Source organism: Ammospiza caudacuta, chromosome Z (assembly GCF_027887145.1).
Source record: "Ammospiza caudacuta isolate bAmmCau1 chromosome Z, bAmmCau1.pri, whole genome shotgun sequence".
Taxonomy (NCBI): Eukaryota; Metazoa; Chordata; class Aves; order Passeriformes; family Passerellidae; genus Ammospiza; species Ammospiza caudacuta.
Window position 1 is genome coordinate 36,705,362 of NC_080632.1, and position 223,130 is coordinate 36,928,491.

General features: G+C 37.7%; 3 protein-coding genes across 5 annotated transcripts; 1 reads left to right on the forward strand and 2 right to left on the reverse strand.

Moving 5' to 3' along the window:
• Positions 1-4,814: 4,814 nt before the first annotated feature.
• On the reverse strand, positions 4,815-155,260 carry CCDC171 (coiled-coil domain containing 171). The gene is made up of 24 exons (XM_058823984.1): positions 155,085-155,260; positions 149,199-149,331; positions 147,517-147,691; positions 144,813-144,994; positions 139,789-139,935; positions 129,265-129,357; positions 127,781-127,941; positions 120,975-121,113; positions 112,126-112,228; positions 106,238-106,341; positions 103,387-103,476; positions 101,358-101,558; positions 99,284-99,451; positions 97,221-97,409; positions 86,913-87,417; positions 86,052-86,168; positions 80,867-81,093; positions 80,012-80,191; positions 78,153-78,338; positions 62,425-62,570; positions 59,739-59,793; positions 47,481-47,612; positions 27,090-27,240; positions 4,815-4,995 (listed from the first exon to the last, which is right to left on the reverse strand). Exons 1-24 carry the CDS (start codon positions 155,129-155,131, stop codon positions 4,982-4,984), a joined length of 3,645 nt encoding a protein of 1,214 aa, XP_058679967.1. The 5' UTR covers positions 155,132-155,260; the 3' UTR covers positions 4,815-4,981.
• Positions 155,261-161,338: 6,078 nt separating this feature from the next.
• On the forward strand, positions 161,339-194,167 carry PSIP1 (PC4 and SRSF1 interacting protein 1). 2 transcript variants are annotated; one of them, XM_058823565.1, is made up of 17 exons: positions 161,339-161,387; positions 161,859-162,045; positions 162,996-163,072; positions 166,627-166,765; positions 171,470-171,586; positions 174,666-174,773; positions 175,621-175,683; positions 176,585-176,684; positions 178,347-178,422; positions 179,282-179,507; positions 180,111-180,229; positions 182,505-182,560; positions 183,739-183,809; positions 187,492-187,593; positions 188,248-188,467; positions 191,268-191,379; positions 193,407-194,167. In XM_058823565.1, the coding sequence occupies exons 2-17, from the start codon at positions 161,974-161,976 to the stop codon at positions 193,468-193,470; spliced, it is 1,722 nt and encodes a 573-aa protein (XP_058679548.1). In that variant the 5' UTR covers positions 161,339-161,387; positions 161,859-161,973; the 3' UTR covers positions 193,471-194,167. The 2 variants fall into 2 exon arrangements, with proteins under 2 accessions (XP_058679548.1, XP_058679549.1); XM_058823566.1 differs by having other exon boundaries at positions 161,340-161,387; positions 161,856-162,045.
• Positions 194,168-199,184: 5,017 nt separating this feature from the next.
• Positions 199,185-217,973, reverse strand: SNAPC3 (small nuclear RNA activating complex polypeptide 3). 2 transcript variants are annotated; one of them, XM_058823724.1, is made up of 10 exons: positions 217,750-217,973; positions 211,609-211,686; positions 210,334-210,418; positions 208,308-208,412; positions 207,640-207,789; positions 204,114-204,196; positions 202,713-202,877; positions 201,593-201,700; positions 200,851-200,948; positions 199,185-200,051 (listed from the first exon to the last, which is right to left on the reverse strand). In XM_058823724.1, exons 1-9 carry the CDS (start codon positions 217,962-217,964, stop codon positions 200,873-200,875), a joined length of 1,065 nt encoding a protein of 354 aa, XP_058679707.1. In that variant the 5' UTR covers positions 217,965-217,973; the 3' UTR covers positions 199,185-200,051; positions 200,851-200,872. The 2 variants fall into 2 exon arrangements, with proteins under 2 accessions (XP_058679707.1, XP_058679706.1); XM_058823723.1 differs by lacking the exon at positions 200,851-200,948.
• Between the last annotated feature and the right edge of the window lie 5,157 nt (positions 217,974-223,130).

Consider the following 223,130-nt stretch of genomic DNA (forward strand, 5'->3'; position numbering starts at 1 on the left):
CATGGACAGTAAGTTAGCCGAAAAACTGCCTGAACTAGTGAGCTCAAAGGATGGTGATCAGTGCCAAAAAGTCACCTGGAGACCTCTCACTAGTGGTGTACCCCAGGGGTCAATATGGGGACCAATACAGACTCATAACATTGTTAATGGCCTGGATAATGGAAGCCACTGCAAAATCCTCAAGTTTGCAGACGACACTAAATTAGGAGAAATGGTTGACAGATCAGAAGGATTTGCTGCCATCCAGAGGGACTTCTGACAGACCAGAGGACTGATAGGAACTTGATGAAATTAAAGTAAAGAGAAGAAAGGCTGCTCTGCCTGGGGAGTACTACCTTAAGCACCAGAACAGGATGGGGAACCAAGAGTGACTGGGGCCCAAATCTCTGGGGAGCAGAAAAGTACCTGGAGGTACTTTTTGGCAGAAAAGTACCTGGAGGTTCTTGGTCTTCCTTTCTTACCATGAGGCAGAAATGTGCCCTGGCAGCAAAGTAGGCTAACAGCCCTTTTGGGCTGCATCAGGAAGAGAGCTGCCAGCAAGTCAAGTGAGGCAATCATTTCCCCCTAATCCAGCATTGATGACTCTGTATCTGTAGTAATGGCTCCAGTCCAAACCTCCCTAGAACATGAGAGAGATGGAAATAGAGAAGTGAGTCCAGTGAAGGACCAAAAAGATGACTAATAAAATGACTGAAGCATAATCTTTTCAAAGATGACTAATAAAATGACTGAAGCATAATCTTTTCTCATAAGAGAAGAGGCTGAGAGAGCTGTGATTTTTTTAGCTTGTAGAAAAGAAGGCTCAGGGAAATCTTACCAACTTGTGTAAATACCTGTAAAGAATATGGAGCCACACTGTCCTCTGTGGTGCCTAGTGACAGGACAAAAGGCAATGTTCAGCAACCTGTTGTAGCTGACTAAGGGGGCATGCTGGAACAGATGATCTTCAGAGCCATGAAACCTCAGCTCCCTTGGTTTAACTTGGTAAAAGCATGCAAGATCTTTTACAATGGACGATACTCCCATAAATGCCTATTTAACTTGACAGTCATTGAATTCTGCTGAATTAAAAAAATAGCTGTGGGAGACAGGAGCCAAAAACCCCGTCTGTACTACTAGTGTAGTACAGACAGTACTCTAAGGAATTGCTTAGAGTATGTGGAGTGATAATATCGTCGGTCCAATAACCAAAATCTTTGCTGAGAAAGATATACATAGTGTGCACAAAAGCACAAACACAACTTGTATTAAGAGCTATAAAACTTACGGCAGGGAAAAATAATGTATTATACAATCTCTTTTCAGACATGTGTTACTTGGTTGGTAAATAAATTAATATTAATTTTGAGACTGACCAGAAAGCCAATAATTTGTTGTACCACATTCAAAACCCATGGAGATTACTTTAACCCCACCAAATACAGTCTTTCTTCTAAGGAAACTAGTTGCTCTTGCGAAGGAGTGCTGAGATGAAACAAGTGGAACTAGTCCTCTTTAAATTCCAGGCTAAAAATGAAAAGCTTTGAAAGTAAGGATCAAGACCTAAAGCTCTGTAATTTTCAAAGCAAGGCAGAGCAGATGGTAGAAAACGGGATGGTCTGTTGAAAGCTACTGTTACGGTACTGTCTTGCCACATTCTATACAAGCATGACTTTTATTGTGTCCCCAAATGATAGGGAAAGATATGCTTTGGTAAGCTACAAACTACATTTGTAAACTACTAACAGGGAATCTTCTACTTATTTGGAATTTATATCAAATTTCACTTTACCAAATGGAAGAAAAAGCAACTCAGGGGTATCACACTAAAGATAATGCAGTTTACTATTCTCAGCTTCTTCACAATGTAAGGAAGAGGAGATTTTGATTACAAATGGGACCTCTGACAGCCAAATAAAATATATTTCAAAGTCTCTTCTAAGTGGATGGCTTTAAGAGAAATGGTACATAACTCAGATAGTCAATATTTAAATAGAGTGAATGATGTAGATGATCTCCTTCAATGAAAACTTACAAACTAGTTCTTGTGAGAAATGATAGCTTGTTAGATCATCCTATTAACTACACTCAGTTTGCTATTGTTATGATCCCTGTGAAATGACATAAAACCATGCCTGGAGCTGTAACTAGAGGAGATACTCCTAATCTCAGTAAGATAGGGATTTCAGAAAGAAATCCTTTTTCTGTCTCTACATGCACAATACCACATAGACTCACAATGATGGGAAAGGTACAAGTAGACTGCAAATCTTCAGCAGTTTGAGACCACACAGCAAAAAGTAGGCACTTTCTTTCTCAAACTGTAGAGTGCCATGACAATATACCTTTAAAAGTGCTTAAATGCATTTATACACAGTAGAGAGGAAAATGATCAGTGAAATATATTCTTTTATTCTTCATATTAATAGATCTTTGAAATTAAATTTGGAAAAGCGGAATACAGTACTTGTGGTGCCTTCAAGAACAGTCACTGTCATGAAAGACTGGAGCCAACCCACTTGGAGGAAAATGAAAACTTCCTTCTTCCCTATTCAAGACTAAATACGCAAAGAAAATGAATGTTCTTCTTCTGTCAGCTGACTCTTACATGTAAGAGTTCTTCAAGATTTATTATTTGGCATTTCATGGCTCTGCATTGTTATACAAACATACATGTACAAAAAGGCTATGAGCAATGGGCTGCACAATAAGAGAATATCTGAACATTTGAACCTCCCTTAGATTAAAGGTCTTCCGTTGAAAATTAAAAGGCCTATTAGGAGTGCTTTGCTTTGCTCAGCCTGGAAAAGAGAAGACTGAGAAGACCTCATTGCAGTTATAACTTCCTCAAGAGGAAAAGAGGAGGGGCAGGCACCGATGTCTTCTCTGTAGTGACCAGTGACAGGACCCAAGAGAATTGCAGGCTTGAAGTTGTGTCAGGAGAGTTTTGGGTTGGATATCAAGGAAAGGATTTTCATCCAGAGGGTGGTTGGGTACTGGAACAGGCTCTGCTGGGAGGTAGTCACAGCACCGGCCTAAGAGACTTCAAGAAGCATTTGAACAGTGCTCTCAGGCATATGCTGTTACTCATGGGATTGTCCTGTGCATGGCTAGGATTTGGACTTGATGATAACTGTGGGTCTCTTCCAACTCAGGATATTCTACGATTCTAGAGTACTTTAAAACAAGGGTAGTTGGAAGATTTGTTCATTTTAAATGATAAAACATTTATGCATATATTCTTTTCCATCCAAAATGGAATTTCAGTAGTAGTCATGAAGCCTTAAAATCAAACCCTACATTTGACATATTAGACGAAATTACAAATTCCATAATGCATAATATTATTTTTCTAATGTATCACTGGCCCATACTGAGAAACAATCTATTATATAGATTTTGCATTCAATTTTTTTGTCAAAAACTACACAGCACATCAAAAGTTAATATCACTAGGGAGTTCTGTGATTAATATGAAAACAAATGGTATATTAAAAATTTCTTTTGTTCTTCATTCACAAGGATGAAAATGCTAGGATTTAACCTTTAAGGGTTAAAGAGTTTAATCAATGTCAATGTCTGATCTTCTGAAGGCGATAAAGAACAGTCTGTCTAGCGATACCCAACAGAACATCACTTTGTCAAGCCACAAAGCACCCAAAAGCTTGTCAAGTAAGTTACCAGAAACCTCTTTGTGGTTAGAACTCAGCTCCTTCCTGCTTGACCTATTATTTGATATTTGACCACTTGGTTGCAAGACACTTGCTCTTTCCAGCTGAAATGTCACTGGGGCATCTTGTCAGCTCCCCGACATCTCGGCCTGACATACAATTTTACTTTTGTGTGCTACAAGGCAGAAAATGCAGGGCAATGGCCTTGCTTTAAATTCTGTCAGCATCAAAGATGGGCGTCACTCTTGGGTCCTACCAACAACAACAAAAAAGGAGTCTATTTGAAGGTCAAAACAGCCATTACTTTTTAGTCTTTCAGCTTAAACTAAATATATTACCTGCAACACTGGTTTGGGAACTGTCCTTATAAAGTATATAAACATATCATCAGAAATCCTCTCTCCACAATTGTTCTTTCTTATGAAATGCAGACTTGATAAAAGGGTGAGTTTTCAGTGCCTGCAGGGACCAGATTCAGTGGTTAACTTAACTTGTTCAAATAGGCAAGTGGTATCATGTAGCTTTACAAGGAGCAACCTGACCTTCTCACATTGACCAGCAGTGACATTATTGTGCAGGAAGAGAAGCAGTCACATCATTTCTGTTTTGCACAACCTGCTTAAAGTTTGCAACTAAATGCTTGTCTTCAGTTGAGCTGACAAGAGAAAAGAGGGGGCTCAGTGAACCATGGCAGGGCTGCCATGAAATGACAGGAATCATTGGCATACATTTCAAATAGCTCTCTCAATCCTATTAAAGTATTGCAGTCCTGCTTTAAAATAGACAAGTATGAAACAACTTTGATAGATAGAGACTAAAATGGCTTATTGATTTTTTTTTAAGACTGAGGAAAATTACCCAAAATGTGTCATTCTTTAACATTTAAAAATATACTACATGAAAAATGAACAACTGCAATAAATAAAAGTTTAAAGAAATAACTGCTTCAGTATGCAAAACTGACAGGTGCAGAAATGTGAACATACAAATGCACATTTTCACAAAACCATAAAATTAATGTCAAAAAATACAAACGCTGAGCTACAATTCAAAGATAGCAAAAAATTACACTTTAATTGCATCATTTTACATTAATATAATTTTTCCCTTCTAGAAGATTATTGATACTAAGAATCTGAAAATTCATTTTCCATTGTTCTTCTGGGATTGGATGTGACATTCAGGGTGAAGAAAGAGATTGAAGACAGAGAACTGTCTCTGTTTTGCATAACACTGTAGGATGTGTCAAGTTCAGCTTGCAATGCCAAAAAGTCTAGGACAGAACTCTGGTCAGGCTGAATTTCTAGCTTGGAGCCACGCTGATGTTTGAACTACCTCTTGTTTCCTGGAATGATAAAAAAAAAATAAAAAAAATAATAAAAAAAAAAAACCAAAGCACAAAGAGAATTTACACTTAGTGTTAAATTCCTTTCACAAAGGTATGTATATGAAGTATTTGCAAGTGTTTTCTTCTTATTTTAAACACTAACTTTGGTACCTGAGAGCCAATAGCCATATTTAATAGAAAGAAACAAGGCATATTTTCTCAGGTATTCTGCCCAAGTAAGTGTTAGAAAAAAATAACCTCCTGTATTTGAAGTGCTACAAATACTTATAGAGAACTTTTACCCCCTCTTCATTACAATTAGCAGATTTCTTTTTCATCAAATAAACAAATGTTATCCAGTCTCCCTGTCACTGTTACTAGGAAACACATGACATGCAAATTATGGAATGTATTTGGGTTTATTAAAATATATATCATCATCAATTGAAATCAAACACTTAATACTCTTCAAATGTTAGCCTGTAAGAAAATGGCCAGAAAACACACGCTGAATGTACGTTGATGGGAACATGATTCATATTTCAGTAAGTCTCAACATTCAATCAAACAGATAATTCAACATTAAAGAACTTCCAGCACTAAAACATCAGGCATTGTACTTTGACAGATTATGGATAATATCAGTATATCAATACTAGCAATTCTTTTGAAAATGGTAAAAGAACGACATTCTGTATTCCCCTAAACAAAGAAAAGAAAAATCAATGACACATAGCTCTTCTGCCCTTTACCAATGCACTACATTGTGTGAAAATAACAAAAATTTAATCAGGTCTTATAATATATGAAAGCATCATATGCAAAGCATAAATATAGAATAATAAATTAACACATTGAATGGCCATTTCAGTATTTCTGAGGTTTAGAACACTTTCTTCTCATCATTTAAGGAAGAGTATAAATGCATATATAAACACACACACATTGAGGCAGAAACGCATATCTACAGACACACTAACTCATATATATTTGGAGAGAGGCTGAAGGGTGTCTGTATATTCATATTTCAACAAATCCAGTCTCAATTATATGTATAAAGACACATTCGTGAAAGATTCCCCTTCCCTCAGTTACCACTGCTGAAGAAAAACCAATTGTTGCCTCTAACACCTACTTCAACAGGTCCCTTTGATATGAACACTTTTGATTTCCTGATTTCACCACAAGCTATATTACAGCCACTCTAAACTCCTAGGCTATGCTAGACCTTCATTAAGAACTCATACGGAAGCAAATTTAGATGACTGTTTCAAGTACATAGTTAAAATGAGGTAGTGCCCTCAGTTTTTCTAAATTTTAGGTCTGACGAGGATGAAATAACCAGCAGGACTAGGAAGTAAGATATGTAATACTCTAGTTTTTCAGTCCTTCTGAGCTCTACCCTACCAAATAAGAACCCCTAAAAAGCCAATGTACAAATGAGATCTCAGTGTACCAGCCAACCTGAAATGAGAACTCAGTGAAGGCTAATACACCAATTGACAGCCTCTTCTTTGTACACTATAATCAACTGACCACACACAAAATTCTCTCTAAAATAAGAATCATTCATTAAAACCATTACAGCAGTATTGAAATACACAACTTGTGATGTTCTAAAAAAACTACTATGTGTAAAAAAAATAAATCAATAAGCTTCAAGCTACAAATGGGTTTTACTCTGGGTAACAAATATTGAGGACAAATTTAAACATACTGCTTTCAACACCTCAAGTAATCAGCATACCACAATGAATGAAAAATCTCATGCTATGATTACACTCACGTATTACTCTTTTCCAAGCTGTAGTGAGGGTTTTTTAAAAAAATATGGCATAAAAAATCCAGTAAAGAGGTAAGAAATCAGATTTCCTTTGAGAGTTGCAAAAATAAAAATTATGAAACTTAATGACTGGCAGCAAGTCAATAGACTATGTTACAGTAAAAGCTTCATTGCTGGGGAAAAAAAAACCTCTGGTTTAGTTATCTAGAGCCTGTGCTGTACTTCTTACAAAGAACAGAATTCTAGTCATTGAACAGAAGGGAAATCAGATTTAATAGCAATGTGATTGGTGTAAAAAACAATTTTAGTCCTAAGAACGGTTTTGATCCAATATCTTTATATACCTTTATGATGAATAAAAAAATAGTACTCTGTATGTTAGAAGAAAAAATACTCTGTTATAGATCTGTTATAATATTCATTTTCTGAACACATACTTTTAGAGAGGAATTTTAAAGGCAGTTATAATTTCCCCAACAGACCACTTTCATCATTATTATATTTAAACACCTTTCTAAAAAGGGTTTTAAATTTACAAACTCAAATGACTATGCCAGAGCTGTAGTTATAATCCATCATATAAATATGTATTTAGGTAATTTTTCAAAGACAAATGATTTATCTGAAATCAGGTGTCTGTTTGGCACTTTTATTTACCCTGTAGGCCATACATTACTCCATCTGAACTGTTACACTTCACCAGGTAAATAAATATCTAGGACACATATGTCTAGCAAAAACATGCTTTCAAAATATTTATGTAATATAGTAATTGGTCATGTCCTGTGAACATTTTTCAAATTCTGATCACCTAATTTTACAAAACGTGATTTTCGTAGACAAAATCTGAAAAGTTACTCTATATTATGGAATAATTGCTTTCTAAACTTTAGTTAACCCAAACAATTTTTTAATGGACGTGGAAAAGATTTCCAAAACATTTTTTCTCTATTGTCGCTCTGCGACTAACCTACAGTCAAATTTAAGATCTAGTTTAAAGGTTGTCTCATGACATATGAGCTGTTTTACCACAGTTAATACTCATTTATAGTGGGTTGCTTTACTATGATGATATTGTGATGGAATATTTTGATACCATCATTTATTATATCATCGTATTATGTTTTTATTGCAATGTCAGCCTACCCAAAAGTATCATGTTGTGATCAAAGATGCCCATTTTGCTTTTGTATATCCATATTTGTGGAATAACATGCACAGTTGGACACTTGAAATTAGAAGACCATGCACGTGTTATGACAGTGGTGCAGATAATTACAAAAGGAAATAAACTGTTACAAGTATAATGTTTATCTTCAATTGCAGGAAAAAAATCTACAGCTGAAGCTGCAGAATTAGTCAGAACAGTTTCAGCCTTCAAAATCTACACAAAGGTAATTTTATTGGACAATTTTCACAGCTTTTCAATTTCCCTCAGCTACGTATGTTATTACAAAAACTTCTTCCACTTCTCAGGTTTCCTGCCACTAATTTTTGTCACTTCAAACTACTTTCAAATACTCAGTTTCAAAACACAGTAGCCCAAACTACTCTAGTGCTTTCTTCTGACATGTAGCATGCTACCTTATTAAAAAATACATTGTTAGAAAATCAGAATAATAGTGATAGGATTTTTGTGCATTAAGGCTTCTGGGTTATGCATGCAATAACAACTGGCTTTCCAAATGAGGAAAAAAAGCCATGAAACTGCTCAGAATCAGAAGAGACCAAATAAGAGACAAAAGGGCATGAAGATTAATACTGAATACAAGTTATGAGAGTTCCCCACCTATGTGATGGTGTAGGTATGATAACAAGTTCAGTGTTATATCTCAATGTAAATGAAACAAAATTGAATTACAAGGCCAGAAAGTGATCTGTAATTTGCCAGAATACAGGACACATAGTAAGTAAACAGAAATGCAGAGGGAGGACCCACTTTACTTTCTTCAGAATTCTAGCAACTCCTAAAATCTCTGTAATGGCAGTAGCACAGTTTCTCAAGAGTAGGAAGAACTTTAAGTTAAACACAGATGCAGAGAATGGTGGAGGGAAAGTGAGAAATGGTCAATATATTTCTCCACAACTGATTTGTGATACTCACTCCTCCCAGCCCAACTCCACAACACACAAATACAAAGTAATATCAGTAGACAGCAAATCAAATGACCGATAATATTCTTTTCAGCTTTTGCCACCTATGTTTCCTTACAGCTTGCATAACTTCACTGGTGCAATGTCAATTCCAGTAAGTGTTAAAAAAGAACCACTGTCTTCAATAACCATTTTGCAGCACTTATGTGAAAACCCTATTTCCACATAAAAGATGTTCATTTTTTAGATCATTCACAACCTCCTACTCAGACTGCTATTTCCAAAACTGACTTGCCTTTTGCCAGATAAGGCCAAGGGACTTCCAGTATGCTGCACCTTTTTTTTTTTCTATCTGTTAAAAGCAGCTCCAAGAGCCATTTCTTACTTTCTGACTTATTTGAAATAATAAAATACTACAAATGGGTATTTAAAACTAAAGTATTACTTGTGGATGGATGTCAGTGTAATGCAATGTTAGTTACAAACTTCTGCAAAGCAGGAATTGTATGACCGAAACTGGAAAGTTTGCTTCCCGTGTCAGTGATCTTGCAATTCTGTATGCTGAGGCTGTAGGACAAAACTGGTGATCTGACACAGTGTAAGAAAATGGTAACATTTGGTATAAATTTTAATTGTCAGCACTCCTGCCTGGATTGTGCAGACAATTTGCTATCAGAGAATAATTCAGTGGGCTGCCATACTAAGTCGAAAGGTAGACACACAACATACTTTGGATGCTGCTAGCCAAAAATACTAATGGCTCTTTTCATCATCAAGAATTCCCTCTTCCACTTTCAGTTTTTAAACAAGTATGAGTCTGTAATACAGGGAAATTAAAATTTTTCTTTCTTAATGCTCTTGCATTTAATTCATTCAGTGAAATCACACGCTGGAGGCTTAATTAAAAGCAATTAAGACAAAGATTTCATTATATATTGTATTTTTTTAAAAGAAAATCCTGATTCATTCAAACATATTTAAACCTGGTATGTTTGAAGAACACACAAGATTGGATGCATTATCATGCCAGCTAAACACTTTATCTTCAATGTTTGGTTGGCTTAAAGACAAATAACTTGGTTCTGCATTGTTAATTTTGATGGTTTCTAAAAGTTTTGGCTAAATTCCACACACAGCCAATACTGTAAGCCTTTGTTTCAGATGCTTCACTGGAAACAGGGAAGTTTCCCAATTTTAGGTCAAATTCTCTGCACGACGCTATTAATACCAAGGTATTAGACAAACAAAGCCATGCTCTTTTTTTCATGGCGAAATTATTGGTCTGTTTTAATTTCAATCCAAGTTTCCAAATTCTTGAGTACTTAGTACTTTTAGAGCTTTTACTACTTTAGAACTTAAGTTCTTAGTACGTTTTGCCCATGACACCTGCCACTGTCTTTCCACCTTCTCATGAGTGGAAGCAACTTCTGCTTATTTATTTATTTGTTTTGAATCTGGGTGGCCAGCTCAAATGACTACTGCTTTACTTTCTGCTGCATGCTGCAAACAACACTGAAAGGTACTCTATGTTTCATAGCAGTGTGTAAGATCATCCCTGCTTTTAAATGATGCCTCTCTTGCTTCCAAGGAAGGCTTTTCTACTACGTGACTTTTCCCCCAGCTTCTCATTGCCTTACATCGGTATGTCATTCATGGTTCCCTTTCAGCACTCCACTTCTTTCTAGCAAGAAGGGGAGGAGGGGACTACAATCAGAGACTAAAAGACTCACAATGCCATGGTAAGGCACCAGCAGCTCACAAAGTAGTCCACCCCCTACTTAGCCTTTTCTTTTGGGAAAACAGTCCCTATTGCACTAGTTGAAGTGCCAAACTTCATATTCTCACAAGATATGTATTCAGCCATCATCCCAGTTCCTATCCAGTGAGACTGTCTGACGTAAGCCTTCAAAGTTTTATCTGTGTTGGATGTATACTGCTGCTCTAGCAGAAAAAGGAAAGAAGTATATTTACATTCATTTTGCCAAACATTAGCATCTTCTGTCCAATCATTTGAATGCAGAAGTGTTAGGAGAAAACAGCTTAGAGAACAAGGGTTGACACATACAGTGTGAAATCTTAAGGTGCTTGAATGCAATGAGGGAGAAAGTGAGACAGAACCACGTTTCATCTCCCTAACAGTGCTACAGTCCACATGAACTTTGTGACAGGTCTCTGTCTCTCAGCCACACTTCACTAGCTTCTGCTGACATTCAGCTGTCAGACAGCAACCCTTTACCATGCCCCTAACATGCTCTACAGCTTCACCCAATTAACTCGCTTTCACTTGACATTGCAGCAAAAAGCTTCATAATAGGTGGTCAAGGTGCACGGTGTCTGCTTGCCCTCTAACTGCTCACGCACAGCAAAATGCTACCTTCCTTTTTGTCTGTTTGCGACAAACCGGCTCAACTGCAATTTAGGCATTCTGCTACTAAATGGAACAAGGATAGTGGACCTTTGCCAGCAGTGCATTTATTAATCTCTCACCAAAAACCACCCTAGAGCTGATAATCACAGCAATTTTGGCAAAAAAGGAAATTACACTGATCCAGTAAAATACTTCAATCACTTTATACTTAGCAAAAATATACTGTAACAGCAATTTTGTTTCGAGGGGAAAGAGGGAAAAAAGTAATTTATTTACAATAGTAGCACTTAACAACATAGAGGAGGAAGGCTGCAAACAATGAAAGAGTCTTTATGACTCAGCTTTCTTGCATTAAAAAATCTTTAGGTATGCAGAAGATTAATTTTTCCTATGCATTTCTGCCAAATACACAATATTTTTAGGAGTATTTTTAGAAATATGGATCTGTATAACTAATAAAACAAATTATCTATTAAGAATATGGAAATTAACATTTTAGGATTCATTTGATACCTTGTAGAAAAATAACACCAAACACACAACTCACCGTTACTTTGCTGACAGATGCTTTGAGAATACTTTGATTTGCTCACTAGTTCTCTCAAGTATATTTCTGTATAAATACATGGCGTAGGTCAGAAAAGTCCCTTAAAAAGTCATTATGTATGTAATAAGTATTGATGACACTCAAGTGCTCTGTGCTGAAGAGGGTAAGTGGATTGAGCACTGGTGTCTGGACAGTGAAATTATGAAAACCACTATAGCAAATAGCTTCTACTGCCCTTATGGGTTTCAACTACCAAAATTCCAGCAAGACAGGGCTCAAAAACTATCAACATAACCCTTTAAGCTTCCGGTTTGCTAAACTACAGCAAGCTCATGTAGGTTATGTATTCTATTTTCTTTCCTATCTACAGCGAAAGTACCCTTGCAGTTCTCTTTAAAAATCTTTGAAAGCGCATTTTTTCCACTCAAGAATTTTTATTTTCACAAAGAGAAGCAGACATCAAGACTGTAGAAAGCAGAAGCTCAAGATATGTCCTAAGCATGATGCAAGGAAAAAAAGAAAGGAAATATATTGATTAAGATGTAAAGCAGACTCCTCTCATGACAGGAATTTATGGGAAGAACATAACCAACCTGTCTTTATGAAAGGTGGTGAAAAGCAGCAAATCATAAAGAATTGGAACTCACATACCTCTGGAAGAGGCTGCTAGTGCAGAAGTGGATAGCTTTGTAGCAATGAAGAAAATACAGTAAACACCTCAATCAGATTCCATGTAGGAAATTACTCAGAATTAAAATGAAGTGTCAGGGACATGCATGCCCTCATAGTGAATAATATAACTGTAGATCTTGTAAATGAACAAATATTATTTTGGTTCACTAGGTATTGAGATTTTAATCTGGTGGTTGTAATCCTGAAATGACAAGAGAAATGCTGATGTCAAGATTTGCCAGCCTTTACTATCTGCTACTGAGGAGTAGATCAAAGTTCACTCTTTGGAGACAATGGAACTAGGACCATAAACGGGATACAGAAATGGTTTGTGCAACCTATCTGCACCTATTTGAAAAGCAGACTGATTGGAATCTCATATATAAAATACAAACACCTGCATTTTGAGTCAGAACACCTGCACAGTTGCAGTACATGCGAATCTGAATCTCAGTTAATCTAAATAACTGTATTAAACTGAGTAGTCTCTTTAAAAAGATCCTCTAGTGATGGAGCAAAGAATGACTGACTTATACCATGTTTCAAAGTGAACTAGTGTTACTGCCAATTTCATTTTCTCAAAATGGTGGTTTATTATTAAAATCATCAAGGTATTAGGAGAACAAAGGATTCCATCTTTTTAGTGCTGGCCAATACATGTAGATTTTCTGGATAGCCCACTGCAGATCTGCAGGCTTCTACCTCCTAGCCAAAATCCTGATGAGGGCTCCATCCCACTACACCATAAATTAGATCACAGACAGATTGACCACAAAGAGGTACATTTGGCTCCCTGTAGGTTTAGTATAGTTTTCTAAGTTTTGTTTGCTTATTCAAGGCAAGTAGTTTAATGTTCATTGATCCCCAGTAAAATTTAGCTGAGGTAACTTCAGGAGGGAATTATTCCTTCTTCCACAGATTACATGCAATATCTGAAGCAGTGTATCTTCAAAAGAGTTCTAAAGGGCAGTTTGATAACAGTAATGATTAGGGAAAACAGTAGGCTTTCCAACAATATTGCTTATGAAGTATCAGTTGATATCTGAATAGCCGAGAAAAATATTTTAGGCTCTGTTTCAGTTGATGGCTAATACGTAGGTCTTCTGTAAATTCAAGATCCAAATTACAGTAACTGGGCAAGAAATCAAACTTATCAGTTATAAACAACTTGAGTGTGGGTGAGCTAGGTTTACTGTCTTCGTTGGTTTTGACCAAATCTATATATACAATTATATATCAGACTGAAATTAAATTAAAAAAATTAATAATTACTTCAATAGTACTTTTTCTACTTACTAGCCTCCTGAGCAAAGCCTCCAAGAATTGTTCTTAGCTCAGGTACTAGATTGTCTCTTTTTGTGAGACTCAATATGCAGTTCAAGTGAGCCCATTAGGCAAACAGAACTAATATTTCCTGCATACCAATCATATTTTAGATGAATAAACATTAAAAAAATGCTAATGGAATTCCATCCTTTCATATATATTTAAGCCAAATGTGTGCTCTGATAGCAAAGTTAAAAGCAACAAAAACCCCCAAAAAACAGACACATCCACCACATGCTACAAACAAAGAAATAAACACAGCCCAAAACCCAGAAACTACCAACACATACAACACTCCAAACTTTCATCAGTCATGAAGAACATAGAGGAAGATTTGGGAAAATGTTTTTCAGCCTTTTGGTTTGTAAAACCAGAAAGGTGTAATACAAGTTTAAAAAATTAGGTTTTCTAAAACAACCCAACAAAACCCCCAGAACAGGAATGTTTCAGTAATTTGGTGTGCCTTGTACATTCCAGAATTATACCTACAATTTCTTTACTCAGAGGTCCCATTAAGATTACAGTCTTCTAAAACATCTCATATTTAAAGCACAGAAAACTCCAGTAAGTTATTAAATTAAACTGAAAATACTTAAAGCAACAGAATGTTTTGACATATGCAAATTAAAACTAAGCTGTATGACTTGATGTGTCAGGAAACTTTGCAAAGCCCTGGTTAAGTTACAATGTTTAATGTTCAGACTCCCAAAAGAATGCAACAGATTTAATAGACCTTGTGAAAGGAAATCTGATGTCACACAGGCTATGAAAGACTAACAGGAGCATATAGCATATGCCTGAACATAAGCATATAAGCACCATACAAGATGATCCTTCTGCGATCAAAGGAGACCCTCAGTGCTAACAAAAGCTGAAAAATTAGTGAATTATTTCATTATTGTGGTTCTGGCCTTCAGAAACTGTATGTGTCAAATCATCTTCATCACCTAGATAGGATAAAAGTCTTACAAGGTACTGCTGAACATACAAATTTAAGAGAGGCAAGTATTGCAATGTTAGCTTTGTGGCAACATTAACTGAGTCAACTATGAGTTTATGGGCAAACTTCAGTTGAGACCCACATCCAAAGGTGTGGTTTTAAGATTTCTATAGGCTTCTCTGAAAACAGGAGTTCTTTTAGGAATTCAAGGAGTTACACCATCTGAAAAATATGAAATGGAATCATTGCACCATCATAATGTCACTGCTTTCCTAGTATCATCACATCTATCAGGGAAACTCTGCTGGTGATTAACCACACTATTTGTGACCATATTTTTAGCAAATTTTATTATTCACTGTTCATTTTAAAGGTACCCTCTATTCCACCACAAGGAAGAAAAAAAAAGGGGTGGGGTGAATTGATTGCTTGAGCAAAAGAGGCTCCTGTCTTTCCAAATGGTTGCATTTCTCAAAGCCAAAAAACCCCTCAAATTCTTGTAAAAGAGGGAAGTGAAATTACACTTTAAGAAGCACATTTCTTTCTAAATCAATTTCTTTAACTCAACTGTTAAACAAACTGAAGAAAACAAATGTTATTTGAATAATCACGATCACTATCATAATAAATCATAATAACAACTTTTTAGCTGACAGTAAAGCACTTTATCCTGTGGAGTGCCCATTTCCCATTTTAAAAGGTTGTTCAATGATTAGTTTATTCAACAGGTCGAACTGCTTCCCAGACTTCAGTCTCTGGAGAAAACAGGTCCTCACTATGATCAACTATAAAAACTGTGCCTTCTCTACATGATGTGGGTTTCACAGAATTCCACTAAAAATGTTTACACATAACTCAGAAACAACAGCAACTAAATAAATAAATAAATAAATAAACCAGATGGGTAAATATTAAACAGTGTATCTTAAATATGTAAGACTCACCAAACAGAAAGATGAAGATGTAACTTGCTGTCTTTATTGCCTTAAATCACACCAACATTACAGGAATAAAATTAGGTGCTAAGAACAATATTATGCTTTGTGCACTAACTGAATTTCCTGTCTATCTCCACAAGTTGTATTCTCTAATATATTTCAAAGGTTTGGTTTTTCTTCATTTGTCACATTAACTTTTATGCTTAAAATACAAAATGCAAGCAAATGGAAGTAGGCAAACAAATTTATTTTTTGAAGAAATATGTTACTCTTCTGCAATCATGTCACAGAATGGAATGCAAAAGTTTTTTCACAGTTGAAAAGGATGGAAACATGCACAATTATAGGAGAAGGCAGGGGAAAAGAGCATTAACAATTCAACAGGAAAACAATTTCATAAATTCTAGAAAGGCGCAAAATCAAGTTGACTGCTGTGGTATGCATCTACCCTTCTTTACTCCACTCACTATCAATCACCCTTTGGCCTAAAGAGGATCCACCCTCCCCTGTGTGGACTAGTGAGGTTAGTTCTGACAGTAAAATCTGCTGGGGGACAATAGAGACAATACTTGCGCTCCTTGTGCTCCCATGATCTTACCCCCAGTACAGACTGCACCAGAAGCAGAAACTAAGAGGAGACAGAGCATCAGAGACAGTTGTGTCCTGTCGAGGGAAGGCTGACTGCGAGGTACCTCTCTGCCACCCAGAGGGAAACACAAACCTCTTAACACGAGCTTTACCTTTACAAAACACAAAAGAGTGTGTGTGTGTACACATATATGGTTTTTAATTTAATTATTATTTTTCTTAATGGCTGAATGTAATATTAGCCACTCTATGTTACAAGCGCATGCTGCACATACATGCATTACTAGCTGAGAAAGAGACAGGCTCCTCGCAACACTGCCCTAGGTCATACTCTAATCTTTTTTTCCCCCTGTGATCTAGGCAGTGAGCTAGTAGTATAAAGTAAACGAGAACAGCAAAAAGACAACAAAAACTGTCTTTCTATTATCTATCATCCTGATCAAGTGAACTGCAATCCACAGGGTGCATCTACACATCTTGCACTCTTTATCAAAGTTAATATCTGAAGATCAGCACTGAATTTTCTCCTCATAAACAGTGCTTTAAATACTTAGCTTGAAACAAAAAACCAAACAGGTGTGAAAACAAGAAAATAATTATTCACAACAGTATAACTTGTAGGATTTAAATTTAAAATGTCAAGAAAATATCAGAAAGATGACAGACTGGATTGCATGGATTCACTCACCATTTAAGCATCTATGCTAGACTCATTCAGGCACAGCTATGCTTTAATCCCCTCCAAAAATTTCTCAGCAAATTCAGAGTCTCAGAACAAACAGACATTCCCTTTATGTTTAACCCACAGTTTAGCAGGGAATAATAGAAGCTTCCCGGCTCTCTTTCTTGAAATAACTTCTTCAAAAAGGAGGAGGAAGCACCTTCTGGCCTGAGTAAAAGTCCTTGAGTCTGGAAAGAAGTGAATTTGTCTGCCTTTGTAGAGAATATTCCTTTTCTTCTCTAAATGGTGTCCTTAGCTCTGTTCTTTTGTAAAAACTTTTTCCCAGGGTTAAATGTCCTGGTCTATAATACCCAGTTCTCAGAATAACACCCTAGCACTCCCGATACTTTCATTTCTACTACAGCATTAACAATATATGTAATAATATATGAATGTTTCTTTTAATTTGATGTCCTGAAAATGCTCCTTTGATAGGTGTGGGAAGAAGGCAAAAGAAACAGCAGTGTGTAGCCAACAGGAAGAAAACGTATGTGGCTGATGAATTAAACTCATTGTGTATTACCAATGAAACACATTTCAAAAGACTAGTGCAAAGGTGTCTAATAAGGCAAAAGCCATCACATGGTTGTCTCCTGACTTACAGCTGCCCTCCACAGCAACTCGGGCATTTCTGAAACATTCTTTTTCAGGAAACCCCACCTAGTATTTGCAAAGAAAATAGAAGACTAGTTCATTCCAGTATTTCTCCTTTGAAAACTGAATGAAATAAAGTGTAGGCATACACTGCCTTGCTCTCCACTAATCTGCTGCAGGCAGAGAATGCATGCACGATGATTTTTTACAGGACAAACGTGAACCTACACTTTAGACTTGCTTCCTTATCCAAATCATTATTTTCTCGAAATTAATTTCCAATTAGTTGCTCCTGAAGGTACTATTGCTGCACTGGCCCATATTTAGGGTAAGAGATGAATACCGCTTTAGCTTCCAAGTGTCTTGTTTTCAGTCCTGGGAACTGAGGATTTTTGTTTGTGAGCTGGTAGTTCCAGTACCTCACTAGGAACACATTTCTAATGCCATAGAAATGCAAACCATGAAGGGAAAAAAAAGGAAAGGAGATTACCTTCCTGAAAACATGACCCTCCTTTTTTGAGACTTAGCCAATGACTTGAAAGGTTTGTTTTGTGCTTAACAGCGGAACAAACCTGTGGTCATTTAGGAACTTCATGGTTTCCATTAAACCACACAGCATGGACATTTGGAATTTCATAGCAACAGTGAAGTGAGAATGTAGATTTTACTTTTCCAAAGTACCGACCTCTGCTGAGAGTTAACACCCACACACATTCTCTCACATTCCTTAGCCAATTCATGTCATTAAGGAGAGCTGAAGAGCAGACCAAACAAAGGAAAAAAACCAAACTAAAACAAACCAAAGCAAAACAAAAAAATCCCACAAAAACCAAACCAACCCTACTTAAGCCTCTTTCTTAAGCACTTGAAAGTAAAATGCTAAAAGTGGAAATGTAATGTTTAAATGCAGCACTCTTTCTGTCCATCTACAGTGTTTACAGTACTAACCCTCAACTGAAAAACTGATTATTGGAAACCACCTAATTACCCAAACATTTACCTCTCTGCAGGTGTAAATACATGGGCCTAATAAGCCTTCCCACTGTGAAAGCAGTTATTTATATTATATTAAAATATTAAAAACTATTTAATGAGCTTTTTTCCCCTAAAGTAAATTGAGTGTGTGCCTTAACCTGCTTCAGGCAAAGGAAGTTTCAAACATATTGGTTTTGAAACTAGCCATTATTTCCCATGTTGCAAAAATGGCAATTTTATTTCCCAACAGCAAATGAAACTGTCAGGAAAATTTAGATGCAATAAAATTGGGTGGTTAAACCAACATGCTGGATTTGGAATAAAACTGAATTAAAGGAATTAAAATTAAGCATTATGTCAGTCAAACTTTAGAAAAAACTATTTGAAATGGGGGAGGGGGATGTATTGGGGTAGGGTTTTTTTGCAAAAGTTAGGTTTTGGACTTGGTGAGGTCCACCCATAACTACCTATTTTATGTCCATCAACTGTGTCACATTTGAAATTTGTGCAATGAAAAATATTTTGCATAAAATGTGTTGCTTCTGGCAACATTTCTGCCTAAATACAAAGTTGTCAGGCAGTGTGTGACTTTAGTGGTACAGAGTTTTAAAATGGTGGCTTCAGTCCAAGGCTAGCTAATAACGGCTGACATGCACTGGAATCTTGAGGCCTAAATCAACATTGTTTTCACAGCTGTAATTAAGCCACCTAATCAGAAGCACATTTTGACGGGACAGTTTCTGGAAGCCAGACATTACAATTTCTTATGCCTGGAGCGCAGTGGCTCATGAGAGGTCCTCATTTAATTTCAGGTTTTAAAAAAAAAGGCTGTAAAATGAAAAGAGTATAAAAAAAAGCAGTATATGGCTGTTGAAATGAAGCAGGCCTATGTGTTCATGCCTCGACCAACCCTGCATCCCACCCTGCTTCGGCTCTCTGCCGAGTCCCCAGCTCTCAAGTGGCAGCTACACACAGTGAGATTAAGGGCTTCTGCCAAAGTCAACAGATGAGCTGGTCTGAACTGGCTCTCTGTGTGTTCTGATTGTAAATTGTGCTGGTGATGATTAGAGAACTCTAACACAGGATGTCAACTCTTAAAACTGTCCAGAGAAAATATTTTACTTTTTTTTTAAGTTCAGGAAATTTTTTTAAACTTCTTTTGTGGCTTGGTACATAGTGTTGTGTCTATAACTTTCAGATGATTAAAACATGAATTCACACAAATCAAGCAACTATATTATTAAAAAAATACACTGTTACTTGCTCTCATTGGACATACTTCCCTCATTTAGGAATGTTTACATAGCAGTGGTGCTGCAGAATGCAACACTTTGACTAGTATAATACTTGTGCTTCTTCCACCTGCCAAGTGGAAGACAGCTGCAAAATTCAGACTATCAGCTACTTTTCTTGTATGATTATCAGTTTGAGACCTTGTCATACCTGCTTCAACAGCTACACTGCCTTGTTTTTTTCTGGAGCACAGCTACATTGGTAACTGTAACATAAACTTTCAACCCCAGAGGCCACTGTAAAACTATCAGTATGAAGGCACCAGTCACTGGGGTCTGATTACATTTGGTTATGCACTTTAATTACATATGGATTCTATTAACTGAACCTTTTGCCTTATAGGCAACATTTTAATCAAATTACTATAATTTTCAAATATAACAGTCTGACAAGTTTAAAGTTCACGTACCTAGAATATTGAGTATCAAAAATTTTTTGCATAGAAAAGGAAGCATTCTTCACAAAATAGCAAACATGTTGTTTGCTATTTATTTAGGGTAATGTTGCTTTTCACAACATTACCCTAAATTGCAGAATGTGAGTTATAATACAGGTTGTTGTTGTTGTTATTAGTAGTAATTACGAGTAGTAATCTCGTAATTAAGAGATGAATATTGTGTGTATGTTAAGAGAAGATTTATTGATGTATAGTTATGTTATTGTGGTTTGTTGTTTAGATGTCCTCTGTTCTTGCTATAGTGCCCGTTCACCCCCTCTGTACTGCTGCCACTGGACAGCCTGGATTGTGCACAACATGTGGAGAGAAGGCTTCTACTTGAGCCCCTTGCATCGGGAAGTTGAGAATGGGGAAAGGGGGGCAAGACATCACAACACCTGACTTCCAATCAAGTACAAGAAAGTCTCCACCAATGGATGGCGAAGAAGAGCTGACTGGCAGACTTTAGGAGGAGTCAGCACTGCCTGATGCAACTCCCATTTTTATGGACGAGTTCAGCAGCTGATGACGAAATCCCAGTGTGCTGTCCTTTTTCCTTATTCAGTCCTTTGCTGTATTTTTTTAAGGTTTAATAACCCTTTGAAAGTGAGAGTAATTTCTCACAAAGTGATGCCAAATTACTTAAAGTCAGGAAATAAATGCAAATATTTCAATAAAAACAATTTCAGGAAGATATTACTGGTGGATTCAGTCTTACAGAGACATTAAACTTAGTAAATCTTATGAACTTCTATTTTCACTTTTCTGATATTTCCACACTTTGATGTTTATGACCATCTCAATAGTCAGGAAATTTTCCTTGTGGGCCTGTCATATTTTTCTTTACTTACTATCACTTCAGGAACATTCACATGTTCCACAGCAACTAAACACTGGTAAGTAACAATACTGAGCAAAGTTATGATTATTAAGGTCCATATTTATTGAATTCTGCCCAAAACTATTTCCAGGAAAACACATCAACTCAGTAAGAAAAATAGTAAGTCTAATTACTATCTGCAAGGCAATTTAAAAACCAGTATCTCCAACTCTTTCATGAAACAAATTCAAATGCGCATAAGACTATGTGAGGTAGTGAAAAAGCCAAGGAGACTGTTGGTTTTCCACAGCCTGGTTTCTGGTAGAAGAGAGAGGCCACAAAGCCGGCTCCTGTGAGAAGCTGCTGAAGCTTCCACCATGTCTGGCAGAGCCAATCCCTGATGGCTCTGAAGATGGACATGCTGCTGGCCAAAGCTGGGCTAATGAGAGGGGTTGGTAACACCTCTGTGATAACATATTTAAGAAGAAAATCAAAACAAAGTGAGGTGCAGTTTTTTTCGTAGCCAGAGAAGAGGAGAAGATGAGAACATGTGAGGAAAAAAACATGGTGACACCAAGGTTCCAGGCACCAGAGCTGAGGTTCTTCTGCAGGCCGTAGTGAGACCGTGGTGAAGCAGCTGTGCCCCTGCAGCCCTTGGGGATCCATGGGAGATGCAGAGATCCACCCACAGCCCTTGGGGACCCACAGGGGATGCAGAGATCCACCACAGCCCTTGGGGGAAGTGCCCATGCTGGAGCACGCGGATGTCTGGAGGGGGCTGTGATCCACTGGGAGACCTGGTGGAGAGAGTGGGCCCCTGCCTCCAGGGTGGAGCAGCCTGTCCTTGGAGGACTGCATCCAGGAAGAGTGACCCACGCCACAGCAGTTTTGGGAGGATTGTGTGCCTGTGGGAGGGACTCACATTTGGGAGGAGTGTGTCCCTGTGGGAGGGACTCACATTGCAGCAGCTTTGATAGGGCTGCTGCTCGTGAGATTGGAGCCACATTGGGGAAGTGCATGGAGAACTTTCCCCTGTGGGAGGGACCCCATGGTGCAGCAGAGTAAGGACTCCTCTCCCTCAGCAGTGGAAGATCCGGGGTGACAAACTGACCAAACCCCATGCCCGGTCTCCCTGCACTCTTGGTGGGAAGGAGGGAGGGGTGGGGGAAGAAAATGTGTTTTTAAGTGCCTATTTTACTTCTTATTATCCTCTTCTGACTCTGTTAGTAATAGATTCATGTTTTACCTTTAAGTTGAACCTGTTTTGTCCCTGGAGTATTTTCTCCCAGTCCTTATCTCAACCAATGAATCCTTCATTAAATTTTTCTCTCTTCTGCCCTCTCTCCTCTCCTCTGTGGTAGGGAAGAGTGAGTGAGAGACTTTTGTGGGTGCCTGGCATCTTTGTCATGTCAAACCACAACAGAGAGTGTTCATTCAGGACCTAGGTAGGTCCTTCTTGCAACATCTGGGAAGAATTCCTCCGGCTACATCAGAAATAAGGCTCTGACATTTAACATGACACTGATAAATACCTTTCCTTTATGCAGCAAGAGAACAGGTAAATAGTTAGGATTTTTTTTCTCTCTAGTTCCATCCTCATAATTCTATATTTAGGACAATGCATCCTTGTTAGATGCAGGTCTTAGCCATAACAGATTGAACTGGTGACAAGGAAACAAAGTATATGGGGGAAAGATATGTAAAACCATTGCCCAGATCAGCCTGGTTAAGTAGGGAGAAAATGTCAGGAAATAGTTAGCTGATAAGTTTGAGTTTTAAATATTTCTTTTCTCTCTATCATCTATAAATAGGGTTTCATGTAGATCATGAGAACTGAGTGCTGATTGCTTTGAGTAGGGAGGAAAGTGTACATCTTGCTTAATGCATTTTTCAACACAGAAGTATGAAACGATATGTCAATCACTAGGATCTTAAAAACAAATACATCCTATTCATGCAAAAGATCATTCTGCCTGCTTCTCTCACCTCAACAAAAGGCACCATTTCTGTGTTTTCAATACTTTAAGTGATATCACTAGACATTTCTAGACAAAGGATAGACACAAACACAACTGTGGTGAAAAAGATATGACACAAAAATATAGCCACATTAAACCAATGAGTGACTTTACTTTCATGTCAGCTAGGAGCATCAAAAGACAACAGTTGTTTTCAGAGTTAGGGAATTCTAGTACATTTACAGACGTCTTTACTTCACCCTTCTCATCCATCTGAAACTCACTTTCTCCCCCTTTCAAATAAAGTTGTCTTTTTGGGTCCCCCAATTTCCATTTCTCCAGTACACACAAAGCTTTTCTCTCTTCATAATCTTTAGAAATTACTGTATTTTGCTCTTCATTTTTTATTCTCCTTTGATTCTGAGATGAAAACAGAAAAAGGAGAGTATCACCAGATCAGTGCCCATGCAGGTTCAGAGAAGCACCTGACAAGAAGCACAAAAGTAACTTCTTTTGTTTACCAGAACTGAAACCAGATTATTGTACATTCTTCAACTTCTGACACAAGTACTGACATCAGGTATAAAATCTTAGGGCTGGAAGCTACAAGAAGACTTTCTGAAAACATTTTATAATGAACTGAATTCTGTTCACTGTTCCTTCAATGTGTCCAGTCACCCTGGAAAAGAGAGTGTCACTGCATCCACACCCTGCAACCCTGCACTTGCAGCAAAAGCCCCTTGGATACCATGGATTAAAATACCTGCCATGTGACTAAATATGATGACACATTGCCATGCAGCACCCACAAAGAAACTGCCTATGACTGCACTACTGCACAATAAAGCACTTCTAAGCTCTTAGTTCAAGGTCTACTTATTACTGCAACTCTGAAAGAATGTGCAAGTATAATAATAAAGCAATGTATCTGAAGAAGAATAAAAATTAATAAAGACAGTAGAATTCAGCACAGTCCAGTTCATGATATTTATATTACTGGATGTTTCTAAACAAGAAATAGGCAGGAAGGACTATTACAAAATGTTGATAGTTTCCTAATAGAAGAAAAAAAAGGAACATTTTAGAAATGAAAGGGAAATTTCAGAAGCAGTTGGTAACAAACAAAAAATCAGAAGAAGTTAAAAAAACTGAAACCAGCCAACCAAGAACCCTCAGGAATAGAGAACAATAGAAAAAGGTGGGGGGGGAGGGCAGGGAGAGGGGAGGAGGAAGGGAGGGGGAGCAGAAGGAAGGAAAGAAGAAGAAAGGAAGACAGGTAGAAAACCTAAGCTGTTTTTCAGCCATACTGAATTTTAAAGAGTTGCAAGATTTAAAAATGCACAGGGCCTTTTCTCCACAGAGTCAGAATCATCAAAGACAAGTACGACTGATAGATAACTGGGCACTAATGAAGACTACAGAGACATTCTGCCACTGACTTCACTTCTCCCTACATAATTCTCTTCCCTATAAGCAATGTTTCCAGTGTTCATCTCACCTCTGTCCATCATAATCACATCCCTTCTCATTCCCCTCTGTTGGCATTAGCATGACCACATATAGCAATCTCAGAATCTAAACTCTATTGACTAGAAGGAAAGTGCTTGGACTAGAAATGGACTGGAGGATGGAGATGTCAATTCGGAGTCTGAGATAAAAGATGAAGAGTTAGAATCACCAATTTTGCCTCATGCCATCAATTTTGTTTTTAAAATTATTAGCAAAACCCAAAGCAGCAGAAGAGAGAAGTGGTGTGAATAGAAAGAAAGGTGACATAGTTACGAAATTTCAGTAGAAACCAGTCAATTAGGAAAGCAATAAGCATGGAAAATATCAATGTTCATGGATGGGCCAAACTTGCATGCAATGTAAGACAGGGCAAGATCCTTAAGCGACTAGCATAAAAGACTTCAAGAAACAGCCACGACATGTGAGATAAATCCCAATTTGATAAAGTAAGAGTCCACACATGATACACAACTGTAAGATTTAAAAAATGTATTTCAGCACTGAGCAGTAGTTACTCTTCAGGAAACACAAACATATGTCATACAAAGGCCTGCAACCAATACAGTCCAACTGCTATGTTTGCCACCTCCATGTAAAATTTTGTCTGCAATGGAAATATGATTGAAGACAGTGAATTAAAACTAACACAGCTAGTCTAATTTTGAAACCACATATGTACTCAAGAAGTCATTGCTCCCTTTCATTTAAAATAAGGAAAAAAATCTGTTCTACTTTTTTCACTAGAGAAAGCAATTCAGTGAACTTCCTCAAAATCAAACCAAAACAGTATCAACTACAACGTTTAAAATCTAAGTCACACTGCAAAGCTGTGATGCCTTAAGTTATTAAAATTCATGCTTAATGCAACTTTTACAAATATTAGGGACAAATTTACAGAAAACCCAGATACTACAAAATATACCATAATCACTTTTTCATGGCAACTTGAGACTCTCATTCTGAATGTTTTCACTTTTACATTAAAATTTTAAAACATTTCATATTAATGCTTAGGCCTAGATTCAAATTAAACTTCATCTAAAGGAAGAACTACTGTTCTCCCCAGAGGGCTAAGAGATCCCTCCACAATGCAATCTTTACATTGGCACTGCATGCAGATACAAACTACTTAAAAAACACTGCATTTACACAAACATCCAAGAGCTGGTTTTCACTGTAATGTATCAGGCCACTGCAAAGCCGTTCATAGACAGGACTAGCATAATCTTTGTTAAAAGCCCTCTCAATGCAAATGAAAGCAAACCTTGCTGCAAGTTTGGCAGACTTCCCAATCTGTAGTAAACAAGTGGTCATCAACAAAAACAACCATAACAGGCAAAGGAAAAGTCCAATTACATTGGGCACAGGCTCAGCAGGACACACATAAACATAGCAGAAGACATCAAAAGAGTCTGGTTGGAAGAGGAAAAAACCAATTTCAGTGAAGTCATTTCATTTCTTAGAAAGGCTGTGTAATCAGAAATAAACAAAGTTTTCATTCAACAATTGTCACCTCAAGATGTTAAAACTCAAATTCAGCATCGATTAACAGAGTTTATATTTGCAGTAATTTCCCATAGTGTTGTTAGAAGTAGGATGAGAAATTAATATAATTCTGTTGGAAAGAACCAAAGCCACAGTCACAGCCTTTCCCTATATGTTTGCTACAGTATTTGTGTCATTTGCATTGCGACAGCTCTCTTCTTACAGGTCTCCTGTTTCAAAAAGAAAGACAAACAATACTCATTTTCTTTATGGCCATTTACTACACAAGACTAAAAGAAAAGACAGTAGGAAGGGAAGAAGAAGAACAACAACCACCACCAATAAAATGAACTCTAAAGCCTTCTCCTTTATCCTCTGTGGAAAACTAAGAAGAGATGGGGAGAAATACACTGAGTGTTGCACATCCTACACAGTCTCACTCCAGAGATACTTGGCTACATATTTATGACAGTTTATGTGCCTGGCCTCTGGACTGTGTGACACAAATAAATCTGCATTTAGTAATTCCCCTAGAGACAGATATCAAATCTGAAGGCTGACCTTATTACCCTTACACATATCCAAGCAGTTTGTGGGCAACAATATTTTTAGACCAGAAATTATTTTTTGAAATTAACTTTGTAAATTTACTGAGAAGTATCATTCATAACCACAATTGTCTAAAAATAATTCAGATCTCCTAAGAAACACTTTGATTACATGAAGCTAATAACATTCTGGTTTAACATCCAACATCTCTAGATGTAAAATTCTTCAGGTCTAAAGTTCAACTATTACTGTACGGGTAAAATTCACAATGTGTACTTTTCTAGCATGTGAACAGGTCCTTGTAGAAGATACGGTAGCAAAAATTAAACCCTATGTTAACTTTTACCATTCAATTTCTCTTCAGAAAAAGTTTCTATTCACACTGGTTTTATTGCTCTATTACATTTATACATAAATATTACTGTATTTCCCCTACAGAAAATATACAGCATGAAGAGAGATGCTGCGTAAGAAGCCACACTGGTAAGCCAAAAATTGCTTGAAAAGAACACTTACCACTTGTAAGGTCCCTTTTATGAAGACTAGCAGTTTGGAGCCTGGACTTTAGGGCTGCAGTGTCAAGCTGAAAAGATTCTGCTTCTCTCACTAATATTTCAACTCTGGAAACTGCAAGTTGGTAGACTTCCATGAAACTTTGAATTACAGCCTTTAAAAAGTAAAGCAAATCTTTAGTGCCAGACAAGCTATACTTAAATGCCAAGTAGCATATATCATTAGAGAAGATCTAATTTTTATTAATTGGAAAAATCAAACAAAAGTTGTAAACCAGGCACTTAGGTTGTAAGTAAGGACTTAACCAGAGGTCGAACATGAGATTTTCTACTTCTTCAAAAATCTGAAATATTGATAGCTTTGAGGAAAAGCAAATGACTGTGTACTCCAATTACAAAGTGAGCTATTTTCAAACATGCAGTACTGCACTGAACAGTTGATACTATTTTTTATTTTATTTAACTACAAAGCTCGGTGAACATGCAATTTGTTTATAAAGATTCACTACACAATTTTAGGTGATTTTTCATACTTTCAAAATTAGTCCTCCCAATTCATGTTAAGAAAATTAATTTGTCAGAAACAAAAGAAATACTGTAAAGCTACAGATCTCTGGAAGCAAATAATCTAATTACAGTATAGCAGGGAAAATATAATTGTTTTCACATATATAGTGTAAGACTGTCCCAATTGTGTAATATTGATCAGACTGATAATAAAGTTATCAGCACAAGAGAGAACAAATGATTTGACAATAGTGGTAACTTTATATATTCTAAAGAGTCTAACACTTTTGAGATTATTGGTCTTTACAACTGGTTAATCACATTTTGTAAGTTACAGTTTTCCCCTTTGAAATGAGCCATAGCAAGCTGCAACTGTAAGAACATATAACAGATAAAATAAAATTGGCTTTCTGAATATGTCTGTAGTACAGACTTATAAACTATGGTACCACAACCAGACATTCACTAAGTTAACTGTTTTTAACTGTTTTCCTTTCCTTGTTCTCAAACACACTGCTGCTTTTCAGAATAAAGGTAACCACTGAAATCTATCAGGTTATTTTATTGTTAAGTGTAGAAAACTGCTATGGCAAGTCAACACCACCCTATCTTTTCTTATCAGAAAAAAAATATCCAAAATGTTTTAAATGCTATGGTTCTAACCCTGATAGTGTGTTCACATAGCTCTGTAAGCCTGCCACTGTCAACTCTAGTCCTGCTTTTAATTTTTTTTTATTTCACATTCAACACAACTAAAATGCTGCATCTATTCAGAAACAATACCAAGAAGGAGTGGGGATATATCTCACGCCACATAATACTGCCTGAGAGTCTTCAAATGGCAACAGCCCACACATTAAAAATCAGACGTGTTGAAATAGGACTATTACTTGGGCCTGTGACCCACTGCATAACAAGCTGTGTCTCATATCTCATAGAAAGAATCTCATGTGTTCCTTTCACACATGATATTTAAAGGTTCCACTGAACTAGAATGTAGAGACATTTCCTTAACTTCATCCTTTTACCTCTGCTACTACAAAGGTAGTGAAGCCGCTAAGTCATACAGCTTCATCCTACATCTCCACAGGTACTCTAAGGCCATGCAGTTATCTGAAACAGCATTATTTAATTCATTGCTGACTTACACAGATATTTAATTTGTTCTCTCATTTAATGAATTTTAAAATTTTAAATCTAGGAAAGAATGTATTCGCAAACTTTTATTTTCACACATAGCAATTTTTTTAATATCTTAGATTTCTTTTTAGTCCAGAAGAAAGTAGTTTTGCAGTTACTAATGGTTCCTTATGAATGTGGAAGACGGCATTTATGCACCCATTTGTACACAGTCCTTCCAGTATATCCCAACTCCCTAGCAAAGAGTCAGAGTTAGTTTAGGCCTTTCTTGCCTAAATTATTTTTAGCACTTCCAGGGGTGGCATGAGCATGAAGAATACTTATTCTAAATGCCATATGGGGAAGGGCAAGTATATTGGGTTTTCAGATGTGCCCCTGGAACGCACAAATGATTTTAAGAAACTTATGTCAGTCACAGATTGAGAGATCTGTCTTCAACAATTCAAAAGTTACTGTTAAGCCCGATACACAAGGAATGGGCATAGAACCCAGCCACATGCAAGTTATAATATCCGTCACCTACACCTTAAAGGTATCTGTGTAATAGTTCAGAATTTCAAATGAGATCCCTATTTGAACTTTACAGATACAAATATATCTGCAGCTCTGGAAACTGTTTCTGTTCAAGAAAGTCAGATGACAGAATTTCCCAGAATGCAAACCTGGCTCTGCAGAAATTTCTTCCACTCCTCCTAATGAGTGCTTTCTTTTGTTTTTAAGTACACATAGCAGTAAGAGATATATATATAGTTTTTAAGTATACATAACAATAAGATGTTTCAGCAACACTCCTGATTAATTTTTAAAACATAAAATTTGGCATTTGTACACTTTTGCATGGTCTGCATCTAAGCAAGCACTTCTCATTTTGAATATGCTGGTAATAGTGTGACATTAAAACTGAGAACAGACCATAAAACAATAAAAATTTGTCTTCAGTTACACACAAAATGTTTCAAGAACACATACCAGAAAATTACTTCTGTTCAGAAAGGCAAGACATAGTGATCCCCAGACTTACAGGAACCAATATTACTGCAACTCATTCTGAAATCTAAAACATTTTTAGATGAGAATTGTAGGAAAGTTAGGGGGGAGAAGACTTAATTAAGGAGGTCACAGAAACAGTGGAGTTGAAGAATACTGATTTTAAACATTACTGGGTCTAGGTGTTCCTCCTTGCTTTTGCAAGGGGCTTGGACCAAAGGACCATCAGAGGTCCCTTCCAACCTCAAGCAAATGCAGCGATTAGTACAAAGTCATCCTAGAGACTGAACACAAATCCAGTGACTGAAATTCACCTAGGATTGTCAAATTTTAAGAGCAAAAATTGTACATAATTGCTTCACAATAATCAAAAACAAAAAGAAGAAATAATCAGATGCTGAATGGGTTTTTTACAGCAATCTCTTTCCTTTCTTTTCACTCCATTCAATGCTTTAATGTATAGAGGATGTCAATATCAATTATGACATCAACATCCTATGTCACATAGTACTGATATGGCAGAAGCAAAAGGTAGGAGTGCTTTTAATCCAAAAGTTTCTGTGAGAGGAGACCTGTGCTCCAGCACTAAGACAAGACACAGGCAGCTTCATGAAAACTTCAGAGGCATTAATTCCCAGGCAACTGGCTACAACTCACAAGATAAAACTATATTCTTAGAGTTGGCATGGAAAAAGGATGCTTTTAGGCTGAAGATGTTGGACCAGGGAGAAAATGTGCAAAAGTGCCCAAATTCTCTTTTCAAGTATAACTTTCAATGGACAGATTATTTTAAGTCTAAATACTTCTGACAATCTCTTTTTTTACAGCTACTGAACAGTAGCTGTAAAACAGTATCCCTATCCAGAAAACCCCTAAGAGGGAGAATCTTAGGAGTCCCTAAGACTTTAACTGTCTTTGAGAGCAAAATCAGGGTTTTTTTTTTTTAAAAATCAGGTCACATCATAAGGGAACTAAGTATTTTAAACTTTAGATCTTTACTCAATTAGAAAAAAGGCCTCTGAAGATTTTGAGTGGAAGAAGGCCTTTATGACCTTTCAGAGGTCTCATCTGTAATATGAGGGTATGCATAAAAAGTTTTGGCTTTGGCTACAAGTCGGTGAGGAAGAGAAACCAAAGTTGAGAGAAAAATAAAATTAACTAAGTTGATGCTGTTTATAAGCTACAAACCAGTGAACATCAGAGCAAAAGAGCAACATTTAAGTCACGCTTTCTTTCCCTATATTAATCTTTAAAAGGACTGAAAACACTTAAGCTTAGGACAGTTCTCCAGGGGACATGTAAAGCCATGTTTTGTAACAGCCCATGCATGCACTTTTGAATAACCAGTCACTGTCTAATTCTGTACACCATTTCTATAGCCAGTAATTTTCAGGTGGATGGTGTTATAGATGCCATAAAACTGCATTTCCATGTATTGCTGCCTGTAAATCTACAAGACTGAAAGACTTCAATCTCCAGTACTTTATTTCAAGCATTATTTCATCTGAAATACTTTATTTAAAGTGAAAAATGGCTAATACTGACAAATTACATAACAATTTTCAAGAAATTGGAAACACAAAAAGAAAACCAATCTTTTTAAAAAATTAATTTCTGAAATTCAAAGGTTATTCAAACTTTAGCTGTTCTCATTGAAGTTATAGTAGAAACATACAACAAGAAATAGAGATCAGCATACGCAAATTAGCAGAAGACTTCTCATCAAAGTGTTAATGTATTTATCATACATTATAAAAACGGCCTTTTAAATTCCCACCTAAAACACTAAACATGTTGTCTCCCTTGTGCTTGGTGTTTGGATATTGAGAACAGAGTTTAAAAAAATTATATTGATTATGAGTTACAAATTGTAGTTAATGAAAATTTCCATTTAAAGTTTTCCACTACTCTAAAGTTACAAATAAAATACTAACTTATTAAAAATCAGTTTCTTTATTTTCATATCAGTGCTATTACATTATCTCAGGACTTATTTGGCATGCTGTTATCCTAGAACTGCATCTTATGTTCGAAAGAAATAAACCTAAAGGAAGGTTTACTGTGCTGAAATGATGCTTATTAAAAGGTGTCAAAAAGAATAACAGCCTGACAATATAAGCATTGACTTTGTAACATCAGATGGAGCAGTCAGAATAACAAGGCCATCTACTTTATATAACATACTTTAAAAACCAGAGACATACAGAAAAGTTGTAATTCATGTTTGACTGCTTGGCCCTTCTTTCAGGAATTATTCAACTAAACAGTGTTAGCACATAGCAAATTACCACAGGACTATGCATACAAAAAGATAAAAAAGAACAAGAGAGGGAATAATGAATGAACTTCATAAGAATGAAAGATTAACACTGGCTAACTAAATTAACAAACTACTTACACAAGAATCTGAAAAGACTGAGAATTTCATTCCTGGTACAGAGTTTGGCTGAAGTGGAATTCAGGCAAAAACAACTGGCAGAAAACAAAACTCCATAGAGTGGGGTTCTGTATGTGTATCATTACTGCCTTGCTTTGAACTAACATACATAAGATTCATTAAAGTGAGTCCAGAAAACAAAACATACATCAATTAGTTTTTGTTTTCAGAAACAAGATTTCAGGATAATTATTATATCTTTAAGAGAGCTATATTTTGAGATTAAATTATTGCAATAAATTTTCCCCATACATTTGAGCATTTGAAAATCCATCGTGGCTGCCTTGACCCATAGTACAAAACATCTAGTGGCATCAGTGAAGGATATAAATACAGCAGCTTCTCTGGAATGGGGGGAAAAAACCTCAAGGGAAACTGCATTCAGCAAAATTGCACTTTTGCAGCTGTTTGGCACTTCTTTAATGATCTATTCTCCTTGTATCTCATTTCAACACTAAACTTTTTGTTCAGTTCCATTCAAGCGTGGCATGCACAATTTAAATGTGCCAAAAAGCAGGTCAGTTTTGTTACAACTTTTTTTTCCCCCAACAAAAGCTGACTCAGTGCCACACACGGGGCCTAACTCTATCCCCTTCGCTTCAATAACAATTACTTTACCTTGTAGGTCTCAGCAGATACCCCAAGGGAATGAAGCTCTAAATAAAAGGCTAGATTCTCTGCAAGAGGTAATGACATGACTTCCTACAAGAAAATTGAAAGAGAGCATTGAAATTGACAGCGACGCTAGAGAAAGTGCTTCTACTGGAAACCACAGTGGATGAGCATAACAACAATTGCCATGAAAATTATTCCAAAGTGTAAGACTTTCAGAAATTACCTCAATCTTTTAGAAACTGATAAATTAAGACAAATGTGTTTAGTTGGTATGACCAGGCAGAAAGCATCCTGAGAATTTTATAGCAAAGGAACTGGCTACCTGCAGCCTTGACTATTTAGAAATAACTCTGGAATAAGCAAGAAAATTGTCACTTCACAAAATTAAGGAAATACCAGTTTTTAAAGGCCAATAAGACCTGGTCTTTATATGCAAAGACCATTCTCACTGTCTATTGCACAAAGTCAAGCATAGTTGCATGCAAAATGTAAAGGAGAAACAATTCTGCCCCCAAAGAATTTGTAATTTAAACTACAAATGGGGAAAATGCTACCACTCTTCCCATCCTCTTAGAGTCTTGATTCAAAATGAATATGTAAGTTTGTGAAGAAAGGTTAGAATTTTTCAAGGAAGTGACTTTAGTAAGAAAGAAATGGAAACTGAAAGAAGTTTCAGGCTGGTATCCTGTCTTCTTCTCAGTGTATATCAGCTTCTTTTGCAGTGTATATTCTAGACAGGGATGAAAGAGAGAAGGGTAGTCACTGACACTACTATAAAGCCTACATTTTAAGTGAGCATGAAAATCTACCTAATGCAAGTATAATGCATTATCACTGATGAGAAGAGCCAAACAGCAACAGTTACTACAGAAAAGTCCGGATGCAGTCTTACTACAAAACACAATGGTATCCAATCACACAATCAGTGTTGAGGGAAAGAAGAGAGCAAAACTTCCCATCAAAATTCACGTGAAATGTCAAGTAAAGTACAAGTTGTCTGAAACTTGATGGTATTGCCTTTGGCCTATTGAAGTGACATCTTGGAACCAGAAAAAACCATACAAATATTGAAGTATAGATTTCTGCTTCCCAAAACTGAATATATGTTACTAAAATAAATTTTAAAAAGCATAGTCTCATTTTCTCATTCCTTAAAATGACATATTGTTCCTCATATCTTACATATGGATATCTTATATAAACAAACCCATTTTTATAAATAAATGTTACCTTAACACTAAGCCTCAATTGCTTAAAATCTATGGATTTACTATGGGTGAATGTGTAGAACATTTCAAGGAGGGGACAGAAGCAGGTGTTAAGCTATCAGATCGTGAAGTAGAAAAATCTAAAACAACTTCACATGGAATGTAAATGTGAGGTAAATATGAGATCTGAAAAACTCTTCTGCTGTTTGAAATGCTGTCTACAAACTGTCCATCATAAGTAACTAATTCAACTATTTGCTAAGATAGTAGTTTACTGAAAATTAGAATATTATTTTTCATTGCTTTTAAATAGTACTCTCTTAACTAAGACTGATTTCAATTACTTTTAGAAAAGAAATATGTTTGCGAAAAAAATACCGACTCAGTTTTAACTGCTGTAGAAAAAGCCTGTTGCTGACTCCAAGAGAAAAAAATCTGAGCTCATACAGACATTTCCTTAAATATTTTGGCTAGAGCTATGAAGTACTATAGATTATTCCCTTCTAGCCACAAGAAGGAGCTTTAAAATTGTATATTAAAACATTTTCAAAGTTAATTAATTATTTTACATATGGATAGAAAGGGGAAATGCATCCACTTTTTATTTTCCACACAAAAAGCTGAGCATAGTATATGATCTAGTTGCCATTTACTAAGAGAGACCAATGTCTCTTCCAGCAGGTTTAGTCAATATGACAACTGTGATTGTATGGCTCACACATTAATACTCACTATTGAGTCCTAATCCCTGTACCAGATTTTAGGTGAATGCCCAAGTCTAAAGAGCCTAGGGGCTAGAAAACTCTGCAAAGTTATATGAAACACTTGCTTCATTTCTTCTGTTTTTCTTAAGAATGCTCATGGTAGCACTGCATTTTAATTCAACAAAAGTATTTAATCCTACATAAAGCAATATTTTGTAGTTTTGCAAGAAAATTCTGAAGTATACCTGTTTGGTTGGATCACAAATTAAGTTTTTCACTTTGGCTTCCAATTAATTACACAAATTCATGATGGCAGTCCAGGAAAAAGCAGTAATCCATTTGCTTTCAAGAGTTATTTCTGCTATGAAAATGTTTTATTAGAAATTTCAGTGACAACAGCTTTTGTTCCAAATGATGAGGAGGAAATTTAAACACAGTATACCTAATACCAAATCTCACAATGAGCACAGACATTAGCAACCCTCTTTCCAAAGTAAATGTCTGACAGAAGGGGCATCATCACTGAGCTTGAAAATTTGCTATCCTTAAAGGTTAGTATTATATAAATAAAATATTTTTTCACAAAGTTTGCTTTTAACCACTATAATCTGAGGAAGATCAAATAAAATTATCCCTATCATCTCTGAATATTTACTCCTAAAACAATGGGTTTACAGCTGAAGAAAACTCTTGTTGGGAAAAAGTGATTGTGTTTGTCTGTCTTTTTGCCATTTGTCATATGAGAGATTAGCTCAGCTCAGAAAGGTATATATCCCAACCAACACAAGCTAAAAATCGGTGGATGGATGAATGAGACTCCCCTATACTGAAGTCTGGCCTCTGAGGTCAAGAATCTAAGTAGGAATGCTTTTCACTTAGAACAGCAGCAACTTTGGTTGAAAGAGCTGGGTGATACATCTGGCCCAGCTAGCTGGACAAGCAAGCCACAGATTGAGATGTAATCTGAGCTCTGGGTGGGAGCCTGTGAATTGCCAAATTTCAGGATAACAGGGAGTATGAATATGGATGAAGCAGCCAGGTGAATGGATGGTGACAGACACATCAGGAGCTGGGAATTGCCTACCTTTGGCATAACAAAGGAGATTGGTGACACCATCTAGGCGGATGGAAACAGAGAGTGGGGACAGAAGTTAATGACTCAGGAGGAAGAGCAAGACTTGCATGCGGGGAGACTGAGGCTGTACAAGATCTGGGGTTCCTTTGCTGGGGGTCTTGCCCAGAGGGACCAGCTCGAGCTGTTTCTGTGTTACTGCACTGTGAATAAATGGCTTTATGGACTGAGACACGTGAGACACTGCTATGGGACACCTGGGACCTGTGAGGAAACTGGTCTGAGTGCATGTGAGGGTGGGCTGTGTGAGCAGTCAAGCAGGGCACCCATCAGCTCACTGGAGCCACCCACTGTGAAGGGCTTCACTCCCAACAGTGAAAGCCTCTGACGTTGGGAATTGTCTCTGCCAGAGTCTCATGAATGGCCAGACTGGGAAGTTTCCTTAACAAAAGAGAAGAAGACACGAACTTTTCTGATGGTAGAGCTCTTATTTTGGAAGACATGACTTTCTGCTTTGTCTTTAGCAAATGCACCAAGTGCCTTTTCAGTAAGTGGGAACTTATGATAAGACTGCAGAATGTGATTTGGATTATTAGGTTGGGAGCCTGGCAAGTAAGGCCATTTCCCTGGTCTGGCCAAGAGTCAACAACTAGATCCAATTCCTTAGAAGCATAAGATATAAAGTGACTTTCTGAATTCTATTTATAAAACTGGATGCTTATAGCAACTATGTAAGGAGAAAAGGCAATGTTGAGGTAAGTCTGCCTAGAAAGCATAAAGTATCCTTCAGTAATAGAATCAGAAGTAAAACATCCCATATCATGGAGTGTTGTAATGAGATTGAGAAGGCCCTTTCTAATCTGTCTACTGAATTTGGTAATGGCTGGCATCACAGTATCATGTACTTGAGTGGTGACCTTAATGGTGGATAAACAAAAGCAGATGGCTCTTATCCATGGATCCTAACTGAAAGGCCTAAATTAACTTAGGCCATCCTAACTTAAAAAGAGCCGAGAGAGTAGCATTTTTCGAACTATTTCTGATGTTAATTCACCACTATTTCTTTTATCCATTTTTCAGAGTAGGGCCACTACTTGCAGTAAGGTGTTTTATGAGTAATTATGAGAAAATTGAGCCTATGAATATTGGTAACAGAGAAATCACTTCCATAGCTTACAAACTCCAGAAACTATAGATGATTTCTACCATTTTCAGAACATCTGTCAATTACAATGGTGAAGCCTGGGAAAACTTCTGGAGACATTTTAGCACTGCTTCTTATACTCTTTTTTTTTTTTTTTGTCCTTTTCCCTGCCAAATCTGAGCAGGGACAACCAGCTTACTGCTATTCTATGTGCCCTCTAGGCATAAAAGATTTATTAAATCCCACAGTCCATATCTCAAAGGAGTAAAATTTGTGGCAAGTCTCATGTGGAATAAGACAGAAAAAATTGAGCATCTAGGACAGTGACCTTTTCCAAGGTCCAGTCAAACATCACATTTTGTCATGTAGGGGAATCTCTGCTCAAAACCCAATCCTGTGGTCTTTGGAAGCATGTGTAAAAACTTGAGAATATAAACTTCAACTTGTAACTTTTTGCTTGCACACTATTAACCAAAAACCAAAAATATCTGAGACTGGAAAACTGGATGGAGGGAAAGTCTAGCACTATACACTGTGTCAATGGCAGGTCTCTCCCTTTAGTATTTTTCAATTAAGGTGAAGAGAAAGAGGGGGATCCACCAATGGGTGCTGGTAGTGGAAAAGAACAAACAATCTGCCACTTAACAGAGAGAAATTAGAACTAAAATAGTCCTCAGGCATTAAATGTACATCATAAATTTGTCCACACAGGTGGTAGGGATTATTCTTCTCTCCCAATCTTTAGTTTAGAACTGCTCTTTTACCAAAAAAATCCTGATGTTGAAGCAATCCAGAGGAATCTCAAGTTCTATCAAAGTTCCAGGAGGATAAACAAAATTTTGTCATTCCATGGATATTATCTTCTTAAAAGACATAGAAGATCCAATCCTTTACATATAAACTTGCCAACATGCAGTCTGTGTATCCTTATTATTCAGATTTACACAACAGTTACACATTCAGCTTATTTCCATTAATTAGAGCACTCTCCAGCTGTCTCCATTCCCTCCTCACCCACTAATTTCTTACCACCTTTTGCATTTAACAGGGAGAGTTCAAAGATGAGAGACAAGACCATAATGAAGGGAGAGTTCTAAAATCATATAATGAAATTGGGTACTGCAATGGACAAGTACTGAGTGCCTTATTTAAAACACATTAGTCCTGGCCACCTATAGCACAGATGTTACAAATCCAAGCATTTGTGTTTTTCACAGTCCAATATAATGTTGGAGTTTGTGATCCTAGGATACTACCAACACATGTCACTAGACAAGCAATCAATTCAGTAAATGAAAAATCAAGACAGCAGCTTCAAAATAACTCGTTATGATTACTGCAAAATAATAATGTAAAAAATAAAATTTGCAGGTAATAACATATGTGGATATATAAGCCAAAATTTATACAACCCTTTCTACCAAAAAAAAAACCCAAAAAACCACTAACAACAAAACACCACCAAAATTCTCAGCAAAACCCCCCACCAAAATTAATTCGTGACCAATTGTTAGGATCTGGTAAAACAAAACAGTTTAACTTTCAATCCTTTCAAAACTTACTGTCTTCAAATTTTACCTCAGTTGTATTGCTACCCCACTCTACTTCTCCAATACATGATAAATGTGGTAATAAGAGAACAACCTTTTTTTTTATGCCAAGTTTTATATTCTGAAAGATTTACTGTATAATCCTTAAGTTGCATATTCACTACTATATTTTTGTGTAACTGCTGTCACTTATATTGTCATGCAGAAGGGCAAATCACGGTCAGTTTATATAAGCAGCATCAATCTGAAAAATCTTCATCAGTCTTTATTTCAAGGCATTATGCAAAGAAAGCTTGACATTAAGAGAGCCTTAACTGACAGCAAATGAAATCAATCAGCAAATCACTAAGCCATAATAAACTCACTCAAGTTGTGGATAACCCTTCCTCTCCCAGGTCTTTAACTACAAGGTCCAACAAAATACAGTATCTGGGCAGCAATGTCTCCTGTGATTCCATTACGAAATTCTTGTACTAATACAGTGTAATATTTAATAATTTCTTCTTCCTCTGCAAACAATTGATAAGAATAACAAGAAGACATGTTTCATAATAATGGACTACTAAGCAGTTAAGCAAAAAAAAAGACTAAACAAGTCTCAGCATTTCAGCAAGAAGGTTTTTTTTAATGTAAGAATAGAAAATAGTCTGATTCTGTTTCTGTTACTTAAACATTTGTGTAATATAGTCTATTGTCTTATTAAGTTGTATTGTTTAGGCTCACTTGCTCAGCATTTTTTTAGTTTTTGAAATTAAAAGACCCTGTACAAAAAATGTAAGACTCCAGACAATTCCAATCATTCATGGTCTTCACTTCATGAATTTAATTTGTAACCCACATGATTACCAACAATTAAATATCTATGCTTCTTAATGGACTTGTCTGCATCGCAATAGTACACAGTACACACTCTCTAAAAATGAGTCAAATTTACACTGTTGCTATCTGTGAAAACTACTCCTTTTCTGAAGATGCTGTGCACAGACAAACACATGCAGTTCTGAAAGACAGGATTTCTGAAGTAAAAATATCTGCCTAACAAGGTGTTATGAGAACTATATTTGATATCATCTGTGATAAAATGATGCTTTATTTTTCAATTACAGCTATTAGGAGTCTGCTCTTATTGACTGAGGCAGCTTTGGATACATATTGGGATCACCATGACTCTAGAGTAATTTTTCTCATGAAAGGACATTGACTAGTAAACAGGAAAGATGCCTCCTGCTAAAACATGCAGCAACCTGGTAGCCAGGTGAAAAAAAAAATTCAGGATTACAAGCAGAAGCAAAACTAAATAAATAAACTTAGTTAATTAAGATTGTATTTTACACAGTTCTTAAAGAGCTTTTTTGCATATTAGCACAGGTAATTCCTAAGACATCACCCACATGCAACAGATATAAATACATGAAAGAGTCTAAGTTGACAAAGACAGATAGTGACATGATTGCTTGATAAGGCCAAAAAAGTAAAACTTCCATTGAGAGGTTACTGAAAGGCTAAATGATTATATACTAACTTTGGCATTCAAGATAATAATGAAAATCATCATCTTAGCTGCAAAGTTTTTACAAAACTGATAGTGCTTACAAAAGGGGCTGGACAAGAGTTAGTACTGTCACAGGCACAAAGAGAGTTTTCAGTAATTGATTAATTGGTGATTACAGACACTGACTTTGATATTTATGGTCCCTAAGGCCAAAACTTAGCAGGGCTGGAGTGCAAGAGTGTTCCAGCTAACTACAACACCCTCTGAGAAGGTTCTTCATATAATCTGTCCTAATTTAGTAGGATGAAGAAAGGCAACTGAAGAAATAAAGAAGTGCTAGGGTGACTGAAAAAGTGAGGGAAAGAGGCTAATGGTAAGGAGCAGAGAAAAAAGGGAAGGAGAGAGGGCCTGTATGGGAGAGGAAAAAAAGACTGCTAACAGAAATGCTGTGAAGAGGAAAGGAAGCTGAGCAGTTAAGTGGTGGAATGGAGAAACAGTGTGAAATTCAAATTATAGAAGGCAAATTTCCAACATCACTGGCAGTTAGAAGAGATCTCATTTTTTAGCATATTAAACAATATTTTCCTAATATACATTATTCTTATGTTTTAAACTAATTATACAGAATTATGGTAAAATGGCTTCCAAATATTTAGCAGCATGATACAACATATCTGGAGACATGACCCCAAATACCAGCTGAACTCTTTCATGAAGATTAAATTAGAGTTCTCCACTTTACATCTCTTCAGCCTGGTTATTCAGACTTTACTTGGATGTCAATCATTGCTAAAGTCCTACACCAACTTTATTTTCCTAGATTGATGATAGCAATAGGTTAGGTTTGCAAAAAGTGTGGCCCCACTCTAATGCTTTTGAAACATTTACTTATTTATGAGTACTTCAACTCAAAATGAAAGTGTAAAGGAGCATAATAAAGAATCACTTTTCTCTTTCAACAGTGTATTTTAGACAGCCTTGTGGTCAGTCCAGAAGCACCACATTTTGACACTAGGTATGAGAGTAGTCCTTTTGGCAAGCAAAAGAAAAAATTAGTCCTTTTGGAGATGGGAGGGCAGCCCAGCTGATAGCAGCTGCTAAACTCCTGGACAATGAAGACCCAGTTTTACTTGACAAGAAACAGCAATGTGATACCAGAGGAGGCAGCATTTTGGCCTCTGTAATTCAATTGATAGTTCCTTCTCTGGTGAAACAGTGTAAAATTAAAAGTAATAAATGTAAGTAAAAATAAAACACTACAAGAGTGTGCATGATGCATCTTTAAGACTCTAGAAACCATTTCTTCTTTCTGAAGTATTAAGATAATTTTCTTTTTAACAGCCATGTTAATAAAAGAAAAAAAATTTAAAACAAAAGTACAAGATTTAAAATACTAGTAATATTGTTTTTAAGCAGCTGCTCTACGATTAATTCAGCTCATTAAATCCTCTTACCAGAATTGATTTATGTTTGAAAGACAAGCCCTATGCACAGGATAAGATCTGATGACAGAATTATAATGTTACCTTTGAAATCACTTGCTTCCTCAATTTGGTAAGAACTTTTTTATTGACAAGTGAACACACAAATGAGAAAGTGTTTATTATTTGGAGGAAAATTATCAGCAGAATTATGCATATCTTTCACCATCTAATCTATCAAGCATAAATCTAAAATTAATAAACAAGTGAAAATAAATACAAATTAGGAAGCTCCTAAAACTACATTTATGTTTGTCCAATTAATTAGAAAAAGTGGACCTACAGCACAATTATATAATGCATGACTAAATCATGCATGAATGCATAAATGGAAAAAACCTACTTCTTCGTAAATTTATAGTGATTAATGCTAACACTGAATATATGTCAGTACTTGACTGTATTACTTCTAAAACTATAAGCCTTCATTTTATTACTGCACTTTTTATTTTAAATGACCTCAAAACACCTAAGAATGGCAAAGAAGTACATGTAAATCCCAAGTTGACTTCCTAAACCTGCACGAACGGATGGATACATGCTGAAAATAGAGGGAGCAAGACAGGGCAGGTGGAAGGGAGAGGCAGAGGGACAGGAGGGACAGAAAGACTGATTCAGAGCAAGGAAGACAGAGTGGGAAAGAGGCACAGGAAGCAGAAGAGAGAGGCAGGCCCAGGCAGTGTAGCACATAGAGACTGACTGAAGGAAAGCTCCAGAATCCGCAGTGCAGAGAGAGCAGGCATGCAGGGAGAGGGAAAGCAAGAGTGGGTGCATGTGGTCAGTGCGCACACAGCAGCAAGTGCATAGCCAGGAGCGCATGCGTGCAGTGGGGAGCGTGCAGAGAGGACACACAGACAGGCAGCAGAGAGCGGGTGGCAGAGACAGACAAAAACAGAGGCAAGACAAAGTGAAAACTTAACCATCTCAAACCCAACCTGGAGAAGAGAATCACAGAATTGTTATTGCTGGAAAAGGCCTCCAAGATCATCAACCCTTGACTGAACACCACCACACCAACAAACCAAGACCCACATCCAGCTGTTCCTTGAACGCCTCCAAAGATGATAATTCTACCATATTCCTGGTAAGTCCATTCCAATGCCTTACCACCTTTCTGATGTCCAACATGAAACTCCACAGGCACAGCTGGAGCCTATATCCTCTTGTCCTGTTGCTAGTTGCCTGGGAGAAGAGACTGACTACAACCTGACTATAACTTCCTTTCAGGTAGCTGTGGAGAGCAATGAGTTGCTGGAGGTTAGGACTTTTTGGTTTTTTTTATTTCTCTCATGAAATTGTCTCCCATTTGTTGCCTATGAGATGTTAATGAGAATAGTTAAGAGACAAAGGATGTGGCTGGGAGGAAGAGGAGAGGGAAGGGTGCAGTTTGCTGCTGTCTCTTGGCTGAGGGGGTCTCTCTTGGGAAGTGCAGAGAGACCACGAGATTTTGGCTGGGGGTGAGGGGCTGGGCCCCTGCCTCGCTCCCACTCTCTCCCTCCTGAGCGTACAATTTCTGTGCCGGGCTGTTAGGCCAGAGGATTCGCTGCCTCTGCAGACCTTTTGTCTTTCACTACATCTCCTTTTCATGGGTGAGGGTCCACTTACAAGAGCAACTGTTGAACTGGGAGCTTTCTAACATCCGACCTCACTGGGAAGGGGACCCAGTCATTTCCTGGAGGGAGACTTTCCTGGAGGCTTGTAGCAGCTGCCTGCAGCAACCTGCCTGCCCCTCCCCATCCCTGCTGTTTTCTGATGCTGCCCAGCTCTGCTGTTTTCTGCCACTGCTTTGGGTTTTTTGCTGCACCTTAACCTGATACTCCATGTTCACCAGGGCTTCTGCAGCTCCTGCCACGGCTCTGGAGTCTTTGTTTTGGAGTCTTTGGTGGCCACTCTAGGTGTGGCCACTGGCTGCCTCTGCTGTACCAGCTGGCTGCTCTGAGGGTCTGCTGCAGTTCATTTTGCCATCCAGAGGGGCACTGGGCTCGGCTGCCACTGGGGTTTGTAAAGGAAGCCCCGTTCTGCCGGCCTGTCCGCCATTGCCCACATGAGGGGAGCGGCCGGGCTCGCGCACAGCGCCCCCTGCAGCCGCGGGGAGTCCCCGCACCCGCCCTGCCCGCCGGGAGCCAGCAGCGCCCCTGCCGGCTGCGGGCGGAACTGCACCGGCGGGGAAGGCGCCTGCGGCCCAGAGAGGGCCGGGAGCGGCTTTGGGCTCTGCTTCTGTCAGCGCCGAGCTGCTGGTTTGTCTTGTTATACACACACACATACCGTAATAAAGAACTGTTATTCCTTTCCCTATATCTTCGCCTGAAAGCCCCGTAATTTCAAAGTTGTAATAATTTGGAGGGAACGGGGTTAGATTTTCCATTCAAAGGGAGTTTCCCACCTTCCTTGACAGACAGCTGTCCTTTAAATCAGGACAGGAATCCTCTGAGCCTCCCTTCTCCCAAGCTACACAACACCAGCTCCTTCAGCTACTCCTCACAGGAGTTGTGCTCCAGACCCTTCTCCAGCTCTGTTGCCCTTCTCTGGACATACTCCAGCCTCTCAATGTCTGTCCGGTAGTGAGTGAGGGAGGGGCCCAGATCTGGACACAGCACTTGAGATGTGGCCTCCACCAGTGCTGAGTACAGGGGGACAATCCCTGCCCTGGCCCTGCTGGCCACACTGTTGCTGATCCAGGCCAGGATGCCATTGGCCTTCTTGGCCACCTGGGCACTGCTGGCTTGTATGAAGCCACTGTCAACCAGCACTCCCAGATCCTTTTCCCAGTTTTTTTCTGTGTTCAACTAGTATCTGAAGTCATGTCTTCAGATAGGTTGGATCATGCTGATAAATATTTAGAAGTCATTTTAGCAGAAATCAACTATAATTCCTTTTAAACGCAACATTAACATATGTGTCTGAAGTACCTAAATTTGCTTCAAGAAGTTTCTTTCGTACCAGTTTCTACCCTTGTGTGTCTACCTCTCCAAACAGAAGAAACGTAAACTTAATTACTTATACATAGACATTTAAATCCCATTGGATTTATTTGGGGGATTTATGAATTGTCTTTAGGTAATAATGCTTGGCATTAGTATCAATTACATTTTCGATGTAAAAGTAGTTGAGACAATTCAGAATTATTTTTCTGAATGCCCACTTCTTCTGTGAGCCAAAAAAGAAGAGAGTTAAGATTATTAATTAACTTTATTCCCATTTTAAAGATGTAACCCAATTGAATTGTGTATTTCCTAAAGAGCTGATAACCTCTACTGATTAATTTAAATAGTCATCTGCCAAGCATGACTACCAGAATTAGCAATACCATTTTAGTTGCCTGCTGAACCCTATATCCTGTATTCATAGGAGGCATCACATATGGCTCCACTTTTTCTCTCCAGTAGGAACATCAGGGCATGGCCAGAACAGCACACTTTACATGCTGCGTTCACTGTGTTACAGGTGCTTGAAAACAATAGATAATTTTCAACTTTCAAACTTAAATAACAAAATAGCACAATTTTGTGACATAAATTTCTTCCCAGCAATTAAATATCAGGTGAGACTTTTTCAAAGCTATAGCAATCATATTTTAATCTTAGAGATATTACACCTTTTTCATTTTTTATCCAACTGAAGTGACATTTTCAAACTACTATAGTAATTCTTCTGCAGTCCTCAAGAATTTAACAAATGCCTACAAATTAAGTCATACTTTCACTACGTGCATGGGGCTTTAGAAGATGCTTAGTGCAAGGATATGCTTGTTGAATAACTTAACATTTCAACTACGTAACTTTGCAATTTAAGAGCCATTCCATGAAGTGCAGGCTTTGGAGAAGATATACAGAATGGTGTCTCCAAATATTTTATTTCATTACCTTAAGGCTGAAACTAGAGGGTACTATTTTTTAAAAGATACATGCCACTTCCATACAATGAAGAAGTGATACATTCAGACCAATGGATATATAATTAATTATTGATCTCAATCACCTACTACAAACTGGATGCATGAATAATAAAAATAGGACAATGTCATGTTCTGTCAGTATGCAACAGTTCCAATAGCCAGTGCTTCATTCCTATCACACTGTCAAATTTAAGATCTTAATTTTTCATGCAATTAAAAAAATATACTATCAAATACCAATAAACTTAAACTTGGGAAAAAACTCCTGATGTCTAACACTTGTAGATAATAAGGCCTTTAACTGAGTCCTACTTACCACAGACTAACTATGGCAGTTCTAGAGAACATGCAGGCAAACAATTCCACTGGTTCTAAAGAGAAGTGTCCATAAAGCAATTTCTCACAGTTTACTTCATTCAAAATTACAGGATTGCTCTTAATGTAGTTTTGCATGGAATTAACATCAATTAGCCGACGCCCAGCTACAAAAGGAAAATTTCATAAGAAAATCTTTACAGTGTGCTTAGAAAGTTATAAAAAGGCACTATGTAACTAGAGATAGGGAGAGAAGAGGAAGAGAAGCAAAAGGGAAAAGGAGAAAGGGAAGGAGGAAAGGAACCTCACAGTAATACAAACTGAACAATTGGAGCCGTTTGTGTATGCACAAAGTAACCAAGTGTAACTGAAGCTGTCAGGTAAACAAAAAGTAGGTTTACATCACTGCACTACTCGTGCAGCACATGCATTACTATGGGTGAGCTATAGCACAAGTACTCTGTTCAAATGAGAAATGCAGTTTTTATACTTCTGTCTCTATTCTTAGAAATAATGACAGAATAGGCTATCTTGGAAATGCTTCTGCAATCACTGGAAGGTCAAAAAAGTATGGAAGTTGGGATGAGACAAAAAAAAAAAGAAGCAGGTATCACCAAACAGGCATCTAAATTAGAAGAGTGGTATTTAAAAGCTGGTGATTTCTGTGACAGCTTCTTAAAGATGCACCTGTGGAGCTTTTTGTGCAGCTTTAAAAGTGATCATCACTGTATGGGGAAGCATTTGCAACCTACCCTCCGCCAGAGATGTACAGCTATGCTTCCTAAGGTGCACAGGAATCTCATGCAGTTGCATATTATTACTTTATTATGGAAACATGATAATACACACATAACTTAAATATTTTTTGTATTGAAAGAAATGCATGCAAAAAGGCAACAGTGAAAAATTCCCAGTTTAGCCCTTCTTGAATGTTTGGTTTTGTGATGCTGTTCCTGAAATTATATACTGCATCTAGAACTGAAAATCTACAAAAAATTTTAAAGGTTACTACAGAAAAGTATACACATTATGCAACATTTTCATTTCCTAATATCTGTGCACTTTACTTGACTACCTTTACTCTCTCTGATTTAGATAGAAGAACACAACAAAAGAAATATGTAGTCACTCTGCCTTTTGTTCTCTCACTGGGAAAACGAAATATTCTGTTTTTAACAATAACGTATTCTGCACAGCTATAAAGACTAAGGCATAGTTTGTAGAGAAGACATAACAAACTTAGAAACAATAAGGAGGCATTGCCCAGAATCCATTTTTACATCTGAAGATGTGTAAATTTTTAGTTAATTTCTCTTCTTTTCCCCAGTTTCCTCCTAATAAAATTAGTATTTTGAAACACATAAATATTTAAACCTACATAAACAAAACATCTCCTGTACTAAAGTATTCCAAATAGAAGTTTCTTCTAAATGATGAGTGCTAAAGATCACTGTTAATTCTAACACTGAAATATGAAAAAATCTGATAATGACCAAGTAGCAGCATAAAACCTTGCCTCCCCTCCCTGGTTTTTAATTTCTACTTGTCTTGCTTAAATTAAGCAGAGAAAGGGGGGTGGGATAGAGTGATATTAATTTTCAAATACAGAATTTGTGGTTTTCCATGGTCATATCCCTGTCAGTTATTTAACATTATATCAGCCAAATAAAAAGTTCACATCATCTCTGAAATACCATATCCAACAGTATATATGAAAATTACTTCTCTTTCAACTGTTGACTACATTAGTTTTGAAGCATTTTCTTCTCCACACATTCAGAGCAGTCTAGCTTCTTGTTCTCAGTTGCAAAAATGAAAACAAGAAACAGGATTATTTTAGACTCTAACCTGAAATGCTGCAGCCTCTGGCCTGCCCTTCAGCCCTTCCTCTGAAAAGGTCTCCAGGTGCAGTTTGGGTAGCTCCAGGGTGAAGTCATTCGTAGCTGCTGCAGTACACAGCAGCAAGGCCTGATCTCTGACCTGAAGGGAAAAAAACAGCATCAATGGTAATTCCCCTTCAGACACATTAACTGGGATGAACTGGGTCCCCTTGAGCCCACTGAGTGGACTTGCATTGATCGCTGGACCTGAAATCCATGAATAAATTTAGGACTAATTGATTTTTCGTTGCAAATAAATCTCTAATTCAGAGTGCTGGGAGAGAATGTTAAGAAGAAAAAGCATCTTCCCCTGGTCTGAAATGAGAAGAAAAGACACCAAGGGTTCTGTAGCCCAGCTGGCGTATATATTTCACAGATCTGTCGCCTGCAAAAACCTTGTAAGAAAAGAAACAGTAATTGTACTGTTGTACTGCAATTGTACTTCTAACTTAAGCAAATATGAGCTGTGAAATTAAAAAGTTCATGTGATCACATCAATGAGAAGCTGGCATGTGAGTTCTGTCTACTCTGGTATTAATCCTCCAGAATAAGGTTCATTTGGAAACAACTCAGTCAAAAGTCAAAATTAAATGAATAATCCACAAATAAAGCAAAACGAACTAACCTGCAGCTTTCCAATTAATAAGGGGGGGAGGGGGTGGGGAGCGGGAGGAAGAAAGAGCCGCTGCTTTTTGCGGGCTGGGTGCGGGAGGCACTCGGGCCCTGCGCGGGCTCCATGCCTTTGGCGCGGTTCCCCGGCTCGGCACAAAGCGCAGGCCGCCCCTGGCGGCGCGCGCCGTTGGTGTCGCAGTGCCACCTGCCGGCCGCGCGCGGCAGCGCCGCCCGCGCTTTTGTCCTCGGGCCCGGCGCGGCGGGAACGCCGGAGCGCTCCGGGCAGGGAGCGCCGCGCTGCCGGGCCCATCGCGACATGTCCGTGCGTCCGTCTGCCAGCGCGGACCCGCCGCCGCGCGGATTGAACGCGCGCCTTCCGCAGCCACACCACTTATGCTCACACGCCAAATGATGCCACACACCCAATTTTCATTCTATTTAGTACAAAATTTACAACGTCCGCCTCCTGGAGATGCCAGTAGTCAGATTATAGTCTAATACAGACGGATAGGCACACATACAAATATATGTTAGTACAAACGAATAGATTAAATCCATTCATTTGGCATACACTGCATCTGTTGAGTAGCAATAGTGAGTACTGCAAAAAAAAAAATTTACTGTTCTAATGACCTAATACACAGTCTAATACTAAAACATACACTAAATATATTCTAAAACATATACTGGATATATTCTAAATACATATAAATCAACAGATATACCATTTACTAAGTACTATTTTAATAAATGTCAGGGTTTTTTAGAGGCTGCCTTGCCCACAAGAATGCACTGAACATGAATTAAAACATAAATCTATTCATTTAAATCCCAGATTACTTTTCTGTAACCACTTACAAAATTAGATTCTTGTAAAATCTTGATTATGAGTGAACAGATTTCAAATAATAGCAGAGCCTTTGAAATCTGCTCTGATTGAAAGAAGCATGTGCAAATCTACTGATACAAAGAAGAAGAGATTTTATTTTATTCGTTCCTCTGTTCTGTGGGAATAGGGAGCCCTACATTTCCCAAGTTGACCTAAAGAATTCCTGTCAATACCTGTGGCTGCCAAACATATGCACTATGATGCAATTTTTATAACAGGAAAGGTCCTCTACACATTTTTTGCACACATAGTGCACTAGGTTCAGGATACACAGTCCTGTGGAACAAACACACTCTCTAGAGTGTTCTGTCAGCATGTGTAATTCTGGTCAGATGTTAACCTTGCTGAAGATAACAAAATACATTGCTTTAAATACACACACATGCACACACACACACACACCACACACACACACCTGATTTACATTTTTATAGCTTATATACACAGCAACTTTTCAGTGTCTTTGCTGCCAGTATGCACACAGATAAAAGAAAACATTAATGTGGATTAAGGTACTAAGAATTTATCAACATCAAACCACCAGTGTTTTGCCTTCTACCCTTCTGAACCGTAGTCAATAGATCTAAATATTTTACTGCACCCTGGCCAATTCATTGTTTGATGTTTAAAAACTCAAACAGAATCAAAGAAAATTTATTAAATTTCAGCCCCCAAATGAGATACTATTAGCTTTGAAAGTCAAGTTTAACTGCGATATTGATGATTCTCTTTTTTCTGTGACAAAATTCACAAGGGAAATCCCTATGTCAAAGTACAAAAGCAGATTGCTAATACTAGGGGGAAAAAAACAATGTATAAGCAATGTAGGTATAATATATACACAATACAGACAGTAGAAGTCCTTTTAACCCTATTAGTTTCAAACTCTCTATTTCAGTATTGGGGTCTGACACTCACTGAACAATAAAATACAAACCCCATTTTTAAAATGGCTGCATTGTGGTGTACAAATGCCATTAATACCACTGCATCAGAAAAGTATGCTTCTTAAAGAGAAGAAAATATTAAAAAATTTTGATATGAGGATTCACAATTAAAAAACAAACCAAATACTTTTTTGTGTTTGTAAGTACTTAGATTGCAGAGAGTACATCTCATTATCAGTATGCATACCGAGAAACTGAAAATGAATACAAACTTTTCCTTTTGCAAAATCCTCATGAGGGTCAGGAAAATTGTAAGAACAAAAGACTGGGTGTATGCTGTACAAATATACTATACTGTTTCACTAGAAGTGAAAACATTCCAAGCTGCCTACCTATTCAAGGACTGGAAAGCAATAATGGTCATGCCTGCATGGACTCATGTTGGAGAGACCAGATCTGTATGAAATCTTAGTAAAAAACTAATTTAATAACTTCTGTCTATTGGCTTTTTGAGATCCAGAAAGAAACAACAGGAATTGGGAAATTGTATTTATTTCCTCATTTTCTAATGCAGTAAAAACAGTACTCACATATAAACTTACATTACAGAACCATGAGGCAAAGATAAAATGGGTAATTTAATTTCTTTTTTAAAAGAGGGTATTTTTGGAAGCTCAACAGGCAAAAGAACAATCCTATGCAGCTAATTTAAAATGAAATTTTTAGAGCTTTTTTGTATTTAATGACTTTTTTTTTTCTTACATATGAACTCTAAAGCAAGACCATTTTGTCCGAAAGGTCCCCTGAGGCTAGAGAGCTTTATGTTAAAATCTAAAACATCTAATCAGCTAATCAGGCTTATTGCAATGATGAAAAATGTCTAAAACCAGTTTCACTTCCCTATATTCTAAAATTATATAAATTTATATTTATCCATTGTTAGTGATTATCCATTGTTCATTTCTGATTTTCGTAAACATAATTTTATCTGAGATTGGGAAAAGTTTCAAGAGTGATTTTATACAGAGTATAGTTAAGTATCGTGACAGCATGCTTCTAAATATGATCATTACATTTTTCAGTTTAGACATATATAAATACTATATGAAAACAGGCAAAATCACAAATCCAACCTCTACTACAATACTCATAGCATTTTAAAATAAAGAAGAAGAGTGACTTATGACAGTGTTTAACTTTTTAATTAATTAGGAGAGCAACAAAGAAGACAACACTATAGCCACTCAATTTAAAATCAATAAAGTACTCATTAATTCAGATCAAAGCTGAAACTGAATAATAAACTGAAGTTACGTTATTGACTGAGCCAAGGTGTAGAATTTGATGGGCTAATTCTACATGTCCAAAAATGAACTTTAAAATTTTCTGCTGCTCTAGATAATAGTAGTTTTGTCTGCAGTCCACTCTGGTGCTTACATTGGTTTTTCTGTGCACATTTTGATGTGGTATATCCAGTTATGCCAATAGAGACATGATACTAAATGCTGGGAAGTTGTAAATGGTATTAGAATGTGCTCAGCCTTCCTAATGTTTTTTCCCAGTTGCTATCTGACTGGTACAACAAACCCAAGATTTTAGTTTTTATTTTGTTCCTAATTCAATGCTTTCTTATGGTGAAAATAAAATAAAATAATTTATGGATATAAACTTCACAATGTAAGCTATATATGAGAATATTTTATAATTTCAAAGTTCACTAACTCTACATTATAAATACTTATTTTTACACTTATTTTTCTTTTCTACTACTTTTTAAATAGCATATTATCTGCAATTTAAAGAGCAGAACAAGATCTACTGTGATTTGCTGATAAGCAAATGGAAAATAGTGATTTAATCTGTTTGTCTAAGATCACCATATTGCTGATACAACTGCAAAAACAGAAATCATTCTAAGATTACAAGCAAAATGGTTTCTACCACACTGCTATGTGCTCTGCATGTGACATACAACAGATAAAAATGAGTTTGGAACTTTTTAAGTAAAACAAAGCAGTTTGAATGCAAATCTTAGTCTTAACCACAGTCTTGCAAGTCTGTGTCTGATTTAGCTGCATAGTGTCCGTACCTCCAGGGCAGCATGTTGAGGGGGGCCATATTACACAGGTTTAAAACATGCACACGTACTCACAGTCCTTTGCCAAGGGAAGCATTTTAACAGAAATAAGTTACATAGTAACTGCTTTGAATGGGCAAGTATTTGTTATAGTGTTATACAAATGATTATAGAACTAAGAAGAATAATATTTTATACATTGTTGGATAGAATTAAACCTTCATGAACACTTCTTTTTTTTTTCACATTTAATATGAGTAGCTAAAGTTTTCTTACCCCATATTAAAAATATAAATTAATATACAGGAGGAAGTTCCCCCAACAATAATACTGAATAGTCTTGATAACAGTAGTTCTTCAAGTAAGTTGCTGATACAGATTATTTTCCTCAGGATACATTCTAATATTTGGGGCTCTCTAGAAAACCTAAAAAAGTGATCAATCTAAGTGTGATCCATTTAATGGAATACAGACCCCAAATTATTTGCTGCAGGATTTGGCACAAGTAATATCCAAAGAAGTACCTCCCACAGCACCCTGTCAGATCATAGAGTAAATCTGTTAATATTGGTTGCTGTTAATACCAGTCTGAGCCTGCTCTGAAAGTAAGGAAATTACTACAAAAAGTGTATATTCATCTTATCGAATGAGGGCCTATATAATTTCAGATACAATATTTTCCATCAGGATGTTTCAGCAACCAAGGATCACTCCAGAAGTCAAAAGATTGCCTGTGACAAGTCTGTGACAAGACTGCGTATCTTAAACTGAAGGCACTTTAAATCAAGCACCTAAAAACTGGGAAATTATAGACACAATTAGAGAGACAATGAGGTGCGGGATGGTATTTGGAACCAAATTTGTCAATTGAACTGCAAAAACACCGCATCAAACCTTTATTTTTTTTTTCCCCGAGAGGGATAAAAACCAAACTACACCAAATCACAATATATTTTGCTCAGACAAGAGTGTCTTATAGGACAGAAGGGGAAACAGTTTAATGGATACTTGTTACATGGCCATCACAGTTAGGTTTGAGTCATCATTAAAAGCCATCAGATCATTGCACATTCATTCATCAAAAGAAATATGTCCTCAAGTCCAGGGGTCTGACTTCTGTTGATAGTGGAGGTTTAAATAGCATTTTGATATACCTTACTGTAGGTGGCCATACATTATCGCAATTAGTTATACCGAATATTTACCTCAATAGAATAACTACTGAAAATCTCCGTATTAGCATACTGATTCAGTGACTGTGCTTTCTGATTACTGCCATACAAATTTGTATTTAATTACAAAACAAGCCATTTCACAGGTGCTTTCTAAGAGAGCATTAATTACTGAATAACAGTGTTTGTGTAAAGGAGATATATCTCATAAAACTGATGTTTTGGGTGTGCTTGACATTTTTTTTTTCTTTTTTTTCTTCCCTTCAGGACTAGTCAAGATTATGGAAATTAATTTGCAGAGCAGACTACCATCCGAGACTTACCTATCAGATTAATTCAAGCTTTCTGATATTACTACATACACACACTGCATGGTCAGTTGAATAAGATATTAATTTGATCCACAGTTGGTTTTTTGCAAATGTTGACCACGGCACCTAAGCTTCTCTATAGCTGCAAGATGTGCACTACAATACATCCCCTATGAAAAGGTTTCAGTGACCTTGGGCTGAAAATGAACCTATGTCGGGAGAAAATAACCATTAATGTAGTCAATAATTCCACAATTCTCAAAACAAGGATTTCTCTTTACTGAAGGCAAATTATATATAAGTATTCAGCCTTTTAAAAAACCCAAAACAAACAAACAAACAAAAATCCAAAAAACCCACCTCCACCTACAAAAAAAAAAACCCAAACAAACAATCTACCCAAAATAAAATCAAAAAAATCACCTTAAAACCAACAAAGAAAACCAAAATATAGAAACAAATATATCCTGAAATTAGTTACTTAGATACATCCAAACTGAAAACAGTTAAGCACATGGATATGACATTCGATAATGTCTTATCTTTACTTTGTGAAGGTTTTTAAATCCCTCTTGAGCTGGAGTACCATTTTTAGCTTGGCTAGGTCAGAATGACACTGAACAATATGAGTGATGACACACTAGACAGCTATATGGACAGGGTTGTCATCAGCAAGCCAGCTGTGCTAACACCTGTATGTCCTGCACAACTGATCTTTAGGAACACGGATCAAGAAAGTCAGATTGCTAGGAGGGGAAACAAAAGTCATTCATCAAACACTGAAATTAAGAAGCGCTCATTTGAGATGCAGGAGGAGAAAAAGTAATATTTTTATTGCACTTTTTTCTTATTACAGAGAAATAATAGCTGGTTTTCTACTGCAAACTTCTTACAGAAATTGTTTAGAATTTTAACAACCTAATTGGGTTTTCTTGGTAATTTTTTTGCCTGTACACATACTCACTGTTTCAATAGGCTTGTGATAGGGCCAGTTGAGAACAACCCAGGACCACAGTGATGGACAGACTTTGAGCACACATATAAAGCAGGTTTCACAGTTAATATTCATGTGTCTAACACACAGATAAACCATCTTGGGAGTGTTGTTAGGTTAGGCAAAAAAGAATTGAGATCTCTAAAATGAGGGCTTTTAAATCATTATTGAGATAACTAAATAATATGATGGACTATAAATCCCAGTTTACTGAGAGAAATGTGGCTGATCAGTATACCTGAATGTGTCAGGTCATATCTACTGCAGTCTGACAGGGACAGCTAACTTAAGTCTCATAAGTGTTTTCTTCTTCCAGGACCTGATCAATTTGTGGTCTCATTGCTGCAACTAACAATTATTGCCACTTACACTTGAGTGTTTTTTCCGATGTAGTCACTTGTATATGGACTTAAACCTATTGCAAATTAATTCCTTGCAGTCCATAAAACTGTCATCATAAGGAAATGCATTTGATTACTATGGACCACATCAGAAATAACAACCTACTGCTACAACCTTACTAATTCTCAAGTATTCAATGGCCTCACCCCATCTCCAACTGCATTATATAACTATATTATATGTGCTGTATTATAAAAACCCAAACCATTAAATTAAATAAAGAAATATAGTTCTGTCTTTGTATTTTAAAAAAATATATTATGGGATGGATGATACAGTGTTCATATTTTTTTCAATGACAGAGTCATGGGACCCAGATCTCATAAGCAGTTTAGGGGCATTTCAGAGGAGACAACAGGGGTCGCAGTGAGGCAATGAAACACAACAGTGGATGGATTTCAAGGCATGACTGCTGACACGTCTGCATGGAAGTTGTTCTGCTAGCTAGCATATGAACCTTTCAATCAGCAGAAATGAAGTGCACTACAGAAGTGGACAAAGAATAATTCTTCTCTCCAAGTGCCAGAAGGAAAGGAGCACACTGGATAGGTGCTTTGATCACTTTGGGATCTCACTGGTGTGCTGGTGTGTCCCAAAGTGTCAGAATGCGTAGGTTGCTAACTCTGGTATTGGGAAAAACAGTGAGCAGGTTGTATTTGATTAACCTGCTAAAACAGCCAAATCCTAAGCAGCCAGGACAGACTATGATAGACTAAACTTGTCAAGATTTTGATAGTTAAGAGTACAAGGAAAAACAAAAAATTTTCTGTCACTTTGAAGAGTGGCTCACTAGAATGACTTCTCATGGTGGTGTATAGCACAGGCTATATGTAGAGAATAGAGATTTAGGCAGGCTGAAAAGGAGGCAGCTATAGCAGTGTACCAGGTGCAGTCTCTGTGAGGACGGATGTGTGCAGGACAAAGTGGGTTCTAGACACCTCTGGTTCCCGACCCACCACAGGTCACAGCTAAGCCCCACAGCTCTGCTGGCAGCCCCTCTGTGAAAATGAATTTAAGAATGAGAAAAACCCATCACACAGGGAGAGAAGGAGGGAACAAAAATACTGAATATCTAAGTCAGAAAAGAAGTGAAGCAGAAACACTTAAGGCACTGGATTAGGTATTTCCTCATAGCACAGAGAGAGGGCTGTGTTGGGGCATATCCACACCATATTCCATGACAGATCCCCTTCCAGAGGAGGTCGAGAAAATCCTTCAGGATAGTTCCTGAAGGAATTAATATCCATGGAGAGTCCATGCCGAAACAGATATTCTTGAAAGATGGCAGCCCACATGGAGAGCCCACAGTGATGCAGGGAAACAGCATGAGGAGGTAGGAGCTGCAGAGAGGAGTGGGTGTGGACTGCCTGCAAACCCCTGTGCCTCACAGGATGAGCAGAGCAGTCACAAGTGAAGCTGAGATTAAAAGGCAGGGTAATGCTAATTTTGAAATTGTTTCTACCTCTCCAAATCTACTTCAAAAAACAAATTAAAATCGTTTTCCCAGGTCAGCTGTTTTACCTGTGATGATAACTACTATGCAATGTCTCTGTCTAGATCTCAACACATGAGCTTTCTCATCCTGTTTTGCCCCCCCGTCCTCTAGAGGAGGACTGAGAGACCATCTGGGTGGGCATCTGGCTTGCTGGCCAAGGCTAATCCAAAAAAGCACTCAAACTGAGAAGCAATACAAGGGGAAGCTGAAGATTTCAGCAGAGATAGTGTAAAATTATTTCTTCCTCTGATGGGATTACAGGATCACAGAATATTCTGAGCTGGAAGGGACCCACAAAGATCATGAAGTCCACTTTTAAATCACTGGCCCATACAAGGATTGCACCCACAACAGTGGCATTATTACCATAACTAATAGATGATTAACTACACATTAAAGAATCTAGTAATGGAAATGAAGAGATTTAATATCTCTTACCTGTTTATACAAACAGAATATTAAGAAATCAAGAGGAAATTAATAATGGAACACAGTTTATCAGCAAGCATAACAAGGATTTATTTTATAACAAAAAATAACAACGTTTTGAGAGGAAAGTGTTTCGAGAAATAACTTATTTTTCATACTTAAAAACGGACTGCCCATGGGTTTTAAAATAAGACATGTTCTTAAATTATTTTTCTTTTTATTAGAAGACATTTTAAGAAAACTTTCTATGTTTGAACTTCAAGTAGATGGAATTTCCTTTCATCACTCTTTCAGTAAAATTTTATTTATTTCTGTTATCATTTTGCTACTACCTTCTGGTCATCTTCAGTATTTGAGAATAAAACTGAACCAAACCATAATCCTCTTGAGGTCTCTGTTTGTCCTTGGCAATATTCTGTTTTGATTTTTTTAGTTTGTTAAAACATTCACTTTGCATTTAGGTATTTGTCCATAATATTTAGATGGTATAAGATGAAGAAAGATCTCTTATATTATCAGGAAGTTTTGTGGAAATAATTCAGCTCCAGGCATAGGATAAAGATAGCTAATGTGACAAGACCCAGTGTAAGACAAAAAATAACTTTCTAAAGAACATCTTGTAATTTATGAAGGACAGGAAACTAGTTGCTAAAAATATTTTCTCTCTTAGCATATTCAGTGCTCAAGTTCTTCAATGGTTATGCTTCATAAATATTCACGAAGATTAAAAAGGTAGCTCCACAATGGTCTTGAAAGAATCATTCTGGGCACAAGCATGCCCAGGCACTTTTTGGCAAAGTCAAATGTATGATACTAGATGTTTCATCCACTCATAGTGCAGGGCAGAAAGTGGTGTAAATTATCTTTGGTCCAGGGGCATATTAGAAGCACACACAGAGATTGTTTCCCTTGGCTCCGATTTCTCCTGCTTTTGTTTGCAGAATGTTACACACCTATATACCCAAAGGCAGATGATCTAGTACCCACATTGTTGACTTCTGGAATACTTGAAGGGATAGAATATGGAGAGGAATGAGGCTAGTTTAATGGATCAGAATACACTGTCTTATCCTGAGTCTAACTAAGATTACTAAGGATGTCTGAAAAATCCCTCTGAGATCTATAGGTAAAAATTTAGCATTATGAATTAATAATACAGATCTTGAAGTGATACAGTGGAATTTTGTGGATATTTGCTGATGAATACATCAACACAGAAATATCAAAACCTTCAATTTCAAACTCCTGTAAGTAAAGCTGCAGTTACTCGTAGTACTTCAGTTGATTCTGAACTTTACCCATTTTCTTTTGATGTCTTTCTTAAAACAAAAGTAAATCCCAGAATTTCTAGTGGAGAAAGAAAGGCTTATGCTTCTTTTACTAGTACATAATCCATTTCTTATGTTCTGATTTTTTACTGGGTGAGAAACCCTTTAAGAACAACAGTGTAAACTTTATCATTTACACCTCAGCCATGTTCACTAATGCTAGGTAATTAGTTACCATTATGATGTAGGGTTTACATTTCAGATACTTCCCAAACAAAATCAATAATTTCCCTTTGTTCTTCTAGGAGAAATAGTATGTCAAATTTTGAATTATTCACAATCAATTTTTTTAGTTCCTGCTGAAAGGAACATCCTGACATTTCTAATTCTTATGTTTTCTTATTCTTTAGGTTGACAAACCAGAAAGGATAAATTAGTTTGCTACTCACTAACATGCTACAAGGGCTTAACAACTATGTACATCAAGAATTAAGAAACAATATGGTAACTAAATTTTTCAGAAGAAAGATGGCTGTTTCTCAAGCAAATCACTGCATCAGGTTAATCAGTACTAAGCATGTGGCCTTCTCTATAGCCTTTCCCCAAACACTTCAATCCTTGTGCACATAATGGCATTGCTTTCAAAACCAAAATGTAACCTTGCAATCCAGGACAATAAATTCTGAATGCCAAGGACATGTATCTCTTACTGCAAAACACAACACCTTCTGCATGACATGAGTTTTTATGCTTAAAGAAAGCCAGTATGAAAAAGGTGGGGGCAAAAAGCAAGATAGTTTCTACCAGCACAGTTTGCTGCAGCTAAACCACACAGTTTTAGGTTCTGTCACTTTCTTGAACATTAAAGGAAAGAAAGACTTGAAAAAAGTATCTGAAAATTAAATTAGTTTTGGTGAACACAGAAACTAAAATGAAGAATAGATTCCCATGTTGCTGTGAATTCAAGATGTGATAAGGGAAATTAACACTCCAAGGTAATAAAAACACTTATTTTGCTTTGTTTTTCTCTAGACTAAAAACAGTTCTAAAACAATCAACAACTAGAGCTACAGTTAAAACAGTCCTTTTGCCTAAATAATTAATATACAAGCTTTGTTGGACTTTCAAATAATGCTATACCACAGCAAAACTGTGCAAGTCAAAGAGAATACCTAAGATTACTACTGAATTTAAAAAATGCCATGAAAATATCATGAAAGTTTCTGACTACAGGTTACATCTTACTGTCTTTCCTTATGTTTTATCATGTATCAAAGACTAAAGTAGCATTCAGAAAGCCATATGGTTTTATGGCCAACATGCATGTGACATCACCAAATGACCTCTGGCTTACACGGCATGGACTTAGCTCCATAAAAATTGTTAGCTATTTGGATAGTCAACTGTCTTCACTTGGTAACTAGAAATAGTGGTCTCAGCTATTAAGGGAAGAAAAGTGGATTTTTGTAGTTAAGTTTTGTAGTAAGAAATAAGAAGTTTGTGTATTATAAAATTGTATTTTACTTCACTAAAAATGAACAGTTTTTTCAGATAAAGAAGTTGAAGGTGGAAATAAACTCTAAGAAAAGGAAGCCACCTTACAACTTCTACTCCTCTCCTGAGCAAAAGCAGTGGTAAAGCTTTGATAGATTTAGAAATACAAATCAGAGGAATAATTTTAAATTCTTACCTTATGAAGGGTGTCTTCTACAGCTTTCATATGACTAATGATCAATTCTCTATCTCTATTACAAGACAAAAAACAAGAGGTAGATCATAGAACTGAAACTCATCTGATTTAGAAATTAATTTTCTGCTACTTTTTAACTATCACATCTTTTCAAATAATTGTTGATAACTCAAAGTATTATGTTTTTGTCTCTCCTTTTTATATCCCCAATGCAAACCTTAAACAATAGTTCATGTACTATTTGGAATATTTCCATATGAAATTTGTTTCTGTTGTGGACCCTCAAACTAGCTGCTGCTATGGACATATTCATTAACAAATATCATTTTCTTGAAGAGTTTTAGATGTAAAAGGCATGTTGAGTGGAGTTATCTAGCAGGAAGAGAATACATTCTCTTACATTTCTAAAAGTCCAGCCAAATATCCTATCTTTACAATAGGGAGGTTTGGAGAATGAAACAATTCTCTAATGCCCTTTTGTAGATTAGGACTTCAGTAAGAAAGACAGCTCTCATCAGCTATGCTGTCATGAAAAACCTTGGCCTCAACTCATGATTGACAGAAATAGAACTGAAGTTGCATAATACCATATGACTTAGGAGAAAAGAGAGCATGACCATAGGAAGTCAAATAGAATCCATGCCAGAAAAGCTAATACACTTTAATATTCCACAACTGTCTCTCATTTTGCCACCTATGTGTATATTTTGTTTGAGCTTTTACAATACCAGAATCCATAGAATCAGTATGATGTAGGTTGGAAAACACCCTTAAGGTCACTGAGTCCAACCCTTTCCTCAGCACTGCCCAGCCCACCACTAAACGATGTCTCCAAGGGCCACATCTTTTAAATACCTCCAGACTCTACAACTTCCTTGGGCAGCCTGTTCCAATGCTTGACAACCTTTCAGGAGAGGATCTTTTCTGAATATCCAACATAAACCTCTCTTGGCACAACCTGAGGCCATTTCCTCTTTGTCCTATCGCTTGTTACTTGGGAGAACAGCCCAAGCCCCACATCACTACAACCTCCTTTCAGGTACTTCCCTCAGCCTCTTTTTCTCCAGTCAAAATCGTGGCATTGTTCCCCATGGAATGATGGCTGCTTTCTCATTTCTTGATTCATACTGTCTTAATAGAAAATACAGGAAAGTGGCCAGAAGAGTAAAAGTGGCTTTTACATTCCTAATAAAGTCACATAGACTTTTCTATTTTCAGGATCCTACCTTTATTTGGACTAGATTGACAGGGTACTTGGTTGCTGGCTGGGGTTAAACCACAACAGAGAGAAATTACCAAAAGACTACTGTATTTTTGTCTGTTTTTTTACTGTTTCAGACACTTTTATTGATATTGCTTCTTACTCAGGAGGAAAGTGGAAAGAACTGCTAGCCACTACTTAAAGAAAATCAAGTCAGCCATTCTCAGAACAAGCTAGACATCTTGCTGTCTTTTACAGCACTACAAAAATTTAGGAAAGAAACTGAAAGACACCCATGCATTGCCTACAATCACTTTGGTCATGGAATTGATATTAAAATAAGAGTTTCCAGATAAGACCAAAGTCAGTTTAGCTACTTTGCTTACTTGTTCCAAAGGAAGAAAAAGACACTTGCACTTTTTATGAAGAACAAGTAGAACAGTTTATGTTAGAATATAACATAGAGTTCTTATGGTAGAACAATGATGGTTGGAAGTTTTCACATCAAAAAAACCTTTTCTGAATATAAGAATGGCTATAGGGACTCCTTAGTGGAGTGCATATGCACTCCTTAGTGGAGTGCATAAAATAGATTGGGGCAGGGTGAAAAGGAGAAGGCTTTTAAGAACAAATCCTTCTTTGGGCCATAATCTGCTTTGATACACTTACACTAAATAATATTTGTCATTTTAATTAGCTTGCTAAACATATCACTGATAACTATATTAATTACATTATTTTTCTGGTGCATAAGCCCCTTAAAGCTTCTAAGCTATTCTTCTTCAGAGGTCAAATCTACCCCATGTATAATGAGAAATTTTAATTTTAAATTGAACTTTTTTAAAATCTTGGCCATGGACCAATAATATTCCAAGTGCATACTACTGTAACAGGAATAGATAACAAAGTCTGAAAGGATTTATAATTTTACCTGACTACATAACTCTAAGAGGTTATTAATAATCTCATTCAAGTCAATGGAACAGCTTTTGACTACCAATACTTTCAGAAATGGTCCCTGAACATTTCCTTCCACTCTTCAAGTTATAGTATAAAAAGGCATGGGGCTTACATCTAAATCCAAAGCTCTCTGAAATCAGAAGAAATATCTATACTATTCCACAGATAAGCCTCGGTCCAAAATGGGTTTCAGCCCCTTTAGAACAAACAATCGTTCCTTAAACAAACAGAATGTGAAGGATCTATTGAAGAGATGTTGTCAAATCAGTAAGGCAATTGGCAGACAAAATGCTTATGCATTTTGGACCAATAATTTGTATCACTATTATGAGATAACTACAGAAAAAATAACGTGCAGTGTCTTGAACAGTTTTCTTTTTCGAAGTCTATCACTGAATTTCAAAGAGAGACAGATGTACTTTTGTTTTCTAGCATTACATTAGCTAAGGCTAAAACCCTGTGCATGAAAGTGAGAATTGATCTTTTGTCTGTTTTAAGTGATCTCCCCAAGGTCCCAGGGCTCACTTGGCTGCCGTGCAGAGGGCACTCTCTGCATCACGGATGCTCTCGCTCAGTCGACGCTTGTCCTGCTCCAGCTGGGTAAGAAGTCTATTTTGCTGACGCAGAAATCGATCTCTTCTTCTCAGCTCCATCGTTGCCTCGGAGAGACTCTGCAAGCAGACAGAAAACAGAGTTACTTGTCAGCCCAAATAATTAACTTCAGTTTATGCCATAGGCTATTAAACAAAGTGGAAAACAGACTACACTGTGTAGTAGATTTGGACCATTGCATACTAAGGTTTTATGAATTCTCTACCAAAATATTACCAACTTAGAACCCTCCAGTTTTTAGTATATTGACTGTGTACAAATATATTTATAAAATAATTTTTTTTTTTATCAAGCAGGGACATACACTATGCTACAAGTACTAAATTTACAAATATTAGATCTAAACGCAAAGGAAGTATCAAGAGTACAGTTTTAAAGAACACAGAATATTCACAAAACTTAATTTAAAATAAATATTAAAGAAAGGAATTCACAAGGAAAGGGAATAAACACAGAAACATTTATTTAAAAATTTTACACAGTTCAGAAATTTCAGTAGAATAGATAATCTCATACTCTCTGTTAGCGCATCAAGTACAATCTATTTTATGGTGCTTTCACTATTATAAAATTAGTTTCCCAATATGCAAAATAGTATATATATTTTCTAAACATTTCTCTCTGGCATAGAATTAACACAACATGCTTTAATCAATTCAGATTAATCCAATAGGTGAAAAATAGCACACAGGACTAATTAATATAGAATCTGGCTGGTTTCTAGTCCTTTCTGCTGGGATAAATCAATACATTTATAGACTGGAGTATTAATAATTTGATTTCATAATTTGTTACATGTTACATTTCACTTATAGCTGTTAATTGCCTTTTTAGAAAGAAATTATAATCAGTGGTTATAAGCATACTTTTACACATAGCATATTTCCTGATAGATCCTAAAATACAGAAGAGAAGGCTGCACAGTTGCAAGACTGAGGTCTTACACACCTTTTTTTCAAAATTTATGGGTATATTTTCTGCTTGAATTCCAAAAATGCTGTGCATAATTTGTACTCAGTACATGTCCTGAGTACCGTGGAACATGGAGATGTACTATGCTGTGGATGAGTGTGAAGAACAGTATATATAAAATGCTGATAAAAATTTGGAGGGTGCTGGAAACTCAACTAACCTGAAGAAGTTTCAGACCTCTTTAAGGGTTAGAGGCATTTCAAAAAGCATTATGATAGAGAAATTTTCTATAAAATAACAATCTACAGCAAAGGACTGCATAGTCCTGTAAAATAAACTGTCATCTCTGGACTGGCATAAGTCTTCTTCTTACATTCCTAAAGAGAAAAGGCAACCAGTACTTCAACAGTGATGTATTTTGAAGGTACAGCACCATCACTTGTAGACTTGTGAAGGAATTTACAAAATCTAAGCTGAAATTAATCACAACTGTAAGAAAAAAACCTGAAGTTTATTTAAGAAACTCTAAACCTAGAAATGTTAATAATTCTTGTTCAAATGACTGCAGGTTGAATAATTCTATTTTGACTCTTATGTCTTTATTTTCAATAAACAACTGATATATTTCCCCTAAGGAAAGATAAACACACAGATAGCATTCATCCACTGCACAAGGATATTCAAAACCAGAAGCCTTGTTTTCAGAAATTCTACCCTTAAGCCACTGGCAGCTAATCAAATCTCTGTCTAAACAGATGACTTTGTGAATTATCAGATTTTCAGAAATTTTATTTCCAAGAACTGAAATGTGGATTAGCATGGATAAAAGGATCCATCTCTGGTTCAAAAACAAAGAGCATTATCTTCTTCCAATTATTTTGTTTACTATTTGCTTTCAACATTGAGGAAAGAGTTCTGAAAACCAAGTCAAGTAACCCCCTGCCCATATTCCCACCTTTGAAAAATGGACTATATTTGAACATAGAACAAGGTCTCTATACACAGAACAAGGTCTCTATTAGCAATGTTTGGTCCAACCCAGCTTCCCACATGACTGAAAAATCTGGTTTTAATTAGTTTCTGCTAGTATTTTGATGCAAGAAAATTTTGATGCAGATGCTGTTGAATGGATTTTGGTCCCAGCATCCTAGCAGTCATGGTAGAGAAAGACAGGATAATAGGAACATTATGCATATTTATTTTATTTTTATTATAGCTATCCATCTGCAGGGATAAGAAGAGTTGTTGGCTCCAACATAAACCTTTCATTACTGACCATGAACAGTGAAAAGACCCACTAGTCAAAATCTTCTGTGAGCTGCTAACTAACCTAGGTTACTCATTGCAAGCACATGCCTATTAATGAGGCAATAGCAGGGTCTAACTTTTTTAAGGGGCATGACCAGCAATCCATGCTAGCTGGTGATGAAGCAATATAGAAATGGTTAAATCAAGTATCTCACTGAAGAGCTGCTCAAAGAGCTATTCAAAGAGAACCCCATTATTTACAGAAATCTCTAAAGAATTAATACTTTATCTAGTAACACTGCAATATCTAAACAAAATGGAAACTGATTTTAGCACTCCAAAAGCAGTTTCAGCAATTACTTGAAGCTTCTTGCTACTGTGGGTTAAAGTCAAGCCTTGGAAATGTTCAAATACAGTGTGGTGTATTATAAAATAATGGCTCGTAAGCCTCTTTTTTTGCTTCTTCAGATTGATCTAATTAAAACCCTTGATAAACTTTATGGACTCTAATATTTCCAGCTGAGTGACTGAAACCAAGAGGGTGTGCCTCAAGGCAGCAAGGCAACAATGATAAGCAGCAGGTTAGCCACTAATTTCTCAGCTAGGGTAGATTGTGAAAGTGTGATGTTCTGATATCCAAGAAAGTGTTCAGGAGAGAATAGGATAAATCAAGTTTAATAACTCTGCTCCTAATTGTTCCCTCAATGCTCCACTCTAATTACTTGGAGAACTCTCCTGACTGTCACCTGATATTAAGTTGTTGGAGGCTGAGTGTGGAGCAGTGAGATAATCAATAAACATTTAGTGGGGAGAAGAATGAAGATCCCGTTAAGCAGTGGGAACCTGCAGCACCCAAAGCCCTTCTGCTCATGAGAAAACCTATGGGAGAGCCATAGTGATTGCAAAGCAATAATCCAAAGCACTGGTTTTAGGCTTTGAGGCCTTTAGGCAACAGTACATTTGAGAAAAAAAAGGTTAACACGGTCATCCTAATTACAGCCCATTTTCACATTCTTCATATATAAGCAAAGACAAGCCAATTAGGTAGAAAGGAAGATAAGGGAAGTTTTATTTGTATACTAATTAAACCCCTGATGAAATTAAAGGAAAAACATACAGCTCTGTAATTGTGTCTGAGAAAGGTCACTTCAGGTTCAGTTATCAGAAAAGCACAGCCTTGAGATATTTCACTTAATCCACAATATAGCCCTTATTTTGCCCCCCAGGTCTTAGTATTTACAAAAATAAGAAAATTTCAAAACCTGATAATGCATTTATCTTGAAATGTTTTCTGTGGACAATTACAACTGTTAGAAAGTTGAGGCTAACTGTGATAAGAAGAATGAAGGTTTTAAAAACCTAGTGTGTTTGCACACAGTTCTGTGAAGATGCTGAGCTTTCACTTTCAAGTACAAGCGATTCTGAACCAACTTAGAAGCTAAACTCCAATTTATTAACATTCTGTAAAATGCCATTTATCTGTCTTTCTCGGGTTTTTAGGCATTCGGGTGCTAATTCAGACATCACTGCACTCCTTCCTCTCCAGTCTGCCAAATTCTCACAGATCAGTTGAGTTTTCATCAGAATCTTTAGAAGGGGTTTCCTTTAGAGAAATTTAGATTTTTGACCTATTTTCTCTCACAAATTAAGCATGAAAAAACATTTGTTGGAGAGAACAGCAAGCAACTGATAGCACTGAAGAAAAATCTCATTGGCTGTCTGTTGGCTTGGTCCCTCCACAAGCTTCCTTTAACAAGTTTAGGTTTTGCAGTCAGGAAACTTTTTATTCAAAGCCCATTACAAAAAGAAATCAAAGTTTAATATTGTAACTCTTTACACATAAAAAGGACTCTATTCAAAAGATAACAGATGGACAATCACTTCAGATGAACAATGACAGTCATACAGTTTAAATTCATGCAAAGCATGTGTGACACATTTATACTGAGACTGTATTTTCCAAGATCAACTAAAGCTAGATCAAACTGCTTAGGAAATTAGATTCAAATTACACAGACACAACACAGCAGTACAAAATATGCAAATACACTGCAGTATGTGTATAATGAACTAATTTGTGAAATTGAAGATTTTCTCTTTCAGATGAAATTTTATATGCATATTCTCTATTTAGATGCAAAATATTACTTTTTAAAAATACATTCTGAAAGCTGTCCTACACCCACAACTAATGAAATTTTGCAATGAAAAGAAGTATAGAAAGTTTAGCCAGCATCCATTCCTTCAGCAGTTTAAATACAGTTCCCGTTATTATTGCTGGAAAATATAATGATCTCTGAGTGCCCCCCAGAAGTCTACACATAACCTAGAGCAGTTTCAAATGGTTCAAATCCAACAGGTACAACAAGCTACATTAATATTTAATGTTTACCATATTTTTAGTGTTCACCACTGCAATGCAAATCAAATACATCAGCTCAAAATATACAGCTGAAATTCCATGGGATGTTTTTTGAAAAGAATCTTTATTTATCAAGAAGAAATAGAAATTATGCTTCTTCTAAGAAACATTTAAATAAAATTTTATTTGAGAGTCATTCAACAGATGGGGAAGAGAAAATCCACACATTTACATTTTGTAAGAGATTTTTCTTACAAAATTTACTTGAAATTTGAGGCACTCATGTCATGAAAGCAAATGACATTCATCACCTATGTACGTGTAGACAACAGTCCATTTATTGGCAGAAACATAGCCCTTAGACATCCAAGCAAGTTTAGGCACCTCAAACACCTCACCTGCAGTGATTCAGGCTAGATTACAGTGCCTCAAAGACTTTCAGCTACGTTTAACATCTCTTTGCTATAGTGCAAACATTTCTCAATGGAAAATCTATTCTGATCAACAAGAAAACAATCTATTTTTCAACTGCATTAGCTCAAGATATTTAGCAAAATATGACTGAAAATGCTTTGTGAAGTCATTGAGTTGTGTATGTTTTAAAGTTATTGTGAATTAAAAGAGTTTAGTAATTTAAACAGAGTAGCTTTTTCTGAATAATTTCAAACAATAAAATCTCTTTCAGAGGACACATCATATGCTCATTCAGCTCCAAAGTAAAACTAAACAAAACTTTTAAAGTGAAGTAATTACAAAACATAAACTTCCCACACAAAACCTATATCCTCATGGACTGTTGATAGAGACCCTTTTGAATAAGAAGATGCTCTGGGCCTTTCAGACATACACTAATCCCAACAGAGAACAACTGAGACCTACTTTTAAACTGTGGTTTGGGAAATGATAAAATACATTATAAAACCCATCCACATTATAATTTAGAAATTTTAATCATCTGCTAAGCTAAGTGAATTAGTATTACTGGAAAGCTGCAGAGGATTATATCACTTAATAGGACAAATACAATTTTGTAAAAACTCAGGCTTTATCACTATGAGTTTTAAGAATAATCCTTGAAGTTAAGTGAGAATAAATTTTTGGAATCATGTGCATGGTGGTATGAGTACATGATCATTCACTCCTTATTCGATTTCTGACACACTACCTCAGGACTGATGTTTCTTTTTTCTCCTTAGAAATGCAAATTTCTCTCCCACCACAATATTTAGCCCTTTGCAGTAACAGACTAGAAAAGACTCAGCCCTGCATATGTAGCAGATTTTCTGTTCATTGGCAGTGCCATGCCTCTAAATCAGATACTTAAGTGCCACCAAAAAGGAATAATGGGGTTTTTCACTGTTACACTTTTTACCCTGGTAGTCTCTCAGCCTTATAGTTGGTACAGTTCCAAGGTTTCAAAAAGATGGTCTACACCTGGATTACACTAGAAAAGATGAATTTTCAAAACTGCCATGTACCTGTAAATGAGGCATTAATATTACAAGCAAACTCTGATGCTGCTCTGTAGCACTGCTCTCTGCAATACTGGTAATTTTGCTACACATTATCTACATGTGCACATAAGCACACAGTATGCAAGGCAGAAACACAAGAAACATTTAGATTTCATCTTCACTTTAAAAGTAATAATCTATCACATGTACATACATAAAAATATTTAGTTGCATTTCTATGAGGACACAACATATTGCACCAATTTCTTGCATTTCATTTGTAGCCTCTCTCATCAGTCACAGCTTCAAATCGTCTGTCTCTGATCATGTCCTACTGGTCTCAATGATCTTGCATTACCAGTGACATTTCTAAGCCCTGTAAGAGACTATTTTAAGTTCTCAAGAAATACTCTTCCATTTGCTTTGTATCAAAAATTTGCTTAGAATATTTCTGAATGGTAACAGTCAGTTAAAACAATTCAGAAAGAAGGAGAAATAACAGCAATAAAACATTAACAATGACAACAATTTATTTACAAAGTAAATAACCACAATTTAATTCCCACTGTTTATTTAAGAAGGAATACAATCTGAATACATGACACAGACAAAAAGTCATCTGAGTCAGACTAAATGACACAGCATTCTGCTTCAGAACTAAATTTGAGAACAAATATTATGGTACTCTGTCTTCTCTTCAGACACTGGTTAAAAAATGGGAATACTAGGAGTCTTCAGAACAGTTTCAAGGAAATTTCTAAATAGAATTTAAGGTTCAGTTCTGAGTGCAAAAATATACTGTCCATAACCTCAATGTACTGGTGACCCCAGCTAAGTTTTTTTATGCTGAAGCCCTTTCTTGGAAGAGGCTGCTGCACAATTCCACCAGACACGCGTACATTAATTTGAGCCATCACATTGAAGAATTAGGGGCAATGACAAGAATGTCAATTAGTGCCACACAAAGGTTTGATCTTGCTTCATAAAGAGTTATTTTCTTTAATTAATTAATTAATTAGACAAATCTCTTTTTTTAGTATGGCACTAACATTGACATGGGCTTCACAAAAGAGTTATCATTTTATGTGATTTACATTCAAATATTGCATTCCCCTTCAGATGAGATCTGACCAAATCATACATGCAAGGTATGTGTGTTTCCACAGAGCCCCAAATTTATTAAGTGCATTAATGTTTTATTTGACCATCAGGACAGCTACATCTTGCATGATGTACCGGCAGGGAGAAAACACACACCCCTTTTACTTTTTAAACCTCAAAAAATTAAGAAAGAATTTATAAAGATGCAATTTTATATTAAAAGGTCTATTTTTCAATATAGGTCACCCCTATCCTTTCACTTATTAAAAACTGGAGAGTAGTCACCTTAGCAGAAAAAACCAGATACAGTAAAACAAAATTTAACTTACATAAAAGGCAACTCTTAAATCATTCTATTGAAAAAGCATCAAAGATATATTACATCCCAATATTCAGCAAGGAGATCAAAGTGCTATAAAGACATATTGATTAGATGTCTCACTTCCTTCTGGATATGCTTTGAGTCATACCAAGTGCCAAACGAGAACACAAAGCTTAATAAACAAGGTATAAGTTTCCCTGAGCCTAGCAAATACATATCCTTAAATAGGGAAGTTAAACAGTGACAGTGAATTCAGTGAAAACTGAATTATTATTTATATTTTTCTCTTTTGGTATATTTCTTAACTATAAGACAAAATGGCGCCATGATGGTACAAAACTTGGAAAGTTACCTACTTCACTATAAATGACAAATATGCCTATCACTAGGTGATACCATGCAAGCAATTATTTTAGTAAACTAAGTATATTATTATTAACTTTTTCTAAGAACACTTATTTCTTCCTTCTCACACTTGAGAAATTTTCCGATAAACAATGAAGTAGTATTTATAAAGAAATGTTGGAACTGCTACTTAGAATTGAGAATCTTAATGTCATAATTCTAAAATCACTCAATTTCTTATCGAAAAGTCTACAGACAAACAAAACAAAACAAAATACTAACAAACATAATCCCCAAAATACAACACTTAAGGTGGTTTTACTTTAACTAGAAAGAATTGGGAACATTTTAAAATCTTTTTAACTGAGAAGTAAAATGATCTAGCAAGAAGAATCTCACTGAATTTTTCACAAATACATATTGTGAAAGACAACACAAAAAATTAGGCAGCATAAAATATAACATCTGTTTTGAGTTTGTTGCCCTGCTATAATTTTGAAGAGCTTCCATGCTCTACTAGAGGACAGCATAGGTACAGATTTTGGAAGGTGAAATTGGTATAAATTTTGAAAAACTTTCCCCTTGAAAACCACTGAATACCTAATGGAGTATCAAATTAAATTAAAAGATCAAATTATATGAAGGATGGGCCCAGCTGCTGTCATAGCATGCAGCCAAGGGAATACAGGTGCAAAGGAATGCATCTCTTGTTTTAGTCTTATGCCAGTTAGATACATACTTAATTATATTCCAAGAGTTTAATTATATTTCAATAGCTATTTGAAAGATTTTACCTATGGTTTGACAAGAAGATACAAAGATATTTGCAGAATTAGTTGCACACAAAGAGAAAGGGAGAACATAGGAAAACATGACTCAGGTGAAAAATGATGAGGCCCTGGAGATATCCTAAATAAACAGCAGCAAAAAGGAAATCTACCTACAAAAGACTTGTATAACAAGAAGATACAGAATGTGTATAGTAGAAAGTACTACACATTGATATCTGTACAACCAGGAAAAATAGGGTATAGAACACCTTCTTTAAAAAAATCTCATGCTGTTTTAAAGATCTATTGATCCCCTCTGCACATCTCAAGGTAACACAGTTACTTTGTAGTTGATCCAATAATGTAACAAAGATCTCCCAGGCACTGGATTTACCAAGAAGCTTTTCGGTATTTTTGAGTGGAAACTGAAAGATAGTTGAAGGTCTTGAAATAAGAGGAAAAAGTGGTATGAAAGTACATATGCTTAATAACCACATGCTGTAATTACACAATAATCCCATTTTTCTTCCAAATTACTTGTCAATAAATCTTTCTCACTGCACTATAAATTCCAGGGTCATGGACAGAGGTATTTATTAGTATAATTACAATGCAGAAATAAAACCATTAAGCTTTTAGATCCTGATATTGTTCCATTTATTCTCTCCTTTCCCCAAGGGGGAGGCGAATAGTTCCTACAAATGAAATACCCAGAAATTATTGGAAGCTTCTTTCAAAAGACTAAAATGTGCTGGTTCGTGCAATTACTTTGTTTAAGTTATCTTTTCTCTTTATCTAAACTTTGACAGAATGTCAGATTTATCTTTTTTATTTTAATACTATAGTGCAGCAAACAGACTCAGGATCAAAAGAGTTCTCTGAAATAGGCAACATTACTACACTATTAACACCAAAGCACTCTGGATTTCACTCTGTGCCAGTCAGTCATACATTAGACCTAAAATCCCAAGGTGTCATGTAAATGCATGACTCATAAAGTGACTGTTGAATAGGGCTATTGAATCAGACTAGCATGAACAAATCTATTCCATAATTTTCAGGAGAAGGGTAACCTATTCTTACCTGGAATTCAACTTCTGGTCGTAGCTTTCAAAGATTAGCTTTCGAAGATTAACTACAGTGATGCTACATAATCATGACTTATTCCAGTGTTCTCAGTGTCTAAATTACATACAAATTGATTTAAGAGTGAGAGCATTTTCTCAGAGTCATCTTAAACTCTTCAGCAAGTTAAAAATAAAATAGAGTTTTTCTTACTTAGGGATGTTTTTATTTATCAAATAAATAATGTTTACATCTGATTAGATTGAACATAAATGTAATAAATTGCCAATTACTTTCATTCTTCTTCCAATGTAAAGTAGCATTGGATACAATTTTATCATTTTTTTTATATAATGGTAGTAAATAATATACATGAATAACATTCTTAGTACCAACCAATAAAATATTGTATAGTGGCATAATTTAGGAAAAAAGAAGTGTTCACCTGGTATAAATACATGTTCAAATTCCAATCTATTGTTCAAATTCCAAAACCTTAACATTGCTCAAAAATTAACTGACACATTCAACTTGTAAAATTGGACAGAGGAGGAAATGCAGAGAAATGAAACAGAAATACAACAGTAATGATAATATCCTTTCAAAATAAGAGCTTCCAATTAAATTACGGTTGTGTGATTTATACTACAATATTTTGCATTGTTGCATTGACCTTCATGTTAATGCAAGCATACAATGAATTCAAAATCACATTGACTTTAACTTTAACTTTGACAGACTTTAACTTTATTCCTCCTCCCATTCTGGTCATTACTTACATATTTTCCAGAAAGTTTGACTCAGAACTAAGTTAATGCAGACCTTCAACAACTTGGTTGATAGTTGCTTGGCTGCTCATTGATGACTACAGCACAAAAACAAATATAAAAACCATGTACTGACTTCAGTCCCTTGAGACTAATGTAATACTGATGAATGTTCTAGATACAGAGCAAAGGAAATAGACAGATTTAAAAACCTATCTAAGAGCAAGTTCTTCACTCATTTGTTGTTGGGCACTGAACAGCTCCCAGGGAAGTGGCCACAGCAGCAGCCTGACAGAGCTCAAGAAGCATTTGGACAGTTCTCTCAGGCACATTGTGTGACAGGGATAGCCCTGTGCAGGGCCAGGAGCTGGGTGTTGATGATCATTGTAAATCCTTTCCAAGCAAGTATTTCCTGTGATTCAATGAATTTAACTCCCTGAACACACCACAGAAGCATGAAATTTAAAGTGAAGTTCAGAGATCTGAAACACAGACTCACTAATAATAGTAGAGTGCAGACTTTATCTAGGCTGTGTTCTGTTTCCTTTTGCAAAAAAGAGCTCTCAGATCTAACCCACAATTTTGTGCTATCTATGTGTCTTCCTATTATGTAAAGACAGCAGCTGCTAGAAGGAAGACTATCCCTTCCCATAAACCTAAATTCCACATGCAATGCATTGCAAACTATAAAAAAAATAGCACAAAGGACTAGCTGTATGACAAGTTTCTAGGTAACATAAATCTTTGAAGACTAAGAAGTTAGCCATAGTGGAAGTTATGTAACAGAGCAGAATGAACAGTTCTATTTATTTTACAAATAGTGTTAACACAAATTGAAGTACCTGACAAATCTCCTTAACCTCCTATTTATTGTACTAAGAAGACACATTACCACTTTCGACTAAGAACACAGCAGTTGACAATACTAATCCATTCTTACCTACTTTATAAGTTATTTAGGTGTTCAGAACATAGACAGTATGGAATTTAAAAAAAAAACCCAACAACCCCCCACATTTAATTAATGAATTATGAATTTTAGTTTCTAACCTATTCAGGAGGGAGCTTGCTTTTCTTTAAATGCCAAATTTTACTAATATAAATCTTCTGTTAAGTTAGATGTTAGCAGTAATCAGCTATATTGCTTTCTTTAAGGAACAGCCTTACATTTAATCCGGCAATACACAGAAATGCAGTTTCTTGACAAAGAGACAAACAAGTTTTTAGAACCAACTGTATCTCTCAGTGCATCCAAATTCTAGCAATCTTTTCAACTTAAGATGTCAAAGGAAAAAAAAATCTCAGATCCTAGTTCTGTTTCTTACTGTTAATGCAATCTTTCTGAGGAGCATGAAAATCACTTCATCTTCCTCAGGCAAGTGAAGTCTTTTAGCCTTTCTCCAAGTTAGAATACTGCAGCATTTTCGTAAATAACTGCAAAACTCACTCACAAAGTATGTGTAGTGGTATTAGTAAAAGAAATTGTGTAAATATTTGAAATGGTCTTTCAGAGAAAATATATGTCTATAAATATATGAAGAAGAAAAGCAATTATAAGCAGAAAATTGTGTATCATTTTCACCTCAAATTCACCCAAGAACAGACAGCCTGCTGAGAGAAACATTCACTTCTAACAAACAGAGAAATCCCAATCTTCATCTGAATCTAGTAAATTCAGATATATCTATTTAGTGAAGGATGCACTGAACAAAGAATATGTATGTATGATTTGAATGACATAGGTATTGAAAAGAACACTTCAAATCTTCCCACCAGAAAACACCTTTTTGTGAGTGTTATCAAAGCATCTGTATGAAATTTTTTTTCCTCATAATTTTATTCTGTCATAAACTAATCACAGCTTCACTAAACTCACCAGATTAAACAACCCAAAATTTAGGGTACCTTCTTTTAAAACAAGTATTGAAGTTTATATTGAGGCATATCAGTATCAAGCTATATGATTTAACATCTATTGCACTGGAGCTATTAATTAACAATTTATAGAAATAAATAGAACCTTAAAAATATACAGGTACTACCATACCTAAAAAGAAATAAATATATAGGTTGTGCATATCAATAAGAAACATAAATACTTTACTTGATTAAGACAAGCTGGTATCAGGAATTAAAAATATGTCTGTTATTGATACCTGTTTACGTTATTTGTGTAAGAGCTTCTCTTCAAAGAATAAGGAACCAGAGCAAATGGTTCACCTCATCTAATAAAAAAAAGTGCTGTTAAAGAGTTGCTTAGTTCCAGCTGACCTTGAATGTAATTGGCTACTTTGGATGTCTCTATGGTATATGCCACTAAGAAGATAAAAATATACAGGATTAAAATCTGAACTGATAAAGCTAAGAAATTAAGTATTACTCCTTTAATAAGCCTACTTTATGAAAGTACGTGAATACTAAAATATCTTCTTACTGATTGCTGTCGAACTGTGAATAAGTTTAAAAATAAGCTATCAAAAGCAGAAGTATCTAATATTTTAATTTTCTTCTTCTTACCTGTTTAAAACTTATGATTAAAGAATGCAAAGCATGTCTATTTTTTTTTTCACACCATGTCTATCTACCTGACCTTACTTGTATGCCACCACACTCACCAAATTTTATATACACTGAAGTCTATACAAGTAATATTATTTTATATCTTAAAATAAAGATGGAGGCATTTATTTTATATTTTGGTTTTTTACAGTGCAACAGTAAAAATGCTCTTCTTTTTCTGTATTATTTAAGCATTCAGTTGAAACCCTATACAATTTTAAGAACACTGTTTTACAAGGGCAAGGTTGATTATTGCAAAGATGAGATTGTTTCACTGTGCTGAAAAATGAAAGCTACAAAAAGCCCCACAAAACCCCCAAACATTTTAAGTCACAAAACCCAACAAAGCTAAATAAAAGAGTCTATCAATTAAGATGCCAGGGCAGAGACCATTTCTTCCTGTTGTGAATAAAGGCATGAACAAGCTTGGGTGGTGGTGAACTGTGGGAAAGAAAAGAGACTTTTTCTTTAATTTTAAAAACCAAAATATATAGGGCTCAAAATTTAAGAACCACTTTTACTCCTTGGTATCAATGTATTATATTAGACTGCCACTTGAATTTTGAAAGTACTTATACAACACAGGTTTGGAATTGTAGAAACAACGATAGAAAGTGAAGGTGAAATGATGATTTAGGATGCATACATTATAAAATTGTATCTGCATGACTAAAAAGAAATCAAGGACCACAAGATATTTATCATGTTTTGACATGTTACCACAACTTTCCTGTCTCCTTTTTTGATTCAGTCACAGATACATGCCGTTACAACAAAAATGCAATTTTGTGCTACATTTTGTCGTAAATATTATGAAGAAATTAAGATATATCAATTAATTTTCTAAGTTGAGGAACAGTACAGAGTAAGAAGCCTACAATTTAAATTTGGTTTAAAACTCCTCAATGGGAAGGATTGATACTTAAAAAGTAATAAACCAAACCTGTCTACCTGTCAGTAGCAAACTGTAGCCCTAAGGTTTATTTTGTCAATGTTCTTTGCCTCTATTCTATCACCTATATTATTACATTGCATTGTATCTTGAAAGATTTGAGCAATAACCAAGCATTTTACACTAAATTAAGTTGTTCCAGTAGCAAACAACTGTTAAAGAACTGCAGAATTAGGATGCATTTCAGGATCATGACTGTCTCAAAAAAAAATTGTATGTAGCCTTCAATTAATAAAAACCAGAAGCTGTGAAATGTAATTCAGTATCCAATAATCTATGTAACCTATTTGTTTAAAAGTTCTTCCTATATTTTGTTTGCCTACAATTGACCTTTCTCTTCACAGTCTCTGAACAAATGAAAACGTGTGTTTTAGACAAGTAAAACATGGTGAAAAAACATGTATTAATGTACAAAAAGTAGACAGAAATTAAGATTTCAAATACGATTTGTCTTCTAGACCTTGCCTTCTTTATATTCCTAATAGCCATTTAAAAATCTCGAATCAAGCATTTCTCAAAGAAATCAAACACAAGACTAACATCTTAAATATACACTGCAGTTATATCAGAAAGAAAATAGCAATAGTATTAACAAGTAACCTGACTGAAAACACTAGCTATTTATCAAGTGAAACACCTAAGACTAGGGAATTGTGAGGGAGGAAAAAAAAACCTACAGAAACCAACAGGTAAATTGGAAATGTCACGGTCTTTTAGCCTTAGTGAGGTAAGGCATTTTTAGTAAGTAATAACACCAGTGAAAACACTCCTTAATAAATTTAACAACTTCCTTCAGCATCCTCCACTATACATCATTTGAAATCGCTACTTTGCTGCAACTCATCCTCTTTGACATGTACTTTCATTGTAATATTTTCAATATTTATGACATTCGTACTGCTTTTGCAGCTGGAATAATTTTGGTTCTCCTCTTGCTTGACACTTCCTCTCTCAGAATTACAAGTGCTTGTATTTCTCAAAATCCTGGTGAAGCAGTCCCTTTGCTCAGTTATCAATTCACAGAGGAAAACTGGGAGATGAAAAGACAGTAGTAGGGCTGAAGAGCAGACACAAGCAGCAAAGCTTGCTTTAAATAGAAAATAACTAAAAGCTGTTGAGCTCAGGTCACCACCCATTACTGACTTGCCATCACAAAGTTTTCTCTCTTCCCATGTTAGATATCCACCTGGTTTCAAATACTCAAATACTCTCAAATACCTAAAATAGTCTCTTTGTTCAAATACCTCAAATACTCTCTCTGTTCCTTTGTTTGTCATCAGAGATTCTGATAACATCATCTTTTCCCTCATTACTCATTACATCTACAGAAAGTTCTAAATTCTGATGAAAAAATGATATCTCTCTATTGTCACCTCACATATTCCAAACTGACAAATGTATGCTCCATCCTAAGATTATATTCAGGAAACAGACAATGCAGGTTTTAAAATATTATTGTGACCTCTATCAAAAATCAAAGTATTCCTGTACTTTTTAATTTATTTTCTCTATAAATTGCAAACACCTTGTGATAGCTAGATCTGTCACTTATGTCCCCTATAAATTTCACACACTTCACATATATTAGTGCACACCACCCAGTTTTAAGAGCAGAAAAGTGATGTTATATATTGAAGAATCTTGAAAGTGTTTCTAAGTACCCTAAAATTTCAATGGGCTATGTAGTATGTTGCATTTACATTTTTTTTACACAAGAACTACGACATTTGGCTTATTCACCAAAAAAAAATTTCAGGTGCCTAATTAATGCCTAATCATCTTACCTTTACAGATTCACTTAAGACTTGGGTTCTATCTGCTTCTTCACTGGATTGCAATTCTAGTTTATTATTTAACTCCTGTAGCTGTTGTGCTTGTTCATTCAAAAGCAATTGTGCCTGATGCTCCCGATGTAATGCATTATTTAATTCTTCACATACACTTTCAAACCTCTCATGGGTGATTAATTTCTGATAAGAAAAATAAATTGTGTTTGATTATGTAACTATACTTACCTGTTTACATACTTGACTTCCCAAGTTCCACTTGGGAGCATATTAAATTCTAAAATAAAAGTATGCTAAAGGTTATTATTTATTTAGGTTTTTTAACTCAAAGACAGACCACCAAGCAATGAAATGACCAGACAACTTTATTCACTGTATTTTTTCAAAACAGCATTCAGACTACTGTAAACAGTATGCATTTGCTATTCTATTCAGATTAACACCCTAGATTGCTAAAAACCAATATTTAGAAGGAAATATGCAGATAAATGTCCCACATTTTAGTGCATATCTTGTCAATCCTTGTAAACATCTTCCTGAACTCATTCTCACTTTCCAAAAGTGTTCCAGAAAGACAAAATAGTTCTTCAAGGAAAATAATTGTCAACACTTGAATGGCAATCTAAACTATGATAATTTCTTCCAATTTTCCCAGAACTGTCAGCATTAAAACTCAGTATGAGCAAAACTGAAGATAAGCAGATATAATTTTGTCTGTTTGAGTAAGAAAAACCAATATTTTACCAGCTAGGAATAGGAAGAAGAATTGATTTGACATTATCTGTTAAATACTCTCTGCTTGGAAGTATCTTGATTGGGACACACTGATGAGTCTACCAACTATGCTTCAGTATCAGGTCACAGCTACAGAAAACACAGCTTTTTCTGGGCCACAGCTGTTTTAGCTGTACAGCATACCTGTTGAACATGTATTCATTAACCATTCTTAATTCTCAACCATTAACAATCTCAAATAGTTCAAACATATGTTCAATTCTGAATGCAACCTACAAGAAATAAGCATAGTAGGCAAGGTTCATAGTGAACCTCCAGCATGCTAAAGCAAAACAAGTTTCTTCCCCTCCAAGGGCTGAAGACACAGTTCTGTACATATGACAGGAGTCTGAGAACCCACCAAATACCATTACCCCTCAATTACCATGTCTATTAGTCACAATACTGTGGTTTCAAGCAGTTAAGGAACCTTTTTGTTGTGTCTTCTTGCTCCTGTAGGACAACCTATTTACAGGCTAGCGAATGCACTGTGTTTAAGTAAATAAATCAGTGACAGCTAGGAGTCAGAGGAATTTGGTGCATACATGCTAGCAGGAATGTAGAAGAGAGCCTTTTTTTCCCCTTCCATAAACTTAGTCCTTCAGAGGAACAGCCACACAAAAATTTGCATTGATTAGCTCAGGTCATAACCCAGCATCAAAGATACAAAAAAATGTCTATCATAATATTCAGCAATATCCACACAGAGTTTATACTTCTTGAAGTTCTCATGAACACACGTATTCAATACCCTCATGGCAGCTGACTTTAATCTGCTGAAATGAGATCTATAAATGTTTTTGGGGTATATAAATCACATCAACATTTTCAACACACAGAAGAAAACCTGGTTGCTGAAGACCAAACATATAATTTACAAGAGCATCTCATTCTACAAATCAAAAAGAAACTCTTGGGGAAGGGAAGCCTTTCTAAACACATCTGACTTCTAGTTTAGTCACCCTTACAATGCAAATCTTCTGGAAAATTCTTTTAATATTAGAATGATTTTATACTTATTTTCAAAAGAATACACACAAACATGTCTTATAAGCAGTCACGTCTAAATCAAATATACTTACTTGCTTAAGCGTATTTAATTGCTCTTGCAGCCTCTGTGCTTTGTCTGCTTCTTTTTTTATCTCACTGAAATTTGATTTGAATTCTGCAAGTTGTAGGCGCAGTGAGAGGCGTTCCACTTCTGCTGTATGTAGTCTTTGTGTAAATTCAAATATTTGCTTCTGCAAGGATTCTATGTTTTTCTGTTAATAATCAGAAAGAAATTTATATGCTTTAACATGAACTATTTTATCAATAAAAGAGTCACATGTAATACCCGAGCAAATTGGACAAAACTCTCATTTTGTCCATCATCTCTAAGCTTCATGAGTGCAAAATGTGAACTTGTTTCTCCTTCGTACTCTTGAGGGTAACTGAAAATTCTGTTTTCAAGAAAGTACTATTTTAATGTAAGGCCCACAATAAAAGAGCAATTATTGCAGGTCTCTCCTTTCCCTCTGATTATAGGGAAAAGGCTATCTTTATTGAAAGACGGAATGCAAAGCACGAAAAAACGGAACCACCACCCCCCACCCCCCAAAAAAGAAACCACAACAAAGAAACAACTCCGTAAAATTTAATTGAAGCCAAAAGCAAGTTAGTTCTTACAAAGCAAATACAACTTTGAAAGAACTTTAAAAACCCCTTTTCTTAGATACATCAAATATCTTCTTAAAATTCTTTGACATATAAGAAAAAGTACATTGGTGCTCTAATGCTTCTGGGTGTTGGGATTCTGATGTCTACATAGTTGTAATGGTTCAATGTAACAGTCTCACAAACTGAAACAAAATTATGGTGCTCTCCAGAGAGCTTCATCCCAACACTTAGACCATGAACCTACTGCTTACATAAAGTAGGACTATAATTATACATACCATACTGGATACTCTGTCACACAATCCAGCTTCCAGGGCCTGGGTATTTATTTTATTCAGTCCATGAGCCAGGCTCTGCACCAAGGAGTCTTTCTCCAGATAAGTAATGCACTTGCAGTGGTCTAATGGAACCGTCTCCATTATAACACTCAGCTTGTCCATAAGTTTTGAAAATGAATTCCTGGCTGCATTTAACAGTAACTTTCCAGAAAGCCAGGACTTTGTACCTTTAAAAAAAAAAAAAAACAAAAAAACCCCAGACAAACAAAACCCCCAAACAAACAAACAAAAAACCCCCTACAAAAAAACAAAACCCAAATCAAAACACAGAAAAGAAACATCAAGTAGGTTATTAGTTTCAGTTTCTTTCAGCGAAAGAAACCACAATAAAAAAGATCTTAAAGCTACTCAATAGAAATTTTCCACTGGAAGATTGAGTTCAAAGGAATATTTCAGAGAGAGACTTGAAGACAAATTGTGTATTTAGAAATGAAAATCCTAATCCTATCCATTTGCAAATGGGAGGGTAGAATAAGATTCTAAAGAATAGGATTTCTTTGTCACAGACTACTTGTCCAGTTGTTATCATGTTCTCCAGTACCATCCTTTCTAAAGACTTTAGTGTTCTAATTTTATAATTCAGAAAACATGCAAGACAAATGCAAGCAAATGGAAGTCAGGTCAAATAAGTCAGAAGTAATAGCACATGGTGAAACACTTTATTATAATATTTACAATGCAAACTTCTGAGGGTTTCCTGATTTTTCCTCCCTCCCCTCTACAGATGTCTAAATCATTTGCTGTTCAAAATTAGTGAGGCTTGGTACCTTAATGCCATACTATTTATATTCTGAGACAGGAGAATATAATTTACCTTATTCCAAGGCAATTAAAATTTTACAGCTACAATTACGTATTTCCCCACAGGATTTTGGTAATCATCCTTCTCATATAATGGACTTAAGGCCCCAGCACACCCAACATGTCCTGCTTACTGCTAGATTCGTCAGGTCTGTAATTAATAATTGTGTTTAATGTTGATAAATAAAATTGTCAGTGCTCCTTCCCCTAATTGGTATTCCAGATAACAGTTAATAGGTTTATTTATGCCTTAATAAAAGTCTTGTAATTTAGTTTTCCCTCTGCTAGGCAGGTCTTAATCTGTCATTACTTGTCTTATGATACTATCAGTGTAAGATGACAAGCATGGAAGAGCTTATTTACATTCAGTAGTACAGGAGATCTCCTGTTGCTGCAGTGAACTAAAATATTTGCTTAAGAGTATAAACAGAAAAAAATAACCCTGGCTTAAGTTAAAGAATTTCTGTTTATAGACTGTGAGGGAAAAAGCCAGAGGTACAAAGCAAACAGAATATGATTATTGATGTGTTTTTATTACAAATCTCATTGTAAAGAAGATCATTTACATGTGAGGCTGAGATTTATCTGTAAGCAATAACAAAAAAAGCACATGATAAAATCAAATCTTTTATTTTCAAACCCATTTTCCTGTTCAGGTTTGACATAGCACCACTCCAATGAAGCCAGTGCTTAACTGGAGTATCATTTTTGAGTACATGCTCTCCATAACTACAGTGACTAGCAGATCTGTCTTTTCTTCATGACTAAAATAGCACCTTTGAGGTTAAAAATCTGACGAGGCATTTTTATCTTGCACTTCAACTAACTAAACATCCTTTGCAATAAAAAAAAATTATTCTTTTCATACCCAGAAAATACTGCTATTGCAATTCTCCAGTCAGAATGCATTCACTAGTTGAATGTTTAGTTAAATTAACCTAAAATTAAAACTAGAACATTTTTATGGCCTTCTATGTAAGCTGATGCCAAAACCTTCTCAAAAACTGTCCTTTGCCATGATTTTTGGAATATATAGAATAAAGGAGCTCAATGAGCTACTGTTCCTTCGCTTTTCCCAGTATTTCCACTTGCTGTCTCAGGTTATGAGATATTGTTTGCCTGTCATAAGCACATATTTTTTCTCCATATGTGCAGTACCTAGCATGGCAGCACTTCCCCTATGCCTAGAATCTCATGTTTAAAGGTATCAAAAGTAAATTTAAAATAATAATGCAGACAAATCTATTGTAGCATTTTCAAATGACCATTCCACTTCTCAACAAGCACTCCCCTCAACCAGCACAGTTCAAGATATCACAGAATCACAGAATCACCAGGTTGAAAGAGACCTTAAAGATCATTAAGTCCAACCCGTGCCCTAACACCTTAACTAAACCATGGTACTGAGTGCCACATCCAGTCTTTTTTTGAACACATCCAGAGATGGGGACTCCATCACCTCCCCAGGCAGGCCATTCCAATATTTTATCACTCTTTCTGTGAAAAACTTCTTCCTAATATACAACCTATATTTCCCCTGACACAGCTTGATCACAGCTTAAGGCATTTTCTTGGGATAGCAATAAATAGTCATGTCCTCCATTATTTTTATGAAGAGTAGCTTTGACTAAATAGACAGAAATATTTTGAAGGAAGTTACTGATTGCTTTGAAAGATAAAATGAAAACATAAATCAGTTCCACAAGGAACTGTATCTATAATAACTGAGAGGATAATAGACTGTTTAAGTATATATATCTTAAGTACCTGCCATGAAGGATGAAAGAATTACAATAAAAATTAAATTATGTGTTAAATTATATACTTTATGATGTCTCTAAGAAATTATTAACACAAATACAGGTATACGACAAAGCAATTAAGTTTTACATTAAGTAAATGGAAAAAAAGTGTCAAATATTACTTCACTGAAAGATGAAAAAACAATTCTTGTTTATTCTGTTTTGGTGCAATTGAACACCAGTCAGCAGGATTAACTTTGTACTATGCAAGACTTAAATGTTCATGTCAAACTTCTAAAGCTTTATATATTTAACAGTTGATGATATTTGTAGTGAAAACTTTGGCTGTTACCGTCTCTGGTTTATGACAGTACAGATTTTGTTCAAACAAACCTAAAATCTAACTTTACAAAAAACCCAAAACAAACAAAAAAACTCCAACACTGCAATGAATTTGCATTGAAACTGAAGCAAAGAGATCATTCCAAGGCATGCTGGAATGAGTCCCAAACTAACTAACACTATAAAGTGAAACGATCATCAATGTCAAAACAGAACCACTTATTTAAAAGACTAAGAAAGGTGCCTCAAAATGGTTCCCCAGAACCTAGCCATTTTTAAACATAATTTCTAAGACACTGAATCATTCCATCTTGATGATCCAGACAGCACCTTCTTGTAGCACTCTCTCCTGTGACATATAGTCTAATCCGGAACTGCCATTATTTAAAGACATGAAAGGATTGCCTATTTATAATTTTTTAAGAAATTCAACATAATTAAAGTCAGTTTGAAGATTTAAGTTCTACTTAAACTACTACTTATAGAACATAATGTAATTTTCTAAGTGTGGAAGCTTTCAAATATATTCCTTCAGAGCCTAATTACTTCAACACTTCTGGAAATTTCATATCAAACTTTAAATTATTTATTACTATTTTTTGACCCAAAAATTCTTAGGAGACTTGATCTCATGAGCAACAGAATTCCAAGTAAAACATGAGCAGATAGACCTTGAGATTCTGTGGAAATTACTTAAATAGACGTAAGATATTAAAGAATCACCAAACTGACTGTGGTCATAACATTCCCAGCATGGTTCTTCTTAATTCTCAAAATCAAGCCTGTGTTGAGTGCAGAGATATCTAGTAAATGGAGACCAGTAGAATTCCCATATTGTTCAAATTGCCAAAATATCATGATGTTTAAGGTATTGTAATCAGTCGCTTCAGCAGATCCATGCTGCTGCTCCATTTCTCTCAATTCTTCTTCAATTTGCTGTTCCTACACAATACTCTGTACACAGGAACATTTGCAGTATAAACCCTGTAAATACTCTGAAATACAGTTCAAACTTCGCTTTGTAAGGATATAAATTTAAGTTACTGAAAACAGGATGACCAAAGAAGAAAGCTATGAAACTGAATCAAAACAATTTTGTTTCAGCGTCTTCTGGGATCGGTTTGTTATTTAGGCTTCTGGGAAATGAATCATCTTATTACTGTCCTGCTACTTCCATTTATTCATATAAATTATCTCTCCTTAAACATCCTTTATTCTGTAACAGAAGTGCCAGTACTTTAAAACTACAGTTTACTGAAGAACTAAGGATGGCAGCAATGCAGAGAACCATGCAAACTCTTAGGTCAGTTCTTGCTGCAAATAAATAAAGGAAAATAGTTAACAGCTAGGAATCATGAGGTGATATTTCCAAAGACTGACACTACAATTTTTCATAGGCATTGTAGAATTCTATACAAGCAGAGACTGGGAAAATTAGGAAATCTAGACACATACCTAATTAAACATAAACTTAGAGAAGAAACATTGCAGAGACATAAAATAAGGACTGCTATGCATTGTATAAACTGAGAGCATTTTATTTCTCTCTCCAAAACTGTAAGATAGCAAATAAAGCACATGAAAATGTTATCCATGAAATTCACTGTTTTCCAGATTTGGAACTACTAAATTCATATAACATAAAACACGGTATGAAATTATTTCCTTTCAGTCAGCAGCTGTAATGTCCCAAGTTGAAGACGTGCCAGTTTCAGAGCCCGTACTTAAGAAATACACAAATCAAATAAAAACAAAACTACATAGATTTTCTTCATAGAAAAAAATATTAGGTTGAGCTCCAGGAAAACACTTCCTGAATATTAGACCAGATGAAGAAGATAACTGGGAACCTTGTAAGAGTTACTTCAAGGTTCTTACAAGAACCTTGTAAGAGTTACTTAATTTAAAAGGTTAGCCTACTTTTTAGGCTAAGCTTTTAAAAACAGGTTAGCCAAATATCTATTTGTGTGGTTTAGATTATTTTTAATATCTCACAGTCAAACAGGCAGAATGATATAAATGCTTTCTAAAAGCACTCTCCAGCCTTCTGTTCCCATGACTATATACCAGAAGGATAAAGTATCACATCACCAATTAAAGAAAATTCAATCTGTTCCATCAATACAGCTCTCAGGAGATTTGATCTAGAATAGTTTAAATAAATCCTAAAAATTGAGATGATGCAACCACCCTGATCATGTTTTTAATTTTCAACTACAAGAATATAGTTTTAAAATTACCTGGTCTGTTGACAACATCCTGCAATTCAGTGACAGAACTGATTATTGCAGCAAGGAGGTTGGAACTAGCAAACCAGCTGAGTGCTTCCACACAGTTAAGCTCTTCATCTTCACAACCTATGGAATAGAATTGTAGCTACCAATATAACTCAATAACTTAAATGAGGCACACTACTTTCTCTTTCAGAAACTGACTAAAGCTAAAAGTTCATAAGCCATAGACTATTTTCAGGACAATTTAGACTGTATTAAATATCCTTCCACTAGCACTAAACCAGAAAAATAGATGAATCTCCTAGTTTCAAAAGCATTTTTTATACCATTTTTCCTTGTAGAGGGATACATAAGCTGGTTTGGTAACAGAAAGGGACTAAGAGGATATGTATTTCCTCTAAAGGAAATCCAGAAATCTTACATTAATATTTTACCTGAATCAGTAAGAAACGTTTTCGCATTTTTCAATAGGAAATAAGTACTACAAGTTATTACTAAAAGAATACACATTCTCAAAAATAATGTCAGTGGCAAATAATGTAGGAACATTTCAAGAAATTTATCACATAGGGTAGATGCAGTAGGACCTAGTTCTGAAATCTACGGTACAAATATTGAGGGTATTAAACCATGGGAGCTCACGTGTGTAGTTGCAACTTTACTTGCATTGTCAAACAGACAAAGCATTTCATTTTAGGGGAAATTACATGCATCAAGTTATCTAGAAGTTCCAAATTCAGAAATTACATTTGTTAAAATGTCATTAAATTTGTATTTACACTCTATTATAAATAATATTACTATATGTTATTCAGTAGCCATGTCTTTTGACACAACATTTATAAAAGAAGAAAAAAATCAGCTTACTTAACAGATTACGCTTGCCTTTGGATTCTCCTACACAAACAGGAATTCCAATGCCTTCTTTTAAGCCATTTGTCCAGGTGAAGAGGGAACTAGAAGACTGTGCTAAAACCTTAAGTCTGTTGGCTGCCAAAACTGCAATCACAGCTCTTCGGAATACATAAATCAGGCCCTGAGATTTTCTTCTCTTTAGTTTTGCTTCATCCTGATTGTTTTCCTTATCATGAGAGAGAGCAAGAACTAAGGTCCTAATCTTCTGGTTCACTAATTCATAAATGTTCGCCTGATCTTGGAGAAGGTCTCTTTGGGAAGACATAGCACACAGTCTGCCATACAGAGGATACAGGGCCCCTGCCAGTAGTGCACAGGCTGCCAGGAGGGAGGAATGCTCCTTTTGAAACTGTGTTAACATCTTTTTCACAGAAATGTTTTCAAGAGCCAATTTCTCTTGACTTTTTTCAAGGACATAAATTTTTTCCTTATTTTTCTCTGCTGCTTCTTGGTACTCCTGGGGTAAGAGAAAAAAACACCAAAGAAAAAAACCCAGAAGAAATATTAGCGAAAAGTTTTTAACTTAACAAAATCATTTTTACCTAGACAAAAGATAAAAGAAAATACTTTCTTTTTTCTTCACATTCAAGTAACACACTAAAGGAACAAATATTATTAGTAATGATGATAAAACTATCTCTCCTAAAAAACTGTTAAACAATTAAATACATGAAAACAAAATAACAAAGTAAAGTTTGCACAGTCTTCAGTTACAAATGGATTCCTAGTTCCTGATGATAACCCTTAGTACTCCAATAGCCTGCACCTGGTTGTCCACAATGCAGTTTTATCAGTTGACTTAACAACAATTGCTTAGAAAGGAATTACATGCTCCAATTTAAGAAAGATCATTGCTTTACAAAGAAGAAATAAAGTTAGTATAAGGGAGAAGAAAAAAATAAGGAAGGCTCTGGAACATAAACGTAGACAGATTGGCAGCAGCTGGAAAAGGGGAAGTAAAGGTGATCTCTTAATTACTTTGTAATCAACCCCCTACTTATATATTCACAGATTGATTAGGTCTCATACAGAAGTGAGTTTTCAAAAGAACAGTGTAATACAGATGTTTTTATTTTGCCTAGTACCATAATAGATTTTTTTAAGTTGCAGAACATTTTTTTTTCCTCTAAATGCCCTGAAATAGGGAAAGAGGGAGATTTAAAATAGCAAGCTGGTATAGAGAAATTAAGATGGTAACAAGTCAGGAAATGCCAGGACTACAGTTAGAGGATGCAGACTGCAGTACTGGAATCAAGACGCTACACTGAGAGTTCTAAGTGACCTCTGAGACTTAAACTGGGTTTTTGATGCATAAAAGCCTGCTGTGATTGAAACAGTGACTACATTTAAACAGGCTCCACTGGTATAGGGAGATAATAAATTTTAGGCACGGCTCACAAAGACTGCATAAGCTCAAGTTAAATGCTAATACTTCAGCTACAACACATGGTCACAAAAAGGCAAACATGGATGCAACTACAAGTCCATATGATGATGAAAACTGAGGATTTTATTTAAGTTTCAGATCCCTCTCTTAGAGCTATGGACAATTTTGTTGAACACAGAGTGATATTATTCCTGTAGCAGTGGTCCAAAAAGAAGCAAAATGGTATTATCCAGCCATATTCTCCTGCATTCTATTTGGTACAGGTCCCAATTAGTGGTGAGCAAGGCACCCTAGTTTCTTTTACCTCCTCCATCAAGCAAAAAGGGAAAAAATATACACAGCTATCCCTAGAATGAAAATAGAAGATTCCACGCTTCTACAGAGATGTACCCTAGTCAGTTCAAAATGTCTTTGACCAAATAAATATTTTATAATTTTTTTGGAAGGGAAAGAATTTGTAATGCTATTAAAATACTTCAAGCCATACAAAAATAGAGTAGGCCACTAAAATATTTAATTTCAAGATGCAATTAACAGGCCACATATGTCACTTTACTATGCTGAAATAAAGTATGAACATGGACAATACTTTCAGTGCTACTGCATTATTTACAGTGTTTGATTTTTATAGATGAAAACCCTGATAGCATGACTGGAAGGAACTGAAAAGGTGAGCCAAATTTAGAAAAGCCTATGGTTTCTGGCCATCACAGGTGAAAGGCCAATATCTAAGTAAACAAACTGTGATCCCTACAGGGTTGTTGGGCAGCAATACCAATATTCAGTGCTCTTACTAATTAAGGAGCTTTTTTAATGCTTTTTGTGATATGGTAATATGCAAAAGTAAATGAGACAACCTTTGACTTCACAAATGTAAGTTTTGCAAGAAAACAGACCTTCTCTCTTTTATTGGCTAATAATTTCTTTTGCTACGCCAGACACTGTTTCTAGAGTTTTCTTTAAAGCTTAAAAGCACAGTTCTTGAAAGAGACATGGACTTTTCTTCCTAAACATTGGCAAGCTGGTTTCCTTTGGTGTTTGAGCTTTGAGGGGCACCTCACTGAGTTGCAGAGCTCTATCCATTCCAAGAAACCTTAACAAAAAATCAGGTGCTACTAGCAAAACTATTTTATCCTACTTCTTACTACACCCTTAGCCTTTATTCTGGCATGGAAACAGAACTGAAAACTAGAAATATAATGACACAGAGACTTCAAAAGGTTTTTCTTTTGGAGACCTGAGCATAGATGGCAGTAGAGGAGAGAGGGCCTACCCCCACATGCACTAAAGCTGCCCCCAGGGAGGGCAAGCAAGCAGCAACACGATGAACAGAGAGTGCAAACAGCACGAAACTTGAGCCAGAGCACCATGACACTGTTTGCACATGCAGGGCAAACAGGAAGGGCACTGAAGCACTGCCACCTCAAGCACTTAGCTCAGTTGGTGATCTTCACTCTCAGTTATTGAGCTGAGGTGTGGTGTTTGTTTGGACAAAAGTTACTTCCTCTGTGCACATCAAAAAGGGGCAACCCAGATGGAGTGCCCATGAAACCATGCAGGAGTCTGGGTCTCAGACTGCAGGGAATTGTGGAGCCCGGCACTGCTCTCAGGGCAGAAGAGACAGCAGCTGTGTGAATTGTGATCAGGTGGATGACTGACAAAGCCTAACACTGGAGCTGAGAGAAAAAGTAGAAAAACTAAGAAGAAATAGGGAGCCTGAGGAAGAGACTGAGTGGTGGAGCTGCATTCTGCCACACCTCAAATGCACGTACTGTCCACTTCACCTGAAGCAATGGATCCCCCACCCTCTCACCACCAGGCAACATGGGACCTTAGAGACAGAGGTGAGTGGAAACAGATTTTTGCTTGGGGTGAGCAGGTGAATCTTCTCCCAAACTACTTACCTTCTCTAGGTGCCCTTATACAGCAGGTATGGGGCCCTGGAATCTCAGAATCAGGGAAATAAGAATGTGGATGAAAGTCCATCTAGGCTGGACTGATTGTCTAAGACAGGGCAGCCTAGCCCCTACATTTTGACCTCCTCAATTAAGAAAAAAAGGAACGGCAGTAGTGACTCCCTTTTTAGAGAAATGAAGAACCCAGTATGCCAACCAGAATTAACCTATACAGAAGTATGTTGCCTCCATGCAGCCCAGATAAGAGACAGCACCAACAAACTGCCCACTGGTACAGCCAACTGATCACTACCCATTACCTGTTTACCAGGTGGGTAGCAACAAAGTCCCAATGAAAAGGCTGTGAATGATCAAGAGGACCTCAGGGCCTTGGGATAACTGGTCAAGGGATCTGGAGCACAAGCTGTGTTCTCTTCTCTCCTTCCAGTTGTGGGGAATGATAGGGCAAAACCCAGGAAAATCCCAGAGGAACATATGGCTTCAAGGGTGGTGGTGTTACCATCAGAATTTGTGGGGTTTTGATCATGGGTCAGTTTATATGATACTGAGTCTGCTGACAACAAATGAGATCCTCCTACCTCAAAGAAGGAAAAGGATCTTAGCAGAGTTCACTGAAAGAGCTTTAAACTGGATTTAAAGGGGAACAGGAACAAGGCCAAGCTCGACAGAGAAAAGGTGTGGGAAGGGGAGAACTACAGTGATCACCCAAGCAGCAAAAGGATGCTTAGGAGGGGATGCCTGCCGAGGGTACATGAATCCAAAGACGTAATCAGAGGACAGACTGTGCACTCCCACTGGGTATATTGACACAATCAAATACTTCCATGGAGTGCTGTACACCAATGCACACAAAATGGGGAACAAAGAGGAGGAACTGGAGATCTGTGTGATGTCAAAGGACTCTGACCTTTGCAATTAGAGATGTGGTATGAGAGCTCACGTGACTGGAATGCTGTAATAAAGTACATGCTATTTAGGAGAAGGAAACAAAGAAGGCGAGATGGTGGAGTTACCCTCTCTTGAGGCAACACCTGGAATGTATAGATCTCTATCTTGGGGTGGATGGTAAGTGAGTCAAGAGCTTATGGGTCAGGATAAAAAGGCAGATCAGCAGGGGTAACACTTGTGGGTGTTTGCTACAGGCCACCTGAGGAGCAGGAGAAGGTGGATGACATCTTCTACAGGCAGCAAAAAGCAGCCTTAGAGTCACAGATACTGGTTTTTGTAGGGGACTTTAACTATCCTGACATCTGCTGCAGAACCAGCACCATGAAACAGAAACAGCCCAGGAGGTTCTTGAGAAGCAGTGATGACAACTTCCTGTCACAGGTAGTGGCGGATCCCACAAGGAATATTGCTTGACCTCACACTAACAGGGAAGGCCTTGCTGGGGCATGAGAGTTGGTTGATGTTCAAGGATAAGTTCCTCCAGATTCAAGAACAACACATCACGATGTGCAAGAAGTCAGGCAAAGAGGGTAACAGACTTGCATGACCAAATGAAGAACTGTCATTACCCAGGCAGGAAATACACAGGAGATGGAAAGAGGTCACTTAGAATGAAGATAGAGAGGTTGTCAGAGTAAGTAGAAATGAGACAAGGAAGGTCAAGGTGCATCTGGAATTAAATGTGGCCAAGCATGTCAAGGACAAGGGAGGTGATCCTGCCCCTCTACTCAGCCTTAGGGAAGCTACATCTGGAGTGCTTTCTCCAGTTCTGGGCTCCTTGTTACAAGAGAGACAAGGAGCTACTAGCTCCAACAGAGGGTGACAAAGGGACTGCAGCATCTTTCTTAAAATAGAATGAGGGACCTGGGTCTGTTCAGCCTCAAGAAGAAATGATTGAGAGGCAAACTCAGATATATATTGCCTCTCCCAACATCCATGCAGCTAATCTCAGGAAATGTGGATTATATGAATGGACCTTGGGGTGAATCAAGAACTGACAATTGCACAGCTTAGTAGCTTTGTAAAGACACTGTCCTAATAGGGGAGCACAAAATCCGCATGGAAAAATGATTTTCAAAGCTCAGGTTGATGTGACAGCTGGAACTAGCCAAACACTAAAACATAAAGCAATGTCTGCTGCAATAGGCTGCAAGTGCAACAAAGTTTTTTTTTAAAGACACTTCACATCAGTGGTGGAAACCAGTCTGTGACACAGCCCCCAAAATCTCCTCCAAGAAGAGGCTCCAGCAAAAAGGCGATATGCCCTTTTGCCCATCCAACAAAAGGGGATATGCAGAATGTAGTTGTCACAGTTCCCTTCCACACTCCCAGTCCCCTCAAAAAACCTGATCAGTGGATCAGAATCTAGGTAGAAGCCTGCAGTCAGTGATGCTCCCAAGGGTCCAATCTCATTGAATTTGTTATCACTGACCTGGAGGAAGGGATCAAAGGCACCCTCAGCAGGTTTGCTGGTGACTCCAAACAGGGGCAGTGGCTGATGCACCTGAAAGCTCTGCTGCCATTCAATGGGACCTTGATCAGCTGGAGGGTTGGGCAGAGAGAAACCTGGTGAGGCTCAACAAGGGCAAGTGCCAGGTCCTGCACCTGGGCAGGAACAGCCCCAAGTGCCAGCACAGCCTGGGGCTGACCTCCTACAGAGCAGCTCTGTGGAAAAGGACCTGGGACTCCTGGTGCATCACAAGCTGCCCATGAGCCACCAGTGCCCCTGTGGCCAGGAGGGCCAATGTCATCCTGGGCTGCATTGGCAAGAGTGTGGCCAGCAGGTCAGGGAGGTGATCCTCCCCCTCCACTCAGCCCTGGTGAGGCCATTCCTGGAGTGCTGTGTCCAGTTCTGGGCTCCTCAGCACAAGGGAGACAAGGAGCTACTGGAGAGGGTCCAGTGGAGAGCCACAAGGATGATCAGTGGTCTGGAGCTTCTCTCTCATGAGGAGACACTCTGGGAGCTGAGATTGTTTGGTCTGGAGAAGACTGAGAGGAGATCTCATCAATACACAGAAATATCTCAAAGGTGGGTGTCAGGAGGATGGTGCCAGACTCTTTCCAGTGGAGTGATTCAGCACTGATGTTGGATGACGAGCAATGGCCAAAAACTAAGGCATGAGAAGTTCTACCTCAACATGAGGAAAAACTTCCTTAGACTAAGGGTGTCAGAGCACTAGAGCGGGATACTCAAGGAGATTGTGGAGTCTCCCTCTCTGGAGACACTCAAAAGAAAAAAAAACCCAAAAAAACTTGACGCATTCTGATGTAACCTGCCCTAGATGACTTTGCCTTGTCAGGTGGGTTGGACTAGATGGTCTCCAGTGGTCTCTTCCAAACCTAACAATTCTGTGACTCTCATCAGTGTCTACAAGTATCTAAAGAAAGGGTGTCAGTGGATGGATCCAGGCTCTGCTCAGTGATGCCAAGAAACAGGACAAGAGGCAATGGGCACAAACTGACACACAGGAAGTTCCACCTGAACAAGAGGACGAACTTCTTTTCTGTGCAGTGACCGATTGCCCAAAGAGGTTGTAGAATCTCCCTTTCTGGGGATATTAAGGAACAATCTGGACACAATTCTGTGCAATGTGTTGTAGGACAACCCCCTTGAGCAGGGGGGTTGCACCAGATGACCCACTGTGGTCCCTTCCACCCTGACCCATTCTGTGATTCTGTTAGTCAGTGATTCCTGTCATTCAGCTGTTTTATTTTTCCAAATGCATATAAACATACAGGTATATCTAAAAACAACATCAACTACCCTCTCTTTGCTGTGTTTTAAGTACATGAGCCAGACATGCCTGCCAAAGAAAGACCAGGACCAGTACAGTTACATACATTTATTTTCCTCCCTTTGCAACAACTATAGTGATTTTTCATATAATTGCAATATATCCCATCCTTTATCTAATTCACCTGTCTTGCTGTAAAAGGCCTCCAACCAAGGAAAAAGCAGACACTTTTTTTTTCCTTTCCAGGGGACTTTTTCCTTTGCCTGTTTAGTAAACCTTCGATTTTTCTGTTAAAATTGACATTTTAAAGTAATTAAAGTACTTTTCTCTTATAATATATTTTTGCATACAAGAACAAAACCTTTCTATTTTAAGCAGTTGCCACAAAAACTGGGGACAGATTAATAAATGTCTATATAATTAACAAACAACAACTGGTAGTTAAAATTCAGAGGACATTTCCTAGGGGACTATAAATAATAAATAATTTGTGTGAGGCTAAGGAGCAGGCATAGTAACATTTTCAAAATGGCACACTATCAAATCAAGAGGACTAGGCTCCTGCAACAAAAGGCAAAGAAAAAGGATGTGCATTTTAAGCTCCATTGACTCTCCAAAAATGGAGACCACTGACAAAGAGTGGTATCTACAGAACTTTGTTTATCGCTGATCTCTGATAAGGCTACTCTGGGAACTTCTTTCCCATAGAAAAACAGTAAAACTGCTCTCTGATTACACCATCCATCTGACCTACCTACTACCAGCTATGAGGTAGTACCTATTAACATTCACACATCCTATTGTGGAACCAGGGACCCTGAACAATACTAGCTGGGGACAGAAGCAGTAGCAGGTGTCAATGCCACTAAAACCTCCAGATTTTGCAGTGTTTTAATTATAAGGAGACCATTATAAAAAGCCCTGACTCTCCACTGCCGTTCTAATAAACCAAAACAATAAGTTTCAAGATACATTGCTGATACTGCTGTGCAATTAGAGCTCTCTGTTAACTCCTGCGAGTGTGAATTGACAGTCTATGGTTTTCTTTCACAGACATGTCAACAATTTGAAAAACTAAAGAAGTCTCAATACAGGACCTCTGAGGGGAAAATATCCAGAAGACGTCATGGAACACTGGTTGAAGACAAAGCTACAAATAAAAGGAAGCATCCTATGATGTACCATTAGGTTGGTGCAGGACAGCAGAAATCACTCATCTTCCCTTTTCAGAATGGAACTAAACCCTACAAGGGGTTATTTCACCAAAGTGCTTGCAATTAACACTCAGATCTTGGGATGAAAAATGTAGCAAATTGCTGCAGTTTCCTAGTAGCGCTAGAGTAAGTGTCCTAGAGTGAGAAGACCCCCAGCTGTACAATGAAATACTGGCAAGTTATATTCCACTTGTACTGATTATATGTTTCCTATAAAATTTAATGAATAAAGCTTGCTAAAATAATTAAATTTAAATATTGCGTTCTGCATCTTTATGTAATCACTGGTAGTCGGCAAATCTTAAAGATCCTTTGAAGACATTCTGTAACTTGTGGCACATTTTCCCTTGTTTTCTTTGGAAATAAGGCTATGATATTAGTCTGTCTGTACACCTCTGATCAAACAAAGCACTGATCTTGCAGACAAATATGGCTAACTGGCTCAAAATACAAAAGATAAAATACAGTTAAGCCAGGAAAAATGGGCAATCAGGACTAGAAAAGCCTTAGCAGTAGACATTTATGGACCCTATGGGTGCCAAGAAATAAAAGGCTTAATTTGGTATTTGCAAATTGAAAGTCAGTCACAAATTAGAAATCGAGAAGAAATTAGACTGTCTTCTTGAGAGTTAGACACTGAATGGTAAGGAAGACAAACTGGAACACAAGATGGAAAAGAGATCGTTGAATCATCTAAGTGTATACAGACATTGTACTACCTAGATTACAAAACCACCAGCTTGCACTCCAACATTACAATAACCTGTGTTAGAAAACAAGCCCAGATGTTTTCTAAGGAAAAATATTCCCGTTTTAGTGATTCATTAGTCCTGTACAGGAAGCTGACAGATGAAGTTTTTTCCAAAACACGTGCCTAAGTGCATGCCACAAAAAGGAGACACTTTTTTACGTACATGCTTTACATGCTATCTATACAATCAAGCTGCAGAGACTGGGAGGTTTAGCACCATCCCAAAGAATGATGCAGTACTGTGGAACATCTATTTTTCACAAAACACAAGAGTTTTTAAAGACATGACCCATCATGCATAGGAGGAAGAAATCTAAATTGTGTAACTCCACTTTTTATTTAAGAAGGAAATGTAATTTTTAAAATTAAAATGAAGCTTCCTTGTTCTACCATTCTTTCTGTTGGCAAATGAAAGCCATAAACTGAAACTACATGATGATGGGGAAATTAAATATAAATCTGGATGCCACTTATTCCACTCACACTGATGTTTGTAGCCTTGTCAATACCCAATGTGAAATGTAAATATCAAGCAAAAAAATCTAAAAAAATATAACTCAGTCCTAAGAACTCACCATAAATTGCTCTTTAAATAGAATGCTTCATAAATGTATTTTTCAGCACACAAGGACTTCCAAGACTAAAATCTGCATCAAATATAGCATTCTTCAGATAAAGTAAGTCACAGGTGGCAGTCACAAGTAACAAGGCATACCTTATCTCCTCAATTTCACAACACTTTTATTGAAACACATGTAAATGAATGTGATTGAAAAGATGGTGAATGGTAGTTGTAGAATAATAGTGAGCATTTTAAATTGCAAATAACTTGTCTAACAATCAGTACCAATAGCATTACACTTTTGACCCACTGCTCACTGATTCATCTGTGCAACAGCATCCTCTAATACTGTTGAAATCTACCACTGCTAATTGGTTTTTAGGGTCAGAACGTATATATCTAAATTTATCCCCAGATGAGACCATTTTACTGTATCGCTACACAGTCTTTGCAAAGCAGGACACTGAAAAAAATCACTGCTGCCCTATATAATTCTTAAATCAAGCAAATTCAATCTTACAGCCTTAACATTCTCAAAAAAAACCCAAAAAGCCAAATTAGGCAATTCACTCCTAGAATGTTTTAACAAAGACATTTATTTCTTATTATAAATGAAGTCAATACTGGCATGGAGTTTGCAGATTTTTTTTAATTTTAAACAACCTTAAACTGGTTAGGGGTTCAAACTATGGAAATAATCCATTAAATATTTACAAGAAAAAAAATCAGAAGTTCATAGCACCATACCTGTGCCCTTGCATGAACTTCCCCAAGGAGACCTGAGTACTGCTGTTCCAGATACTTTTTTTCGTTCTGCCAACAGCTTGCCTGCGCTTTCATTTGTTCAGCCATTTTGTTAAAAGCATCTTCCTGGCTCTGCTGAAGCTCCTTCATAGTATTGGACTTGTTTTTACAAACATATTCCAGGTGAGATATCTGTGTAACAAGCATTTAAAAAGAAATTATTTCTCTAAGCATCTTTTTACTTTATTGTGTATATCAGTTTAACCACAGATGTCATAAAATCTAAACTGTAATTTCTTCAATATTTTCATTAAAACTAAGTAAAAGCCTTTCATGACAGATTATTTACTTGAGTTGTGCAACAATATGAACAAAAAATTGGATTCAGTTTTGCCATTGCCATACCATACTGCAGATGCTTATTGCTTTCTTTGTTGAAAACCTGAACTGGACATGTCTCCTATGTTTTGGCTTTTTGTAAACAAGAGCATTAAATCATGTGATGGTAAAGTATACCAATCTGAGTATACCAGTCCCTTAGAAGTTTGCAAGAATTGTAGATAATATATAAAAAAAACAGTCCTTAATATAATTTTTGTTTTAGTGGAAAACCAAAACATTCCAAATACTATTAAGCATTAAAAGAATTTCAGAACATTTTAGCACACAGAAGTTGTTTTTGACAAGTACAAATGGATTCACTCTGTGGATAACTTAGTAGCTCCCACGCAAACTAAATGGAGGAAAGAATCAAGGTAAGAAAAATTGTGAAATACACACACCTACAATTAACTACTAGAGAGTATCAGTAAGCTACTTTTCAAATGCATCACACAGAAATGCAAGAGGAAAATTTTGCTCCCAAGAAAGCAGTTACAACATGAGTGACATACTGTTCAAAATCCCTGAAAAGCTGGTGAGTATATGAAAAAAGTCCTAGAGACCTCACAGTCAATATCAATAACCACACTAAATTAAAAAGCAAGAAAAAATATGACACAGTATCCTCAAACACTGCCAATAATGTTCACTCCCTTCTCTTCCACTCCCCTTTCCTCATTTACTTCAAAAGCAAAATGCAAAAGTATATCAAATGTTCATAATCCAGATTTTATCCTACCCCATCGGTGAGGAGGTAGGTCCAACTGACTGCTGAGGTATTTATTAATTGATGGGCAGAGTTAAAACAATTCACTGTAACCAGCCCTGCATCTTACCCAGACCAGAAGAGTGGTCACTCCTGAAGATGAAAAATGTCAAAATAAGATTTTCCCCTACTATGTCTTAAAAAATGTCAGCAGAGACAAGTTCTGGAGTTGCTGTACTAGTCTTAGGACTGACCTGATCAATGGAGCCAGAAAACGAACTGAAATTCTAAAGACTGTCATATGTTAGTCTGTGGAGTCAGTTTAATTTATTTAAAAGGAGATTTTTCTTTCCTAAAAATGCAGGGATTTATGGAGAGAAAGGCCACATAAGCTTACTTGCACCCTGAAAATTACAGCTCCTCTCTACAGCAAATACTGAAATGTTTTATAAAAACTGGTATTTTCTGTTTGTGTTACTGAATATAATTCTATAATCCATGAGTTACAATTAAATGAAAAAATACACTGTCATTCTTTCAAATGAAATAATAAACTCTGAATAATAAACATATAATTTAAAGACGACACTCCTTGAGTAAGGGCATTTTGTTTCAGTTTTATGGTAAAATAAAGACTTGCTTTATTAGTGTAAATGACTAAGTTCTTTGAATTGCTTCATCAGTAAGATTAATTTATTTTCTTTTAATTAGGTCCCTGTGGCTAATATTGGCTAGTACTATTAGCATGTCCTGCACTGAAAGTGGAGCTTAGAGACTTCATACAGACTTCAGTCACATTTACATGCCCACAGCAATGGCATCAAACTGAGTTGTAGACAAGCCATAATTAATGGTATTGAATTATTAACGTCCAAATTCTTTTTGAAATAAGATGAATGTCAGTCCTTTTTAATGATACTGCAACGTGGACAAATGTCACTGAATTTAATAGAGGTAGCTGGTGCCTAAGGACACTTACCTTCTCATTAGCCCTGTTGAGGTCTGAGATCAGGGCATCAACATTCTCCTGCAAGATTACACAAAGCTCAGGCCAAGAGAATCTATCTAGGATGCCTTCTGGTTGTTTTATAAGCACACAGCCTGCTATCAAATGCTGGTATAAGCTGTGAAGGAAGGTTAGTTTCTCCTGAAACAAAAGGAGAATTACATGATGTATCTGAACAGTGTTAGAACTGAAATGTGCATTACATGGGCAGTAATACGAACTACATGCAAGTGAAAAAAAGCCCACATGGCTCATTCACAAACCTTTTTCAAAATACCATAATTGCTAATATTTGCAGTCATACATATTGAAGCGAATGTAAGAAAACAGTTTTCACAAAATGTGTCTATTCAGACATAATATATAAATAGTTCATATAAATACAGAACAGTCCTGCTGTTATCACAATGGACTATCTGATACAGATAAAAAATTCCATGCTATTAGTATATGCAATTTATTTATTTATGGTAAAACTTTCAGTTATACTCTAACTGTATCCATTTACAACAACTGCAGAGCATGCAGAAAATCTTCTGATTGGCTTGGCAGCACAAGACACTATTTATACAACTATCACTCTGAAGTCTTTTTTAAATTGTTTTTGTATGGATTATATATGAGACCAAATGGCCAGACAAAACAGGCTTATAGCTTCATGAGTTAAATTCCACAAGCCATGCCTCATTCATTTACACTGATTTTAGTCAGTAATATAATAAATTGATGCAAGTTATAAATAAACTTTAGCAACAATAGAATGCTATAGAAATTCCATCCTTAGTGCTTTCAGTACATATATGCAACTTAGCAACTTTGATTAAGACAACAATAGCAAGTTGTACCTCAAAAGTCACAAGGACAAAGTCTGTAAACTATTGCAAAGGTTCCCATTATTTTCCAGGGGTCTTGGTTGAAATTTTCCATTAAGAAAATACGGATGGCCAAGATTGGAAAGTAGGATTGTTCTGAGCTCTTGCCATTACACTTACATGTATTTTCTCACAATTATCTCATGGTGCTTTAGGCAATTAAAAATAAATTGTAATTCAGTTTAGTTTAACTTTGTTTCTAACAGATCTACAAATTCCCCAAGGAAAATCCAGTGCGCCACCATCATTACATTTGATGTTTGAGCTGTGATAAAACTAGGATGACAATTATCCATTTGGCATGAGAAACAGGATTCCAAGACCCCAAATCAATTCACACATGTTGAATGCAACCACAGGCTTGTAGACATGCTGACTTTACAATACAGCCAGACTTCTAGTTTCCTCCACTTTAATCATTATCTGATGTGTGTAACAATTCCAGCTGCTTCATGTGGACCCTATTTAAATACCAGACTGTAAAAGAGGTGGAAAGAATGTTTCCTTTTTACTCAGTTGGCATCCATGTCCAAATTTGTGGAAGTAATGAGCTCAATATGCACAACAACTACAAGTATATCATTGCCCTTGCTAGTACAGAACCACTTTATTGGGCGGAAAAAGCAACAAAATTAACATCTGTTAATACATATAAGGAGAAAGATAATAGTTCTGAAATAAGACATTGTAGACCCATTCCCACATATAGCACACTACAATTAGGTAATAGATAAAGGTAAGAATTTCTAGGTTTTGTGGCATGCATGCAAAATTACCTCAATTCCATATTTGCTATGTATCAATTTACACATGGATCAGTAATTAACACATGATAATGACAATATTACATGTTTCAATTGTGAAACATTTCTGCTAACTTTTAATTTGAAAGAAAGAAAGAATTGTTCATCAGGCATAGCTTTTTAAATAAAGCCTGTTTTTCAAAAATTTAAAATACAGGAATGATTAAGCTATTAGTTCTGATACAGAAGAAAGGAGACCCAATATGTCCTGAAATCCTGTAGATATTAAACACATATTTCAAAATACGTATCTTAAAATCATATTTTAGGGATAAATCTGTTAAAACTAAGAGTAACCATTTGATGTATGTAAATGTATAAAGCTGAGATTAAATAAAGACTCTTTGACAGTCATCTTGTCTCTAGTAATACCTCCATATCCTTCTGGTAAGCCCTGGTAAGCTTCTGGATTTCATTTTCAGATTCTGTGGCACGTACTTGCTCTTTCTCCCAGCATTGCTGTACATCCTGCAGTTCCATTTTTAAAGTTTCTATTAAGGTCTCTCTGTCTGCACACTTAGTGTGCAGATAGTTTAACTCTTTCTTGGTATCAGCCATGGTATCCTGAACTTCCTGTAAAACAGAGGAATTTAACAGAAAAGCTGGTATAAATTTTACTCTATAAAATGATACCCTATCCAAGTGTTCATCACCTGAGGAAAGAAACAGTCATATAACCACATGTATTCACAAGAATCCAGGCTGGGTGGACTTTATCTTTCAAGAATAGAATTTCAAAATTGACAATAGGCCTCTTGAACAGCTTGCAACTAGACAGCATTGGAAATCCATCTCTGACAGGTAAAGGCTCCATGATACAGTAAACTTCACAGTCCCCTCTACCCCCACAAATGACATGCAGAACACAGGAATGCAACTTATCCTCTGCAGAGCGCAAAGCTCTCAGACCCATTGAAAAGATACATTATTTTCTTAAGTGAATCCCTGATCTGTTAGGGCTGAGTCTGCAAGCAACAAAGATGCTGCTGTGCATTGTATTCTTTAGATACAAGATAAAAAAAAGTGAGGACTCTCTTTGGAGGTTGACCATGGGAAATAAGTAATTAGAAGTAGTCATAAATACTGTTATGTAACAAACACCAAAATCTCATCAGGTAAACAAAGAACTTAATATAATACCCCCTCTGAGCCAAAATATGGTGCAGTTACACTGGATTTCCAGCACTGCTAAAGTTTGCAAAAGGTCAAACTGAAAGCATTGTTTATTTTTCATAAAATCACAGCTTCATAGACCATAAAATCATACAAAACATAACACTAAATTATTCAGAAAATGACAAGCTTTATTCTTCTAAATAGAAACATTAAAATATTAAAGTAATTTTAAATTTCTAATAGAAATGCTTTCAGACTAGATCTAGATTTTGATCATCTATACAATATTATTACCAAAAATTTAGAGAGATTGAAAACTGGTATATTGCATAAAAACCAGTACCCTGTGTGTGTAGCAAGCTCAGTTTGTGCATGAAGAATACAAGTATCTCTTGCAAAGGTTGCAAAATTTTTAGGTGACTTTAAAAAGTGCTGTAACAGAAGTAGAAGTCCTAAATCTTCTGAACATAAATTAGTAAAGAAACTTCATAACAGGTGGCAACACATCATATCCATTAATGTGAAGATTCAATGAATGTTACAGAAAAGCACTGCATAAAACATAAAACAGCATATCCTCAGAAAAAGAACCTGAAAAACGCTGTGTTTACAGACATTCTATTTTGGCAGTAATACAACACACTGCTAGTTGGGAGATTAAGTTAAAACACAACCTCAGGATTTGCTCACTCCCTTGGCTATTGATTTAACCAGACAGGACATTACAAAAGTGGTGTCAGCCAAAAACAGAAAGAAAAAAAATATTTCCAAAACTAAAGGAAAGAGCTCTCAAGTGTTTTTATCTCAGCTAACTTTTACTCCAAGAAATTTTAGGCTGCATACTTTACAGATGTTAAAGAGAACTTGATGCATCACATGCATTGACCCTTCTGACAAACATAAACAAAACAATTAACTAAAGAATTGACATCATTAAAAAAATATACCTTCATATGCATAGAGGTAACTAAATTCTCTTTCCCTTTTCTTGAGAAAAACAGTTAAACAAAAAAGATTACTGATAATGATTTCAATATAAAACAATACTTGCAAATTTATCAAGGTATTTTAATTATTTCAGAAGGGCAATCATTGAAATTATGTGCTTTATAGTGATAACTAGGATAAAGCAGCATAGTTTCACACAAACTTGTGAGGTGAACTAGTTTGCTCAATAGACTACAATGATAGAAGGACTTACTCTGATAAGAAAAAAAATACTTTTAATCCAGAAAGATAGGTTTTGCAAAATGTTCACATTTTATGCTAAGTTCATTAAACCTACCTTCAGGTCTTGTCTTAAAGCACACATTTTCTCCTCAGATACCTGAAGTTCTTTTGTCGTCTTTTTACACAAAGCCTTCATTTTCTCAAGCTTCAAAAAATATGAAAATCAAAGAGGCTTTTACAGAAAGGGTGCAATGATCTATTCGATATAATATAAAGGAAGAATTTCATACATGAAAGTAAAAAACAAAATTTATTTAAATTCCTTGAAGAGCTTTTGTACTACATACCATCTAAATAATATGCCATTACAAAACACTAAATAATCTTTTACAATTATTTAAAATGAAGAGTAGTGGTAGAATAACAAACTGAGTCCATTCTTACCTATCCTATTAACTCTCAAAATATCTGACAAAAACACAGATTCTGAAATGCACTTGAAAGTGTAGTAAATTCAGATAATGATCTCGGGAGTGGTTTGAGAAAACAAGTTTTCAAGTCAGTGGCCATTTGCAGAAATTGTCTAGCTACAAGCTTGATTCTTTACAGAGCACTGGATAGTACTCACATACTGTAAAAAGCATCAATGTACCACAGAGGCACAATGACTTTTAGGGTTAAAAGCAAAAGCAGTCTCAGAGGTTGCTTAATATGTACTGAGGTACTACTACTTCACTTTCTACTTTCAAAAACAGTAACTACATAACAAAATAATGTGTATCTCTGTTTTTATGATGATGCTGCTAACGCCTGACATTTAAGGAGCAACTCAGAAATAGAACACCTAATATGCAAAATTTATGAATTACATTTAAAATGTTTATTTTAATATTTTGATGTAAGAAAATTTAGCAGAACCCTTAGAAATAATTACAGTAAATTAAAGAATGCTACTGGAATATTTCCAGTCTTTTTATTAGTTTACTAATCGTTTCCCTCTATCCAAACATGTTCTGGTATCTGCACTATACAGAAAGTCAGAAGTTAGTTATCTTCAAAACCCAAAACACTTCTACACCTTTCTAGTTTGTTAGTTTGTGTGACTACACAAACTAACCAGATCTTTTAATCAAATGTTTAACACAGTAAGTTAAAGATGACACATGACAAGTTTACCAGCGTATTTCACATATACATACAGGTGTACACATACATTAATAAATTCATCAATATGTGGGATCTTGTTCAAAATCTTTTTATAAAGGAAACCACTAAAATTTGCTTACTGTTGCGTTGCTACTAAAACCCTTCCTTATTGTGTATTAAAACAACCTAGTTTTAATGCACAGTGCCCTTCATAGTCCCCTTGTGCATTATTGTATTATTAAAGTTTTATTATTAAATATATCTCACACATAAAAAGCCAAAAGCAGCATTCTCTATGGGGGCAGGGGTAATCAAGAAGGACAGAGCACTGCCCTTTCTGTGCACCACAAAGGTGCTCAGTGATCTCTGGCTCCATATGACAACTTCAGGGTCAGTCCCACACAGTCCTACTGGGAAGTCTTGTGGCAGGTCATCTGTTGGTCCTGCTCTGCTTGCGATTTATTTTCCTTGACAGTTCATTCTTCTTTCTGTCAGAACACTCTCTCTGCTTTCTTAGAAGCCACCCCCTTGGTCTCCCCACTGCTGTCTCTGGCACAGTTTCACAACAAAGCACATCACTAAGCCAAAGCCTGCTGAGTCGACTTTTCAACTGTGCTGCCTATCACGTGATGCTCCTCCTCCCAAATAACAATTCGCTGAGGATAATATGTTCCTAGTTACTCTGCAGCTTCCAGACTTGGCTGTCAGAAGAGTTTCATAATGACTATACACATCAGTTCTCTTATCTCGCTGGGAGAGACTTAACAGTGCTTGCTGTTTAAAAAGTGTAATTGTTACCATGGTCACTTATTTTTGTGCCCCTTGAACAAACTCAAAGGTCTTGTGGGAGACCTATTTTTTCCACTAAAAAGGGCAAAGCTAATATAGTTTTCTTTTTTTATTTTTAATTTTTAATTGTTTTAAACCTGTTGAATGACTAGCTAGACTATGCATTTGTCAAAATAATAGACAAAACCTAGAAATTAAATAAGAGTGCTGGCACTTTACAATCTCATCACACCTTGCCTTTCTGTATTTGCCAGTTTTATTCAAAGTCTAATCACAAGTTTGTACAAAAAGTTTTAATCGTGCAGTTAAATTCTCTGTACAGCCTTTAAAGCCACAAATTAATAACACATTTACACCCAAGAGGAGTAATTTAGTCAGACTAGCAAAACACACAAGAAAATAAATGCAAAACTGTAACTTCTCAGTCAGTGATATAAAAGGACTGCATGGAAAACATCTGATTTTTTATAAGGGTAAGTTTCCCAAAATTTAAATACTTCCATTATTTTATTAGATAACATAAAGACAGTATTCTAAGATTTTTATTGAAATTATAGAAAAAAAGCTCCCAAAGAGAATCCATTGAAAACACTCTCCTCAGAAAATTATACCAGTTTTAGAAGTACAGGGGAGCATGCCTGATAGCAGTGACTAATGAGGCTCAACCATTGTGTTTTTAGGAACACTGCAGTATATGCAGCTGCCCTCTTAGATCATTATCTTCTAACTAACATTCTATATATGAGCGGCTTGTTATTCTAAATGTTTTTTGAAAATAATCCCAAAAGACTGAACTAGAAAAGCAAATTAAACTAGAAAGACAAAAAACTGTTCTCCCTGTCCCCACAAATGTGAAACTTTACTGTAGGGCAAAGCTTAGAGAAATAGTAGCGACAGAGATTTTTTCTTCAGGCATACTTGAAGCTGTCTACTCAACATTCCCACTCTTCTGCAGTTTTTTTACAAGCAAAGTGTATGTTCTGCTGCAGGCCAAATGCAATACATATAGAGCCAAACATTGCAAGTGCTACCTCATTAGACGTATCTTCCAGCTTGTTCTGGTAAGCTGTCAAGGTACACCTCAAAGTGTCAATGACAGAGCAGCTCAGAGGTTTATCTTTGTCCTCACAAGTGCCTGAAGGAAAACACAGAACAAAAATTAAGCCTTAAAGCCACAGAGAGAAAATTACCCACCCTGGATGTGAGGTATTAGAATTATTTAGGGCTTCAGTGACAATACAGAACACTGAAGAGCAGCCTTGTTTGCCATGAGAGATACAGCTGTATAGCCATGCTTTCATAGCAAATAGAGCTAAAAGACATCTGTTTAAAAGCTTTAATAGAAGATACAGAACTGTAAATTCTGGATTACATTTATGTCTAATGCATTTGGTATGCAGTCTCACATATTGTTCCTACTGTAGTTAAACCTGTGTCATTCAGTCAGACAAGCCAACTTTGAAACCACACAATTATATACTTTGAAAAACATGTTGTCTGAAAGTTAAGAATGTTACACTTTTCCTGACCTTATTTTGGTGTTGTGACAGAGCATGCATATAGTAATGCAGTACTTCATTTACTCAAAGCCTTACTGAGCCAAAGATCATATGATTATGTTATGCTTGGTATGCTTGGAGAGGACTTGATAACATTTTAAATTATATTAAATTTTATTCTGAAGGATATGACAAAAAAAATATTATCTGTCTGTAGGGTCCTATATAAGTTCAGTTATAAATCTGATATAACAATTATATACACACACTAAACTTATTTATTAAACCTTTAGATTGGGACTTCTGATCTTGTTGCCCTTATTGGGGACATATGAACAAGTCTGACCATTCCAAAGTGCATAGAACCATGTGCCAAAAAAGCAAAACAACACTGTATTGATCGAGAGGTCACAAGATGTCAGCTGATATTCGGTTTCCAAGAACAAACTTTTCTTTTTTCCTGGTGCTACACCACAATACTAGGTTATTGACAGACCATTCCTCTCAGCATTATTTATATTCTTAGAAAAAAACTTTTATCACTTACTGTGTGGCAAATTATAGTATCAACGTTTCAACAATTTTTAACATGTTCTATAAAGAAAACTATCTTTACCAACTATAATAGCAGCCTTATTTTGCAAAAGTGAAAATATCTGGGGAATTTTAAATCCAGGAAAGCTAAATCATCAAAACTCCCAGCACAACTAAACAATGATAGAGGTGTTTATCACCAGTGTCACTAAGCAATTTACACAGGGTGGCTGATGAAGTCAAATCAGGTACTAAAGTCTGAGACTTTTCTTTGGCTGTCCATAAAACTTTATCAGAGGAGGTCCACTTACATACTTGCAGGGCACTTAAAAGATATTCTATAATTAGTGTCATCTAATAAGCATGACATTCTACTACGGCATTGTATAAAAATAATTAAATTGCTCTTGTAGGCTACATGTAATACACCAATAGAACTCAGTGGAAAACTTACTTAAGTGCACAAGTCAGAACGTATTGCCAAAATTCTTTCAATTAGTTAGCCTCTTCTCTCCTGACTTTTGATAATACCAGAAAGTATAAAGTGCTGTTCAGGCTGGACTAGGTGTTACAAAGTCCCACCTATTCAAAGCAACACATATTTGCAAGATTGCTTTCAGCAGCAGGAGCAAGATCAGCTCTACAGCACGCACATCCCAGTGACTGACCTCTGTCCTCTGTCCTATCAGCCACTCCCCCTACTTACCACAGTTTCTAAAAGTCTGCAGAGTCAGGGAAAAAACAAGAGTTTCTTAATGACACTTCAGAGCCCTGTGAATCCTAGATATATCCCAAACAACTGTGTTACACTTAAAACCAACCTAAGAAGAATTCATAAAATCTGACCTCTTTTGAGAAGATTTCACATTGAAGAAAGTGCTGACTGTGACCTTAGGATAATTTTTATCACATAACCACAGCTATAGCTATGCAGAGAGCTCCAGTCCAATCTTCTTATTTACAAGACCAACCTCTCACTCCTACCCATTGTAGGAACATTATGCGTTGATCTTGTTGCATAAAAAAATAAACACTATTTTTTCATACTTGTAGCTCTAGCAAAGTGGTAACAAACAATTCTCATTCAGTTTAAAACAATGTGTATTAAGTCTATCCAAGAGTTATCTTCCATACCATAGTTTTTGTCAAACTGTCTAAAAATGTATTTTCATATTTTAAGTCCCAACCTGCAATGATGTTATTAATATCATGTTTGCCAAAATTAGAATTTTGCCAGTAAACTTTTCATGCTGTCATTCCTTCCCTTTGCTCTAACCCTACTTCTAGGCAGCTCAATCTGTCAATAGAAATACAGATTCAATGTACCAGTTGAAAACAGACCTATGGCTTTAATGCTGCCCAAATGTTGTCTGACTTCATACAACTGTGCAGGACACATGCAGCATAATCCAAACACACTCTGTTGTGGCAGAAGCATGATGTCAGCAATGAAATAAAAAACGCAACCCAGTACTTGAAGTGTGCACCCAGTACTGCCCAAGAGTTTGAGGGAAGAATTTGGGAAAAATGCCAAGTTCCATACGAGTCTTACAGAAGTATACAAGTGAATAAACTCTTAAATCTGCTGTTTCAGACTTTCTGCTAGCTGTACTGGGCCAAGGGTAGGAAAAGAGATCATTTTCTTCAGAACAGCTCATATGGTGCTGTGTTTTAGATTTTTGACCAAAAAAAGGTGATGCTAACTCAAAGCAGCTAACACTCTTAGGACTTTGCACCCATTTCACCCTTTTTTCAGATTACTATGACCATAACTACTTTTTCCAGAGGACAAAAACTCTTAAGAACATACCCTATTGCTGAATAACTGCACAATGCGATAAACTAAAAAGATACAAAGTGAATTCATGCAAATGAACCAATGAGAATAACAATGCTCTGGAAAATATATAAAGGTAACTGGAAAAGGAGAAAATGTGGATTTTTGCTTGTTATTTTGACGTGCATAAAGGAAAAAAAAGCTTTCTAAAACTATTTAGGTTTTAATCTGCACTGAGTTTGCATGGGCTGGTTTTTGATGATGGGGGGAGGCTTCAGGGGTGGCTTCTGTGAGAAGCTGCTAGAAGCTTCCACCATGTCCAGCAGAGCCAATCCCTCATGGCTCCAAAGATGGACATGCTGCTGGCTGCTGTAATTGTCAGTACAGAGAAGCAGGAGTGAGAACAAGTGAGAAGAACACTGCAGACACCAGGGTCAGTGCAGAAGAAGGGACAGGAGCTGCTCCAGGCACCAGAGCCCACATTCCTCTGCGGGCCGTGGTGCAGCCCATGGGGAAGCAGCTGTGCCCATGCAGGGCCACAGGGATGCAGAGATCCGCCCACAGCCCGTGGAGGAGCCCCACGCTGGAGCAGGCAGATACCCGGGAGGAGGCTGAGATCCTGTGGGAGGCCTGTGGAGAGAGGGCTCCTGCTGCCAGGCTGGAGCAGCCTGTCCTTGGAGCACTGCACCCCACGGAACAGTGACCCAGGCTGCAGCAGTTTTGGGAGAACTGTTGCCTGTGGCATGGACTCACATTGCAGCAGTTTGGAGGGAGCTGTTGCTGATGAGATGGAGCCACGTTGGAGAAGCTCTCAGTGAACTGTTTGCTGTGGGAGGGACCCTGCAGTGCAGCGGGAGAGGGACTCCCTCTCCCTGAGCAGCACGAGAAGCCACAGGTGATGAACCACAGGTGATGAACTAATGTAACACCCATTCCCTGTCTCCTTGTGCCAGCTGGGTAGGAGGTACAGCTGGCAAAGGAGGTAGAGGGAGGGATGGGGGGGAAGGTGCTTTTAAAGGGCTTGTTTTACCTCTCTTTATCCTGCTCTGATGTTCTTATCTGTAAGTAAGTTCATATCTGTAAGTTAAGCCTGTTTTGCCTGTGATGGTATTTGATGAGTGAACTCTCCTGGTCCTAACCACGAACCCTATATTAAAATTCCTCTCCTCTGTCAGCTGCACAGTTAGCAGCTTTCATAGGTGCCTGGCATCAGCCCACATCAACTGGGCCAATGATCAATACTATCAATAAAAAGATAGTATTATCTTCTCTTTACTGTATAGATTAATAATCATAGACTGGATCAGCACTTGAATTAAGGGGCTGAATCTTTAGTGTTGGATCTTTAATACTGACAGATTTTTAAGTAGATCTCTCAACCCCTTGAGTTCAATGTTGACCACAAGAACAAGAAAGACTTCCCTATCAGCTGTGGCTAATGTAGCCCCTCATCTAGTAATTAGACTAAAAAGATTTATTTAAGATTTTTACTTTCATTAGCACATAGGTATTCCCTTTCAAATATAATAACAATTTTTAAAATTTTTGAATAAATGCTATTAAATACAAAAACTTATAAGTACATGAGAGTGATAATATAATAATGCAAAGTATTAAATTTAAGTTTCAAACTTAAAAGCATAGCAAATATGTCGGACAAAAGTCTTAGTCAATGTCTATTCTAATAGTAAAAAACTGGAATTGACTGTAAGGACTCAGGCAATCCACTGCAAAGCTAAATTCTACTATCTGCCTCAAGAGCCTCTTCACAGATCCTAAAGCTTGAAAAAAAAGATCAATTTAAATTAGTTTAAAAGTTTATCTCAGACAAAGCAAATTAATACTAAAGGTTCTGTTATTAAATTTCTCATATTATAGAAACAAGTTAAAGCTGTTCTTAGCAAGGCTTACCATCCAAAAGACAATTGCTGCTTTGGAAATTGCACTTACTTGCTTAAGTAACTCCCTCCAGATTTACTCAAGTCCTTTTTAAGCATGTGGAACTTTGCAAAACTGTGGAAAACCTACAGTCTTTAAAGAGCTTTTCAACTGTAAACCTACAGGTATTATCACATTTATAATTACAGAATAAAACTGGTACCAGTCCCAAACAATGAAGCATATGGCCTATGCAAGGAAATCAATGCATGACAGAATCCAAGCTCACCTTTTAAGGACAAGAGAAATCCCAAGAAGTTGTTTCTTTATTGAAATTCAGTATCACTAGGCCCTAAAAAAAACTCTTTGTGAAGATACAAAAAAGTGTATCTTCATTTCAAAGTGTTTTTAGCAACCCATTTATGTCTATTGTTGCTAAAAAGTGCCAGAACACTCCATTTTACTTGTTTTCTTCCTGTTTACTTTCACTGTAAATTGGAAGCACTTTGTGTCTAGTATGCAATTTTTCTAACAGGAATTAAGTTTTAAATGAAATTTTTTTAAATTGTCAGTTTTCAGCTTTAAAAAAATCAATAGCTTGACATTAAAGTTCAACTTGTTTATATTAGCCACTATTTCAAATTTCTAACCAGGCAGCAGTTTGTTAAGTCTGATACAATACTTATATATAAAGCCAGGTAGCAGAGTGACAACCACTGAATTACAATTTCTTTTAATGAAGAAAGGGAAATATTTGTTCTGTATCAGATTAAATGAATGCAACATAGTACATGTCCACAATCAACTGTAAAAAGTATTGTGTTGCATCATGTGTCCTACACAACCTTTTTGAATATATGACCTTTAAGTTGCTGAAGGTTGCCTCAGAATTTGGCTCAGTTCAGGCAAAACATCTGTTCCCTTTGCAGGTATACTGTAAGGACTTTTTTCTCAGTTGGATTTAGAGCACAGCAAGTGAGCCCTTTTCTGACCGATCATATACACCCCAGCATTTGTAAATCAAGCTCTGGGCTGACAACAGCAGGTCCACAATCCGTCACCCTTTCTCAGCTAGCAAGGCCATTTGACTGCTGTGAGAACTGCTCTTATCATGTCATCAAATCAAAGCATGTTGAGAAGAGGGAATGCAAGAGGCATCTGCAGAATTCCCACAATGTAGTGACTTTGGAACATTGACAGATGCATCTGTCATTTTATACCTTCAACTAACCTGCTGTCCGCTGGCCTGACATAGCAAAGCTGTCCAAGAGTAACTCCAGCTCTCTCATGTTGTTTTCATACGTCTCTGTTAGAAAGACCTGGTGTTTCTTGGCCTTTATTTGACAGGAGGAACAGACAAGACAAGAGGGGGTGGGGAAAAACACATTAAATAAGTAAACAGAAATTTTAAATTTCCTTTTTAAATTTAAATTTCTACTGTATTTCTTTTTATGTCTTTTCTCAAGCCAAGAGACCCAGCCTGACATAACAAATAAGAACCTTGTAACACACAACATAAAACTAAAGGATTTCAAAAGCAAAACAAGAGATTGTTGTACAAAAACATTGTCTTCATAATCTTCTGCTTTAAAAGTATCTTAATGGACACTAAATTCTGCCCATCTATGCAAGCAGTGAAATCTATTGTTACATCCTACAAGGGCATCGAGAAAGACACTCAACTACTGGCAGACAGGCTAGAAATCCATGATTTGGCACTCAGTCAAATCCCACACCTATTCTCATTACAAACCCTGCCTAGTTCAATTGTTAATATGTTTCATGCTAGACAGGGATTTCTTCAATACCAAAACCTCATCCTTGTGCATGGAACATAAAACTACAGAGTTCTTAGCCCCTATCACTAAATTTTCTTAAAGAAAGCTGTTCACTAAGTGCAGTCTATTGTTCAAATCAAGACACCAAATTTTTTGAGGTCAGAAAAGTCCTACATCAGATTTTTTTAAATCACTACAATAGAAAGACTATACCAAATAAATCCTTCAATTTATATCTGATAACTTGCAGTTTTCAAAGACATGTATCCGTAACATGTATCCATAATTCCAGACAAGACCAAGGTCTTTTTGAGTATACAGAGTTTTGACTTTTCAAGGAAATGTCTGATTTTAGCTGCTGACTGACTGACAAAAATTCAGCAATTTATAAAAAAAAAAAAAAAGAAAACCAACCATCCCTCCATCCCTCCTCAAGAGGAAACTATTTAAATAATTTCACAATTTTCTTATGACAAAGGTTCTGGTCAAAGATGTCTCATGACTTCTAACTGCTCAATTTATTTCTAAATTCTAAATTGTAACACATATTTGTGTAATTTCATTTCTACTTGGTAATGGAAAGTTAACCTTTTTTACTGAGAAAAATTCTACTGTTTTCTATCATATCTAGAGACTGTTGCTTTAGTTATGCTTCATTGCATGTCAAAGAACCCAGGCAATTTCTTATGTATGGGAAACATCCTCCCCAGGAAAACTGCTACATACTGGTAGCATATAACTGTCAGGACTAAAAAAACAAGAAATGCATTTAATTCTCTGCAGTGTTCCTTACTATTCAGTTTAAATATTTTATAAATTTGCTTTACTCTTTCAATTTTAATTATATGTACTGTATATCAACTAATATATTATTCATATGTGTATTTCAGTGTTAGGTCCCCTGTAGCATTTACACGCTTTTCCTTGTGTGAGAGTTTGTGTTATACTTCATAAAGAATTTCCAAATCACTTCTATATATTGAAAAATAACCAAGGTTTAATTCCTACTCCATAAAATTATCTATATAAATAGAACTTGTAAATGCTGAGATCTGGTAAAAATATTTTATGGGATGCAAGCACAATAAAGTATTTTACTCTTGTGTACTGACATCATCTCAGACATCTCACAAATAAAAAATAAGGAAATATAATAATATGAAAACATCACAATAAAATAAATGTTGTTTTTACATAAAATACTCCAGCACCAAGAATGTGAGACTAAATCTTCCCAGAAAAACATTTTCTATGGAAAAGTAAAATGTGAGAATTTTTTTTCAATCTTCTCATCCAATTTTTCTATTTTGTTTAGTTAATTTACCATAATTTAGTCAGTGTGTTCCAGTCTATTCAGCCTTCACTGCTTCTCTATGCTTTATTTGCTAACTACATCTATACTTCTGAAGTCAATTTTAGTCCCTTTTTCAACAGCAATAAAGATCAAAAGGAAATTACTTACACTAGCCAGTCTCTCTACCTGAACTGCAAAATATTTAGTATCTTTCCTTTCTAACTTCTATTTTCAATCACTGTCCCCATTATCATAAATTTATGGAAAAAACTGCCATAAATTACACTGCTAAAAATCCAGGCACAGTTCAAAAGGATCTATTATTGATCTGATTTCTTATGTCTCACTGACAGGTATATAATAAAAACATATACAGTCATAAAATCTTGAATGTAAGCTGACAGGACCTGTGGAAGTCATCTGGTCCCACTCCCCACTCACAGCACAGTATGGTCGAAGTCAGGTTAGGCAGCTCTGAACCTTGCTCTGTCAAGTTTTGAGTATCCTCAAAGATGACATTTCAACAAACCCTCCAGGCAACCTGTTCCAATATCTCACAATCTGCATTGTGAAGTTTTTTGTTTTCCCCTTACAGATAATTATAACTTTCCTGTTTTCTCTTCTACTTCGAATGCACACATCTAAGGAGAGTGTACCTCCATCTTCTCCACAAGGACCCACTTGATAGTTTACAGCAGTAGCTATTATTTGCTTAGTTTTCTTCAGTCTGAACAAACACAGAAAGTATGCATAATACTTTACTTTGAAAAGGAAAATGGAGTGTACAAGTATAGAGTCAAACACAATCATTGCAGCTGACAGATTCAGCTGTTCCAGGATATGTGATTACAATCCCTCTCAACAATTCCATCCATCAACATGTTTTGCCATTCCTGTAGAACTACTGGAGAAGTACAGGTGTAATTGTTTCCTAGGTTATTTCAAAAGGGAAATCAGTTGACAAGAAAACTGCTAAAGCCTTTACATAAGGAGAGTTTGCTTCACAGATCACATTAGTAAACGGGTGGAAAAATAGTTATAAACTCAATTAAAATTTATAAGTCTTCTAATGACTTTGTTGACTTCCTCTACACCAGAATGGACCATTCTTGACCTAGACAGTGATCCTTGTAAATAACCTTAAAAATCAAAGGTGAGGTCTGTATGAAAATGCAGGGGACTCCTGACCAAGTATTAATAAGGAAGCATAAAGAAGATTGTTCAGACATACTAAACTTGGAAAAATACAGATACATCATTAAAGCCTAGAGGGATATCCTTAGGGATGCCAAAATCCACCTGAAGTTGAATCTGACATTGGATATGAAGAGCAGCAGTAAAAGATTTCTGAAGTACATCACCTCCAAAAGAAGGACGAGGCAAAATGTGGCCCATTGCTAATGAGGCAGTGATCAGGAGAGAGAAAAGGCCTTCTCATTGCTTTTTTTCACCTCAGTCTTCACTCAAAGAACCTGCCTTTGGGAATTCCAGGTCCCTAAGATGAGTGAAATTTCCATGAACACTTGAGAATTTAAAATTCTCAACATATAATAGTATTTCCCATAGTCCCTAAAGACAATTCCATTTTCACAATATATTCCAAACTGAATAACAAAAAAAACGAATAACATGGAAGAAAAATCATACTTCCTGAACCCAGAACATATGCTGAATTTTACCATATAAAATGCTTCCTTGAAGCAAACTTCATATCCTTAAAAAAGGTTCCTATTATCATAAAACAACTCTTGAGGACAAAAACATTTTAGTAGAAAATATGCTTGGCAACATATTAATTTAATCACCAATTTCAAAACAAAATTGAGCTTTTAAGGAAATAAAGAGAAGCTAAGCATTTTTCATTTAAAATACTGTAAACTCCAATGAGGAAAAAATCTTTTTTCCAAATACTTTCTATCTTTATCTGTAAGGATAACTTGAACTATTCTGAAAACTGACTGCTTATAAAATTCTTCTATTCACTGTCAGACTTGTGTTAATCTTCCAGAAAGGTATTTTTATTTATCTGGACAAGTTCCTACTAGCTTGATTGTAGACATATTTTCCTTAACTATCAGTATTTGATTTTTCTTCCTGTTCCCATATAGAAATGATGTCCCATTGTTTTTGCAGCATTTTGCAAAAGCCGTGGTTGACTAAAATAAATGTGAACTCTATACACAGTTCCAGGACAGCCCACAGAATCTGATGCTGCAAATGTGAATCTGTATCTCAAGGTCAGTAACTTTATTTTTCATGTGGGCGGGACTTTGAGGCCTTGCCTTAACAAAACCACTGCAGTAGTAATCAGGGAGTTAGGGTCCAGATGTACAATGAACTGCCTTAATTCCTGAGAAATTTTCTCTGCTTTGTCTGCAGTCACAAGGGGTTCCTGGGGAGGCTCTCTTTCATATGGACTAATTAACCCACTCAGTATGTAGTACAAATTCCAACTGGTGATGGCAGAGTAAGAGCCAAACCCAGAACTATCCACATAGCCACCAAGCAACAGCATGTTCAGATATGCCTTAAAAATTGGTTATGTAAATTCTTTACAAAAGTATCAGAATGTTTACCAGGCATGACCTTGGGGGCAGCAAATCAAAGCATTTACAGAAATACAAAAGACTGCTCCACAGTTCACAAAACACAGATTTTACTCAAGTGATGCTCTGTAAAGCACAAAAGTGGCACAAACTTTTCGGTAAACAGGCATAACTTGTATTATAAAAACAAAACAAAACCATAACTGACAAACTCTCTCCTTAGGCTTCTATTTATTTTTGCTCAAGTTCTCAAACAATTGAATACTTTTATTTTCTTATATCTGGAATATTTAAAAATCTCTACAAGAGTCTTGCCACGTGTAAGTTAAATACAATCTCTCAAGAAATTTTGTATCTCAGTCTTACATATTAATCAAAATGCTCAAGTTTTATTGAAATCCTTCTTATCCCTCCCACAAAAAGAGATTTGTAACAACTTTTGCTGGGAGAGAATGTTATGAAGTATCTCCTAGGGTCTTGAGGTTTATTTTTTTGTCCAAGTCAGAGAAAATTTTTTGAGAACTGCAGATTTAGATTTTAGACGCCTGTCTTCCAACACCAGGACATCACAGCTTGAGTGACCTCTGCACTACAAAATAAATTTAAAAAGTGGTTTCTTTGCAGAAGATCATTTAAGCACATGCTTCAGAATAACTAGTCTTCTTACATTAGGACAATAACAGAAGTAAGAGCTGGGAAGAAAAACTCTCCACCTCTGTTAAGGCAGGAAAAAGCCAATCAAAATAAAACAACCCTTAACAATTAATGCACAAAATTAAAGAAGAGTGTGTATCATGACTGGGATATTTTTTTAAACCGAAATAAACTGTCCACATTAAATTGCCTAGATGATATTTACATGTTTGCCACTGTGTACCAGTTTCTATTCCGCAGAAGTTGTAGAACAGAATCATAATCCTCAGGGTCCTTCATGGTCTGTTAAGTCAATACCTAGGCAACTTCTGCTAAAGAACAATGCTTAGTGTGTACATCCTGGAACTAGATTCTCAAATATTTGTGTACTGACATTCAGCGTATGACAACCTACAAGGTGTTTATGGACAGCTGAGATGCATACATGATTTCAGGTCTGGCTGTAAAAGAAAAATTTACAAGCCATGTGGAAAAACACAAGCTGTGTGCAATCTATTACAGAACTTACATACAAATTATGCTACTTCTGATAGAATCTGTTAAAAGGAGTGCAAATAAATACACCTTCCAAATTAAAGGAATTTATACTAAGACACAATATTTTAATTATTTCACTTTCCTAATATGCATTCTGATGAACTGACAAGTTTCCCAAATTTCAATTTGCATTTCTCATAAAATAAAGGTTTAACATCTCCTGCTTGTCCCATGCTAAAATCATCCACTACTAGGTACTAGAAATGTAAATATCATGAGTAACTTAAAACTCATAAAGATAGCCCTTGTTCTTTCCATGAGGAGGAATACAGCTGGGGCTGTTTCAAATTAAACAAAGTGTTAAATCACAATGGCTATTCTAAATTCCTGTTCTTGTATCTAAAAATTTCTAGAAACCCTAGCTAGATAATTATGAGCTTGAGACCAATTTCCTCAAGTACACATAATGCAAATATTGAGAGCTTCCTCATGCTGAGCATTTGTAAGAAATTTTGTTTGATAGTAACAGATCCTATCACATTTGACCCATGCAAGTTTCTGGCAAACTTCTGCAACATGCTGGTATTTAAAATTACAAGCAAAGTAACTACTTTACTGTACATTCAACTGATCCATTAAGGAAAAAAAATAACCTTTTCATATAAAGTTTCAAAATAACGTACTATGCGTATCTTACAAATATTTTACAAATGAAAACATTAATTTGTATGTTAACAGTATTGTGAGAAACCAACTTAAGATTACCAGACTGAAATGGAAAAGATGTATTCAGGATGTCAATAATAGAACAAAATATAAGGAAGTAATTAACAGATCAAGAAAGCAGGATGTGGAAATAAAGGGAAAAGAACTCCGTGACAATTTCATATAATTTTAGTATAAGTAAGGGGAAGCCTAATAACAGTATACTGAATGTTATTTATACTTAGTTTCTACAATAGCCTTCTGTTTTTATTTTGGGAAGAAAAATAACAAAAAAGCTGCCTATACTGAGTAAACAAGACCACACACAGGCACTCCTGCTTCCCAATCGAATACAAAAGTCTTCAGGAAAAATAAAAGGCCATCCAAGGTGATAAAAATCTAATCCCACAGGGGACCACTAATACAACTCTTCAGAAAATGAGTATTTTTATTACCTGTTCAAGACAGTCTTGTGGCTTGAAACAATTCCAGTAAACCAATTAAAACAATCTGCTATATGAATAAGACAGTTCTTTCAAGTGGGGCAATCTATTTGCTTTTACTTTCAGTTACACAATGCTCATTTTGAGTACACCATTTAATACTGTTGTAATTACCAATAAACCTGAAGCATGAATAGACTTTTTTCCTGAATTCTTGTCAGGTATAACATATATTTTACTATGGAATTTTTCTTTGTATTCTTTCTGTGCCTGATAAAATTATTTTTTAGGTTTACTGAGGCAGCAAATGTCTTTTAATACTTAAATGCTTGCATTGAAGAAGATGTGTCCTCCCAAAGGAAAAACCGTTTTTTTAGTTTTATTTTTCTTCAATTTATTAGTTAACAATCTACCTGGGAAGTGGATAACACTAAGACAATGTATGAAGTAATTCCATCAGCTGAAGAGTAGACACCAACAAATCTGAAAACTCTCTGATGCAGATCTCTGCTCCTATATACTGAATAGCACAATTGCCTACTAGTAGCAGGAAAGAGATTGTGGTCATCTCCTAGACTCATAAGTCCAAGAGGAAGCAGGAGCAGAAATTTACAATTGAAAAAGAATTGGCTAAGTATAGAAATATTACAAATGCTACTATACAATGAAGAGAGATAAGTTTTCAGTTTAAAGTTCATCTAGTTCTAATGCTAGACCGGGTTGTTCAAAGTCCCCTCCAACCCAGCCTTGAACTCTTCCAAGAATAGGACATTCACAGCTTCTCTGTTATGAGTTTCTTTGTTATGTTTCATAAATTTTTGTTATGTTTAAGTACCTCACAACTCTCACAATAAATTTTTTTTTCCTAATATCTGATGAAAACCTTCTTTCAGTTTGGAGCCATTCCACTTGTCCTCTTACTACATGCTGTTCTGGAAAGTCTCTGTTCAGGTACTGGAAGGTCACAATTGGGCCACCCCAAATCCTTCTCTTCTCCTGGCTACCTCATAGCAGAGCTGTCCATCCCTGTAATAACTTGGTGGCCTCCTCTGGACTCTCTCCAACAGGTCCGTCTCTGCCCTATGCTGAGGGCCTCAGAGCTGATGCAGCCCTGCAGGTGGGGTCTTACCAGAGCAGAGCAGAGAGGCAGAATCCCTCCTCTGCCCTGCTGACCGCACTGCTCTGGATGCAGTCCAGGACATATTTGGCTTTCTTTCTTCCAGCAGGGTCACATCCAGCCTCTCACCCACATGCACCCTCAAAGCCCTTCTGGGCAGGGCTCCTCTGATCTGTTCATCCCCAGCCTGTGTTGACACCAGGGGTTGCCCTGACCCAGATGCAGCACCTTGCACTTGGTCTTAGTAAATAACAGAAGATTTGCATGGGCCCACTTCTCCAGCTTGTCCAGGTCTTTCTGGATGGCATCCTGTCCTTCAGCTGTGCCAACTGCACCACTCAGCTTGGTGTCATCAGCAAATGTGCTGAGGGCGCACTTCCATCCCTTCATCTATGTCTATTAATGAAGATAACCTAAGCTTTTTGTTTTGACCCTCATGCTATTAAAGAGGATGGCAAAATTGATATTCAGAGTTGGGATATGTAGAGACAGTGGGAAGGCACCAACTGGTCATATAAAAGGAAACATATTTCAGAAAATAATCCTGTAAAATACATCCAACAGGACAAATACACACTAACGAAAAAAAACCCCAATCAACTAAAAAGTTTGCTACCTTCAAATAAGACATTTTCAAAAATTTTCTGCAGTCAAATGCTTGCATGAAAAGCATTATGTGAAATAATTATGTCTACGATGGTAACTAATCAAGCCTGAGGAAAAAAAGCTTGGATAGGAAGATAGAACATTCTTCACAAAAAATTACAGTCCATATTTACAAATTGTCTTCTTCATTAGGAATGCTAAGGCTTGTTTGAAATAACTGTTTTCTGCAAATAATTCCTCAATTAAATACTTAGTGTATCACTTAAAATGCATTTTGGAATTAGCTTCTCCAATATCTTATTTATATTTACTCTTGTTTCACAAAACAAAGTAATATAAATAAAAAATCAGAGTAACACAAAGTCAGATTTATTCCACAGCTCAGCACAGCAAATGCAGATTATGTTCAGAGCATGCTTAAAAAACCAAAACAACAAGTGCCATAGGCTTTTTGTCTTACCATTGCAAGTTCGCTCTGTAATTCACTGCAGCTTTTTTCAGCATTCCCTAGTCTTGCAGAGAGGTCCATAATTACCTTCTTCTTCTCCTCAATCACTTCTTTCATTTGATTGTTTGAGGAGAAACACTCTTTTTCTAATCTGGAAAGTTTCAACATTAGAACATTTTAATCAAAAATACTTATGTTGAGTATTCTACATATTTTTAAAAGACAATCTGAGTATCACATCATGTCAGCACATCAAATGACTTATGAAGCTGCTTGCCTTATGTTTTTTTAAGTCAAGAAATTTATATATTCTTTGTAAGAAAAACTTCTCAGTTATGTTTATGTTCTTTTCCATTACCAAGGCTTGTGTTAGACTTCCAGTCATAAACTAATTTGATAATTTGGATAGGGTCTCCAGATTACATGTAATAAAACAGAAGTCATCATATTTTAATTAACACATTAGTTCTCTTCAGAAAGATATCACATCTTGCATTATCAGCACTGGTTTAAAGTACAAAGCTTGCTCCTCAAGTTTCCAAATACCTGACTATATTCTTACCCTGGCTGTAGCCAGAACAGGGTTAATTTATGCAGTAGCCAAGAGTGGCCATGGCTAGGACCTGGAGGTCATTCTGTACCACCTCATGTCATTTTCTGGGGACAGGAGAAGGGCTCCCTTGTGGGTAGTGTGGCAGAGGGACTGGGTATGGTTGGGTGTTTCCACAGTGTGCAATCACGGGTGATGTATCACTTTTTTCCTTGTACACTCTGTCATTAGTATTGTTGCTGTTACAGTTCATTGTCTTATTTCATTGTTGTGTCCAGTAAAGTGTCCTTATCTCAGCCTATGATTTTTACTTTTTGTGAGTCCAATTCTCCTCTCCACCTTGCCACAGAAGGAGGAAGAGAGGGGAATGATTGAGCAGCACATTGTTTGGAGTGTCTCTGTAGGAACACTAAATTGGGGAATACCATTCTTAAACCCTGATAATTCTACTCAGAATTTCATTATTTCAATAGCAGACAATTCAAAATTTCAATCAGTTCTTGAACTACATCAGTCCTTCTGGTATTCAAGAAAACAAATGTATAGAAAGTCTGGCATGATAAAAAGGTATGTCATGAGAAAATTACAAGGCCAAACAACAGCAAATAGGAGACAGAGCCAGGGAGAGGAAGCCAAGGAAAAATTTTGAAGGATTGCCTAAGTACATAGGGATGGAAAGAAGGTGCGTCAGAAAAGGCACCTAGAATTAAAATTCACAAAAGATGACAAATATGAGAAGGGATTTTACCACTGTTATGGTAGGAAAGAAAACATGAACAGACTTCTACACAAAGCAGCTATTTTACGAACAGCAGAGAGAGAAAGTCAGCATACTCCCTGCCTTTTTGTCCTCCATTTTCCATGACATGGTCTATTCCCAAGCCTCTACTGTCAGTAAAAGGACACTAAAAGGAGAACAATTGGTAGCAATAGGTGAGGATTATGTCTGAGATAACCTGTGAGAACTCAACCCATAGAATTGTAGAGGTCAGCTCACCTACATTCAAAGATTTTGATAAAGCTGGCTAAACTCAGAATGACATTGCTCATTATCATCATGAAAGGTCACAAAGATTGGGGGAGGTCCTTGGCAAATGAAGAAAGGCAAATGTCACACTTATATTTGGCAAAAGTAAAAAGGAGAAGACAAGGAACTATAAACCACTGAGCTTCATTTCAGCCCTGGAAGGTTACAAAGCAATTCCTTCTAGGACAATTTTCTTTTCTGGGGTCATGAAAGAGACAAAGGTGATTGGGAAAAAGCCCAGATGGTAGTAGCTGGAATGGCTGTAATACTGTAGAGGTCGGTCTAAGACCTGTTTAACAGCTTCAACCACCACCTGGAGTAAGCCAAGAGTGCAGTCTTACAATACCTGCAGTGAACAGTGAACTGGGTGTGGGTAGATCATGACACAGTACAATTGATACACTCAACTGAAGTGCTGCCATTGTCTAGTCATGGAGAAAGAACAGGCCAGAATTAACCTTCTGACATTCAACAATGACATGTGCAAAGACCAAAATTTAGGAAAGAAGGCCACCCTGAAGTGGTGTAGTTGTAATTGGCTGGATAGAAGGTATGCTAACAAGAACCTGGTAACCATGACCAACAGCCACTAATCAGCAGCACAGCACAGGAGCAGAGAGAGCTAACAGCATCCTGGGCTGTATTAATAGCAGCATAGCCAGATCAAGGGAAGTGATTGATCGCCTTGTATTTGGCAGCCATTATCACACATCTAGGATAATGATCACTTTTAACTACATGCACCCCTTACAACATAGGAGAAAAGTTGGGGTGGGCTTAAGGGAATGGTCACCACCATGGTCAGCAGCAGAAATACACATAAGAACTGAGGAAACTTGGTGTATTCAAGCTGGAGAAGAGATAACTCCACAGTGTACAACAGATACTCCCAGTATCTAAAAGGAGGTTAGCAAGGAAATGCAGACGATCACTTCACAGCAGTGCTTGTCTACAAGACAAGTACTGAATCCAGAGAAGTTCAAACAAGGAGATATGTTTTCCAACTGTATGGAAAAGGTTCCCAGAGAGATTGTGCCATCTCCATTCTCCACGTTTTCAAGACCTAACTGAAGAACCTGATCTCACAGCTTATATATAGTTTGAGCAGCAGGTCGGATTATTGATCACCTGCAATTCCTTTCAATCTGAACTATTATTTGATGTAGCTCTCAACAGTAGAAACATCCAGTAGAAACATCATCTCTTTTTCTCCGAGCAGTCCTGTCTCCCAAGAACTGAAAGCAGTGCAAAGCGCTGAAAGTTCTTTTTGAAAGCATTTTTGAAGCTTTTGAATCAATATTGTCACTTTCTGACTTTAATTTATTTGTTAAAGATTAATGTATCTTTTTAGCTGAAGGACTGCTTCAGCAGTCCACCAAATACCTATGTGCTTCTGCATCAGCCTGGCTGATTTTTTGCTGTAGCTGCAGATGTTTACTTCTTATTCTTCAAAATCTGCCTATTTCAGTCCCCCAAAGTAGCTTCTACTCTCACAGCTTTCGGAAACACAGCAAAAGCAGTTCCAAATTATTCCATGTCATGTTCTCACTCTTCAAGAAAAGTAAATTCACACAGAGACCAAAATCCCATGTTGCTTCCAATTTACATAGTGCTACTGAGTTCAGAGCTAATTAATAAATTATGCAACCCAGAAAAGCCCATTTGCTTGGTTTCAGTTATTATAACTACATTTTTTTCTGAGAAAACAAATTCTTACAGCATTTTATAGCTTCCAACTTTTGCGTTATTTACCTACATCAAGTCCAGCCAAAAACACATACAAGTGTTCTAGCACAACAAATGAAAGTCTCCAAGATCTTCATTTGGCTAAGGCTTAAAGAAAAACTCATGCAAGTCCTCCAGAAAAAGAGAAAATATGTTTGGATGCCAAACTATGTCTTAAAAAAAAAAGCCAAGCTCCTGACATTGTCTGAAGTCCGAAGACCAGACCCTTCAAAGGTAAGTAGATCAAAGGCTGTTGTATTCTCTCAGAAGGTGTCTGGTGAAAGCAATCACTGATTTTCAGCAATGTTACTGACACTTGTATGCTTCAAAGAATAAAAAGGGGACAGGAAACAGATGAGGCAGTACTGGCTCACCCCATGTAATTACCTCAAGGGAACTGAGTAGACTGATGTCCACCGCAGAAAAAGCTTGACCATCGCTACTTATCTTAATAGAGGTCTGGAAATTTTGATGTCTGGACTAACAAAATTGTGAGGATAGCCTGTTCATGGTTCTTCAACTTGTCTTTACAAAACCAACAACTATTTTACCTGTGTTTTAACTGTCTTAATTTTCATGGAAAGGTGTGCATTCTCTGAAATCACAGAACACAATTTGCTTTCAAAAAACTCAGCTAGCAGAAGCTGCTAGAAGTAACTGCCTGAATCAACACATGATTGCAAGCAGTGAAAACTACTTTTTGGATATTAGACGACATTTATTCAATTAACACACAGAACAGATGCCTCAGGCATAAATTCTGTTTTATCCCCAAAAAATGCCAAGGATAGGGCAAATTTCCCTCCTGAAAAAGAAACACTGAACATAATTGTCCAGTTCAGAGCAAGAAGGGAAGGCTTCTTAAGGTTCATCTTGCACTTTAGCAACTCAATTTACTTCTCTGTAAGCACTACTATTGAAATTCTTAAGGCAAATGGTACCACATCTGTAAAACTGTATTTCATAGTCTTAAGTGCAAAAATATAGGTATTGCCTATACAGTAATTCCAAACAAAGAAATATACTCTCTAAAAAAAACTTTTTTTTTCTTTTTTGATGATAACATTTTTCAAAGATGTAACTTTTATGGATCAAAAATACCCTAAACTCATATCCCTTCAATGCTCAAAGCAATATCTTCATACATCTAGAGGCAATATTCTCACAAGGAACAAAACATTACTGAATGCACAATACAATTCAACACCTAACCATTATTGTTATGTTGGTCCAAATAATCTAATTCAGAAAAATATCTTTAAGAGATTCTTAGGGATTTAACTGGAAAACTACTACTTACAGAAGTTCATGTTTTTAACCAAATTTACTAATCCAAAAATTTAAAAACAGATCTTGTAGTAAAACATGTGAAATTATAATGATTTGGAAAATACCTAAACAGATGTTTAAGTTACATTAAAAATCCCGCTAATTAGCTAATATTTTATTAACATCTATTGGTTCCCAGTACACATCTATAATAAAAGCTCCCTGACTCCTTACAGGAAGCCACGTTATGGCAGGCATGTTGACAAGACAGGATAGTTTTTTTCTAGACCAAAAACTGCAATGGCTTAACAAGCATTACTCAAAAAACCAAACTAAAAAGCCCCACATTTCATCAAGGATGATTAATTCTTCTGGTCTAACATCAATACAAAGACAAACTTTGGAATATTAGGTCTTGGGACAAGTGAATAAATGGTTCAAGAACAAACACTGCAAGTGTTTCAACACCACTTCAAGAAAATTTTTGTAACATTAATTTTTCCATATCTTCTGGACCACTAATGGGAACCAACCAGAGCAAAAATAAAAAACCCGCTACACCAAATTAAAAACTAAGAAAACCAAACCAAGATTGGAAAAAAAAAAGAACCATAGTCCATATGCTCTGTAAGAATAAAAGGTTACATACAAGAAAAGTTCAGATGGTACAAAGTAGCTTGTGTTCTGCAAAACTACTGGTCCAACAACCATTCCTCAAAAAAAGGCTGGTTTGCAAACAAAGAAGTTTTTTAAAGCAGAACGATAAAAAGGGAATAAAATGTCAAATCAATGGTTCAGGCCTTCTCCATTTCACAGAAAGGCAAAGAACTTTGTATCAGTTTAGTGTCATGTATTTACTGACAGAGCAAAAATGCTCACAGCAAAAACAACCAGGCAGGATGAGATTACACTTTAATTAGCTGATGTCATTTTAGAACGATAGAGCATCTTGAAATATACTTACTCAGTTTCACAGCTGTGAAGACTGCAGTCTTCCTGAAGAATAATTTTAGATTACTATCATAATGTTTTTCACAAATTTTTATCATCAAAGTTATATCTTTTTCTGTGAGAAAAAAGTTTTCACTTTTTAATGTGACTCTGGTTTACCTAAATGTGCCTCTTTTGAACTGTTTTTAAACAAAGAGCTCTAAGTTGTTGATAATAAAGCACAAATTTCAACTCTGTTTGAAACTAAAAACATCTCTGTAAGCATAAATATAGGAACACTTGGGCCACAAAAGTCCTTTTTTGTATGGAAACCAGTTTCCTTTTTTCCCTTTTTAGTATTTTCTTTTTTTCTCTATTGTGTGTATGAGCAAGTCTGTACACAAATACTTTTATGTACAGACCCCCATAATCCTAAACTAAGAGATGAAAACTGTCTTTTTCAACTACCTCTCTCTCCCCACAACCTCACTGTGTGCCACCCACTTCATGTCTTCTAAAGCCCCTCTTTCCCTAAATTTCACAAACTACTATCCTTTATTTCATGTACTCCAAGTTATTTCATGAACTTCAAGTTTGTCTTCCAGCACCACTCTTCCTCCTGATATTTTCTCACCCCAATAACAACTTTATTCAGCTAAGGAACAAGACTCAGTACAGTGTATCCTATATCTGCCCAGGAAATAGAGCAAAATCTTTCTTCCAAAAAAGATCTGTTACCACAGATACAGTATACTGTGCTGAGCAGGAAAGGAATTTCAGGTAATTTTATCTGCTCTCATACACTTCATCCACTCTTCTATTTTCATTAGATAGTCAACACTTTCCACAATCATTCAAAAGCTGAAAATGAAGATCCACCACTATAAATGATACACAACTTCTCAACAGGAGTCTTAAAGATTGATCTAGCTCACTGAAGTAAAAAATAATATTTTCATCATAATGTAAGTATATATAGAAGCAAAAAATCTGTTCTACCCCTGCCATGTGTGCTTTCCTACACTCCTCCCAAGTACACAGGAGACAGGACCCTGCCATAACTATAATTTCCAACATTTTTCCTTTGGCAAATAATGGTAACAGATCAGTTATTTTCTTTATCCACCCATACGGTTACTGATATGGACGTGATATTAATGTTATTAATGGAACACCAGGTTCTGAACTTCAGGTTGGTTTGGGAAATTGCATCAGATTTAATTGTTTTATACTGACTGAAAAGTATATAAATGTAAGCTGTAAGTGGTAATCCAGCTGTCAACTGCCATTTTACAATGAATTTAGACGGAAACTTACATATTGAGTTTTTCCAAGTTCTCCTGGGCATTTTGTTTTTCTCTCTCATATGCATATTCTAACCCTTTGAACTCTTTCTTCATCATTTCTAAATCTGAAAGAGCTTCTTCTCGTCTGTCCTTTTCCACACGCACAGCTTCTTCAAGTTCTCGAATTCTTAACTACACCAAGGGATAAAAAAGCAATTAAAGCAAGTTAGGAAATACTTACATGATCTGCTTTACAGTAGAGTATATTGTAATAATTCAGTATAAAAGCATATACACATGTAAAAATCACTGAACACATGTAAAAATGTAAGAATACATAAAACTCAAACCAGAGCCAAATAGATATGACAATGAAAAGTACGTCCTGTTCTCATTTGGAGGTGTCTGAACATTTTCAGTTCTTATCAATACGGAAGCTTTCCAGGGAAATTCTAGTTTTTAAATAGACTCATGAAGAGTGGGACCAGCAATAAAGGCCATACTTTCTCTCAGAACAAAGCATAATTCTAGCTTGTTCGTGTACATAAACACGGAAAAAGTCTTTATCAGTTATTCATCCATAAAACCCAAGCCTCTAAGTTTAAGGAATGTTATCCTCTCAGTTCCTTTGTATGTTGCAGAAATATTGAGGAAATTAGGCAAACTAAATCTTTTCTAGTTAAATTATCACTTTTAAAATTAAACGGCCTGTACATACAGAAGATCATGAAAATAAGAAAATAAGTCTGACTGAAGAATGGCAATGCTTATTTTTGTTATTCAGAAAATAGGGGGGAAAAGATACCAAATTCCCTTCTTCTTTGCTTAGTTTTTCAGAAGTCCAGTAAGTTTGTTAGCTATTATGATATTACTAAGAAATCACCATGTAGTTTTTTTCCAAACTCTTTTTTACTAAACCATAGTTTTTTATTGAATATAACTCTGTGTGATACAGATAGAAAAAAATTAATGTTCAAGTATATACACTAGATTTATTCATATAATCAAACTTTACTGGTAACTGCAAGTATGATAATTTTGGAGCTTGAATGTACTCTGAGAAACTGTGTTTGAAACAGCAGTTTCAGGATGCATTATTCTCTCACTTGTAGATAAGTTGGATGCATGCACTGTGTCTCCAAATTGCTCTAAGAAGCCATTCAGAAGATACAGGGCAGCATATTTAACCAGTAGTATAGTGCTTAACTATTATGAAACATTTCCTTTTCCCTAACTGTTTAAATACTGGTGGGAATTCTCAAAATTACAAATATGACATCTTATTTTATTATTTATTCTAATAAGTTCAAAGTTCCCTGAAAAGCAGATACTTTTCTATTTTGTCCTCATTATAAATATATATATATAAAAAATTTATTTTGACACTTATTGTAATAAATCTACTTAGGTTTTTCACTGGAGCAAGTGCTCTTCATATTTTTGGATATTAGTTATTTCACAACTTCCTCAACTGTTTTACTATAAACTTCTATGAAATATTTAACAAAAGTTTACCTGAATTATCTCTGAAGTGAAATTGGATGCTAAATGTGCTGCTCTCTCTGCTTCAATGTCTTCTTCCAGTTTCTTTGCTTTCACTGCAGCGGCCTAGAAGTACATTTTGAGGATATTTAAGTTCAGAGAGAAGATAATATGACACCAGGTTTATTCAACTCATTAAGCATATTGTGACTCTGTACTTCAACCTGATACATCTGAATTTCTTTGGAACTGTGACAATTCATAGCAAGAAACACATATAACAACATTTTCTACATTTATGGATTATTAAATTAATATTTTCTATTTAGTTTAGTAAATTGATGTAGTATTATGTTAGTGCTGCATTTTCTATAATCAACTAGGGTAAGAAAGCAAATAAACCAATTGCCCCACTATTTGCTCACTTGTGGCAACATAACTCTGTATGTCCTGAAATACATTGAGGTATCAATAGAACATCTACAATTTCATAAATGACACATGGGACAGAGAAGATTCTTCAAAAATTTATCTGCTTAACATACTTAATTTTAAAAAATCACAAACACTGCTACTATATTTTCATACTGCTAAGATTATTCTCATAATTAAGAATGTCTTCAAAAAGGGTAAGAAGGACCCAGGGGACTACTGGCCAGTCAGGCCTCACCTCAATCCCTGGAAAAGTGATGGAGTGCCTCCTTCTGGACACCATCCCTATCAACATGGAGAACAAGAAAGTGATCAGAGTAGTCAGCATGGATTCACCAAAGGGAAATCATGCTTAGGCAATCTGATCGCCTTCTATAATGGGACAACTACCTGGATGGATGAGGGAAAAGTAACAGGTACTGTTTACCTGGACTTCAGCAGGGCTTTCTACACTGTCTTCAACATCCTGTGGACGAACTAGGAAGTGGGGCCTGGATGAAGGTGAACTGACAAGTGAACTGAGAACTGTCTGAACATCAGATCCCAGAGGGTTGCTATGAGTGGCACAGGGTCTGGTTGAAGGCCTTTCACAAGTGGAGACCCCCCAGATTCAAGAGTGGGCCTGGTATTGTTTAACTTCCCCATCAGTGCCTTGGGTGAAGGGGCAGGTGCCCCCTCAGAGGGTTCACTGATGACACAGAGCTGGGAGCAGCGGCCGATACCCCAGAGGGCCCTGCTGCCCTTCAGAGGGTGGAGAGAGGGGCACAGAAGAACTGCCCGAAATTCAGCAAAGGCAAATGCAGGGTCCTGCACCTGGGGAGGAAGAACCCCGGGCACCAGCACAGGCTGGGAGCTGATCTGCTGGGAAGCAGCTCTGAGGAGAAGGGCCTGGGGTTCCTGGTGGACAGCAAGCTGTCCGTGAGCCAGCAGTGTGTCCTGGTGGCCAGGAAGGGCAATGGTGTCCTGGGGTGCATTGGGAAGAGCAGTGGCAGCAGGTCAGGGAGGTGATCCTGCCCCTCTACTCAGCCCTGGTGACACAACTGGAGTGCTGTGTCCAGTTCTGGCTCCTCAGGACCAGAGAGACACAAAGCTGCTGGAGCTGGTCCAGTGGAGGTCACAAAGATGATGGGAGGACAGGAACATCTCTCCTGGGAGGAAAGGCTGAGGGAGCTGGGCCTGCTCAGCCTCGAGCAGAGATGGCTGAGAGGGGACCTCATCAGTGTCTGTGAGTATCTGAAGGGAGGGTGCCAGTGGATGGGTCCAGGCTCTGCTCAGCGGTGCCAAGGGACAGGACAAAAAGCAATGGGCACAAACTGACACACAGGAAGCTCCACCTGAACATGAGGAAGAACTTTTTTACTGTGCAATGACCAAGCACTGGAACAGATTGAACAGAGAGATTATGGAGTCTCCCTCACTGAAGACATTCAAGAACTGTCTGGACACAAACCTGTGCCATGCGCTCTAGGATGATCCTGGCTGAACAGGGAGGTTGGACCAGATGACCCCCCCGTGGTCGCTTCCCACCGTACCCATTCTGTGACTGTGACTGCCACAAATAGCTGGATTAAGACCCTTTATAGTCTTCCAAACATCACCTGAATATTCTTTTTCCTCTGCTCTATGACTACCTTTCTAAAGCTTATGGCTCACCATAGCCCTAGCAAATTTAAACCAAATCAGATGCCAGCAAACAATTGAGAAATTAGTCAGAAAAAAAACCCATACTTCATGAAAGTCATTAAACCAGACACTACTGCTTAAGCATGGCTAATCAATACAGAATTATTAATAGAAAGAAATTCAGATTTGCTGTAAGGAAAAGAACCTTGGTATTTCAGTCTATCAAACTGCACATAAGCCACAGAACTTGCACCTGTATTCAAAGCTGTGTCTGAAGACTCAGTTGGGAAGAACACAGCTGCAACAAAATGCCATATAGAAAATCTATTCTATTTTGCTGATAAAGGTTCAAACAGGGTCTGCTGATACCTATATGCACTTCCCTTCACAGTGAGAAGCTGCATACTCCACTAGTGAGAACAATCTATTACACATTCTGTGAGTAGAAGAAAAATGTCAGGGGTGAGGCTAACCTGTAAAACCATGATAAAAGTTCCAAAAAGAGAAACGGGAAGGAGTTTTGTTTTCCTGTCTGACAAACAGAAGGTCACTGACATCAGAAACCCATTAGACAGGCAAACTTCTTCAAATCACATTAAAGGTGAGAATCAGTATCCTTACTGAATCACATGTCTGAAAATTTTACACAATGCCTTACAAAAAAGAAGCTGTGTGAAAACCATCTAGAGTAAGCTTTCAGGCAACAGATATCCAGATCATAGGCTTGTCTGGGAGTCAAATGGGAATACATACTGGTGTAACATGGAAAGATTCTTATCAGGACCAAATCCATCTCAAAGATGGACCACAAAGTGAGTTCTCGACTGATTACAAAGTGCTTGCTCATCCAACAAAGAAAACATTGGTTATTGAAAAAGATTCAGTCACTTGTTACTTTCATGTGTACCTAACAAGATATATGAAGGCAGACATCTTATTTAAGATAGCAGCCACAAACTCACGGAATTTCTGAAGTTTCCTTAGATATTCAAGCTGATTGATTTCAGCCTTAACATAAGAAATAGTTACACACTTTTCATAAATTTAGAGAAGTTTACTAAACCTTATCAAAAATACAACACAAGACTGAATAGAGAAAATATTATGGTGCTGGAAGCAAAGGATTTTTCCCAACATGTGCTTGCCAACACAATGGAGGTTTCACCTTTTAACCCTTTTGCCTCTCCCAAAATGTCCGCTGACTCCTTCTTTGCTGTCCAGTGGTGGAGTTTACTTCCTCAAATCCTGATTAGAGGTCAGCTGTTTGCCATAGTAACTATAAATCTGTAAAACTTTTCTTAACCTATATACATTATATTTGTCTGTTAATTGTGAGAGTCTATGACTGCACTACTGATCTATCACAAAGAACAAAGCTGGGATTGGTTTCCATGATAGCACAGAGAGAATTTGGACTTTGGAGGAAAAAAAGTGACTAAGAAAAATTCAATGCCAGCATTCAAACTTGTGGGCAAAGAACATGCTTTATGTTAAATCTCTTGAGGTTCAGTCACTTTTTTCAGTGTCACACTGCATATGTGTGACACATCAATGCTAATGTGGAGACATTTTCTTTAAGCTTACAGTTTGCAACACCATTTTCCAAATCGTCCTTTGTGGCTTCCACTTTTTTGTCCCTCACACTTGCTTGAAGTGCTACAATATTTGTGAGTATTGGTGTACTCCAAACTGAAAGCCTTAATTTAGTATCCTACATGACACCTTGTTCAAGACATTTGCTGTTCAACATCCACATTTACAAAAAATACCCTTTTAAGCAAACAGTGGGGGAGTGGGAGGGGGATAGACAAAGATACATTTGCAACACTTACTAAGCTTAGATGCAGTAATGGAAATAATTTTTCTCTTTTCTGCTTGCTTTTAAACCCCTCTGCAAGATTTATTTATCAGGATACTTACACTTACAGAAGGTTTAGGTTCAATCACTATGTGAAATGGTCAGCCAAGACATTTTTAAGTGAAGAGGACACACATATACCTCATACTTGGATCACCATTCAACCATTCTGTTTATTTGTTTCCATATTCAGACTCAGATCTTTTTCCTACTTAAAAGCATTTCCCTACAGCTCAAAGCTCAAACCAGGGGGTCTAAATACTTCTATGGGAGATGTGCTGACCACTTCCACCTAGCGTTAGAAACACTGATACCGCTTGATCATGGTAAGGTGGAGCCATCTCCTGTCCAGAAAATAAACAATCTTTAGTAACTATAAAGTTACTTAAATACTAACAATTCTTAACCACTGAAGTAAATGTTCTTTCAGCGTGACAATGTGGATAATCCTCACTTATTAAGTACATATTTCCTGTACTTAAAGTCTAGAGAAATATGTGTGACAGAGTAGGCATGCTTGACTTGCATGACACTGGATAAACAATTACACTGGTATGGGAGGTACAAGATAAGCCACGTGCTTGATTTCAGGTTAAAGAAAGGGTAAAACCAACTAGGACAACTAAATGATACAGTTTGGCTGCCTTTGGATAAAGTCCAAGTCCATTCTGATCTGCTACGGAGTTGCAGCTGGAGAAGCTATCTGAAATGCACTTCCATGCCCAGTAGATTAAGTAAAGAGTTTACATGAAATAACACTGTTACTCTACACAAGCACATAGACAAAAGACTTATGTGACTTGTTCTAACTCCTCATGAGGACTACATAAAACACTGTTGAAACAAGTTTGATCTGAAAGTAAGATAAAACTAAGCAGTCTCCAAACTGGACTTCATTAATATAAGGACACAGAAGATTATGAAGAAGCTCCTCTCTGAGATGAAGTCCATTAGCATAGAATCATAAACTAGTTTGTGTGCAAAAGAACACTAAAGATCATCTTCCACTGCCATCTCACTCAAAGTCCCATCCAACCTGGCTTTGAACCCTGCCAGGGATGGGGCATTTATAATGTCTACAGGCAACCAGTTCCAGTGCGTCATCACCCTCATAGTAGGGGAATTCTTTGTAATAGCTAATCTAAACCTACTCTCAGTTTAAAGCCATTCCCCCTTGTTCTATCACTACATAACCTTGTAAAAGATCTTTCTCTAGCTTTTGGCACCTTTTGGTACTGGCAGGCTGCTATATGTTGTGCCCAGAGCCTTCTCTCCTCTCCTCCAGGCTGAACAGTCCCAACTCTCTCAGTAAGTCTTTACAGGACAGGCGCTCCAGTCCCCTAACCATCTTTGTGGCTCTCCCTCCTATGGACTCACTCTAACAGGTCTATGTGCCTCTTACATTGGGACCCTAGTGCTGGATGCAGCCCTGCAGGTGGGGTCTCGCCAGAGCAGAGCAGAGGGGCAGAATCCCTTCCCTGACCCTGCTGGCCACGCTGCTTTGGATGCAGCCCAGAATGCAGATGTCTCTGGGCTGCAAGTACACATTGCTGGGTCCTGAGCAGCCTCTCATCCCCACCAGAATTCCCCATGTCTTTCCCCACAGGACTCTCACTCTATTCTCTGTTCAGTCTGTATGTGTACTTGGGATTTCCCTGGGGCAGGTGCAGGACCCTATACTTGGCCTTGGTGAACTTCAAAGTTTGCAGAGATCCATCTCTCAAGCCAGTCAAGGACTCCCTGAATGGCACCCCTGCCTTCCAGTGTGTAAACTGCCCCACACAGCTCGATGTTGTCAGCAAACTTGCTGTGGGTGCACTTGATCCCACTGTCCATATCACTGAAAAAGATGTTAAAAAGCACTGGTTCCAATACCAATCCCTGACTGATGACTGCTTTCCACTTGGATATCAAGCCATCAACCACAACCCTTTGAGAGTTATCCAGCCAATTCCTTATGTACCAAGTGTTGCAGTCATCAAATCCATGTCTCACCATGTTAGAGACAAGGATGTTGTACAAGACAAAGGAGTATGGGACACTGTCAAATGCTTTGCATAAATCATTATGTCAGTGAGATTGTCACACAAGAAATATAACTTCGGAGAGACCAGAGAGTTCCCATTACAAAATCTGTGATGCTTAGAATCCACTAAGTTGGTATTATATATATTATATAATATATATGGTACTATATATTTTATCTAGAGAAAGTATATCTCTTTGAATATATACATATATATATATATACACACACATAAGTGTACTACATACTAAGCATGTAGTAACAAATATATGACAGTCACAGCACCTAGAATTTCTGGATGACAGTTATGCATTGTGGACACTCTAGAAAGCAGAAGATTAAGGAGGGGTAAGCTGGTTTTGGCTGAGATCTAAATTTCATATTTCACTAACACAGAGAGAGTGAGAAATAAGCCCAGAGCCTTCAAGTATTGCACATACATATACTTCAAACAAACACAGATATTAACCATTCCCCTAGTCCTCCTTGCATCATAGCAGCATTACCAAGCTAATACAAGCATACATGTTTAGCACTGCATGTCAATATACATAGTGAAGGCAAGGGAAGCAAAAAAGGCAATGTGAAAGCTATGGAAATAGTCTTTAAATGAAAATTAGAAATCTCAGAAATATGACAATACACTCAGTCTCAGAAATTAAACAGATCAAGTTATGGAACATTTTTCAAGCCTCATAAGAAAGACTTAAAAATTTGAGAGACCTTGAACTTCAGCTTGCTAAGAGTTGGCAGCCTCAAACACATTAAAAAATAACAGAAAATCATTACATTTATAGGAACAAGGCAAAGAGTTTGAAATGTGTAAACTAATAATTTTGTTTCTTGTGGTAAAGTCCACATTCTCATTGCAAAACCATTTTCCACCCATCTTTTTGGCTGAATACATCATAAGAAACATTAATTTTATATGACAAATTTTCTTGTCTTTTTCAAGTATTTCCCAAGAATCCTTATAGGCAATTGAGCTAAAGGTTAAAATAAAAGACACTGGTTCTGGAAAACTGATAATCATAAATAGTATTATCTTGATGAGTTCAATAGAAATAGATCATTAATTTAACTGGCTACTGAATTCTCAGGCTAAAGAGGCAGAATGACATCTGAGGTTCTCAATCTCAATTTTTCTGGCACAGTGTGTTTTCTACTTCAGAAGCACTCCAAATCAATCTATGCAGCACATTGGTATCACTGCAAACTGGAAAGCTAGTAGGTCAGATAGTGTAGCAACAGTTCTCTTTCAACAGAAAAGTCCACAGAAACTTGCCATTATTCTTTCTCTCAATTTCTAACGCTGGAAACCAGGAAATACCTCTTTTTGACCACAATCAGAGTAATCACTGAAGGATAAAACCAAACTAATATTTTAAGAAAAAAAGGAATGAAAAAAAAGCCACCAAAATTGGGGGCAGGCAGGCTTTTTGCACATTCGTTTCTTTATAACAGTCTGTTAGATATAATTCTTCCTAGAAGTGTCATTGTACTAAAAAAAGAAAATTTAAATTTAACATTTCCTTCCTTTACCAAAATACAAGTATTTTCCCATGGATTTCTCCCTCATGTCCAGCAGAGGGTAGCAAAAGAACAGATTTGTGAATTCCAGAAAATGTTCATCTCCACTGCTTTTCAAGAAGAAGCATATAATAAAATATTTTAAGATTGGGGTTTAAGTTGAAGTACACTACTCCTCACACAATCACCTTAAGAAGTTTCTTCTTGTAATCAAGAAATTAAGTGCATATTTGCTAACCAAATGATCATTAACATGAGGTACTCAGCATGGAAAGTGAAGATATGTATCCGATATCTACCAACTTCAATCTATAAGCTAAAAATTCTATTAAGAGAGATTTAAAAAATACAGATCTACTTCATGAAAAAAATGTAGACCATTCTGTCTGGGGCATACTACTTTAAGACTTCTATATCTGAATGGAAATTCAGCTTGGCTACTGATATCATGATTCACTTAGTGGAGGAAGGAAGTTGTACATTTTATACATCTAGTCTTTAAGAAAGGCTTTGACACCATTTCCCAAAGCATACTCCTGGAGAAACTTGCTGCTTATGGTGTGAACGGGTACACTGTTTGCCAGGTAAAGAGCAGGGTGGATGGCCAAGCCCAGAGACTGGTGGGAATGGAGGTACGTCCAGGTGGCACCAGTGAGGTTCCCCAGGGGCTCAGCACTGGGCCCGGTCTTGTTTACTGTCTTTATTGGTGATCTGCCTGAGGGCATTGAATGCACTTGCACTTGCAAATGACACCAAGCAGGGTTGGAGTATCCATCTGCTGTAGGGTGGGAAGGCTCTGCAGAGGGAGCTGGAGTGGCTGGAGAGATGGGCCAAGACCAGCACCATGACATTCCACAGGGCCAAGTGCTGAGTTCTCCTCTTTGGCCACAACAACCCCAAGGAGTGCCACAGGCTGGGGCAGAGTGACAGGAAAGTGGCTCAGCAGAAAAGGGCCGGAGGGTGATGGTGACAATGGCTGAACATGAGCCAGCTGTGCCCAGGGGGCCAAGAAGGCCAATGGCATCCTGGCCTGTGCCAGCAAGTATGGCCAGCAGGAGCAGGGCAGGGATTGACCCCCTGTACTCAGTGCTGGTGAGGCCACACCTCCAATCCTGTGTTCAGTCCTGGGACTCTCAGTTCAGGGAGGACATTGAGGTGCTGGAGCATGTGCAAAGCAGGGCAACAACCCTGGTGAAGGTTCTACAACACAAGTCCTATGAGGAGTGACTGACAGAGCTGGGGTTGTTTAGCCTGTAGAAAAGGAGGCTCAGGGGTGACCTTATCACTCTCTACAACTGCCTGAAAGGAGGCTGTAGCCAGGTGGGAGTCAGTCTCTTTTCACAAGTAACAAGTGACAGAATGAGAGGAAATGGCCTCAACTTGTACCAGTGGAAGTTTAGATTGGATATGAGGAAAAAATTCCTTATGGCAAGGGTTGCAAAGCATAGGAGGAGGTTGCTGAGGAAAGTGGTAGAATCACCATCTACAAGGTTACTGTAGGCCCTTTCAGATAATTAATTACATATATATAATTTACTTCTAAGATGGTAGAGTGAGATGCAAGCTGCCAACAAGATATGTATTGAAGTCTAACCTATTTGGCTTTTTTTGATTCAAAGACTTGTGTTAATTTTCTTTAACTTTTAAATGCAAGAGGTTTCATCATATACTTTCCCTTAATCACTGCTTAAATAGCTATCCTTATCAATAAGTAACAGAAGACTCATTTTTCTGCAGACTGAATATGTCTTCTTACAATATTAAGATATTCAGAAAGTTAAAATAGTAATACAAAATTTAGAAGCGAAAAGAAAAAAAAAATTTTTTCTGATTATGATTAGAGGGTAGCATTTCCCTAATAAGACCATCATTAGGGTATAGTTCAATCAAAGTATTTAAAAAGATAAATTATTTGCTGCCTTTCTCCTCCTCCTTTAAGCTCATGACTTTTCTGTTAGTATACAAAAAGCCATGAGGTCATAAGAAGAGTCCTTACTCAAGTACAGGGAAGTAAAACTTGATGCTTTTTTAAAAGGGCTATTGGAACTTCACAGTATGCAACACATTCCAACTGAAGGCAATTCCACTTAGGCCAATAAGTGCAGCTCAAAATACATGACAATAGATTTCCTGTAGAATTCTTTGAGGGCACAAAGGTCTACCTTGTTGGTCAATAAGTCAGTGTTTTTAGTTGATAAGCTTTGATCTTCCCTGTAGGAATTTTCTTTTGTGCTTAAGCTTTAATGCAGGACTCTACCTACCTAAAAATCAACACTTAAAACATTTCTTTTACCTTTAAGAGAAAAACAACAGAAGAAAAAACACAGCTGAAAACTGTGTTACTTGTTCCTTTAAGGGTTCAATATTTAAGAAGTGACAGTTCTTTTAAATTCATTGCAGAAAATATTTAAAGATGCCTTTGGTAGAAAACATACATCAGGATAAAGAATTGTCCACTCAATATGATTTTCTGCAATAACAAATATTCTAGGAAGAAAGTCTTGGTCCAGACTGTACAAACATATAACATAACTACTACAAAACCTATCAGTTGACAAATAAAATATTGAAACTTAGGAGGAAACTAGCTGGTTAGTGTAAAGAGCCTATTTACAAGATAATATTCTCCAAAGACTGGAGACTTCTCAACCATGGGTGTCACTCAACAGAGAGGAAAACTAAATGTGCAGTAACTAACTCTAGTAACTAACTCTAGGAGGAGGCTACTGTAAGACCATTGTGATCTTCCAATATCCTACTCCCTCACCTAGCACATCATCTGACAATTTTTGCAGGTCCAGTAGATTCTCCATCAGAAATCCATTAAACCAAAATATATAAGAAGATAGACAAATTAAGACTTCAAATTTCCTGAAGTAAAGCTAGCCTTTTTTTCACACTTATATAAGCCCTTTCCTATGACAAAAGGGCATTCACCTGTTCAGCCATTTCTGCAAAACAGATGTTCAATATTTTGTTTATCAAGTACACAGAATTCCAGTCTAACTGGAAGGTTTCATCCCTCAAAAATGAAATTGCTCAGTGACAGGGCTTGTTGAGACTAATAGCAATAGTCAAAAAACCTTACTTCAAGTTCTTTTAAAAGTCTCTTCTCTCGTTCAGTGCTGCATTTAAGTTCATTGGCCTGGCATCTCAGCACCTCATTACAGCCACTGTGTTCCACCTCCACATCTTTTAATTTCTTGCGCATATTTTGTAGTTCATTATTCAGCTCCTAGAAAAGATATTAAGAGTTAAAAGATATTAAGAAAAGGCATTAAGAGTTACTTTTGCTAAAATAAAATAGAAGGATCAAAACAGGAAAGAGTGCATCAGAACAGGTTAATAAAATCTAACACATTGGCACATGTCAAGCATTTACCCAACAAGAGACGTTCTTCATTCACCACCAGATAACATATGTTGGCTCACAACTCACTACAAACATGACCTTCTGCAGTAATACTAAAATCAGAGCCAATTCTCCACAGGAAATTTTTCTCTAAAGTACAAGGCTGCTCCTCCAATCTGTTCTCTCTTGCAACTCAGTGGCAGTGGTGGAGAGGGAAACAGTTAAGTGCATTTGATGAAATGACAGAAATTTTATTTAGAAGTTTGTTGTTATTCTAACTGTTAGAACTTCAAATAAAGTAATGAGACATATGTTGGAAGTTACTCCCATAGAAGAAATATTCTTAATTTCTACTATTCTGAGGACTTTTCTCAGAAACTGAATTATAAAATTAGTTACATGAACTATGAATTTCTTGGAAAGATAAAATAACAAAGCTGCCCCCCCGCCAATTTCTGCTTTTGGAAGTTGAACCAAGATACAGGTTGGTGTAATTACTAACACCATTGGACTCAGCAGGTCTGTGGAGCCACTATTACAAAATCCTCATTCATACTACACCAGACACGGAATAAAGTAGCCAAATAATGAGCCCCCAGTAGCCTAGTGCATATTTAAGCTGGGGATTCCAGAGGCCTTGAAAAAGAATAGCTTTGGTCTAGTGGACAGGAGTAAGCTTTTCCATAACTAGCATCAGAAACAAGTTACAAATCCAGTGACTTAGCTGGAAGACCTTTTGAAAGCCAATTACTTTCTGTACAAAACACAGAAAGATTATCATAAGTCCTCCTGTTCATTTATTCCTATCATTTATCATGGCAAGAGACATTTTGTGAAAATAAGCCAGTTGGTCTACAAATTCTGCTATTACTCTTACATCACATAGTCTTGTTCCTGAAAATTACTAATCATAAGGCATCTGCAGAGCAGGGAGGAGAAGGAAAAGAAAATGAATTATTAATAAAGAACAATTCTTCGGAAGATTGAAATTTGACAGAACCATGTTTATACATGAAGATCAAAGAAATATGAGTCTTTTCCAAAGTTTAAAACAAATTTTAGAAGTTCTTCATGACTGAAGGTAGAAAGTTTTGGCCTCTTAAATATGACACCAAGGGATTCATGACTCTCTTATTTACACCTAGTGCCACTCCATTATCACTGACTAGTAACTGAAAAAATTAATTAATTTTCACTTTTTTTCATGTGGAGGCACTATGGCATGATTTTTTGGCATTCTCTGAAAAGATAAAAAGGAGCATGCTTGTGAAACAAGTGAATTAAAAAACAGGAACCTCATTAAATCAAAACACTTCAAAAACAGAATCAAAATATTTCAAAAACAGTCTACCTGCATATGGAATAAATTTAAGGTAATCTTCTAACTTTTCCTGTAATACCAAGACAATGGAGAGGTTTCTTCCCATCAGCATGCAAAAAAAAACCAAATACTTTTACTCAAATTCACAACTATCATCTTCTCTATATTGGAAAAATATAGAAATATTTCTCTTCAGATTTATCTTCCACATATTAACAGAACTATGTCAAGACTTCAAAAAACTGACACCAACAGTACATCAAGCTTGTTAAACAAGTCAACATGACTTCAAAATCTTGAAGCCTCTGAACTTTTCAGACACAATGTAACTGTATCAGCCTGTTCCAGCAGTTACCCACACTTGGAAGGTTCAGAAGGAAGCCTACTTCACCATGTGAAAAAACAAACACCTTTATACATACATGTGTATCTGTGTGTCACTCACACACTCACTATACATATCTCCTTATCAAAAACATGGCTGGTCGGTTGGTTTAGACTGTGTATAAACAACAGAATTTCACAAACAGTACAAGGAAAAACCGAGTGCTTCTGTGAAGGAATACTATATTATGACTCACCACAAGATGATGCTATTGCACTTACTACTGAACTCCAACATCTTTTCCATGTACCAAACACAAGGCTAAGCACACTCAATATAGCACAATACAAAACTTCCTCTCTTAGAAAGCAGAGAGGATTACTTTAACTCCATATCATAGAGACACATTTTAGTAGATTAAATTGACTTCATTTCTACGCCTACCTGAGCATTTTCATAGCTAAGTTCAGACTTGTAGTTCACAAAGTGCAGGTTTAGAACCAGGATTTGCCATCCAGGTTTAGAATCTTACTTCTTCATACATATCAAGACCACTTTATGTAGCTTTCATCTCATAACTCAAAATAATTACAAATTATTTAAAACAGGACTGTAAATACACAACACTAAAGATTGGAACACATTTGAAGCTTTAGTTTACAAACCTAGACCCATCTGATATTTATCTGCCAAGTTAAGTCAGTTAAGATTTCAAACAACAACTAAGATAGTCAAGTCCAGATTTAACATTCATGTATGTATGCTTTATTTCCAGGAATTTTACAACTATATGTAACTATAACTAGGGTAACGGGCAAGGGAACACTACAAAAACAAAGCAGAAAAATGGAACTATTTGCAATTGAACTAAATCCAAAAATTTTGCTATTCAAAGCAACACTGGTAGTTGACATCTAGTTATGAATCACATACTTTAGGAGAGAACAATTATATAGGCTCAGTACAATCTTCCAACCAAACCACTGCTTCTACAAATCACCTTCCACTTCTGAATCCACACACATTGACAAGGAATACAATGACCTGAGAAACCCACTGTTCCTTTTCATCTGAGGATAAACATCACTTCTAAGAGTACAGTATACTTCTTAAAACATCATTATTTTCATACAGTATTGAATGCACTGAATAAACACTTCTAAACTCTATATACAAGAGATGAAAAGTCCCTTCCAAACGCTCCTCAACTTAAGTCAGTCTACTGTTAGCCAGAACACAGAGCCAAAGCACCACTCTTAGTGTGCTTTACCAGGCAACTTAATAAGAAAACTGTGTCTAAGAGTAAGTTTCCTCATAGCCTAAACCTAGCCTTAGTTTTTCAAGCATTGACTTTGAATGAAAACTGATTCATGTTTCTGTTGGTTTGAGAAGGATCTTAGGGTATCACCTGTCAATGAGTTCACATATTCTACTCTGAAACCTTCTCTTTCTCTTCTTTTTTTTTAACTATACCTTTACAGTTCTCCCAATTAATCTCTTAAAGTACTGTTCAACATACTGACAATATTATTGAGAGGATAAGGGAATTTCCTTTTTATCCTTCATTCAGAGAAAATTCAAATCAGTGGGGTCCTTTTCCACCATCAGATCTCTTATCATTAGGATAAACAGCACAATGCAACTCCTTTTGCAGTCCATGCATAGAAACACTATTCATCCACACACTGCCTGGGTGTCATTAGTGCACCACTCCTTCCAGACCTTGCCTTCAAGCAGCTGAAGGATCAGTATACAGTACTTCTGAAATATACGTAATTCAGGGGGTGTCTCTGCCCTGTTTTGTTTTGCGAGCTGCTTCTACAGATGCCATATAGAACCTGAGCAACAGCATCCTAACAGGTAGGTCTGCTGTTAGAATTTGGCTATCAAGCTGCCAAGTAAATTTAGCATCATTTAGGAAGACTGGTACTGTCCCAGGCTTGGAGCTGACCAGCTGGAAAGAAAGTAACCAGAAAATTTTCTACTGCTTGAGCAATGCCCATTCCAATTGAGACAAGTCTGTCACATCTTAGAAGGGACTAAAAGGAAGGAAATATATTCAAAAGTTTATCTTGTAGCAGCAATCTGTTCTCTGCATACATTTTTGCAATTCAAATTTGAATTTGCAATTCAAATGTCTATCAGCCTTAACAAAGTCTCTGCATACACCTCTTTTTATGAAGAATAACTACAGCTGAATACATTCTGGTTTTTCATCACGTCGTATTTTTACATGGGTAAGATACAACATATGTAACTTGTAATTTAAAAAGACAAAAGTATAATTGAAGTACAGTGGTGTAATTGCTTGTGTCCCTGTGAAGCAAACAAAAGTTAGGTATGTTCACTAAGCACTTCCACACCATAATGCTACATGATTTCTTCTAAACATATTTCAGTTTTGAATCACTTGACTGTCTAAAAAAGGTGTAAAAATAAGTTTGTATTTTTATTACTTTTTACACATTTAACAGCCAAAGGATATATAAATATCAGCATAAATCATGAAATACGATGAAATTATTTAGTAAATAACAAAATCCCACACTGTAGAACAGATTATAATGCCATCTCTTATTATTAGCTGATTTTTACCTAACCAAATGGCAGAATTTCCAACTTCCAACAAATGCTTACTTTTCTTATGTGGTATGAAGTGAATAACATACAATGCACAGCTTGAAATCCCATCATCACTGTTCAGGTTCCCTCAAAGTATGTGGCCTTCATATTATACAAACTGTTTTCATATTCACAGGCTATTGGATGTCATACTGGGGGAAGTAACAGGGAAATTGAATCAGGGGTGTTAGGCATCCTGATTTCACTGACTCAGTATCAAATATCATGATGGTGCAAATGGACTGTGCACTGGTAACTTCATTTTGGCGTTTACCATCAAAATCAGCCGTAACACATTTCTTTAAAGCAAGAAAGACTGTGACATGCCAAGTGTAACTTAATAAGGCTATGTTCTTCAGAAATACTGCGCAGCATTTAGCTACTTGTGGGATGTTTTCCTACATTAGAAAGACCTCAATCCACTACACACTTCACACCAAAAAAGTTCCAGCCATTATCTAATGCAACTTTCCAACTATTAATACACCATACCAGTAAAATAGTTTCTACTTCATTTCTTTCTTTAAGAAGGAATACATATTCATTGTTATAAATTCTGCTGATATCATCCTTCGCCTTCGCAAGTCTCTGCTGTTCTTCTTCCCACTTCTGTTGAGCATTGTGAAATGTTTCCTCAGTCTCTGTCACTTTCTGCTGAAGGTTTTCATTGATTACTATTGTTTACAGAAAAAGAGAAAGAATAAAGGTAGAAGCAGCATGGCAAAACATATCCAGAAATAAAACCCAAACACATAATTATCATCAGTTCTTCTGTGTATTTTAATACCCAGTGGAACACTGCAACATTAACTCTCCAGCACTGGAGAGCACCAACTTCTCTAAGAAGAAACCAGCAAATTTTGTGTTCTATCACATCTTTCCCACAAGAATATAGGAATATTTGACAGATTTTAAAAATTAAAACACTTTTTTCTATTAGAAAAGGACAAAAACCTGAGATAATTCTTTGTAGATCCCTTCCAAATCAGCATATTCTGTGATTCCATGAAATTACATCTTTATAGAATGGAAGACTTATTTTCAGATTTCTATATTTTGCCAGATTATTTCCAAATAATCTCGCAAATAATCTGAAATAATATTTCATTTTTTATATAGGTATTAGTCTGTATAAATTAAATTGGAGCTCAGCTTAAATGACAGTAAAGATAGGCACCTGTTCCATGAAAGATACTGTAGATAAACCTAAGGTAGGTTTGCTTACTGCTCCTCAAGACATCTAAATCTTCAGCCCATAAATGACTTGAGATGGGGAACATTGTATACACACTTCAGTGAAAGCTTAAATGCCATGGAAATCTCATAACCTGTAAGCATAACCTTCATAGCCTTTATAGGAGAAAATATTTTACAACAGCTTTTTATTTTACTGAATACAACTAGCTGCATTGGCATTTAAGTCATCACCACTTTGCAACAGGATTTTATTTCAAATCCATCCCAGTTTTCTGACATTTCTTCCTAGTCAGAAAAGAATGAAATGAAGAGAGCACATTAAGATGACACAGAGAATCAGTGGACACAATGACAGAAAAGGACTGCCAGATGGCAGAAAATCAACCCTGAAAAATAACAGCAGAAAAAAATCTGGAGCAAACATTGAAGGGTACAAGGAACTAATGAAGCATTCTGCCTGAGAAGATATGCTGGGATCATACCAAAGCACACTGTGAAGTGAGAAAGGCTCCAACTGGCAAAGGAAAAGAAGCAGAAAATTGCTAATTGCTAAAAAATTAAGCAGCAGAATTATAATTTGGTTTCTATGGCACATGTCACAGACATAAAAAGTTTGAGAAATTTCAGCCAATAGAATTTGTTGTCAATTGACAGACTGCAAATTATTGACTATGGTATTGAAAGAAACTAACACACATGTGCATTTAAGAAGACATCCCTTGCCTCTGTAAAGCCTCTCCTATCCCCTTTTTGTTCTCCAGTCCCCTCACCACAGCCTCACAGTCCAGTCCATTCAGAAAAGTGACAGTGAGCCCAGCAAAGTAGGTTCACTGTGCTGTGGTTCCGTCCTCATCAGCCCCCCTTCTGAAACAGGCCTATTGGTACCTGCATGGCATGACTCTTATACTGGCAAGGAAACCAGCACACATGAAAAGAAACATGAATTTGCTCTAGGTGAGAAACTAGCAATTCAAATCTTCCATTTGTAATCACAGAGAAATTTCCAAAGGGGAAAAAAAAGCTTTTTTCCAGATTACAATCCTTAAGATTCATGATTTTTCATGTGCTTGCAATCCCTAAGATTTTTGATTATTCATGTGTTCTCCAAAGGAATGAAAGTTCAGCTCTCCAAACATCTTAAAAATATTGGTTACTTTAAGTACTAGCAAGATCCAGACTGTTTTGGTTCTTGGAAGGTTAAAATCTTTGAGGAGTACTCCAAACTCTTCACTGAATATCAACAGCTCATCCAACTCACAGATACATCTCCTGTACTAGATGAAATAGATAAAGTAGTTTAGGTAACTAAAAATGCACCTCATTTCCTTGTAAGAATGAGGAATCTCTCTGTTTAAGGAGTATAAAGGACATCTGAGTTTCTGAAAAGTAGCAAGAAATAAAAAGTCTACATAAAAACCTTCCACATACTATTGTCATAACACACATTACTATAAAAAAAAGAAACAAAAACAACGAGAAGAAAATAAACCAGACATGAACAATAAAAATCTTGACACATTTGAAAACATGAAAGGAAATACACGTATGATGAGAACTTCTGGAAAAAAGCTGCTGGAAATAGTGCAAACAAATGAGCAGGAGTTAATTTTTCCTATTCTTTTTTCTTCCTTTTTTTTTCCCTCTGAAATGGAAAAGGAAGAACTACTGGACACAGGGATAACCTGGATGTGAAGATGGCCACCATGATTACAGTTCTATCAGCACAGCACTGAAGGAAGAAATATCAGAAGGTGATGGGAAAGAGGAAAGAAGGGTTGGAAGCGTTAGCCAGTTAGTTCTAATCCACACATGAGACAGTAAGAGCTTTGTGAACTCTTATGAGTTTTCAAAAGCAGATGGATAAGAGATGGGAAGATAAGACAAATTCAAGAAAAACAGCAATAAACTAGAAAATGTAATTAAGTCCCTGCTTCTGACTTACCTTAATGACATGAAACAGACTTAGCTTTTATTCCATCTTTATTTCTTTGAAACCTACCTTGCAGTTCCACAAGTTTGTTTTTTGCATCACTTAATTCTTCTTCTGCAGTACACATTTTCAGATGGGCACCTTTTCTGGCAACTGCCAATTCATACTCCAGACCTTGTCGAATGGCCTCTCCTCTCTCAAATTCTGACCGTAATTTGATTATCTGTTTTTCATAGTTGGACACCTAGAAAATAAATTTCACAAAACTGTTAACAATGTTCCGTTGAAGATGTGCAATATGTAACAAAAACACACCAACTGAATCCCTTTTAAAGATACTTGGAATCACATCCACAACTGCCATCTTATTCCACTTGAATTTGAAATACAATCTTGCAACTGCTTGCTTATGCACATTTTGATACTGGTATTTGTGAACTGATCCTTTTCCCAGATGAATTTCATGTACCTTAAACATACCCTTCCATTTTTCAAAAACGATACTACCTTAAAAAAATTTAGCATATATTACCGTCATCTTCCTGCACCTCAGAGGAAAAAAATGCCATAAAGAGAAACATTATATTCCAGAAGATTTTCTGGTAACATTCAGAACAGTCATATTGGGATACTAGACTACCAGACATCTAGTAACTCGCAAATACACATACAAGCATAAAATTCAGCCCAATAGTGCTCAGTAGTCAAACAGATGCCTTTAATGATAACACACAACAAACTAAGAATAGAAAACACTTCCAAAAGGGATCTTATACAGGCTGAGAAACAATCTCTGCTGCCAAAAACTGGATTCAGAAAACCAAGTTCAAGACATTCCAACACAAGAAGATGGAAAGTAAGATACATATTACCTCAGAACATCTACAAAGTAGCAATATTCTTGTAAACGAGAACCTCACACAAGGGAAATCACCCACATTACAAAGGATTTCTTTGATGTTGTTGCAGCAAACTAGTACTGAAATGATGTAGCATTAAGAATATACTCAATTAATCTTTTCTTTAGTCTGAATGTCAATTCCTCGACTAACAAATACAGGAAAAGGTGGGTGCTGAGTTGTAATCAGTTTCAGTATACTGCTGCTAGGCACACTTCCCACATTTGCTTCCCACAGTCTGGCAGTTGATAATCTGGTTTAAACTATGCTGCTGAAGAAGTATTATTACTACTGTAGGTAGCAATTCTGCTCTAAGCAATCTCCCAGGAGAAGTTGATGTGGATGCTCATTCATCTGGTTTTGGCTAAGTACAGCCAATAAAACAAGTTTGTTGTTCCACGTACATTTATTATGTGGGTATGTACCCAATATAAGAGAAGCCTGCTTGTCCCACAATGACTTATTCTTGTGCTTCAGTTAAATTGCTATTTTCCCACTGGCTTATCAACTGTGGTGTCATTGCAAAAAATAGATCCATGGAACTATCTGGATTAAAACAAACAAACAAACAAACAATCTCTTACTTTGAGCTCAAGGTGCACAAGAGTCTTCTGCACTTTGCTGTTGAGAAGCGCTTGAGTTACCTACCTCACCTTTAACTATTAACAATGACAGCAGAGGTGCTAACAGTATCTATGAACAGACATGAGAGGTCTGTACAGTGATACCTTTCTTCATATTTTCCAGTTACAGACAATGCTTTTGATCCACCATCTGAGAATATTACTTCAATTAAATAAGATGACATTCATTCCAAGAGTAAAATAAGGCAAGTGAAAAAGACATCCTTACTTCTTGATTGTGTTGAATAGCCAAGTCCAAATTTTCTTTTTTAGCTTGAAGAAGTTTCCATTTCAGTCCTAAAACAGCATCCAATTCCAATTTATTGCTCTTCTGCAGTAGCTCACATTCCTCAATATGTAAGCTGCAAAATAGTATTGTTTTAAAGAAAACATAAGCATTCCTTGTAAGTTTTAATGTTCCCTTATTTAATTGTCAGATTGTGGGTCCAAAGCTCTATACATTCACTGAAGTACAGCTATGCCTACTGTTGCTTATTATGCAAATTTTGAGAGATGTAAAAGCAGGAACTTACATTAGATATGCACTTTTAATTTCCCTAAGTCGATTTAAGCATTCTTTTCATTATTTTTATTATTGATCCAATAAATTTCCAGGATTATTAAAAATATCATTTCAATAATATATATATTAAAATGACTAGCAAGTTTCTGTCTATTTCTTCAGTAAGGCTCATTTTTTAACATGAATTACTGTCTTGAAAGCATCACTGTCATACAACAAATGCATAAATGTGGAATAAATCTCACTCTTCCACATTTTGTTTTCAAAAATATATACATCTAAACTACAGATAAACAACTGTTCACAAAAAAAAAAATAAACTAAAGGTGTAAACTAAAATACTCTGTTATTTCCACGACTTTTTCAGCCAAAGGAATATCTGCTTGGCAGGTAACAGGATTTGCCTCTGAGCATCACAAGCACTATCAAAATAACCAAAACAAGCTTTTATATAGAGAGTGAAAAATTAGCATAAAAATACAAATTTAATTAACTAGCTAAATAATCTTGCAATCAATTATTATAACTTCAAAGTGGACAACTCAAAGTATTTCAGGAGCTGAAACTCAGCCTTCACATTATTTGATATATATAATTTTTCAAATTACTAAAGCTATGTAACAATGGCTCTACTAATCAGCTGTTCCACACAAAAGTGAAAGGGCCACTAAATATTAATTACACTGTAAAAAGAAACATGATTAAACTAACCAAAAAAAGTTGGCATCATTTCATGCAGAGCTGAAAATACTAAAATAGCTTACCTTGGTCTACATGAAGTCTTAATTAATTACAGAAAGAACAGTTTCATAAATTCCAGTATACTGGGTTTTTCTAAATAAAAAAATTATCACTTTACTCCTAGATTTATGCACAGGCATCATTAACATTTTTCACAACTAAAACCTTTACCTGATGATATGTTTTCTCACATAAGCTGACTAACACAAATGTCATCAACAAGTGGAACAGTGTTCTAGATTAAATATAGCCTTTAAAGATATTAATAACAACAAATGATGAAATATCAGGTTTTTAGCTGCAGCCTATAAATACTTTATAATTTAATAAATTCTGCCAAATCTTCATTTAAAACCAAAATGAATTTCATCTGTGTGATCAGAATAATTGTATGTCATCAGTACTTGGTCCACAGGGTGCCATGTACTTAACACATTTTATATTTTCAATATATGTAGGAGAGAAAGGTCATTAAAACCTACATGTACTGCAAGAAAATCACTGGCACATTATTAGCTTTCAGTATTTACATACCCAGAGGAACCAACACATCTCAAAGGGCAAACAATCAGTAAAATCCCATATCATTATTTTAAGCAACTCTTAGCTAATGCAATTAAGAAAATATGGTGGTAAGTCAGAAGGAAGTAAAAAGAATCTGAACAGTGAATGATACTTTTTCACTCATCCTAAAATCATGAGCCAGACACAGGCGATAAAAAGGGGACCATTATAAGGATCCTTAGGTGCACAATTCTCCAGCTGGAAAACACTGAAGATGCACATGTAACATAATACGTATACAACTTTTATGTTTAGCAAATTAGCATATCTAACAAAAATCCCCAATTAGAGATGTAAATGGTAAGGTAACTTCCTCACAGTTCAATCTTCTTTGAATTCCCCTAATTTAGACAGGAACTAAATTTGATTTATGAAAATGTGTCTCGGAGACCTAGTTTCAACCTTGGTGTCCACAAAAATCTAACACAGGACCCCCAGGTTGGAGCTACTGGGAAATTTATTTTGTCTCTCCGTCTAATAGAGAAGGTAAAATGCTAGCTGAGAATACTATGATAGGCTACAGAGTTACAAATATATGTGTAAAGAATATACAAAGTATATAAAAGAAAAAAAAAAAAGGCAAAAATCAATTCGGCATCAAGAGCACCTGTAAACTATTTAAAAGATTTGTTGTGGGCATCATATAAAAGTTTGGTAGACCTTTATTTTCCCATGGCTGGGGAAAACAGATGAAAAGTAGGTTGTTTTATTCAAGGATTATACAAGAAGTATCTATCTCAACAAAAAACAGCCAAAAACCTGGTGGCACCAAGATTAACAAAGGACCAGGTAGAGGGAAAAACAGGACCCGAACTGAAAGCTAGGGTGGCTAATGCAAAGAACAAGGATTAAAAAAAGGGTAACCATTTTGATAGTTTGTGGGCAGCAGGGAGGTTCATTCTACTTACTTAAGCCTGATATTTAATACTTCTTGCAAGGAGAGCACATGAAATGGAAGCAAGGGAACAAGTACTTTTTTTAAAGTAATTAAAAAAAACCACCATCAAATTACAAAGGAAATTACTTTGGTTTTTATGACAATCAGCTCTTAATAAAGCTCTTCCTTTCAATTCTTCTATTAATTACGCAGGAAAAAAAAAGAGTGTACTGGAGATACCTGCACAATAAAACTTACTCAGGGAAAAATTTAACTATGTGCTTAACTGGACCAGTAGTGGGGAAAAAAACCCACTACGAAAAAAAGTTACATTAATACCACAATAGCAAATTAGGGACAGTATAGAAATGAAAAATGTGCATAAGAGCATGAAGACAAACAACATAACTGTAAGTACTGGGGTAAAAAAGCATTGAAAATAACTTCTTATGCACAGCTTCTAAACTTACAATATTATTAGTAAGCACTTAAAAATACAAAGCAGAAAAGCCTATTTTTGTTCTCAGTATAGAGCAAAGTCAGCAACTTAAAAAATAGACAAGAAAACTGGCAGAATATTATTATGTTACCAGTTCACTAATTTATTACTTAAATATTTTCAAATAAAATAAGAATTCTCCTTAATTAGCCACCTTATTTCTGTGGTATTTTCCTTAATCCTCACAGCATCATCAGCACATGCAATAAGTACTTTATGAAAGCTTCATACTACCAACTGTAGAAGAGTCTTTCTTTTTACCAGTAGAAGTGCTACAAGCATAAAGTTCTTGGAAGCTTAAATCAGGCACAAAATCAGGCAAAATCCCCGGAAAGTTTGAAATCATGTATGATTTTCATTCTAGGAGGAAATCAGAGACTGCTTTGCACTTCCTTTTTCACATATTAATAGTTTGTTGATCATTAGTTTTGAATGAAAACACATATTTTACGAGCTAGACCTTTTATCTAAGACACCATTTTTGGTAGTACTTTAAGACTCTTTAAGAAAGCATATCAGCAAGTGAAACATCTTTTGAGTACTACAACACAGAATGCTCAAAAGTTCACACTCACTTCACAAGTCAGCTAATTACAGTCAACAAAGAACATCACAGGGAAACAGTTTTCACTAGCTTGTCTTCCATATATGGCTGAAAATTTTGTAGAGTAATTTTGTATCAGAGAAACTTCCTTTCACTTACTACGTAGCAGTGTAATTATGCTAAACTTCTCCAGTTGAAGAAGCAGTCTGTAGCCCGACTGCCTAACCAAAGTATCTATTCACTGAATTGTGCTATTTCTATACAACCAGCAGGTTCTTACAATCAGATTTTAAATTGTGACAAATAGCTCTCTCAGTTAAGATAAACAGAATGAATTAAAGTTTACTTTAATTGTGCCAAAGATCAAACACATATCAGGTTTAAAAAAATAAGAGCCATGTGCCACACTTATAACCAACCTCTACACCCACAGCTACTGTAGAAAACTCTTCTGGAACTCCACAACATTGTTCCCAAACGGAAACAAAAACTACCTCTGTCATGTCTCCTATACCCCTGTGAGAATTCTTGCACATCAGATGGCCAGTATGCACACCGGCAGTGATGGAGTGACTGCTGCCAAAAATTCAAGAAAATAACAAACTCCTTAACAGCAATGTAATATTAAGAAGCAGGCATTCTTTATTCAGCCAGATGCACAAGTAGTAGCTCCTCCTACACTCTTGCATGCTGAGTATAGTAAAATTTCTGATTATACACTGTATTTTACATACATATTCATTGATTGTCCCAGAATAAAAATACACATGATAATAATTTACTCATTATCGTTTAAGTATTTTCCCTCTCCTTTAAGCACGTATTCCTGTGTCCTGGGGGTCTCTCTGGTAGCCCACAGTGGTCAGGGACACCAATGTTACAGCTGACATAGACAAGCTGGCAGGGCACTGGGTGAACTTCCAGCTCTCCTTCTTACACAATGGGCATTGTGCAGTTCCACAGGCCAATGGTTGTGGGAGAACAACCACGGTGTTAGCTCACCTGGTGCAGACAATTTATCACCCAGTAACATGACAACATCAGTGGACAAAGGAAGGGCTACAGATGGCATTTATCTCGGCTTCTGTAAAGTCTTTTGACACAGTCCTTCACAACATCCTTCTCTCTAAATTGGAGAGCAATGGATTTGATGGGTGGACTCATTGCTGGTGGATATGAGAACAGCTGGACAGTAGCATCCAGAGGATAGTGATTAATGGTTCAGAGTCCCAAAAGAACATCAATGACAAGTGGTGTCCCTCAGGATCCATACTGGGATCATGTTATTTAGTATCTTCATTAATGGCACAGACAAAGGGATTGACTGCTCTCTGACCAGGTCTGCTGATGACACCAAGCTGAGTGGTGCAGCTGACACACCTGAAGGACAGGATGCCAGCCAGGGGGACCTGGACAAGCTCAAGAACTGGGCCCATGGGAATCTCAGGAGGCTTACCATGACCAAGTGCAAGGTGCTGCACCTGGGTCCGGGCAAGCCTCAGCACCAACACAGGCTGGGGATGAACAGATCAGAGCAGCCCTGCTGAGAAGGATTTGGGGGTGCTGGTGAATGAGAGGCTGGACATGACCCAGCCATGGGCACTCCCAGCCCAGAGAGCCAAACATGTCCTGGGCTGCATCCAGAGCAGGGTGGGCAGCAGGGCCAGGGAGGGGATTCTGCCCCTCTGCTCTGCTCTGCTGAGACCCCACCTGCAGGGCTGCATCCAGCTCGGGAAGGACATGGACCTCTTGAACATGTCTAGAGGATGCCCAAGAAGTTGATGAGAGGGATAGAGCACCTTTCCTGAGGTAAACTGGTGCAAGGCTGAGGGAATTGCGTTTGTTCACCCTGGAGAAGTGAAGCTTCAGGGTGACCCAACTGTGGCCCTCCAGCACCTGATGGGAGTCTACAAGAAAGATGGAGAGAGACACTTTACAATAGCATGTAGTGACAAAACAATAAAGAATGGTTTTAAACAGAAGAAGAGAACGTTTAGATTAGATATTAGAAAAATCCTTTACTGTGAGAGTGGTGAGGCACTGGAACCGGTTGCCCAGAGAAGCTATGGACACCACATTCCTGGCAGCTGGCTCAAACCCAAGGTGCTCTGTGCAATCTCGTCCCGTGGAAGGTGTCCCTGTCCAGAGCAGAGGGTTGGAATTCAAGGATCTTAGAGGTCTGTTCCAACCCTGGCCATTCCATAACTACAAGATCTAATAACTGTATTAACATGGTATAGCTTGCATATATCACACCGTGGCTGGTTCTTTTTTCAGTCTGAATTACACAATTTCAGAGATCTAGAAAATAAACCACAAAAACCAAAACTATATTGCTAGACTAAAAAAACCAGAAATGAAACTCACTTTCTATCTTCTGTGACAGAGTAGTTGACTGGAGAGGATGAACTCATGATGGCAAACAGACAGCTTTTCAAGCTGCATAAACCACAAACTCTGGAGAATAAATTGTTGACTGTATATACGTTTACTTGACAAGTTTCCAAGATGATTCTTCCATATCATAAAAACATTACAATCTGTAACAGAGACATGCTTTAATTTATTTGTCAACATAATGAAAGAATCATTTGTTAATACTCACAAGCAGTTAGAAAACAGTGTTACTACTACTACTACCATGTGAACAACTACCAACTATAATTTTACAGTTTTAGACATCTATGAGAATTGTACTTCTAATACTTGAAGCTTATATAGTGTAGATCAATATATACATATATAGTATATATTAACTATATATGTATATATATATAACTAACTAACATAGCAGAATATCTCCTGCCAAGGTTTTCAGAATATCAGTAAAAAGTATTTTGTTCCCACACACTGATCCTCTATCTTGTAAACATATTACAAACTCCATTTCTCTTCAAAATATTCTATTGAAGATAAAAGTGTATACCATGATTGAATGTACTAGTGTGCTGTCTGATAACAGCCTTTAACACAACAAATCTTCCAAGTGTTTTACAAACCTGGAATTTTCTATTTGAACCTATTTTTATTGTATTAGATAAATTAGCAATGTTTAGGACTAAACAGAAGGAATTCTAAATTGAACTGTAACTCCACTCATCTTTTGGAAAAAATCATTAATTTAGTGTCACAATAAAAAAGAAATCAATATAGACAACATATTTATAACGCAATGGATGACAAAAATTCCATTGCCTACGTCAAGTTGCACAGTCAACTCATTAGAGACCTCTTTTCATTAATTAAAGCAAGATAACATGAAATATAAGCTGTATTCAACAGTCAATATTGATGAGCCATAAAGGTTTGCTTTTGAACATGGTAGCAGATGGACATCCATAATAAAGTCCAAAACAGGAAACTCACCTGGACTCCATTTTTACCATCCCTGGTTTGCAGTCACATGTCCACAGAATCATAGAATAAGCTGCGTTGGAAGGCACCATTAGAACTATCAAGTCCCAACTCCTGGCCCTGCACAGGACACCCCAAGAGTCACACCATGGGCCTGAGAGCATTGTCCCACTGCTCCTTGAACTCTGTCAGGCTGGTGCTGTGACCACTTCCCTGGGGAGCTGTTCCAGGGTCTAACCACATTCACCTAAGGGTGAAGGACTTTGAATATCCAGCCTAAACCCCCCCGACTCAGTTTCAGGCCATTCCCTCTGTCCTGTCACTGATAACCAGAGATTAAGGATCAGTGCCTGTCCCTTCCCTTCCCCTTGTGAGGAAGTTGTAGCTGCAATGAGATATCCCCTCAGTGTCCTGCAGGCTGAACCGACCAAGTGACCTCAGCCATCCCTCACAACGTTTTCACCAACCGTGCAGCCCTCCATTCAATGCTCTCCAATACTTTAATGTATATCTTATATTGTGGTGTCCAATGGCAGCAGTCGGTGTAATATATTAATATAAACTGATTTTAGTAATTCCAGTGGCTGCACTAGAAATATGGAGAAGAAAAAAAAAATTTCTGCTTCAGTCTATATATTTAACAGAAGATGCAGCAAAAATAAACTTACTTCTAACAACTCCAAGTTTTTGGTTTGGGGTTTTTTTTTGTTGGTTTTGTTTTTATGGAAAAGCAGTATATTCATATAGAATAGCTACATGTAGCCTTTGTGATTTTTAACATCTACACACTGGAATTCACCTTGGTACATGTGTTCATAAAACTCAAAACACAATTGGCATGCAACTTGCACTCCTAGAAAAAACGGCATAGCTTTTTTTTCTCATCTCAAATGAGAAAATAGTTGAAAACCTCATTTTCAAAGTATAGCCTGTAGTATAATTTCTAGACACATGTTAAGTTCCATTATTTGTGACTTGCATACTGAAAACTAACTTTACATGAGAGAAGAAAATCTTGACAAAGTACTTGCAGTACTCAACAAAGATGTATTGCTTCGATAAAAAAGAAAATTAGGTATGCTGGTATCAAGAAAAATGAGGTATCCTCTATCAATTATTCCAAATTTTCAGCTCGCATTAGTGGAGCTGAAAATTTGGAGCTGAAACCTTCAGACATAGCTCTGAACACTAAAAAACTAGTTTTTTATACCACCCTTTTCTTAATATTTATTGCCAAAAATCTATATGTGGCTTTATACCAAAATTTGAAAAGTAGAAAATGAAAAAAAAAGGTGCAATTAAATAGATGCAGCAGAAAAAAAATCTGTCTCAAAATATAAGCAAAATCTCCTCTGACACATTCATACCACCCTGAAGGTTTAGAACTTTCTGAAATTACTTTTAAGTATTTTAATTACTTTGGGGGGGAGGGAAACAGGGAATATCTAATGAGTGTTTTCTGGGAATGCTAATGATCTTGAATTTACAACATCTCTCTTGTAAGACACACATCCATTGTTTACTACCACACAAATGGATACACTCCAAAAGCATGCTATATCAATCAGAGGGAAAAAAATTGAAGGGGTGTGGAGTGGCTCGTCAAAGCCCCACAATAAAACAAAATAGCTAGGAAGTTTTTGCTTGAGGACGTAATACATTAGACAGATGTTACCTACAAAATTTGTGGCATCCTCACGAACTTCTGAATATGCTTTACTAGCTTTATGAAGGCCATTGATTTAGACTGGATGTGGGGAAGAAATTTTTTATTGTGAGGGTGTTGAGGCACTGGAACAGTTTGCCCAGAGAAGCCGTGGATGCCCATCCCTGGAAGTGTTCCAAGACCAGGCTGGATGGAGCTCAGGGTTAGTGGGAGGTGTCCCCTGCCCACGGCAAAGGAATGGAACTGGAGGATCTCCAAGGTTCCCTCAGCAAACTGAATCTAACCAAGATGTACTAACTTGAAACACACCAAGCCAGGCGGAACTACCACATCTGTGCTGCAACTCCAAGAGCTCACCAGTTTCGGCTGAACGAACCACCACCTTTCCACTAACGCAAGCTGAAAAATTTTAAGCGAGCTAAAAACCAAAGTAGAGGTATCCCTTCGCACCGCTGGCCCCGGAGCGGCGCTGGCTGCGCGCACGCCGTAACGGCGGCTTTGGCGCTTTACCTGGCAGGAAGGGCTGAGGGAACAAGGCCAGAACAGAGCTCCAGCAGCAGCACCCCGGGGCCGCTCCGGGCAGCCGGGAAGGGCAGGGAAGCGCCGGGAAGGGCAGGGAAGCGCCGGGAAGCGCGGCGCCGCTCCCAGGTCCCGCCAGCAGGGACGCGGCCGGCGCGGCGCGCCTCCGCAACGGCAACTTCCGGCCACGGCGCGACGTCATCAGCGGGCGGGCGGCGCGCGCGGGCTGTGGCGGGCGCTGCGGGCTCCGAAAGCAGAACGTGCGATAGGAAACGGGAGTGAGCGCCTGGCGTGAGAGCCAGGCTCAGGGGGGCATGGCCTCGGGCTCGGGGCAGCACGCTGTTCCCTCGTATTATCAAGAGAAACCAACAGGGAAATGGTTTCGAGAGACCCTGGGACGAAAGTCACAGCAGGGAGGATGAGGGAGATCGTAACGAGGTTGGCATTGCCCTTCTGGTCACCTCACTGCACAAAGGGAAAGGTTTATTTGAAACAGCTCCGCTGAGAATTTCAAGACCCAGGTGTAAACATGTATGATGTCAAACAGCAGCAGCATAAGCGAGTGAGTGAATAAAATCCACCCCACCATACCCTAGAAAAGAAGACAATAGCAGTAATGTCAGTGGTATGGCCTTCAAGGTACAAATTGAAGTTCTAATAAAAATTAAAAAGCTCTGTAATATTTTCGCCCTCTGAGATAAAGACTCAAAACTTAATTTCTAGTCTCTAACTTGATTTCTATAATTGGCTTTTACTGATGGTTTTTGTGCTTCTCCATTGTGCAGTTATTCTAAATGCCTAGTGCCAAATGAATTAAGTTCTTTGCCCAGGTTCACAACAATAGATTTCATTATGTTGCAGTTATTTTAAAAGCAGCATGGTTAGGGTTTTTTTTTGATCAAAAATACAGAGTGAAAAGGATGTCCTCTCTGCTGTTGTCTGATGAATAGTCAAAAATTAATATGAAAAATGGCCTCAGTTAATGAAAAAATATAAGTTATGTAATAATATGAAAGGAAGCAGAGACTTGGCATCATGTTTGAATAATGTGATAGGTTTTGGCAGTATAAAAACTTGGGAAATTCTGAACCAGTAGTAATATTAGATTAACTGCCCCAAATGTCCCACACACTGTTTTTTATATTGATTCACAAAAATTACTTTCGACACAATACTGTTGCTGCATGCATGTAGTTCAACAAACACTTTTCCTTCCTCTCATACTGAAAAATACATATCATATATAGAGTCATATATAGAATTATTTCGGTTGGAAAAGACATCTAAGATCAAAAAGTCCTACCATTAGCCCAGCACTGCCACGGCCACCGCTAAACCATGTCCCTAACTGCTGCATCTATATGTCTTTTAAATACCACCATGGATGGGGACTTTTGTCCCAAGTGGTCATTCATTTTTGCATAGGAAGAAAGTTTTTTATCTGTCTTAACATATTGATGACTTTCTGTTTTTTATGAGAAAGTTGATTTCAGGGATATGTCCTTTGCCACCTTCAAGAAAATCAAACAGATCTGACTTGTTTAAGCCATCAGAAAAAAGCAAGAACAAAGTGGATAACACAGATGGTGTGAAATTTTACAGTTAAAGTTTATAAAGCAACATTTTGCATTTAAGGAGGAGAGAGCCTAGAACAAATCACAACTTGCTCTATGGCAACTGCAGTGGATGTTTTGGGCCTGACTTGAGTTTCAGTATCAAAACTGAAAGGGGTAAGATAATTCTTCTCACAAGGACTTACGTTTATGCTCGAGTGGCACAGAGGAGAGCTGGCAGAAAACTGACCTGTAAAACTTGTGCATCAGACCACACACCAAAGATGGAAACTTGAGCATAAAATGGCTAGGCCTGCCTCTGCAAAATAGTGTAAGGAGTAATTTTTTGTGCCATACTGTGACTTGCAGGTGGGGCCATCACGTAGGACTAAACCCAGAGAGGATTGACAGGCAAGCTAATTTTTGATGCAGAACTGGAATTAGACAGCAGGACAAGCAGGCCGTAAGAAAGAAGGTAGTGGGTTCATATCTGGTTTTGAGATCTTAACTTTGAAAGAAAGGTATTTGTGGGGGGAGGCTGGCGCTGGCTGATGTGCTCACTAAGGAGATCAGCTGACAGAAACAGGAGAGGAGGGCACAATGGCTTGAAATGCTAGGTGAGGAGGAAGCTTAATGTGGACTGGTAAACAAAAAAGGAGAGAATAGATATGGAGAGGACAAGGGGAGTAACATAGTCTGAATTAGTAGCAATACTAGTTAGGAAACAAAACCAATCAACGAAACCAACAAAAAAAAAAATCTCCACCAAACACAAGAAATAATGGCGACTAAGTAGCAAATAAAGATTCTGTTACAGACTTAAGAAAAATCAAACAACCGTGAGTTGTTGTATGCTGGGGGAAGTCAGGATATCAAGCAAGTAAGTGGCTGGGGAGTACCCGGGTGACACGGGCAGCTTTGCGTCCGGCAGCAAGAAGGGATGAAAAGCCCGGCAAGGGAACGGCTCTGTAGCAGAGCTCGTGGGGCTTGAGACACACGAAGGGCCCCGCGGGGACAGCCGCACTCGCCCGCTTTGGAAAGGAGATTGGCGCTCACTAACGACGCCAGCCTGTCAGCGGCTGAGCAGGGCCCATTCCCCCGTGCGCGGCGATGCTCAGCTCGGCTCCCGCCACCACCCCGGCCGGGGGCGGTCCCACAGCCGCGCTGCTGCGGGGGCAGCTCCTCCTGCTCCTCCTCCTTTCTTCCTTCCCGTCCGCCTCCGCTCCCTCCAGCGGAGTCGCGGCCGCTCCGCCCCCACCGGAGGAGGAGCGAACCATTTTTCTCACTGCGGGGAGTGGGAGCGAACGAGACTCTTTTCATTCCTTTCTCCAACCCTGCCTCGGGTCTGACGGTCTCTTTCCTCTCGTGGCTTCCCGCATTTCTCCAGGCGTGGAGGCTGGAGCCAAGGCGTCTGTCTTAGGGCGGGGCGCTGGCCGAGTCCTGGCCGGCCCTCCTGAGCTACCCCGCCTCCCCTGTGCGGCTTGCCGGTGGTAGCGGCCCGCTGGCGGGAGGAGGCGGCGCGGCTGTGTTTCCCGCGGCGGGCGGCGGGCCGGACGCCAGCGCGGTTGGTAGCGGCGAGTGCGTTACGGGCGGTGAAGCTGTGGGCGGGCGGGCTGGGAAGAGAGGGAGAGCGAGAGCGCGAGAGGGAGGAAGAAAAAGATGGGTCAGGGGGAAGAGGGAGAGAGCGAGAAAAAGGGATGGATGGAGAAGGGCGGGCGGAGTTTCTTTTCCGCGCGCCCCCTCCCTCCGCCCCCCCGGCCCCCTGCAGCGCTCTCGCGCCATCGTGCCCGCGTGCATGAGGGGGCGAGCGGCCGGTCGGGCAGGGGGGAGAGCGGGACAGGGCGGCGGGCGGCTCTCCCGGCCGGAGCGGCCTGGCCCTGCCCGCGGGCGGGCCCTGGCGCTGCGGAGTGCTCGGGGGGTCTCTTCTCAGGGGTGAAGGGCGGGCACGGCGCAGCGCTCCCCAGCCGGGGGCCGCCCCCCCCTTGCTGACGTGCCTTCTTGTGTTGCCCTTCTCTGCTCTCTCCCGCCCCGGTGTGTTTATCCCAGCAGCGAGTGGCACCTCGTGTGGCTGGCGGTGCCTCGGTGGTTGCTGGAGGTGCAGAGCCTTTCCTTCTCTGAGCCCGGCTCGCCTGGCGGCAACAGGGCGTCACGTCGGTGAGAAAACATGAGCCGAGATTTCAAACCAGGAGACCTGATCTTCGCCAAGATGAAAGGTTACCCCCATTGGCCGGCCAGGGTAAGACTCGCCCTCCTCCCCCTGCCTCACCTCCCTCTCTGCGGGGTGCGCTCACACACCTGTGCTGAGCAGCGCCTTCAGCTTTGCCTCCTGTGAGGGAGGACACGGCTGGGCTCCCGGGAGTACAAGCGGCTTTGCAGTCACACTGCAGATCCGTACCGTGAAAAGTAGCCCTCTCAAGTAGTCATTAGTTGTCCTAATTTGTGTAACGCAGCTTTACGGAATGAAGACCGCTGTATGGTAGGTAGCCTGACGCTGGAGCATGTGCAGGCCCCTGGAGCTGTTCAATAACGGTGTCTCCAAATAACTGCTCTTGGCAAAAAACCCCCACGAATTTATGGCAAGATTATTCCTGAGTGGGCTATGTCTACTGCGCCTGTTTCTGTTAAATAGGCTAAGTGTAAGTGGTAACTTGTCCAGTCCTTTTTTGTGTTCTCTGTGCTCCAGTAGAAAAGTCATGCAAAGTTCTGGGACCACTGTTGGATGTGGGAATGGAGGTAAAAAGGTATTTATGCTGACTTGTAAATTGGGGTTCTTTTAAAGTTTATTATCCTTTTGGTAGTACTTCACATTTGGACTTCCATAAGTTACCAGGTCAGCATAAGGGTACAAAGTCTTCCTGTTGCTTTTTCTTAAAGATGGGCAGTATGTGGATGAAATTGAATTGTGCCTTTTACCTGTGACACGTTGTAATTTCTCCTTTTAAGAGAAGTGGTCATGTGAAAAGTATCTCCGTAAACTGAAAGTAATGTAATTTTCTATTGTTGCCTATACTGGTTTTGATTCTGCTTTATTTTTTTACATACTGTTAAAAAGAGATCTAATTTCCTGATTTACTTTTCTGTAGATTTTTTTATTCCCATTTTAATAGTTAATTTTTTACATATTTCCCCCTAAACTGTTCTTGTCTCTTACTTGATTTGAACTATAATAGGCTGTGTTTTTCCTAGGTGGATGAAGTTCCTGATGGAGCAGTAAAACCGCCTATGAATAAAATGCCTATTTTCTTTTTTGGCACCCATGAGACGTAAGTACTTTATATTTCAGGGTTATATTTTTTCATTTTAAAATGCTGTGACAAAAACTTATCTTCTCTGAATGTAGTGTATTTCAAGCTATTGTATTTATTAGCACGTCTTCCTGAATTGGTGTGTTTTGTCAACACGTGATTCTGTAAATTTTACTTAAACTCTTCAAGTGAATGGTAGACCATAACCATGTATGCGTTGCTCATCAGAGGAAAAAAATTGTACCCACAGTGATGTGGCTGATTGGTTTTTCTTTTTATCTGTAATGAGTTTAATTATAGTCCTGTATATCGTCAAAATTCTCAGTACTACATTCTCAAAGAAAGTGCAATAGACAAAATTTGAGAGATGGACAGATAATCATGTACTGGAGTTGTTTCTATTATTTGGTTTTTTTTCCTGATGAGGTTTTGGGTTGTGGATGATCTTATGTTTATGAGATCTGGAGACAGAGCTGAGGAAGTACAGTTAGCTTCATACCTATCAACCTGCAAAATACTGATCTCTGGGTACTTTGAGCAGTGTTTTGTGGTGATACAGTATTTGCTTTGAGAGACTGTATGTCTTACACTGCTGAATTTAATAGAAAATATCCTGGGATTTATGTAGTTATCTGTTTTTGAGAATTACTCTGTTGCTTTTTAGCATGACTGGTTGGGTTACTGTAGATTTAAGGCATTATCAGATTCAGTGCTCCATTTTTTGTTTGAGTTGCCAAAAGAAACCAAAGCAGTTTAAGCCTGTATTAGTGTGCTTTTAATTCTTGTGGTTTTTCTTTAAAAAACGGCAGATTTAAGTTGAGTGCAAAAGTTGTCCATTTCTCTCATTTCGTGGAAGGATCTTACTTTTTTAAACGGATTGAAATTGCTTAAATATGGTAGTTTGTATCCATCTTTAGCAAGTAAGTATCTTGCTAAGATGATACATTGTCCTGTTGAGTTAAAGAGTAAGCATGCCCTGCTGCTGGCATTACTTGGTATTACTTTTCTTAAAAAGCAATTTCTGTGATGAAAAAGATACCTATATGCTTGGATCATGTTTTTTTTTTTTTTTTTAGCTAATCTCATCTTTCAATAAATCTTTCAATGATAATTTTTTTTTGTTTGATTGGAGTTTTTCTTTGTGCATAATTTTGTGGGTTAAGAAGAGTTCCTGGAATTCGATTCAAGGTTGCAAGGTTTGTCTTGTCCATTGTTTTAATTATCATTTAGGATGTGTTAGGTTTCCTTTTTTTTTTTCTTAAATTTTTCACACAACAAAACTTTTTCTTTGGCAACTGCAACACAATACTGCTTTGGTTCTGTTGTTGGTGTTGTTGCCCACCCTTCACCCCTGCAAAGAGACCCCCTGGGCACTTCCTCTGTCATTCTGGATTGCAGTGGGGTTTTGGGCAGTTCCAAATAAGTTTGGGAATGCAGGTTGAATGTAAGGAAGACAGAAGTAACTCCTCATCTAAAGGCTTAAAAACACCTCAGCAAGTTTTGAGAAGTTTTTTGTCCAACTTCAGATTTAGCATTGAGCTTTTAAGAGGTGTTTGGGTTTGAAAGATTTGGTAATTGGGGGCTTAATGTGTGAGTAATTTGAAATGGCTGTTCCTCACTCTGCTATAGTTACTAAATAAAGTTTTGCCGCGATCTAGTTTTTGTTAGGCTCTCGGTTCTGAGTTACTACGTTTCAGAAATCCGTGGAATACCAGAGAAATGTTTTGCCTCTGTTTCACACACATTACAGTGTATGGTGTTCCATGACCCAGCTGTCTCCTGGTGTTTGTTAAGCATGTTACTTATCTTAAGATCTGTAGAGTGATGATAGGTGAAACTTTTCAAGTTCTTAGTCTCACTTACTCCTTACAGCAGATACCTATAAATTACAATAGGAAGGAACTGATTGGGTGACAAAGGAGACTGATGTTCCATGGCCTGTCATTTTGTTTAGGTTTTTAAGCTATAAGTAGTGACTTCAGTGATCAATCAGGAATTATGTAGAGTTAACAATTTCTTGTGCTTTTTTCTTGGGAATTAAAGTAAATTTGGTAAACTTGTTGAGTGCTGTGCTTCTCACAGTTAAGATTTACACATTGTGCAAAGTTAGATACTCTATCTTCAGCATTTTCGTAGGCTGTGTATGTATAGTCTATCATACTGTAAGTAGTGGCAACTCTGAAAACTCACAAAATCACTTTATCATGCTAAAAACTCCTGTGTAAAGGATGACAGGATTTCAGGCTGCATGGTTGGTTACAGCAGGAAAAAGGAACTATAGGGGAAAAGGAAAGCAATACTGGTTTGGGAATAATTCTTATTCGACTTCTAGAAATATTATTAATTGAGTTTATGAAATTACTGTGAGTAAGTCTTAACCTGTACTTTGCATTTTTTTGTTTTCTCTTAAGTTTTGTAAAAGACCCAACTGAATGCGTTTCTGTCTAGGGAGAGTAATAAAATGAATTTAAATAAACACTTTTTTTGGATATGTTGTGGCAACAAACAAATTTTGTTTGGTCACAGACAAACAGGTCACACTGAACTCTAGTTTCTGGACTGTCTGTGTTAGGGTAATCTCTTTTCATTCAGTTTTTCTTGTCCCTTTTTCTTCATTGGTACATGAGGACTAAAGTGCAGCAGCCTAGCTAGCTTCATTACCTGTTCACAGTAGCTGTTCTCAGGTGTTTTTCAATGCCTGACAATATGGGCAGAGGCTTAGAGACTGGAAAAATGCTTACTTTTAGAGAATAGGGAAGAAGAGAGGCAGTGTTTTTCCTATTTTTGTCTCTCCCAGTTGCTCTATCTGCCTACCCATCTTTTTGGTCTGGGTAAATAAGCTTGGCAGGTGCACATTTCCCACACTGGCTGAACCCTCTCTAACTGTAACTTGCCAAGAGGTGGGTGATTTGCAGTCTAAGCTGAATGGCTTACTTAATACTTTGTGCATATAGATGAGTCTTTACAACTGGAGTAGAAAATGCTTAAGCTTTCAATGAGAGTCTATGTTTTTTCTCTTTTCTCTCCTCCTTTTATTGTAAGTCTGAGGTAGCTGCTTTTTTTTTTAAGGATAATGAAGGAAGTAGTGGCATGGAGCTTAGAAGTATCTGTTTTAATTTACCATGAGCTGGTACTTCAGAAAGCAAGTATCTGCAACTTTCAAATAGTTGGATGTAATATAATTACAGTAACACAATGTCTAGGCATGGATTGAAACTGAGAATGTACTACCGAAGAGTACATTTTTCTGTTAGCAGCAGGTAGATTGGTACCTGCTGAAATCCTAACTACAAAAGACCATGAAGGTAGATGAAATAGTCTTTGATGCTCTTCAGCATAAACTATAATACTGGTTCTCAGTATTCCCTTCCCTCAGTAAGGAGGGAAGTCTCTGTTTGTGGTGGTAGTTATGGAGACCTTGGGGTGTTGCAGGCCAAAGTTTAGAAAACTAAGGACTCTAGTAGAATAGCTGTTATAGTACTAATGACTTTAATATTTAATAACACTTGGTGCTTACTTCTTTGAAAAAACTAATGAGTTAAAATGTAAATTTTGTTTTTTCTTTCCTTAAGGGCATTTTTGGGGCCAAAGGACATATTCCCTTATTCAGAAAATAAAGATAAATATGGCAAACCAAACAAAAGAAAGGGTTTTAATGAAGGGTTGTGGGAAATTGATAATAATCCCAAAGTGAAATTCTCTCATCAGCAGGTAAGCTATGCAGACTCTACAAATCTTTGTTGCTTTGGGTGGGGGAGGAGGGGAAATGTACTAAGTGTGTTGTACTTGTAAGGGAAATGTACTAATGACACAGAGTAATGACTTACTGCTGCTGTTTAACTGCAGGTTAGACTAAATTTAAAATAAATACTGTTTGTGTTTGGTGTCTTTTATTGATAGGATAAGAAGAAATGGGGGTTGTTTAACTGGAGATACATACATACTTACAATTATATTTATATTCCTGAAATTCCTTTGTAATTGGGTGACTGCTTGAAAAGTGGTGGGTTTTTTGGGGTCTCAGTCACTCTGCTGTGTATGTTCTAAAACCAATTGCCTATGTCCACAAGTATCCTTGTAAGATTGCAGTACATGCTCTCCCAGTGTGCAGTATTTTCATTCTAGCAGTTGGAGGCAATGTGATGTTTGCCTTTTAGCCCCTGTCACATGACTTAATTCAATTTTTGTCCATCAGTAGTTCCTTGTTTCTTGCCCATTTGTAAAAGTTCCAAGCTTAAACCAGAGCTATACAATGCTACCCATAAAAGGACCCAAATTTATTATGAAGACAAATTCTCATGCTCATTTTTTCTTTGCTTGCTCTGGACATTCTGTAAGCTTTTAGTTTTTTTGCTATGTACACTGAATGTATTCTGACCTTGGCTCCATTGGGTCTTCTAGGCAATGCTGCAATAATAATAAAAAGAAATGCTGTCTTCTGTTTCTATTTGCTGTTTTTTCACAACATGCCAAGTTGTCATTGCAGCACCAATTAATTCCAGCTTCATATGATAGCCATGTTACTGTGTTCCTAGTTTGAAGGAGAACATGGATAAAGCAAATGCAAATAATGCAAATTTGCTTCTGAATTTGTCATTCAACTGCAAAAAGGTTTACTTTTGATAGTCGTCTCCTTCTACTCTGTGCTAGGCATTATTAAAAGCAAGTTTTACTTGAAGTAATTCAAACCCTTTAGCCAGCTTTTGGTTTATTTGTGTGTTGTCCTTGTTGGTGCTAATAAAGTACATCTGCAAAAGGCTTTATTTAACAGCTATGGTTTTTTTGAGGAGTAGGACTTCTGGTTATTTTAAATAATGGAAAGATTGGATGTTTAAGTATGCGATGTCCTGATTTCCCTTGGGATAGAGTTAGTTTTCTTAGTTGCTGGTGCAGTGCTATGTTTTGCATTTGGTATGAGAATGCTGTTGATAACAGTGTTTTAATTTTCACTAAGTATGTTTTCCTTGTTTAAGAGTAAACACTTTTTAGCAACAACTAAAACATCTGTGAGTTTTGAACATAATTCTCGTACTAAATCCAAAACACAGCACTGTACCAGCTATGAAGAAGAGAATTACCTCTGTCTCAGCTGAATCTGGGTCTACTGGGGAGTTTAATGGGAAGCTGGAATTTGTTTTAAGGGTGGCAGAGTGCCTGAGATCAGCTTCTGAGGTTCTACCATCTTTGCCAAAAAAGGGTATGGAATAGGCAACAAAGCATTCAATTTGGTGTAGTTTAGTCAGTTGACAAACACTTTTTGTTACTTCTTCTGGTAACAAGAAAGAAGGACAAAAAAATGGAGTAGGAGAAACATGCTTCCCTCCGGCCACATCCACTATAGCTTTGTTGGATCCCAGTGTCCTCTCTGGACATTTCAGTGTGCTCCCTGGTAAGACAGTGGTGGTATAGGAGGCAGTCAGGTGTGAAGTGGTTACTTTGTTTTTCGTGTTCCTTGTTTCTTACTCAGCAGGTGCAGTGTGGGCTCCTCCATGGCCTTCAGCCTTACCCCGATGTGTACCTTCTGTCTCCTCTCTACCACTGCTTGGCATTAAGAGAGCTTCCATGTCTCACCATCCAGGAGCTGCTATGACACCACCTGAGCTGGGGCTGACACCCTTTGCAGCAGACAGCTCCAGTGATCCCACTGGGTGCCCTGCTGGCTCCCTGCACTCACCACACTCACACAGGCAGACAACGTTTGCTTTCTGGCTGCACCCCGAGTTTCATTTAGCAGTCTCAGACATCTGGGTCCATAAAATAATTTAATCATTATGCAACTCCAGAATAACAGCTTGAGCTGGGTGTTGCCTGGGAGGGATCCTGGACAAAGGAAGCCCTGGACGTTTGTACCAGGAAGCCCTGGACGTTTGTACCCTCACAGGCAAAGCTTGGAAACTGTTGGGTCTTTTAGTTGAGTCCTTAGTTCCTGATGTCTCTGACTTTCCACTCACCTGGCTGGCTACTGTGCCCTTTGTATGCAAAGTTCAAGATCTCTTGTCTCCAGATCCTGCCGTTCACAGCTCAGTCTGCAATGACATGAACTACTTTCACTAAATGTAGTCCTTAACTTCTCTTTGGCTTAGGCAATGGCTTATGTGTCTCTTCTTTCATTGTCCCTCCTTGACTGGCATCTCTTTTGCCTCAGAACTCCATGTGCCCTGTGCAAGCATCTTGTTCTGTGCACGACCATCCTTCTATCCCTCTCCCCTTTCTCCCATTGCTATTTGGGTAAAAGCACCATCTGTTCCCAGGTGAGATGGGATGTTAAAGTGGGGCAGTTCATCCTTTGCCAGCCAATTGTGATCAACTCCAGGCAGTGATGGACTTGGTTCCACCCATGTCACTGGCACCTGCCCACAAGCATGAAGATGTGCATAGTCAGTGAGGGATCTTGAAAGGGAAGGCAAGCAGTTGCTTATAAAAACTGAGAGTAAAGTAATGTAGATGCTGATGAGTAAATACTGTTTTCCCAACAATATCTTTAAGTGGAATAATGTATTATGGCATGCTAATATATTGCACTATTCAGTGCATAGATGAACGGACACATTTCTTTAGCTGTGGTCTTGGTTGTGACTGTATCTTGGGATATTCCTTGATCTCTATGTTTTATCTACATAAAACTCTTTGATTTTAAAGGTTCTTAGAGCGAAGTTACACACTTAAAAATAGCAGGGAGGACAGTTCAGGAGCCAGAGCTTAAAAATTTAGGATGAGTAGGAAATATTGTGTTCAGGCATGTAGCAGGTATGGTCAGAGGGAAGTGGGTGATCATGTGAAGGCTTAGGCAAAGTTGAACTTTTAATCTGAATACAAGATGCTATTAAAGGGGCAGATTTGTCAGCTCTTAGTGTCTCTACTAAGGCATTCACTTGAAATTTTTATTCTTTTTTTTTGTCTTTTTGCTGGGCATATGTTCCAGTGTGGTTGTGTGCCCTAAGCTGTCCACCACCCTAACATGGAAGTGGGGGAATTCAAATGAACTGAGAGCAAGATTAAGTGACCAAAGAGGTCAAATGATGGTGATCAAAGCAGTAATTCAGTTTTATTCACTGTCAAAGAAGTGAGCAAGGAAGAAAATAGAAAAGTAGAGGAAAGTGAAGAATTGCAAAAAGTGAGAAAGGTAGTCTCCACCAGGAATCTGTGCATCCTGTGAAGATCCTTCTTTCCTCTGTTGGTGGGCAGAGCTCTGTTGGGACAGAGCTGTCTTGGGTGGGCGCTGCTTTGTGGTACTGGCTCAGCAGTTTCACTGCAGTGGGGGAGCCATGACAATGGCACGTCGTCCTGGAATGACTTTATGATTTGTATCCCCATTCATCTGTTTAGCCCAGAAATAAGTTTTGCACCTTTAAGACTGCTTCTGAGAGTGAAGTGGCAGGAAGTTTGCCTTAAGCCAGGACACATGTGCACCGAGGTGCATCACATTCTGGGGTACACCTCATCCCTGGCAGTGGCGCTGCCATGGATGCTCAAGGGCCATTGCTGCACCATATCTTCAGCTGCAGGGTGCTCTGGCACCTGGGTGTCGTGGTTCGCACTGCCGGCAGCTTAGGCTCCAGAAGCTGAAATCTGCTTCCGCTTTGTAAATTCCACTATGCACTCTGATGGACCCAAGCAGAGACAAAAGCGATTGTTTGCTAGCAGTTCTCCACTGCATTTTTTATCTTAGTAAGGCCTTCTGAGAACTGTATTTTCTGCTTCATTGCCAGAACTGGAATGTTCTAAGAGCAGTGTTGATACTTTGCAGATGTTGCTTGTAACTGCTAGTAAAGGAGTTGGAGGGCAGAAAGGAGATTGTAGATTCAACTGAAACCCAAACCCACTTCCCCAGTGGAGGGATAAAAAAAGTCAGGGGAGCTCTGCCAGATTTATTTGAAGTAGCTAGTATGTAAGAAGGAGAAAGGCATGTACAATGTAATGGAAGAAAAAAGTGTAATTCAGGCATTATCTCCTCTGTAACTATGGTTTTAAGTGTTAATTCATTAATTATCTTACGGTAATCCTTTTTCTGCTTACATTTTCAGGAACAAGTAGTTGAGCCACTAAGGATTTATAGCATTTTTTAAAATGCACTTCTTTATAGTGGCATCAAAAGTTTTATTTGATCAAAACATTTTTTTATTTTTTATCTCTTAAGATATGTTATATTATGCATAAGAAAATACACTGCAGTATAGTAATGTGAAAATGAGTTGTTACAGCATTAGAGTTTAAAAGTTTATTAAATAAATTGCAGATTAAATTGAAAGCAGTGGAAATTAATGAAATATGATGTATTTAATATTCTTGTCCATCTAGTAAGGGGTTCCTTGATGTGGTGCTTTCTTAAGTAGTGTGTAGGAGAATACACCTCAGGTGAGGAGGGAATTTAGATCTCATTTCTGATGTGGTTCTTTTTTTTTTTTTTAATTGAAGCCCCATCCAGCCGTTAACACTCCTATCAGTGAAACTGTTGAAGAAAGCAGTCAGGAGCCTGCTGAGGGAAGTGAAGAAAAAGCAGGAGCCAAAAGAAAAAAATGTTCTGCCCCAAAAGTAAGTGATTGAATTTCTGCTTTGTTCTGCCTGAAGTATTTTCAAGTCAAAACTGTATTGCCAAGTCTTTACTTAAATACTTTAAACTAACAGCTGTTTAATGTTGTAACTTGCCTGTATTTACTTCTCTTCAGATATATTTACAGTAATACTTTTGTCCTTCTCTTTTCCTTTTACAGTGCTCTATATGTTTTTTCAAAGTTAATTTCTTTACCAGCCTGTATTTCCACATCATAATACATACTAAACTCATACAGTACTTCCTAGGCAGGAGAAGTTGGAAAACTGTAATTATGATCAAGAATTTGTTTTCCTTTTCTCCTTCTGTTTTTAAAGACTTTTTCATATTATAGACAAGTATGACTCACTTTCAGTTGTGATCATTTATATTGAAAACTAGAATTGAGCATTAGATTCTGTCATAGGTGAAAGGGTACTTAAGTGTGTTTGCCAGAAAAGGTTTATAAGAATCAGCTTTAATTAGATCATACCCTTAATGAACTACTTACGATATAGAGAATCTCATAGCTGTATCAATTCAGCTCTTAAGCCAGGAATAAGTATGCAGTAGTTTACACAGAGTTTAGTTTCTTTGCTATGTTAAGGTGTGCATACCTTAGTAACCTTCCAAAATGAAATTCATTTCAGTCTGAAACATCTTTGTTTCAATTTGCTGGGGCAGTACATAATTTATACTGTAAGAGGTAAAACTTCCTAGCTTTCTGTACATTAAATGATTTGGTAGTATACTGCTTTGAATTTTGCTCTATTCTTGTATGTTTTGTTCATATGGGGATATTTCTCATGTGGCATGGGAGAGATACTGTGTGTTGTCAACTCTTCCCTGTGGTTTTAAAAATAGAATTCTAAAAGGACAAAAATTGTCATGCAGGTGGGATTGACATTTATGGTATCTCATTTATTTGTAACTCATTTCTGGAAATTACTACTCAACATGATGAGCAGTGCCCTTAAATTAAATGTCAGACTACTTTGAATAGACTTGCCTTTATTCTTGATCTTTGTTTCCATTTGGATTATTTGCCAAGGTTTAATGTAGTTTTTCTGTAGGTGTTGCTGGCTGTCCTTCAGTAGTGATTCACAATTGCAGCTGCAGAATTTGCAGTGTGTCAGATACTTAGCAAATAGGATTAGTGTCCACTAGCTGTAATTACTTTGTTATTCAAGAGTAAAAAAATTCTTTGATTGGAGGAAAAATAATAGTCTGCTGGTAGTATAGTGATAGATTATGTTGAGAATGGTTTTGGTGAGTTGGAGCCTGCAGAATTATTTATGGATTATTTCTCCTGACTTCTTACTGCCTAGAGTTCCTTATTTTAGTTTTTGCAAGTATGGAATGTGAGGATGATTTGGGTTCTATGTGCTATACCTTAGCAGTGCTTTGAAGCACATTATTTCCTGACGGTATTAGCTAACCAGTGCTGCTCTTGCCTATTCATGCTGCCTGTAAAAGCATTTGTTCTTAGCATTTGCTACTGTGAGGGGAAACTTTTAAACTGGGCTGACTGATTAATCAGTTTGCTTCGCTCTGAATTTATGCCTCAAGCAGCATGTGCTAGTGGGGATGCCAGTGACTTAAGCTTCATGTTTCTCATCAAAAGTACTTCTAGGCTTTTCAGTGTTGGCACAGTGTAAGAGAAACAGGAAGTCATAGAGCCATTTAAAAATAAAGATGGAATGGAAGATCCTGACTGGGTTCTTTTGTATAGTTTTGCCTAATTAATCATCTTAAGACAAAATAGAGAGCAAATTTCTTTTTTTTATACACTGTGTGGTAATGTAGCTATAACATTCCATTAATCAGCCCTTGAACTATGGCTTCCTTTGGTTTTAGTGAGCCAATTGTTTTTCTGTCTTAAAATTGTACTTTGTAAAAAGACTCAATGATGTTACATGTCTTCGTGTAATTAGAAATACTGTGTAGTAGTTGCTTTGTTTAGTGTTGAAATTTTAAAAGCTATCTCCTTAAAAATGTAATTTTAAAAAAGATTCTTGAAAGTGGGACAAGCCAATATTCAGATTGAGAAAACTGATAATCTAAAAGACATGCAGATATATAGGCTGCAAGGAAATGTTAATTATTTTTGAGCAAATAATTATAAATGCTAGATTTTTCAAGTTCTAACTGCGTTCCCAAAACCAAAAGTAGAATTTTAAAGGCTTAAAAAACTGCAACAAAACAAGAAAAAGTGCATAAATTACAATCTCACAAATTATAAAACAATTTACTTGTGGTTTGTTTACAATTTGGCCTGGTTGCAACTAGGATAGGATTTGTTTTCTTCTTAGTAGCTAGTGCAGTGCTATGTTTAGGATTTAGTATGTGAAGAGTGTTGATAACACACCAATGTTTCAGCTTGTGCCAAGTAGTGTTTACTGTAAACCAAGGTCTTTTCAGTTTCCCATGCTTTGTCAGTGAGCAGGTGCACAAGAACCTGTGAGGAAGCACGGCTACAACAGATGTCCTTGACTGGCTGAAGGGTTATTCCCACAGAAATCACAGAAACGGTCAGGCTGGAAGGAACCTAGTCTAGCTCACCTTTCTGCTCAAGCAGAGTCATCCCAGAGGACATTGGACTTTCAAGAACAATCTGAATTGTGTCCAGATTGTTCTTGAATATCTCCTGGGAGGAAGTCTCTACAACCTGTCTGAGCAATCTTTTGCTTGGTCATTGCACAGTAAAGTTCTTCCTCATGTTGAGGTGGAACTTTGGTACACCCATTTGTGCCCATTGCCTTTTATGCTGTTGCTTGGCACTGCCAAGCAGAGCTTGGATCCATACTCTTGGCACCCTCTCTCCAGACACTTCTACACATTGGTAAGGTCCCCCCTCAGTCATCTCTTTTTGAGGCTGAACGCGCCCAGCTCCCTTGACTCTTCCTCATAAGAGGAAGTAGTCCGGTACGATTAGACCTTTAATGGGCACCTAAGAATTGAGTGTACCTATGGATTTAAACTACTTTAGGGAAAAGCAGCCTGATGGCAATTAGCATGTTCTCTTTTCACTATAAAATACTTTCTAATGCGTTTTTTATCCTCTGTTGACTTGCTTTGCAGTTATCCCCTAAAGGGGATAATAACTTGCCTACAGAAGCTGAAGCAGAAGAAAAGGAGATGGATACTTCAAAGGAAGATGATATACCTTCCGACAAAACCAATAAAGAAGTACGTGAGAGCTTTTTTCTGTGTCACAGAGAACATCCTAATATTATGTTTATTGCTGTAGATCTGTTATTGAGTATTAAGACACTACAATTATTACTACTGTGGCAGTTCCAGGAGATGTTTAATTGTGTAAAACTTACTGTGTGTTCAGACACATTTATACCTCTCACTGAAGATCCCAGAAATTGAAGTTTTCATTGGAGAGGAATCTTCTAGTCTGATTTGTCTTTAAGTTCAGTTAAAATAGTTGGAAGACTGTGTATTTTATCACTTACCACTTACACTTACTATATTGCAAATTAACCTCTTTTAAAGACTAGCTGAAGAGTCCAGACAGACTAAAACATCACTACATAGCATCTTGATTTAGAACAGAATATTATTTAGTATTTAAGTTATTTTTTTATCTCTCAGGAATAAGTTGTAGGTATCAGATAATCACAGACTCATAGAATGGTTTGGGCTGGAACAGACCTTAGAAATTACCTAGTTCCATCCACCTTCTCATTGACAGGAATATCTTTTCCTAGACCGGGTTGCTCAAAGCCCCATCCAGCTGTGCCTTGAACACTGCCAGGGATGGGGCAGACACAGCTTCTGCAGGCAACTTGTTCCAGTGCCTCACCACCCTCACAGTAAAGAATTTCTTCCTAATGTCTAATAATTTTACACTTTAATAATTTAAAAGCATGCAGCCTCTTCATGTACATTACAAGATTCTTGTCTAAATTGTGTGCCAGAGGCTTCAGTTGTGTAAAAAAGTAGAATAAATGAAATATATCTTAGTTTTATATGAAATATATCTTAGTTTTATTAAGATTCTTAGGCACATTTTTAATCTTCACAGGATGTGGTGAAAACAAATGATGCTTCTATTCCTAAAGCTGCTAGAAGAGGAAGAAAAAGAAAGGTAACAATATGTTTAATTACTTTACATTACTGGAATTTTTTGGTGTGATAATACTGGATACTATTTCCTTTAATGACAGATTATGCATAAATTTAAGTGTTTGACACTCTGCTCCCCCTTTTCAAGTGTCTGAAAGATTTGCAGGAATGAAAGTTTTCCCAGAGTGTTTTAGAAATATTTATTATTTTTTAACTTAATGTGGAATATGGAGTCCCTGTCTTTCCCAAACAACTCATTACAAATAAGGAAAGATAATACATAAACAATTGCTAAACTGCTAATAAAATAGCCTGCATTGAAGCTCTGAAAAATTTCTTTTAACATCTTCATCACATTGAACTAACACCTGAAATACAAATACCTTTTTCACAAATTGTGATTTTTGTGGTCTCTACAACCTGGGAGAATACAGAGTGACTTTGAAAAAGGCAGTTCCAGCTGCTTGCTCAGCATACACTAGCCTTTATGTTCTTGTGGTCACACACCCAGCCAGATCTGGGCACTGACCCAACTAAAAACTAGAATTAAGTAGGGCAAATCTTAGTTTTGTGTTTGAAACCTTTCCTTCCAAAGTTACAGCTGACAGCAGGGATGGGGGATGAGTATGAAGTACCTGTGACCTTGGTATGTTTGTCACAGAAAAGTAGCATGCTGTATCTATACTCTAATTATCCTTTATCCTGGACACTAAGCTCTTGACCATTTTCTCCATTTGGGATTGGAGAAGGCAAAATCAGTAATACCTAAGTATAACCGGTCATTAAGTTCAGATACTTTTTTGTGTATACAAGCAATCACATAATAACATATTTCCAGAAGTTTAAAGGTTTTTGTTTAAGAAACGAATTGAGATATTGGTGCCATGTGTTTTTTCACCGGTGAAATTCATTCTTTAAATTAGTCTGAAAAACAAGCTGAAGCTGAGGAAGCGGCAACAGGGGTGGCAACAACTACTGGGCCAGTGTCTCCAAAAGTAAGCCCCAAAAGAGGAAGACCAGCAGGTAACTTTGAAAGAATGATTGAATTTTTTTCACCACAGAAGTATTTTAGTAGAACTAGGCAGTACTTCCTCTGAAGTACTACAGAGTATTTTTGAATGCTTAAGGCAGATTTTTCTAATAGATTGTAGTGAGAAAGCATCTCATATTGATGAGTTCAGGACAGGAATGGATTTAAAGTGATAGTGTTAATATTTAATGTTCTAAATTAAAGACTAGTTAATAAGTATTACCTTTTAGAATAGGTCAGTCTTCTTTGCAGAATACTATTTACGTGTAGATATATGATAGGAGCTCTCTGGCAGGTTAGCTGCATAAAGGTTTGTATTCATTAAAGGTCTATAAAATACTACAGTAGAGTTAGAAGATCCACAAAACACAAAGATGAGAACTGGGGGGACAAGGAGCCTGTAGGTGAAGTTCAGAGGACAAGAAAAATTAAATAAGAGCTGAAGAGACTTGTTCAAGAAGATGTTTAAGTATGTGTTGATTTATAGGCACATAAAAAGAAAACATAACTGATTTTTGGGAATATGTTGTTAGAATAATTTGTTTCTTTCAAATTAGCAATGACCTATTGTCAATTTAATGGTAAGCTTGCAGATATTCTTGATCACTAATTACGGCTTTGGAAGACAGTTCTTGCAGCAGTTAAGTACATTGTATGAGCACTTAGTCAGGGAAACAAATAATTTATAGTCCTCTATCTGCTGACAATATAAAAACAATGGAACCACAATTAAATAGACTTTAGGTACTTTTGCCATGGAAGCTATGAGGAAATTAAGTATAAATTCATTCCTCTCTGCCATTTCATTACTTGCACTAAATATGCATTTTTAATATTTGTGGTTTTTTCTTTACAATTTTTTACTGGTTTTGATTTAAATACTGTCAGTAAGAGCAGGAAAGCATCTGTAAGATATGCTTTTGCCTCCTATATGAAAAACCTTTTTGGAAAATATACTATGCAACTTTCTCTGTTGTTGATAGGATGCTTAAAAGTACTCTGTGCTAAGACCAACAAGAGTTTAAACACTGAATATTAGGTTTCCTGGTGACAACATAATCACTGTGGTACTGGACAAGCATTTGAGGTACATAAGTGCCAAGAGGGAAGGCTTACTCCTGACAATATGGTGAATCTGAGGAAGTGTAGAGATTTGATCTGCACTGTAGTGTGGTGGTAGAACTTCTTGACAGTGATTTGTTAGCCTGAAAAGTGATGGAAACCCAAGAAGTGGGTAAATCTAGAGGACAACAAACTATAAATGTAAACATAAGTGACTGCCTTTCATTCTCTAATGTCAGGTTTCTCATTATCTAATTTAATATCCATCTTAGTTATGCAACATGTGAAACAAATGTTTCACGTTTGCAACTACATAGATTGCAAAAAGCACAAGAATTAATAGCCAGAGCCTGTGGCTAGAAACCATCAAAGTTTTTTTAATTCACCAGTCAGCTAAAAAAACTGCCAACACTTTAACTTACAGAGAGATCTTGATTAAGTTTGGTACTCAATTAATTTGAATTCTGTACAGTAACAAAGGGGGTATATTTTGATTTAAGCATGGCTTATGTCTGTTGAGTAAGTATCTTGAGACATAGACAAGGAGCAGATGGTAGCTATGGACTAACCTGTTACTTCTGTATAACTCCTAGCTTCTGAAGTAAAAGTTCCAAAACCCAGAGGGAGACCCAAGCTGGTGAAGCCATCATCTCTTTCAGAGGGTGACTTGTAAGTTTTTTCTTAATATAAAGCTTTTTCATTGTCAACTGTGCTGCTCCTTATGTTAAGACTTGTGAATTATTACTCCTTACAGGGTTTTGCCCTGTTAGTGTTCAGTATAAATTACTATTTGTGTAGACACTTTTCTAATACAGAGTTATTCAAGGAAGGACATTTCTGAAACATGAGAGAGAAGAATCTTAATCTTCCTAACTTGTCCAATCTGTACAAAATTCCTTATATTATTGTATACTGAATGAAGAGGAAAGGTGTTTATTAAAAAAAAAAAGCAACATCATACAAAAATAAAATAGTGTTTTTCTTTTTGTACATTTTTGTTTCAGAAATCTCTTCTGATGAAATTGCAACACTGTTAGTTATCAGAATTTTGGTTTTGCTGTCTACAGTTCTTATGTCAAGTTTAGTGCTTCTAGTAACTCAAGAAAAAGTTGAAGATAGGTTTAGTTTTCTATAAATTGGCAGATACCTGGCTTTGGAATAGGAACAGCTTAAATAAGTATACTTTATAAACCTAGTTTACAGTGTATGCACTTTGGGTCCTACAGACCCATCTGTGTGTGGGGAGTCCATGGAGAATTAGCTTCTTGGGTGAGGATCTATGCACTTCTGTTCATGTTACCTTCATTAGGCCCTCCATACTGATATTTATTTGCTGGGGGCTCTTCCCCCCACAGGTAGTGGGTTTTAATTTTCAGAGAAAGAGTATTTTTGGAGAGTCATTAAGTGAATTAACTTCATAATTTTACTATTCTGTGGTTAAAAAGACCCAGCTTTCTGAATTAGAATGTTGTTCTTTGAAGTCACTATAGGTAATAGACATGATGCCTAAATACTATTTTTGTTATAGTGTTAATGAAGAGGAGAAGACAAAGAAAAAAGGAACAGAAGAAAAACCGAAAAAGCAAGGAAAAAAAGATGAGGAAGGTCAGAAGGAAGAGGAGAAATCAAAGAAGGAATTTGATAAAAAAGAAGGAAAGAAAGAAGCTGAACCAAAAAGGAAAAATGTTGCAAAAGTGGGTTCTGCATCAGCTTCTGATTCTGAAGATGAAGGAGAAGAACAAGAAGGGGACAAGGTATAATTTTGCTTTCCTGATGAATTTATTTTAGAGGAAAGTAGTATCACTTGGAGATCTTTCTCCAAGTTAATGCTAAATCTTAATGACAGTAGGAGTCTGGCGTGGCTGGTGTACAGATATATAGAATAAAATTTTCAGAAGTATATTTTTCTCAAATAATTCTTTCAGGAATTCTTTGAGTATTTTCTAAGAAACGCATCTTTTCTAAGATGTATTTTTAACAAAAGATTTAAATGTCAAGAGGCTTATGGGGTTTTTTTGATTTTATGTTCCCTGGAAGACAGATGTTGTTTTCCTTGGGTGCATCTGGGGAACATGTGGCTTGAAATCATATTTTTAAAAGGTACAAAACTGTTTCTAGCCAACAATTTGTAATGTCTTTATTTTTCTGGTGCTTAATACTGCCCTTAGCATTGCCCTCTGATGCTTAGTTTTGAAAAGAATAAAAGGAGAAAGGACTAATGAAATTATGTTTAGCTTCAGGGAAAGCCTGTGTTTGTCAGGCTGCTCCATGGAGCAGAGTTATTTCAAAGATACTTAGTTTCATCTGCTTACTGAAACGATAATAATGTTACATTTCTTTCCAATCCTAAAACACAGAAGAAAAAAGGGGGAAGAAGCTTTCCAGCAGCTCACAGAAGAAACACTGTAAGAAGCCAACATGAGAGAGAAGTAACAGAAAGAAAGCGTAAGCAAGAGGAACAGACAGAATCTGAATCGTGAGTCTATTTTAACATGTGATGCCTACAAGTTGTAGGAATATTTTGAACCTAACAGGAGGTGAAACTTCTGAAAAAGTTCCAACCTGTTTTGCTCTATGTTCTACTTTTATCTCCCCCTGGCCTTTTTGGTTTTCTATCTCTACTTCTTTTTGAGGGAAAGGTGAAAAGCTCCTTGAACTAAAATGTGCCTTTGTGGGAAGAATGGAACATAGAAATTAAGTGATGTCAGTCTTTCAGTGATGTAGAATCTCTAGCAGAGGACAGGTATGTTCTCTTTAGAACTAACTTGAGAATATCCATGCGAAAGGGGTTAGTGTGAAAAACTGTTCAGGACAGCCATATATTTTTCTTTAAAATTTTAGAAAAAATTGGTAGGACCTGGTAGATTCTGCTAATTCATGGTTATGGATTTTTGATGAGGTATGGAATGCATAGGTTATCAGGAAAGCATTTCCTTCTCTGTCTGACAGTTGGAGCACACGCTGTCAAGTAGAACAAGGAAAAGGTAATTACTGTAGTATTGCAAAGTTAAGCCAGTTAAATGATACCAAGAACAAAGTGCATTTAGAAGATTACTCAAATCAAACTTAAGAATAGAGAGAAGATCCCATCAGGAACTTGGATAGTAGGACAATAGGAAGAAATCTGACTCATTCACTATTCTGCAAATGGGTAAAGAAGCTGCACCAGAAGAGCTTGATGTTCTCATCCCCACCATTGGTGGGAGGGCAGAAGAAAGGCAAAGAACAAGGTAAAAATTTGGAGGAAAGGAATAAAATAAAGGTCCCCTTTACCTGTAACAAAAAACCTCTATCTTTTTCACATTCACTAATAAAAGTGTAGTTTGTTTGGGTATTTCTTTTCTCATGCTCCAGCCCTTTTTCCTCTTCTTCCTGTCAGTCCTCTGGAGACCTAACATAAATACTCTACCTACTTGTGGCAAACTTAAGCATTTCTAGTTTCAGAGATAATAAATTGTCTTAGTGTCTTTTAATATATCACTATTTAACACATGCTGATTTGATTATGGGAATCAAACTGTCATATATTGATTTAGTAATAACAATCAAATTTTTGCTTTTAAATAGCTGTCATATTTTATGCATTGGAGGGTAGATAGTTTTGTTTCAGTGAGATAAAGGAGAAGTAGTGAATGAATAATTAATTTAATTACAGCTGATGACTAATACCACAAAACTCAATATTGGTAAAACTAGTATAAGCCTATACATGTTTTGATTATTTTGCTCATCATTGTAGTTTCTATTTTCTGGTAGCTACTTCATTAGTATTTATTAAGGTGCTTTGTACATCATTCTGTACATATGCAAAGTTTATCTGTACTGTTGAGATTGTGCTGCTAGTTGAAGCAGACAAGTTTTCTGTTCTTTATGAAAGAAACATGGAAGACATGCAGGCCTACATGTTTTATGTATGCATATTAGTATGACAGGGAGAAAACCAGTCACAGGACATTTAGTTATGATATGCTGAAATACAAAAAATTCTAAAAGTAGGCTTTTAAATCCCTCAGTCAGACAAAACTGAGGGATTGTTAAACAGAAGTTCATTATCCTCTCTGCATAAAGAGCTCAAAAGCTTGCTTCAAAGATTTCTGCCTGTCTTCATCCTGAACTGAAATGGAGACTTTTTTTGTTGTTTTTCTTGAGTCTTAGCTTTATTTTCAGTGATACAACTGGGGAAAGATTAAGGAGGTTTCACTGTACTTGTAATAATTTTTTTTTCTGTATTACTACTTCCTTCAAGAACTTTTAAATTATTACTGATACATTTATGACCAATTGTAAGATATGTATACTATTACAATTCATTATTTGAGAAAATAGTCATATAGGAACTGATAATGGTTAATTGATCTCTCCATAAATTCCCTGTGGTAATGGCAAATAATTCTACTCCTTTTTAAAATGTTTTCTTTCTCCATAAATTAGTTCTATATAATGCCATTTCACCAGTTAATATGTTATGTTACTATGCAACAAAAACCAAAATACAGTTTGGAGATTACTTGTTTTTTAAAGTCCTTTAATTTGCTTGTAGAAAAATGAGTACGGAGGACTTACAGCAGTATCTCAGCTGATTAATTTTTGTTAGGTTGTTCGTCCTTCAAAACCAGGATTTGGTTATTTGTGATTTTTGCATGCTAATGTTTTAGTAAAGATAATTCCTCGATATTGCATCTCATCCAAAAACTGGGGGGAAAAAAGCAGGCTTTACAACATTGTAAAAAACATTTCAACATTTTTGATAGGCAGAATAAAGAAGAAGGCAAGAAAGCAGAAGTTAAGAAGATTGAGAAGAAGAGAGGTTAGTTGAAAGAATCTAAACCAGTATTTTTGATCATTTTATATTTTGAATGGAATTTCTTCCATTCTTCCATAAGATAATGTACTGCTGAGGGTGGCATGTACAGTCTCAGTCTGAGGTGTTTAATCCATGATTCTTCTTTCACGTTTGTGAAACAATGCTGTTTTTATTCTTCAGTGTTCTTTCTGCAGTGCAGTGTAGTAGAACAGGTCTTTGCTTTTCTGACTTTACTGTCATTTGATCTTTTAAACCCCAGTCTCTTCTGTTTGTGAACATGAGAAAAAAGCTTTTATTCTTTGATATAAATCACTTCAGTCATTCCCATCATTTTTTCCTTTGTATCTTCTCATAACACAATACTCTGAGGGACCTTTCAAAACTATTTAGATACTACCTCTCACTAAGTAGGTGGCTTAGATTCAGATTACTATGGTCTTGCCTGCTGACTGTCCTTCATAGGGATAAGGAATTCCTTTTTCAGTACTCCTATCTTTGAGGCCAATCCAAACCACTGTCTGTAATCTGTAATTTAGAGGAATAGTACAGATCCAGTGGCATGGACTCCACTCAACCCGGTGTTGCAGCAAGAGGGCAAATAAAAGCAATCCAAACCCATCCAAGATGGGTTTGACTTAAAGAAATCTGTATGCTTGCACTATTGTTCAGAATATGTACTAAATCCAAGCAGGCATTCAGCATCTGAATTCAGGAATGCCATGTCCATTCATCTTTCACACTTCTGAAGCATGTGTACTGGGAACATTTTATTTTAATGGATTTGGACTGTAACTTGAATTGTGACCAGTTTACTGAAAACAAACCATCAATATCCCGGTGTCCTGTCATGGAGAGTCTTCCAGCTTTATAACTCTTAAAATTTATTCAAACCTCTCATTAAGCTGGCCTACAATTAGAGGGTGACAGCTGTGTTTTGGAATAGAAAAGTCTTTTCAGTTGTAACTCCTAAGGAAAAAATTGCATGGGTTGCCACACAATTTATTCAATTTTAAAAAGCTGTGTACTTTTTTTCTGATTGTATTTATGTGTGCACCTGCATGTAGGATGTCTGCCTGTTTTCTTCTGCATTCTGTATGAGGTTCATTCTTGTGGAATTATTTCTGCAAAAGCAAACCCAATCTGATTAACAAATGTTCATGAGTATTATTTTTAATCTTCAGAAACTTCAGTGGATTCTAGGCTTCAAAGGATACATGCAGAAATAAAGAATTCCCTGAAAATTGATAATCTTGTAAGTATGTTTTTTTAAACTGATTCATGTTTCAAATTCCAGTAGGAAATACTTGGCATGTGTTCTTGTTTTTAATTAATACTCTGAAAATGAAAGGCATTTTTTCCATATGAAGGATAACTAGTACTTAAATGTGGTTACTGTGGGCAGTGAAAGATAAGTGTCAGCAAATGAAATCTGTTTTGTTTGAAAATGCTACATAATAAATTATTTACCAGAAGCATTCAGATAGAATTACATCAAATAGAACATCTGGTGCCAGGTCAGCTTGTTGAGCCATGTGGAAACGCCAGGACATTGGATGCAGCAGCAGGATGCAAGTGATTAGGGCTCCAGTCCGACTCCACTCACTGTCAAGGGAAATCTGCTGCTTGTCAGGGGTTTGGGTTTGGTATGTTACTGGCAGATATTTGAGGCTTTCTGGCCTCATGAGTATTTGCTGCTGCAGATTGTCAGGTTGGGCACCCATGATACTGTCAGGGGACACTTGGAAGTATCAAGCATGGCTGTGTGACTTTGAGGATAATAGTAAAGGCATGGGGACCCAGGTAGTGATCCCTTTATTGAGGAAAGCTGTCACAAAGGAGTGGATAGGTGTGCTAGGAGGTGGCAGGATCTACCCAAAAATAGTGCTGCCAGTGGGCTAGCCAGCCTAGTTAAAAGAGCATCAAACTAGGAATGGTAGCAGAGGAGGAAATGGTGGAGCAAGATGGCAATCAGATGTAAACAGATGTCAGCAGCATGATGTAAACTGACTTAGTAATCATCAGAATTTCTTTGCAGAACAGGACTGAAGTGGCATGATCACAAGCATCAGCACATTAAATGAGGAATTACTGGCAGCCTAACATAATGAGGAAAACTCTCATAACCCTTCTGGAATGTCAGCACAACTGTGTTTCTCTTAGGGATGTCTGTACACTCATACATATAGTGTGAGGAGCTGTTGTGGGAAACTGGACATCTCTCTGCAATTGCAGGGCTGTGGTTTTATTGGTATCAGAGTTTCGGGTAGAAGTGAGGTGAGCCTTGCCTTATATGTTTACAGGCTCTTTAGGAAAGATGGGAAGCGGGGAATACAAGATGAAGGATAACTTTATGTGAGAGACCAGCTGAAATGTGTGGAGCTTTGCACTGGGACAGCTGATGAGCCAACTGGGAGCTTATAGGTTAGGATTAATGGGCAAACCAAAATGAGTGACATCCTGAGAATATCTTCTGCAGATCACCTGATCAAGGAGAAGTAGAGAATTTAGTCGTCTTAAGATAGTGGGGAGACACCTTTGATTCTAACTGTAAGCTTAAAACATCCTAGTATTTGCTGAAAGGACATGCACGTAACACTACAATGCCAGAAGCTTCTGGAGTTTGATAATTGCCTAACACAGGTGATGAAGGAGTTGAAAAGGCAAGACCTGATCCTCCAGAAAGCAAAGGCATATGAAGGTGGGGGCAACCTTGGCTGCAGTGACTGTGGTAGAGAAATTCAGGGTGAAGGGAGCAGGATGAAAAGGATCACAGCCCTGGACTCAGGAGAGCAGACTTTGACCTCTACAGGGATCTGCTTGGAAGAATCTCTTAAAAGACCATGCTAGAAGGAAGACAGGACAAGGAGACCTGGCTCACTTTTAGGGATTGCCTCCTTCTCAAGGCTGATTCATCTTAAAGTCTAGGAAAATGTGGGCCTGCTGCTGAATGGGATATGGAGAGAGGCACCCTAGTGAATTAAATAGGAGGTAACAAGTAGTGAAAAGTCTGAGGTGACCAGTGTCTTCTTGACTTCAGTTTGCTTGTACAATTCTGTTCAGGAATCCTAGGTCCCTGAGATCATGGGAAGATTAAAACAAGAAAACCTTGATGCTCAGAGGACAAAGATCAAATTAGAGAACATTTAGACAGAGATCCAATACAGAATAAGCATAAGAGTACCAGAGGAGCTGGTGATGTCGTTATCCATCCACTCCATTTTGTTTTTGAAAAGTCATGGTGATGAGGGGCTGGTTCCTGAGGACAGGAAGACAGCAAATGCCTCACTCATCTTGTAGAAGGAGGATCTAGGTTACTACAGGCCAGTAATTCTCACACCAATCCCTTGAAATGGGATGGGACAAATCCTCCTAGAAATTGTTTCCAGTGATATAAAGTACATTAAGAGCTCTGAGACTTGTCAGCATAATGAAGATGAAATTATGCCTGACTAAAATGATGTCCTTTTGTGAGATGATCGGCTTGGTGGATGAAAGAATGAATATTTTTTCTGTTAAGATTAAAAAGGCTTTTGACACTGTCTCTCAGGACAGCTTCAAAGATAAACTTAAGAGGTCTGAACTAAAAAAGCGGATGAAAAGGTGGACTGAAAACTGGCTGACCAGCAGGACACAAAAAAAACTAATTGGTGGCAGAGTCCAGCTACAGGCCAGTCACTAGTCAGTACTATTAAAACATGTCATTAAAGACTGGGATGATGACACAAACCACACCTATAGCAAGTTTGCAAATGATACAAAACTGAAATCAAAGGTTTGATGGGAGTGTTACCATCCAGAGAGACTTGAACAGGCTGGAGAAATGGGTCAACAGGAACTTCATCAACTTCAATTCCAGTAGTGCACCTGTGGAATGACAACCCTGTGCCTCCAGCATGGGCTGGAGACTGAGTGGCTGAATAGCAGTTTTTCAGAAAATAACCCAGGGGTATTGGTAGACACCAAGCTTAGCATGAGCCACTAACACAGTTCTGCAGTTAAAAGTGGCTAATAGTTTTCTGGGCTGCATTAGAGAGAGTTGCCAGAACGTGGAAGGAGTGTGGTGGTTGTGCTCTACTTGGCACTGATGAGATACTGGACTATATTTTAAGCTCCCTAGAAAAATAGAGACATGGACCTACTGTAGAGTGCCCAGTAAAGGGCCACAAAGATGGATTAGTGGCTTGGAGCATGTGTTGAAAAAGAGGAAGCCAAGAGAGCTGGGAGTGTTCAGTCTGGAGAAAATACAGAGAAAAGAAAATAAGCAGGAGTGAAGAAGTATGGCATGAGGAGGAGGAAGCTGTTCCAGCTAGGGAAACACAGAGTTGTTCTGGGTGTTGGAAGCAAGGTTCTGGTACTGAGATGGTGGGGGACTGCCTTGTGCTAGACTTAATCAGTTCCAGCCTGCTCCAGTGGAGGAACCACTGCAGGGCATGGCTGAGCCCCTCAGACTGGATGGTGGTGTATCTGTGAAAACTTAAAAAGAGGGCAAAGCATATTGAGTGGCAGGGAGTGTATAAGAACAGTTCTTTGTATTAACTACAGTGCTTTCCTGCCTTCTCAGTGGTTAATCACTTGTGAAAAATTGTGCATGGTAAAGCCTGACTATGGTGAACAGCTTTGAGCATAGAAGTTCTCGAATCATAAAAGCAGCATAAAGCTTGCTTTTTATGTATGTTGAAAGCTTAAAATTCTTGCTAAATGTTACAACTTAATTAAATGTAATCTGCCTTTTATGGGAGTAGCTAAGAGACAACTAGTGGTAAATTTTTGTTGGCAAGTTTGACTATATAAATTGTTCTAAAATTAAGTACATAGTCAAATTCAGGAAGAATTAATTATGGGAGGATGTCATTGAATACAGAAGTTAGATTAGTATGGCTAATTAAAGATTACTAATATGTAAGTCTTCAGACTAATTCTTTGTTTATATACAGGATGTGAACAGGTGCATTGAGGCTCTTGATGAGCTTGCATCCCTTCAAGTCACAATGCAACAAGCTCAGAAACATACAGAGATGATCTTAACTCTCAAGAAGGTGAGATTTTCAGTGTTAGTTAATGTAGAGTATATGTTTTCCTAAATTGATACCAGCTTTATATACTATTGGAGCACTCTGTCCAGTCTGGATCCCTACAGATCAAGAATGATGTAGACAGACTGGAAAGGGCCCAGAGGAGGGCCATCAAGATCAAAGGGCTGGAGAACCTGCCCTTTAATCAAAAAGTAAAGGGTTTAGTTCCTTCCTTCCTAGAAAAGTCATCACATTATTCCAGCAGTTTAAAGGGCTGCTGCAAAAGAGAGGGTCGAGGCTTTTGTCTTCACTAGATGTAGGGCAATGGGTACAAGTTGCACTGGGAAAGGTTTCATTCTGATGCTAAAAAAGTATTTTTTTTTCAGTAAGAACAATTGTTTTACTGTAACAGCCTCCTCAGGGATGTGGTGGAGTTCCATCTCTACAGGTTTTCAAACTGTGATGGGATCAAGGGTCCTTGATAATGTGGTCCCTTTCTTGTGAAGGGTAGGACCAGAAGATCTTTTGAGACCCCTCTCAACCTAGCAGTTCTGTGACACTTCAAGTGCAAAAGTCTATGATCTCGTTGTAGGTTAAATTAATTTAAGCTAGCATGTAATGAAATTACACAGATATTTAAGGACCTAAGTGTAGCCTGTTTTATTACTTTGATTTCAGATACGGAAATTTAAAATTAGCCAAGTTATCATGGAGAAATCTACAATGCTATATAATAAGTTCAAGACCATGTTTCTGGTTGGGGAAGGAGATTCTGTTCTTTCCCAAGTACTGAATAAATCACTTGCTGAGCAAAAGCAGCATGAAGAAGCAAATAAAACCAAAGAACAGGGGAAGAAAGGAGCAAATAAAAAAACTGAAAAGGAAAAAGACCAAACAGGTAAGTCACTGTGGCTTTACTTTCTTGTCACATAAAAGACTTAGTCTCCATTATTTCTGAGCTAACTTCAAAATGTTCTTGATGCAGGAATTTCACCAGTCTATGAAAACCTCTTCATATCTGAAGTTGTCAAGGACAGTACTGCTACAAATAACTTTCAAATTCAATGTAACATTTATCTCAGTTGGCTAAAGGAAATGGCTTTTGCAAAAATTAGGTCTTGCAAATTTTACTTCTGTAAATTATCTAACCTGATTACAGAATTAAAAAAAATTCACTCCAAAACATGTGAGGTAGAATGGCATACTACCATTTAACCCACTTTAACCCAAGCCAGCAGCCAAACCCCTCACAGCCGCTCGCTCACTCCTCCACCAGTAGGATCAGGGAGAGAATCAGAATAATAAAAGAAAGAAAACTTACAGGTGGAGATAAGCAGTTTAATGGGGAAAGCAAAAGCTGTCCCCATGAAAGCAAACCAAGGAATTAATTCAGTGCTTCCCATGGGCAGGCAGATGTTCAGCCATCGCCAGCAGAGCAGGGCCCTCACACATAATAGGAAAAAAATGCCATGACTCAAATATATTCCCCCTTCCTTCCCCACTACTTCACATACTGAGTGTGATGCCATATGGTCTGGAATGTCAGTTTGGATCATCTGTCTCGGCTGTGTCACCTCCCATGTACCCCCAGTTTCTTCCCCAATGTGGGAATGTAAAAAGGCCTTGGCTGTGTGTAAGCCCTGCTCAGAAGTAAAAAAAAACCATCTCTGTATTATCAACTTTGCATTCAGCACAAATCCAGAACACAGCCCCATATTCACCACCATGAAGAAAATTAACTACCCCAGCCAAGACCAACACAATGTTCTATTCCTTTAGTAGTTTTTTAGTGCCTAAGCTTCTGCCACTGAATGAGAACTTAAAACTGCTTAGCTTCCTTCCCTAACCTCTTTCTATATCATGCATGCTCTACCATGTGTAGCACCAACTTTTAACCACTTCTGTGTTACTTCCCGGATACAACTTCAGTAGTTCTTCTGCCTGACAATAAAGAAATAATAACTTATGGCAGGAGAATGTATTTATGCTCTTAACAGTACAGTTCCACATCAATCATGAGCACTTGTACAGCATAATATCAAAAGCTTTCCATAGTAAGCAAGCTGAATAATAACTTGAAGTCAGTACTAAAATATATACATTTTTAAATAGAAGAACAAAATGAGACAGACGCACTGGAAAGCTATGTTGCAATATAGGAGTTCTGCTCATCTATTCAAGTTATTTACATCCTTGATCTCTACACACACCTCACAGAAACTGCATTTACTTTGAAATTGAATTTTGGAAGCAGAACTGGGTTTTTTTTTTTTTTTCAGAAAATCATTTAAAAGTTAACACCACACGGATCAAGACTAAACAAATTACTGTAACTGAGGTGCCAAGGATTCAACACAACTATAGTAGGAATATCACTATACTTGTAATTGCTAAAAAAGCAAGGATGATTAAAGTCCATCCATTTTCTGGTGAGAGAATGTGTGATGAAGTAGAGGTTCCATACAGATCTTTCCCCAAACCAGTGATAGCACAACTAATACATTAACAAAGAAACTATATTGAGAGGCTTCCTGGGCATAGTCTGGCTAGCGAAGCCACTCCAGATAAGGTTAACACAACTTCAGCAGAACACACACAGTGGAATACCAGGTTGTTGCCCAGTCACATGGAGAATGGGAAGAAGTTCTATCAGAGTAGAGGAATATTTTATGGAAGTAGTTTTTTCTTTATTTGCTGTAAAAAGAAAATCTGATCCTTATATGCATTCTTTTGCCCTTTTAAAAACTGAACTGCTGAACCTTGACTATCTTCACAATGACAGTCAAGACAGAGAATGATGCTGTAATTGGTGGTACTTAATGCACAGCATCAGATCATCTGCTTTGTAACATGGTAATATAGCATTTACTGTTTTCTCGAATTCCTCCCGTAGCCTTTGAGTTCAGAACTGATTCTGAGCAAGTGTAAACAGATAAACTGTAAAAATTCAGATTAATAACATCTTGTCTTTTTTTCTCACTGTAGCTCTTTAGTTTCATAGAGGAGTTCTTTTATAAATTTGCAACTTCAAGTAAAATGGACCATCACTTCAGAGAGTGACGTTCCTCAACTCACTTAAAACTCACTGACTTATGATACCACAGCAAAACATGTAGTCATCACAGAAATTCTAAAAGATGTTAAATTTTTCTGCTTTGACTTCACTAAACACTACTTCCAGCCTAGTGCTGCTTTTCTGCTTGAAAAATCCATGCTATCATTAAACACTTCTATTTATATAACTTGCATTTTGATTATGCGTAATTTGTTGGATTCAAGAGTTAATGAGATGTAATGGAATAACTTCATCAGTTAAAGTAAAAAGAATCCCCAAAATTAACTGATCTGGTTAGACTGGTAAAAAGAATTTACTACTGAAGTATATTCTCTCACTGCTCAGTATACAAACAAACATTAGGCCTATGATCTGTAGCCTAGCAAGCACAGGAAGAAATTGAAATTGCATTAAAAATACAAACTGTTCAATTCCCATGGGATGAGGCACATTGTATGGGATGTTCAGAAACTGAAGCCATATCAGTTAGTGTCTTTTGTATTGTTTCAGCTGCTTGGATATCAAGGTGAGGGGGGAAATATTTATAATGTTTTATTTGATTAAGGTAGAGAAATTACCGAGGGCTATTATAATACAGTTTTATTTCCTGCAAGTACCACTTTTCTGCTCTTCCATTTTAAAGGATCAAAGATTCTGAATGGAGGGTCTGAAGCCCAGGACACCAACCAGTCACAACACAATGGAGAAAGTGCTGAAGAAAGGAAAGATAAGCATGAAGTTGGCAGTAAGAAAAAGTGAGTTAATAACATTATTGAGCTGATGATCTGTTCTGCTCTAGTTTAAAACATGTAAAATAAAACAGCAGTAGATTGAAGCTACTTAACCATGTTAAGGTACTGTTTTCTTCACAGAGTTTACTCTCAATTTTAGAGAGTAACAGTGTGCAAATCTTCTGTTTAAGTTTTGAATGAATATTTTAAATGTTATTTCACTTGCTGCTGTGGTGGAGACTTAAAAAACATTACAGGATGTCTTGCTATTGGAGACAATTAGCATGTGGTGGACCTCGGCAAACTAAAAGCTTTTTCCTGTGTTTTAGGCTATTAATGTGGAAGCAAAGGAAGTCTGAACCAAGTCTTACAGAAATTAATGATATTTATTAATTTTTTGTGAATTCATGGATTGTCATCAATAGACAGCCACTGTAAATCATTTTCTACAGTTTGGCTATAAAAATTAGTCAAATCAGGCAAACTGCAGGCTAGGACCTAAACCTGTGAAATTACAGAAGTCTGACTGGCTTATAGAGGTGGATGCACTTACCATTTTAAACACAAAGCCAGAAGAATGCTTCAATTGTCTGGCATTAAGTATTTAAACCTTGGTTGCAGCAAAAAATATGTTTTGTAAACATAAACAACAAGCAATAATCTCTTGCAGAAACACTTAATAGAGTTTAGTAACAAATTTGTAGTGCACTTTGCTTTCTCCAGGCACTCTGCACCTTGCACTCAGAGATTCTTTTTGTTCAGCAGTATGTATTGAAGCAAGCTCCTTTCACCACGATCTTCATGCACATCAGGAGAAATTGCAGCTGCCTGGCATTCTTTTGGCTATCTGCCAAATTAAAATATTGACTGTTATTTACAGTAAGGTAAACTTAAACACAACAAAACAAAACAAAAGACCCCCACTTAAGATAAAAAAATATCTGGTATTTACTGTGAGGCAGCCTCAGAAGTACTGAAGTGGATTTGGGGGTTTTCAACCAGTTATGCTAAATATTCACTTGGTCTGAACAAGCAGCATGCTACAGGAACACAATGTGGAGTTACAAGTGTAAGTTCTCACACAGGTTATATTCTACACCCCTGCTTAAACAAAATAAATAAACATTTATATTAAGTGTGTGTGTGGTGTTTGCTCTGTATTTGAGCCCACACTCCAATGATCTTTGATAAAGAAACCTACTTTCCAAAAAAATACTGTACGGCTGCTTGGACACAGGGTCTGTGAACTTACTGGTAGCTAACAGCAACAAACTACATTTTTAAATTAACTCCTTGCAAACACAGTGCATCTTGAGAAATGCATCCACATGTTTGAATTCAAGCTCTGTACTCTCCAGCATACAAACTTCCTTTCATTCGGTATTTTTTCTACGTTTTTAGTGCAATATATGGTTTCTTATAAGTGAGAAACAAGTAAACAAAATAAATAATGTCCAGAACACCTGTGTGGCTCACTCTAAGCAAAGAGCTGGTAAACCTCTTAAATCACAGGACTGTATTAAGTTCTGAACATTTCTCTCTCTGCTAGAGGGAAGACATCTCTGTACCTTTCTGAAGATGTAATTCAGAAATTTTGAAAAAAGTTCTGTAACTTAAAATTTCTGATCTGATTGGCACTTAAGAACATTTTTCAGGGTGTTTTTTGTAAAAATACATACTTCCCCACAAGGTTACCTCAGTCTTTGAGGATACAGTGGATTTCAGTGGCAGGAGGTAAAGCATGTTAAGCTAGAGCACTTTTCCACCTAAACTGACATACAGTACAGACACATGTGGAGCTCTGAATGACTGCCCTTCACAGCCCATCACATACATCATAGTGATGCCACTCACTGCCAGCTTAGCTTCAGATCTGAGGGCATTGTTGGGGTAACATAACAGCTGGCACCACTAACAGCCTCAGTTCTCCAGACTTCATGTACTGCTGACTGTTCATCAGCATCCTTGCTCTAGACTGTGCAATCACCTGGAATAAGCTTTGCTTGCTGCCTTTGTACGTGATCAATAACATTGCTTTATTTTGTTTCTAGGGCATGTGGTGAAGAGAGAGAGCTCGAAAAGCCAGCAGATGATTCTGCCTTTGAAAACAAATGACATCACCGAAGTTTTGTTGTTTGGTTTTTTAAATTACAAATTAAAGAGGATTGTTAAGTTTTGCATTTGAAATCTATAGACTGCTGAAATTCTAAATAATTTTATAAGCATAGTATTTTGAAGTTAAATTTTGTGGAATAAAAGTCCCTTTAATCTTGGTTTTAAAGTATTTAAACACTTTTGCCAATAGTTATATCCAGTATTAAGAGGTAACACATTTCAAAAGATAAAAGCCCCACTTAGAAAATGCTTACATGTTACAGGACTTAGAGTTGTAGTATATTTTTAACTTACTACTGTGTTTGTCTAGTTAATAGCAAGAAAAAGTGTAAATACTTCTAACTCTCCAGTTGCTTCATTTGTATAAAACCTCTCTTCCTATGATACTTACCTCTGTGCAGTTTTTCAACTCTTGTTGGGGATGTCTTTTCACTGTGTTTTGTAGGAGTTGAAAGCGGCATTTTTATAGCTGTTACAATGTTAATGTATGAGTATACTTCATTGTTTGTTTTTTTTTTTAAATAATTTTAGTTCTGTTCTTGCAAAATGCCTTGTGCCAATTTACTGCAATGTGACTTTTATGGTTTGCTTTTGTTATAGTAAGTATACTGAAAAGTGTGGTGTTCTCACAACAGAACCTGTTGATGCAGAAAACACTGTCTTGAACAATTTATGGAATTAAAGAATTTCAAACTGATTAAGACATCCTTGTATAGCAAGAACTATTCATAGGAAAAACACGAGTCTGGGTTTAGTACCATTTTGATTTTACTGCTTTGGCATTAACCTGGGGACCTCTAACTAGAATTTTAACAGAAACACTGGTAAAATGTTTAACTCCTGGAGGCATGAAAGGGAATAGAATGGCTACAAACCTCTCAGAGGCGTGTTGCTTGAAACACAGACTTTGCCCAATACTGTAACAACTTGTTTGTATTATTTGACAGAGGACAGCCGGGTTAGAAATTGGAGTTTGAAAATCCTGAGAATACACATAGAACATGCTGAGTTGAAGGGGACCCACAAGGATCATCGAAGTCCCAACTCCTGGCTCTGCACAGCACACCCCAAGAGTCCCACCATGTGCCTGACAGGATTGCCCAACCACTTCTTAAACTCTGTCAGGCTGCTGCTGTGACCACTGCCCTGGGGAGCTGTTCTAGTGCCCAATCACCCTCTGGGGGAAGAAACTTTTCTGATTATCAAACCTAAACCTCCCGAGACAGCTTCAGGCCATTCCCTTGGGTCCTGTCACTGATCACAAACAAGAGATCTGTGCCAGCCTCCCTCCTCTTCCCCTTGTGAATAAGTTGTAGACTGTGAGGACATCTTGCTTCAGTCTCCTCCAGGCTGAACAGAACAAGCGACCTCAGCCTTTCCTCAAGGCTCTTCACCATCCTCACTACCCTATTTTGGACACTCTCTAACAGTTTCATGTCTTATATTGTGGCACCCAAACATGCTCCCAGCACTTGAGGTGAGGCTGTCCCAGCTCAGAGCAGAGCAGGACAATCCCCTCCTCCCTTACCTGGCTGCCTGATGCCCCCCAGGGCAGGGTTGGCCCTCCTGGCTGCACTGCTGACCCATGTTCAACTTGCCATAAACCAGGACCCCCAGGTCCCTTTCCAGTCCTGCTTTCTAGCACTTTCATTTCCCAGTCTGTCCATACATCCAGGGTTGCCCCATCCTTGGTGCATCTCAGAATCTGGCACTTTCCCTTGTTGAACTTCATATGTTTGGTGATGGCCCAGCCTTCCCCACTTTATGAAGGTCTCTCTGCAGGGCCTCCCCACCCTTGAGGGAGTCAACAGCTTTTCCCAGTTTAATATCATAGGCAAATTTACTCAGTATCCATTCAAGTCCTGCATCCAGGTTGTTAATAAAGAGGATGAAGAGCACAGAGCCAAGGGTGGAGCCCTTTGGAACCCCAATAGTGACAGGTCACCAGTCTGCTGTCACCCCATTCACTGAAGTCCCCTGTGCCCAACCCATGAGCCCGTTGCCCACCCGTTTCACGAGGCGTTTATTGTGCTGTGCACAGGACATGTTCTTCCAGGAGGATATTGTGAAAGTATTGAAAGCTTTACTGAAATCCTAAAAGATTACTTGTTCTAGCTCCCCTTGTTTATCTAGGTGTGTTACCTTGTCATAAAAGGAAATTGAGTTTCATAAGCAGGACTTTCTTGTCATGAAGCTGGGCTGGTTCTGAGTGAAACCTGCATTGTCCTTCAGGTGTTTTCAGGAACTCACAGAATAATCTCCTCCAAAATTTTACCAGTCACTGAAGTAAGACTGACAGGTCTGTAGTTTTCAGGGTGATCTTTCTTGCTGTTCTTGAAAACTGGAACAATGTTAGCCAGATTTCAGTTGACTGGGACCCCTCCAAATTCCCAAAATAATTCAAAAATCATTGAGAGACCTTGCAGTGACATCAGACAGCTCTTTTGAGTACTCTTGGATGAATCCCATCAAGCCCCAAACACTTAAAAGGGATCCACCAGATCCTGCATAAGTTCAGGGTCCACTAGGAGCTGATCATTCTCACAGTCCTGGTCCTCCGGCTCAGGACACTGGGACCCCCATGCCCCATAATCCATGCTGAAGAGAGGCAAAGAAAGCAGTAACATCTCTGACTGAGATGGTGAGGTGACCACCCTCATCCTGTAGGTGAGGGCCAATGTTTTTTCTGCCCTCCTTTTTGCTATTGATATATTGATATATTTTATTGTGCCCACAGTTTTGGAAGCTTCAACCCCAGTTGAGCTTTGACCACATTAATGTTCTTCTACAGCAGGGAGCACCATCTGCATATTCCTCGCATGCACGTCCCCTGTCCTTGCCTCACCAAGCACACACCTTCTTGGTCTGCCTAGACTCAAAAAGAATATCCCTACTCGCCTAACCTGGCCTCCTGCTTTGCCAGGTTGGCTTCTCACATTTTGAGGTTGCTCACTCCTGCGTTTCAGCTCTTGAAGATAATACCTGAAGTTAAACCTGCAAGTTCAATCACCATGGCAGCTGCAGTATGAAGCTGTCTTTGGCAGATGGCCACGATGATTGGCCTCCACAGACTGTGACTTGTGGCAATCTCTAGCACTTCACAACAGACTGGTGTTAAGGGGAATGATGACGTGGCTGTACAGCTTGACCATCAGATAAGCAGCATTCTCATTTAGCTTACAAATAGAGGTTAGTCACTATATGCTGGATTTAGTCATAAGATGTACTTTATTCAAACCTCAAGAAACTCAAACAACTTCCACTTGTACCCTTGAAAGTATTTCTGTAAAGATGTTACTGGAAATCCTCATATAAAGCATTTCTCATTTTTTACCATCCCTTTTTATCAAACCTTATACCAAAAAAAAAAAAAAAAAGGTACTGTATATTTGACAAGGATGCTGCATTGCCAAAGCCACCTAGTTTTCACACAAGTATTGATAAGCTAACTTATCTGTCACAACTGTTTCAGATATAATGGAGCACCTTGCCACTGCTTCAGAGTTAATTCAAATTGGATGCAGAAATGAAGGTCCTGATTGTGTGATGCAATCACTCTGTCCATACAGCTGCTTGGGCTTTTGCTGCCTTAATTTACTGCCCATTTACAAACCAGAAATAACTTAAATAAACAAACTCTGACATAACTACAGAATGGGCCTTAATGGCCCTAAACTGTCTATTGAAAGATACAAACATAAGAGCTGAGACTAACTGGGCAGTCACTTAGTATCACAAGGAATAAGGCTGATTGTTTCTTAAGAAAGAAAACACAGCTATGCACAAAATTTAAAGCAGAGTTAACTTCAACAACAGCATCCCTCCTTCAAGAATGGAGTTTACTACCGCTTTAAATATTGTTTGAATTTCTTGAGGTTTGAATAAAGTACATCTTATGACTAGATGGAATGTAGAAATCTGCAAAATCCAGCATATAGTGACTAACCTCTATTTGTGAGCTAAATGAGAATGCTGCTTCTCTGATGGTCAAGTCCTGTAGAGCTGTTCATCATTCAAGTACATAGAGGACGGTTGTGGAAATGTTACAAGTGCCTGGATAGCACTGGGAAATGCTATAGCACTGTTTATATGAATTATGTATTGCTTTGGAACTTCATATTAACATACAATCAGAGGGACCTCTCCTCTTCCTCAATACAGGATACAGTGCTCTGTATCACCTTGTCAGCAAGGCATAAACTTACATTAGGGAGAGAATCTGCAAGAGATCTGGGAAGTTTGAAATAACTTGTAAAGGAAAAATCAAATCCAAAAGCCAACCACAGATTCAGGTTAATGTTTTTGAGATTCAACTAGCAACACACAGACAAGAGATTATTAAAAAGATCTTTTTTTATCATTTTTTGTCATGAAAAAAAAACCTGCTTGGACATTTTCATCATCAAAATACTCACAGCATTTAATAAATTGCTAAAACAAATATCCAGCTGGTGTCATAGCGATTTAGCTACAAATGGGCATTGTATGCAATGCTGGATTTCACTCAGAGGACTCATTCAGAAAGACTTATCAAATCTAGACCAGACTGAGTTGTCCTGTGACAGCTTCTGGGATCTTTAGAACCTATGACTTAGTGTAACCTTTTTGTTCCATTTGTCATTCAAGATGCATCACTGAATATGAAAGAGGACCACATCATACAAACATCAAGCTTCTAATACGATTCTTCTCTGTTCTGTAGTTAAGCACTGAATGCTCTCAACTCCCACAGCCAGACTGTGGCTAGCTTCTCTCTGCCTTACTGGAAGTATGGGAATGACCCACTAAAATTTCTTAATCTGCAGGGACACCAATTTTGAAATATATTTGATCTTAACTTTTAATTAAGAAGACAAATGGGTTGTGTTAGAGACAGCATATTTGAGGCAAATTAATTTAATGAAAGAGTAAACTCATATTTTGCCAATCCCTTCTCCACAAAAAAACTACTGATTGCTGCTTTAGAACTCAAGCTAGCTCTCTATATGATCCCCCATCCAATACTAAAGAGGATTGGGAAGCCTGTGTATTTATGGGAGACAGCTGAAAGAGGAGGAGATAGGGGAAAGATGAGGAGTAGCAACTTGTGAGGCAAATGCTGAAGTTGCAACCAGAGCTGTATAGTAGAGGACCTTTAAAGCAGCTGCTGCAGCACCACAAAGCAGCCCAGCCCCAGCAGCTGGACTTGTCACAGTTGTCATGGGCAGGGCATTCCATTTTCTGCAGATTCCTGAAGGATAAGAGAACTATCACCACCTTTTACAAGTGGTTGGTTCATTGAAATACACAGACCAACAGCTGATGGGTTTACTAGACAGGATTTTTTTTTTTCCTAAAAAAAGCATGGATTTACATTCAAATGACTTAATACACCACTAGAAAGCAGTAAGATATGGGAGTGATCAATGGAGTCTCGCAAGTGTTTCAGATACCTGTGCTTCAAGACATCTAAGATAATCAAGTCAGCACTGGCAGAATCTGCAGCTACAGGACTTCAACAGGATTCAGCTTGTCACTTTTCTGTATGTGGATTGTCACAGCAGGCTGTCTTCCCCCAACCAGAATTAACTGAATTTTTCAAAAGAAAGGCAGTTAGCTCTAACTTTCCTAAAACAAAGATTGCCACTAACATACTCTTAATTCCAGAAGACTTTAAAAAAAAAGGAATATCCTGTCTTGAAAAAGTTTTAGTTTAACAAGAGACTTGTAGGAACTACAAATTTGCCACATTTTAATTAAAAAAAAACCATTACATTACAATAAAAGAATGATACTAAATAAAAAAGTTCACAATGAACACTCATACACTGTAAACAGCTGGCAAAATTATTTAAAAGGCAGGCTACAATTCAGTAATGGTGAAATGCAGTTTCTTCTCTACAGAATCAGTCCTCAGAGTCAGAAACCAGGGACAGCAAAGGCCTTTAGATGTAAGCTTTCCTTTGCAGGAAGGACCCAAGAGTTTAACCAGCATTCTGAGCTTCTCTCTCAGAAAGCGTTCTCCTCCCTACAAATTCAGTGCCACCCATCCTTGTTCAAATATGGCAACTGCCAGAGTTTTCAAGGTAAGATATATACAGACCATGTTCTCATCCACAGAGGTTTACAAAGCCTTGAGAGCAGAGCTTCTTAAAGTCATGGTTTCTTTTGCCAAGTATTCTCAAACATCCATATTTACAGTCCATAGCATCCAAACTACTGGAATGTTGTACAAGTGTATTACATTTTTGCATGCCAACTTATCTGTAAAAATCATACTTACTTACTCAGAAAAACACACCAGATAGTCTTCAAGTGCAAAGGGCTCCTTCCTGCTCACAAGAGAGGATTACACACCTAACATGAAACCCAGCAGTATGCTCAAACACCAAGCTGTTCAGTGGTTTTAACAGCCAGAGCAACACATTCAACAATGTCCTGGCACATGTCAGTTTCAGTTGAAAATCCCAGGATCAACATAAGGATATGCAAGAAACTCTCCCAGTTTATTGCCTTCTGCATCATAATGGAGCATCCGAAAACAAACATCACAGAAGAAACAAGGATCCTCTGGTGCCAGACTGTCTCTGTTGGTTACCCACCTGCAGGTTACAAAACACAAGTGTATTCTTATGAGTGAAACACACTTGAGGCAAACATCTCAACATTTTACTCAGGATTGGGGATGGCAGCAACAAACAACAGTAATAATTTTATAAACACAAGGTTCTACCTATATTACATATCTCCTATCCCATGCATGCAGCTCATTTCCAAACTCCACACCCATTCCATGTCAACCCCAGCAGCTCCAGCAGCACTTCCTGAGAAACTCTCTAAACCTGTACTGCTGGTACAGTGCATTCAAAAAACAAAACAAACCAGGAATCTTCTGTCCACCCTTTGGCCATCTAAATCATAAAAGATAAATCTTTTTCTTCCTTAATGCAAGAAATGGAGCAGATGTGTACTGACCCAAGCTCCTCTGAGTAATCAAAACCATTTAAGAGTCTAAAAGCAGGACCCAAATGATGCAGACATGAAAAGGTGAGAATTGCAGCACACTCCAGCAAGCACTGAAGTTAACATGAACACAAGTTAACATGTTTAAGGAGGGCTTGCCATGGCAATGAGTAATTAATTTATGATAGCACTCAAGAGGCCACGACAGCTGAAGGCCTCTGGTGATTACAGATGTTATCTGCACAGATTAGAACATACTGGACAGCCAGCCAAAGCAGCTCTTCTGTCTATGGTTTAGCATGTCCCCACTTAAGCTTAGTGCTTAATCCTGGTTTTAATTTAATGCATTTACATCACCTCTGGTAATGCCCTCCCCATCCCATCCTTCCCCCATATTGACCCTTTGGCTCCACCTCCCCTTATGGCCAAATGCCTTACAGATTATATTGTGAAGGCATCCTCAGGGCTCTGCTAGGAACACAAGGATGGACTCCCATCTCAGGGGGAATTGGGTCTTTGCCTGATTCCAGAGAAGTCTAAGGCCAAACAAGCAAGACAATGAAGACACAGTTGCTGTGTCAAACAGAGGCTGAGAACATAAGTTTTCCTAAAGAAAAAATATTCTGCTCTTTTAAGGAAAAGGCAGAAAATCACAAAGAATTCCTTCAAGAACAGCTGTGGAGCACACAGTCTTCAGGTAGCGGTCAGGAGTTTCCTTGGGGCAAGTTAAATGCCTTTAAAAAATCTCCAGATTTTAGTATATTAGAATTGGACAGATCTACACCTGCATAGATGCTAGATTAAACAAAAGCACTGTATGATTTTTGGTAAATTATTTTGAAACATGTATCTTGCAAAGGAGGAAAACACAGCCTTTTCCCCCAAAAGCAGGATTTTCAAAAGTAATTGATAAGATAGCCAAGCTCTAGATATGGAAAAGAGCATGAGCCAAATAATTAATCTCTTACTCATTTAGTTCTTTTGAAACTGCTGCATCAATTCCAAACGAACACTACTTGCAGGAAGCCTTTTCCTGGTTAGACAGAGGTCAACTGCTTGAAGAGTGAAGATTATTCTTATTATGAAACACATACAGAGCTTTGATTTTTACTATTTTTTAAAGTTAGCAGCAGCACCTAGAAAGAATTGAGACAACAATAGCATCAAGAATGTAGCATACCTTGCTGTATACATCTTGCACACAAAACATTTTCTGGTACATAGCCAATGTTTCTTGACCAGCAAGGGATACAGATTCCTATCCAGACAGTCATCATGATGAATAAGCCTTGAGGGAAATAAATAAATACAACACAGGCAATAAAGATGTTGCCATACTGAAATTTATCTGAACATAAGCATGGACATTGAAGATAGGGTATGATTTAAATTCCTATGTAAACTCTGACTAGACTTCTGCTTAACATTTCTTAACATAGATGAAGACCTGGAGATAGACTGCTAGTTGCATCATCTGTGGATTTTCTGGTCACAAGTAAATTCAGTTTGTGCAGTAACACAGAAGTCTTCAGACCATCTCCTTTCTGTGGTCTTTTTAAAGCTTTTATTTCCTAGGCAGACTAACAAACTATTGTCAGGGGAATCTTCAGATAATTCATGTGCAACATCTATGCTTTTCTCTGGGTTATGCTCCTTTTGGAAGCACCATGTATTATGAACACTTTGATACATCAGGCTCCTGGGAACAGAAAATTGCTCACTGCAGACAACCACAGGAATGCTCTCTCTAGTTATTCACTGAGCAAAGTCTACACAATGGTTCTACTGTTGATGTGGCTGCCACCTCATGGTCACTATCACATCACTTCTCTTCCTGGCCTATCCATCTCAGCCCACTATTTCCATTCCTCTTTTATCTTTTCAGTTCCTGCCCCTCAGCTCCAAGTTCAAACTAATTATTCAGTTGAGTCCAGCCACAGCCTACAACATTCTGCCCCCTGGTGCTCCAGAATCAGAATGTAAATCTGCCACACACTGGCTCTGCATGGAAAGATCTTGACACTGTGGTTGCCATTCCTGTTACACAGCAGTCATAGCACACTAATTGCAAAGCAGTCTTTGTATGCAAATGAAAAAGATAAAAACAAGGAAGATTACTCTCTTTCTTTCAGAGATACTCCCATGTATATGGAAGAAAAATTTAAGCTCTGCAGAAGCCAGCAGAATAATCTTACAGCAAATAAGTTAGTCTAACAAACATTCAGCATGTAATGTCTGAAGTTTGTCCAGAGAAAGCTTACTTTCATTTGCCCAAGGACTCCCAAAGAATAGTTACTTACCTTATATCTGTGATTATAATGATGTGTTCACAGTTCCCTTGGTGACAGTAAAGGTACGGAAAGCCAATTTTGAGGGATAAATCATTAAACACATAGTCCTCCATCTTGACAGACTGAAGATTTTCATAGCCTCTATCAAAAGATTCTGACCACTCTATAATTGTTCTGAAAACAGAAAGGCCATCAGCATAGCAAAGCTATGAACTTGTGAATACAGAGAAAAGATACCTTGGGGACATGCAAAAGTCTTCACTGAGACATGGTTAAATGATGGAAATCAAAACATCTGGTAGTAATTTAAGGTGATTTCACAGCAATACTACAACACTATAGAACTGTCTACTTTTCTTGTGAAACATCCGCCTTTCAGTCCTCACCAGGCAGCTTCCTGAGGAGTTTTAGTCAGTGTATGCTCCTGATGGCACCCATCCAGGGTCAGACTGTTTGCAGCACAATACTATTTAAGTAGTCCAATAATTCAAGTTACTAGCAGGTTATTTTGCCCCCTTGGTCAATCACTTCATTTCAAAGTATTAAAAAGCTTTCTTTTTTGATTTCATTTTTGTCAAGGAAAAACACAAAGCTGACAAGTGCAGTTACATTTCCAAAATTTAGCACTGGAAGGGCTACTGAAAATTTCTTTCTGGCTTTTCAGCACACTTCTACACACAAGGCATCTAACAAACTATGTACGCTACGACAAGCCCTTCTGTGAAGACCATTGTTGTTCACAGACAGAAAGACAAGAAGTAAAATATGGATTTCCCTGAAGTCACATATAAAGTCTGGCAGAACAACAGGGTCCAACAGTCAGCTCTTCCATACCAACCATTTTAAACATTTTGATCTCCTAAATATCACTACCATATCAGCAATACCATGCTTCCTTAAAATATCAAATTTCTTTTCTGATCAGTCACATAGACCTCATGTTAACTTTACAATTAAGGCATTCAGCATATCTTCAAGACTGAGTAGGACAACCACTGCCACACAGCTGAGCTTGTTGTCTTTCTGACACATCTTCTAGCTCTGATACATCTACAGGCAAGTCTTTTGATTCCCATCACAAGTAGGGAAGGCACTTAAAAACCCAGTCCAAAATGCCACCTGTCACTTTACAAAGAACTCCCATCTCAACAGAGCAAAACAGCATTTGCAGGTTAAAAAATGGATTCATACTCTTTTCAAAAGGGAAGTGAATGGAAAGAATAAGTAAAGCAAGTAAAGTTAAACTTCTCTAAAAACCAACTCATCATGGGAAAACAGCAGGGAAAGTCCATTCCAGCTTAATACTCTAGACATTCCAGTATCTGTAACACCACAAGTTTTGTAACACATAAACAAAACAAATGTTCCTTAAGGTCTTTCTTCCTCAGTCAACATCTACAAATATCGTACCTGCTCAGATCTCTGCACTCCGGGTATCTTTTATCATTATAAAAGATGCCTTCAAAATAGAAGAAGGCAGATTTGTAGAGATCCTGAGAGACAGAGAGAGAAGTCTCCATTAGTGTTATGAGAGAATAAACACCTTAAACAAGAACATGTCAAAAATCCAAGCATGTTAGATATCTAAATTATATTAAGAGACCTCATTCTACAGGTGTCTAAGAAAAGTTCTGTTCTCATTGCAGATGCTGGTGTGACAAACTAGACTCATTTGATTGCCAACTAGGCAGCCACTCTGCTGATATTGTTCTCAAGCCAGTACGGGTTACTTTAATGCTCTTATTTCAGTCCCCACCACAGAAGTTATGGACTTCTACAAAAACACAGAACAAGAACACAGGCATCACTGCACAAACTTAGTAATTGCAAGGTGCTGACTTTAAAAAAAGTACAATATTTTAAAAAATTAGCAAGATGCAGTGTGTTTATTTTGGGTGGCTACCAGACACCTATCCACCTGCTCTCACTCCTCTTGCTTACCAGGACTGGGGAAACAAAGTAAGACAAGCAAGCTCATGGGTTCAAAGAAAGGCAGAAAATGAGAAAAAGCAAAGGCTGCATACAGAAGCAAAGCAAAAAAAAAAAGTTATTATTCCCTACTTCCCATCAGCAGGTGATGGTGAGGCATTGGAATAAGCTGCTCAGGGAAGTGGTGAGATCAGCATCCCTGAGAATGTTGAAAAGCTGTGTGAATGTGGCACTCAGAAATATGGTTTAGAGAACACAGTGATGGCAATGGAGTTGATCTGGCATCTGGAGACTCTTGCACTGCTGGTATAAGTGCCATAAACTGTTAATGATCTTTGATGGAAGAGAATGTTACAAATGGACTGTCTACATGTGACAAACTTTGTAATTAAGGAAGAATTTTGAAGGATGATAGATTTTCTTGTGAGACACTAGAAGTGAGGTGATTGGAACTTCCAGGATTGCCTGTTTGACTTGTTTACACAGATGTGACCAGGAAGTGCTCTCACGTGTAGCTGTGCATGTGTGCATGCATGTGTGCAGGGGACAGACTTCAATAATTCTCTGTCACCTCAGTAAGAAGTACTTTGTGTTCTGATCAAATGCACACAGAGTTAATGTGGTGTAGAGTTAACTTTCCCCACAGCAGCCCCTGTGCATGCTCTGCATTTTTGGCAAAGGGAAGAAAATAATACACCAGTGTCCTGGCTACTGCAAAGCAGTGCTTGCACAGCTTCAAGGCTGTCTCTCCAAGTCTCCCCAAGACCAGTGGGCTGGGGCTAGGTGAGAGGCTGGGAGGGAATGTAGCTGGGACAGCTGACCCAAACTGACCCAAAGGATATTCCACATCATATGATGCTACACTCAGCAATAAGAGCTGGAGGAAAAGAGGAATGGGGCATTCATGGTGAAAGCATTTGTCTTCCAAAGCGACCACTATGTATGCTGAGGTCCCAGGAAGTGGCTGGAACAGAATTGTAGAATCATCAAGATTGTAAAAAACCTCTGATATCATCAAGCCCAACCATCAACCCAGCACTGCCATGTTCACCACTAAACTATATCCCAAGTGCCACATCCACACATTTTTGAACACTTTCATGGCTGATGATTCCACCACTTCCCTGAGTAGCCTGTTCCAATGTCTGACCACCCTTGCATTCCTAATAACCAATCTAAACCTTCTTTGGTGCAATTTGAGGCCATTTCCTCTCATCCTGTCTCTTGTTACCCAGGAGAACTGACCCCTTACCTGGCTATACCGTCCTCATCCTCCCTTCAGATAGTTGTAGAGAATGATAATGTCTCCCTTGAGCCTCTTTTTCTCCCTCAGCAACTCTTCAAGGACTCAATAAAGATTATCCCTATTTATTCTAAATGGGAAAACCATGGACAACCAGCCACTCCATTATCAGACCAGTCTGGGGATGCTTATTTATGCCCAGAGGTCTCTTTGAGCTATTAACTCTAGGTTGCCAAAACACGGGAAAAGCAGACGCTGCTTTTCCAAAGACAGGACTTCTCAGATCATCTGCATGAAGACACAGCAGTAGAAATGTGTTTTACATTCAGACTCTTTGATTCACTTCTATCTGTTACTGTTACTCTCTCTGCTGCTGGCACAATACAGGAAGGAGTGGCTGATACACCAGATGATCCTGTTGCCAGCCAGAGGGATCTTAACAGCCCAGAGAAATGGGCCAACAAGAATTTGGTGAGGTTGAGCAAAGAGAAGTGCAAGGTCTCACCCCTGGGGATAAACAAGCTGATGTTTGACTGTATGCTGAGGGCCACTCAGCCGGAGAGCAGCTAGGCAAATAGGACTCAGGGAACCTGGTAGATCCCAAATTGAACATGAGGCAACAATGTGTCCTTGCAAAAAGGGTAGCCAATGGAGCAGATGGGATCCTGTGCTGCATTAGATAAAATACCACTAGCAGGTCAAGGAAGGCAATCCTTCAGTTCCCCTCAGCACTACTGAGGCCATACCTAAAGGCCTGTCTTCAGTTCTTGGCTGCTCAGTGTAAGAGAGACACGGACATACTGGAGAAAGAGTCCCACAGGGGCCATGAAGATGATGGGACTGCAGCATCTCTCCTAAAAGCAGTAGCTGAGAAAGTTGCGAGTCAGAATCCTGAAGAGAAAGCTCAGGTAGGGGAATCTCATTAACATACACAATACCTCTAGGGAGGGTGCAAAGAGGATGGAGCCAGGCTCATTTCAGCAGTTCAAGTGACAGGATTAGAGTCAATAAGCCCAAACTGAAACACACACAACTCCTCCTGAACCTCAAGGAACACTTCTTTACTGACACAGGTGACTGAATACTGACAGAGGTCATCCAAGGACGTTTTGCAACCTCCATCCTTGGAGATATGTAAAATATGTCAGGACATGGTTATGAACAGCTGGCTGTAGGTGGTCTTGCTTGAGCAGAGGGAGCAGACCAGATGCCCTCCACAAGTCCCTTTCAATGTCAACAATTCTATGTTGATACTCTATCTAATGTCATATGATGTATAATCAAAATGACTCAATTTCAATATTGTCAACTAGATGATTGTTTTGCTCATACCCAGAGAATACGTAGCAGTTTGGGGAGAGAAGAATAATCTTCATCCCTACATATGATTAGCATCCAGTTGCAAACAACAAAGCACAGTGGGATGGTCTGGCTTTTTATTATTAGTGGGATTAAGCTATTACCTCTGGTGTTTCAGAATACAGCTCAAAATAAAATTCATTCACAGGAATATACCTACGCAAAACTCACTGCTTCTGTTTCTATTTCCTAGCAGTAGCAATGATGGTATTTTTCTTGATATTGCACAAAACAGATCACCTTGGTAATGCCGCTATGAAGTATTTACTTACAGTGCAACCAACAGGCAGAACCAATGCAGCTGAATTTAGTGCTGAAGACAAAACAATGAAGCAAAACTCTGCCTCCCCTTCTATGTTTTCAAGACTCCTATACATGTAGAGGGTTCCACATAGAAAGTTTTACCTTGCTGATGTGCTCTGGTGCTTGATCTGGCTGACTGCTGAACTCACCACCTATCTGGAGGTCACTGACACAGGAAATCGAGTCTCTCAGTTCAGTGAGCTTCTGGCTGCCCAGTACAAGGACTGTTTGGAAGGGTTTGTGATCTTTATGCTACAAAGAACACAGAATACAAACCCCAGATAAATTATAACTTGTCAGCATCAGCACTGCTCTTCATTTGACAGCTTAAGGTCATTACTGGCAGCATCTGGCACATCACTTCTCTGAACAGCATCTTGCCACAGCCTCTCCTAAGACAGGTATTTAATAGTTTTATTCAGGAACTCAAATGTTACATTCTCCATCATAAAGTGCAGAAAAGACACAAAGTCTGAGCTCACTTATCCGAAATCAAGAAAAAGTACTTTCGTTTTTGTGTATTTATTTTCAAGTTTTGAGCTTTCTGTAAAGTAAATTAACTACTATGTAATTATTGTAAAAGTTTTGTTATGTAAACCACTAACCGAATTAAAGCCAGATTCTGAAAAAGCCTTAAGAAATTATCAGAGTTGAAGAGTTTACCACATGTCATCAGTAGATTCACTGATTTTAATTGCTTGGTAGAGCAAGATATTATCTGAATAGGAAATAATCAGAATATTATAATACCCAGAGAATTTCATACCAACCTTCTGAAATATAAGAGGATAAAAGATGTTCAGAGTTAAAAGCAGTTCTCCCTCCTCAATTAGATCTGTTGGATCGTCTGGCCTCTTTCCAGTTGCATGTGACTCCTGGAAAAACATATGCACACACACACATATATATTACACTGGCAACCATAAATATACACACACACACAAAATAAACACTGGGCAATGGTCTGAGAAATGCTGAGGAACATGAATTCATTTTTGACTATGTAGCCTTCTGAATTGGAAAAAGCCTATTTCCTCCAAGGCGGAGAGGTGAGAAACTGCTCCAATTACTGACTGCAAGCACGTTTCTTCATTTCTCAGCTTTGTTGCAAGACAGCTGGCTGCTCCTTGGCTATTGGGTTAGGGTTAGGGTTAGGTATTAGAGGCTGTTGTCATTCTGCCCTCTTGGAACCCAGCTGCTACCAACTTTCACCACTGAACGCTTTCATATGTAAAGGGAGATTGCAACCCTTAATTTGGGAAACACTAATCTAGAAAATATAACAGAATGAAATATATGAAAATTACAGTCAGTGCAGCACTTCCTCTTATTAGGGAAGCTAGACATAGCTGGAGGCCACAATTTCTCCAAAATTGAAACCCAAAACGCAGCACTGCCCTTGCCACAGTACTGTGTATCAGAAAAGAAACAAATGATCCCTACATTTTCATCCTGCTTTGTGTTTAAGACACAGCCCAGCTGTGAAGGTACTTTTCTGTGGCCGTTTCCTCCTTTTCCAATAAATTAAGAGTGTGTTCCTGCACAAACACCTCCCACCAGCATGGAGTATTCCTCAGATTTAGTAACAGGAACTTGTACTCCTGTAAGACTCAGAGATACCTGTGCTCTCTACTTTGCACCAGCCTTCTTCATGTGACACATTCCAAACTCCTGCTCTCCTCCTGTACAAAGGCATCATGGTCCCAACCACAGAATCACTCCTCTGACACTTTAAGCACAGCTTGCTTAAAGAATGCAATAAATGACCATGTGCTCATTCTTTCAATGCATACTGCAGTATTCACTGAAACCCTCTATGAAGGTTTCTGCTGCTAATATTTTCTCAGATATTCCCCAGACAAAGAGCCCAGCAGAGCACTTGCATCATGTTGTTTACATAATGTGCCTGGATCTCCGAACAGCTGAAACATGATAACTCTCAACAGACCAGGAAACCTCAAGAGGAAAAAACAAGTCTAACAGTCACATGAGGTTCTTTCCTCACTACACTTCTGTCCCTAACTTTTACAGCAGTTCATGGCTTGCTAAAGCCATGGACTCCAGCACTTCATTGTCCCTGAAAGAGTTCGAAGAACGTGTATATGTGGTGTTTAGAGACACAGTTTAGTGGTGGATCTGGCAGTGTTAAAGGTAATGGTTGGGCTCAATGATCCTAAAGGTCTTTTAATCTTAATGGTTCTATGAACATTTATGAAATGAGGTTTTGCTGTTTAGGACTTCAATGGTTAAGAAGAAATCATTAAAAAAACCTAAACTTATTAAGCACAGTTAAAAAATTCCAATAAGGCTTTTCAGAGACTGATGACTACACTCTTGGTTCCTGGTTCCAGTTTAGAATGGCTGAAAAACTTGGTTTACAAAGCTCAGAATTAGGAATTTACCACCACTGTGCTGCTACCATTTTCTTCTCTCAGCCCTACTGAAACCAGCTCACAATCATTCACACACTGAAGCTGTTTCCAACACTGGACACCAGCAGGAAAACATTACACATTTTGTCTAGCTCTATGTCTACTTCTAAGTTCACAGCACTTAAAAAAAGAAGTCATATAGTGGTAACAAGATGGAGCTCCTCCTTAACTACATCCAGTACTAACAGACAGTAAAGAGCAGACTTCCTGTCCTATCTTTCTATAAAATGTCTTTATCTTTAATCATTACCAGCGAACTTGTATCTGCAAACATTTACAGTGTACATTTCATAGAGGTGAATGAAAAAGCAACCAGAAGTTGGATTTTGGCTCCTGAGAGCCTATAAGATGACAGGCAACTTACCATCTCATAAGTAAGAGTTTCTTGTCTGCAAGCCCGATCCACAATAATTGTTTCTTCTCTCCTCTCTAAGGCCTTCTTCCGAATTCTGAGAGGCAGCAACATAAGACAAAATTTCATTCAACAATTTCCACTTAGAATTTCAAGAATTTCACATTTTTAAATGACATAAACTACTACAGAGCAGCTTTCAAAGAGCAGGATTCCTGTCTGTCTTAGTGGGACAGACTAACTTAAAACACTCATCTCCTGACTTTCATAAAACCTGAGAGTGCACAGGCCAGCTTGTGGGTTTTTTCCCCCTCATGTGCAAATGACAGGTGATTTGTGAGTAATTTTACACTCACAACAAAAAACAGCAAAATGCTTGAAGAGGTTTTACTAGGACAAAACACTTTGTGACTTTTAAAGAAACTGTTTCAGCAATTCTTTCCACTTCAAAAAAACTGAATTCGTGTTCAAGCAAAGCACAAGGAAAGAAACAACCCACAAATATTACTTCTCAGGCCCACAGCATGGACACTTCAGAAAACCAAAAACCAAACCTTCATTATCAGTTGTAGAAGAAAGAGTACCACAAGTAGAATACCTACTAAAATACATGCATTTAACCACTACATGAACACCCAATCCTTAACATCCAGGGTAAGTTTACTTATCCTCCAGACCTCCACAAGGGTTTTCAGTAACAATCAGGCTTAACACTGATCACATTTCTAAACACATTTCTTTACATTAGTGCTATGTAAAGTACAGCAAAGGCCTGAAGTGGCCAAGTTTGCCAGCTGATAGAAACCTTACATATATTGGTTATCCTCTGAAATGCACCAGATATATCAATAAATTCCATGCACAACCCAAAACTCAACAAAACAGAGTGGGCTCAGATAAAGAGGTTATTGGGATACAGCATCAGTACTTACAGTCTGGCTGTTACAGAGTAACTGAGAGTTACTAGAGGTATGAGATAGGTTTCTTTGCAGGAACCTCACACACACGATTATCAGAAGGCCCCTGCACACTCCAAACTTAGGCACTACTTCAGAAGCATCTAGGTTCAGAAATCCTTTTCCAACAAGAAAGAAGGCATATTCTGTATATCTTAATAAAAAAGTTTCTAAGCAACATTCAGAAGACTCATACCAATGATGCCATCATAAGCTGGTGTTTCTGCCCTTATGGCATTTCTGTAGGGTGCCTGTAAAGGGAACAAGCAGCCAGCCATATTTCCCAACCCACCCCAAACAAGGGTACTGTGAGAGCACTGTAACAGCATACCGAAGAGTGAGCAGACTGCTGTCTTCAGGAATAACATCTGGGTCCTCTTCTTTCTCAGAAGACATTAACATATCAATGCTAGAACAATAAAAAAAATAACATAATCACAGGATCGTAGTACAGTTTGGGCTGGAAGGGATCCTAAAAGATCATCTTGTTCCACTACCCCCAGCACCATTGGCAGGGACACATTTCACTGGATCAGGCTGCTCAAGGGCAGGTCCAACCTGGTCTTTAACGCTTCCAGGAATGGAGCATCCACAAATTCTCTGGGCAACCTGTTCCAGTGCCTCACCACTCTAGACAGTGAACAATTTCTACCTGATATCTAATCTAGATCTAGAGCTATCCCCTTTGGACACAGCAGTGATTTCTCACAGTCTGTGCAGAAGTGCAGGAACCTGGAGGTGGTTGCACCACCTGGTCCCATATATGAGTTCCCATTTCAGGTTGTGCACTGCAGCACACCAGATTCAGAGGAATCATCATATGTACATCCCCTCCTCTCCAGTCCTTCCCAGAAGCATTTTGCATTAATCACAATAAAATTTTATCCAGCTTAAAAATAGTCTGAAGAAAAAATATTTAAAACAGAGAACGGCTTTGAATCAGACTTGATTGCCTTTGTCTCTCACTTTTGCAAACTATATGAAGGCAGGGACTACTCCAGCGCCTAAGTCCACCTGCAGTTTGGATCCCAGCAAACTCTTGTGCAAACCCATCTCTTTATGGGACAAAACTACCACTGGTGAAGTCCAGGAAAACTTCTTGGACTATACCATTTACTCTCAATAACATTTATGGTTTCTTTATATTCTTTTTCATTATAATCTTATAACATTCCCCATGTCAGCAATAATATCACTACAGTAATGCATAACCCTTTGGAGTGGAACTGCATAGGAATTCAAAGTAATTGAGAAATAGAAATCTGGAATCAGCTGTTACCAGCTGACAAATAAGCAAAAGTCAGAGACAAAATTTTGATTGTGGACAGATGGCTTTGTTCTGATGAGCCAATAAAGTCATTCAGTATTGACAGTAAGTATAAATTTACTATTGTTCAGTTACTTACCATTCAGCAACAAACAAAATTTTAAACTTTCTGTTTCACAGTTTTCATCTCAAACAGAATTTTTTTTAAGTTAGTGAGAAAATGGGATTCTCTCAGAAGCAGAATTTTAAAAGGAACTTTGCAGTAATGAACCACAACCTCCTGGAAACAGAATGGGTTTTATCCTTAGATTCACAGTTGAGGAAGGGGAGGCAGAGACAACCATGGTAATCCTGCATCAATTATAGACTGAAACACAGCTGAGAAATACTAATCTAACTAACAGAAAGATGGAGAACAGCAGTTTGTAGAACACAGTTCAACCTTTTAGATGGGGCTCTTCTCCAGGCAGCATAGTGCTGTTATGAGCAACCACATAATCAAGGGAAGGACATCCCCGGACAGACAAATCAACTCACAACTGACTCTTTCTGTAAAACTGACAACATGAACAAGTTATCCAAAGACTCCTGGCACATGGATCAGTGATCCTATACACCAAAGAGCCCAAGTCACTTGAATATGTAAAATATTCATATAAATATACCATTTTGAGGAAATGACTTTGTATCCAGTTTTTTAAACATCACAGGAAATATATGCAGGATCTGAATATGTTTATTACCTACCATTGTGAAGTTGCACTTGCATCAAAGGTGACAGTTTCCCATTTCCCTTCTGCGCCAGAACCCACCAACAATATGTCAGAACCTACCAAAAATATTTGTGCTTTTCTTTCTTCCCCCAACCCTAGGTGGGATTTCTGGCTGTGCTGTCTACACCATGACCATTAACTGCCTGTTTCAGGGAAAAAACTAATATCCTCGGAAAAGCTGCTATATAGAGATACCATGTAAAATAACCAACATTAAAACTGCTTCCTCTTTTTCCTTGTGAGGAATGGAAGGCAGCTAGTGTAAAGGGATACTGACACTGAACCCCTGACAAATTCCCATGGAAGCTTGCAAGCACTGGTACTGCCACTTCTCACTCCTGAAAGTCAGAACCCCCCAATTTCTAAAAGAAAAGCAGAGCACCCTTTTAGTATTGAAAATCTGTCTAATAGTTAATTACATATGTATTGTATCACATGCCCTGAAGCCTGGAAAGGCTTTGCTGCATGGCTGTACACACAGGCCATGCCAGAGCTCCCCCAGCGTAACTCCACTGCTGCCAGTGGAACCACGTAAGCAATACTTGCTCCATTGTCCCGAGGAAGCCAGGCTTTACAAACAGGAATTATATGCTGATCCCTTCAGAAATGAAGGCTAAGTCAGTGTCAGACACCTAAGACACAGAAGTGTGTGCAATACAGAGTTTTCACTAGGAACACCTCATTCCTGACTGCTTCAAGCTTGGGATACTACTGTGTCCCCACCAAGACTATTCCCTGCATGCATGACAAATTCACCCAGTGCACTCAGTTATAGAAAGGGGAAAACACTGACCATGCTGTTTAATGGAAACTAAGGAGAAGTGTAGGATGGTAATGAGGAACAATAGCTAAAAGTGTCTCCTGAAAAAAGTCAAATGCCAAGTGTTATGTAAACTTATGTCCCTTACAAAGATATTTTTAGGTGATCAGAAATAAAAAGGCTAAAGAGAACTCTCGGGAAATGTAGACTTGGAAGCAGTCTACCAATGAAGTTTTCAAAGTCTGTGACTTTACTTTTCCTAGATATTCTAGCAGCACAACGAGTTTTCTCTTTTAGATATTCAAAGATATTTTAGTATTTGGCCTGATACTTTTTAATAAGGGGTTACAGTGTTCATATTACTCTTTACGTTGCACATATTTTAAAGGTAGTACTTTCATTACCTTTGAGACACTAATACCACAAGACACTAAATACTAATACGTTAAGACGTTAATGCTAGCTTAATGCAGCTTTATAACACATCCCAAGAGATATTTACAACTACCCCCTCTAATAAAACAAGAGGGTGAATTAGGGCTGAAGTTGAATGAGGTACCTGCAAGCCTCACCTCTCTTGACCTACCTAAAACCCACAGTGATCTGAGGCTTAGTCTGCCCTATACATGCAAGGAACACATCACACAGAAGACAAAACAGAATAACATAACTCAGCACCTCCAACATTCAAGGACTTCAGTCACTCAAGCACCAATCACGAATACCAAGGTAAACTTCTTTGCTTACAGATTCCTGAGGCATTTGAACAAAGTTCAGAATTTTACTTTTTTAACATCTTGGTTATTTAAGAGAATTATGATGGAGTCTTCCAGAAAAAAGATACAATTTTACATCTGTTTAAGATGAAAACACGACCAATCTCTACAATGATTATCAGCATACCACTTGAGCAATATGCAAGGAATTCTTACTGAGTCAAATGCAAGTGAGGCAAGACACAAATTTTTTCCTGCATTCTGTTTGCAGAAATGTATTACAGGAAGAAAACAGAATTAAAAAAGTAATAATTACCCAGAACCAAACAAGCAAAACAGCAACAAAAATGAAGCATCAAATAAACAAAAACAACCCAACAAAACAAACAAAAAGTTAAAAAGAAAAACTCCAAAAAGCCCAAAAAACAAACCAACAAAAAAAACCCCAAAACCAACCAAACAAAAAAAAACCCCACAAAACCATCCCACAATAACTACATTGCACTGGGGTGCTCAAAGAGTTAAATAGCATTCAAACATGATACCCTGTCTCCTCACCAGAAGACCCTACATTGTCAGGAGTACTTAAACGTACACTATGCAACTATTCTGAAAAAGATCTAATGATGGATATTGAAAAACTTCATCCTGAATCCATGGAAGTATATTTTAATCCTACCTGATTTTAAAAATAGATGTAGGAGTATCCGCATCTTCCTATCTCTCTTCTACCCCAAGAAAACCTACTTAATTTGTCAGATGTTTCCTCAGAAGTAGAGTCAGAAAAATCCGTGTTTATATCCATTACGTGTTCATTTCAGCACTTATAAAATTATATTTACACCAGTAATAAATGTGATCCCAGCATACCATGGAACAGATCTTGGTGTAGCCCAGTGTTCTCATCTCTCCTCAAGACAGGAATATGGGCAGCTCAAGGCCGGTGAGTGAAAGTGATCAGAGGTGGCGATTTGAGGTTGGCAAATGTGAAGGAGGGACTCAAGAGGCTAGGGACATTTAATTTAACAGCGAAAGCACATGGAGATTACAGATTGGGATTTCTAGTCTGAACAGGGGAAAGGTCACACCAGGATGTGCAGGTTTAGCTTAATTCTCCTGCAAAGCCAACAAAAGGCTGCCAGATGATCGGTTTTCTCCCCTTCATAGACCACCAGTCTTTTTTCTCTTTCCCAAATGACCACTGTTCACAGTACACTCAGCCTCAAGCAGACAGCATTGCTCTGTAACACTAGCAAATGCAGACAGCAAGTGAAATGCAGCAGGTGTAAACTGAAGAAAGCAATACAGAAGAAAAAAAGCAGAAGGAATGAGGGGAAAAAAATAAAGAAACCACCACCTTGGAATTCAAACGAAAACAGCAAAGACAGGTTCAGGCAACAGAGCTGCCACAGAGAATAAGGCACAGCACAGGAGCAATCACGGACAATCTAGACTGGAAGAGCTTACAGAGTAATTGTCACAGTTTCTACCGCTTCAGAATACTTTTTTTTTTTTTGAACCAATATCATCCTTTATTTTTACTAAGTCTAGTAATGGTAAAAATTTATGCTAGCCACCAGAACTGTAACAGGTGAAGCACAAAGTTATGCAGATAGGATCAGAACTCTGACATGTCTTCCTTACTGACAGACTACAGGTAAATAACCAACTGTGATGCTTTCTACAGGAATTACTGCCTGAAATCAGGCCTCTTCTACAGGTGAAGGACACTCACTATCCACGTGACCTGAAAGCCTTCCAGCCATCGCGTGTTAGATTTGCTGCTGCCTCAACACCCACAAAGCATTTACATACCCCTGACTTCACCACCAGCCCTGAGAAAAACAAGTCAGTGGAGGCTAAAGACCAAGAGACACTCAACAGGTACTGTATGCAGCCAGCTACCTGAACATTTACCTACTCTAAATGATGTTTTTAAGGGATTCAAACTAAAAGAGTAGGCTTAGATTAGCATTAGGAAGAAGTTCTCTGCTGTGAGGCTGTTGAGGCACTGGAACAGGTTGCCCAGAGAAGTTATGGATGCCCATTCCTGGCATTCACGGCCAGGCTGGATCAGGCTTTGAGCAACCTGTTCTAGTGAAAGGTGTTCCTGCTCATGGCAGGGGGATTGGAATAAAATGATCTTTCAAGTTCCTTTCAACCTATTCTGTGATTTTATGATTCTTTGTTAATACAAACATATGCCTGGCTGATTTCTTCGTATAAGGTATATGTTTCATTGTACAACTGCTGTCCCCTAAAACCATTAAGACGTTCAGGTGCCCTAAAGTACTTAACCCATACCATGTTACTAAATGTTTACCCATGCAACTTTAAGCGCCAAACTGTTTGTGCAAATTTGCAGATGGAACAAGGTTTCCACAACTGGAGCACTACCCTCCACAAAAACTGTTTGCCTTCACGGCATTTTTGGCCTCCAGAGATTTTGGTGACCAACTCTTCATAAGGAAGTGTACTACAAGAGAAGGAGTATTTAGTACAAATGAGAAAGGGGCAAATTTGGACTGGGTTTTAGAAAGAAATTATTTACTGTGAGGGGGGTGAGGCACTAGAAGAATTTGTCCAGAGAAGCTGTGGATGCCGGAAGTCTGGCAGTGTTCAAGGCCAGGCTGAATGAAGCTCTAAGCTATTTGGTCTCGTGGAATGTGTCCCTGGACATGGCATGGGGCTATATGGCTTCTAGGTCCATTCCAGCCCCCTGACAGTCTATGACTTTGTATTTACTAGGGAAATAGAAGCAAACGCGTGCCACAGGTCCGGAAGAGGCTGCTCTGAAGCGGTTTTGCCCGAGCACCTTCCGCTTCTCCCCAGGAACCGCCGCGGCGTGCGGGGACAACACCAGCCACCTCCCCGCACCAGCGCCAGGCGAGGCCACCGGCATCCCCCTCGCACCGGAGCCGCAAATCCCGGCCTGCACACAGCCGGCCTGCCTCACCTGCAGACGGCGCGCACCTCGGCCGCCGTGCCCGGCGCGCAGCCCAGCGCCGCCGCCACGGCCGCGTCCTCCTCCTCTTCCGCCTCCGCCGTCAGCGAGAGGTCGGGCGGCCCCAGCAGCCGCCGCCAGCCGAGGCCCAGGGCGCCCACGCGGAACGCGCGCGTGTACAGCTCGGCCAACTCGTAATCGGGCACCACGGCCGCCATGGCCGCCATGGCCGCCGGGCCCGCCCTGCGCCCGGCCCGCCACACGCGTCACGGGCCGCGGGGGGGAGCGGAGGCTGCGCCTGACCGGGAAAGCGGCTGCCGTGCCTCTCCTGCCGGGCGGGAAACACCGGGACCGCTCACGAGGGAGAAAACAGCTCCCGAAGCAAAAAAAACCCACCAAAACCAACCAAACAAAAAAGCCAAAACAAAACATAATACTGGCACAGCTTAAGACTGTCCTCTCATTCTGCCACTTGTTATCTGGGGGAAAAGACTGATCCCCACCTGGCTACACTCTCCTTTAATATGCTTATTCTCCCAAAGTAAAAACTTAATGCCTTGGTACGATGAAAAAGGCTAATGAGATACATAACCTATTACCTAACACTGCTCATACCAACACGTAAAAATGGATATATATATATATATATGTGTGTGCCAATCATCTGGTAGTTCCCCACAGAAGTACTGTGACAAAGCTGACATAAGCACAACCTGTTAAGGAAGATAACAGAGGTATATCTGCTTGCCCTAACCTGATATACCTGGTTATATCGAACCACAGCCTTTGCACTTGCTTCAAGACAAAATATCAATGGAATCAGAGAATCTAAGTATGGCTTGAGTTCAAAGCGACCTTAAAGATCATCCAGTTACAACACTCACTGCTGTGAACAGGGATACCTTCCAGTGGAACACGTCGCTCAATTACCCTGTCCAGCCTGGTCTTGGACAGTACTGGGGATGGGACATCCACAGCCTTTCCGATCATCCTGCTCCAGTGCTTAGCCCTCACAATAAAGAATTCATCTTAACATCTAATCTAAACTTGCCTTTTTTCAATTTAAAGCTATTGTCTCTTTTCTTGTCACTACCTGCCTTTATAAATCTCTTTTTCCTTTTTGTAAGCCCCCTTGAGGTACTGGAAGGCCATAGTGAAGTCTCCCTGAAGCCTTCTCTCCTCCATAGAGAACAACTATGAACAAGTCCAGCTATCTCAGCTATTCCTCTTACTTCTCTAACTAAAAAAATAATGCTGGGAAAAGAGGTGTATTATCAGATGGTGTTGAAGCAAGGGGTGAAGATAAACCTGAAAAAGTTCATGAAAGGAGACTGGGTTTTTGCATGCTGTATGGAATGGGCAGAATGCTGAGAGAAGGTTATGAGATTTGCCTGCTAGTTTCACAAAACAAAGTAGTATAGGGGGAGTTAAGAATGTAAGAAAGCTCAGCCAGAACATATTTTGCTTTGCTTAGCAATAACAACGTGTCCTAATGCCCTTATACCTCCCCCAGCTTTATTCAGATTTGCACTGCATTTCAATGCTGAATTCTTTTATTAGCTCTCATTAACTTCTGCCTCTTAATTGTAGTTATTATTCCTCATTAGGAAAGTTTGGCTAAGCTCCATTTTTCCTGTAAGTATAGACGGTCTCTGTTTCCTTCTTCAGTTACACCCTCTGCTTTCTTCATCCATCACCTTTGTGCTTCATGACACTCCTCAGCTCTGCAAGAAGCTCTTGATTAAGAGCTATTGCCCTCACTTCCTGTTGCATCCTCCCTGAAACCTATGAGTTGTGCCATGAGGAATATCATTCCAATTTCCAAGGCCATGCCTGCCTTTTTATGTGTTTGTTGTTATTGCCTATGCTCTATTTATTTTATTTCCCTTTGTGCACTTGCAACATTACCTGAAATCTGAAAACACCCCATCACTTATCTGATGTAGCCACATCTAGGGTGGAAGTGACAGGGTTGTACTGATCTAAGCGCAGTGTTGACATAAACAGGTGGGAGGAATTTCAGCCAAAGAGTTGCAGGATTAAACCCTACTCTTCCAGAAATCTATCAGGGATTTTTAGTGTTCCATAGAAAGGAAATAAGATACTTCTTTCAAAAACCTTCCTTAGAAAACCAAATACTGTGGAAATCAGTGGGCAGGGTTTTTTTGTAAGACCATGTGAAAATGACATCACAGAATTCCCCACCACAAGGATGGTCACTGCCAAACACAACAGTGTCACAGAGGGTACCAAGGTTTGGAAGGAGCTAGAGGCTGCTGTGCTGTAAGTATTCATGGTTTTTGTCATAGTCCCGTGGATTTTGACAGATACAATATAGTTAGATATATGAATTTCCCTCACGTCCTCTCTTCCTTTTCCTCGTGGTGGGTTTGATTTTGAAGTTCTTCTGTATTCATTAAAAAAAATCCAAAATTGTAAAATACACAGACCTCAAACAGGAAGACTTAATAAGAAGCTCAGGGAATGGCTAAGTTCCTTGAAAATACCAAAGCTGGTAATTTTAAAACATGAATGGATAATACGTTTTCTGTTTTGTTTCCAAACTTCAATACTAAGCAATCATATACTTATAAAGCCACTCCACTCAATCCAAATCCTCTTAAGAACAAAGAGAGCTGTTTATTTTTATAGCTTGGAATTAATCTGCCCTTTATATACTAGGCATAAGGCCCATGGGCATTTCAAGTAAATACTTCCAAGAAGTATTTACTTTTCTCTGCTGGAAATACTTTAATAATTCAATAATAAAGCCATGAAGGATGTGTGAACAACTCAAGGAATATAAACTTGCAGGTATTAGGCTGAATTCTGTCTTACATGCTGAAATCCAAAGAGCATTGAAAGTATACTGAGTTGGAGAAGTGAAGATAGTATGAAAGATAACTGGAAAACAAACTAATAAAAGTACTGTACTTGCCAGAGGAATCAAGAAAAATTGTAACCTATGTGTATTCTGTATTTTGTAGTACTGTGGTATCCTGTGAGCTTGAAAGACTAATTTCCATGTTCACAATTACAGTTACAGTCAGTAAACGCTGTGGATATGTAACAACTTTGAAAAGCCGATCCTAAATGGTCCTGTGAATCTAAAGTAAAGAACCCTAAACTCCTGAGTTCCAGGCTAGTCTCCTAACACAAGAAACACCCTTCATTCCTTTCTTGATTCACACAACTGTAGAAGCGCATAAATTTTGTGAAGCTAATCACATTCCATGTTAGTATTGAACCGTACTTCCTCTAACAGATATAGCCTTAATATAATGACATGAGAATGCTTATTAAAGGCTAGTTTTGTGGCATAATCATAAATTAAATTTTATGCTAGTCCCAGCCCTGTGTCGTGTCACTGAATTTACTGGGCTTGCACTTCAATCCAAGTGATGATCACAATGATCATCACTTAAGCTCCAGCAGGAGTATTATGACTAACAAACTTAGTATTTGTAGGTAGTCTAAAAATACCTTTGGCAAACTGGTGTTGAACGTTATTTTTATTCAGTGTTTTAGAATTTGCTTCGTCCTTGTTCGTTACACAAAGGTTGAGCTCTGTGTTACCATTGTACCTTGGCAGGCAAGGAACACTGTCACCATTTTTTAAGCACTGACTGTGTCAGCACAGCAATTACAGAACTATGCAGAGGGCTGTAATTTTGGGAGATGAACTTTCAGCAGTTGTCAGTTTTTTCTTTGTCATGCACTCTACTTCTGGCCTTTGTTCTGGACAGCAGCACCCAAAAAACTGATCAAACCCAGTTGAAAGCACTGCCCAAACCCTTCTGAGCAAGGATTTTCTAACTTGGCCTATGCTAAGCTGTGATGTTTATAGGATAATCTCACACAGGGGTGCACCAGGACAGTTGTTCCCACCAGAAGTGGAAACAAAAGGGAAGGTCTAGAAACATCTGTCCTGTCGCTGCTTCCAAAATTCCCATGACAATGAAGAGTGGTCTAGGGGTGTAACAATCTTTGCATCAAAGACTCTCAAAGTCAGCCAATAACATCTTTTACTATTACACCTGAACAAGAATTGCATTCCTAAAACGTAGCAATAGTTGGGACAAAACATATCTTACCTTACTTTTATAATAAATACAATAAAATATTAATGTATGGTAACACATCATAATGGCTCTACATGGATCTTTGTCTAAACATGAAAACCTGGAGGCAATTTGAAAGCTCTGTAACTAAAATATAATTCTGTCCAAAGACAGATGTTTAACTCACTTTTGGCTCAGTTCACATTTGGTTCAGATGATTTTTGCATCTCGTCTCAAAAGTGAGAGCACTTCCCAAGGGTAGCACATTGTTTTGCCAGAATATATGGTATGTTGTTTTGCTCTCACACAAGGTAAACAGAAACAACTAAAAAAACTCAAACCAAATGAAAACAAAAAAAAAAAAAGGAAACATATGTGATTGGTAATTTCTGAATTTTTTCTGTCATTTTTTGAAATGAATGTTCTGAATTTCTAATTTCCTGAATATTTCTGTTGCATAACTTAATTGAGAATCAAATGAGTACAGGGTGCTTTCATCTCATGAATGTTGAGTAGTCAGAATGATTTCTCTCAAGGGTTTTCATCTATCTCTAATGCTTGTCCTTGCCTGCCATTAAAACAGATGAAAGTTGAAGAAGAAAAGCTTAAGAGAAAGATGATAATAGGGATGCATATAATCCAAACCAGATCAAACAGGGGTTTAGTTTTCAGATGTTGCTGAACCACGTCAATCTGGCAGCTGAATTTGAGCAGACTGTTACAATAAGCAATGAAGTGCGCCAATAGGGATAATTAAATTTTAAAATTGTAAGATGCAGGATATATTACGTACTTGATCTCCCTTGGTGGGGTCTCTTTTAAAGGTTTATACTATACATATACATATACATATACATATACATATACATATCACAGAATCACAGAATCACAGAAATTCTAGGTTGGAAGAGACCTTTAAGATCATCGAGTCCAACCCATGTTCTAACACCTCAACTAGATCATGGCACCAAGTGCCACATCCAGTCTTTTTTTAAACTCTTCGAGGGATGGTGACTCTACCACCTCCCTTGGTAGATGATTCCAGTATTTGACCGCTCGTTCTGTGAAATACTTCCTCCTTAATTCTAGCCTGTATCTCCCTTGGCGCAGCTTGAGACTGTGTCCTCTTGTTCTGTCTGTTGTTGCCTGGAGAAAGAGACTGACCCCCAGCTCACCACAGCCACCCTTCAGGAAGTTGAAGAGAGTGATAAGGTCACCCCTGAGTCTCCTTTTCTCCAGGCTGAGCAACCCCAGCTCCCTCAGTCGTTCTTCATATGGCTTGTGTTCCAAGCCCCTCACCAGCCTCGTTGCTCTCCTTTGGACACTCTCAAG

Coding starts and splice junctions, on each gene's coding strand:
- SNAPC3 (XM_058823723.1), bottom strand. CDS start 217,964: ATGGCGGCCATGGCGGCCGTGGTGCCCGATTACGAGTTGGCCGAGCTG. Junction 211,687..217,749: donor GAGGTGCGCGCCGTCTGCAG/GTGAGGCAGGCC, acceptor TTATTGTTCTAG/CATTGATATGTTAATGTCTT. Junction 207,790..208,307: donor ATCCTCTTATATTTCAGAAG/GTTGGTATGAAA, acceptor TGTTCTTTGTAG/CATAAAGATCACAAACCCTT.
- PSIP1 (XM_058823565.1), top strand. CDS start 161,974: ATGAGCCGAGATTTCAAACCAGGAGACCTGATCTTCGCCAAGATGAAA. Junction 162,046..162,995: donor ACCCCCATTGGCCGGCCAGG/GTAAGACTCGCC, acceptor TGTTTTTCCTAG/GTGGATGAAGTTCCTGATGG. Junction 182,561..183,738: donor GAAGATTGAGAAGAAGAGAG/GTTAGTTGAAAG, acceptor TTTAATCTTCAG/AAACTTCAGTGGATTCTAGG.
- CCDC171 (XM_058823984.1), bottom strand. CDS start 155,131: ATGAGTTCATCCTCTCCAGTCAACTACTCTGTCACAGAAGATAGAAA. Junction 121,114..127,780: donor AACTTGGAAAAACTCAATAT/GTAAGTTTCCGT, acceptor GAAACTTTCCAG/ATTAGAAAAAGAGTGTTTCT. Junction 81,094..86,051: donor GGATGTTGTCAACAGACCAG/GTAATTTTAAAA, acceptor TTTTTTTTAAAG/GTACAAAGTCCTGGCTTTCT.